This window comes from Aethina tumida, chromosome 4 (genome assembly GCF_024364675.1).
Source record: "Aethina tumida isolate Nest 87 chromosome 4, icAetTumi1.1, whole genome shotgun sequence".
Lineage (NCBI taxonomy): Eukaryota > Metazoa > Arthropoda > Insecta > Coleoptera > Nitidulidae > Aethina > Aethina tumida.
Genome location: NC_065438.1, coordinates 12,507,946 through 12,717,310, shown reverse-complemented (window position 1 = coordinate 12,717,310; position 209,365 = coordinate 12,507,946). Strand labels below are relative to the sequence as shown.

The 209,365-nt window shown below is 29.1% G+C and overlaps 12 protein-coding genes, 2 long non-coding RNA genes and 3 other non-coding genes across 39 annotated transcripts; 7 read left to right on the top strand and 10 right to left on the bottom strand.

Moving 5' to 3' along the window:
• The first annotated feature begins 534 nt into the window (after positions 1-534).
• On the top strand, positions 535-100,061 carry LOC109602512 (uncharacterized). The gene is made up of 14 exons (XM_049966401.1): positions 535-589; positions 5,826-5,992; positions 10,328-10,763; positions 13,673-14,257; positions 23,350-23,457; positions 26,147-27,610; positions 86,130-86,282; positions 95,473-95,717; positions 95,968-96,292; positions 96,352-96,520; positions 96,852-97,333; positions 97,388-97,631; positions 97,690-98,522; positions 98,583-100,061. Exons 1-14 carry the CDS (start codon positions 541-543, stop codon positions 98,993-98,995), a joined length of 5,673 nt encoding a protein of 1,890 aa, XP_049822358.1. The 5' UTR covers positions 535-540; the 3' UTR covers positions 98,996-100,061.
• A 334-nt stretch (positions 100,062-100,395) lies between these two features.
• Positions 100,396-102,270, bottom strand: LOC109602523 (cytochrome P450 6k1). Its single transcript, XM_020018923.2, has 7 exons — positions 102,037-102,270; positions 101,727-101,981; positions 101,304-101,676; positions 101,017-101,256; positions 100,872-100,967; positions 100,663-100,821; positions 100,396-100,611 (listed from the first exon to the last, which is right to left on the bottom strand). The coding sequence occupies exons 1-7, from the start codon at positions 102,253-102,255 to the stop codon at positions 100,439-100,441; spliced, it is 1,515 nt and encodes a 504-aa protein (XP_019874482.2). The 5' UTR covers positions 102,256-102,270; the 3' UTR covers positions 100,396-100,438.
• Positions 102,271-103,412: 1,142 nt separating this feature from the next.
• LOC109602518 (uncharacterized) lies at positions 103,413-109,231 on the bottom strand. 6 transcript variants are annotated; one of them, XR_002191750.2, is made up of 6 exons: positions 109,104-109,231; positions 107,873-107,994; positions 107,753-107,815; positions 107,205-107,328; positions 106,812-107,066; positions 105,920-106,041 (listed from the first exon to the last, which is right to left on the bottom strand). XR_002191750.2 is itself a non-coding variant. In XM_049966629.1 (5 exons), exons 2-5 carry the CDS (start codon positions 107,882-107,884, stop codon positions 103,468-103,470), a joined length of 447 nt encoding a protein of 148 aa, XP_049822586.1. In that variant the 5' UTR covers positions 107,885-107,994; positions 109,104-109,231; the 3' UTR covers positions 103,413-103,467. The 6 variants fall into 6 exon arrangements, 5 of the variants coding, with proteins under 5 accessions (XP_049822586.1, XP_019874466.1, XP_019874465.1 ...); XM_049966629.1 differs by lacking the exons at positions 105,920-106,041; positions 106,812-107,066; positions 107,205-107,328 and adding exons at positions 103,413-103,560; positions 104,857-105,135; XM_020018907.2 differs by lacking the exons at positions 105,920-106,041; positions 106,812-107,066; positions 107,205-107,328 and adding exons at positions 103,413-103,560; positions 103,620-103,898.
• Positions 109,232-110,815: 1,584 nt separating this feature from the next.
• LOC109602519 (uncharacterized) lies at positions 110,816-118,855 on the bottom strand. 3 transcript variants are annotated; one of them, XM_049966049.1, is made up of 4 exons: positions 118,803-118,855; positions 111,690-111,752; positions 111,203-111,460; positions 110,816-111,143 (listed from the first exon to the last, which is right to left on the bottom strand). In XM_049966049.1, the coding sequence occupies exons 2-4, from the start codon at positions 111,723-111,725 to the stop codon at positions 111,030-111,032; spliced, it is 408 nt and encodes a 135-aa protein (XP_049822006.1). In that variant the 5' UTR covers positions 111,726-111,752; positions 118,803-118,855; the 3' UTR covers positions 110,816-111,029. The 3 variants fall into 3 exon arrangements, with proteins under 3 accessions (XP_049822006.1, XP_049822007.1, XP_019874469.1); XM_049966050.1 differs by lacking the exon at positions 118,803-118,855 and adding an exon at positions 118,159-118,296; XM_020018910.2 differs by lacking the exon at positions 118,803-118,855 and adding an exon at positions 111,819-112,032 and having other exon boundaries at positions 110,818-111,143.
• LOC109602515 (sodium-coupled monocarboxylate transporter 1-like) lies at positions 112,535-117,033 on the top strand. 2 transcript variants are annotated; one of them, XM_049966047.1, is made up of 15 exons: positions 112,535-112,756; positions 113,377-113,646; positions 114,133-114,292; positions 114,346-114,411; positions 114,466-114,517; positions 114,573-114,640; positions 114,729-114,883; positions 114,936-115,185; positions 115,236-115,345; positions 115,396-115,579; positions 115,630-115,716; positions 115,934-116,145; positions 116,199-116,418; positions 116,473-116,529; positions 116,588-117,033. In XM_049966047.1, the coding sequence occupies exons 2-15, from the start codon at positions 113,384-113,386 to the stop codon at positions 116,609-116,611; spliced, it is 1,908 nt and encodes a 635-aa protein (XP_049822004.1). In that variant the 5' UTR covers positions 112,535-112,756; positions 113,377-113,383; the 3' UTR covers positions 116,612-117,033. The 2 variants fall into 2 exon arrangements, with proteins under 2 accessions (XP_049822004.1, XP_019874461.2); XM_020018902.2 differs by lacking the exon at positions 116,588-117,033 and having other exon boundaries at positions 112,536-112,756; positions 116,473-116,554.
• Positions 116,769-116,861, top strand: Trnay-gua (transfer RNA tyrosine (anticodon GUA)). The gene is made up of 2 exons: positions 116,769-116,805; positions 116,826-116,861. It is a non-coding gene; the product is annotated as a tRNA-Tyr (tRNA).
• On the bottom strand, positions 117,148-117,239 carry Trnay-gua (transfer RNA tyrosine (anticodon GUA)). Its single transcript is given in 2 exon segments — positions 117,148-117,183; positions 117,203-117,239. It is a non-coding gene; the product is annotated as a tRNA-Tyr (tRNA).
• Positions 118,327-128,537, top strand: LOC109602517 (mitochondrial glutamate carrier 1). 2 transcript variants are annotated; one of them, XM_020018905.2, is made up of 7 exons: positions 118,327-118,462; positions 124,882-124,937; positions 125,784-125,918; positions 125,980-126,129; positions 126,864-127,183; positions 127,238-127,394; positions 127,451-128,537. In XM_020018905.2, the coding sequence occupies exons 2-7, from the start codon at positions 124,912-124,914 to the stop codon at positions 127,593-127,595; spliced, it is 933 nt and encodes a 310-aa protein (XP_019874464.1). In that variant the 5' UTR covers positions 118,327-118,462; positions 124,882-124,911; the 3' UTR covers positions 127,596-128,537. The 2 variants fall into 2 exon arrangements, with proteins under 2 accessions (XP_019874464.1, XP_049822005.1); XM_049966048.1 differs by lacking the exon at positions 118,327-118,462 and adding an exon at positions 122,344-122,492.
• Positions 128,538-129,208: 671 nt separating this feature from the next.
• On the bottom strand, positions 129,209-144,369 carry LOC109602522 (transforming growth factor-beta-induced protein ig-h3). Its single transcript, XM_020018921.2, has 12 exons — positions 144,218-144,369; positions 138,402-138,613; positions 138,146-138,338; positions 132,456-132,632; positions 131,850-132,114; positions 131,500-131,630; positions 130,951-131,159; positions 130,750-130,887; positions 130,477-130,692; positions 130,112-130,422; positions 129,712-130,057; positions 129,209-129,654 (listed from the first exon to the last, which is right to left on the bottom strand). The coding sequence occupies exons 1-12, from the start codon at positions 144,280-144,282 to the stop codon at positions 129,410-129,412; spliced, it is 2,508 nt and encodes an 835-aa protein (XP_019874480.1). The 5' UTR covers positions 144,283-144,369; the 3' UTR covers positions 129,209-129,409.
• Positions 144,370-151,088: 6,719 nt separating this feature from the next.
• Trnat-ugu (transfer RNA threonine (anticodon UGU)) lies at positions 151,089-151,160 on the top strand. The gene has a single exon. It is a non-coding gene; the product is annotated as a tRNA-Thr (tRNA).
• A 74-nt stretch (positions 151,161-151,234) lies between these two features.
• Positions 151,235-153,145, bottom strand: LOC109602511 (uncharacterized). Its single transcript, XM_020018896.2, has 7 exons — positions 152,992-153,145; positions 152,651-152,884; positions 152,461-152,593; positions 152,151-152,407; positions 151,893-152,099; positions 151,739-151,840; positions 151,235-151,626 (listed from the first exon to the last, which is right to left on the bottom strand). Exons 1-7 carry the CDS (start codon positions 153,143-153,145, stop codon positions 151,235-151,237), a joined length of 1,479 nt encoding a protein of 492 aa, XP_019874455.2.
• Positions 153,146-153,573: 428 nt separating this feature from the next.
• LOC109602516 (transcription factor E2F5-like) lies at positions 153,574-169,757 on the bottom strand. The gene is made up of 4 exons (XM_020018904.2): positions 169,057-169,757; positions 167,707-168,754; positions 160,424-160,769; positions 153,574-156,751 (listed from the first exon to the last, which is right to left on the bottom strand). The coding sequence occupies exons 2-4, from the start codon at positions 168,649-168,651 to the stop codon at positions 156,624-156,626; spliced, it is 1,419 nt and encodes a 472-aa protein (XP_019874463.2). The 5' UTR covers positions 168,652-168,754; positions 169,057-169,757; the 3' UTR covers positions 153,574-156,623.
• Positions 169,758-179,765: 10,008 nt separating this feature from the next.
• On the bottom strand, positions 179,766-189,655 carry LOC109602524 (protein argonaute-2-like). 2 transcript variants are annotated; one of them, XM_020018925.2, is made up of 19 exons: positions 189,494-189,655; positions 186,602-186,631; positions 186,450-186,536; positions 186,056-186,100; positions 185,938-185,985; positions 185,830-185,883; positions 185,546-185,596; positions 185,455-185,493; positions 184,788-184,829; positions 184,700-184,732; positions 184,604-184,645; positions 184,421-184,501; positions 183,867-184,052; positions 183,540-183,814; positions 183,304-183,487; positions 182,062-182,261; positions 181,646-182,013; positions 181,338-181,590; positions 179,766-181,251 (listed from the first exon to the last, which is right to left on the bottom strand). In XM_020018925.2, exons 1-19 carry the CDS (start codon positions 189,507-189,509, stop codon positions 180,124-180,126), a joined length of 3,162 nt encoding a protein of 1,053 aa, XP_019874484.2. In that variant the 5' UTR covers positions 189,510-189,655; the 3' UTR covers positions 179,766-180,123. The 2 variants fall into 2 exon arrangements, with proteins under 2 accessions (XP_019874484.2, XP_049822129.1); XM_049966172.1 differs by lacking the exon at positions 189,494-189,655 and adding an exon at positions 188,417-188,463.
• Positions 187,728-188,358, bottom strand: LOC126265276 (uncharacterized). The gene is made up of 2 exons (XR_007547811.1): positions 188,194-188,358; positions 187,728-188,136 (listed from the first exon to the last, which is right to left on the bottom strand). It is a non-coding gene; the product is annotated as an uncharacterized LOC126265276 (long non-coding RNA).
• A 1,150-nt stretch (positions 189,656-190,805) lies between the features above and the next one.
• Positions 190,806-194,875, top strand: LOC109602513 (calcium uptake protein 1 homolog, mitochondrial). Of its 4 annotated transcripts, none has more exons than XM_020018899.2 (10): positions 190,806-191,120; positions 191,172-191,319; positions 192,344-192,509; positions 192,923-192,960; positions 193,121-193,132; positions 193,656-193,770; positions 193,822-193,982; positions 194,034-194,275; positions 194,329-194,546; positions 194,599-194,875. In XM_020018899.2, exons 1-10 carry the CDS (start codon positions 190,897-190,899, stop codon positions 194,751-194,753), a joined length of 1,479 nt encoding a protein of 492 aa, XP_019874458.1. In that variant the 5' UTR covers positions 190,806-190,896; the 3' UTR covers positions 194,754-194,875. The 4 variants fall into 4 exon arrangements, with proteins under 4 accessions (XP_019874458.1, XP_019874457.1, XP_019874460.1 ...); XM_020018898.2 differs by lacking the exon at positions 192,344-192,509 and adding an exon at positions 191,424-191,589; XM_020018901.2 differs by lacking the exon at positions 193,121-193,132.
• A 1,209-nt stretch (positions 194,876-196,084) lies between these two features.
• Positions 196,085-196,678, bottom strand: LOC126265424 (uncharacterized). The gene is made up of 2 exons (XR_007547913.1): positions 196,545-196,678; positions 196,085-196,362 (listed from the first exon to the last, which is right to left on the bottom strand). It is a non-coding gene; the product is annotated as an uncharacterized LOC126265424 (long non-coding RNA).
• Positions 196,679-196,819: 141 nt separating this feature from the next.
• Positions 196,820-208,750, top strand: LOC109602521 (2-oxoglutarate dehydrogenase complex component E1). 10 transcript variants are annotated; one of them, XM_020018913.2, is made up of 13 exons: positions 196,820-196,947; positions 197,496-197,721; positions 198,327-198,530; positions 201,082-201,184; positions 203,110-203,169; positions 204,898-205,153; positions 205,209-205,804; positions 205,863-206,372; positions 206,429-206,881; positions 206,944-207,383; positions 207,445-207,599; positions 207,778-207,873; positions 208,082-208,750. In XM_020018913.2, exons 2-13 carry the CDS (start codon positions 197,500-197,502, stop codon positions 208,179-208,181), a joined length of 3,195 nt encoding a protein of 1,064 aa, XP_019874472.2. In that variant the 5' UTR covers positions 196,820-196,947; positions 197,496-197,499; the 3' UTR covers positions 208,182-208,750. The 10 variants fall into 10 exon arrangements, with proteins under 10 accessions (XP_019874472.2, XP_019874477.2, XP_019874476.2 ...); XM_020018916.2 differs by lacking the exon at positions 196,820-196,947 and adding an exon at positions 197,002-197,023; XM_020018915.2 differs by lacking the exon at positions 196,820-196,947 and adding an exon at positions 197,190-197,334.
• Positions 208,751-209,365: the final 615 nt, after the last annotated feature.

The window sequence follows — 209,365 nt, the reverse complement described above, 5'->3', positions numbered from 1 at the left end:
TATAAATTACACCAAATTAAAGTAATAAATATTATTAAATTTAAAATAAAACTGATTAATTTTATCTTATCTTAAATTTCAAGAACCCAGGATGCTATGAATATGCCTTTTACAACGTTTTCAAAAAATTGTTGATTATATTGATGACTATTTCTTAAATAAAATTTATTTTAAATAAAACCAATTTTAAATTTAATTATTAAAAACGTAAATTACTTTTTCCGGTAGTTAATACTCAAACAATTTTATGGTAAAGTAAGTAACAAATTCGATACAAAGTAGACAGATTTATTGTAATTTGAACAATCCACTTGTCGCATTAAACCCAATAAAATCGATTCGCGTTCATCCGATTTGAGAAATAAAAATGCCGAAGCTATAATTAAAGTGCGCTTTCATTTTCTTTTTTTTTTTTTTTGTTTTTACAGATTTTCAGCGGTTCGCCCGGCATGCCAGCGACTGAAAGGACGCCGGCAAGAATTTTAATGAAAATATAAACAGCCAGACAAAAGGAAAAGCCTGTGAAAATCGATACCGGCTATGGAATCAGCGAGAGACCATTCCGTCCCGACTGCGGCCGATATGAAAGGTAATTGCATTTATTGCAAGTATAATTTTACGGTTTATCATAACTTTAACATTTAATTTTAACGTTTAGAGTCTCGATCGTATTTGTCCGTGTTACAGATTTGATCTTTGATAGGTTGATCCGGCGGTCGTAATGTATTGCCGGTTTAAATGTACAAAACAATAAATTTGTACTAAACCACATAGATTCCGGGGTTTGCGTTGTAGCCGCAGCCAATACACAATGATAGGTGATTTACCCTTGAACGTAACGTAAATTAATAATACTTGGGCCTAAACTATTATTATCGTCGGAATATCAACACAAGCTCAATGGGGCTGTTCAAATGCTGACGCGAAAGCCTTCATCACACTAATCGAATCTGAATCCCTTATAGTAAATAGGATTGTGTTTCATAACCAATTACTTTAATAGTTACTGTTCTTAGTAATTTATTATTATTAAGATTTTTTTACATTCTTAGATAAATTTTAATTTTATTTGTTTCAATTTACGTGTACTAGTTTTGTTAACTTGTTATTGCATGAAAATGTTTTATACATTTGTTTTAAATGAAACTTTGTGTAAAAAGCAATTAAAGCAACTTGTTTCAAGCATAGTTATGATAAAACATTTTGGAATAAATTTCAGTGAAACACATTTATTCGGGCTATTGTCAAACTTTTTGTAAATGAAGTAAAAATATGTGAAATAACAAAATAGAACAATTTATTTTCAATCAAATACATTTCATACAATTAATTCTTCATTAAAGTAATTTAATATTGGTGTATTAAGCATCACAACGGAACGTTTTTGTCTAACCAATATTTAAACAAATCAACATTTTACGTCCTGCATAAATTATTAAATAAAGTAAATTCTTTTTGCAGATTTACTCTAATAAAAAACTCAAATTCGGAAATTTTAATACTTACAACAATTTGAAAAATATTAATTAAGGAAATATTAATATAATACTAATCTTAATTACATTACAAATGACGCGAAACATAATAGGACACCTTTACAAAGTTAACAAATCAGAAACATGAAAATTGTCGAAATTATAGTAAAAATCGCGGACGCGTCTTCTCCCTTCAAAATCCACAAAACTGCAATGATTCAAATATTTGCCACCGACGCCGCTACTAATTCATAGCCAATTATAAAGATATGTATCAATACAAGGTACCCCTATCCAAAGCAATTGCGAACATCTCAAATTCATAGCCAACTATGAAAATACGTAAAATTTATAAATTGTATTTAATTTATTGGATATGTAATTATTATTAGATAATATGTTTAAAGAATAAACAAGTAAATGTTGCTTAATATAATTGCAATAATACCGCATTTAATTTTAATTTTATTAATATAAACCACATTTTAAAATATGAAATTTACATTTAACTATATTCACCAATTCAAATAAATAAAAAATTTCTTTTTAAATAGTTTACTATCAAGTTAAACACAAGCCCTAACAAATGTTTTGTCATTTATAGTTTTGTGATAAACATTTTTAATAAAACATACCGAAAATGTCTTCAAATTCACGGGAAATCATTGAAAATTATCGAAAAACTGAGCGAAAACCGCGGACGCGTCTATTCTATTTCGCCATTACAAATTCATAGCCAACTTCGAAAATAAGTTCCAATGTAAGGTACCCCTGACTAGCTCAATTGCCGCCGTAACAAATTTATAGTAAAATATAAAAATATGTAAAGTTTCTGTTTAAACATTAAAAAAGTAAATGTTTAATACAATAATAATGAGATCGATGCGTTTTAAAATGAAATTAATTCCTAAACTAACTTAATAATCAGTTCTATTCAACATACCTGGAAGTTTAATTAATTTTGGTAAAACAGTTTTAAAATCAAACAAATCAAACGAAAAACACCTCAAAAGATGCGAAACATGACACGACATCTTCACAAAGTTAACAAATCAGAAACATTTATGAAAATTGTCGAAATTATAGTAAAAATCGTGGACGCGTCTTCTCCCTTCAAAATCCACAAAACTGCAATGATTCAAATATTTGCCACCGACGCCGCTACTAATTCATAGGCAACTATAAAAATATGTATCAATACAAGGTACCCCTATCCAAAGCAATTGCCGGCATCTCAATTTCATAGCCAACTACGAAAATACGTAAAATTTATAAAGTGTATTTAATTTATTGGATATATAATTATTATTAGATAATATGTTTAAAGGATAAACAAGTAAATGTTGCTTAATATAATTGCAATAATACCGCATTTAACTTTAATTGTATTAATATAAACCATATTTTAAAATATGAAATTTACATTTAACTATATTGACTAATTCAAATAAATAAAAAATTTCTTTTTAAATAGTTTACTATCAAGTTAAACACAAGCCATAACAAATGTTTTGCCATTTATAGTTTTGTGATAAACATTTTTAATAAAACATACCGAAAATGTCTTCAAATTCACAGGAAATCCTTGAAAATTATCGAAAAACTGAGCGAAAACCGCGGACGCTTCTATTCTATTTCGCCATTACAAATTCATAGCCAACTTCGAAAATAAGTTCCAATGTAAGGTTCCCCTGTCTAACTCAATTACCGCCATAACAAATTTATAGTAAAATATAAAAATATGTAAAATTTCTATTTAAACAATAAAAAAGTAAATGTTTAATACAATAATAATGAGATCGATGCGTTTTAAAATGAAATTAATTCCTAAACTAACTTAATAATCAGTTCTATTCAACATACCTGGAAGTTTAATTAATTTTGGTAAAACCGTCTTAAAATCAAACAAATCAAACGAAAAAGACCTTAAAAGATGCGAAACATGACATGACATCTTTACAAAGTTAACACATCAGAAACATTTATGAAAATTATCGAAAATTATAGTAAAAATCGCGGACGCGTCTTCTCTGTTCAAAATCCACAAAACTGCAATGATTCAAATATTTGTCACCGGCGTCGCTGCTAATTGATAGCCAACTAGAAAAATGTGTAGCAATACAAGATACCCCTATCTAATGTAATTGCCGCCATTCCAAGTTCATAGCCAACCACGAGAATAGGTAAATGAATAAATATTACTGCAATATATAATAATAATAATAAATAGTACTACAATATATAATAATTGTGGTCTCTCATTCAATCATTTGTTTTAAACAAGTCTTTCTATTAACTATAATTGAACCAACTCGTTTAAATCATGCTAGTTATGATAAAATATTTTGTTTTATCAAGATAAATTTCACAGAAATAAATTTGTTTGTTCTATTGCCAAATTATATTTAAACATGCAAATAAAGAAAAAATATTATAGAATAATTCATTTGTTTAAGTATTATATTAAATTTAAGTCAAATAGACTTTAAAATATTAATTATCCATTAAACTAATCTAATATTGAAATATCAATGGCTAACCAACATTTAACGCCCTGAATGAATTATTAAAGAAGGTACCTAAAATAAACTTATATCTGATGTTTAGTGAATCAAGAGAAGCTCAGTTAGGCCTAATTAAACGCTGACCTCTACGTTAATCCTCTATTAAAATAATCTAATATTATAGAATTAAGCATCGCAATGAAAGATAAAAAGATTATTTTTCAAGAAAATTCTAAGTAATTTAATAGAAAAAAAATTCTTCTCGTAAATTAGTAATCAACTTAAAATGGAGCGCAATAAGAAATTATAATATTTCTGACAATTTGAAAAACAAATTATGAATATTACATTATTTACAATTAAATTTTTAAATTTTAACATAATTTTGTATTGTCATGGTAAATTTCAGCGAAATAGTGCCAAATGGATAAAGAATAAGTAATATAGACTTTACCACCATTCTCCAATAAACAAATGTAATAATAATATTAGACGTCTTAATGAAACATGACTAACCAATGCTTAAAGCTAACCTACATTTTGCACCGTGTATAAGTTATTAATTAAAGTACCTAAAATAAACTTGTTTCTGACTTTTAGTATGTTGCGAGAAACTCAGTGAAGTCTGATTAAACGCTGACCTCAACATTAATCCTCTATTAAACTAATTTAATATTATACTATCGGATTCTCAATGAAACATTATAAAAAGATCAGTTTTCAGGAAAATTGTAAATAATTAAATGAAGGAAATTTTTCTTGTAGATCTTCAGTAATATTGTGGGACGAATTCAAATAATTTTCACCATCTTTCAAGAAACATAAAATAATAATAAATTAAAAGAGACGAATTTATAAATTTATTTAATTTTACGTCATAAAAAAATAAGTGAATAAGCTCACATTTAACCTAATTTTTTAAATTACTGAATTACTAAAAATTATTCTATTCTGTGTCATTAAATTACAACTCAATCTGAGTAATACAGAAAGTAATTCAATATTTTTTGATTATTCCAATAAATATATAATAAATAAATAATAAATTTCAATTCTATTATTTGTATATTATGTTACACTGTAATATTACAATATTTTTATTTTAAAAATACAATTCTGTGACATTAAAGAGATATTAAGACATTAAGATATCAAAAGTGCACACTAAGACTTAGTTAAGTTAATATTCCCTGAATATAAATTGCTAAAAATAAATTAATTAACTTAATATGTCATTTAATTAATTAAGAATATTTTTATGCCACAGTTCTTGGTAACTCTTTAGTATATTTACATATTAAAATACATTTTAAATTAACTTTTTACAAACATTTAACCATACTGTGCTCATGAAACATCAAATATTTGACCTAAAGTTTGACAAAAATTAATCTCATTGAGTATCACAGACAGACAACACAAAGATTGTATTTCAGGACAATAGCTCTAAGACATGGAGAAGAACTTGATAATATACTGCCGTAATATTCTACGTGCGGTTTTGCAATAATGTACTTAAAATGGAATTCTACTCTACTCATATCTCAAATATAATGTTACAGAAATTTAAGCGCGATGTAAATAAATTGCTCAATTTAACAAGAACAACAACATTTAGATGGTTGCGAAGCAATAAAATCATCTTACGAACATAATCCATTATGTAAATCCGTAAAGTACTTCAATATTTATCTTTTCAATAAACGTCTTATTCCACTATTCGCTTATAGGAAATTTTGCATCAATCAGATGTCGATTGACGAGAAAAATCAAGACGTAAAACCGCAACGAAACCAGCATCATTTTCCCGCAGACCCGAATACATTATTGCTTTTTTACTTTCCAGACAAGAGGGCCTCCAGGATTCCGGTGCGACTGAAAAACAACGGCATCAATCCGAAACATAAGGCGCGCACGAAAAAACCTGCATCACCGAAAACGGTGACGGGCGACAGAAATCCAAACGTCACGAATAAACTGAAGCAAAAGACTGACGATGAAAAATCGATGAAGGTAGGTTATCTGAGCCAGCCAGGTTTATAGATTCGTGAACGGTTAAAACCCATTGACTCCGCATCAAATTGACATGTTTGATTTTAATAATTAGAGACCTACGTCGACGAGGGCGTCACTGATCAAAGCGACTAGTCAATTTGAATTGAAGTAACAAGCAAAACAAATTAGGCATGAATTCCATCAAAAGGTAATCAAGGTTTCAGCTTATTGATTCCGCTGGAGAACGGCAATTTTGACAATTTTAAAACTAAATTAGTTAATAAATCAATATACCCAATATATATTAATGATTTACCCTTATATGTTATATTTTATTTGTATAAAAATCAACATACTTTGAGAGTACACATTTTTCCATTTCCTCTTTTTAACCAAACTTGCAGTATCCCATACTTTTTGCCGTCAGTTTAATTTACTGCTTCTTTACTATTGTCATTCCACTGGACCAACCGTTGGTACCACCATAACTTCAGACCCAAATCCAATTTAAATATGTGAAAACTTCCTGACATGGCACGTGCAAATTTCATGTGTCAACGACGATATAAATCGCGGACCCAAACCAACGGGGACGTGATTAACAAGGAAGGAAGGGAATTAGTATTCGACAGTGAGGCTCGGTAAGAACAACCAACAGATAGAAGTGGGTTGGGCATTAAGCCGACCGATGCTGCAAATGGAATACAAACAGGATTAGTACCGTCCTTGCCGACGGTCTTTATGACCAGGTAATTGATACGTTGCACTTAAAAGTTAATTAGTCCGGACGACGATTAGAACAAGGATTGTGCTAGAAGTCATCGGGGTGTTGTCGGTGTTTGTATCGTAACGTGGAGCATGTGCCTGAGGGGCACAAGTAATGACAAATAGTTCCGGGATCATTATAGTTTGGAGTTTTCCATGTTCTGATATTGTATGTAATTATTTTTTCATAATTATGTACCTGCAGAATTTAAGATCTGAATTATGTGGTGCGTGATACTCTTTACATCTTTTAATTAAAACATGTTTAATTCAAAGTCAACCTCGGAAATTCGGGTTCATGGAAACTGGAAATTTTATTTAAATTACTTTTTTAGTGTATTTATTTTGTCTATTTATTGTATCACAAATTTGAGAGACATTTTAAAATTTCAGGAAAAAAATATCCTATATTTTTGTTACGAAATTTGTTTTCATTTTACAATTTAATTATTATAATAAAAAATAAAAAACAAAATATTTGTGTGTTATAAAATATAAAAATTTAAAAATAATTTATTTAATAAAAAAATTAAATTATTAATAATATATTATTTAAATTTATTTAAAAACAACATATTTTTACTGTTTTTTAGATTTTTACAATTTTAACATCATGAAATTTATTTATTTATACAAAAACTATAAAATATACTTTACATCTTTAATTAAAATCAGTTTAATTAAAAAAAAATTGAAATTTAGTTAAAAAAATATAAAAAATTAAAAATAAAATACGATATTTCTTAAAATAAACAAAAACTAATAAATGTAAAAAAATATGAAATTTTTAAAAATAACCAAAATGTAATTTATTTTTATTTATGATAAAAATCATAAATTAAAAATGGTGTTAAAAGATAATTTTGATAAAAAAATTTAATCTATTAATATATATTTTTCAAATTTATTTAAAAGTTAATACACATTTAAAATGTTTTTTGACTTTTTTACAAATCGATACGAATTATTAAAATAAATAATTTAATAAATTTTTAAATCATTAAAATAAATATTTTAATAAATTAAAATAGTTAAGAAAATATAAGAAATTCAAAAAAATACGATATTTCTTAATATCGATTAAATAAAGAAACACTAACAAATGTAAAAAATTATGAAATTTTTAAAAATAACCAAAATGTAATTTATTGTGTGAAATTCAATAATTAAAATATAAAAATAATTTAAAAACTGATGATAAAATATAATTTTGGTAAACAATTTTAAACTATTAAAATATATATTTTTTAAATTATTTAAAAGCAAATTTTAACAAAACATATAAAATTTTATATATAAAAATTTTAAAATATTCTTTACATCTTTTAACTAAAATTAGCTTAATTAATTTTTTTAAGGTATTATTTATTATACGACAAATTAATATTTACAACTTTTGCAAATGGCTTACGTGAAAACTAAAACTTTAACATTTAAACCACTTTTTAGTGTATTTATTTTAATTTATCATATCACAAATTTGCAACATTTTAATATTTGAGTAAAATAATATTTATTTTGTTTTCTTTTATGAAATTTGCCTAACTTAATCTAAATATTTTAATACTATTTTTTTCACTTTAATACTTAAAATTGAAAAAAAAAAATAAACAAAATATTTATTAATTTACTTTATTAATTTTTTTTAAACTATATATTTTTTTAAATGTTTTTTTTTAACTCTCTTTACAATTTAAACAATATATCTTTGTATAGAAAAGTGAATTCTTCAAATTTATTTTGTATCTGATCTGATTTGTAATTTTAATTTTAACAAAGAGAAGGTAAAGTTTTTCAAGATTAAGTACAATATTTACAATTCAAACTAAAATATTTTGAATTGAATATTCATATAATATTATTTTTAAATAAATAAGTATAATATAGTAATAAATGTTATAATTTATAACTTAATTACATTGATATTTTTTAATTTAGGGAAAACACGAAACTATTATAATTAAAAATATTAATTAGTTTAAATTTTAATTTTTTAAATCTCTTTTTTTCATTTTTGTAATAAATATTCATAAAATGTAACATTTTATAAAATATTATATGTTCATTAGTAATTAATTTTAGATAATTAAAAAATGTTTTAAAGAATTTTAAAAAGAATTTAGTTTTCTTATTTTAGATTATTTGAATAAATTTAAATGCACCACATTCCACCTCGATAACCATTTTTTTGTTACAAATGCTCTTTTCATGTATTGTATTTCATAGAAATATTTTCTATCAAATACTTTACACATTTGGAAGAAGACCATTATTAAATTGTGATGAATCAATTACTAGAAATTTGACAAATTAATTCCAGTTCAGTGTGGTTAACAAAATTAGGTGTTTAACAATCCTCTTCATCCACGTAAAACAATGATGCTGGAACAGTGTCTAAAACAAATCTTAATTTAGAAGACTTTGAACAACTGGATGATGGACTACACGAAGAAATTCAGATAATTTCTGGTGGTTCATGAAAAAATTTTAAATTCTTAAGTTAAAAATGTTAAATAGTGATTTCTACCTTATCCACCATATAGCCCAGATATTTCTTCACGTTTCTTCATTTTCCGATTCTTCACGTAATAAACAGGTTAATTCTGGAAAGGAAGTCAAATCTGTGACTTTATTTCATGAGGTATGAATTTGCGTGTACAGCATTAGCAAAAAATTGTTATTTTGTTAAATAAAAGTTATTTTAAAGGAAGTTATGTAACGTAATTAAATGAGTTTTACATAAATACACATAAGTATAATATGCATAAATGTACTAGTTATCATAAGTCGTATTTTTGACACAAATTTCCTTATTATTGTATTTTAACATGTAACAGTTACTAAAAAAATATACATTATCAACAGCAACAACATTACATAATCCCGTATGGCTTGTTTACAGTGCATTTGTCCGATTTGACAATCGCATCGAAACAATTTAGATAATTCATATCTAACCCGGAAAATCGTCAATCCCATATTTTCTAGCGGAAAACTAAACACAATGGATCAAGATTAAAATGCTATTTGTGATTATAATTCATGCAGACAGCTCCAACACGTTGTTATATTTTATCACACCGATAGTCATGGGAAATAGTTCTATCATATTCTGATATTGGTTTATATATGTATATTCACCTTTGTTATAACGTCATGGCATATACATTATTAACAGTGTTATTACTAATTCATCACCGGTTTATGAAATATAACCAGTTCGAAAATTTAATGACATGTCGACTGTGGTCTAAATTCGTTTGCAATTAGTTTTGCCGCTCACCAATCACACACCGCTCATTATGTAATAATGCAATCAGCAACAATTTATTATTTACTACGCGTATATTATTTAATTTGTATTGGACTAGTTAAAAAGTGCTGTGACCTATAAAAATGCAATTTAGTTGTACATTGCTCCAGGAAAAAAAAGGTTTACACACTTTTTAAAAGTCATATACGACAGTGTTTCAAAGTACAAAATTTTAAGTGGTATTTTTTGGAACAGTGTATTTCTTTCCCCCTTCTTTGTCGACTGATTTGTATGCGAAGATTTAAAGAAGATTAACGTGTCCCTTTTGCATTTAGATACAGGATTGGTCGGATAACGTGTCCGATAAAGCGAAGTCCCAATCGAAAAACAAAACCAATGACCACCATAACTCAAATCATCCGAAGCCCATCTCCGAAGACTGTAAATTAAATCGGACAGCACTCGGCGGACCACCGACTGCTGATAACGCGCCCCCGTCCGGGCACCATCCGGAGACGTTCGAATTTCGGGAGACGCTTATACAAGAAAAAATATTGTATCATCGTGTCGGGGAGAATGGAAACTCGGAGATTACATTGGACTACGGCGGGAACGTAGTGGATTTGTCGCATCAAACTAATGATGCAGACGTCGCTTGGATGGAGTCGGAGATTAGGACCAATTACTTGGATACACAACAATTAAGAGAGATTGAATTGGACGATACCATCGTTATTGAGGCACCCGAAGAGTTCAGGACTGCCGAAACAGGTTAGATAAAAAATTATTGCTAAGTGGATCACACAATTGAGGTAAAAACAGTTCATGTGGGCAATATTGGTTAGATTAGAGCTTTTGGGGCGCAATAATTTAAAAATATTTGTTCCACCTCTTTTTTTAGTACATATTTGATATAGCAAATAATTTTTCACTACATTTTATATAGATTTATATTAATGTTCTTTTTTTTTCACTAAACTAACTAAAAATTACTAAATTATAGATTCAGAAAAGAAATTATAAAAAAATGTGAAAACTACAACTAAAACGATATTTTATAAAAAATACATGAAAATAAAATGTTATTTCAATATTTCCTAATAAAAAATATATAAAAAAATAATATAATATTAAAAAATGGTAACAATTTTTTATTATTTTTAAGATCAACAAATTAAAATATATTTTATTAAATAAATTATAAATGAATAATTTTTCAGAAATATTAAAAAATATATAAATTTTAAATTGAATAACAAAACAACAAATAAAAAATGAAAATTTAAAAGATAATTAGGAATAGTTTCTAAAAAAAATAAGTGAATACAAATTATTAAAATAAATAAATTGATAAAAGTTTCAAATTGTTAAAAAACGTAAAAATTAAATACGATATACCCTTATATCAATAAAATAAAAAATAATAAATTAAAAAAAAACTTATGAAGTTAACAAATATAAATAAAAGAACTAAAAAACTAAAATTTTAAGAAGCATTGGAAATAGCTCCTAAAAATATTAAATGAAAAAAATAAAGGAATTGTTAAATTAAATAATATTATAAATATACAAAAATAAAAATCTTATTTTTTTAAATTATAAAATTAACAAAACTATAGAAAATAAAGAGAATATATTAAAATAACTTAAAAAATTGTTAAATTGTTAAAAGATTAAAAATAATTAGAAAAATTATTAAATATTATTAAAAATTAATTAATTATTAAATATAATTATACATGTAAAAAATTATAAATTATATTGCAATACTTTTGAAAATTTCCAGATATTAATAAAATAAACAAAAAAAATATATATACTTTTAAGAAAATTGAAAAAAGTTCCTAAAAAATGAAATAAAAAATACAATATTTCTTAATATCAATAAAATAGATCAAAAATAATAAAAAAACCTTACAAAAGTATTAAAAAAAATAAAAAATAATATAAAATTAAAAAATGTTAAACTGTTAAAAAATTAAAAATGATTAGAAAAAATATTAAACAAAAATGTTTAAAAAATTTTTATTTAATTTTTATAAAATATAAAAAAAGTAATCAAAAATACGTAAAATGTTTAAATTAGAAAAATTATTAAATAAATATATATTTTAATAAATATTAATGACTTACTAATTTTGAAAAATATGCTTAAAATATAAATTCTATAGCAAAATTTCCAAATATAAATGAAACAAAATAAATAAAAAAAATGTTATAAAACAATTTAAAAAGTTGATAAAAGGACAAAAGGATTGATATGAGTCTTTTTTTATTATAAGACACAATAATAGTTTTATCGTAGCATTATATTAAGGGATTATTAAAAGAAAGTACTACTATTTCTTAAAGTAATAAAAGATTTGTTTGTAATATGCCTCTGTTTATTGTTAAACAAGTTAATCATAACAATTGATGAATTAATAAAAATAAATAATGCTATTACTTAAAAGAATAAGAGGATGGTTTTTATAATAGCCTTCATTGACGAATTAATAAAAGTAAGTAAAGCTCAAAAGATTAAAAGTCTAAATAATTAAAATATTAATGACTTACTAATTTTGAAAAATATGCTTAAAATATAAATTCTATAGCAAAATTTCCAAATATAAATGAAACAAAATAAATAAAAAAAATAATATTGGAAGAAGCTTCAAAAGTTGTGAAATAAATAATTTAAACTTATATTATGTTTTCAAACATATATAAAATTTATAAAAACAAGACTCTAAAAAATGACATAAAATCAAAAATAAAAATTCTCCAAATATAAAAGTCCAGTAATCTGTTAAATGCTCAAAAAAGTAACTAAAATTATAAGGAGAACTAAATTAAACCATAATTTGATGATGATTTGATGTCTAAAAATATATAGGTCTCTAATTTTTTAAGAAAAAAAAATAATATTTTATAAGGATACTTTTCAAGATTTTCAATTACCAATAAAATAAATCAAAAATTTAAAATTTAATCTTTGGATAATGCAGTCATATGATGATTAAATAATTTGGTTATTTCGGAATTTTAGTAAATTTATGTTTTCTAAAATTTTTGGATTGTAGAAAATTTTTACATTTTTAATGAATCTCTACTTTTTAATGATTTTCTTGGAATTTCAATTCTTTTTTAGTGATTTTTCATTTTTTTATAATTTCAGTAATAATTTATTCAATAAATTCCTAAAAAATCACTAAAGATATGTGTTGGTTTCTCCAAATTACTAATTACTCCAATTTTTTCAATTTTATAACTCCCTACATAGAGAAAATTTATAGTTTTAGTACGATTTTTCGACATTTAGTCATTTGGTAATTTGGTCATTAGAAAAATTTGGTTATAAGAAAATTAGGTCATAAGGTTAAATAGATCATAAGGTAAAATCGGTCATCAGGTGAATTTGGTCATGAGGTAAAATCGGTCATAAGGTAATTTTTTCATTATCTCTTATATGACTCTAAAAGAATCAAGTATTAGCAAAATTTTTTTATATCTCACAGTCGAGAATTGTCTGAGAAATCCAAAAATTCGGTAAAGAATATTTTTAAGTTAGACAATTATATATAAATTATATAAGATATACTTGTTTAAGAGATAAATATGTACCAATTAATATAAACACAATTTAATGACTGAATTACTAAAATATATTGGTGAATTGTTTGCAATCATCTCGTTGACAGACACGGAATCCCCAACGGAGTCACAGTCCCCCGAGCTCATCGACGGCACCGCCGTCGAGCCACCGCAGACCGTACCGGAAGAAGAACGCGAACCGGGCCCAACGTGCGAGCCGAACCGCAACGCCGGCGGCGCAGTACCACCGGAAATGGAGGCAACGACTCGCCGCACACCAGACAAAGACGTCGCCATGGATCAGAACGAGACACCGGTCGAACGGGTCGACGTAAATAACGCAGAACCCGCGAGCACCGCTTTAGAAGCGTACGGTACGTCGTCGGGTGGGCATTTAAACTTTCACGACGTAAACAATGATGAAATCGGTCGCGGGAGAGCGGTACCGCTGAACAGTGTCAATAGCACGGGCGCGGATGCGAGTGCGATTTCGGTACGATCGGATTTACCAAGTGGCGAAGAAGTGGTTGTTGTTCTTTGTGATGTGCTCGGTCGCGACGTAAACAAGAGTGTCGAGTGTGCACACGTGGGTGGTACCGGTAATACGCCTACCAGTGATTTTATTAGTGACAGATCGTGTTTAAATATGCAACTCGACAGTGTTTGTGCGACTGCCTCCGGTTCCAGTGAAGGTATCCATTTGTTTTTTATGTTTTCTGTTATTTTTTTTTTGCGCGTTTCAAACCCGTTTTTGCGACTGCACCATAACTAGGGAAAGTTGCTAGGAATCTGATGGTCGGTCGTGAAAAATGTGAAAGCTGAAAATGCACAGAAAATTACCTAAATATAATAGTTTCTAAATCGCTCCATTGATTTTCCTTTCGACTCGTCGTCGATCTTTACTCAACGCTGTTCAACCAGTTAAGAAAGACAATTTAAAGTAGGACACCGGCGAACGATGCCTAATTAACAGATTGATTTGAAGCTTTTGACATATCAGTGTTAACGAGTTTTTACAGGCTATTTACAAACTTTCTCGCTTCGATTTAAACGAATCAATATTAGTGGAGTACCAAAACCAACGCAACGCAGTGTTTGAGAGTTCAGTTTACGATGTTGTTTGATTTGTAAAATTTCAATTTGGTTAAACCTTTTTCATGGTCGTAACACAAACAAAACACGTGAATTGATGATGCATTTGAATTTTGTTAGACTTTTATTGAGGATTTTATAAGAGTAAACCATCCTATTATTACTTCAAAAAATAAAAGTATTGTGTTTTTTTTATTATATAACACATCAATAAAGTTATTGCATCCTCAATTGAATTAATAAAAGTAACCAATGATATTATCTAAAAAAATGAATGTTTTAAATTTTTATAATAACACATTAAAATGTTGATCATAACCATATAAGGAATTAAATAAATAATGCTATTATTTTCTATCTTTTTTATTGCATAATATACTAATAAGTTGATCATAACCTTAATTAAAGAATTATAAAATTGAAAAATTAAAAAAAAAATAATAAAAGTATTGATTTTTATTAATAATTTTGCAGAAAACACATTTAATGGTTGATCATGGCCTTTTTATTAATAAAAAGCATTACTTAAAGTAATAAAATAATTATTTATAGATCTTTTTTATTATAAAACTCATTAACAAATTGATCATTACATTAATTGAATAATTATTAAAGGTAAGCATTTAAAAAAGATTTGTTTTGTTTTTAAATTTTATTACAAAACACTTTAACAAGTTAACCATTTCATTATTTGTGGAATTAATAGAAGTAAGCAATTATAATATTTATAAATACAAATGAATTGTTTTGATTTTTTTAGTACAGAACATTAAAGTGTTGATCATAGACTTATATTTAGAAATTAATAAAAGTAAGCAATGATATTAATTAAAAAAAAAAACAATGAAAGGTTATTCGCTGGTTCTTTTTTATTATAAAGCACATTATCAAATTGATCATAACCTTTATTGAGGAATTAATAAAAGAGTAAACAATGCTATTATTTAAAAAGAATAATAAAAGTATTGTTTTTATGAATTATTTATTACAAAACACATTTAAAGGTTAATCACAACCTTATATTAAGGGATTACTAAAAGAAAGTATGTTCTTACTTAAAGTAATAAAATACTTGTTTTTTATATATTTTTTATTGTAAAACACATTGACAAATCGCATTTAAAAAAAGGCTTGTGTTGTGTTTCAATTTCATTACACACTTTTACAAGTTATTTATTGCCTTAATTGAGGAATTAATATAATTAAACAATGTTTTTAGTTAATTAATTTTATTGTAAAATAAATTAGTAAATTGTTCAGAGCCTTATTTGAGTAATTAATAATTATTCTTTTTATTACAAAATATATTAAAACGTTGATCATATTATTCAATCAATTAAAAAATTAATAAAAAAATTGATTTTATATATTTTTTATTATAGAACATATTAATAAGTTGATCATAGCCTTAACTGAGAAATTAATAACGGTAAGCAATACTATTACTTAAAAAATAAAAAAATTGTAATTATAAAACAATTTAAAAAGTTGATAAAAGGATAAAAAGATTGATATAAGTCTCTTTTTTATTATAAGACACATTAATAACTTGATCGTAGCATTATATTAAGGGATTATTAAAAGTAAGTAATACTATTTCTTAATAAAAGATTTGTTTGTAATATGCCTTCTTTTTATTGTTAAACAAGTTAATCATAACATTAATTGATGAATTAATAAAAATAAGTAATGCTATTACTTAAAAGAATAAAAGGATGGTTTTTTGGTTTTCTTTTATTATAAAACAAATAACAATTTTATAATAGCCTCCATTGGCGAATTAATAAAAATAAGCAAAGCTCAAAAGATTAAAAGAATTATTCTATTATTATTAAAAAATTCTTTGACAAGTTGATCAAAGCTCTATATTGAGAATTTTATAAAACTAATCAGAAAATAAAAGGATTGTTCTGTGAAAGAAATGACCTTCATGAAAAAAATGAAAGTATTGATTTATATTTATTTTTTATCATTAAACACATTAATACATTTAAACTAGTTTTTTACTCAAATGTCGAATTTATGGATTAGTAATTTCAAAAAGAGATAAATATAATCCCTTTCTTGCATCAGTGTCATCCATCCATAGTGTGCCATGTTCGCAGAATGTTTTTGTACGTCAGCTTTTTACACTAATTTTTACGCGTCAGTCAATCGCTATTTTTCATTATCGACATACTGTTGCAAATTTCAAATCCGTATTTTGTTCATAAATACTGATTAAATAACGTGTTTTCGTGCTAACTCTTAATATGCTCATGTGAGTGTTTTCTTTTATTTATGTGCCACATTCGGTAACCCCTTGGTGGTGGTTTGTGTACGTTGTTGCGTTTTAATGGTGCTTCTATTAAAATTTAATTAAAGAATTCAAAAACGACTGGAGGCGGGCATTGAATAAATTTAAAAGTACATTTATAAATTAATGCATAATTCATCAAATTATCGAAATGTTTTATTAAGTACTGTGATTAATCTCTGTAAAAAACTTTAGTTAAATTTAAACAAATATTTTTCGCATAAATTTACGAATAATTAACGGACATAATGATGTAAATTAAAAAACTGTTGTATTTTTTTATGTTCATAACGTCATGCAGTGTTAAAATTATTTTAACTAGGTGTTAGTGTATGAAAAATATATAAATTATGACTGCACATTTTCTGGTTAAAATGATACTAGTTATTAGTTAGAATTAATAATAATGACCATAAATAATAAATAAATAAGTTATAACATTATTAAAAAATAGTTTAATAAACATTCTGTGGTGCTGGAATATTAATTTAAATAGTCTATAGTTATATATTTTATTTTATGATTTACCTGTTACATCCAATTACTCTAAGACAGACTGTTAAATCTAAACAAATTATCTATTAACTTATTTAATCATATACATTAAATTACTTTTGTTAACATTATATGTTAAGCATTTATTTATTTGTATGTCAGGTTTAATGACTTTAATACTACTATGAACAGGTGACACTCACATTTAATTATTTTTCTATGCTTTCTCCATGAAGATTTACATTTGAAATGCTTTAAAATGATTGTTTATGTTAATTGAATAAACTTCTGTTGGTTGGAAAGTTAATCAAATTTAGTGAAATTATTGCAAATTATATTTAGTTCAAGGTTGTCAGATCTAGTGATAAAATATATTATGTATCAATTAACAAACAATGAAGGTATGTAAAACTACAAACATTTTTCTGACTTACAGATTAACAGATATAAGAATCTTTATTATTATATTAAAACTGTCTTGAATTAAACATATAACATAAATTTGCACTAATTTATATATTTTTTTTAATTTAATTTAGACTAATTTAGACACCGATTACTTAAAAAATAAAAGAATTGTTTTGTACATGTTTTTATTATAAATCACATTAATAAGTATATATATATATATATATATATATATATATATATATATATATATATATATAGTATATCCTTAAATAAGGAATTAACAAAAGTAAGAAATGATTTTATCAAAAAATATGTATATTGTTCCTAAAATTTTTTTATAAAATAAAATGTATTACATAAAAAAATAAACGAATTGTTATTATAAAGTTGATATATATATATAAAGTCGATAATACCCTTTTATTAAGTAATTAATAAGAGTAAGCAATGCTATTTAGAGATTTACATTTTAAATCATTTAACATGATTGTTTATGTAAATTGAATAAACTTTTATTGTTTGGAGACTTAATAAAATTTAGTAAAATTATTGTAAAATAAATTTTGTTCAAGATTGTTAAATATTTTATTAATTAATTTTATATCAACAATGAAGGTATGTAAAACTACAAAAACAATTATATAAATAATTTTTCTGAATGCTAGATTGAGAAATTTGAACAATCTTTGTCGTTACATCAAAACAGTCTTGAATTAAACACATAAATTTGTACCAACTTGTATTTTATTTTAAAATTTAATTTAGACTTTCAATTAACTTTTATTTAACAGCCCAAATAAATTACTCCATGAAGTTTACGCAGCATCTGTTGACGTTAGCCAATTACATTTTATAGGTGATAATCTGAACAGTTGTTTGTTAATAGTCTCTCTGTAAGTTACACTCTTGAAAGTAAATCGATGCCACTTAAAAAAACTGTTACAAAAGACACAATTTAATGCAGTCAAATTAACATGGAATGAGTAGAAAGCGTCTGTCAGGAAGTATCGAGTCTCAGCAGCCATAGTAGATTTATATAATAAAATAAATCAGGATCGATTTAGTGGCCGAATCGTCAAATAATTTTATTCCGCCAAAAACCACTTCAATCGAAAGTCAACCGGACCGTGTTGAACACCTCTGCGTCGGTTTGTGCACGTTGGTCGGAGAAGCTGTGGGCCGTGATTTGTTTACCGTACCGAATTCGAAGTGGCACATCTGCCACAGGTCCGTTAATTATTGTCGTATCGATTTTACAATTTGCCGTTTCACATTTGAATTCGTCGCTGTATAATTAATTTTTATCCTCATGCCTCGGTTACACATCTATCAAATTAACACGTAAAAAAGACCACATATAAATGATTTATTCCATTCCAGAGGATGGTGGAGAGTACAGTTGCACCAGATTAAATAATCTTAATTTAAGATTCGCGGCAACTGCGTGTAATAAATTCCCACAGTGCAAATTTGCCAACGAAATCGAATATGCAAAAGGTAATTTAAATGTTAATGAACCCATTATGAAAATATCTTGTATTGGGATTCCTGATTAAATGTTTACGCTCGTTTATAAGTGCCAGTTTATGGTTAATATATCAGTTAGGTTGTAGTTTAACGTGAGTTAAATACTGATTTTTTTCGTCGCTTTGTTACCAACGTGAACCGATATCGTATGTGGTTTTAAATTACAAATTTACTCGCCGATAATTATGCACTTGATGCACCTTGAAACAAAAGTCGGATTATAATTCAATAAATTATTTAATGCATCACATAATCTGAACACGTGTGTGTGGAATTTATCGCTGTGAGGCGCCCAGTGCTGCGTTTGGCCCAAACACGAGTTGAACAAGCATTGCAGCTTGAAGATAATAGAAGTGATTCAGGTTAACATAATTTCGCTTATTTAATTTGTTTACAATAAAAATGGGACGGAAGTTCCACGAAGTTGTGTGTTGCGCAAGCACAAAGATCAGTTCTTGTATAACCAAACGTATATTTCTCTGTTTCGTGGAAGTTTCATTGGATGATATTCGTTTCAACGAACTAAGCAAAGAAGCATACAAACACTTTATATTTCTTTGAATTCTTAGTAAATAAACATTTGTGCTTTCTTACTTTACTTTAAAATTATTCCATTCGTTTTTTAAGAAAAAGTGATTTATGTTTTTATGTTTTAACTTTTACTTTAAGGCAAACTGTAGAACTGACCCATTATGTATGTATGTCAACCTTTTACTCGAATTTTTACGCTTCAGTCAATCGGTACTTTTATAAGTGAAATACACTCGCAAATTTTGAATCAATATTTATTCATTAATATCGTGTGCTGGTGCATATTCCTAATGTACTATTGTGAGTGCAAACTTTTATTTATGTGTCACCTCTGAGTGTTGGTTATTGTTACGTTGTTGTGTTTTAATGGTGCACCTATTGAAATTTAATTAAAGGATTTATAAACAATTGGGAGCAGACATTGAATAAATTTAAAAATACATATCTAAATTAAAATACATACATAATTCATCAAAACAATCAAAACAATCGAAACGTTTTATAAAAACTGTGATTAATTTCTGTAAAAAACTACAAGCTTAAATTAAATTTAAACAAACGTTTTTCACACAAATTTACGAATAATTAGCGGACATGTATGATGTAAATTAAAGAACAGTTCCATTTTTTATATTCTTAATGACATGTTGCTGTAAAATTATTTTAACTAGATTTTTGTATATGAAAAATACATAATTTATGATTGCACATTTTCTGGTTAAAATAATACTGATGTTATTAATTAAAATTAATAATAATGGTGTCATAAATAATGTTATTAAAAAATAGTTTAATAAACATTCTGTGGTACTGGAATATTAATTTAAATACAGTCTGTTGATACTTATTTTATTTTATGAATTACCTGTGACAATAGATATCCTATTAATAGTTTCACTATGTTCCTACAACTAATATGATAATTATATCACTGACTTTAGGGCAGACTGTTAGATCTAAACAAATTGATCTATTAACTTTCTGAATCATATTGATTAAATTACGTTTGTTAGCATTGCATGTTAACAAGCATTTATTTATTTGTTTCCCAGATTTAATTTAATTTAATTAACCTGTTATGAACAGGTGACATTCACATTAAATTATTTTTCTATACTTTCTCCATGAATATTCACATTTTAAATGCTTTAAAATGATTGTTTATGTTAATTGAATGAACTTCTGTTGTTTGGAAAGTTAGTCAAATTTATTTAATTTATTGCTAATTAAATTTAGTTCAAGGTTGTTGACACTATTGATAAATTACATTATTTTATCTATTATATATTACATAAAATGAAAGTGTGTAAAACTACGACAATATAAATAATTTCTGTGACTGGCAAATTGACAGATTTAAAAAATGTTATATTAATTTGTACCAACTTGTACTTTCTTTTTAAATTTTATTTAGGCTTTCAATTAATTTTTAATTGACAGCACAATTAAATAAATAAAATGTTTTGAGTTAATTTATATTATAAAACACACTTTATATTAAGAAATTAATAAAAGTAATCAGTGAATTACTTAATAAAATAAAAGAATTGTTATTATAAAAAATTAACAAGTTAATATCTGTTAATGTTTTATTATAAAACATATTAACAGGTTCATCATTGCCTTATATTAAAGAATTAATAAAAGAAATCAATACTTAAATAAACTGATTACTTTGAATTACTTTTTTTTTTCATCATTTATCATTTATTCTGATTGATTATGTTAATAGAATAAACTTCTGTTGTTTGAAAAGAAATTATTTTATTACATTTTCTGGCTAAAATAATTGTTTTTAGTAAAAATTAATAATATTGGTGTCATATTATTAAAAAAATAGTTCACAAAACATTTTGTGACATACGATTTAAACACTGGCGATGGTTATTTATTTATTTTATAAATTAACTGTGGCAATAGATTTAGTTTCACGTTAAATTATTTTCCTACAACTAATATAGTTACATTCAATCAGTCTAGGGCAGACTGTTAAATCTAAACAAATTGATCAATTAACTTATTTAATCGTATTGATTAAATTACTTTTGTTAACGTTGGATGTGAACAAGCATTGATTTATTTGTTTCCCATGTTTAATGACTTTAGTACGTTCTCTGAACAGATGACATCCAAATTGCAATATTTTTCTGTGCTTTCACCATGAAGATTTACATTTTAAATGATTTAGTATGTTGTTTATGTTAATTGAATAAAATTATCTTGTGTGGAAAGTTAATCAAATTTAGTGAAATTAGTTGTAAATTAAATTTAGAATAAAATTGTTGGAACTATTGATATAAATAGACGATTGTGTAACTACGTAAAAACCTGCATTTTATTAAAACAATAAAGCTGTAACATTTTTTCACGTCGCAAAACCACAAACACGTCAACAAAAATAAAATAATTTTCTAGCATCAGAATCACACGTACTTAAATAGATATTTTTTCTATAAAAAATTTAAGGAAATTTCTAGTAGTTATAGGATCAATAACAGAAAAATCAATAAACATTATACATACTGTCATCTAATTCAAGTAGTACAGCTCATATTTTTAATATATTTTAATACTTTAGATAATCTATACTTACAGTATGTTCTTCAAATGCATTGTGGAGGTAAATATATTTTCCTTCATCTAATATTAAAGATGGACTGATTTAAAAAATGTTCCAAAGTTATATCCAGTTTTAAGAATGCTTGACAAGCAAAAAAACAGTCCTTGTATAGTCAATCATATTTTTAACTTCGAACTTTATGTTTAAGTATATATTTCAAATATTCAATGGATAATATAGGCCTCAAAGAAGTAAATAAACCAGTGATTTCCTGACGAAATAACTTATGTTTCTTTGACTTGTTTGTGACAAAGTTTTTCAACGTTTTCACTCGGAAATTACTTATCGTACTTTTTTATAATACAAATCTTAACGTAGGTTTGGAATGTATCAATGACAGAGTTACTGATTTAAAGAGAAACGCAATTAGTATATAATAACATTTTTTATACGATCACAAGATAAATCTTAGGTAATCCCTGAAAGCCTTGAGCGTATTACATTAGTGTAAAACATTCAATAGTAACAACAATCAAAATGTTTTTAATGACTCATGCTCATTACGTTGCTACATGCTGCCCCGAGCATTTAAAGCGATTAAAACGGTTTTATACGGATTTCGCTGTAAATTTTTATGTTTACGATAAAAGAGAATTAATAATATAAAACTTATTTTTACAATCCGTCAGAAGTGCAGCAACTCCCGTTTTATTCCGTAGTCTTCATTGAATAACTTTCCTTTCTGAAAACTTTTCAGTTGATAACTTTAATTGGTTAAAGAAAGTTTCAAGCTTTCAGTCTCAACATCCAGTTGTTTACAAGTTGAATGCATTAATTTTTGTTTGTAATATTGACTGGGACTTTTTTTGCAGTTAACGAACAGTGTTCGTCAGATTTGGATGGAGGATGCCTTAATATTTCCAGTTCGCCGGATCAATTGCTCCAAGACAACAGCGTTGATACAACGGATAACTGTTCTGGTATGTTTGTTTTTTTCATTTTATTTAATTGGTAACACAACGGTTATGTCATGTTCGTATTATTTAACTTCAACAAAAAACCGTACATTTAACTTTACTTTTTTTAATGAGAATGTCAAAAATATAATATAAAAAGAGGAAGGTTATGTTAATGTACTAATATTTAAGTCTAAAAATGCGAAAACACAATGTGTTTAAACACTTTATGTGGGTTAAAAATTTTATGACAAAGCACGGTCTTCTGATACCAAAGGATCCAATTTTGTTATCTACTATTTTTATGACAAGGAATAAAGGGGAGGGAAATGTGAATTTTTAAATTCAACTAGATGTGTAATACAACGTTTTTATTAACTAATAAAAAATAATATATAATTTATGGCGATGAAAATTAAATTTAAATAATATTTATAAATATTATATTTTATCTATATATTATTTACTTTTATTATAGAATTAAATTGCTAAGCTACTGTTTCCAATTAAATTGTTTTATTTAAAAAATATATTATTTTAATAGAAAATACATAATGTAATATTATTTTTAGTACAAATCAAATAAAATACAAATATTTTTTTATTTTTTGTATTTTCTCATATTTCACATTCATTATGTTTGATTGAATTTGAGAATTGGAAGTATATTCTTTATATTTTTCAAAATTAAAAAAAAATGATATTTAAAAATATTAATAAATTGACTTTGTGAAGTCTTTTTCCATTGTCGATTTTTAAATCACCCTACATAAAATAAATTTTCTAGAGATATATTCATACTTGACGTTCATTACGTTTAAGTTTGAGAGAAATCTTAAAAAATAATGTTAAATTAACATTGTCCTCTTTCATTGCTGATTTTTTATTTTCCATGCATAAAATGAGCTAAAAATGTTTTCTCTAAAGACTTACTCATGCTTCACCTTCGATACCTTTAAAATTGAAAGTTGAAGGTATATTCTTTTTTTTTAATTAAAAAAACTTAGGATATTTACGAATTGACACTGTGAAATATTTTTTGAATGTCGATTTTTCCTTTAATTTACATACATGAGTTAAAAAATGTCTAAATATTCATTCACGTTCGTTACATTTTGAGTTTGAGAGTTCGAAGAAAGTTAGCAAACGTAAAATATTTAAAAATAATAATAAATTAACATTGTGAAGTCCTTTCTCATTGCTGATTTTTTATTTGCCATCCATAAAACAAGCTAGAAATGTTTTCTAGAGACTTACTCATACTTCACCTTAAATACTTTTAAAATTGAGAGTTGAAAGTATATTTTTTACTTTTTCAAAAGTAAAAAAAAAACTTAGGAAGTTTAAATATATTAATAAATTGACATTGTGAAGTCTTTTTTCATTGTCCATTTTTAATTTACCATACATAAAATGAGTTGAAAAGTTTTTAGAGATACATTCGTTCTTCACGTTTATTACATTTAAGATTGAGAATGCGAAGAAAGTTAGAAATCTTAAAATATTTAAAAACAATATTAAATTAACATTGTGAAGTCCTTTCTCATTGCTGATTTTTCATTCATATAAAGAGCTAAAAATGTTTTCTAGAGACTTACTCATACTTCACGTTAAATACTTTTAAATTTGAATGTTGAAAGTATATTACTACTTTTTTCAAAAGTAAAAAAACTTACGGAATTAAAATATATTAATAAATTGACATTGTGAAGTCTTTTTTCATTGCCGATTTTTAATTTACCTTACATAAAATGACTTTGAAAACGTTCTAAAGATACATTAGTAGTTCAGGTGAGTTACGTTTAACTTTGAGAGTTCGAAGAAAGTTAGAAATCTTAAAATATTTAAAAACAATAAAAAATTAACAATGTGAAGTCTTTCCTCATTGTCGATTTTTCATTTGCCATGCATAAAATGAGCTAGTAATGTTTTCTAAAGACTTACTCATACTTCATTTTAAAAATCTTCAAAACTGAAAGTGGAAAGTATATTCTTTACTTTCTTCAAGTAAGAAAAACTGAAGATGTTTAAATATATTAATACATTGACATTGTGAAGTGTTTTTTCATTGTAAATTTTTAAAATACCTTACATAAAATGAGTTAGAAAAGTTTCTGGAAGTTTGGTAATTCGAGGAAAGTTAAAAAACTAAAAAATAATAATATGTTACATTAAATGGAATCAGAAAAATTTCTAGAAATTCATTACGTTTAGGTTGAGGAATACGAAAGTTGGTAAAACTTAAACTATTTGAAAAAAAAAAAAAAAATAATAAATTATTGTCAAGTTCTTTTTCATTGTCGATTTTTCATTTGTCTCGCATCAAAAAGTTTGGTAGACACTTACTTGTACTACGTTCGTTAAGTTTAAATTTGAGAGTTGGAAATATTCTTTACTTTTTCTAAAATAAAAAAAAAAAAATTAAATAAGCCTTTTTTTATTCTCAATTTTTCATTAATATGTCAAAAAAATAGTTAAAGAAGCTCATTCCCACTTCAAGATAATTACGTTCAGATTTGAAAGTTCTCTAATATTAAAAAAAGTTGAAAAATATTGATATTATATATATATTTTTTAAATTAAAAATCTCAAGACTCCACTTCGGAAAGTCAGAGAATTAATATTAATAAGCAGACTTGGAGATGGGGTTGTATTGTGTGTATCGAACATCCCACCTTAACAACCGCACTAATCGAACCCATTGCCATTCCAGTGAGTGCCGAAGCGTCTGAAATGGAGCCACCACCGCGTACCCCCAGCGTCCTGTCCCAGGACCTGGAACGTGTCCAGGACGCGGAGCTGCCTGCTGCAAAAACGGCATCGGCGGAACCGTCGTCGGCGTCCGCGGCCGCAACAACAGAAGGAGAAAAGCGTGCGGCAAAGGGTCTCGACGGAAACAAGTGCGCGGGCCATGAGTCTCTGGATCCATCGATCGCGAGCGGCGTGCCGGAGTGCGCAGACAGCGGCGGGTGCAGTTGTAGCGCGGCCTCCAAGCCCTGTGCCACGTCGAATCGACGGCCGTCGCACGCGTCTACCACCCACACCGTAGCTGGCGCTGTCAGATGCATCGCGGCGGACAGTGACAGTAGTGTTGCACCACCGCCGCCGGACTGCAGTGATGCCAAGTGGCCACGAGACGACGAGGCCGGCCGTCCCGCACCGGACACCGCCACTCCGCACTCGCATCTCGTCTGGAAGTTCCAAAACGGGCGGCTAGTGTTTGAAACGGTCGAAAGCAAAAGTGGACGCGCGGGCGAAAGTGAAAGAGTGACGAGCGACAACGGCCGCCACTCGAGCGACACGTCCGAACTCACCTCCTTGGAGTCCGCCAATGCGATACTCTACAGCAAGGACTTGAATAAGCGCGTCGACGACAACAAATCGAGGCTCAAACACCTCGAGGAGAAGCTCAAACAGGCCGGTATAACTGACGACATAAACAAACCGAACCAGTACGACACCAACCACAATAAGATACCTCCGCAGTCGGAGCTGACGGAAGAGAACCTCCACAGGCATGCCTCCGCACCTTACGACGAGGAAGACCTCATCCCGCCGGAGAACAGCCTAGACTTCTGCCAGTTCGACCCCCGCCAGATCTGCTACGACGACTTCAACGGTTACGTGGAGGTGTACGATGAGTTCGACAGCGATTCAGAGGAAAACTTCATAATAATGCGCGAGTCCAACACCAACATGGGCACGGAAACGGAGCGTTCCAAGCACAACCCCGACAAGAACAATCTCAAGTCCCTCCTCAAGAAGCCGGGTCGTAACAAGGACAAAAAGAACCGCGTAGTGTTCAACGAGAACAAGAATGAGTTCTTCGACGCCGACTACATCATCCTCATACGCGAGGAGTGCGACTTCGACGAGGACGACGACGACAGCGTCTGCACCTGCAACCAGCACGAGATGGTGCGGCTGCAGTGCTGCGAGCCGAACTGCAATTGCATGTACGACGGGTACGACCAGACGCCGCAGAGTCCGAAATTCGCGCCGCCGATCGAGTTCGTGGACGCGGTCACTCTCAGTCCTCCGGAGGGGTACAAGGACATGGAGCTGGGCGAACAACAGCTGTTGGCGTTGCAACAGATGGCCAGGAGAGGACAAAGGGCTCCGGTGTGCAGGGAATGTCGCGAATGCTCTCACGAAGAGGAGGAGGACGATGATGAAGGTGAGTGTTTATTGATCACACGTTGCCCGACGACGGGGAATGTTTTCCTTCTTCGCTTCTAACAGTGTTCAACGTAGATATTCGTCATTTATCCTTGATCTTTATCGGAGTTGACTCCTTACAAAGTTATGCGTTACTTCACTTGTTTTTACCTCAAATATTTAATCAAGTTAAGCCATTAGGAAAACAAATGTTATCGGGAACAAAACAAATAAATCTCAATTATTGCTTAAAAGTAAAATGGGATTTTATCGTGGCACTTTTATTTCGTCTAAACTAGTCCAAAAACTGGTTGGAAAATGAATAGGTAAGATTGGAACTATATCAAGGTTATTTCTGTCCAATTTGACCCTCATTAGCGTAGCATTGACATTATAAAAGTCGGATACGATTTGTAGCATGAAAGACTTATTAATCTGACGCCTTTTACCATTGCCCCAACTAAATATAGAGACGGCAAATGAATGAATGAAATATTAACTGTTTAATTCAACCCACGTCAACATAACTCTCCCATATTGTCGTGATATTTTATAATTGTTTACTTGTGGCGTTGCGAAATTTGTTGTTATTCGAATGCATAATATGAATAAAAAAAAACAGCTTGAATTATGCATAATAAAGTAGAAATCGGAGTGCGTAACGAGACAAAATAATAAAAGTTAATATATCCATTTTGTAATCGAAATAAGTTAACTGGTGCAAAATGTTAAATGTTGCTCGTAGTCGTAAAGTTAATAACGAACTGTCAACTATATTATGTTGACTATAAATCCGTTAGAGTTATAAACGTGTGTTAGAAATGAAATATAAACTAAAATTTTAACTTCCAAGTGGCTTTAAATCATTAAAGTGAAAAATTATAAGAAGTTCGATATTTATTGACACATTTTATAAGTTTACAACCAAGAATGTCATGGAAATGTTGATTTGTGATTGTGGAATGGTGCTGAATAAATTTGATAATATACGTTTTTTAATAAATTATTTACAGCTTCATTTATTTGGACGTTACATTGACTAATAAATTGAATTGCCTCGTTTTGTTCGTTCAATTTCTCGCTCAATAAATCGTCAATTAAATTTTACAATAAAATCGGCCAAAAGAATTATGAACAATTCATTTAGTGTATTGGATAATCCTTTAAAAATGACTATTTAGTATGTATTATTAAAAAATTCAATATACATATATATGTATAGGTATTATATGTTTTATATTTTATAAACGTGTGTTAGAAATGAAAAATAAGTCAAAATTTGAAGTTTAAAATGGAAGATTTGAAGTTTAAAATAATTAAACTATTGGTTCAGATGAAAAATAATAAATAAATCAATATATATTAAAACATTCTAAAATTTTTGAATGAAGAATGTCATTAAAATTGAAATTTTGACTTGAGATTATAGAATATTGATTGTCGTGAATAATATTAACATTATACATATTTTAAAAATCTAATTGGTACTTTTATTTGGTTGATTATCATATATGATGAAGTTACATTAATAAATAAATTATATTACCTCGTTTCAGATATCGCTTAATCTTTCTACACTATTTTTGTTTATGGATATCTTTGAATATTTATTTAAAAATATATTTTTATTTATAATTGTAACAAAAAATCTTAACAAAATAAAAAATTGAATTTAATATGGGGTATTTATAAATGAGTTCTCGTTTAAACTTATACAATGAAATATGAATTAGAATTCTAAGTTTAAAAAATTAGAAATTATTTATTGCCACAAACTTTAAATTTTTCTCTAAGAAAGTTTGAAAGTTGAAATTGACTGGCTATAGAAGATATTATAGTGGTAAATAATATTAAGATTATACATATTTTAAAATTTATTTGGTGTTTTTATATTGTTGATTATCATTTATGAGGAAATAATATTAATAAATAAATTAAATTGTCTCATTTTAGATATCGCTTAATATCTCTAAATTATTTTTTATGGAAAGGTTGCCTCATTTGAAAGGTATTTTTATGATTTATTTTGTTAGCTAAAATTGGCTGAATATTTAAAGAATTATGAGCGTTTCATTTAATGTGTTATGTATATCTCCAAAAATTGAACAGCATTTGTCAATAAAAATTAGATGTACCTACAAAAATTATATATTACCATTTATGTTTATACAGCAACAAATAGTAAACTAAATAAAAATTTCATACTTACAGTATACAGTGAGACCGTAAAATAAATTTTCACATTGATAGTGTTTGGAAATATGAGAGCTGAATTTCAGGACACATCATTTAATTGGCACGAGTTGCGAGAGGATTTTTACGACCTCACTGTATACATATAAATAACTTCATCAGAAATATTAAATGATCAATAAACATTTTCTCGATTACGACGCATAAAAATTTTAAAATAAACTTGTAAATCCTGCAAATAAATTTTAAAAATAAACGATAATATAAATAATCAATAATAATTTTAAGCTAAACACTAACATTTAAAATAAAGTATAACTATATTTTATTTATACAAGAAATTTACTAGCATAGAGTAATTGCATTAATTTAATATGTGTTCGAAACTAGGAACGTTTTGAATAGTTGCGCATTCGCCATTTTTACAAGCGGAATTCCCCAAACCCACAGTGCCATTAAATTTTCCGACGTTAGCTTAGCTGCAGACGTGTGCATTTATTTATTCAGTTCGCCCCGCATGATTAAATTTTGCCTCCAGCCTTGAGGAATTAGACATGCGACTCGACGGCATTATGTGTCCTTTATAGTTATTATCACTGTGCCGGAATTCCAATTATTTCCCATCGCGAGGCACCTTTTGGATTTAAGGAATTCTGATGCTCGCGCTAGAATCCACAAAGTGAACGTCAAAGCTTGGCTTGGAGAGCACCGGAAAAAAATTAATAAAGATGGTCGTATTTCTTTGGGAATTGACTTTAATCTTTATTACTTTGTTGATTGTGAGGATTATTCGATTTTATTCATTAAACATTAAATTAAACTTACATATTTTTAATCAATTATTTTCGTTGGCTTTACATTAAATTTAGTTCTCAATTATGTGCTATTCGTCTGCTCAAATAAAAATTTTAACGATCGTTCAAAATCGACAGTAAAGACCTCGAGTATCATTAACCTTTGAAAAGCTCGATGGTAATGGAAAATAATGTGCTATTTATGTGCTAATTAAGTGACCAAAAAGAACATTTGGTGGTAATTTTACTTGGAAAATAGATGTTAAAATGTTATGGGCTGAGATCATAAACTGGTGTAATCGTTTACTGTTTGAATTCCCAACTCACCATGAAGAACAGCGTACTAAAGTTGCTGTCCAAACGTAAAATTTTATATCAGTCACACTGATTTATTAAAAAACTAGGTTAAATTAGGTTAGGTTAAGTTAGGTTAACATGGGTTAGGACAGGTTAGACTAAGTTATGTTAGGTTAGGTTAAGTTAGGTTAAGATGGGTTAGGATAGGTTAGAATAAGTTATGTTAGGTTAGGTAAAGTGTCTTATTTCAAAATTAAGCCAACTATTAAAATATTTAGTTAAAATATTCCAATTTTTATTTGATTTATCAAAGTAATATTTAGATAATCAGTTTAAGGGATAAAAGATAAATGTTGTTCAGTATAGTGGTATAATAATATTTGTGTATTTCTAATGAAATTATATCCTAAACTAACCTAAAAAAGTTTCAATAAAACTCCAACAATAAGGGAAATCCTAGTAATTGTCGAAAACTAAGGAAAAAACATATTATTCCCATCAAAATCCTTTACAATTTTATTAATTCAATTAAAGTCGGTTGAGAGAGGTTATGATTTCTGGAAACCCTAGACGGTCGACCTATTTAATTTATTTGTATTTTCAAATTGCTTATAAAACCTACAAACATAAAATATACATTTAGTAGATTAAATAATTTATATAAAATATGATGGAAAAAAGGAAGATTTATTTCTGTCCTTTAAAAGTTGAAACAAGAATTCTTGGAAAATTAGTTTCATTGAACAAATACAAATATTAAATATTTACTACATTATGTGGGAGAACTTTTCTAATTACAATCAAATTTTCTTTAAAAATATATTTTATAAGTGCTTTATGCTCATGAAAATCGATGAGAGAAAAGGCAGATAACGAAGTAAAAGGAACTCTAAAAATGTCTTTTGAAATTTAGAATTCATCGGTGATTTGTGTTTTATATAATCTGTTGAGATTTTAAATAAACAAAATAAATGAAAATTCCCATTATTAAGAATTTTATTCTGATTGACTATTTTTAAGTAAGCTTACAAAACCTATTATTTTCAACATAAAATTAAATTGAGTAGATTATATGATTTGTATAAAATATGATGGAGAGAAGAAAGAAATACTCGTCTCAGACAGTTTCATGACAGTTATTTTGATTAATTTCTGTATCTCAAAAGACAACACAAGAAAACTATTTTATATATGAGTGGAGAAAAAATTAACTTGATTAATTTCTCGCTGAAAAAATTAGAACAAAGTACTTTGCATAATGCTCAATAATTAAACGACAATATTACATTTTACACAACTAATTAGCGATTAAAGGCAAATTCTCAACCTAACTTAACCTTATTTCATGTTCCCGAAAATCGGATAGAAAAAAAACACAGATAACAAAGTGAAAGTAATTCTAAAAAATATGTTTTGAAATTCACAATTCATCGGTGATTTGTGTGGCTTTAATAAACGATTTTTATATAATCTGTTGAAATATTATAAATTGTTTAAACAAACAAAACAAATAAAAATTTCCATTATGGAGAAATTTATTTTGAGTGACTTGAACTCCATAGACGGTCGATCTATTTGATTTATTAGATTTTTATATAAGCTTATAAAACCTATTTTCAAACATAAAGTTAAATTGAGTAGATTAACTGATTTATATAAAGTATGATGCAAAGAATAAAGAAGTAACAGTCTTATTATAGTTATTTTAATTAATTTCTGTCTTTTAAAAGACGAAACAAAAATTCTTGGTCAAATGCAAATTCTCAACCTAACATAACCTTACTTACATACTCCTGAAAATCGGAAAGATAGAAAAGAGAGCCAACAAAGGGACCTCTAATAAAATGTGTTTTGAAATACAGAGTTCGTCCATGATTTATGTGACTTTTGTAAATATATAAATAAAATAAATAAAAAAATATTCCCATATTTAACTATTTTATTAAACAACACAAACGTTTTGCATACTATAAATTGTTCAAATAATTGAATTCATAATACATAAAAAAAAATAAAATGAAATATGCGAATATGGAAACACATATTTTGTGCTTTGATGAAATTTCGATTAAGAGAAATTGTCTTTAAATTAAATTGTTTTCATTTTATGACAAATTTTTATGACTTGTGTTTAAGCGATACATTTTTGTGGTAATTTTTAACGTTAACTCTTCACACATTAATTATTAACAGTAAATTTAATTGTTGGAGGAAAATGAGTTCCAATTAATATTGAACAACGTTGATGTTTCGTTAATTTAATTAACTTGAAAGGGAAATTTTAGTTGGGAATAATTTCTTGCGAGAAACACATCAAACAACTTGTTTGTATTTACTCAACATATTTATCTGTTTGAAAGGGATATTTACCGTTTGGGTATGTTTTGGGGTTGGCGTGAAGAGTACAAACTAATAAACGCACTTTCAGTTTTAAAAAAGACAACACAACTCTGGTTTGCACCAAATTGCCTTCGGTTTGAATAAAAATGCATCTCCTGTGGACCTTGGACGTTCCCATGTTTTTGACCATAAATTTATGGTTAATATTGCATTATATTAAAAGTGGAATTTTTTTATTTTACATAATGCAATTAAAATTACTTCATTACAATTACCTCTTGTACAATAAGATTATTTGCCCGACATTGAGCTTTCATTTTATGCCATACGAATGAATATTTATAACAATAGTATTATCTGGGAGACACATAAGTCGTAATTAAGATAATTGCCAATTTGGCGTATGTTTGTGCCGCGGGAAACAAAAGAAACGATAATAATGGTATTATAATCGACACGACTTGAGCAAGATTATGATTTTCTCACACTCGACGCTGTTCTTTTATTTAATAAATTTACATAAATCATATATTTAAAATCTTCAGGTTAGTATTATGAATGGAATTTTAAATGATTGCAAATTCGATGTGTTATTACTTTGCCAATTGCGTGACTTCAAGGAGTTTTTGAACAACTCAAGGATTTCTTGTTTTAAAGGAAATTTGATACATTTCTTATTTTTTACTTATTATATTTTAATAATTATTTAGTAAAATAAATATTTAGTATCTCAAATATCTTTAATAAATTCTAAACACCTTTTTTAATTGACTTCAGTAGCTTTTCAATATAATCGTTTAATATTTTTTTCATTGATTTTGAACTTCTTCGTAGAGTTTATTAAAATTTGACACCCTTTTTGCTTAGATTTTCTGATTAATTTTATCCCAGGTTATCCAGTTCATACCCTGTAGAATGGTAATAATAAAATATTAACTATTGCTTGTCAGGTGGTTAAATAGCGTAAGACGGGAGCTTCTCGTCATATTCGTAATGGCCAAACAAAGGTCCATTTTCTTTTGATTCCGGACACGTTCGGTGTTTATCACACGCCCATGTTTCAGTTAAATTAGCGGAATTTCAACGCCCGTCCTCGCATTAACAAATAAAACGCCTTATTGTGTTCGGCACAATTGTTTATTGTGTTTTTCAGTGGCGCGTGTCCGCATTTTATTTATAGACCACGATGCTCTAGACCCGGCAGTGCAAGGTTAGATGGCGATTTGATGACCTATCATAAATACCTAACTGTGGTTCGCGGCGAACGTGCGGAAAATTTTAATGATAAATAAATAAATAAAACGCCAGGTTGTTCCATTTTAATCTCGTCACGTTTGTTTATGCTGCAGTTCGTTCACAAGTTGTGCACATATCTGGGGTGATAAAAGGACGCAGCGTTCCTTTGCCGGATGCCTGCGTGTCAAGATTTTTGAAGTGTTAAAAAGTGGATAAAACTGCTCTTAATAAATGTAATAAAGATTCATAATTCTTCGCAAAAGCAGTATAAATAAAATTGATGTTTCACCATCTTAAAAAAGAAATGAGAGTCAAGTTCGTTTAATTCATCCGACTTGGACGAAGCGAATTAAACCCTTAACCTTTAAACCACCCCATTCTCGAAATGGAATTTAAATGTGCTGTTTTGTTTGGTCCTAATACCTCGCACATCCCGGACGTAAATCGCAGTTAATTACTGACCCCGAAGCCCAGGTTTTTGGTCTGCTCATTCAAAGGTCGACCAAACCAGAACCTATGTCTCCTTTAAGGATCTGTGCCTTTGTAACTGTTGCGGAATTTATGTTCTTGGGACGGATATACGGTTTCTTGTCCGGGTTGGTTTATGTTACATAAAATTGCTGATGCATCGCTCCCACACAAATTATTCCTGAGGATTGAGGGTTTGATGTGTATTTACGACTCCTGTAGATATGGATGATGGAAAATTGTGTCAATCCACAGAGTGCAATATTGTCAACTTGTTGATATAAATTTCATTGAAAAAGTATAAAGCATAATTGTAAAAAAAACAGTTTTTCACATTAGTTTTTAATCCATAATTTTTCTGTATAAAAGCAATGTAAAATAAATGTTTTTGAGTTTAAAGGTCTTAAAATGGAAATGAAAGACAAGCTCATTTAATTCATCCGACTTAGACGAAACAAATTAAACCCTTAACCTTTAAACCACCTTTCCATTCTCGAAATGGAATTTAAATGAGCCGTTTTGTTTGCTCCTAATACCTCACACATCCCGGACATAAATCGCAGTTAATTACCAACCCTGAAGCCAGGATTTTGGTCTGGTCATCCAAAGGTCAACTAAACCAGAACATATGTTTCCTTTAAGGACCTGTGCCTTTGTAACTGTTGCGGAATTTATGTTCTTGGGACGGATATACGGTTTCTTGTCCAGTTTGGTTTATGTTACATAAAATTGCTGATGTATCGCTCCCACACAAATTATTCCTGAGGATTGAGGGTTCGATGTGTATGTACGACTCTTGTAGATATGGAAGATGGAAAATTGTGTCAATCCATAGAGTGCAATATTTTCAACTTGTTGATATAAATTTCATTGAAAAAGTATAAAGAATAATTGTAAAAAATCCAGTTTTTCACACTAGTCTTTAATCCATAATTTTTCTGTATAAAAGCATAATAAAATAAATGTTTTCAAGTTTACAGGTTTTAAAATGAAAATGAAAGACAAGTTCATTTAATTCATCTGACTTAGACGAAACAAATTAAACCCTTAACCTTTAATCCACCCTTTTGTTCTCGAAAAGGAATTTAAATGTGTCGTTTTGTTTGCTACTAATACCTCGCACATCCTAGACAAAAATCGCAGTTAATTACTAACCCCGAAGCCCAGGATTTTGGCCTCGACATCCATAGGTCGACTAAACCAGAACCTATGTTTCCTTTAAAGGACCTGCGCCTTTGTAACTGTTGCGGAATTTATGTTCTTGGGACGTATATACGGTTTCTTGTCCGGTTTGGTTTATGTTACATAAAATTGCTGATGCATCGCTCCGACACAAATTATTCCTGAGGATTGAGGGTTCTATGTGTACTTACGACTCGTGTAGAAGTTGTGTCAAGAAGGAAATTGCAAGTGAAATCTGTGAGTTGCCACACAGTACAATATTGTCGACTTATTGTTAATATAAATTTCATTGAAAAAGTATAACGCATAATTGTAAAAAAGTCCAGTTTTTCACACTAGTCTTTAATCCATAATTTTTCTGTGTAAAAATAATGTAAAGTAAAAGTTTTTAAGTGTACAGGCCTTAAAATGGAAATGAAAGACAAGTTCATTTAATTCATCCGACTTAGACTATACAAATTAAACCCTTAACCTTTAATCCACCCTTGTGTTCTCGAAAAGGAATTTAAATGTGTCGTTTTGTTTGCTCTTAACACCTCGTACATCCCAGACATAAATCGCAGTTAATTACTAACCCTGAAGCCCAGGATTTTGGCCTGGACATCCAAAGGTCGACTAAACCAGAACCTATGTTTCCTTTAAGGACCTGTGCCTTTGTAACTGCTGTGGAATTTATGTTCTTGGGACAGATATACGGTTTCTTGTCCGGTTTGGTTTATGTTACATAAAATTGCTGATGTATCGCTCCGACACAAATTATTCCTGAGGATTGAGGGTTCGATGTGTATTTACGACTCGTGTAGATATGGATGATAGGAAATTGTGTCAAGAACGAAATTGCAACTGGAATCAATAAGTTGCCGTATTGTGCAATATTGTCAATTTGTGTTCTCTTTGTTGATATATTACTTTGTTCAAATACATTGTATTTCATTGTATCATTTCATTGACAACAAAATAGTATCTCTATATGAATTATGATCAACGAATATCAAAAAAAAGGAAATGGTTTCAAAGGTTTTTTTCCAATTACCACCGGTCTCGATAACCGAACGACGTAACGTTGGATTAATCAAGATGTAATGGAGTTTTCTTCAAGCCTTGTCAAATTGATAATCGTGTTGATGGAATCTTGTTACCGGTTTTCACGCCTAAACAACCACTTTTGCAAATTGTCATCCGTTTTTGTTTTTCATCCATCCAGTCCAGACGCGTTTTTATCGTCGGACTTTTCGGCCGATTGTTTTGGTTTAAAAAAAAAACTTACTAATTGGACTCATTTCGGCGTTATTAATTTACATAATCACTCAATAAATTTGCTTTTTTAATTGGTGTTACTAATTTTTTTCGGGGGCCTAAACTAGGCTAAAAATAAAAACAAATATGCCTATATTATATTGGATGATTCACCTAATTTATTCATCAGAAGTTTATGGAGAACGGAATAAAATGTTGGTTTGAAATTTTTCTATCAATTACATATTGACGAACTACTTTTCTTATTTATTTTGAACAGAATTTAAATAACTTTATTATTTTATTCATCCATCCCACTAAAATGCCTCTGGAGTCACCAATTCCGATTTGGAAAGTTAATTTTTGAAATACACATTAAGAAGCTATTAATACTGCTCCAAAATTTTATACAGAGTGTTTGTTATCTACATTTAATTCAGTGCATATTAAAACATCATTAATTTTGTTATTCACCAAATATACTTTAATTAATTCAATTTATTTTTTCAACCTATTAATTGTATTTTTTAAAATACTGCACCTACGTAAAAAATATGTTAAAAAAGTGGGTGTATAAGAAATAATTAATTAGTTTTTCTTTCTATATTTGATTGTATAATACTATTCTCTTTTTTGATCAAAAATTTATATAAAAAATCCTTTAATTTAAATATTTTAATTCATTTCCTATTAGATTAAATTTCTTCAGACTTCCAGTAGTATTACATAGTAAATTAACACTTGTTAATTATTTTCAGTTTGAATAGGGCGTAACAAAAGAAAAACCCATTCTTCTAGATCAAAAGAAAAGGACGTTAAAAAAATTTCATTTTACGAATTCTACCATATTCTCGTTTGAAAGAGAGCTTAATTATTCCCACACACGTAACTACAATACAAAGGATGTGTCACTACCTACATAAGATTCAAAGTAATGGGGTTGTTTAAAATTCAATGGGCATTTTAATTCTTAGACGCTGTACTATATGCAAATGCATACAATATTATTACATATGTTTATATCACCGACTTGAGCAACGATATGTTTTACATACAAATTAGTTTTACAATAATATAAAATTACCTGAGGCTACTGTTAGTCATTGCATTGAATTGTAAATATTGAAAAATGTATGTAAAATTATTAATAATGTCTTTTTTTTCAGGTAAGGATACTATTTTAATAACAAGTAGTAAGTGCAATCTTTTAATACTTTAAATTTATCTGAACTGCTCACTTTTCAGTGATGAATTTCATATGACATTTTTGTGTATAATTAATCAATTAACATTTTGAGTATTAAAGTTTTTTTTGAGTATTTTTGGGCTAATTCCCTTCACTTAAGTAGTAATTTAGACAAAGTTTGGAACATATTTAATTTTATCAGAACTTCTTACTGAAACATTTATAAAACGTTTGAAAGATATTTAATTTTGTCTGAACTGCTCTTTTTTAGGTGATAAATTTCAATTTACATTTTTGTATATAATCAATATCACAGTCACAATTTAACTGTCACGTATAAAAGAGCCCCTGTTGAGGGATTGAAGGAGCAGCACGATTAATTAGCAACGTAGACCTTCAACTACGCAGGAAACAATGACATTTATCCATTTACCGGTTCAGTAAAACGAATTATAAAAGCCATCGACTCGAATTAAATAAATAATCCAATAAACGGACGATTGGATAAAACAAAGCGTTCCACCGATACAATGACATCGTAATATAATGCCATATCATGGCGACTGTTATTAAAACAATTTCGAGGGGCAACGGAGCACAAAAACAACAACAACATACAAATTTTAAATTAGTTTTGTTTGGGTTACACTGTTGGTCTTGCACAATCAGAAGGTGTGGGCGTTATTATGAGAGGTGTTAATTGGAGGGTGTCGAAAGAGCTAAACTATTGTGATGGATAAAAAATATAACCTTTTTTAGTTTTTCAGAGGTTTGACTTTTCTATCAAAACTCCTGCTGCTTCAAGAAGTGGCGTAGCTTGTTATAGTCGCACCCAATAACAATTTTATTGTACAATCGTGGAATTCCTTTCAGACTGGCAACAAAAAAGGGATAAAAACTATGTCTGTAAATGAAAAGTCCGTTCACCCAAGACGAGATCTTGTTTAACGTCTCACAGAAAGTCCCAAAACTTCATAATCTTGTTAAAGTCGGAACTTTATAATCTGCATAAAAATTAACAAGAGATGGGAAAACATCTGAATCCTTTTTCCCTCTCTAAATTTAGATTGGGTTTTATTGAATTTGTGAAAAGGGAAAGCACCAACTTACCTCATTCAATTAAAAGCCACCGCTCCAAAGCTAGTTTGTATCAAATTTCTCTTCGTGAATTAAATTAAATTTTTATACAGACACGTCACAAAATCCATTCATGCTTCCCTGTTTTCTCAGTGCAATCTATTATACTCGATCCTCGGAGAATTAACATAAAATTGCCATGAATAATTCTAATTTCCCGAATCATTTTAGAACTTTTAAATAAAATAAACATTGGTTTATTTGCGTTGAAGTTTGAAACTCACTTTCGCAATGTTTATCAGGCCAATTTAATTCCTTAAACGATGAAAATTTTAAACTAATCCCGAGAAACTTATGATTCTTTGTTTGGCTCCGCCAAATTTCATTAATTATTTGCGTTATGGCTCAAAAAAAATAGATAGTAATTAGGCCTGGAAAAACTCTAAAGACTTTTTTCTGTCGTAAGGCAAACTAGTGGTTTTCGTAATTATGCAAATGAACCGAAACGGTTGTATTGTTTGTTGTAACCCACGCGTTTTTGCGATCGTTTATGAAAACGGAGCTTCGTGCTTTGTGGGGCGGCTACTTGTGGCAATCTTAGGGATAAAATATGCGGGGAAGTGCATTTTTAATTAAAACCGAATTAATCCCGTAAATTATGATGATTATACAGATTTTCCATTTATGAGCGGGTCAAGGACTAACGAAGATTCACACGAGTTATGAAAATATTCAAAATTCACCCTTTAAATGAATGTATTTGTTTTCTTTAATGTAATTCCAGTTTTCAAAATTGTTAATGTTATTATAGCAAATTTTTCATATATGAAAATTAATTTTAGTATTAATGGAATTGGTACTAAAAAATATTTTACATATAACTAGTAATTGAATTTTCTTTTAATCAAATCAAAAATGAAATTCCAAAAATAATAAAATTATTATAGCAGATTTTTCACATATAACAAATAATTGAATATTTTAGTGAATTAATAAGGTTAATTCTAAAAAAATTGGAATTACTGCTAATATCTTATTTTCAAATAAAACAGATTAATTTGTTTTTATAAATTCAGCCTTTAAATGAGTAATTTTCTTTTTGTCAAATCTAAAATCATATTTCAAAAATGATAAAATTATTATAGCAGATATTTCACATAAAACAAATAATTGAATATTTTAGTGAATTAATGAAGTTAATGCTAAAAAAATTGAAATTATTGCTAATATCTTATTTTCAAATAATACAGACTAATTTATTTTTATAAAATCACTCTTTAAACGAATAATTTTTTTTGTTTGGCCAATTCTAAAGTCAAATTTCAAAAGTGATAAAATTATTATAGCAGATATTTCACATATAACAAATAATTGAATATTTTAGTGAATTAATGAAGTTAATGCTAAAAAAAAATAAAATTATTGCTAATATCTTATTTTCAAATAATACAGACTAATTTATTTTTATAAAATCACTCTTTAAACGAATAATTTTTTTGGCAATTTCTAACACATGCCAACATATTATTTTTTAAACAAGATATACAAACCTACTTTTTAAATTCACCTTTTTTGGCAAATTTAAATATCAAAGTTGATAAGATTATTATAGCAAATATTTCATATATAAGAAATAATTAAACAATTTAGTTTTAATGAAGTGTAAACATCTTACTTTTAAATATAACAGTCTAAGCTGTTTTTTAAAATTCACCCTGAAAACGATTAATATTTTTATTTCAGACTTCAAAAACAGTAAGATTATTATAGTAAATATTTTACATATAAAACATAATTGGACATTTCAATATTAATGGAAACGATACTAAAAATTCACATTAAACGAATGATTTTTTACCCAAAAGTAATTTCAAAACTTAAACGATAAAATCATTGTACTAGCTGTTTCACTGTCTGAAAAGAACTTCTACAATCACACTCAATTCTTATAAAACCTCAATTTACGTTTCTTTACGTCCACTTTACACTCCATACAAGAAAAAAAAAGTAATTTTCATTTGGCCGTGACAATTTTTTCAGTCGAAATCACATCAGATCCATTTCGTACTATTTTAAGATAATTTGCACGGTTTTCATAACGAATTTAAATATAATGGCAACCCAGTTACTTTTCAACGGTTAGTTGGTTCCGACCACACTTAATTGTGTTAAAATCTCGACTGGAACTATCACATCGTCAGTATTAAGACGGGAATTACAGTGAAGGCACCTCCGATCGTACCGTTAATTAATACATGTTGCTGTGTTTACATGGACTTTAAAAAAAACTGTGTGTCGAAGGAAGTTACGTCTGTTTTATTAATGTGAAAGTGAAATTGAGGTGGAAAAGTGAGTGGTATCCAACTTTTTGTTACAGCTAAATCACTCATATATAGAACAACTTTAAACATTTTTATTCGTCTTTATAAAAGTGTACATTTGATAACAGCAATACGGCAATTTAATTGTTTATTGGCTCCTTAACTAACTTAGACATGTCTTTTGGATGGTTATCGTGGTGGAAGGTCCACTTTAAACTCATCTTATCTTTGGAAAATGGAAATATATGATTCTCCAGAATGTCACGACAAACTAAACTATCCATTATTCTGTCTATCTTAACCAGTAGGCTCAGAAAAACATCCCCAAATCATAACACCTCCTCCACCATGCTTCACAGTAAGTCTAAGTGTACTTGGGATTAAACCTTTCATTAATTGGTCTTCTCACCCATGAAATGTCATTAAATATGAATAATTAAAACCGATTTTCATCTGTTTCCCATTGCCCATTTCTCCAGATCATATGTTCTCTGCAAAAAGTAGTCTCGTTGCTCTATTTTTTGCAAAAATGAAGGGCTTCTTTGCTGATTTTCGACCATAAAGACCAGCTTCTTTTAGTCTTCGTTTTATGGTACTCATCGACACACTGACTTCGTTTATTTCTTCATTTATTGTGGAACTTTTTTACAAATTGTTGTTGAATTTATGTCGATAAGTGACAATAGGCAATTTTAGCTTTAAGGAAGGTTGTCAGACACATAAATAAATTATAAAATCAACTGTATTGAATATATGGTTTGGGTGCTTTACTTATGAACCCTGTTTGAAATAAAAAGTTATATAAAAACTGTGTAAATAAAGATATCCATATATAAAAGGAGGTACTAAATGTTTAGACACTTAATAATTAGAAAATTAATTTAAATTAAAAAAATTCGTTCTTTTAATAAAATGATGTTTTTTAATTTGTTGCTCCACCATACCTATGAGCAATAGCGTAGTTTGCCATTAAAAATTCCGGCAAACAACAAGTTTGGTGCTCGTTATAATTACATCGAAAATAAAATAAAACCGTCTGCAGGAAAACAAAGTTAGTCATTATTATCCTTCAAATAGACAATTTGGATACTGGCGTACAAAAGTTAATTGAATTTTTCTCACGTACAAAGGACGCATCCAAAACTAGGCTAATCGTCGTCATATTTTTCGTTCAGCACCTCAAAGCGATGATTCAATACGATTATCCTGCAGGATCCAAAGGTTGGCTGTTGTCCCGAAATTAATTCAAACCCCGACGTATACATTTCGCATGGCCGTGTCCACGTAAAATCAAAATGAATCGTGCATGAGGATTAGCCTCGTTAATATTCAAATTGTGGAACCCGAGGGTGATGGAGTCTTTCGTTGCGTCGACACCGGCGACATAGTTTTCATTTAAATAATAACCGAATGATGTTATTACGGATTTCGGTTACATTTTGCCGACTAGCGGTGTCCTATTAGTTTATTTTAGCATTCAATTTACGGCACAATGGCCCTTAAAACGATCCATTATGACACGATTGCACATTCATCCGCGCCATTTTGCCGGATTTCGCATTAAATAGGCGATATTACGCAAATGATTTCTGGTCTGGGTTTGCTGACGTTTTAATAAATACATTGACAACACAGTATTATTGAAATTTATGTCGGGGGACACTGATATAAAAGTAGTTAATAATTCAAAATACATACGTTTTCTACTGTTTTACATGTCACATTGCGTTGGAAGCGTTCATTTTATTGATTTCCATTTAAATGACATAAAATTAATTAGTTTTAAATCCTATATGAATGTTTTGTTGCTTTATTGAAAAACATAAATATTTTGTTAAATAATTTGTTACAGTATGTTCGCAGTGATGATAAGTCATGTGATTTTTAAAGCTTACACTATGAAACTATGAAATATTGTTTTATTTATACACGATTTAGTTTAATTATTGCACATATTTATTTAATTTTGATTCTAAATATTTAAAACGAATGTCAAAGAATTTTCCAATTACTGAATTTTAGTATAAAAAAAATTGTTATTTACATTTGTTGTAGGTATTTCATTTAACATTAATTTATCAAATTTAATCATTGCTTTCAAAATTAATATTTTGGTTGACATATAATTAAAAATTTATATTTAAAAATAATATTCCTGATGAGTTGGCTGACGTTTTAATAAATACATTTGATACCCCTGTATTATTAAAATTTATACGAGGATATACAAATATAAAAAGGGTTAGTAATAGCTTTGGAAGAATTTATTTAATTGATTTCATTTAAATGTCATAAAATTAATTAGTTTTAAATCCTATATGAGTGTTTTGTTGTTTTATTCATAAATATTTTGTTAAATAATTTGTTACAGTATGTTCGCAGTGATAAGTCATGTGATTGTTAAAGCTTACACTTATTGAAACTATGAAATATTGTTCTATTTATACACGATTTAATGTAATTATTGCACATATTTATTCAATTTTGATTCCTGATATCTTCTATTTGATGTAACACAATGTAAAATTACAACCGTTGTTTAAGCAGCTAAATATTTAAAACGAGTATCAAAGAATTTTCCAAATATTAAATTTTAATATAAAAAATTGTTATTTACAATTGTTGTAGGTAAGTCATTTAACATTAATTATTAATTTATCAAATTTAATCATTGCTTTCAAAATTAATATTTTGGTTGACATATAATTAAAAATTTATATTTAAAAATAAAATTCCTGATGAGTTGGCTGACGTTTTAATAAATACATTTGACACCCCTGTATTATTAAAATTTATACGAGGATATACAAATATAAAAAGGGTTAGTAATTGCTTTGGAAGCATTTATTTAATTGATTTCATTTAAATGTCATAAAATTAATTAGTTTTAAATCCTATATGAATGTTTTGTTATTTTATTCATAAATATTTTGTTAAATAATTTGTTACAGTATGTTCGCAGTGATAAGTCATGTCATTTTTAAAGCTTACACTTATTGAAACTATGAAGTATTGTTTTATTTATGCACGATTTAATTTAATTATTGCACATATTTATTCAATTTTGATTCCTGATATCTTCTGTTTGATGTAACACAATGTAAAAATAAAACCGTTCTTTAAGCAGCTAAATATTTATAAACGAAAATCAAAGAATTTTCCAATTACTGAATTTTAATATAAAAAATTGTTATTTACAATTGTTGTAGGTATTTCATTTAACATTAATTATTAATTTATTAAATTTAAACATTGCTTTCAAAATTAATATTTTGACATATAATTAAAAATTTATATTTAAAAATAATATTCCTGATTTGAATTTGCTGACGTTTTAATAAATACATTTCACACTGTGTTATTAAAATTTATACGAGGATATACAAATATAAAAAGGGTTAGTATTTGTGTTGGAAGCATTTATTTAATTGATTTTATTTGGATGTCATAAAATTAATTAATTTTAAAACCTATATGGATGTTTTGTTGTTTTATTGAAAAATATAAATATTGTTACAATACGATTGTAGTGAGTGTAGTGTTATGTGAATTTTAAAACTTTTCGTTCTATTTATACACAAACTAATTTAATTACAAATTTATTCAATTGCGATTTCTTATACGTTTTATTTGATATTTATTTAGAAATTTTAATGTTAAAATAATATATATGAATTCCTGAATATCCAAATATTGTTGAATTTTAATATAAAATTGTTTATTTATATTCGTTTTATGTATTTTACTTTGTATTTTATATTTATATGTTAAATATAATAATACATTTCAAAATTAATATTTTTGCTCATTAGACATGTTAATTAAATATTTATATTTAAAAATAATATTTGTATAATAAATTTTGTTCACTTCAGTTTAATTGTATGCCAAGAGAAATATGTAAATTATTCTTATTTAAAAATAGGAATACATCATACGTTAAATGTTTTTAATAACATAATTTTTTAATATTTATTTTTTTGTAAACTAATTGAAAAAGTTTATTAATACTTTATGTTTGCATTAGATAAAAATGTATATTTTTATGTCTAATAACATCAAAACAATATTTAACTTGATACTTATACTAGTGGCCATAATTATTGAAATATATTAAAAATATTAACTGTACTACTTGAAGTGGATGTCAGTACCTCAATTATTAAAATTTAGTGAAGCTGGCCAAGTAACAGCTTCGAAAAAATTTGTCTAAGTTTGAAAAAATTTCGATAATTGGATAATTCGAATGTCAAAAAACAATTCAATCATATTGTCAATTGAAATTAAAGCCAACCTGGAAGAAATGGGTCTTGCTGAAATTGGTTTAAGTACTCTGAGAAGATGGTTAATGTATGGGAATTTAACATTTAACATTTTAAAAAGTTCTTATAATAATGACCACAACGGTACATGAATGATTAACAGTAATGTTCATTTATTTTGACATCAACGTATAAATTTTCAATAGTATAAAAAATAATAAAGAAAAATAAAATAAGTTAAATATTTATTAAAAAAATATTGAATTACCTTATTGTTACTAATATATATGCTTTACTTTTATCTGCTTATAAACTTTTTTACTTTAATTGAATTTTCTTTAAATTTGTAATTCCTCTTTTACTTCATTACAAAATTTAATCTAAAACTTTATGATCAATAACTAAATTTATTAAAAAAGTACTCCCTATAGAGAGAGCCATTTTCATAATATGATTAAATATAAAATTGTATTTTAATATTTAATCAAAATATAAATTCTATTTTTAATTACATTATGTAAATTTTCTTTTACTCTATCAGTGAAAAATATCGAATATTTGTCTTGTGAGCAGAATTCGTTATAAAATCAATCCGGAACTTAAATGGCACGTTATACAATCAAAACAAATTTGCGCCCAATACAATCCGAAGACAATGCCCAATTAAATATTCGAACCAATCGTGCAACATCCTGGCGGACACCGAATGTGCAAATTCGGTCGACAATCGTCCATTTGGGGGAGCGGCGTCGAGGTGCATCCGCGAAGACTGTTTGATGTTGCATCAATACGTACTAATTACGTCGCTAACGACTTTGCGCATACGATTAGTTTTCGAGTTAATCGCTCATAATACGGTGCATTAACGCGGCCATAAACAATGATGCCGTGGGCACGTTTGGGGGCATATTTCGGCGGTTCGCCTCCTACAACATGTCGGCCTGGTGCGAATTGATGTTCGAAATGTACCCGCATCGATCACGCGTTTTGTATTCTGGCCGCATGACACGGGGATGGGGTGGTGGGGAAATTATGTTTTTGCGGTTTTATTTTTTGAAACGTTTACTGGCGGATTAAATTCGAAATGTTGAAATGTCTGTCTGGTTGTTTGGTGGAAGACACGAATTGCAATAAAATATGCTCGAAAAGATTTATTTTCTTATTCACACAACTTTATGTCATGTTCTTGTCAACATATATTTTTATATTATCCTCTTATCTGGATAAACAAAATATTTTTTGTTACTATTATCAATTTTGAAATGAATTTTATTAATTTTTCATCTGTTAACATGTTTCTATACTCAAAAAATCTAAATAATTAAATAGAAATATAAAATTTTTATTTTACTTTATACTAATATACTTCTATATTAAAGTCTTATAAAAATTACTTAACATTTTTTGATTAAATATAATATTAAAATTAAATTTGGGGATTTTTTAATTAATATATTTTTAGGTTTTTAACGATATGAAAATAATAATCAATTGAAATCTGATAAATGTTTGAATTAAATATTTTAATTTAGTTTGGCTTTTATAAATATATAAAGTCCAATAAAAAACTTTTCTAAAATTATTACATTTTTCAATATTGCTTCAAATATTTTAAATTTATATGATAATTTTTGTAAAATTAACTGGTTTTAGTTAAAGTTCTACATTTTTATAAATAATAATTTAATAATATAATATAATATACTTCTATATTAAAGTCTTATAAAAATTACTTAACATTTTTGATTAAATATAATATTAAAATTAAATTTGGGGATTTTTTAATTAATATATTTTTAGGTTTTTAATGATCTGAAAATAAAAATCAATTAAAATCTGATAAATGTTTGAATTAAATATTTTAATTTAGTTTGGCTTTTATAAATATATAAAGTCCAATAAAAAACTTTTCTAAAATTATTACATTTTTCAATATTGCTTCAAATATTTTAAATTTATATGATAATTTTTGTAAAATTAACTGGTTTTAGTTAAAGTTCTACATTTTTATAAATAATAATTTAATAATATAATATAATATACTTCTATATTAAAGTCTTATAAAAATTACTTAACATTTTTGATTAAATATAATATTAAAATTAAATTTGGGGATTTTTTAATTAATATATTTTTAGGTTTTTAATGATCTGAAAATAAAAATCAATTAAAATCTGATAAATGTTTGAATTAAATATTTTAATTTAGTTTGGCTTTAATAATTATATAAAGTCCAATAAAAAATTTTTCTAAAATCGTTACTTTTTTGAATATTACTTCAAATATTTTAAATTTATATGATAATTTTTGTAAAATTAACTGGTTTTAGTTAAAGTTCTACATTTTTATAAATAATAATTTTAAAAAAAAATAATTACTTTTATCTTTTGTAAATGATTATTTCTTGATTTCATGATATATTTTATATAAATAACAACTTTTAATCAAATTTAAATATTCATATTTTATTTCATTTATATTTAAATTCCACATTGACATAAAATAAAAGTAATAAAAATGTTCTAATTGAATTACTTTTACCTTTTTTATGTTTAATTTTTTTAAATAACAACACATACTTAATATTTTTAAAAATTATATTATAGATATTTCAAGGACATTTCAAGTCATTTGTCAATTTTCTAAATCATAAATTTCAAACAAAAAAAGACTTTTATTCTTTTTATTTTTTGATTTCTAAACATTAACATAACGCTTCATATGACAGAAAATTAAAATAAATAAAATATTTTTAAATTTAAAATATGTTTTTGAAGTTTTAAAAATAACTAGTTTTCACTAAATCCAATTAAAAGTTTTTAGTTCATTCATTATTTTATTTATTGTTATAATAAAATATTTAATATGACTACAAAATAAAATAGTTAAAGGTTTTATAAAATGATAAATTTTATAAAAAATAATAAATTTTAATTCAATCCTAATAAATATATTAAAGTTTAATATCAGTTTTCGTAAATAATAAATTCATTTCACAAAAAACATTATCATTGATTTATTTTCACCATTTTTGTTAATTATTTCTTGATTTCTAAATATTACCAAAACTCTTTATGTTACTAACAGTTAAAATCGACTTTCCAAAATAGTTTAATTTCAAATATTTAAAATTTATACAATTAATAAATTTGGTAAAAATAAGGTTTTAGTTAAATCCCAATTAAATTCTTATTTTAATTATAATTTATTTGAAATAACAAATTTGAAAATATAGTATTTTTTACACTAATATTTTTAATTATTAATTATTTAATATTATTTTTGTATTATAAAATATTTCCTAAAATTTAATATTACGAATATTTATAATAATTTTCACTATCATCATTTTTTTCCTATATTTAAAAAACACAAAAAATACAGAGCTAATTTAATATTTGAATTATAAAAAATGAAACATGTTTTATTATATATTGTATTTATTCATATAAGATATATTTTACCTAAAATTTCAATTTAGTAATATTTAGTAATCAATTCTATCATTTTGTCACCTCAATCAAATTTATATTGAATTTCAAACCCATCAATTTTTGCACTTAATTATAACTGACCAAAAATTGACCCAAGTGAATATTAAATTAACCGTGATTGTCAATTTCAATTATCTAGTAATATGTGAAACCCCATCATACTATAATTTTCGACCGGAAAACAAAGACATACTTTCTATTTACTATCAATAAAACCGTTATTGCACTTTATGGTAAATTAATTATCGTAAAATAGTACTTTATTAATTGAAATCAAACCAATATTAAATTGGCGGTGGCTAATTTAATGGAGCTTTTACAATAATTAGTCATCTGTTATTTTAATCGATCCTCACTGATTAATAATAGGATAGAGAACATTAATTAGGAAGCGTAAAAAATCATCTAATTACTAAGATTTACTAGGTTCATTATTTCCGAATATCGATTACTGAATTACTACGAATTTTCTAAACTTTTAAGGTTTAAAGTTCACTTTTTCTGACAAATCAAATTTTGTTAAACATCATCATCTGGCGCACACACAATAATCTACAGTTTCAGCCTCTGTAATAGTTTTTCAGTGTGTTTACACATTACCCAAACACGTTTTGTCGGAAATTGCAAAATCCAACTTACTGCAACTGTTTAAATAGCGACAGAAATTTATTTTTAGCTGTAGGATGTTGAAAGTTAAATTTTATGACGGATATCCTTAAATCAGACGCAGGACGTGGAGGTTTTAAACTTAATCAATTATTGTTCAAATTCAGGATTAATTCACTTCAACGGCGATTTCTTTTAGTTCTTAGATTAAAAACGTTAAACTTAAGTGCGGGATTAATAAACCTTAGCGTCGCACATTTAAAATTTATCGCGGCAGTTAATAAACCCCTTAACGTTTCACGAAACTAGGTAAAAATAGTTGAAAACTTCCCGAATTAACCCGATCCATAAATCGCGGCTTAACCGTGCACAATTAAAAATTTCACACCGGGGTAATTTTATTTTTAAAACTTTTATTACGCTGCATCTGCTTTTTGTGCAGGAACATGTGTTACTTCATTCTGACTACAAATTCGTTATCCGGCTTGGCAGATTTGACTTGTTCCTTTTTGTCCTTAATTCGTTGTATATGTGTGTGAGTGACTTCAAGACTTCTGAAGCAGTAAATTTAATTTCTTATCTTAACTCGGTTTTCACATCTTGGGCCTTATTTATTGAGTAAATACACCCTAGCACTCACATACATAATAAAGGTTTTGATTAATGGGGTTAATTTAAACTGTTTCTGAATGAATAAATTAACAAGTCTAGCCAGGATTTTTGGTGTTTCAAGGCGAAGGGTCTGAACAGTTTTGTTATTAATTACTCTTTAGACGAAGGGTAGTGTAGCATTACTAAAATTATTAAATAGTTTTAATCCTTCTATTTATTAGTTTTATAAAATATCACGAGAAAAAAATTGTGAATTTTTGGACCTGAAGAACAGATCAACCTCAAATTTGTCATCTCCTTCAGAATTAAACAGTGACAAAAATAAATAATCATATGGAAAATTATATGGATTTATATAATGGATTAGGAAGACTATTTTGAAACATCCTTTGACCCTCTAATATATATGGTCTTAAGTTGACATGAAGAAGCAGAATGTCTTTATTTGAGAAAATTTTGTATAAATTTTGTTAATTTGATAGTAAAATCTTTCTTGGGTTTTTTAAATACTATTCCACCATATTTCATTCATTTATTTTAATCAACAACTTTTTGGCAAGATTACACACAAAAATTCATACCAAGAGGAAACAATCTGGGTTCTTCAAACTGAAGAAGAGTTCAACTTCTTTAAGAATTAAGAAAATCTAGTAAAAGATCATTTTTTGTATCCATACAACATGCAAATATTTTGCTGTTTAAGGTTGCTCATATTCTTCAATTAAGGCAACAAATTTCCTCCAAACTAGCACGACGTTCCTACTGCGAAATTCACTTTAAACGTCACATTAAATAATCCCTTAATGCGAATCTTTCAGGATAAAAATGATGTGCCCGTCGCGACGCCCAACCTTGGGAGACGCGCCTCGAGTTGACATGTAATCCGGGTTCATTCCGTACGTGACCCCACTGTATGGCATACACCCTCATATCCACGACGGCGACGAAACTCGGGGGAGCCGGCGAATAAACGCCGTTCCTCGTTCACTTCCCATGGATATCCGGCCGTACAATCGCTACAAGAACTCGCGAAGCGAATTGTAATTAACTTGTTGAAATAGGAAACTAAACTGCTTATACATCTGCGAAATTTCCAACTTGGGCTATTGAAAATTAGCGAGGTAACACCGGAATCGCGTAAATTGGAAGTGGCTTCGTTATTACGGGAATCGTCTCAGATGGTGGTGATTTTGTTGGAATTAAAATCACTGGAATCGCAGATCAATTTTGGTTAATGACGCGTTATTAGGAAGTGATTTTGCAAATAAGATTGACCCCGTATTCATCAATTGTAATGAGTTTAACACAGTTGTAGAATGGTACAGCATCTGTAAAACATGGCAAGGAATATCTAGTTTTTGAGATTGAGTCATTAAAATGATATTAAATGAGTACTTTCTCACATTAAATCTTACGAATAAAAAATTCAATTAATTAATCAACAAATTGACAACTGTTTTCTGATATTCTGTCCTTTAAGGTTCAATGGTGACATTTAAGAGCAACATTTGTTGATAAAAAGTCTTAACCAGTGCTTTAAAATATTATTTTTAGACAATATCACTTTTTCAATCCATTCGGGCAAATATGAATCTCTTGTTTCTTTACAAAACATGTTTTTGTTCCATATATGGAACTAAAAACTTTCAAGTTCTATATTTAACTTTCCAATTTGGAGCTAGCTTCGTGAATAACCATTGTTCCAGTTTCATTTCTGTCTTTTTACAATAACACTCACAAAACTGGAAATCTATTGTATTGTTACAAATTGATAATGTGAAGACAAAAGAGCAGGTGTAGGTATGTCCCAGTTAAAATTACTTTGGCTCTAGTTTCGGGTAACTTTACACCGCTGACAATCCTATGCATTAGGCACGCAAAGACCTTTAACTATAGATCGATAGATAAGAATTGTTCGATAAGCAGGCTGGTGCGGCGTCTCCACAAAAGGGGAACAAAAGATGAGCCCGCAGCAACAGGAGCTTTAGTTTATTCATGCATATTCGATCTTAAATATTGAAATACATCCAATGTATTGTATCGTCGAAGTTTGCCAAGCTGAATATTTAGGCGTCGTTCCAATATCTTATTTATTGCGTACATAAGATTCATGTACATCTCAATATATTCGACACCTCTCACGTTGGCCATTAAAGTGGTTACACAAGGGTGGAAAAGAAAAGAGCATTTCTTATTCCCCAATTAGAAAAGGAAGCACTATGCGGATCTGTCACATGAATTAATCATGAGAAGACGACGGGAGTCGCAGCTCTTCGTCTTGTCAAACCTCCACCTGTCCGCTCCGCGAAAGCAACCCCTTTAAACTTGCAACGGACGAGTTCCTTGAGAACTATCGAGCGCCTCTCAAGGTGAAACACCTGTTGTGGCTGGAATGTTGGAGAGGGCGACCCCCGAGAGGTCGTTAGCGATAGATTACCATTGAACGGTGGACTAATAAGAGGCCGCTCTTCCGTAAAAACTGTGTGAAAGTCACGGTCCCTGGGTCGCGTGGAAGACGACGCCCGAACGGGATGGGAAAACAATGGGACGGATGTCGGCCTCCCTCCGGCTGTGGGCGAGTTTATCAAATTAATTGTGTGCAGTTTGCGACGCGGAGACTTCAATGGAGAAAGTGTTCACATGGATGCCGGATGGTTTAAAACGTATTATTGGGACTTTGGCAAAGATGTGAGATGGTTGGACACGTGACGGTCAGAGAACTACTCAGTTTTAGCAAGATTAACTCCCTCGTTTGCCTATTGAAGTTACCATTTGAGCAACTAATTAACAAGTGCGCAAACTTATGTTAATTAAGCATTGACATCAAACGTATTTGGATGTGGGAATAGGAACGGTGTAATTAATCAACATCCCCACTTTTATTTCAATTAACTGGAGTCCATTTAAATATTCCATTTAGGCAATTAAAATTTCGCAACAAGGTCGAATGAAATTAAACAATAAAAAAATTGTTGGGTGTTGTATCATCCCATTATTTTAGATGTCAACGTATGCTCTTTGGTACAGTCTTGTAGTTAACATAAATCAGCTGCTGAAGAAGGTTATCAAATTAACAGCAACGTGCAACAATGCAGCTTAAATCTGCTTGGTATCACTTTAATTAACAACGCCAGTAGCGTAAGCACTTAAAACAGACGAAATTAATCGTGGCAAATTGGTCTGGGTACACTTCATATATTCCAGAGATGTATGGATGTAAACCGATTCAATTACATCTTTGGCATGAGTTAGGAAAATTGAAGGCAAATATTAGTTAGTACAGAGACATTATTTATGATGTTACTAAGCATTTTCATTTTCTCCCTGATAGGCCCGTAGGATTTATCACCCCCGGCAAATAATATTGATCTCGAGTCTGGAGTCGAGTTTCCCAGTTGATGCTGGAAATGTTCGCCATAAATTTTAGTATCCGAATTTAACACATTCGGTTTATTTGCCCGGGTTAAATATTTATGTTCGGAATCGTTGGAATATTACCGAAAACTTTTTCCAATTCAACATTATACACTCGACTTCCCTTTGTGTCGGAAATTCCGACCGTTCAGTCAGACCAAATATGTGTTTTATTAAAAGAGCCGAAGTTGCAGTTTTTTTATGATTTGCACTCGCCACACCAGACTCAATTTTAATAAGCGTACCTCCGTGCAATTCCATAATGGTTGCTGTAATTTGAAACTGACGCAATTAAAAATTAATGACGATTATCGGATTTAATGATAACAGTTGCCCATTGTATCACTGGGTCAATCAATCACGCAGACAACGAATTAAAAATTGCAGTAAAGGCGCCCCCGGACAAGAAAACGTAAACTGTCTTGTCGGAGAAGATTAATCTCGGGCTTATGAGGCGGACGTCTACGGCGTTCGCAATTAATTTCTCGTTTGCTGAATCCATCCGCCGGTCCCGGGACTAGCACCTCAACTTTCTGACGACGGACGACGAAAACGTTTGTTCGTGTGGAGGAAAAAAACCGGGGTTCGAGGAATGCCACGGGGGTAAAAATTTTTAATCTCCTTTTAAATTGCGGGGAAAATGAAACGACAAATTAATGTACGCATAAAAGGGGCCATTAACTTGAATTGGTAACTCCGAATGAAACTTCAAACATGAGTCTCGGAACGGGTTTTAAAAATGTAAAGTGTTTCGGGCCTTTAAAGCACTCTGCTCCAAGAATTTACGGAACACACCAATAATAATTATTAATGTTTGTACGTGCGTTAATTTCTTGGAGCAGTGTATATGAAAGACGTCGACTTTAAGGGAGAAACGGCCGATCACCGAAGGGTTGTTGTCTAAGTGTGCTTGTTAATTAAAGCGATAAATCGTGTTTGTGTCGATGAATAAATTTCACCAGAACTTATTTAAAACCCTCCTAATAATGATGGATTGGGCTGGCTGGCACCTTATCGAATTAGGCGAAGCTGGTTCCAGTCTAGTGGCGTTGATCCTGCGTTCTTACTGGCAAAAAACAGTAGTAGAAAAATTAGTTTTTCTAAGGGTCTAGACAGTTGTGCGACGAACTGAAAAACTAGCACATGTGCCCATTAGGTCGATTGTCTGGATGCGAGGCAAGATGATGGTAATATATATTGGCAATTTATCGGGGTGTTTATCCAACAAATCCGAGTGTAAACCATGCACAGTTCTCCATTTAGAACTATTGCAATGTGAGTAAAGTTATTGAGTGGAAAGAATCTGTCAGTTTTAAGATATTTATTACATCTGATGGAGGCCACAAAAACTATTTATTTGGCCTAAGATGAATTCATTTTGATGTTACATGTTCCAAAAAGAATGTCAAATTTTCTCGATGGATTCACATGATGATTAATTTTGTTACTGGACCAAACACCATCTTTAAAGCTTATCTTAATAAAGTTTAAAACATTTTAATATACAGACTGTTTATTCAATTCTTAATAAGGAACTTCTTTCCAAATAAAATGTCTCCATTGCAATTTTGATATTCACACGTCAGTTTACTTCAAAGATAAATCATAAACCATGATTTGTTTGTAGGTCTCATTACACCTACACATCTAGTTATATCAAATTAACTTCTCTTCGATCTAAGTGGGCGTGCTATCCAGGCAAACAAACTGCTCTCCATCAAACCACCGACGCGGCCGCCACCCTTTTGATTAAATTGCCGGAAGCGGAAATATAACATTCCGTCGCGGGGCGATGAGCAAAATCTATTAAAATCACTCCGATACTATGTATGTATATTACGGTTAAATGTGTTGTGTTAATGTTCCACCACTTTCACGGTCCTCTAATATTTATGGCTGGCTTTTATGGACTAAAGGTAGGAGGGTTAGTGAGGTGTTAAGTGCTGGGCGGTCAATTACCAGTAGCAAAATGTGAGAAAAACGTCGCGAACAATTTAGGAAATAGTTATATTATGGAAGGAAAGAGGAAATTGGACGTTAATAAACGTTATCTATATTAACTTGCCCTGTTTCCGGTTATTAAGCGGAGTGTTTCATCTACACTTTGAAGTTGTGCAATCATCAATGGATGGATTGCATCTAGTTAGTTACTTTCACTTCAAAACTAAAATCAAGGTAATGAAGTGTTTGATTAGATGAATCCTTAAATTGGTCAGTCCATTCAGTGAAGGTTTCATTGTTTCCTCTTTAACAAGGATTGTATTTAATATTGTCCAATTTGTTGCTCCAACAAAATTATATAACAAAGTACCAACGAATTGGTTACAAGAAAATTACTTTTTATTTATAGAACATAAAAATTAATTTTTATACCACATTTAAATATTATTGATTCCCGGAATGAAGTGATTGGTTAGATGAACATTGTTCAGATCTATTTGAGAAAGTTTTAGCACTTCCTCTTTAAGATGGATAGTTTTTAGTATCTGCTCTAGCAAAATTAAAAACAAAGTACATTTCTTTTCTCTAAATATTATTGTTTCCCACAATGAAGTGTTTGATTAGATGAATAGTAAAATAAATTGTTCAGATATCCTTGAGAAAGATTTATCACTTCCTCCTTATAATGTATGGTTTATAATATCCTCCAAAAATTTTTCTCTAGTAATATTATAAAACAAAACACCACAAATTGATTACTAGAAAATTGTATGATTAATTTTAGTATTTATTGAAAATACAAATGCATTTTATACATTTCTTCCCTTTAAATATTATTGATTCCTGAAATCAGTTTTCTCTATTTTACTTTAAATTTTCTGATATTAAATTCTTGACACAACTTCCATTAAAAGATTGCCACTTTTTCTCCTGAAAATGATAAGACATACTTCAATCAGTAAAGTAAACTAAACCGAAACTATTCACCCGAAAAGAACTTGTTCAACTCAAACTTTGGATCATTTATGAAGTTTTTTTTGTGAATTTATTTGATGAAAACTTTTTCAACTGTAACTTTTGGTTAATTATTGATTTTCGTCGTGTGTCTGTAAAATTAAATGGAACACACACCCAAAAATATTGAGGATGTTTTTATAAAAAATATTGCTTCTGTGCAACCCTCGGGAGAGGGTGCGTATTATTTAATTATATATCACACGAAATGTGCACGAATATTTTTTATCCAAACCGTCCGGGTCTATTTATACAAGGGTTTTACGGGGACATAAAAACTACATCACACGAAGTTTTATCAATTGTTTAACTTTCGGCGCAAATATTTTTTATTGGGTCGTAAAAAAGTCGATAGCTGGCTCATAATACTGGATATTTATTTCAACCTAGTTTCTTGCTTCTCTTGACATTGTTCTGTTAGTTTTTACATTTAAACCTGGACTTATCTTACTCCATGATGTTTTTCATATTAATTTAATATTTTTCATATAAATCGACTCATTCATTTCCTTTCGATGGAATTTGCGAGACATATGGTGCTGAAATTTTTCAAGTTTAATAAAGGTCTGTGCAATGTCGATATTGGCAATCTGTGTATAGTATATGAAGCAGCCATATTTAAACATGCGCTTATTAAATACCTGACGGTGTATTTTTAGCGTTCCTGGTTATGCAATACGTTCTATTGATGTGGAAACGTAATAAAAAATTTATATAGCAAATTCCCGATGGACAATTACTCAACAGGATCTACGACCTACAACTTTTGAAACAAACCTATTTAAAACAAATATACTGATTTGAGAATTGAATTCTAAAAGGAAATACATTTTACTAAGGTTTTCTCAATCAAATATCTTAAAGACAACCCCCACAATGGTAAACCTATGCACGAAAATGTCGACAATTCTTTGGATTCTTTAGATTTTTTAGATTCTTTAGATTCCTTAGATTCTTTGGATTCTTTGGATTCTTTAGATTCTTTGGATTCTTTGGATTCTTTAGATTCTTTAGATTCTTTAGATTCTATAGATTCTTTAGATTCTTTAGATTCTTTAGATTCTTTAGATTCTTTAGATTCTTTAGATCTTTAGATTCTTTAGATTCTTTAGATTCTTTAGATTCTTTAGATTCTTTAGATTCTTTAGATTCTTTAGATTCTTTAGATTCTTTAGATTCTTTAGATTCTTTAGATTCTTTAGATTCTTTAGATTCTTTAGATTCTTTAGATTCTTTAGATTCTTTAGATTCTTTAGATTCTTTAGATTCTTTAGATTCTTTAGATTCTTTAGATTCTTTAGATTCTTTAGATTCTTTAGATTCTTTAGATTCTTTAGATTCTTTAGATTCTTTAGATTCTTTAGATTCTTTAGATTCTTTGGATTCTTTGGATTCTTTAGATTCTTTAGATTCTTTGGATTCTTTAGATTCTTTGGATTCTTTGGATTCTATAGATTCTTTAGATTCTTTAGATTCTTTAGATTCTTTAGATTCTTTAGATTCTTTAGATTCTTTAGATTCTTTAGATTCTTTATATTCTTTAGATTCTTTAGATTCTTTAGATTCTTTAGATTCTTTAGATTCTTTAGATTCTTTAGATTCTTTAGATTCTTTAGATTCTTTAGATTCTTTAGATTATATAGATTATTTAGATTATTTAGATTCTTTAGATTTTTTAGATTCTTTAGATTCTTTGGATTCTTTGGATTCTTTGAATTCTTTAGATTCTTTAGATTCTATAGAATCTTTAGATTCTTTAGATTCTATAGATTCTTTAGATTCTTTAGATTTTTTAGATTTTTTAGATTCTTTAGATTCCTTAGATTCTTTGGATTCTTTAGGGTCTTTAGAACCTTTAGATTCTTTAGATTCTTTAGATTCTTTAGATTCTTTAGATTCTTTAGATTCTTAGAAGTTTAATTTAATAAAACTAATCTTTTGTTTCTAGTCTATAGCTTGAAACTGTAAAATATTGCGTTGGTGTTAATGAATCCTGAAAACCCTCAAAAATAAGAAACATCTGACACTGACCAATTTATAAGAAACTACAACTTCAGTGCTAGTTTGAAATACAATTTAAGATAAATGTGATTTAATAAAAATAATCCTTTACACATACCCCTTGTCAAGAAACAGTAAAAGATTGTGGAGGAATTAATGGATTCCGAAAACACTCAAGAATAACAACGGCTGTTATTTATCTTGCCATACACTTTTTTCGCACGTAGATGCCCGTTGAAAAGTGATGAATGTTTTGCCGAAGGAAAATTCGATTGATCGAATGTGAGATGGCGTTGAACCCTGTTTTTGCCCACCGGTTCTGGAGCAAAACCGATTCCCTAAGGTCTAGACTGGTGCGTGACGGCAGAAAAAAGTCGTCGCTAGTTTTCCTCCCAACAATTTGCTCCGTAAATATTGGACCGAATCAAATTAACCGAAAGAAAGGTATCCAATCGATGATAACATTACCGAAACCATTTCGGTATCAGGCGATTTTTTCATTCGTTCAAAGATCGATTGCCTAATTGAAACGATTGCTTCTCGAATTTTTTACTGAACTTGGCCTTCTCCTTTACTCCGAAACCCATAAATAAATCCGGTGAAAACCATTAATAAAGTAAATATTTAATTAAGGCGGGCCATTAAAAGTGCAATCCAGTTTACAACTCGGCGATTGACGAATTTGAGGACGCCAACTAAAAATCTTTGTTTTCTCAATTTTCAAAGTAAACTCGAAGCGTGTACTTTACGCATCCCCGAAGGATTTTCTAGGTCACAGGCGCGGTGGAAAAAAATGGGACGCTAACTAGAAAATATCTGTCGAACGTTCCGAAAGCAATGCGGGGGATTGCTGTAAAAACGACAATCGAAACGTCAACAGGGATGTAGATAGAGGCGAAGAATTTATCTAACGGCCGAATGGTGTTCGCGTTCTCGCCCGGGATCCATTATTCAAATAACTTTTAATCTTGTTGGCAGAATTGGTGGAATTTTGTGAAATTAAACTTGTAACTGTTACGCGATGTTTGTCTTTGTGGGACGTTAAATAATTTTAATTTTACCAACGAAATCTTTGTTGAAGGGTTTCGAGTGAATGACAAAAAATCATAGTGATAGGTGCAAACACGACTGATAAAACCTAAGCGTTCTATCGCGCCATATGTAAATATGTGTTATAGATAAGCCAAAGGTAGAACAAACTTCAGGTTGCTGTTTTAGACCTCGTTACTGCACGATGTTGTTAAATTGTCATATTGTTTGGTTTCCGGTTTAGTCGTATTTTGTGTGTCAAAATAGATATAATGGGCAAACTGGAAACGAAAATCCGTATTGTGTACAAACCTCAAATCACAGGTAAATACACTATACTTATACGCCTTAAGATTGTTTTAAGATATATAGTATATTACAGTTTACTTAACTGTATATTTCTATTATTACAAACTGCATTATTATTATTTAATTATTTATTTAAATTTATTAAATATTGTATCGTACAATACTAAATCTAACCTAACCTAAAACAGTAACCATATTAAATGAAATACACCATAATTTGGATAATTATATACAGTAAGGCCCATTTAATATAAAACATATCTATAATTTTTTTATTTATAAACCGATTTAAATAAATAATATCTCAAAAAATACACAATCAAAACTTGCCATAAAAATGATTTTGCTTATCATTCTACTTATTTACATATTTATAAGTGGTTTATGGAATTAAAAATGACATTTTATAATTAAACTGTATCTCTTGATGAGCTAACTTAATTATATCACGGTAAAAAATGTGAAAACAATAAGAGATTTAATTGAATCATTAATAAACAAAAAAAATTATCTTGCGCATCTTATTGGCAATAAGTAACTACCTGATTTTATAAAATAATTTTTATTTTTTTATATATTATAGATAATTTAAAAATTTTTATATGCCTAATTTTTTTATTGTTTATCTATTGAGCTATTTTTTATTAAAATTTAAATTTAATGTGGAATTTTCATCTTAAGTGGGCCACACTGTATATTAGTTATTAGTGCATTTGGTTAAATTTATTTATATTATTAATAAACATTTTTATTTTTAACAGATTACGTAATTAATATTTTGTGAATAAATTATTATTATTATACAAATAAATTACTGCATTATAAAAATTATTTAAACAAATTTTAACACTATATATTTGTTATTTGGTTTGGATATATTTGTGTAACTAATAACTTAAATTCTTCATAAGAAGAAACAAATTCATTAAATAAGATTTTTAATTATCTCACATATTTAATATATTTATTTTTTTAAATTTCTAATTTTGCAGGAAATTTAATTTTTGTCATTTTTTATTACAACATAAAAATTTATAATAACAGACCAGATATTAAAAACAATTTTTATAATTTCTTTTTTATTGTTTATCTGATATACTACTTGTTACTAAAATCAAATTATAAATAAAAAATTTTAGGTAAAATTTTCATCTTAAATGAGCCATACTGTAAATTTGGTATTTGGATATATTTCTATTATTAATAACTATTTTGTTCTTATCTTTAACAAACCAAATTCATTAAATCAGATTTTTAAATATCTCACAGGGACACAAGAGACACTTAATTTTTGTCATTTTTTATTATAATATAAAAATTTATAACACAGCTGATATTAAAAACAATTTTTATAATTTCGTTTTTATTGTTTATCTATTGAACTATTTATTAGTCACTAAAATCAAATTATAAATAAAAAAATTATCTGTTTATATTATTAATAACTATTTTGTTTTTATCTTTAATAAACCATAATTTATAAATTTGTTAATTAATTTTTAATATTATATTTTTAAATTACTATATATTAAAATATATTTGAAACTGTATAACAGGGTAATTTTTCTTTATTTATCTAACTAGTTAGTTTATGAAGAATGGAAAAAGGTATTTATTTAAAATTTTTAAAACAATTTTATTTCCGGTTTCGCCGAAAGTGGTATCAACTTTTTTTTCAATAAAACATCCTGTATATTTTTTAATTTTTAAAATCTTAAGTTTTTAAGGAATTTTTATTGTAGAACATTTATTCATAAGTGAAAACAATCGTGTAAAAAACCATTATTAGTACTCCCAAACTTTATACAGGGTATTCGTTATTTACGTTTAATTTTATGAATCTTAGAAAAATCAATAATTTATAATATTCATGGCATACCATATATAATTTAGCATAATTAAATTGTGTTAAGCAAAAAATTAATATTAATAGAGATTTTAGCAAAAATACAGACAATTTTTACGTGTTATTCCTAATATTTTTTATTATTTATCTATTGAAATTTTGAATTCATCAAAATCGAATTAAAGATAAATTATGAACGAATTTTCAACTTAAATAACCGCAGCATATTTTAATAATTATTGTGTTAATTTTATGAATTAATTATCCAATAAATATTCAAAAATTATGATGAAATATGTAAACGTTATATTATATTACAACATTTTAAATTACAAACAGTTGCTATAATTAAATTAATTACCGTAAAATTATCTACTAAACGAGCTATTACATTAAAATACGGTATTTTATTTTTAGTGATAAATATAACATAAAAATATTATTTTATTTATACATAGAATGAGTGATATTTGTTATTTATAGTTACAATAAAACCTTAATAGTTTCCATTACTGAATGCAAAAGCATAATAGGTGGCCTTAAAAATGAGTGTAGTGCATATTATTGTCGCTTATCCATTAATTAAATTATTTACAATTATACGATACGAACGAAGCCATAATGGAAAATCTGAATTATTCATCCAAACAAAATCCCTTTTAGCTGAACACTATTCACGTTTGACAGGAACTACAGCACTCTGATTCAACATGAAAAACTAACCCAAACAGTCAGTGCGTTCTGTTTGCTTGTTTACCATAAAAACGCACTGTGGCCTGATGCGTACACTTTTATGGCACACAGGTTTATTAATGAAGTTTAATTAATGATTTTGCAATTAAGTCGCGTTTAATTTATGTTCTAATTGGTGATGAGCTTAAAATTTCGCCGTCTCCGATGTAATTAATCTTATAGCCTTCAATTAATGAGGAAGAATTTTGCGATCGGTTTTATTGTAGAAGTTTTATTGAAGGATTTTCATTAAAGTTACGTCAAAAGCACTTTGCTACAATAATTATTCATGGGCTTATTAAAAGGCAGCGTACAATTCTGACTACTATTAAACTCTAATTAAATAAATTATTTTCATATTTTTTCTATTACAGTTACTTGTTATTAATTATTATAGGCCTAAAATGTTGCTTATTATATGCCAAATTTTAGTAATTAACATAGTTGAAAAAAAAACAATAATACTTAAATTCTTTAGATGGAAATTATTAAAATAAAAAACATCCAATAAACTGATAGTTATCAACTATTATATTTAAATTATTCAATAGAATATTGAAATTGTAACTACTTTTTTATTCAATAGAAAACTAAAAATATTATCGAATAATTCGATAATCACCAACTATTTGAATTATTCGACAGGAAATTCCAGTTATCTTTTTTTGTTAATATAGGGCCATTAGAATTTATTTTTAATTTCAACAAAATATTAAAATGAAATTCAAATTGGTTTATTCAGTAGTTGTTGTTAATTATCGAATGAAAACTATCAAATTATTTGATAGTTGCCAAACTATCCAAGTTATTCAATAAACAACTTAAAATACTATAAAATAATTCGATAGTTGTTAACTAATTAAATTATTCGATAGAAAATTGAAATTATAACTACTTTTTCTATTCAATAGACAACTAAAAATACTATCGAATAATTCGATTCACCAACTATTTAAATTATTCGATAGGAAATTCTAACTACCTTTTATTTATTAATATAAGGTCATTAGAATTTACTTTTAATTTCAACAAAATATTAAAATGAAACTCAAATTAGTTTATTCGATAGTTGTTATTAGTTGTTGTTAATTATTGAATGAAAACTATCAAATTATTTAATAGTTGCTAACTGTCGAAGTTATTCAATAAACAACTGAAAATACTATCGAATAATTGGATAGTTGTCAACTATTTTAATTATTCGATACAAAATTGAAATCTACTTTTTCTATTCAATAGACAACTAAAAATACTATCGAATAATTCGATAGTCACCAACTATTTGAATTATTCGATAGGAAATTCTAACTACCTTTTATTTATTAATATAGGGCCATTAGAATTTACTTTTAATTTCAACAAAATATTAAAATGAAATTCAAATTAGTTTATTCGGTAGTTGTTATTAGTTGTTGTTAATTATCAAATAAAAACTGTCAAATTATTTGATAGTTGACAACTATCCAAGTTATTCAATAAACAACTAAAAATACTATCGAATAATTCGATAGTTGTCACTTATTTAAATTATTCAATAGAAAATTGAAATTGTAACTACTTTTTCTATTCAATAGACAACTAAAAATACTATCGAATAATTCGATAGTCACCAACTATTTGAATTATTCTACAGGAAATTCTAACTACCTTTTATTTATTAATATAGGGCCATTAGAATTTACTTTTAATTTCAACAAAACATTAAAATGAAATTCAAATTACTTTATTCGGTAGTTATTAATTGTTGCTTATTATCGAATGAAAACTATCAAATTATTTGATAATTGCTAACTATCCAAGTTATTCAATAAACAACTAAAAATACTATCGAATAATTCGATAGTAACCAACTATTTGAATTATTCGATAGGAAATTCTAACTACTATACTATACTACTTATTAATATAGGTTTATTCAATAACTATTGAAGTTATTCAATAAACAACTAAAAATACTATGGAATAATTCGATAGTTGTCGACTATTTGAATTACTCGATAAGAATTGTAACCACCTTTTATTAATATAGTGCCATTAGAATTTACTATAGTAATAAATTACTTTATTCGATAGTTGAATGTAATTCAATAATGTTAGTAATTAGTATAAACTAATTATTATTAGTTGTTAATTAATAAGGGGGATTATCGATTGAAAACTATCAAAATAATTCGATAGTTGCCAATTATTTGAGATATTCGATTGACAGCTGAAATAATCGAATATTATTATAATAATACTTCAATATTAAATAACTGTGTATCGTCACGATGAGAGAAATAGAAATTCAATAAAATTATAAAAAATAAACATAATATATAAACATTATTGTGGAATGAACTGAATGAATTTGAAATGACTTTCTTTTCTATAGTTGAACGCATTTCATTCAAAAAATATTCGCTAGTCAATATCATTCGTTTATAAATTAATTAATTTGAATAAACTAATTATATTATTTATTTAAATTCACAATTTTAATATAAATGCGGCAAAATAGTAACGAATGAAATTACCTGAACAAATACGATCGAATGTTGGGTATATTCAGTTAGTGATTATTCGATAGTTGACATCGCGGGTTATTGTATCGTGCTTATTTGGCTTTAAAATTATTTCCGCTGAAAACCTATGAAAGTAAAAGATAACATAATAAAGTGCATACATCAATATATGCTTCTCAATTAAGTAAATGAATCTTCGTCGAAAACAAACAAAGTTGACACATGCAGTGGATGCGTTTGAACAAATATACTCCCTCGTTTGTGCATATCGTTCACGGCAAATATTTGCACGAATCTCCAACGGAATTGTTGCATCAGTAAGACCTGATTAAATCGTAAATTTCGTGCACACGTCAATTAACGTTAACGTTAACCCAATTGCCGACGATCGACGGCTGCACACTTGAAAACTGAATTCGGATCGGGACAAAGTAATCATAACGGCGTCCCATGGTGCGCCCGGTAAAACGAAACGGAACAATCGTCGTCCTGTTTACACGCAACGTCGGTCGCACAGACGAATCGATTAATTTCCTGGTGATCGATAGATGAAAGCCGGCCGTACGGTAATGCAATTATTGGCCAGCGAAACAGTCGCCCGCCGGACATCCGACGGAGAAAAAGTCCGCGTTCGCCGCCCATCATCAATTATATTATCGCGACTGATCTTTGCGATCGATATGTTTTAATAGACGCGATTGTCGGTTGATGTTCGACGGACGCTTTCGTCGGGATTTGGATTTATGCGACGGTGCCGAGGATGCTGTTGTTTTATGCTTAACGGTGTTAAGTATTAACAGATTAGTGCCAGGTAATGTGTGTTCTTAGTTTAACCGTAGATTATGTGTGGGATAAAAACTACTTAATCTGAAAGGATGTTGTTACTCGGAGGAAATAAATTGCGAACAAAAAACATCGAATGTGGATAATAATTTGATATTAAAGAAGATAATATATTCTAAAATTAAGTACACAAAATTTTTATAAGCTATTTTATATTAACTATTACTTTTTTCTGCAAAACATGTCAACACTTAAAATATTAAAATGAAGTTTTAACTAACAATTACAATGTTTAATAAAATAAAATGTCTAGCAACTTCAAAAGTATCTTTTGACGAAGCTTATTAGTGAATTTCACCTCTAATAATACTAATTTCTGAAAATACGTCAATTAAGTCAACAGTTACTAAAGTTTTTAACAAAATATATTTCTCTCAATGTTTTTTTCTTATTATTTTCCAAAGAAAATCTCTTGAAAAATAAGATTATTGATAATGATTTATTTTTTCAAAAATTTCTCTATTAGAAATTAGAATTTTTTATTAAATTTCACCATTTATTCAGAGAACACAACAATTTTGATTTCTGAAAATATTTACAATTACAAAAAGTTGTACAAAATAATGTTTCCGACATTTATTTTTTCAAAAATTTCTCTATTGGAAATTAAGATTTTTTATGAAATTTCACCCTTGATAAGAATTGAAACTCCTCCTCATAAAAACGAATGTCTTTCATTGATTTATTCAGAGAATACATCAATTCTGATTTCAGAAAATGTGATAATATTTACAATTACAAAAGGCTTTATAAAATAAGATTTCTGACAGTTATTTTTACAAAAATTGTCCTATTGGAAATTAAGATTTTTATGAAATTTCACCCTTGATAAGAATTGTAACACCTCCTCATAAAAAAGAATGACATTCATTGATTTATTCAGAGAATACAACAATTTTGATTTCTGAAAATGTGATAATATCTACAATTATAAAGGACTTTACAAAATAATGTTTCTGACATTTATTTTTTCAAAAATTTCTCTATTGGAAATTAAGATTTTTTATAAAATTTCACCCTTAATAAGAATTTTAACTCCTCCTCATAAAATCGAATGACATTCATTTATTTATTCAGAGGATACAACAATTCTGATTTCTGAAAATGTGATAATACATACAATTACAAAAGGTTTTACAAAATATTCTTTCTGCCATTTATTTTTTCAAAAATTTGTCTATTGGAAATTAAGATTTTTTATGAAATTTCACCCTTGATAAGAATTGTAACACCTCCTCATAAAAACGAATGACATTCATTGATTTATTCAGAGAATACAACAATTTTGATTTCTGAAAATGTGATAATATCTACAATTATAAAGGACTTTACAAAATAATGTTTCTGACATTTATTTTTTCAAAAATTTCTCTATTGGAAATTAAGATTTTTTATAAAATTTCACCCTTAATAAGAATTTTAACTCCTCCTCATAAAATCGAATGACATTCATTTATTTATTCAGAGGATACAACAATTCTGATTTCTGAAAATGTGATAATACATACAATTACAAAAGGTTTTACAAAATATTCTTTCTGCCATTTATTTTTTCAAAAATTTGTCTATTGGAAATTAAGATTTTTTATGAAATTTCACCCTTGATAAGAATTGTAACACCTCCTCATAAAAACGAATGACATTCATTGATTTATTCAGAGAATACAACAATTTTGATTTCTGAAAATGTGATAATATCTACAATTATAAAGGACTTTACAAAATAATGTTTCTGACATTTATTTTTTCAAAAATTTCTCTATTGGAAATTAAGATTTTTTATAAAATTTCACCCTTAATAAGAATTTTAACTCCTCCTCATAAAATCGAATGACATTCATTTATTTATTCAGAGGATACAATTCTGATTTCTGAAAATGTGATAATATATACAATTACAAAAGGTTTTACAAAATATTCTTTCTGCCATTTATTTTTTCAAAAATTTGTATATTGGAAATTAAGATTTTTTATGAAATTTCACCCTTAATAAGAATTTTAACTCCTCCTCATAAAAACGAATCACATTCATTGGTTCATCCAGAGAATATAACAATTCTGATTTCTGAAAATGTGATAATATACACGATTACAAAAGGTTTTACAAAATATTGTTTCTGCCATTTATTTTTTCAAAAATTTGTCTATTGGAAATTAAGATTTTTTATGAAATTTCACCCTTAATAAGAATTGTAACACCTCCTCATAAAAACGAATGACATTCATTGATTTATTCAGAGAATACAACAATTTTGATTTCTGAAAATGTGATAATATACACGATTACAAAAGGTTTTACAAAATATTGTTTCTGCCATTTATTTTTTCAAAAATTTGTCTATTGGAAATTAAGATTTTTTATGAAATTTCACCCTTAATAAGAATTGTAACACCTCCTCATAAAAACGAATGACATTCATTGATTTATTCAGAGAATACAACAATTTTGATTTCTGAAAATGTGATAATATCTACAATTATAAAGGACTTTACAAAATAATGTTTCTGACATTTATTTTTTCAAAAATTTGTATATTGGAAATTAAGATTTTTTATGAAATTTCACCCTTAATAAGAATTTTAACTCCTCCTTATAAAAAGGAATGACAATCATTGATTTATTCAGAGAATACAACAATTCTGATTTCTGAAATGTGATAATATTTACAATTACAAAAGGTTTTATAAAATATTGTTTCTGCCATTTATTTTTTCAAAAATTTGTCTATTGGAAATTAAGATTTTTTATGAAATTTCACCCTTAATAAGAATTTTAACTCCTCCTCATAAAAACGAATGACTTTTATTGATTTATTCAGAGAATACAACAATTCTGATTTCTAAAATGTGATAATATTTACAATTATAAAAGGTTTTACAAAATATTGTTTCTGACATTTATTTTTTCAAAAATTTCTCTATTAGAAATTAAATTTTTTTATGAAATTTCACCCTTAATAAGAATTGTAACTCCTCCTTATAAAAACGAATGACATTTATTGATTTATTCAGAGATTATTGATTATTTGATTTCACAAAATGTGATAATATTTGCAATTACAAGAGGCTTTACAACATAATGTTTCTTAAAGTTATTTTTTCAAAAATTACTCTATTGGAAATTAAGATTTTTTATGAAGTTTCACCCTTAATAAGAATTGTCACTCCTCATAGAAACGACTGACACATTTCTGATTTATGAAAATTTGATATTTGCATTTACAAATTAATGTTTCTGACAACTATTTGCTATATTTAGAGAACCCAACATTGCTATGTGGAGTATATTATATATAATTGGATTTCGCACGTGACACAATTTATTAGATTTTTGATCGTATTGTGTTGGATTCGGCGTTGTTTTAATTTAAATAAAATTACGTAGACGGCGAAAAGTGCGCAGCTTTGATTTTCCAATTTTCGCCGGTTCCATTCTCCGGCATATCCTTACACCGACCTGCTATTACGTTTTGGAAGCCGTCGGCAATACGTGTATATTTTCCCACACGATAAAATGCTCTCGATTTTCCATACCGAGGAACGTACATCGACTGCATTCAAATTGCCGATCTATAAATAACCCCGGACTGAAAGTAAAGAATAAACAATTGGAGCCCACCGTTCATGTGGAAACAGCTATTTTTATCAACAATCGGGCCGTTAATTTCTATTTGTTTTCACTTGATTTAGTGGAGTTTTCGTCGAACCTCCCAATTTGTATATACAGTGGGTTTATGGGGTAAAAAAATCAGTGTATGGACGTGCACGTTGTTTACACGATAAAATTTTATATCGACGTAAACCTTGTGAGCTTAATTGCACGAGACTAATTGAGTGGGGAAGAAATTTAGAGGCTTCAGAAGCAAATTCGACTCGGATGTAATCTAGTAAATGCATCCAGACAGTTTCGAGCACCGTCTTTCACGATTGATTAATTGCTTGTAATAAAATTGGAGACGTCTTCGAAGTTTAATCGATCAAAAATGTGTTGTACGTGTTAAGTTAATTAATGACGCCGTTCCGCACTTTTGCTTTGTTATTCGGTGCGCGATTAATATTCGAAAAATAATTATGCATGTTCGCAAACTAGATTATTACAGGTCGTGAAATTCAAATGGGCCACGTCGAAATTAACGTAACGCTGATGCGATAAAAAGTGCCAATTTCGATAATGAAATCCGGACGTTATCGAAAAATGAGGTAAAACACGAGATCGGGAAAGACGAAAGTTTCCAAAAACTGCACCAAATAATGAGTGTAACTAGTTTTAGTGCGGCGAAAACAAATCGTGCTAGTAAGATTAAAAAGCTTTTTGCTATAAAGATTATAAGTATGGTGAGCAAAAGGGATGGAACAAAAAGCGTCTGGTTCATTAAATTTTGCCTGGAGAGTTTTGCGGCCTTCCAGAGTAAAATAATGAATTTTCAATGGTAATTCCATTTTAAAAATGGAACGGCACAACATTGTTATCTGACGAAAGTAATGGTTCGTATATTTTTATGATAATATTCATAATACATGGTGGGGAAGACGGTGTGTGCTTTGTAAGGTTCCTTTTCTGCCCCTACTAATTATACGGGTCGCATTGTTTGGCGAACTTGAAACTTTGAATTCTGTATTTATTATACGTAAAAGATAAAAAAGTTACTCTTAATTTTTCTTTATTTATCTTAATTATTTTAAAAAATCAACAACTTATACATTTTATTTATAGTAATTACCCATTTATATTTTTTTTATTTATTCATATTTATTTGCTTCTTGTCTGTTTTAATAAAAAAAGATCTTTACAAAAATTACCTCGAAATAGTGCATATACTCTTATAATAATAGTAATTAAAACTTATATCTTATTTTATATAAAAGTAGTTAAAGTTTGTTTAAGTAAAAATCAATTGAATTGATTGACTAAATTTTCTTTCTTAAGAATATCTTCATTAAAAAATAAGTTATCTATTATAAGAATAATATTTCAATAAAAATATTTTCTAAATTTGTTGGAATGAAATTCCTTTCAAATCAATTTGAATTTTCACAGGAAGCGACACTGCCAATCCTGAAAATTAAACTCGAATGATATTTGTCTCTGTGCTTTAACCAAATTTTCATTCAAAGCTTCGAGTGATATTTCTGCTTCTTTTAGAGTAAAATTCGATTTTTATCGAGTTTCAAAAATTGGATATTTATAATAAATATAACGGAAACTATTAATGTCCTTATTTTAAAAATTTTTGCTAAATTAGAGATTGTTTATAATAAAAAATGATTTAAAAAACTATTAAATTTTCATTGTTAAAAATTATATCATTCTTATTAATAAAAACAAAATATTTGCATAAATGAGTCAGTCTTAATTAAATATCAACTTGTTGCTTCTAATTTTTTGATTAAAAGTTTTTAATAAAAACTGTGCTTCTACTTATAACAGAAATTTGTCCTAAATAATAAGTTGCATATTATAACAAAAATAATATTTTCTAGAAATTTCTTTAAATTTCTTGGTATGAAATAAATTCCTCTTAAACCAATTGAATTTTTGGTGGAGACAACACTGCAAATCCTGAAAATTAAACTCGAATGAAATTTGTCTCTGTGCTTTAACCAAATTTTCATTCAAAGCTTCGAGTGATATTTCTGCTTCTTTTAGAGTAAAATTCGATTTTTATCGAGTTTCAAAAATTGGATATTTATAATAAATATAACGGAAACTATTAATGTCCTTATTTTAAAAATTTTTGCTTAATTAGAGATTGTTTATAATAAAAAATGATTTAAAAAACTATTAAATTTTCATTGTTAAAATTTATATCATTCTTATTAATAAAAACAAAATATTTGCATAAATGAGAAATATATTCAGTCTTAATTAAATATCAACTTGTCGCTTCTAATTTTTTGATTAAAAGTTTGAATAAAAACTGTGCTTCTACTTATAACAGAAATTTGTCCTAAATAATAAGTTGCATATTATAACAAAAATAATATTTTCTAGAAATTTCTTTAAATTTCTTGGTATGAAATAAATTCCTCTTAAACCAATTGAATTTTTGGTGGAGACAACACTGCAAATCCTGAAAATTAAACTCGAATGAAATTTGTCTCTGAGCTTTAACCAAATTTTCATTCAAAGCTTCGAGTGATATTTCTGCTTCTTTTAGAGTAAAATTCGATTTTTATCGAGTTTCAAAAATTGGATATTTATAATAAATATAACGGAAACTATTAATGTCCTTATTTTAAAAATTTTTGCTTAGTTAGAGATTGTTTATAATAAAAAATGATTTAAAAAACAATTAAATTTTCATTATTCAAAATTATATCATTTTTATTAATAAAAACAAAATATTTGCATAAATGGAAAATATATTCAGTCTTAATTAATTATCAACTTGCTGCCTCTAATTTTTTGTTTAAAAGTTTGAATGAAAACTGTGCTTCTTACTTGTAACAGAAATTTGTCCTAAATAATAAGTTGAATATTATAACAAAAATAATATTTCCTAGAAATATTTTCTAAATTTCTTGGTATGAAATTCCTCTTAAATCAATTGAATTTTTGGTGGAGACAACACTGCCAATGCTGAAAATTAAACTCGAATGAAATTTGTCTCTGAGCTTTAACCAAATTTTCATCATTCAAAGCTTCGAGTGATATTTTTGCTTCTTTTGGAGTAAAATTGGATTTTTATCGAGTTTTAAAAATTGGATATTTATAATAAATTTAACAGAAACTATTAATGTCCTTATTTTAAAAAAATTTTGCTTATTTAGAGATTGTTTATAAAAAAAAATATTCATTCTTAATTAAATATCAATTTGTTGCTTCTATTTTTTTTATTAAAAGTTTTAATAAAAACTGTGCAAAATTATTAGTGTCCTTATTATAAAAAAAATCTTGAAAATGAAAACAAATTAAAATTTGTAAATATGATTTAAACCATTGTTAAATTTTATTTGTTATAAGTTTTATAAACTTGACATATTAAAATTAATAAAAAAATGAATATAAGTATAAATGGAAATTTTTGGTAATACTTAATTTTTGTGATATAAAGCTTTAACGCTGCTTTAGTAAGTTAGTAATTAGGTATATGTAAGCTAATTGCTTGGTAAGCTAATAATAATGACACGTAACTGAAAATAATTATTTTAAAACAGTAGAAAATGAACTACACCTAATACCTAAAGTTACATTTGTTTACTAAATATTTCAGATACCAAACTGATATTTCTAAAACATTAAACAACACAAACAGCATTTCATTTATGTTATATTTAGAAACTGGTTCAAAAAGTGTAAATAAAATTTGATACCTTTTGTTTTTCCGTTCGACTTTTATTGCCGTAACTTGAAAAATTATTTTGCACCGTCGGAATTGAATTTAATTAAAGTACATTTTTGAAGTCCACTTCTATTTTATTTCATCCCAACTTTCGTAGTATTTTTCGGACAACTTTCCGCCGAAAACACTCGAAACGAATCGCCACGTCGAAACTCGAGAAAAACTCGACGCCGCTTTCCTCGTTCTTTGTGTGTGTGTGTGCGCGAAAAAAAGGCCAATTAAAATGTACGTGGTCGCGGCTCGAGGCGCGGCATTAAAAATGGCGATGTTTCAATTTGCGTTGGCGAACAATTTGAAAAATCTTTGCGGCACGAAAATGCAATTAGGGCTGCGTTTCCGGCTTGCGGATGAAGTGCACGGATACGGCCATTTGTGTTTTTGTCTAATTAATCGGAATAACTAATTTCGGGGAATGTTCAGTTTTCGGTTTTTCGTGGATTATTGCTTACGTGATTCGGTAAGCTGGATTGGTTTATATTCGTTTTGTTAATTAGGCTTGTTACGTGAATTAAAGTGCGGGATACTGAAAACATTTTCACTTCATTTAAAGACTGTGGTTTATTTAATAACGCCCACAACTTGGCTAGACTTGGCGACTGCAAATTAATTATATCGCAGAGGTTTATATGTCAATTGTTATGTAATTAAGATAGTACTTACACTGATCCACATACATTTAGGTATGATATTTAACTAAGCATACATTGTGACATAAATTTAAACTACAAATAGAGTGTGCAATGTATGAAAAAATTACTGGATATTATCCCAAGATTTTAGTCATAACGATTGTAAATTAATTGAATTACTAAGATTTATATTTCTATCAAAAAACCAAGTTAGTACTCATATAGGAATATAACCTATTGAAGAATTTCAGAAAATAATTAAAACAATTTCTGAAAATAATTACTTGCAGTTATCCCAAGATTTCAACCATGATGTCTGTAAATTAATTGTTTTAGAAAAATTTACATTTCTGCTGTTATAGAACCAAGATAGTATTCAAATTCGACATGGAATAATTTCAGAAAATAATGGGAAGTTATCCCAAGATTTTAGGACTAATGCTTGTAAATTAATTATGGTGGGAAATTTTAATATTTGTTATTAAAGAATTAAGATAGTACTTACATTGAACTACATAGATTTAGTATGATATTTATCTAACCTGCAAAAAGAGAAACAAAAACAAATTATTTGTACATCATTGAATAAATTTTGTATTCACTTAAAACTATTTGTAAAAATAATTACTAAAAGTTATCCCAATGATGACTGTAAATTATTTGTTTTACGGATTTACAATCTTTGTTGTTAAATAATCAAGATAGTACTTACATTGGAATAAAACACATGAAAGAATTTCAGAAAATAATTTCTGGAAGTTATCCCAAGATTTTAAAATTGACGCCTATAAATTAATTGTGGTGAGAAAATTTGTATGTCCGTTATTAAAGAATTATGACAGTACTTTAAAACGGAAAAATTTAACATATTACTGAAAATTTATCCCAAGAGTTCAACCATGACATATGTAAATTCATTGTATTACTAAGATTCATATTTTTATTATTAAAAAAATCAAGATAGTATTTGCATTGGACAAGAGCACATTGAAGAATTTAAAAAAATAATTATTGGAAATTATCCTTAAGTTTTGATGAGAATTGACACCTGTAACTTAATTATTGAAAAAAAACATTTAGACGTCATTTAAATATTTTTAATCACATAAAACAATTTCTATAAATAATTACTTGTAATTATTTCAAGATTTTAGCCATGATGTCTGTAAATTAATTGTATTACAAAAATTTACATTTCTGCTGTTACAAAACCAAGATAAAAATAATGGGAAGTTATCCCAAGATTTTATAATTAAAGTCTGTAAATTAATTTTTATGGGAATTTAATGTTTGTTATTAAAGAAATAAGATAGTATTTTTTTATTCACTTAAAACTATTTTTAAAAATAATTATTAAAAGTTATCCCATCTCTGTTGTTAAAGAATCAAGATAGAACTCGCAAAACCCATTAAAGAATTTCAGTAAATAATTACTCGATTTAAGATTTTAAAATTGACGCCAATAAATTAATTGTACCGAAAATAATTACTAGAAGTTGCGCCAAGATTTTAGTCTTGACGCCTGTAAATTAATTGTGCTGCGAAGATTTATACATCTATCATGAAAGAATTAAGATAGTACTTACATTGGACCACATAAATTTAAAGTGATATTTATCAGAACGGACAAAAAGAGAAACAAAAAACTGTGTAATCTTATTCGAAACGTCCCAAAGACGGGGACTAAACCGTTTTTGTAAGCAACAAAAGGACAATATCTGAGAATATATTGGCCAACCCAACAAATATTGCAAATCTCCAGGTTTCTCTTAATATTGCAGTGATTTCCCCTTTAAGTAGAATTTAAATGGGAGCTTTAAATTGTCGAGCAGTTTCGAGCGAAATTTTTTCTTAATTTAACTCTATAGGTTTTTTTCTTATGCTGACGTCGGGACGCAAGTAACCGAGACTGCGGAGTCGTCGAATTGCAAGGTGCTATAAGTTTGATGTCGATATGAAAAATCTTCCGATTTATGTTCTCCGACAAGGAGACTTGTAAAAATATATGTGGGCTATTTCTTCTAAAATTCATTTTACGTTGTATTTCATAAAATATTTATCGACTTGCAGTACTATAAAATGGAGGATGTGTCTTTTGTATTGTCTGTAATAAAAATTGTCTAACCCAGACTTTGATTTATGATTTTCTTATTGGCAGTAAGACAAAACATCGTTATATAAAGAATAATGGAGTTAATACAAAACTGTTTACTAATCAAGCTAATCAATGTTATTAAATTATCTGAAAAGGCTCAAGTTTCTCATTAGTTGTTACTTTAGCCTTTAGATATTTGTTTTGCAATTTTCTCATTCGTTTTTTCTATTATCTTTTCCAATGAGTTTCCTTTCTTGTATTTCGATCTTTGTTCCATTGGATAATATTTTATTTTAACTAAAAAAGAGGTGTTTTGTTCTCTCTTCACTTCAGTGCAACTCATCAAAAATTAAACTGTAAATTTCAATCAACTGGTTTTAATTGACCTACTTAGAAAAATATAAAACTAGTACACTCTATTTTACCTTATAATATCAAATTGAATGGATAACCTAGTATATTTTTATGGCAACTTTTAACATCTACTAAAATAAATATCAATACCTATTTCAGTAGTTTTCCACCATTTCAACATCAAAGATATGAAAGGTAATAATTGTAAATCATATCTTCCCATAAACATTTATGCCACAAGGCAGATGTACCCAGTTTAATATAATAGAAGAGTCCTTTTATAGACTATAAATGTTGCTATATGATCTATAAAACATTCTGAAACGATTTAAAATAAGATAACTCTATAAATATTGTACCCAAACTAATAACTACTATGTAGGTATGACCTTTCATTAAAGAATTTTTATATGTTTAAGTTATGGTTAATTAAATAATGATTAAACTTATAATTATTCTAAAAATTAATTAATTTATGATGTGGTTTAAATATACTAATTAATATAAATAATGATTCTTTTTTAAATTGTACCATAAAATAAGCATGATATAAAAAGAATAATTCTTGAAATTAAAGTTTTATATGAATAATCGTATTCCGATAAAATTTTGAGATTTTAAAAATATTTAAAAAGTTACAAAAATATCATGGTAATAATAGAATAATTAAAATAAGTTGTTGTTTCAAATTAATAATTATATTAAATTCAATTATAAAACTAAATTTGGCACAATAAATAAATTTTAAAATAAAAATTTAGTTTATTTGAAACTTTTAATAATATATTTGAAAATTTTAATAATATAATATATTATATATAATAAAATTAGATTTAAATTCAATAAACAAAAATATAATAATAATAGTAATAATAATAATAACTTGTATAAAAATTATATATTATTCTAAACTATAAATACATAGTTCATAAAATATAAAACAACAAAAACATATCCTTAATAAAATAAAGATTTATTAATATTCATATTTAAATTAATCAAAGTAAATTTTTTATTTCAATTATTTATTTTGCTTTTTCAAAATTTGAAAAGTATTTTAATTTTTATTATTATATTATTTTTTTCCTTTATTAATTAGTTATTTAAATATTTTAATATATTTAAATAATAAACTGCTTTTTTATACATATTAAATTAATAAAAATATAATAAATATTTCATGAAATTAAATATATGTAATCATATTAATATATAAAAAAATTCAATAAAATAGTTTTTTATTAATTATAAATTTTATTAATATTATTTTTACTAATTACACTATTATGTTTACTTATAATAATAATATAATTTTAAAAGTTCTTTTTAAATCTGAAAAAGTCTTTTCACATATCTAATATCCCAAATTTACTGAATAAAAAGTGTTTATTTTCAATATTATATAAATAAAGCATAAAACAATGTAATATAAATAAGAATTTTTTAATATTTTAATTTTTAACAATTTTTTTTATTTCAGTTTTTGTTTATTTTAAAAACTAAAATTTAAAAAAAATAAAATAAAAACATAAGAGCTAACTGATTTTTTATTCCATTATACTCTTTATTTTTTATCATTATTTTATTTTGTTATTTCCGTTATTTATAAATAAACAAAAATAATAATATATTATTGTAATAATATTAATAATATGTATAATATAATGATAACATAAATATATAAGAAATAAAATATAAAACAATGTTCATATCTATAATTAAATAGAGATTCATTAATATTTCAGAATTTAAAAATCCAAAAAATTAGTTGATTTTTTATTTTATTATACCCCTTAATTTTTATAATAATTATTATAATCATAATAATACATAAAAATAAAATAATAATAATTTTTAATGATTTATTTGTTTAAGAATTAATAATATAATTTTGGGAGCATATTTTAAATCTAAAATTATGTAAAACCATCTACCAAAATTTCTAATATCTAAAAGTAATTAGTATAAAAGTTATTTTTAACCATAAATGTATAATAACTAATACAAATAAAACAATGTTCATATTTGTCATATAAATATAGATTCATTAATATTCATATATTAATTAATTAAAATAAATTTTAATTTCAATAGTTTATTTTTAATTAAGTTTTGTATTTTAAAATTTGAAAATCCTAAAACTAATTAATTTTTTGTTTCATTATGTTTATTTTTTATATTTATTTTATTCAACCACTCTGAGGTTGAAATGTAAAAAATAAATAAATTTTGCAATCTATTGATGTATTTCGGGATAATTTATAAACATGTGCAACAATTAAAATTAAAATAATTAAATTAACAATGATTAAAAATAATTTTAATTTTAAGGCTTCTCTAAAACAATTTGTACCCATACCCAGTTAACTAAGATTTCGCCATTTCTCCCAGAAAATATAAAAATAATCTATTTTTAATATAAATAAACAAGTTTCAAGCAAAAAAAAATCTATCGCTCCGGCTTAGAACGGCTGTAAATAATACTTTAGTCCGGGATACCGTCCATGCCTGCTGCACCATAGATTACGTTCCGAAGCGGGGAAACGCGATTTTTACTATATTGTGCAATATATTTCCCGATTACCGGCCCAATGTAACTTGGGCCGCTTACAAAAACTGTTTAGTCCCGACTTCGTAGTATCCGTAACAAGATTACAATGTTTTTGTTTTCTCGCGTGGCAATTTATCCCGGACGTAAATATGAAGTCAGATTTATGCCGTCAGCATCTGAGTGCTTTATTAAAGTCTTCCGCAAGATAAATTATTCGGCACGCCAAAAACTTCAATACACCGTTCCAAGAAATTAATGCACCCCATTATAATTTTGTAAATCATTTTTTCTACTTAAGTAAATAGTATTTATTAATTTTGAGTCTGAACAGAAAATGTGAATCTGCATCCCTAGTTCAAATTTTTATTTATTTTTTTAGAAAAACAATATTTTTTTAATATATTTTATGACAATTATAAATAAAAACCTATTTTTAAATAAAAATACAAAGAGTGTACACATTTATTTGTCCTATTTTCAGAAAATATTAATAATAATCAATTATTTTGGTGTGATGTGTTAATTTCTTGGAACAGTGTAGAATCAATTCAGTTTTTATCGAGGAACACAGTCAGACAACTTATCTGGCGATTTATTTTCGTGCGGGTTTATTAATTCCGGTCGTATTAAACATTTAAATTGGAGGAAATCTCGTTTACAAGCAAGCGCATAAATAAAACATTTTAATCTAAATTCCGTTTCCTTAAGTCCGCTCCTTTATTATACATTTAAATATGAAAAGTGATGTAATCTCTGAGGGAAACGTCGCATACAATTTTTCGTCGGGTCGAGTTTATTTTTCATACGTAGTCGGTTAAATCACGAATTGCGGACGAAAGAAAACGATTTATTTGTCGGCAACGGACGTGTTTACGCGAAAAACAAACGAATGTTTGGCGATCGAATTGTTTATTTTGATGGAATCGGGCTTTTATAACATCCTGGAAAGAATTATTGCACGGTAGTTTCACAGCAAACTTTTAAAAGGATGTGATGTTTTCCTTCCATCGATGACGTACACAGTTTGCCCAAGGAGTTTGTTATTAGGTGCATTTATTGATGTAACAGCGTCAAGAGGGAACAACAAAGAGAAGTCAATTTTCCGAATCACGTTCCACGAACAAATGAATAACATACGTCGCAAACGAAGCGTCTAATTTTGCCCATGTCTCAAAAACCTCTTATTCCCAAAAGAACACCCTCCTTTGTAATATTAGTGAGCCACAAGGGTTGTCGTTGTTTGATTAAATATGATTTTACGGAATATAGCCGAAACCCTTTCAGTAAGCCGAGCTACACTTTGTGATTTTTCTTTCCAGGAAAAACGATTTATCGGTCATTTCGTCCCGGCTCCGTCTATTAATCAAAGTAATTAATGGTGCGCTGCTAATGAAAAGTTGAAATTAGTTTTAGCGAAACAACAATCGCTACTTTAATTTGGAACAAGACAATTATGGATGTAATTGGGATTAATTTTAAATGTCGGGCAAAGTAATATACCTTTTAATGTTTGATTAAAGTATTTGAACTAAGTATTTGGTACAATCTTCGATAAGTCGAATTTCTTCTGTGTCAGGTAAACTCAGACTTACCAGTTCAAATTAAATAAAAGAGTTATGACTAAAATATTTAACATTTGAGAAAAGTTGCTCTAATAAGGATAATATACTCTTCCCACACCAATAATAATTAATTATTATTAATATTTTCGGAAAATGAAAAAAATAAATGTATAAACTTTTTGTTTATTTATTTAAAAATAGATTTTTATTTATACTTGTTACAAAGAATATTAAAAAATATTGTTTTACTAAAAAAAATTAAATTAACAAAATTTGATGTTTATAAAAAATAAAAATTTGAACTTAATATGAGGTATTTCCAGATTTACTACGAATGACAGCCTCACATCTTTTGTTCATACTCAAAATCTGAGTTCAAATTTCATTTACATAAGGAAAAACTTTATTAAGAAAAAAATATTTTTAGATTTTCCTTATTATTAGACATTCAACCTACTCTCAAATTATAAATACCTTTTTTAGAAATATCTTACGTAACTTGATTAAAATAAATCATGAACAAAAAACGTAAATTCGTTCTGTTATTCAACTTGACACAAGAATAAAAAATTGCTGTACAACACTTAATTGGTCCCTTTTGAGACAGACTCAAATTACAATTAAATTCAGCAACACCACATACATAAATTTTTTCTACTATTGATAAAAAATGTTTAATTGTATTCATTGTGAAGAAACAGCCTTTGAAACTAATTATAATTGTGTGTGAGGGTGAGGAACTTTTTTTTTTGATTAATTATAAAATTTATTATTATTATTTTTACTAATTACACTATTATGTTTACCTATAAATATTTCTTGAAATTAATAATGTATATGGATAATATTAATATATAAATAATATATTAATATATTATTATAATAATATGTATAATATATTGATAATATAAATATATAAGAAATAATATATAAAACAAAATGTTCATATCTATAATTAAATAGAGAAAAAACTAGTTAATTTTTTATTTTATTATACCTCATAATTTTTATAATTTTTAATGATTGATATATTTAAGTATTAATAATATAAATTTGGGAGCATATTTTAAATCTAAAATTATGTAAAACAATCTACCAAAATTTATAATAACTAAAATTATAAAACAATGTTCATATTTATCATAGATTCATTAATATTCATATATTAATTAATTAAAATAAATTTTAATTTCAATGGTTCATTTTTAATTAAGTTTTGTATTTAAAATTTGAAATTCCTAAAACTAGTTAATTTTTTGTTTCATTTTTTGGCTTATTTAAAAAACTTTAACCACTCGGAGGTTGAAATGTAAAAAAATAAATTAATTTTGCAATCTATTGATGTATTTCGAGATTATTTATAAATATGTAATATCGCAAATTTACTGAATAAAAAGTGTTTATTTTTTAATTATCAATATATAATAAATAAAGCAATAAACAATGTAATATAAACAAGAATTTTTTAATATTTTAATTTTTAACAATTTTTTTTTATTTCAGTTTTTGTTATAATTACTTTATTTTGTTATTTTCGTTATTTATAAATAAACAAAAATAATAATAAATATTTCTTAAAATTAATAATGTATATGAATAATATTAATATATAAATAATATAATAATATATTCATATATTATTATAATAATATTAATAATATGTATAATATAATGAAAATATAAATATATAAGAAATAAAATATAAAACAATGTTCATATCTATAATTAAATAGAGATTTATTAAAATTTCTTCAGTTGATTTTTTATTTTATAAATATATTTATTATATTTATACACCACATACATAAATTTTTTCTGCTATCGATAAAAAACGTTTAATTGTATTCATTGTGAAGAAACAGCCTTTGAAACTAATTATAATTGTGTGTGAGGGTGACGAACTTTGCGAAATTAAACAACACATCAACCGAAGCACAATTTTACATCAAAGATAAAGTGCGAATGTAAATTTCCCTTCGTTTGTTAACGCCGAACTGATTTCGAACTCCGAATGGGATTTAATAATAAAGTTGGCCAATAAAGTAATTTTAAATTGACGGTAAAATGGTGAATGTGCGCCGGCAAATCGGTTTAAACACATGAGGAATAAAGTTTCTGAATTTAACATAAGCTTCAGGGAGCACTTTTGAATCATTTAGAAAAAATAAAAAGAGTATGTTTATTTTTGTGCCACACTGGAAAATTCCCCGTTCTGAATATAAATTGAAATTAAACGGAAAATTGCGGAAACCTTAATTGCGTCTCTTTGTTATGTACGTTTCTTAATTGGTAATATTCTTTTTTAGTTTTTATTGTTTGTGCTCATCGTATTAATTAATTATTAACTCATGTTTGTGTGTGTATTAATAAACATGTAAGTAATTTACCGAAAAGATTTATTTGCATTTACAGCCGTTTTATGAGTTAGAGTGCAAAGCGGGGGTGTCTAAAAATATAATAAACATTTTGATGAGTTCTCACCTCCCATGAAAAAATTCAAGTGGTTGGTTAAAAATTCCCACTGCTTTCAAGGGAAAGTTAAAAAATACCTCGTTTAATTTACATTTATAGTTGGCCTTTAGCCAGGCAACCAAACAAGAATTGTAATAATAAATACTGGTCAGGCATTTTTTTTTTTTTTTTTTTTTGGTAAAAAAGCTATTTTACGTTCATGCATAAACATTTGCAAAAGTAACTGACATTGACATAGACCAGGTCATTTTTCAGAAACTTCTAATGTTAGAGTTTGATTAATTGTAGGAGATTGATGGGTTACAAAAAATGTAGGTATTTAAACAATAGTCACGAAAGGTTTAACATTTACATGTTAATATTTTAAATAAAAAAGCAATTTAATTATCTTTAATTTTATAAATAACATTTTGAAATATGTCTTATCATGTCACTAAAAAGTTGTAAAATTAATAATTTAAATAAGAAGTGAGAAAATTTTACAGAAATCTAGAAGTTTTTAAAAGTATTCTTTTGTTACAGAAATCTATAAAAAACAATATTGTAAATAAAAATAGCAATTTAATTATTTTTCAATTTGTAAATAAAATTTTCTAGTTACTGTAGTTCTGAAAAGTAAAAAATTGGAAAATATTATACATTCATAAGTATTCTTTGTAACTAAAAACCTATAAAATTAAAAATTTAAATAAAAATAATATTTTTTAATTTATATATAACATTTTCTAGTTAATTTAATGTCTGGAAAAATATACATAAGAGAAAAATAGAAGTATTTAAAATATTCTTTTGTTACAAAAATCTATAAAAATAATATTTTAAATAAAATAACAGTTTATTTTTTTTTATTTTATAAATAACATTTTCCAGTTCCTCTGGAAGAAATTTTCATATATTATATATAAGTATTCTAATGTTACTAAAAAGCTATAAATTCAATAATTTAATTCAGAAATATTTAAAAATATTCTTTTGTTACAAAAACCTATAAAATTAATAATTTAAATAAGAAGTGAGAAATAACAATATTTTTCAAATTATATATAACATTTACAAATTAATTTAATGCCTAAAAAATAGATCAAAAATAGAAGTATTTAAAAATATCATTTTATTACAAAAACCTATAAAATTGATAATTTAAATAAGTGGAAAATAACAATATTTTTCAAATTATATATAATATTTTCCAATTAATTTAATGCCTAAAAATAGTCAAAAGAAAAATAGAAGTATTTAAAAATATTCTTTTATTACAGAAACCTATAAAATTAATAATTTAAATAAGAAGTGAGAAATAACAATATTTTTCAAATTATATATAACATTTTCCAATTAATTTAGTGCCTAAAAAAATAGACAAAAAAAAATTAGAAATATTTAAAAATATTCTTTTGTCACAAACACCTATAAAATTAATAATTTAAATAAAAAGTGAGAAATAACAATATAATTATTTTTCATTTTATATATTACATTTTCCAGTTACTCTAATGTCTTAAAATTATCCAGTAACTTTACTGCCACAAAAAAAATACACACGAAAGAAATTTGAAGTATTTAAAAGTATTATTTTGTTAAAAGCCTATAAAATTAATATTTTAAATAAAGAACATAATTTATTATTTTTCATTGTATAAATAACATTTTACATTGTAAGAATTCTTATGTTACTAAAGTCTATAAAATTAATAATTTACATAATATAATTATGTTTTACAAGAATTTTTTGTTAGAAAAATCTATAAAATTAATATTTTAAATAAAAAAAGCAATTTAATTATTTTTCATTTTATTAATACATAACATTTTACTTACTCTAGTGTCTAAAATGGAAAATAGGTAACATATTAAAGAAATTTATATTTATTTTCTGTTGAAATAATGGAATATATCACTGTTCAATATCAAAATACAAATGTTTGAATACATGTGACGTGAAATTAATTTCTGGTACCAATTAATTAATTAATGTTATCGAAGCATTTATTAACTTTTCCCAACAATCAATATGATAGATTATAAAACGTTACTAATTGCAATTAAATGTTACAGTTAACTGAGCTTAAAGCTGATCTGACGTTGATCCTGTAAATTATAATTTATGATAATTACTGAAGCTCTAATAGATTTGTAATATTCGGTTGGAACAAAATCACATGGAACTACTGTTAGATGAAGACGAACCTGCAATAGGTGAACTATGAATTTTTAATTAGATAACCGCGTTATATAGTCTGCTATTAAATTATAATTAGTATAATTGAGCAGTTATGAGAGTCACCTTAATTGCATTTAGACACAGTCGTTCGGTGGTATCAGTGCAGTGACAAACCTTCCGCAAATGAGCTCCACGTCTCGTCGAAACGTGTACGAATAAATGGTGGTGCCATGTACTTTAAGTTGCGCAAGTGCATAAACGTACTCGGTAATTTCACGAGTTACTTAAGCATTTGGTAATTAGGAGAAATCGAATTGAAATGTTCACGTCAAATTTAGCCACTTGACCGGGTTCGTTTTCAATTGCAACCCGTACCCGATTTTATGCGGTCGTTCCGGTCAGTAAATTAAGGAGTCGTCCCCCGTTTGTTGCAGGCGAAGGCTCGGACACCGAATGTCGGGGTGAGGCCGATCCCTGTGCGAGGGACGAGTACAACGACAGGAAGACGGCGGACGAGGAGGAGGAGAAGGAAAAGACTGACCAGAGCCAACAGACCACCCCCACGACGCCACCCAATGACCCCAACGGTGAGTACTCGAGAGATTATCCCTCACCTGTTCTCGCCCTCCCGGCGGTTCTGTCGGATTATTGTTTTATGACACTTTCGTTGCCGCGATCCTTCTTCGAGTTTTTTCACCTGTCGGCTTTGACTTATTTATACTTGTCCCGGTGCCCTCAACGTTGCCTTCAATTGTTGGAGTTGACTAATTAAATGTGGGATTAATTAAGTTTTTACGGTGCAAAAGTCAGACAGTCATTACTAATTTTACATGCCGAGTGGCAGTGCTCATATAAATTTAACTGCACAACTTTACAGTCACATATAAAATAAAACGGAAAATCCTCCTCTATTTTGTCAGAAGTGGCGACCTAATTAGCAATTATCTACGAACCATACCGGCCTGTTATAGTTATTATATTATAATATATAAGAAAAATATAATATAATATAATAAGAAATGAAAATATTTAAAAGTATTCTTATGTTATAAAAATTTATAAAAATAATAAATAAAATATTTTAAATAAAAAAAATCATTTTGCATTTTATATATAATATTTTCCAGTTAATTTAATGTCTGAAAAAATATACATAAAACAAAACTAGAAGTATAGGTTATAAAAACCTATAAAAATAATATTTTAAATAAAAAAGCAATTTAATTATTTTTCATTTTATAAATAACATTTTCCATTTACTCAATTTCTTGTAATAAAAAATATCCATGTAACAAATTTTTATATATTTATAAGTATTTTTATATTTTTAAACGCCTATAAAATTAATAATTTAAATAAGAAGTGAGAAATAATAATATATTTATTTTTCAATTTACATATAACTTTTTCCAGTTACTTTTATATCTGAAAAAGGACACAAAAAAAGTATTTAATTATTTTTCTGTTTAAATAAAAGAAATTTAGAAGTATTTAAAATTATTCTTTTATTACAAAAACTTATAAAATTAATAATTTAAATAAGAAGTGTGAAATTACAATATTTTTCAAATTATTTACAACATTTCCCAATTAATTTAATGCCTAAAAAATAGACAAAAAGAAAATAGAAATATTTAAAAATATTCCTTTGTTACAAAAACCTATAAAATTAATAATTCAAATAAAAAGTGAGAAATAACAATATTTTTCAAATTATATATAACATTTTCCAATTAATTTAATGCCTAAAAAATAGACAAAAGAAAAATAGAAATATTTAAAAATATTCTTTTGTTACAAAAACCTATAAAATTAATAATTTAAATAAGAAGTGAGAAATAACATTATTTTTCAACTTATATATAACATTTAATTAATTTAATGCCTAAAAAATAGACAAAAGAAAATTAGAAATATTTGAAAATATTCTTTTCTTACAAAAATATATAAAATTAATAATTTAAATAAGAAGTGAGAAATAATAATATTTTTCAAATTATATATAACATTTACCAATTAATTTAACCCCTAAAAAATAGACAAAAGAAACATAGATTTAAAAATATTCTTTTGTTACAAAAACTTTTATTTTTCATTTTATAAATAATAGTTTTCAATTACTCTAGTGCTTGAAATAAACAATAACAATGGGAGAAATTTTTATATATTTATAAGTATTCTAAGATTACTAAAAACATATAAATTTAATAATTTAAAAAAGAAGTAAGAAATATTATTTTTCAATTGACATATAACCTTTTCCAGTTACTGTAATGTCTGAAAAAATATACATAAAAGAAATTTAGAATCTTTTGTTACAAAATTATAAATATTTAAATGAGAAGTGCGAAATATTAAAATAAATTTGTTTGTTACAAAAACCTATAAAAATAATATTTTAGATAAAAAAAAGCAGTTTAATTATTTTTCATTTTATAAATAACATCTTCCAGTTACTCTAGTGTTTGAAATAAAAAATTACCATGGAAGAAATATATATTTATAAGTATTCTTATGTTACTAAAGGTATAAAATTAATAAGTGAAGAATAATAATATATTTATTTTTCAATTTACATATAACATTTTCCTGCTACTTTAGTGCCTGAAAAATAGATCCAAAAGTATTCTTCTACTCTAGTGCTTGAAATAAAAAAGAACCATGAAATAAATTTACATATATTTTTATGTTACTTAAAATTGGGATTAATTAACAGTTTTACACTCCAAAATCAGACTGTCATTACTAAACTCCATCTGCTGAGTGACGGTGCTCATATAAATTTGACTACAAAACTTCACAGTCACACATAAAATGAAGGAAAAAATTCTCCTCAATTTTGCCAGAAGTGGCGAAACAAATTAGCAATCTGATCTACGAACCATACCCGACCTGTTGTAATAGTTATTCGCCCAAGTCGACGCATAAATCCGCATAATTTCTAATTAAAATTCGAGCATTTGTTAAATCTTGGCCCCGTGAAATTAGCATAATTAAATCAGTTGCACAAGTGCATGTACACATAAAAACTCGTTAAACTTTTCGGCAATTTGTATTTAATTTAAATTTATTTCATTAGCTGGCTGAACAAGTATCGCATTTGAATTTTGATTACTTCCAATTATGCACAAGCCACTGTTTAATTTTTGTACAATTTATTGCTGTCAATCGCGGTGTTCGGATTTAATTACCGTACGAATATGTCGCGAGTTTTGTGTTGATTATGTTGCGTTACCTTTTGATGATTCTCCGGAACTAGATCACTTCTTGTATTCAATTTTGTACATCTTTGACGCTCGCCAATTTATTGGAGAACAAATTCAATTCTTCTTCTGTTTTCTGGTAACTTTTTAGTGATTTTTGATGTTATCCATTACTACCAACTTAAAAACAACGTTTTGTTTACGAACTTACGGACAAAATAATCTAACCTAAAAATAAAAGTAGGCAACTCAGCTGAACAGTGATTAAGTCTGTGTTATTTAAATTAATATTAACACTTTGTATAATATCCTTTTTATTTCATGATTTTGGTCCATATCTGTGGCGACCATTTTCCAAATATACGACAAGTCTATAATCCTTCAAACTTCTTGAACTGTTGTGATGAATTCATTTAAATTTAATGTCGAATTTGGTTATAAACGTGAGCCCCATGTTTTCTAAAGGGTTGCGATCTAGAGATTGGGACAGGCAAGTCAAAACATTGATATTTTGGATTTTTAGACAATCCGTCACAATCTTGGATTTGTATTTAGGATCGTTTTCATGTTGAAACACCTTTGTTAAGAGTCTCATTTATAATTTATAATATATGGAAGTAAATTGTAGGTTTAAAATCCCATTTCTTCCTTAGTATGTAATAAAATTGAAGATGAAATTCTTAATTTGAATTTGTACAAAAGATCTATTTGCAAATAAAAAATTAATACCCCAATCAAAAACTGACAAACTGAAAATAACTAAAACTCTAACAGAAAAACTCATATGCATTGTTTCCATCATAATTGAAATTTGAACTCCCCTAATAGCTACATGCACATGATTAATTGCAATCAAAACATTTTTCAGCCTCTTGTTTTGCATCAACAATATACTAGGTAAACTATAATGTAGTAGTAAAACATTGATTTTGCATTCAGATTTCGTTTACTGCACAATAGGTAAAAAAATACAATACAAATTGGATTGGGAAACTAGTTAATTGACAACGAACGAAAGGAAACTCACACGCAGGTCAAATGGAACAAAGGAGTTGCATAAGAAATGCCAATTGTTACTAACTCTAATGTAGTTGCATATTAAACGATCAACCATTAAACAAGGCGGAAACACTTTCTTAATTAAACGAATTGCTGAGCACTTATTAAGTTTAATGTGTGTATTTTTTTAATTAATTACGTTTAACCACAATGTACATAAAACATACACGTACGTAATGATTTATTATAATCCCATAATTTGTTTAACACAAACTGCATTGCGGGTGAATTTAAAGCGCCACTGTAATAATATAATCCACAACCCTCGGTCCGACAACAGCGAAATTTTACGGCTTTATATAAGGAACTAAGTTGTAAAAGTGTTATAATAAACTGTAACGGGCAGGAGCTGCTTATTTTAATTAGGTGCTTTACACTAAATATTCAACAAGCCGGGACCGCTTTAATGCAACACTTCGATAGTCACGAAATACTATTTTGCGTTTCAAAGTTTAACAACTTATGCACAAAATATCGTGTAGTAAAATTAAAGGACGATTATAAAAATTGCCACTCCGTCAGCAACAACACATTTTAATGGCGTCTCTGAAAATGTTCGCAGACATTTGTTCAAGACGTTTTAGTTATTATTGCGTCTTCTCACGTTCTTCTAGTTTTTTGCTCTCCGCATTCCAACTGACAGTGACACACATTTGTTGTCGTGAGTTATGAAGAGGGACATGTCTACATGCATTGTTTTGATGTGTTACACGTTGTAACAGATGATGAATGAAAGGTGAAGGTTTAAAAATTGAAAAATGCCAAAGTGTTTAATGAACCACGTTTTTAAATGACCGTCATTTTTTCCATTTCCGGGTTATCTATGTTAAGCTCTTTATCCTCCTGTTAGAAAGACTAATGTTATTTGGATATATTACGGCGGTTCTTGTTGAAAATTTTAGGGAGAGATGCCCAAGAAATAAATTGCTTACGGAGACCGAACTTTTATGATCCAAACGATAAAATTGATGAAGTTATTTATCAAATTAAATAGTAATGGAAGATTATTATATTAGTATTTTGCGCCACACTCTATTATTTTGCATTGACCGTAAAAACAAGGATTATCGAAACCATTGTTAAAAACGGTTCGTTGTTTCTCTGTGCACTGTAAAAATCGTGCGAACATCCGCAAAACTATTGTTTGCGTTAAAACTAAGCTGTTTCCATGGAATACTAAAAACCGCTGTGAAAAATCCCGACCAGGGACGGAAATTAAAAAAGTTTAAATATCCCACTGTGATGCTTACGATGACCCACAAAAACATTACAACAGACACATACCAGCTGAAAGCTTTTAATCCATCACAACAATATTTTAGTGGCAAAAATTTGAACTGGATCAAATCCACATTTGATGCATTGTTGATTCAATAAAAAAGAGTTTTTTTGATCCAAAATATTATGTTTTTATTACTGATGAAAGGTAAATTGTAATTTAGCAAAAAAATTCGTTTATGTCCATCGCCCAAGTAAAAAAGGAGGATAACGTTGTTCAGTCAGCAATATATCCACTCCCCTATCATAAATGACAAATGAGACCTTTTATGACAAGGAATATAATAGTAACTGGCAAAGTTTCTTGTTCCTGAAAGAAAGAAAATGTAATGTCCCCTCACCAGTTACATATTGGAGCAATTTAGATGTTCCTTTGCAAGTTGAAAATTCGTCGAGAACCTTTATGTAATATAAATCTTTGGCACCGGACAGGAATTACTTTAAAGCAATTCGCCTTCACATAAACAACCTTATCTAGCTGAGCTGACGATTTAAAATTGAAAATTATCGTACAGTAAAATACTAATAACTTTCCAAGCTTTCAATAGTCCAACAATTTGTCATTGACAAGATTCACTGAAACTTTTGGACCATCTTTAAGAACAAATTTACTTTACAACGGTTTTTGTAGTAAATTATTTTCTCATTCTGAATTGTCAACCATTTTAATTCAATTGATGAAACAAAGTTGTAACATCCACAAAACTATTGTTTACGTCGAAATTAAACTGTTTCCGTTGAATACTAAAAACCGCTTTGAAAAATCACGACCAGAGACGGAAATTAAAAAAGTTTAAATCTCTCACAGTGATGCTTACGATGACCCACAAAAACATTGTAACAGACGCATACAATCTTTTGATCCATCACAAGAATATTTTAGTGGTAATAAATTTGAACTGGACCAAATCAGCATGAGATGCAATGGTAATTTCTTAACAGTATAAAAGAGTTCGTAAGTCTAATTTTTTTTATAACTGATGAAAAGTAAAGTGTAATTTATCAAAATAATTCATTTATGTCCTGTTTAAAAAAGAAGGATAACATTGTTCAGTCAGCAATATATCCAGTCCCTTATCATAAATGACAAATGAGACCTTTTATGACAAGGAATATAATAGTAACTGGCAAAGTTTCTTGTTCCTGAATAAAAAAATGTCTCCTCACCAATTTAGATGTTCTTGCATATAATATAAATCTTTGGCACTGGACAGGAATTACTTTAAAGCAATTCCCGTTCACAACAACTTTATCTAGCTGAGTTGACAATTTAAAATTGAAAATTATCGTGCAGTGAAATACTTATAACGTTAGAAACTTTAAATATTTTCCAACAAGTACAACAATTTGTCATTGGCGAGATTCACTGAAGAATCAGTTAATGAAGTTTTAGACCATCTTTAAAAACAAATTTACTTTATAATGGTTTTGTAGTTAATTATTCTCTTTGTGACTCATTCTGAATTGTCACAGCAATCGATATTCCCTATTTAGTTATTCTCCAAGCTGTTCCATCAACCATATTAATTCGATTGACGAAATAGAATTTGTAATTTAATGAGAGCCCCAAAGCAATTTTCAGTGATTAACAAATTATTAGATTAGGCCACTGGACGATTATAATCTCCGGAAAGTCTAGACTGGGGGATTTTGGGCAACTGTCTAATTGTGCGTGCCTGATTCTCGGAAATTGTGTATTAAATATTGATGAAGTGATAAATCTGCTTATTTTTTTTGTCTCGTATTGATTTCCGAATTATCACAGGAAGAGAATTCACGTGTGTCATTAGTGGTCGTACATTTGGGCCGCCGAAGTGCCACAACGTTTCCACTAAAACGTTAGCAAAGAGCAAACAACGATAAACTATTTGATATACGATCCGAATATTTGGTTTTTCCTAGTCGGGCACAACGGGGGAGATTCTCGCCGGAGTTTCCTTTGCATTTTGCCTGCAGTTAGCACGAAACATATCTGACAGTATTTACGGGCGCTGGCGGACCGACTAAATACGTTTGCTCAGCAAATGGTGCATACATTCCAAGTTTGAATAGCGCTTCCGAGTAGACTTTTAGGTAATCGGGAATATGGCTGGAGATTTATCTAAAATTAATTACTTTACTTTAAGTAGGCACTTAACTATTCTTTACCTGTCACCTCTCGAGCTTCCACAATGCACGTCGTTAATAAAGTTTATGATTTGAAACATGCAAGTCGAGTTCAATTATTGTCGACATTTCGCTTCAAGCACAATTCATAGATTGTAAAAGAGGCATAAACGAACCCTCGAAACGTTTACATTGTTTCTGCGCTGATCAAAATGCAAAACTGGCGAATTGTCTTTTTTCACTCCAAACTGAACTGTTTTATCGTAGGTGTACGTCGACACGAGATGTTTTCGAGTGTGTCATTATTTTACTGGCCACTCGAGTTTTAACTGTTTTAAATTTATGATGAGAGCAAAAGTTGAGAATAGGTCGTTCACTATGGAAGTGCAGGAAACTTTTATCCGACGTTCCATCGTAAACTTTGGTCTTCTCCGTGAGTGAATTGAATAATTAATTCGGACTACCAATTTCAATTCAGATAAGTTTAAAAGATCGAACTTGTTTAAAGGGACCTAACTTGATTAAAAATAATACAGTAATTTTCTGATGAGTGCGCATTTTGCTCTTCAGCTTAATGAGAATTGATTTGTACGGAAATGGCTTTTGTTATTTGTATTAAATTCAATTAATTAGTTTGGTGTTTGATCAAATGGTTTTGTATGATTAGGAAGCCACCGATAATATAATATGCAAATAAAACGTAGAATTATAGGCGACATAAAGACCATTAATTAGGCTGGTACATACCTATGTATCCATTGACTAGAATTATGGTATATTAAACATACATATTGATAGATCAATTGACGTATCAAACAGATAATCTTGAATAAGAATGAACGACAATTAGTTTTAAACAAATCAGGTAATTTGAGGTGATACAGTTCTGGTCATTATTCTTTTTAAAATGTTAAATATTTTAACCACAACTCGTTAATTTAATGTGAACTATTAATATAATATTAATTTACTATTGTTATTCTATAAAATCCTTCATATATTTTTGTGAATTGAGCTGGACATAAATATTGTAACTTTAATTCTTAAATTATGTTGATTATGTTGTGTTACCTTTTGAGGATTCACTTGAACTATAATCTTTTATTCAATTTTGTACCCGTTTTACGGTCGCCAATTTATTGAAGAACAAATTCAGTTTTACTCTGTTTTCTGGTAACTTTTTAGTATTTTTTGATATTATCCAGTACTATCAACTTAAAAACTACGTTTTGTTTACAAACAACTAAATAACCTAACCTAGAAATAAATATATAGGCCGCTCAGCTGAACAATTGTTAAGTGTTTTACACAACTTACCGCCAATAAATTGAACAATCAATTTTGTAATAAATGGATTACGTAAAACAATGGTTGGTTTTATTATATTTTTTATTTAATATGAACAGTCTAAATAATATTAATTTACAGTTGTTTTAGGTAGTATTAAAAAATTACTGTATTCTTATTTTTAATGATTAAATCTATGTTATTTAAATTAACATTAATTTATATAATATAATTTTTGTTTTATAATTTTGACCTATCTCCGGAGTATACACTCCACCTTTTTTGTATATACAAGTTTATATTCCTTGAAGCTTCTTTAATTGATGTGCTGAATTTATTTAAATTACAATACAGTACAATTTGGTTATAAACGTGATCCCCCATGTTTTCTATGTCTGGAGACGGGCAAGACAAAACATCTATGCTTTGATATTTTAATCGTTTCTTCCATATGTGGAAGCAAATTATTGTTTAATATATCCCTGTACATAAAAATTAGTCTAAGGAGGTCTACAACAGAATAATTGAAACATCCTACACCAGAATGTTTCTGGTAGAACCACCAACTTACCATATTCTCACAGTCTTTGAACTAATTTCTGCAATTTCCATTTCCTCCAAGTTGCCTTTAATTTCAGTTGACGATAAACTTAAATTATTTTTTTTTTTTAAGTTGTACAATTATCAATTTTCAAACTCAGACAAAAATAATAAAAAATACAATTTTTTAAAGAATAAAATTAGGTGAACTCATACTTTTAATATATGTCTTTCTTTTCCCTTGTCTCTTATGAATGTTTATTAGTTTCATTCAAAGTAATACATAATTTACTTTATGTTTTAGCAGAAAGCCCATCTGGTCAGCGCAACTACATCTTAGAGACAATCTCGATGACGACGGTGACGGAGCAGAGGGTGATGCGAGAGGTGCATCAGGACGAAGAGGCGGTAGGACGTCGAAATCCGGTACCTCCGGGCGGATCACCCATCAGCGGCATCCTCAAGGGCGGCCGCCTCTGGAAACAGCAGAGCGTCGACGTGACGGGAACGGCCAACTCCTCCGCCGCCAAACAACCCGAGACGCAGCAGGTAGGTTCGACTATTGTTCGGATTGTTGGGATTTGTACGATTTTGGACTGACGCCAACCGCTAGGCGGGCATTCCTTTTGGGGAATTCGAGGAAAATTGGGGATATGTTCTCTATGTTTATCGACGGATTGTTGCATATTTGTCTAGACGACATTGAGCCAATAAATAACGTTGAATGCAACTAATAATTTAAAGTCAAATTTAATGGCCAATAAAATACCTGCATCAATTTTTACCTCCGTTGTTGCAGATTCCCGATTCGGACGACGAGGCGTCTAACAAACGTTCGGTGCGATTTATCGAAACCGAGTCGGACAAGAGAGACAGTTGTGACGGCGCATCCGACAATCCCCAGGAGACCGAAGAGGACATCGACGAGGTTGACGCGAAATCGGACAAGTCTAAGAACGAACTGAAACCGGGAGAGAACATCAGCAGCTCAACATCACCTGAAAGTACGGAGATGACGCTCACTTTCAAATTAGGAAATCACGTGCTGATTTCCAACAACAGTTTGAAGCCCAACTCAGCGGTTAGACAGCTGTTTCCTTGTACAAAGCCTGCTGCACTCAAAGGTAAGACATTTACCTAGTGATGGTTTATTTGTAAAATGACTTCATTGGTTGATTTACAGGTCAAAATGATGAAGAAGCAGTACACCAATATTTGGTAACAGCTGAATCGCTTAGAGCCTTTGAAGAGGCCAAGAGGAGCAAACTACCCCAGATGATACAAAGTGGAGAGACTGATGAATCAATTAAGAAAGCAATTGAAAGAAATACTTTAAGAAGGTCATTAATAAGGTATGCCACCATTTAACGAACAATAAAAGTACAAACAAGTTTTTTGAAATATAAATAACCCAATTGCAATAATGTAATGCAATTATAGCCTACAGTAGTTTATAGTTGTAATTAGATAATGAGGATGCAAATTATACGTTTAATAACCATGAAATCAACTCTAACAAATCAATATACATAATAATTATGATTAAATTCAATCTATTTAATAGTTCTCTGTATTAGTTTGATAAACTATAATTAGTTTAGTATAAAGGTAGTTAAAATGCACACAAATTATTAATTAATTGTTACTTGTACACAATTAACCATGAATATGTTTATTTTTCAGATATGAACCAAAGAGCCGGAAGGCCGTTCAAAAGACTGACAACTCCCTGGTGGAACGGATAAAACAGTTGACGTGCGACATCGACGACCCGAACCAGGAAGAAATTGCGGCAAGGGTGAGTCCTACAGGGGAGGAAGCACGCAACTCTCCCGAAGTGAATTCGACATCGGCACTGAAACTGACCAACCACGACAAGAGCTTCTCGCCATCTTCGTCCTCTACGGCCAGTTCGAATTCGTCTGGCATGTCTTCCACCTACAAGAAAATCACCGATTTGTTCGGCAAAAGAACCAGTGACGGAAAGTTGCCGGATGTTCAGAATAATTTTGGCGCCGTCGGTACCGGACTTCCCGATTTGGGCGGACCTAAGCAGGAGGTCACCGATTCGAATCAAGGCACGATGAAGCCTAATCCTTTGAATGAAAACAGAAGACAGTTCTTGTCTACTCTTGCGCCACTTACGGCATGTGTTAGTGCTATGGGTAAGTACAGTAACAATAGTTAAAGTGTAATTATATTAATTTTTGATAAAATAGGTAATACGGAAGAGTACTATTACCATATGAGCAATCAGATAGGAGAGAGAGCTTCTATGGCTAGTTCCATGGGGACTGAGTACAGCTTGGAAGATATTGATGAAGGTCTTAAGAATACTGAAGACGATCCAAAGAGAATAGCTCCAGATGTCCTTGCAGGGACTCCATCTGCGAGTGAATCTGGAGACGAGCTCGCCATGTTTGTACAGCAGGATGCTAGCAGAATTGAAAGGATAAAGAAAAAGTAAGTACACTAACAATAGTTAATAATAAAATTATAACACGACCAAATTAAATTATAGATATCAGCCAGAAGAGAAAAAGAACGACGACGAAGATGATGAACATGATGATTATGGTTTCAATCGTCGACCGAGTGTACGGGGCATTAAACCAAGATTTGGATCGACAACTGAGATCTTACAACAAATTCAAAATCAGCTTCAACCGCCTGTACCTGCCCGAGTCAATTGGCCGTACTATTCGGAGAGTGGACTCGACAATAAAACGAGGAATTCGGTGCCAAACATGGCAAACTATCACACCCTTCCAGAGGAGATGAAGAGAAATTTTGCTTCCACATACAGGCCTACCTCATTGCAGGATGAAAATCTCTATCAAAATTGTGCCACAACTCAACGATGTGTATATAGAAACGTTAATACAGGCACATATTCGACAGTAATGAGAGTAGCAGGCTGTAATGAATATTATCAGTCGTTGCCGAGGTCGAGAAGTAACAGTGGAAGTAGACCGCAATCACCTCCACCCTTAGATGTTAGCAAATATCAACAGACCATGGTCTACATACCATACAATCATTTAGAAGGATATCAACCTCCAAATCCATATTACCCCAACAACGATTACGCAAGAGTTTCCAATCAAAACCAAATCAATAAGAGGTACATTGAACCAATTTATCAGCAAAGAATACATGCTCATCCTGACTATAACCCTAACATGATGCCACCCAACGTTCACAAGCCAATGATGCGCATGCCTTACGCTAACGGACAACCCCCATCGCATATAATCTCCTCCAGAAGCGAATCACCTTTACCCGGTCAATTTTCTACCGCCAGGTCCACACAAACGCCTGCCGTCAGCATGTCCACTTGTAACTATTATCAAGGTAAGCCAATTAACAATTTAAAATAATCTTGATACTTAAACTATATTAATGATTTTACAGCAAATCCCCGATACCGACCGATGGTGGGCCCGGTCTACCAAGGCGAAGGAACCTACGTGACGAAAATCAATCGGCACAGTTTTCCAGCAGGAAATCCTCGGTATCCTCCGGCAGACAGCGTATCTTTAACCGACTCAGACAGCGTTCACAGCGGCCAAATGCCTCCCATGATGCCAAACGGCTTCACGAGCCGACAAACAGACATTAACTTCCCGGCCACTCAGAAAGATAATTTGCAGGGTTCACCTACAAAACCTAGATTCATAGAGCGCGGTGTTCCCGAGGGCGCCGCCAGCATTTCGCCGCAAGATTCGACTGCCACTCAGAGCAGTAGTACCATGACTTCACCCACTTCGCCCCAAAATCCCCCGCAAAGTAATCAAAAACCATTGTTTTACGCTATGAATGTCTAATTATTGTGATAAGAGATATTTTGTGGGGATAATTATTGTGGAATTTGCCAATTTGAGAACAGTAGACTTAAGATTTAATGCAGTTTCTCGAATCTGTTAGAGAAAACACTTCGTTTTGAGGAGAGGAACACGGATTTGAGACCACTTGGAATTAATAATTGAGCACGAGGAGTTTCTCAGTTCTCAGTGCGGGTTGTTTTTTGAGGATACTATTTGCTTTAGATGGAAATAAAGCATATATCGACCTAAGAAGACTAGTAGGTTATAATAACCAATATATACTGGCAGAAATGTTTATAGTTCTTGAATACTTCATGTTGCTTTGTGGGACTATCGCCAACTGTTTCCGGAAATAGCAGTATTATTGAAGAATATATTAATGAAAATTGGTTGGCGAAAGTTTCACTCGGGTCAATGTGTTAGTTTCTGTTAGTCCCCTATAAAGGGGATGCACTAGGACCGTTTTTTTAATGTTATATCATGATGTATAGATACGTAGTCATTGTTGCCAAAAATATGAGATTCCATTACCAAAGTATTATAGTTAGATAAGTGTTACTGACCAAAAATAATGAAAAATCAATATATTCGAATTGTGCTTTACAAAAGCATCCCCAATAATCTGTTCAATTGAAAATAATTTTAGCAGATACCAGACCATACCAAAATATTAGCATCTACCTGAGGAATAATTTACTAGAGTGGATCTTCATATTTAATCTATTAACTGGTATTTTTAATAAGATGCAATCTCTCATACCACTAAGTTTTAACCACATATCTTTAATCAGATAGGTATGGCCAAATCTAGTACGTATTCTTCAAGTTGTGATAGATATTACTATAAATTCAAATACTTGGTAGTTTTGTACATTCTTATAGACTAGTCAAAAATGCTGTTCATGAAATTCTTGAATTATTTTTAATTGAAAGGATATAACTTGAAGATATTTTTAAGTTTTTTAGGCTAACCTCAATATTGTGATTCACAAAAATGACAAGGTTGCTTTAAATATTAATATATATGGAGTATTTATTATGGTAGGAAATAAAAGAAAAATATTTATTTGATTTAGGAAATCTCTCCCATATGTACTACATATTTAAGAAATAAATGAAATTGATATTTATTTATTAAAAATAAAGTGAGATAAAAGTTTAGAATCGGTCTAACTTAATTTTGTATGTAGGTAGTTTAAAGGTATAAAAATTAATGTTGCTCATATTATTGAATTAAAATTCGAAAAGTTAGAATTGTTCTTGTTTTGTGAGAATATTATTAATTTTGTTAATGTTGCATTTTCTGATTTTTCTAATGTTTTATACATCTAAACTGTTTGAATTGTTTATAAATTATAGATTATCTTCTTGAGATGTAATGACATAAAATAATAAATTCATTGTATACAAAAGGTATCTTATTTGGAAGCACACATATTAAGTTCATGGGTTTGATCTCTGAATAAATTTTAATTTTATAGGATTTTTGGTTCTTATAAAATAAGCCAGTCGATTGAATTCCGGTGGTATTTCAGTTCTTTCACAAACATTTACTGAAAAATTTTTTAATAGTGTCGCTGCACCCACAGCAATCATTACTCTGGCCATCCTCTTTCCTGAAAGATGTCGTTTTTGAATAGTATTTAATGTATAAAACCAATTAGTACCAATGCATCTTCTTGGACCTTCTCCAAATGGTAAGTAACAAAATTGATGTCTTTCTTGAATTTTTTCGTTTAAGAAACGGTCAGGGTCAAACTTCTGTGGATCTGGATAGTAATTTGGATCATAATGTAAACCACTGACAGAAACCAAAATCCTTGTACCTTCATACAAACTATTTAATTATTAAATATCAGTCATCATAACCCATTACCTTTTTTAATTGTTACATCTTCTCTTCCAGGAATTATGTAATCCTCAGTCGCTATTCTATTTAAAAATGGTAAAATTGGATACTTCCTGAGAGTTTCTGTAAATCAATGGATGTAACAAATAATAAATAAAACTTCTCAAAGTACCTGATATGACTCTATCCAGATAATCCATTTCAAAAATTGACTCATACGTTAAAGTGCCATTGTATTTGTCCAAAACTGCATCTATACTTTTTTGTAGTTCATACTGGAGTTCAAGATTTAAAGCACATTCATACATAAGAAAAGATAGAGTGGATGATGTCGTTTCGAATCCAGCAAAGAAAAAAGTGTAAGCTTGAGCTGAGATCTCATTTAACGTCAATCGAACTTCGTTAGTGTCTTCTAAAAATTATGAAATAACTTAAATGCTACAATAAATTTGTACGTACCTCCATCATAGACTGCCGGATTATTAACATCAACAGGATCAATAACACCTTTGTTCTTGAGTTGTATCAACAACTGCATTAAATCATTTCTAATTACGTTATGTTTTTCTCTGTGACGTATTACATCTTCCACCATGTTGGAAATGAACTTATCTTGTGCTTGTTTTACGCTTTCTAGATTGAATGGTTTCAGCAGTGAGGGAAAGAAAGCCTGTATTGCTGCCTTAGCTATCCTTATGTAACTTTCGGAAACAAAAAGGTCTTTAGCCATTAAAATAAAATCGTTACACTTATTTCTGAAACTATTAGTTTCTATTCCAAAAATTGTAGACGCAATTATATCAGCACTGTAACGAGTAGTGGTATCGTCGACCTAAAAAAAATTAATTACTGCATTGACTGCCATATTTAAAAACAACATACATCCACTTCGTTGGCACATTCCTTTTGTAAATAGAGTATTAATTCATTTCCCACGTCCGTTATTATAGAAAACATCATTTTCAATTTTCCTGAAGTAAAAGCGGGAGTAAGTTTGTTACGAATGTTTTTCCATCGGTCACCGTTGAGTCGAAAAAGGTGACCCGATGTTGGTTCCTTCTTCTCGTCAGTATAAATCCCTCTATCGGTAAAACTGTTGAAATCTTTAACAATAATATGTTTTATCAAGTCGGGATCCTAAAATATTAAGAAAAACTGTAGGTAATATGCTTCATCCAAAGTGGGGACTTACTTTTATTATCAACGCTGGTGCTGAAATGAAATAGATCCCGGCAAATTTATCTGTACAACTGTCATAAAAATGTTTAACACAATCCCCTAATCCGTATTGTCCTAAGAATATTTTGCCAATGTTGCCAAAGGGAAATGTTGGTTCAATAGTATTTATTTTGAAATGATCCCAATATGTGTAGAGGAACAATTTAAAATAAATATAAACCAAATAGAACATAAAAACGAATACGGAAACGAGGATGATCATCATAATGTATAACACTAACTAAATACGCGGGCATAACTGCTATCATAATAGTAGACATAACAAACTTTTGAAAGCCTCATTACTGTTAATTGATAATTTGAAGCGATAAAAGGCAGGTAAGTGTATTTAGTTTTACGAAATGGTACTAAATAATATGATATATAAAAAGTAATATATTTTCTTTTTTTTTGTAAAAATTAAAGAATACCTTCATCAAAAACAATAACAATATAACTTAACAATGTAATTTAGTACATTATAGTTCCACCCTTGCTTTGTAATAAAGCATTTACACATTTGAAGATGTCTTTTACTATCAATAGATTTTTGAGGGTTACTGTTTCATTCTTCAACTGCAGACCATAGTTGGTTTAGAGTACTCATAAGATGATTTAAACGGCGCCAGATTAATCTGAATAAGAAATCCCATACATACTCAATTGGGTTCATATCCAAGGAAAGTGGTGGGCACTCCATTCTTTCAATTTCACTTTCTCTAAGAACGTCCTGGACCACCACACAATACAAAAATTACAAGATGCACAAGTAAATTTTGATGAACTTGGGTCTATTTTGATCTTATAATCACCTAGGCACTCTTAAAGGTCTTCTATATCGTAATCGACTAACAATAATCCGTCTTCCATTGGTTACATTTGAAATGAATTGGAGGTATGTGGGCTGATAATGACTCCTAAGACTGCTAACAGCGATCCACATAGTTCTGAAAACCATTTGGGCTACTCTGGATATCCACTTCGAAGTCTAGTTTCTTTGGAACCTTGCATTGCATCGTTGAATGGTCCTTGTAACTATAGTGTGATGAATGTAGGTAGAGTCTTTGAGCAATTTACCTATATGACAGACCTTTCTCATGAAGAATTTCATTAGTTAAGGAATTTCTTGACATTTTTATGATTTTTGAACTGATTTTTAAAATGTAAATGTAAATTTATCAAGACTTTTAAAACCAAGAGTATTTATTGGCATATGAAACAAGTATATTATTATCAACAAATGAAGTAATATAAATAATATAATGTATAACAAAAATTTTTCATCTAGAACTTTCGTTATTATCCACAGTCATAGATTGACGAATATTAGTAAATTTAAAAAATATAGGCTCAAATAAAAACACTTTTATTTACACATTTTTATCGTACAAGTTACAAATCTAAATTAAATTTCTTGCATAACGTTCGCCGATTTATAACCTATAACAGATAGTATACCATCTATTATGTAAATGATAGAATTAACCAGGGCTAAAATCTAAAATTAATATTTTAAAATCAATAAAATATTCAACGGTTCAAATTTTCTACACGTACACATCCAACGTAAACCATCGTCGTGTTCTTCGAACTTCCTGTATATCTAGTTGTTTTCTCCAGGTCAAGTGCTACAACTATTGAAGCAGCAAGTCCCAAAGCCCCCAATATGATCAAAACAATCCATGATAGTTTCATAAATTTAGTAGCTTTATTTGCCAATCCGAATATTAGATATAGGCCACTGAAAATGTACCAAAAAATAAACGCAATAGGTAAGTACTGCATGTTAGTATCCACCCATGTGACTACCATGAGCAACACAACTGCTGCTACAACCTAAAATAAAATTGTATTACTTAATAATGAAAATGAAATGAAATAAAACAGGAAAATAGAGGGAGAATGAGGAAGATTTTGTGATATAACATAATGTTTCAAGAAGTTAACGCACCACACCAATAATAATTGATTATTAATATTTTCTGAAAACAGGAAAATAAATCTATACACTATTTAACAATAGGTGTGTATTTATAATTGATACAAAAAACCTTAAAAAAATTATTTCATAAAAAAATTAAATATTAATAAACTTTGATGTTTATAAAAAATAAAGTTGTACCTAATGTGGGGTATTTCCACCTCTAACAAAAATCAGGGTTCGAATTTCATTTTAGTTCCAACACTGTTAAGGTGGGCCCTTGAGCAGGAACAAGGGGTTGCAAATTATCTTTAAAATGTCTTTGTCGAATAGTTCCAATACTCATTCTCATTGACCAAATTAAATGTTATTGAAAATAAAATATTGTTTGTTGCACTATTATGGTCCCTTGGACATAATAATAGTTAAAATAGACCATATTATAAATGTTTAAAACATTAAAAATATACAGTAACATTGCAATTTATTAACTATTATATTATAAATGTTTAAAACATATTTTATAGTTATATTTACTAACAATGGATATAAAAATCTTCTAAGTTTCTGTTTCATTAAATATTGTTCAGTAATGTATTTTTACAGCAGGACTTAAAATTATTTATCAGCTCATTCTTCAATAATTAATTAAAATAATATAATATATTAATTTATTTATAAATAGTTGAACAATATTTAGCTGAAGGTGGTTGATATTTCATTCAATTTCCTGAATAACGTTCGCCGATTTATAACCTATAACTGATAGAATCCCATCTATTATGTAAATGATAGAATTAACCAGGGCTATAATCTAAAATTAATATTTTGAAATCAATAAAATATTCAACGGTTCATATTTTCTATACGTACACATCCAACGTAAACCATCGTCGTGTTCTTCGAACTTCCTATATATCTAGTCGTTTTCTCCAGGTCAAGTGCTACAACTATTGAAGCAGCAAGTCCCAAAGCCCCCAATATAATCAAAACAATCCATGATAGTTTCATAAATTTGGTAGCTTTATTTGCCAATCCGAATATTAGATATAAGCCACTGAAAATGTACCAAAAAATAAAGGCAATAGGTATGTACTGCATGTTAGTATCCACCCATGTGACCACCATAAGCAAGACAACCGCTGCCACAATCTAAAACAAACCTGTCTAAATGTTTTTTTAATTAATGATATAAATTATTTGAAATCGAAATGAGAAATATAGATAAAATTGCCATAAACATTACTAAAAATAAGATAATTTCATGGTCATATTAATAGTAATTATTAAAAATATACAGTAATACTAGAATTGATTAATTAGTTTATTGTATATGTACAAGTATAAAAAAAGAATCTACAGTCTATATAAATTACAAAAATTTGTATACTGCTCCCCATTGTTGTACTTTAACACGGTTTATATGCTATTGCTGAAAGGATGCCGTCAATTATATAGAGGATTGATAGAAGTAAACCTATGATCTAAAACAAATTAAGTAATATTATTTTGAAAAATATCTATACAACAATAAACATACACATCCAACGAAAATGACCGTCGCATCTTCAGTGAAACTAGTCTTGCCATTGTAAGCTTCTCCTACGTATCCAGTAGCTCCGGCCCCAATAACTCCGATTATAATCAAAGGTATGCATGAAAACTTCATAAATTTTTCCGCTTTACTTGCTAACCCAAATATGAGAAATAGGAAACTAAAAACGAACCAAAGAATAAATGATACAACGACGTACATATGTATATCGTTGCTCCATTGTGGCTCAGATGCGATTACGAGTGACGCAACGGCCAACACCTAAAACAAATTCGTTTGGTTAATTATTAAACGTATTTTTTAAGTGGCAACAGGAAGTTGAAGGAAAAAAAGGAACAGAACATTAGGATGGTGTTAGGGGGTTGTTAAATGATTGATCACTTTACTTCGACAAGTTTATTACAAATAAATAATATAAAAATATTCTCTTAGGTTGATCTGTATGCTATAAACGATAATACTGCATCTGCCAAGTATACAAATGAAGCCAATAAGTAACACACCTAAAAATAAAAAGAAATTGATGATAGTTGAAGTCAGTAAGTGAGATTAGGTCATAAAAGTATGTTTAAAATATTCTATTACTTTGAATAAATGTTGTATTCGTGATTTACGTTTGTTTATTACTCAAATTTGTCCAAATGGAAATGGGTGTCAAGTACCTCATTAAAAAGGAGTCCTAATTAGTTTTCGAAAATTCATCCACTCATTTAAAATCAATAAAAAATCAAAATTTGATTATTTTTCGAGTTTTTGGGACGAGTTACTGAATCATTTAAAGAGTCTCTACAATTGTTGTTACAGTTGATTACAAACAACTGTGTCACTGATAAGCTCTGATGCTTTTAAGAGACAAAAATGTGGTGACCTAAAAGTTATAGGGCTGTTACAGGGTAGATCTACTAAATATTGATGTGGAGCAACACGAAGTCATTACAAAATAAAAAATTGGCCTCAGAGAGATCAATTTTTTCCAAGCCAAGCTAACGTTAAGAATATACCTTTCGGTGATCCCAAAAAGTCTTGATTAATACAGTTTTAAAGTAAAACTAAATCTATTTTTCATTTGTTCATCAAACTAGTGAATAGATTTTCAAAAACTAATCAGCAATATCAAGGAGATTTAAAAGACCATTCTCACTGGAAATATGTTTATACCTCCACTTAGAAGGTTGAAGGTTTTGTTATGCTTTTTGGGTAAAAACAAATTTGGCTATTTAAAATTTTAATTATTATATAAATTAATATGCACAATTAAATCACTTTCACTTACCGCTCCACCAATGGTTTCATCTGGCAGGTGGCTTTTAGAAAGCTGGATACTGGACACCACCAGAGCATAAATGAAACAACACACAAGTGGGATAAACGAGGTTCGCAAAATAAAAAGTCCTCTTTCTGCTATACCCAAAATGAACAGGGTTAGTGATATCAAAAGTAACAATAAACAACCTATTATGCTGGCTTCCCCCAAATCACCACTCCATCCGAAATAGGAGAGCAACAGCATACTTAATAAAATAAATGCCTGAAACATACAAATAAATTATAAATTAAAAATGCATACTCAAGTGTCTATTGAAACAAGTTGCAAAAAATTAATTTTATGGTCAAAACAAGATTTTTATTTGCAATCAGTTTCAATGGACGGTTTATAATAGTGTACCTTCCTTTTCCATTCCAGTTCATCACAAAGGGCAGCACGAGACCAAATCACGATGAACCAGCAGGACGTCACAACGAAGCACCAAGTACAAGACAAATACGCGTCCCACGATAACAAACAAAGCCTTAAAATTATTTATTAGAGAGCACGTGAAGCATTAGTTGTAAAATTGTCCCATTTTTATTGTTTTATTATATAATAGATAATAAATCAATTTCAACAAAACACTTTCAATTCAACTAGGTATTTTAAAAGATCTAATTTTTCCAGAAAATTGAAACAATTGAATTATTTAGAAATTTGTATAAGCACTTAATCATATCTTATCATTATTTTTCTTCGATGTTCAATATATCACCAATGAAATGTTTTTTCTTAGAATACTTATACATTGATATCTAATTGTGTGTGGTGGCATAATAAAAAATATATTAGTATTATGAATATTACAGATTATACACAGATACAGTATTATTAAAAGAGCAAAAGTGAGAGAGTACAGAGTACAGAGTACAGAAGCAGCACAAACATGAAAAATTACAACTTACCAATTCTACAATTTTAAATATTCCATATATATTAGTTGCATAGCCAGATCCATGTGAGGGCGACTGAAAATTTAACACTAAGTATTTTTCCTGTTTCTAATTTATCAAAATCATATTTACCGGTACTCCCATTTTTTTAAACTTGTTGTACTGTCGTTCTGATTAGTAATGCGGTTAACTACTTTTTGAAATTAGCGTTATCTTATTATCTTATCGTGCTCAGTCACGACACAATTTGTAATCTGTTGAAGAAAAAATAAAAAAATTAATATTGGGATATTCTATATATGTGAACTCATCAATTTGGAATGCAAACCTAGTAAATAACATACGTAGAAATCAAGATAACGTATCATCGTGGATTTTTATTACACATTAGTGAATTTCTATTTATTAACTATAAATGAAGTATTTTATGATATTGCATATTTGAAATTTTGTAAATACAATTAACTTGAAAATGTTGTAATTTTCAGCTTAGATAATACAGAATAAGTACAATAACACCCCACCCTCCATAGCTATCATAACCACAACCAACAAATTGGAATTATGTTTTCATGTAAAATATTAAATAAATCTGTACTGACTCATCAGATAATATTCATTAAAATTGCATTAAATAGAATTTAATGGAGAGTAAAATAAAATCACGTTTGAAAAAACTAGTTAATACTGTCCAAATAGTACTGTACAAATTGGCACAAGTCAACTTTATGGAAACAAAAAACTTAGAACTGATCAATATTCACAATAAACAATACAGGCCAACGGATACAAGCACTCAGAAATTAGACGGACACTGAAACCTCACACTAAAAGGTAAGAATCATCTAGTGAACCCTTGACCGGTAAAGCCTTTTCTCAATATACACTATCACTCATACGTAAAGCAACAAACTTAGAGATAATCATAAATATCACAATAGAATGGCTAAGGAAGCAATTGAGATTCACACTCATAGAAATAGATTCAATGCAAAAGAAGAAATACTAAAACTTGACAGAATATGGAACAAGCGCTCGAAAATACAAATAAAAAGGATCACTAAATAGAACGAAATTTCTCAAACATAAATTGTCTAAGTTGTCAATCAAATGACAAAGAGACACGAACCAGATCAGACCTCTGAAGATGCTAGCCACTCGTGATAGCGAAACATCAGGAAATAGTTCCAATAAATCCACACACTCCCACAATTATAGATACTCAAACAATGCTCACGAAAGCCTTAACCTTTACATTTGTCAATATTTTGTTTTTTTATTGTGACCTCACATATGATTTTTTAGGTTTTCTCATTTATGTTACAAATACGATGAAATGAAATAAAAAAGTAAATGTACTTACATGGGTTTTAAATAGAAAATCTTCATACAAAATGTATAAAATTGTAAAAATTTGTAGATAAATTGTAGTATAAAGTTTCAAAAATATTTCATCATTGTTTATTGTTTAATTGTCATAGCAATTTGAAGTGGGAAAACAAATTGAATTCGAAGGTGTCTTGAGATTTTTTAAATTAGTTGAACTTGACAACACTCCTGACAATTAGTGGGCCAAAAATTTTTTTTTTGATACTGAAAAATTGGTTCCTAGACACCTTTAAAAAATGTTCTCCAAACATGAGCTCTTAATTTTAATAGGAAGGTCCTCCTCAATATGGTTTTTCATTTTTTCTTTAGATAAAATCTTTGCCATTATTTGATCTTACAAAAAAATTTTATTTAGATTTTTTGTAGGAAATTGAGTACTCATTGAATTCTCATAACTCTTATCGTTTAGTAGATAACCGAGGTCAAAGATTAAAGAATTTTAAAAAATTAATTTTTTATTTCTAAATTTTTGTTAAAATCAGACGAAAAATAAAATAATAAGTTTTCAAATGGACCACATTGTATTTAAGATTGTTTTATAAAAGACCATTTTATTAAAATTAGTTAAAATGTATAGGTTAAATAATTTTTTTCATTTCTTATAATGTTTTTAATATTTGTGTGTACTCAAAATAAATTAATTCTGTACCAAAATATGTCTAAAAAATCCTTCTTTTTATCATATATAATAATGAAATAATTTATACTGATGAATGAATGTATTTTGAAATATAATTTTTTATAATACAAATAAATTAAGTATTCATACCTCGATGTATTGTTTCCATGAATCGCAAGGATCGGTGTAATCCGTATTTATATTGGTGAACGAAGGATTTTTTGATTTTGGTTAGAATAAGACGCGCCCTCTGTCTTCACTTGGATTTTCAACATTTTTCTAATTTGCGTTTGTCCCCGCAAGAGTGAAAGAGAAAAAAATACATGTTCGTGAGTGTGCGACAGAGATAGAGCGGATGCGCCACCTAAGTAAGCTGTGCAAATTTATGGTAACTTTGTAAATATGTGTTGTGGTGTTTTATGTTTCTCAAAAGTGATTTTAGTGATTTTAACGAAGGACTTTATGAAAATTTGGGTATGTTTTATTAGAAATTTTTGGATTAGAATAGAAATTAATTTCATTTTGTGACACATCGATATAATTACAATTTATTAAACTATTTTTTCTTTTTAATAATTTATTATCTAAATACGATTACAATAAGTAAAACAAAAACAATAAATAATTTTTATTATATACAAATAATGATTTTTATATTTATAACTATATATTTCTAATAATGTACGAAAACAGAATTGTCTAGATGCTATTCCAATCAAAATTCAAATTTTGCATTTTCTCTGTACGAGTGAAATAGAAAGAAATACATGTTCGTGAGTGTCCGACAGAGATGAAAATAGTAGTTGGCGAATGCGCCACCAAAGTAAGCTCTGAAAATTTGTATAGTCGGTTGGAATCCCCATAATTATTATAAAATTAATATATGTTATTACGGGGCACATTCATTAGAAAATTAAAATTTATTGAATAATTATACATTTTATTTTAGTCCCAAGATTTAATTTATTAATAATTTCAACACCATCAACAGAATTAACAATATTAATAAATTTTACTTACTTTATTAAAAAATAAATTGAATAACAAATTAAAATTTGTAGAGAAATGGATACATTATTTAACAATTGAAACAACTTTAATATTGTTCATTTTCTATGTTATTTTCCAGCATTCAAATTGACGTCAAGTTTATCAATTTTTTTTGTGTAATTGATACATCCTATTTTAATTACTTTTCTTGCCTATTTTAATTTTAATTTTAGTAAATGATCAACAATATTTACAACATACTATATTAAAAAATAAATAAGTGCATAAAATTTATGTAGGCATATTTGGAACACTCCAAACATATCTGGCTCTTGGACTCTTCGCCAACTGAAACTGGTTAATGGTATCGACGAAAAACACTACAGATGTACCATATCCAATTACCTAAAAAATCAAATTGTTTTACCCACGGATCCGACGAGTGTGTGTGTGATTCTACTTACCGAAACTATGATATACCACTGAGTATTCAAAGTCCAAACGACTGTCGAGGCGAGTAGAAACAAAAATCCAAGACTCAATGAAAACCCAAACTCAATCCAATACAAAGGTGAAAACGTTCTTTCCAAACTTGTAAAAACGTGGATCAACGTCAATATTCCGGCGAGAACTAGAGAAAATGCTGCTACCCCAAACAAGAAATACGTTTTAGTTTGTTGTCCCCCAAATAATAATAAACAGACTAATGTGGCGCTCAAAATCTAAAAAAAAAATAATAAATAAATAAAATAAAATGGTGCAAATCGATTTTCCGTTTACAATTAGTTAAATACGTCGATAATGTACAGTGCAAGGTTAAACACACATTAAAGATAAAGGGACTTTTAAAAATATTAATTTAGCACGGTTAAATTATTTAAAACTATGACCATTGGCATCTTTAAATTGATGGATGTGCAATAATAGAATTAGACTCCAGGCAACATTTACCTGTTCAATCAATTTTACTCCTCCAGAGTAAGTCATTACGTACTGGTGTCCTCCGGTACGCACCTGTAAAAATGTATTGCAAATGTACAAACAAACCATTAAAATTTCATAATTGAACATTTAACTCACAGTACCATCCTTATGCTCAAACATTATTTCGTTGAAAGTATGATAGTTCATGGAACTGTCATCACAGTGTGTGTTATCTTATCGAGAAAATTGTTTGCACCGTATTGACTAGGAAAACGTAAAATTATGAAGTGGATATAATACGTATATCACAGGTTTATTTGTTGTTAAGTTTTGTCGATATAATTATGGATTATTAGAAAACCAACATTACAAAATCGGAAACTATAACAATTTAAACCGTAATTGTATATTATCATTTAGCACCTAACCCTTTAGTGCTAATGACTAACTAATGACAAGATAATTAATAAATCTATATAATCTTATGGATATTTAATTAGACACAATTTATTACTTATTGATAACCATAAATAGATCTGCAGCTGAACTGTTCAAAACTACTACGTGGAATTTTTTATGTAATATCTAATTGTTTATAACTTAAATTGTTATTCCAGTCATATTATAAACTGCCCATTAAAAACCACAATTAAATTACTATTATTATTAAATAAGTCAATGTACATTTTCACACTTCCTGTGTTTTATTTATAAATAAAAAATATCACAAACCGAGTTGTTATATGTCAATTTAGCCGTAGACCATTATCTAATTTGCGGGACAGATTTAGAATAGGGTTTCTTGCAATTATCGAATTTCCTCTCCATCAATTGTAACACGTAAATAACAAACAACGATGTTGGGTTTTAAAACGGTGCAGATTGCAACCGTCGAACGAACGTAAATTGGTGACTGTGTGATAAGAAGTTTCGCGACACCAAATCGGTCGCAAGTGTGCAAATGTTTACGCGGTCGCATGATGAAGATTGTTTGTGTTAAGATTGTGAAGAGGTTCTGGAAGAAATTCGCCGTGGACCACTACTCGTCTTATTTGTTTCATCTTGAATATCGAAATTAGGAGCCTGGAGTAATTGTAAGTTGAGTTGGTCGAGTAAATGGGGGTCCCAAATAAATACCCATCTGCCAATTAAGTCATTCAATTAGTCACATCTAAACTCCACGACATTTTTTCCAAAAACATAATAATAATAATGACACTACAATTTAATTTAGATACTTTTTTTCAATTAATAATATTATAACTATGAGTAATAGTATCTAACAAAAATGTTTTTATGTTACAGATTTCATAAAGTTAGTTGATACGGGCCATGAAGTTTAAAATTAGAAAAATAAAAGCAATTAAAAATTATTTTAAAAAATTCATTGGGATTGATTGGCACTCCAGATACCTTTTTAACATGTATTACACAAATTTATCATAAAACACATTAAATAAACAAATAAATTGTTTCATTTTTTATCACCTCTCAAGTATCTATGATTAAATTAAACATGTTATACAAATTTACCAGATTTGTAAAAAGTCAGAGAGTTTGAAAGTTAATACAGACAATGTTGTTAAATAGAAAAATTTATTTACAAAATTTTAGGTGGTGTTAATTTCTTGGAACAATGTAGTATTTACCAACCGCCTTTCTTAAATCTATTGCCAGGAGCAAGTAACTCTTTTAATAACTCAATTGATTTCAGGTCCAAAATGACGGACGCCGTTTCCCAGCACATGCTGTCGACGGTGGACGTGGGCGAGAAAATCGTGTTGGGTTTGGGGGTCGCTGATGTTGGGGCGGCCATGCAAAAATTCGGATGGGTCGACTACGTGATGTTCATGTGCATGCTGCTGATGTGCATGGGCATCGGATTGTACTACGGTTTGCTCCACACGTCCAACACCGCCCAAGACTACTTGATAGGTGGCAGGGCCATGAAGGTTTTTCCTGTGGCCATGTCCCTGATTGCAAGGTGAACAATGTTTCTCTTAGGATACCTTCAAGTTTGCCATACTCCCATGAAGAAATTTTATAACTTCTTCTTATGGTGTCGTCTGAGATTGGGCTAAACTTGGCACCATCATGTCATCATACACGTGTAGAGTGAAACTTTGGTGAACAATATCTTTAAGCTTCCTTTTAGGAGACTTTCATGTTTGACGTACCCTCATGAAGCTTCTTCTTATATGTCATTTGGGATTTGGCCAAACTTGGTACCCTCATATCATCATACATGTGTAGAGTAAATCTTTTCAATTAAAACACACAAAAATGGCAAACTTTAGAATTATTTAATAGGTCTTTAAAAGGGTTAATTGCTTCCTTAACTCCTACATGTTCTCTTTATACAGTGACACTTACGACCAATTTTCTCAGTTACAACTGTGTAATTACAATTGAGACTGTTTACGTTCTATTTAATTTTAAAATTAACTTGATTTAAGCTTAATTGTTTTAGTTGGGTGAGCGGAATATCACTATTGGGCATTCCTACTGAGATTTATGTTTATGGAGTGCAATATTTGTACATAACAGGTGGCTTCATTATATCAGCAATTATTTTTAGTTATGTATTTTTACCAGTATTTCATGGACTCTCGCTGACTTCAATATATGAAGCAAGTATTAATTAATTATATAATTCATCTCATAACTGAAGAATATCTTTTAGTACCAAGAACTGAGATTTGATAAAAAGGTGCGACTTTTTGGTTCAATTCTGTTTACTATTGGTTTGGTATGTGGTTTCCTGTAAACTAATTAATGTTTAATAAAACATTTTTGTCCATAGATCTCCTGGCTACCCTTAGTAATATATGTTCCTGCTTTAGCCTTTAACCAAGGTATTTTTTGTCAAACTGGAACCGAAGCATATCTTTATTTTCTTTTTATTTTCAGTGACTGGAGTTAACGTCCATTTAATCACACCAATCGTCTGTATTATCTGCATATTTTACACTTCCATGGTAATATACACATAGTTTGAAAAGTTTTGCACCATGCTATAGTTTGAAATTAACAAAAATTTGTTATTATAATTCTATGATACTTCAGGGAGGAATAAAGGCCGTTGTTTGGACCGATGTGATCCAAATTATTGTGATGTTTGGCTCAATTTTCCTAGTGATCATCAAAGGTACCATAGACACAGGCGGATTTAGTACCATTATCGAAAGAAACTTAGAAAGTGATAGAATAGAGGCGCCAAAGTAAATCTGTACCATAATGTGACATAACTTTTAATATTAATAAATTTATTAGTCTAGATTTGGATCTGCATTCCCGACATACGTTGTTAGCATTAACGATAGGAGGTTTCATACATACTCTCAACTCGTCAGCTTTGAATCAAAATATGACCCAAAGATACTTATCACTGCCCAGCATTAAATCAGCCAGAAGGAGCCTTTGGATATTCACATTTGGGACAATTTTAATAATACTTCTGTCAGGGTACGCAGGATTACTTCTTTTTGCAACCTATCACAAGTGTGACCCATTGACAACCATGGTACACCAGAAGAAAATGTTTTATTCCCTATTAAAATGGTGTTGTTTTAGTTAGCCAGAGAAAAAGATCAGCTCCTGCCGTTATTAGTAATGGAAATTCTCGGTGATTTTCCTGGATTACCCGGAATATTTGTGGCAGGAATATTCAGTGCAGCCTTAAGGTATTTCATAATTCCATCGTTGAATTTTTATTAAAACGAGTCAATTGTAGCTCTCTTTCCACTGGTCTTAATGCGATGGCAGCAGTATTTTTAGAAGATTTCTACAAGCCGTTTGCCAAGAATGGTGTCAGCGAAAAAACAACTTATTATATTATGAAATTAACTGTTATAATCCTCGGCGCAATTTGTGTGGCATTAGTTTTTATTGTGGAAAAACTCGGAGCTGTTTTACAAGTAAGATAATTATTAATAAACATCAGCAATAATTTAAAGGGTCGTTTCAGCTTACCATGAGTTTTGGAGCAATTTCATCTGGCCCATCACTGGGAATATTTACTATGGGTGTACTTTTACCATGGGTTAATGCCAAGGTAAATAATTAAATATCTGTTTAAATAATTATGAAATAATACCTTATCTCTAAAACTATTCGCAGCCATAAATTGATAAAGAGGTACTTAAAATTTCTCCAAACCTTGAACTATTTTTTTAAACAACGTCTAGACAAAAATATATGAAGATTTTGAACATGACCATTAAATATTATAATCAATATTTTGTGCCGAAATATAATTAGTATTATTTTAGGGGGCACTGATTGGCGGCATATCCGGTTTATCTTTCATGTCCTGGTTATGCATACGAGCACAATCACTGATTGCGTCAGGCGATTTGACGTTTCCAGAGAAACCGGTTACAACCGAGGGCTGTCACTATCATTTCACCCCCAAACATTCAGTACCACTTTTAAACCTTCACCTGGATCCACTCGTGAACATCACCAATGTAACACACACGGAGTAAGCACTAGTTAAGTTATATAAAGTGCTGGTTATTTTTTATTGTATTCCAGCGAAAAATTTATGATATATCGATTATCATATTTATGGTATGCAACTATGGGAGCTGGAATTACCATTATTGTCGGTCTCCTCGTAAGTTTGATCTCTAAACCGACTGATCCTAGGGACTTAGACCCACAATTATTGGCCCCGTGTTTGCGGAAGTGGATCAAACCTAGGGAGTTTCCGAATGAACCGGGAGACGGGATTATATACGCTTATGGATCTAAAGTACTAATGATTTTATAATAGCGACTAATGACTAACGTGTATTTTTTATTTTAGGATCTTAACACATTTGATAACAGTGAGTTACATTTGGAGAAAATAAAAAGACAAGATGTATAAATAAATATCATTAATTTAATTTTGCTATTTAATTACCTTTATTCTGTTATAGGAGATTCTTATTATAAATTTTTAAAAAACATTGTTCATCAAATTTACAGCCGCTTAGTGAAATTCCATTCATATAAAACTTTCTCTGACAATGATCTACATAAAGCAGTAAAAAAATTGAACAATTATGATTGCAACATAGTCCCACATTAAATACTACTCTATGAAAACATACTACCATACCTTCGATAGCTCAGTTGGTAGAGCGGTGGACTGTAGTTTGTATTCATGAAATAGTCATCCATAGGTCGCTGGTTCAAATCCGGCTCGAAGGAAACTTTTTATGAAATCATTAATTGAGCCTCATGTTAATCCCAATAGTTGTTTTTATTGTCTCTGTTACTTTTGATGCTACATAAAATTAGTTTTACCTATTGTTGAAGTATAATTAAAATCACGTGACGACAAAAGACAAATTTTAAAATTCAACATACATTTTAATTTAAACAATATTACATTTCATAAGTATTGCATATTAATAAGATTGTATTAAAATTAATTTAAAAATAATACTCATATTATTGTTTAGACTTGTTCATATTTTGAGATTATAAAAAGTTTTCCTTCGAGCCGGATTTGAACCAGCGACCTATGGATCACTATTTAATGTTTTCAACTACAGTCCACCGCTCTACCAACTGAGCTATCGAAGGTTGGAAAAAAAGTTAATTAGGATGCTACAAAATGACTTTTTATTAAGGTCAATATTATATATTTATTTAATTTAATTATTAATATTTATTTTTTATACATACTTATTTTAATTTAATTAACTTTTATACCAATTATAATTAAACAAATATTATAACAATAACTTCTTATTAATATTAATATATTATTAATCATAAAATAGTAAAAGATAATTAATTAGTTTTAACGTTAATGTTTGAATAAATTGAAGTGGTAATAATATATGTGTATATAAATATTAATTTTCTTAAAATTAGTACTTTTTATTTATTTATTTTATTTTTATATTTTTAATATAAAAATAAGATAAATAAAATATTTATTTATTTATTTATTTCATTGTAATGAAAATGTAATTAATAATAAGAAAAAGAGAACACCAATGTTACATTTTCATATTTTTATGGCAAAAAATTAAATTAGATTCTGTATTTATAAATTGTTAGAAGTCAAACTTCCAAATAACACATTTATATATCTGAATTAACAAATATAAAATTAATTATAATTATTAAACATTATAATAATGTTTAAATAAAATTATACATTTTTTAGGTATCTAAGAAGATATTCAACCTTAAAAAAAACGATAATCTAATATTAGAATGTTGTAAAATATTTAATATTACATTTCTCAGAAACGTAAAAATTTACGTTTTCAGAAATTGTTTATCTTTTGTTTTAGCTTAAAAAGCTTAGTATAGAAGTATACTGTAGGGAAAGCGTTTGACCTGTCTGAATTTAAAGAGAGACATCATGCATGAAAGAGACAGTAGTAGTCTGTCCCATAGTGGGAGACATACTGTCTCTATTGTGCATGATGTCTCTTTCAGGATTCAGATGGATCAAACTCTTTTCGTAGTGTATATAATTCATACGTACTTGTGTGTTGTGTGTTGACTAATATTGCGGACTCAGACCCATATTCATCACCGGGAACGCATGAGCCCCCTACTAGGCGGTAGCGCAACCAACGCGGAGCCCCTTCAGGTGTCTAATCAGAGCGAAAATCAGCTGGAGAGCTGGCTAAAAAATATACATGTCACACACACCAGTGCAACATATCTAGCCGCTAAATGTGTTCGTTCGCAAAAATTTATCAATAAAACCTTACGCAGTTAATAACGAATTATTGTTACAGTTATTCCAATTGGAAAATTAAACGCACTCAAATTTATTCTTGAAGGTAAGGAGGCTTTAGTCATTTGTTTTACTATAATCGATAATTTCACGTTGACGGTTTTGATGTAGCCTACTTATATTAATTTTCTTGTTTTTAAATTAAAAGTGTAATTCCGCCGATTAAATTTTACACCTTTCTAGTAACGGACGCATGTAAAACATCGACCTTGTTGGCATTAATTGGACAAGTTATTTTTGAAACATGCACTGAAAATTTAAATTATTCATGTATTCGTGTGTTTTCATTATATAAGAAAATGATTTGATACTAAATTGTATAATCAGGAGGAAACAATGCGTCTGAGTACTAAAAGTCACAAGGTAAGAAAAAATATATACCTTACCTAAACTAAACGTCGTCTAAAGTTAAAGAAAATGTTTTTTCAAAATTCTTCAGTCGTTGAAACATGACAGTATCACGTCATGTCAATTTATAATTCAATTATCTATAGGCGACTTTTCATTGTTTTTTATATGTCTGTGGTTTTTTAAAAAGGAAATAATGAAGGTCAATAAAATTATTAATGAATATCACCGGTTGAAAATTCGGTTACGCTCGCTTATGTAAACAATCTAATTAAAATACGTTCATTTAATCTTAATAATAGTTTTTCATCCTTATCAATAATAGGATTTATAAATTACGAACAGTGTGATTAATTATATTACGTAGAATTAAAATGTTAATGCGTGTTAATAGATTATAGTAATTGTAGATATAATAATTACGTAGATTAATTCCACTTGTCGAATAGTAAGTTGAATATCATGTTTCAATTTATATTATATTTTTAACGTGTTTTATTCTACGTTATTTCAGATATATCATACATATCATACAATTTGTGTTTTTTGTTCCATTTTGACTTAAAAGCAAACGTAACTACACCTATGCAGCCCCTAAAATGGCTATATATCAAATTTCACAAAAAATTATGATTATTCATAATTATGTAAAAAAAATGTCATACTGTTCTGAAAATTTTATATAATATTATTAGAATAATATTCCAATATTTTTGAAAAATTAGATAATTCGTGCTATTTAGAGAGTTTAATTCATAGACTATTAAATTAAAAAAGTAAATTCTTAATAAGAATATAATTTTTAATTTTTCAAAATTATGAATACACATAAATTTTTATGAAATTGGTGTATACCAATTTGAATTTCTTAATTTTTCAACTTAAAAAATTATAAATAAAAATATCAAAGTTTTTAAAACTCATTGAATATTTTTCGTAGTTACCACTTGCCCTTTTTATTAATACAGGAAACAATTGATTTACTTAGCTGTAAACTCTCAACAATCTCGACTTGTTTCTCTCGCACTTAATAAGTTTGAATTATAATTCGTTTCTGATAAATAATCAATTGAATCGACGCGAATCATTGAAATGTTAATAAAAAATTGTTATTTTGTCCAACGAAACGTGGACACAACAATATCATGAAAAGTAATCAACATTACATATATTAAAATCTAATTCAAATAGTGCAGCTCATATTTTTAATGCATTTTAATAAGTTGCTACAATTATGGCAACTACTGAATATATATAACTTCCGTCTTCAAAAACCAGTTTATGATCCAGAAGATTTGAATATCCACATTGCTAATTATAGAATTATATAAACTGGTTTTTGATTTTATTCCTAATTTTATTTTTTTTATAAATTCATAATATCAAAGAATTTCTATTTGGAAAATGTGCGAAAGTATGTAATTTGTGTATGTTTGTTTTCTTGTTTGTTTTAGTCATTAATAGCTAAATTATCAAGAAACAGTGTGTGATAAGGTGTGCATGAAAATTATCATAACATGTATAACATGTTTGTTTGGTAAATACATGTAATAATCGGAATATTATTAATATATTATACAAATATACAATTTAGAAAGAAAAAAAAAACAATTACTTGTTTTTTTAACACATTCATATTATTTTTTTTTCAATGAATTATGACAAATGTACGCTTATTCTAAACCAGACATGCCCACATATTGGAAATGAGATAAAAACTGATTTCTAGGAGGTAGTTTATAATGGATATACATATGCAAAATATGCTCAACAGTTAGTAATATATAATTTGCCCATTTCAATTCTAAACGCTCCCCAGACAACAATTTTTGGCATTTTACTCAAAATAGGTATGTTTATTAAATATTATATATTATAGCCATAATCATTTCATTTTATGTTAACTAAATTAAAAGCTTGTATCAAATTTTACCAATATTTTTCTGAATTCAGCTGAATAGTGGTGAACAGAGACATAGCCCTTTTCTCTGGAGTGCAATGTTTATTTGTTCCCACTAAAAGTGGTACTTAATGTACCCCTGTTCATAAATCTGTCCATACCAAAATTATTACTAAAAACTATTGTTCTGTGACCCAGTAATTCTGATCAAATCAAAATGAGGTTTTCACATTGTCAATAGAAAGCTGGACTTTTTGCAAATCTGAAGTCAAACTGACTTCCATCCCACTTCTCGCAATTGTTGACCTGATTTCAGCAAAGTCACAGCAAACTTGACTTTAATTTGAGTTGCCGATAAGAATGGAATCGAATTATTTAGTTATCGATTTTCTTTCAAGTTTTCCAAAGTTGTCACCATTTCCTCCATTTCCATAAATTTATTAATAAAACTAGAAATGCTCAAGCAACGAATTATAATTGTTACCACAGCGTTGATACAATTTCACTACAACCTTTATTAAATAATCAAAATAAGCAAAATACCGCTAGTAAATGATACGCAATTTTTAAAAAATAATATTATTGACCAACTGTTTAAGTTCAGCTCATATTTCTAGTAATTTAAGTAAGTTGCTATAATTATGCCCACTACTGTACATATTTCTATTTCTAGATTGTAAAAATAGCTAACAATAATTTTACAACCACAAAAATCATATTTTTTATGTAAAATTGAAGCCATTATAAAATAAATATAAAGGTATAAACGTAATTTGTTACTATTCACGTGCAGCAGTTGTTCACAGGCGCACAACAGTCACTTTTATATTTCTGTCTGATAATCGTAACTGTTATAATTTGCGAATTTTGTAATTAATACTATGCAATTAATGTTTGTGATAACATTATAGTAACTTTCCACTAGACTATAAATAGCACGGAGGAGTGTTCTTGTAACAATATTCATCAATTTTTTATCGAGAAAGGAGTCTGCTATCAATCTTCTTTCTAAACAAACGACTGACTCCACGATTAATGGTTATAAACTGATCAAAATAGTTATGGTACATTCAACCAATTTCAACCTTCCAAACTAATTTTAATTTTTGTTTTAAAATATAAAATATTTATTAGTATTTATTGTGGGTTATTCAAAGATTAAGAGACACAACAAGCATTAGTAATCTCTATGAATAAATAAAATGTGTCTATTTAAACAATGAGTTTCTTGTTTAAAACATGTCGATATTTAAATTAAGTATCAAAATGTGTACATTTATTTTTATCGCATATCTGAGTCTATGAGTTTTTATAGATAATGGTATTCACACTGTAGGGATACTGCGAGTTTTAAAAATATCCATCAAATTTCATCAAATGCCAGACATAATCTGTGGAACGCATTCGTGAAAAACGGTCCACTTTTCTTGTCTAAAAATATATTTCAACAACTTCATTTTAAATACCACTTAAAATGTAATATACATCTATTACTATTAAACTAAATAACTCAAATACTTGTAGGAAAATTAATTTTTGTTGAGCAATGTATATGGTAATTCAAAAACAAAATTGCATTAATCAGATAAAATGTTATCGTTGGTCGCATAAATTTCTTGAACTGCAGCAAATAACATTGATCTGTATATTAGTTTGATGGAGAATCCAATTGCACAGTCTTGCACTGGACTTTGTAAAGACCATTTAACACGCAAAGTTCATAAAGTCATTCGGGCCTTCGATTAATTGAATTTTAATTATTCGTGTTTTATCTGCGGCGAAAATGTACAAAAATGTGTTCCTGCCTTTTAACGGTGTTTTGGGGAAGGTAATTTTTTAATTTTTGTATTTTTATATATTAGTTTTAATAATATAATTTTGTTTATTTTAATTAATTTACCTTTAAAATGAAGTTTGTGGATAACACTAATTTTTTTATATTGTTAAATTAATTAAATACAAATTGTCATGTTGTTTTTCATTCATCTGAGTATGTTGCTAATTGATTGCATTAATGTTTTTCACTGAAATATATTATATAAATTGCATAATACTACAATTAATTATTTATTGCACATTTCAGAAGATTTATGTGTTGATATAATATTTAATAATAATAAGTTTCATATTTTCATCGACAATTAATATTTACCTAATTTTTTTCTGATATTTCACCTAGCAAATGTATTGTCTATTTGGTAAAATCAATAGCTTACATAAAAACTACTTCACAGGAAATAAATTAAAATTCCACTTTCAGATAAGATTATGTTTGGCTACCTTGACATAAAATGACACAATTATTGCCTTTATTATTTCTGTATCTGTATTGCACTTACAGTAGTAAACATAATTATAGCATCTTTTAAAATATATGAAAAATATACTTGAATTTGTTTTATCCATTATTTTTTCTGATATTATTATGTCCACTATGCAGTTGATCAACAAAATTTTATTCTGTTATCAGAAACATTAGTTGCATAGTATTAGTTACTAAATTCGCAAATTATAACACCTACGATTATCAGACAAACATATACAAAAGTAAATGTTGCACATGAATTAAAATAATTTGTGTTTTTATCTTATATATATTTAGAGCTTTAAAACTTTGGATTCCATTATATATAATAATTATAGTTTGTTCTGTTCTAATAATAATTTGTGGATTATTTAGTAGCGGTATCTTGTTTATTATAATTATTTAATAATGAAACTGTATCATACACTGCAGGAAAAATATAATTCAGCATTATCTAGACACACGAGAAAAGATTGCTAGAAGTTTACAGTTACAGAAGTCAATCATTTGTAAGGTGATTTTAGAGAAACCAGTCAAGTGGTAACTACGAAAAATATTGGACAAATTGGAAAAACTTCAAAAAATCAATAACTAGCTATGTCAACATCATTAAAAATCCATCCTCAAATTAAAGCCTAGCCTCCCCCTAGTTAATGGATGGGTATTTGTTTGGTCGAAGACCTACAAAAAATCCCTTCTTTCTATTAAGGCCCCATTTCGATTTAATTGGAATCATGTTCGCTGGACCACAAAACAATAATTTCTAGTGATGAGTTACTCAGTTAAAAAAGTTGATAAGTCCTTCAACAAATAAAATTGCTTAATTCAATATTTTAATTTATTATATTATAAATATTCACAATTATTTTTTTTTTATTTTAATTAATTAAAAACAAAAATATCATGATGTATTTCATTTATCTACTATGTATAAATTACTAATTGATTGCAAATATGTTATGTGAATTGCTCAATATTATAATAAATTATTTATTGCACATTATAGATTTTTGCATTAATATTTAATAATAAAAATATATTTAGATAATTTTATGGATAATTAATATTGACCTGATTTTTATTTATCTAATATTTCATTTAGTAAGTATATTTTATAGTTGATAAAACTAATAGCTTGAATAAAATCAATTTCACAGAAAATAAATTCCAATTTATCGTTCAGATAAAATTTCCTTTATCTATCTTAACATAGAATAACATAATTAAACCACTATCCTTTCTCACATTGGAAATAATAAATATTTTGTGTAGTCTTGCCCCTGTAGGATATTTAACATATACTAAACCACCATTTTTAATTATATTAAATATAGTTCTTTTAGCTTTATTCATTATTGATTCTTTCAATTTTTTATTAATATAAAAATGACTGACGTATTTAGCTGTAAACTATTAGCAATCTCGAGTTGTTTCTCTCGGTATTGGTAAGGCCGAGTTATAATAGTAATTATTAAATAATTACAATAAGCAAAAGACCTATAAAATAAAAAGTTGCTATAATTTCGTCCAATAAAATATAAAATTTGTAGTAAGTTTATTAAAGAATGAAATTAAATTAACCAGCTGCATAATGTACACAACAATAACAGAAAAAATAATAAACATAACATTTTAATAAGTTACTATAATTATGGACACTACTGTAAGTATAAAATTTTAATAATTGATATTAAATAAAATAATCATTTTTTAATAAATTTCAAAAATATTTTATCAACATCCTTAAACTGACAAGAGGATTTAGTTAAATTTTATCACATCTATAAAAAGTAGTGGTCAAATAGTGCTGTATTAGAACACAACAGAGTTATTTAAGAACGTATAAAATTTCCTACATTTTAAAACTAGTTTTACGATTTCATAAATATTAATATAATTTATTTTTTTCAAGGAGGACATCCGCGAACACTCCAAACACCAAATGGCAGAAAAACAACAGCAATTTTCGTAAGTAAAAACTCATCATTGTCTAGTAAAATATTAAATTAATATAAATTATAATTTCATACGGTGTCACCAATTTCTACCAAAACTGTGATAATTTTTGTGTAAACAAAGCATCGTAAGAGTCCAAAAATTAAGTAAATATTTTTATAGTAGTCATTATCATAAAAAACTTTTCGTAATCTAACATTTATATTTATAACATTAAATAAATATAGTGTAAATATAGTTTTACTATCCGTTCACTGACTTTTATCAAATTTGAGATAATTTTTCTGTAAATAGAATATCTAACATGATATTAAAAAAAAAACTATGTAAATATTTTATTTTTAGTTGACTCATTATCACAAAAAAATTTTGTAATCTAATGAAATAGTGATCGAGTGTTGACTTTTTACTCGGATGGTGCCTAAAATCAAATTCACTTTTACTGAATTATTTTTAGAGCAATGGCACCGTGTGTAATATATACGTGAATCCCACATAGAACTATTTTTATTATTTAGTTTTGTAAAAAAAAACTTTTGTACTTTGTGCATGCACGTTACATTATCACAAACTGGACGTTTCCTTTTAATCGTCGACGGAATTTAATATGAGCAAACGCACAACGTTATGAGCTGCATATTACAATATTTTTAGACTAGCAAATTGCCAAGTCGCACAATAAAAGCAAAAATAAATAATAATATACTTCTCGTTTATATTAACAGAGCAAACAAGCCCTAGTCTATATTTAGAAAAGGATTTAGATAGATCAATTTACTTCCATTAAAGTAATTGGTGCGCACATGTTAAAGTACCTAGAACAAATCAAATCTGTTAATATGCTTAATTAATTTACAGATTAGTACCGAAAATTATCAACGGTGGAATTGCTGGTATAATTGGTGTAACATGCGTCTTCCCCCTGGATTTGGTTAAAACGCGGCTCCAAAATCAACAAATCGGGCCTAATGGAGAGAAAATGTACAAGAGCTTGTAAGTAACAGCTAAAACAACAATTGAGGGGCGTATAACTTAATGTATTCTTTGATTTCAGGCCAGACGCGTTTAGAAAAGTATACACGGCGGAAGGTTTCTTCGGAATGTACAGGGGGTCGGCAGTCAATATTTTACTTATAACGCCAGAAAAAGCCATTAAACTAGCAGCTAACGATTTCTTCAGATACAATCTGCAAACAAAAGAAAAGTAAGCGAAAGAATTTAAAAATTTGTCACTGCGTTTGTAGTGGTTTCTAGAAAACAATCATTTATCAACTTTTATGAGTGACAAGCAATAATTTAAATGTTTTATTTGCCTTTTATCACACTCTTGTGCAATAATAATACGAAAATATTAGTCTATTGTGTCACTTGGTGTCAACTAGTAACTTATTTTAATCAATAATCAATTTTGAAATATTCAGTCTAAAAGTTCCTAGTTTTAAGAAAATTTATTAAAACTTGTAGTAGTACAATTTTGAAGTTTCAAATAATAATTGTTTAAAACAACAAATAATGGTATCATATTGTCTCACTTTCTGCTAACTAATAATTTATTTCAGTCAAAAATATAATTTGAAATATTTGATTGAGACGCTTAAAAGCTCCAAAATTTGACAACATTTATAGACACTACCACAACATTTTATTATTTCGAAATTACAGAACAATTTCGATGTTTTAATTCAAAATTGTGTAAAACAAATGTAGTTTTATGTTTTAATTTGATAATTGATAGTCATCTTAAGAGTACTTTCATCATTTTAGCAATCATTTGTTATTCTTAATCATTGTGTAATGCTAATTGTTTATTCAATAAAAGATATTTTATTTTAAAAAGGATCTTGTACAAACTAACTTATTTCAATTAAAAATAACAAAAACTACTACAAATTATAGTATAATTATAAAAGAAACTATATAAAAAATGATTTGTTTCAGAACACTTCCAATGTTCCGTCAGATGTTGGCCGGCGGTCTGGCCGGCTTATGTCAAATAGTCATTACAACACCCATGGAATTGCTGAAGATCCAAATGCAGGACGCCGGCCGTGTCGCCGCTCAGGCGAAGCTGGTCGGCAAAACGGTTCCCAAAGTGTCGGCCACCGAACTTACATTAGGCTTATTGAAAAAACACGGCATCCTGGGATTGTACAAAGGCACCGGTGCCACAATGTTGAGGGACGTTTCCTTTTCTGTGATATACTTCCCCTTGTTCGCCACCCTCAACGACTTGGGACCAAGGAAAAGTGACGGTTCTGGTAAAACTCGTCTTCATTCGAATTAGATCATGGTGTTAATTAGTTGGTTTCCAGGTGAAGCTGTGTTCTGGTGCTCGTTCCTCTCTGGTTGTGCCGCTGGCTCGGCAGCCGCCTTGTCCGTTAATCCGTTTGACGTAGTCAAAACCCGTCTGCAAGCTTTAAACAAGGCCGAAGGTGAACGTTCATACTCGGGAGTAGGAAACGCCTTTGTGTAAGTGTACGCCTCCTTTTGTCTAAATGTGATTTAATTAAACATTTAATTCGCAGCAACATCTTGAAATACGAGGGTCCGACGGCTTTCTTCAAAGGAGGGTTGTGCAGGATGATAGTCATCGCGCCGTTGTTCGGTATCGCCCAAACAGTGTATTATCTAGGAGTGGCAGAGAAACTCCTGGGGATCAGTAGAAACTAAATAACGAAACCTGCCGTAAGACATAACTCATCCAATCAATTTCCGTAATGTTTAAAGCAATTTTAAGTAATAAGTAAATCCAAGACACGTGTATTTATTATTATTATTTTATTTATGGTTTTTTTATCGATTTTTATATTATTTTTGGTTCGTTCTAGGACCTAACATGCTTTCTCAGATGAAAACCTAAATATATTTTGTTATTGTTGAATTACCGTTGTTAATGCATTTTTTTATAGGTGAATTGTTGTTAAAATTTTAATGTACAATCAAGTGTAATGACAATTTAAATAGTTTTTTGGATGATGTCAGTATTTTTTAATATTATTTAATTGTAAATATTACGGCCATACAACTGACATTTTTCAAATAATAATTGTTTAAAACAATTACAGTATTATATTTTATTTTGCTACTTACTACATTTGCTTTTTATATTAATTTGAAAAATATTTTAATCATTTTAGCAATAATAATCATCTTACGGCATCAGTCAATTCTTATACCAACAAGTAATTAAAGAATCAAAATGACTTATATTATTAAACTGCAGGGCACTAATTTGTACATCAAAATCTACTAGTTTTTCATAAATAAGTTTCATTGATTCTGATTCTGTTGTGATATAAGTTGATATGCCTTATGATTTACGTTTAATTTGAAAAAAAAACAGTGATTCATAGACAATACATACCTCCTCATATTAAAAAATTATATTATATTTTGTGATTGGTGATTGTTAATTTTAATTGATGATATTTGTGCTAGTATTACTTAATTTATGTAACTTGAACGTTACACTTTGTGATTTGTTTTTTTACAGAATTATGAAATTAAAAACAAATATTAGATGTGCTTGTTGAAAAGAATTTAGTCCAGCTGAATTCTTACAAATAGTTGTCAATTTCAAAAAGTCTAACAATAAATGTAGATGTTACCTAATCTTTTTATTTTATATTTCATCCTTATTAAATCCCATAACGTCTTTATTAAATAATTACTCTTCTCCAAGAAATTAACGCACCACATCAATAATCAATAATTGATTATTATTAATATTTTCTGAAATTGGGAATGACAGCTTCACATCTATTGTTCATACTCAAAATCTGGGTTTGAATTTCATTTTCATCCTTTAAGTACGATTAGGATGGCTCCTTAAACCTCTCCCAAGAATGTCTCAGATATGTTCTATTGGGTTAAGGTCTGGCCAGTGAGCTGGCCAGTCTACATCATTAATCCCAACCTCATCAGGATAATTTCGAACAACATTGATGGTATTACTTTATTTATGTAACATGACTGTTACATTTTGTGATTTGTTCCTTACTGAATTATAAAATTTAAACACAAATCTTAAAAGTTGTTCTGGTTGAAAAGAATTTAATCTGAATAAATTATTACAAATAATTGTCACGTTGCACGTTGCAATAAGTCTATCAATAAATGTAGATGTTACCTAATCCTCTTATTTTATCTATTATCCTTGCTTTCATAACATCCTTATTATAAACCACTTTACATAATAGGAATGAAGCGGAAAATGTTAAGGTCACTCTTGATCATCATTCATCCTTATTTTCGTAAAGGTCTCGATGATTAAAACAACAACGTATTAAAACTAAATTTATTTAAATTAAAACTCTTATTTGAACAATAAATAATTATTTAAATAATTCAATTATAAAATTAGGGGACTTGTCGTTTCAGTCATACATTCAACATACGAATATATAATATCACTAACTGAAAATATCAAATATACTTCTATCTAGTATAAAAATATAAAATAATTCATTCACTCTGGAATAATCTTACAAATCAAATAGGAAGAATCCTCCGGCAATCGAAGGTATACCGGCACGAGTTGGCAACATCACTTTGTTGATGGAGTGAACGACACCGTTTGTCGCCAAGTTGTCGCAGCTCGTCACAACGGCACGGTTGATACGAATTTGTGAGCCAGTACGACCGAATTCGTAGTGACTGTGGGACAAAGTTGGCACGAGACTGTTGAAGCCCCAGGAATGTGGTCCAACACCGGCACAGCAAAGAACCTCTGAAGAACAACAGTGAATTAGTGACGTACTTTTAAAAACATAATTTTATTACGTACCAGTTAGTACATGTCCCTTTAAGAAGTTGTTGGCCTTTTCCTTGTCCTCCAACAGTTGTTTGCGGTCGCTCTCATCCAAGGCAGCGAAAACTTCATCAGTTGGTGCCAACAAGGTGAGCGATCTGTTTTGTTGTCCCAAAAGCTCCTCAACTTCAGTTCCCTTAATGACGTCCCTTAAAGTGGAGTACTTTTCGTTTGAGTTAATCACGTCCAAGATGGATTTGGTTGGGGGCACCAGGAGGCGGTTTACTTCATGAACGGTGGATCCGCAAGCCTTTTCATCAAAGCCGATGAGTCTTGCACAGTTTACGGTTGCTCTGTTGACTACGTTTGAGAATATTGGGAGCTACAAACGAATATATTATTATATTTCCTCAAAATTCCTGAAATTGAAGCTTACAGTTGAGTACAGGTTAACCCTCAGTTCCTTCTCGCCGTCGTTGGTGATCAACCTTTCGTTGTTGCTCATGTCGCAGGACTGCAACTGGCCTTCGATAGTATGGTACCTGACGATCTCCTGGAGTTTCTCCTTGTCGTCTCCGATTTGCTCCAACAGTCTTTGAGCTTCTGGTCTTTCGAAAGCTTCATCGGCTGGTACGAAAACGGTGGCGTTAACCAAGTTGTTAATTTCATCGGTCAGTCCAGCTTTCTCGACAATGTCTTGGAATTTGGTGAAGTTCTGAGCCTTCAAAACGTTGCCGATGTAGAGTGCTAAAAAAGTCAACCATTAAATCTGCACTACGGAAAAACCATTGAACTTCCTACCAGATTCCGGAATGATGACAGTATCAATCAGATGAATTACACCGTTGGTTGCCATGATGTCAATTTCAACGATGTTAGCCTTTCCTTCGAAGATAAGATCATCTTCGGCCGTCCTCTCCATATTCAAAACGTCACCTTCAACGTTATGGGTGGTGGCATTACCGATGATTGCGGAAGAACACACAGTGTGAGCAGTGATGTGGTGCTTAATGATGCCTGGAAATTAAACGAATTAGTAAATCAGGAAACTATAAAATCACCTGTTGGTCTTACTTGGGGCGCATGCATCTCCTTTAAGGATCTTCTGCTTCTGGATTTCGTCCAGTTTAGCGAAGGCGGCGTCAGTTGGAGCGAAAACTGTGTAATGGCCGTCCAGTTTCATGTACTTCTTGATGTTGGTTTTTTCAAATACTATTAAATTAAAAAATGAAAGTTTTAGTGACAATTTTGTGAGGTGGATAAGATAACAATTACCTTGTCTGAAGTTGGTGAGTTTTGGATGTTCTTTGATGATGTCTTCAATTGTTTGAGTAGCTGGTTCAATGGTAGAGTCGATTATGTGCACGATACCGTTTTTGGCCAAGTTGTTGATCTTCTTTACTCTAGCACAGTTCACGGTCAACATTTTTTCGAAGGAGTGGGTTGGGTAGATGTTGATACGAATGGAATTGTTGTTGTTTTCGCTGTAATAATGAATGTTTATGTTAACATAAAATTCCTTCAGAACATTAAAATAACTGAACAACTATTTTCACAAAAAAAAAAGTTGCTGAATTTTACATAATTCATGAAATTATAAAGTGCAAAACGTGAACCGTTATGGCAATATTATGTTTGTTCCAAGTAACGAAATCGCCTCTGAAAAACCCGTTTACAGTAACACAAACTGCATGGATCGTCGATGCTGTTCGCACTGTTTCTTTCAGTCAGTCATTCAGCAATTAGTCAAGAGGTTCATGTTTCATTACGCACGGAACACATGCAGAAACATGATATTAGGCAACGGTATTGCATCCATCCTACCTGTAAATTAAGTCTTCGTTAGCCAGCTCCGTTAAGTCGACGAAACCGGGGGTCACATGATTCAATACGACGTCCTTTGAAGAATAGGCGTTCTTCACGGCGCGGCGTCTTCGTGCTGGATCCACATTGTTCTGAAAAGCCATTAAATTGTGCGTGTAAATTAAAGAGTTCCAAGAAACCGACGGGAAGTTTTATGGCAACAACAATGGGCTTTATTGCTGAGCCGATTGAAAATAAGGTAGTGGACATGTCATAAAGGAAACATAAATTAGCAACGGCGGTTAAATTTACTGCTCAGGCACAACAATCCATCTCAATTACCACCAGTTTTAATACACATTTTTTCTTACCAGTCCGGTCATTTCTTCTTGGTAATCAGCCAAGGCATTGTCGGTTGGAGCGAAGACAGTTAAATTTTCCTTGGCGAATTGCTCTTCCAATCCGGCGGATGCAATCAAGTTCTTGAATTCTTTTATGCTCAAGTCGTCTAGTGTTTCCAAGATCGGCTTCAGTTCCACCTGTTTGGTGCAACCAACTCCTCCGTTTTCCCTCTTGAAGCCGTAGCAACATTTGTAGACGACTGTGAAGGTCTTGAACACTCCGTGGTTGTTAATTCTGTAAATCAAATCAATAAAATTTGCATTTTTTGTTGTCATGGGCATTTAAATTAAGAATTAAACAAACATGTCATTCGTTATCCAGATGTGAATCCAATTAATTAATTTTTATAATAATAGACAATTAACATTTGCGGCATTAAAGCAGCCTTGAATCCTTCAGCATTAAATTACCGGATTATTCAATATCAAGTATGTAACGAGATTAATCAATCGATAGACCAATTATGCAATCTAGTTAATTTTGAATTAATGGAGTTTCTTGATTGGATCGTAATTATGGAGAACAACTAATGATGAACTGAACTATTGTTTACAGCAACATTGCCCAACACTTACTTGGTGACACATTCATATTTGTTTTCAGTTTCTTGACAGTTGGACAACCTAATGGTAGTTGCGAACAAGTTCAGAGGAGTTTGCTTCTCAGTGGCGTTCTTCTTATCTTCACCATCATCTTCGTCGTCATCGTCATCATCATCGGTGCTTTCGGAGCGTTCTACACACACGTTTTCACTGCAAAAAATGTACTTTTGTAAATATTTAAGTTGGTGAGTACTCAAGGTAAAACTAGTTAAGTCTAATTGGATAAAAATGGTTAAACTAACAAAGCGTCGACTTTGAAACTAAAGTGTTTATTGTTTTAGTACCTTACCACAATCACAGGCTTATTTAACGTTAATCACATCAATTAAAAGTCAGTATCTGTAGCTGCGCAATTAAGACTTAATCTTTAAATTCATCGTACTATTTCGTCAACAAACACTACAAGATATATAAAATTTATTAGAACTGTTTTAGGTTAAGTTAGGTTAGGTTAGGTTAGGTTAAGTTAGGTTAGGTTAGGCTAGGTTAGGTTATGTTAGGTTATGTTAGATTAGGTTAGGTTAAATTAGGTTAGATTGGTTTAGATTACCTTAAAAAATTAAAAACTAATTTAATAAAAAAAAGAATAAATATTTAATTTAATTTCATAAAATTTGAAATTTTAAAATTATAAAAAATTTAATTAAAATAAAAACAATTTAATTAAAAAAATATGTATATTAAAATATTTAAATTAAAATTTGAAATATTAAGCTTTTAAAATTAGAAATAATTTAAAAAATTAAATATATAATTTAAATTTAAAATAACTGAAAAAATTGAAACAAAAATGTATAGTACTGTACCACAATCAAAGACTTATTCAGCATTAATCACTTCAATTAAAAATCACTATCTGTAGTTATGTAATTAAGAATTTAAGATTGTATTTTTAAATTCCTTGTACTATCGTCAATAAACATTCCAAAATACTCAAAATTTATAAAAACAAAAAAGTTTATAGGTTATGTTGTGTTATGTTAAGTCAGGTTAGGTTAGGAGAAATAGACCATCGAGAGGAACAACGTAAGAGACATTTGTGGCATATTTAATATAAACAATATCTCAAATTTATTAGAAAAAGTGGATTTTGAAAAATTATTTTAGAAAACTTTAAACACAAAACACAAAAAATAAAAAATGAGTCAAATTCTAATATTATACATAACAAGAGACAAACTAAATAACTTTCAATAACACCATGATCTATATACTCCGAAGTTATGCCAAATAGGCAGTTCCAGAGAGTTTGTATTAGAAAAACGGAGGTGTCCATGAAGAATGTCCCCTTCATCGGAAAAAGGTTAAGTTAGGTTACATTAGATTAACTTAGACTAAAAATAAATAGGTTAAATTAGACTAGATTGGGCTAGATTACCTTAAAAAATTAAAAGTAACCAATTTTATTAAAAAAAAATAAAATATTTAATTTAAATGTATATGAATTGAAATTTTAAACTGATAAAAATACGGAGAAAATACAATTTAATTTAAAAAAAATATATAAAATATTTAATTTAAATCGATAATAATTTTAAAATTAGAAATACTTTATAAATTTAATATATAATTTAAATTTAAAAATCTCTGAAACAAAAGTGCTTATTGTTTTAGTACCATTTCATAATCAAGGGTTTATTTAACATTAATCACATCGATTAAAAATTAGTATCTGTGGCTACGTAATTAAGAATTTATGTAATTATAATTTCTATATTTAATTTACTATCAAATGCTATCAAAAAACTAAGTCATAACAACAAACCACTAATTAGACCAATTATCTCTTGTAAACATTGAATCGTCCAATTTATGCAATGACCACAACAATATTGATATTAAACTGTAAAACTGTTTAGTGTGCCGCGTCAGAATTCGTGCCCACTAATGGTCAACCACACAAACCTAGAAAAACATTTACCCATTATCATTTTTTAACACCTAAGCTATAAAAAGACAATGTTTAGCACCGCAGTTCATCGAACCGCTACGCGAATTAATCCGTCGCAACGAAAGACGATACGAAAAGTTCACAGTCCCACTTTTGCGACCTCCGCATAAAAAGAATTATTGTTCATATGCTAGAATGCACTCTTCACTAGAAAGTCGAGAAATTTTATAATTCGCACCTCGCGCCGTTCGTACGTCGTTAAATCCGAGTCAATTTTTTTATTTTCGGTTGCTTAAACAAAGTGTTTTATCAATTTCGCATGGAATGAGAACGGTTTTGTTGCCCGAGTCCCTCGCAGAATTGATCTCGTTTCTAACGTGAACAATGGACACCTTTGTCTTGTGTTTTATTAACTGAAATTACTGGTTGATAATTAGAATAATACAATTGAAGTAATACAGTTAAAAAATGTAATTAACCGTTACTGCTTCATTAATGAACTTGGGCAGAGCTAATTATAATTAGTTCTACTTAATCTTGAACTTGGCAACTACAGTTAAAATCACGCTGAAGCAATTCTTGTTTTCCTTTATAGTAGTACCGGTGCCAGTGTACTAAACCTTCGGCATATTAAAGGACCGATTTAAAGGAAACGATTTGCATTAAGTGGTGTGTCCTTAAACGATTGTATATTTGCTGAATAGATTAGATAACTGGTTGAAGTGCTCGGAATTGAGTGCAGGAACTAGAAAGACAATCGTGGGGCTTAATGAATTTAAATTAATCATCCGTTACCAACTGCGGTTCTATGCCTTGTTACCGGCAAGTTTAAGAGTTTGTACGTTCAAAAACGTTCACTTTTTAGTATCTGATAAAAGTAATTGTTGGTTTTAATGACATATTCAGGACAGGTTGCTTTATAATAATGGTTAACAAAAGCGAATGACTAAATGTGGTGGCTTACAGATAAAAGTAAACCAATAATTGCGTCAGTAAAATTTTATGTGCACAATGCTGAACTATTTTTCAATGTCAGCCCCTCATATTTCATCAAAACATCATCAATGTGTCATGGCTCTATTAGAATTCACCACGGTCTTCATTTGCCATGAGTAATAATTCAAAACAATAATTATTATTCAAATTGAAAGCCCACAGAGGCTTTGGTTGCCGGCATGATGGCAGATTGCGTCTTTGTTAGTGCAAATTTATGAATTATTCATGGTGTAATAGGCACGTTGCAGAAGTATTTTGTAAAGGCAATTGCCAAACAAAGCAACCTCTAAAACACCAAAATACATTATCTCAGAGTGAATCTTTAAATTCCTTGCACTGTTTCGTCAACAAACATTCCAAGATACGCAAAAATGATAAAAACAAGACTGTTTATTGGTTAGATTATGTTAGGTTAGGTTAGGACAAGTTAGGTTAGATAGGTTAGATTGAACTATATTTGCTTAAAAAATTAAAACTAACCAATTTTAAAAATATATATTTGAAATATTAATTTTAAAAAATTAGACGTGTTTTAAAAAAAAATAAATTTAGAATTTCATTTTAAAATATTTGAATTAAGTTTTTAATAAGTTAAAAATGAACAACTTCATTAAAAAGAATATTAAGCTCAAAAAAAATTAAAAATAATAAATTTAATTAAAAAAAAAGTATTTAATTTGAAATTATAATATTTGAATTAAGTTTAAAAAATTAAAAGTCAAAAATTTAATTGAAAAAATCTTCAAATATTTAATTTAATTCATAATATTTGAAATATTACATTTTTTAATTATATCAACAATCTAATTTAAAGAATATACTTAATTTAATTTAAAATATAAAGCTTAAAAATTAAAATTGACAACTTAATTTGAAATTAAATTTAAATATTTAATTTAAATTTAAAATATTTGAAATATTAATTTTAAATAATAAAACTAATCAGTATAATTACAAAAAATATTAAAATATTTCATTTAAATTTAAAATATTTGAAATATTTAGCCAAAAAATTATTAGTAACAATTTAATTCAATATATAAATAACATAATTTGAATTTATATTTGAAATATAATATTAATCTTAAAAAGATAAAAAAAAAAAAATTTAATTTAAAAAAATTGAAATATATAATTTAAAATTATATTTGATATATTAGGTTTTAAAAAAATAAAAATAAACAATTTGATTTAGAAATATTATTAATTGAATTATTAATTAAATATTTATATATTTAATTTAAATTTATAATTTTTGAAAAATTAAGCTTAAAAAATTAAAAATAAATAATTTAATTTGTAAAATCTTAAAATACTTAATTTAAAAGTATTAAACTTAAAAAATTTAAAATACTTTTAAATACATAAAATATTTCATTTAAAATTATATTTAGAATATTAAGTTTAAAAAAATATTTAAATTTAATTAGTAATATTTAAAATATTAAGCTTAAAAATTAAAAAATTGTCAGTTTAAATAATATTTAATTTAAATGTATAATATTTGAAATAATAAACTTAAAAGCTTTAAAATAATCAGTTTAAATAATAATAAAATATTTAATTAAGATTTCAAAAATAAGTAATTTAAGTAAATAAAATAGATGAGGATAAAACTGTGAGATTTAATTCAATAATTATTAAGAAGAATTAAATATATATTAACAAATTACCCACACAATCAACTTATAAATTATTAAGAAATTCTATAATAAATGTCTATAAAAAAATATTTGATTTGTATTATAATGATGTATTAGAAATAATTAAATTAATAACTCTTTCGAAACATTCCGATCCGTTTAAAAATAGTAATATTCAGTAATTTTACATTATTTTACGTTATTAAGTAATTATTGTCTTAAAAACAATAATGATATTTTTCTTCTGTCTTTAAATAGTTAACTCTTGAATGTCCTTGATAATTATAAGAATTATAAAAAATTGAGATTAACATGAAGTGATCTAATCCAACCTATCTAATTAAGCTAAAATTTTTCCATGAAACAGAAACGTAACTAATATTAAATAGAAAATTAATCAATCAATATTTTTTTAATGAAATGTAGAGCGCCTTATCTAACATCGTTCACGAAACAGCAATTCTAGTGAACAGTAAACCCACCGTCTGATTAACTGCGTACCGTACTGTAAGTTTCATGTCTAATTCATCATTAAAATCGTCGTAAATTGGCGTAACACGAAAGCAAAAACCGCTACAGTTCCAGTGAGAGGGTGACTCGAACTCTCGCGGCGTCTTTCTCTCGGTTTGTGGGTCGTCATATTAACAATTCGTTTCCGTGCAATCTCCCGAAAAGTGTCACACGAACGTACTGTGGGCGGATTTCTTGTGCTAACACCCGTAAATACGGATCACGTCTCGGGGCAGTTCATTACGAATCCACCAGAATTGCTCGTTATCCGTGCGGTAATTAGAAATTATCCTTGTTATTAATTTGCTATTACATAAAGCCACGTTTCATGCGATGGTATTATTGAAACTGGTTTTGTGTGAGCGATGCTCCACTTTACAATTCTATTGGGTTTGCGTCGATGATCATTATAGTCGAGCGTGATTGAGCGGTAGTGTACGAGGAAGTCGAGAAGATGTCGGTTTGGTAATATTAAGTTATTATAAAATGCGGAAGTTTTCGCACACAAAGAACCGTTAAGTTACACCAAAAGAAAACTGTTCTTTGTACCGATTAATGATGCAGGTGTCTGGTTCAACGGTCCACTAAGCAGTGTTTTTATTATTTGTTTGTTTAAAACTTACCCTTTCCACCATGGCTTCACGTCGGGGCCGAAGAAGCCGCCGAAGCCGAGAACGCCGGTGTTTGGTGGCCTGGGTCTCAATCCGAAGCCGCTCAAGTCGAAGTCGGCCCTGTCGAAGCCTCCGAAGTTGAAGTTGGGAGCGAAGCCGTTGGCGTCCACGTCCACCACTCCGTTGGGGAAGCCTGGGTTGAACCCTTCAACAAAATTTTTTGGTTATCTTTTTTAGACCTGGCTGACTGGAGGTTTAATTATTGTACCTGGTAATGTTGGTTTGGAGGCGTGAGGTTTCGGCTTTAGTACCGGGGTTTGGTCGCTTCCTGAGCCGACGGGGTCTTTGTAATCGGGGCTGAGTGGTTCTCTGTCTTTTTCACTTAGAACTTCGGCCTCCGGATTTATGGCCACCCTTGGTTGGGCGAAGATCTGCGGTCTGTTGAAGTTGTCTGGGTCGGCGAAGCTGTTGAAGAAGTCGCTGGAAAAAATGCAAACAATCAACTTTGTGTTATCACTTTTGTATTAGGTTAAAGAAAAGTTATTTTTATAAATGTAAAGATATCCCTATATTTAATAGTGGTTATGTCTTCTTCTACTTCTTCGAAGTTTGGCGCAACATTGAGGCATTAATTGTATCAAGCGGAGGATCAACTCTTGGGCTACATTGTTCCATTCTCTCTGAAGCTGCTGAGCTAGTTCTTGAAGGCTATATGCAGGTTCCAGATGTCTTATACGTCGCCTTAAAATGTCCCAAAGATGTTCTATTAGATTCATATGGAGCCACTCCATAACCTGCAAATTATGCTCATCAAAGAAACTTTGAAGAACTCTGGCAGTGTGTTGTGTTGCATTATCTTGTTGTTGGTCCATACTGATCAGGAAAGGAAACACGGTAACACAGGCCAACATTGCCAAGACATATTAATACAGATTTTCCTCCAAAAGCTCTTCTCTCAGCCACAGTTGTATTCAAATATCTTCCTCTTCGTCGTCTAAAGACTCTCTGTCGTGCCCCATTTGATTTTAAACAAAACCTGGACTTATCTGTAAAGAGAATCTAACTCCATTGGTTTATGTTCCAGATAATGTTTTCATTAGCGAAGAATTCTTCTTGTTCTCCCGTTTCTAGTTAATTCATCATCATCAGATGCACGTCTTGAATATAAATTGACTTCATGAAGTCTGTTACGTACGTTTTGAGTAGATAAATGTGTCTCTGTAGCCATAATATCGATCTTCTTGATGAGTAGTTAGTCTCTGATAAACAGTATATGGTCTCCTAAAACTGATACTATTTCTCTGCACTACAAAGGTGAGAAAATTGTTATATTTTCTTTGGTAAAAATGAAAATACAAGTCAAATGGCTGAAATTGTCAATGTAGTTTGTAATCCTGATACTGTAACAACTACAGTGACTTGCCAAAAACTCTGAGAGCTTGGTTGAGAAGTTTTGATGTATCCAAAGTATAATCCGAAGATGGCTCCAAACGATTATCATTTTTTTTTAAATTGCAAAACTTTCTTAGTGATAAGAAATTGGTATCAAGAGAAAACGATTATTAAAGTTTGCCAATAAATTCCAAGACTGTGAAGCTACTTATAAAATGACAACAAATTCCTCAAACTAATTGAATCTTGTTGTGCTACAGATGTTGATAATGATGCTACACAATTGAATAAGAAGTATTTGGTAATAAGTTTAAATAAAATTAATTAATGTTGTGTAATTTATTTTTAAATTACATCCAATTACATAAATAGTTCATTCCCATCTAAAAAGTACATCCGGAAACAGTATTTCATAATAACAACAATCCATCTCCGTGTCGAAACTTTGACCTGGCAAAAATATTTCTAAACCAGTTGGACAAGCGACCAATTTATGGACGTGGAACATAAAAGCATTGTCTTCAAAATGTCAAAATTAAAATAATTCATTACCTCCTTATTTAATGTCAATGATGCTTCTAATGACCCGATTATACATCGCAATAAAATTAATTCAACACCTCAAAAACAAAACGAAAAAAGAAACCACCAAAATCAGTCTGTATGGATGAACACAATTTACTTGTTGAACGCTTTACGATTTCCATTTCACAAAGAAACGCATATCAGTAAACGCTTCTTCAATTAATTGTGCAACGCCTCACCTTTCCAATGACCTTTTTACAAACAAATTAAATCAATTGAAGCAATATGTAGACCACGTCCCCGTATTTATAGAAAGTCTTCCGATATTTTTTTAATTTCGGATTGATAACAATTTCTTTTTAGAGTTTTTATTTTTAAATTATTATATTGGCGTGCCAGTGCAAGATGTAATTTATTTTCTTCTCCGTTAGGTTACAGGTTTCTAATACGCATACACGTCAAACGCAAATTAACTACAACAACACAAAGAGAAACCTGACTGGACATGGAATTGTAAATATTAATACAGCAGATACACAAATAGATAGTTAAATGTGTGGTTCACAAAAGAAAGCTGGAAGATAATTATAATTGTTGCAAAGTGTGTTATTTTTAACCGAACAGCCTTGTTAGACATTTCAAGACCTAAAAATTGGGCACCCTTTGATGAATTGGATTCCATCGAGACAAACCGAGTCGGTTAATGGTCTCTTTCACCTTGAATGAGAAGATGCCACCGGAAAGTGCTCAACAATGGCACACATTTTACAAACAATTAGAAAGGAACGTTACATTTGCATGACAACAAAAACGCAAAACAACCAGACCATTTCTGCGATATCGTTATGGATTTAAGATTAATATCCACTTTAAAATATAGTTCTAAATAAAAGATGTTGCCAAGGTGAAACGTACATCAAACAGAAACACAATGGCGAAACAGCGATGTATTTTCCGTGCTGGTGATTTTAACACCCTTTTGTCTAAACGCAGGGAAATGAATCATTCATTCAGATTTATGGGAGAGTCATACACCAAAACCTTTTTGTGATCGTGTTGTCAGCGCAAAAAGGAAATAATTTGACTATATCAGTGTCTTATCTCATGAATCAATAAATGGATCTGCTTTTTGAAAGAACTTAGAATTAGAACTTATTTAGAATACTAACAAATCACAGTCATATAACATTTTCTATTTATATTTTTTTAGTAATAAAGTTTAGATCAATGTTTATGACTTAATATATTAGTGTATTCAATTCATATTGAAATCTATGACAACATATAGGACATATTTGAGTAAAATAAGAAAGAAAAACTTTTTTATTCAATAAATGGTAACTTTCTACATGAACGTTTTTAGGTAACATTTACACTAAAAAAACTCCTAAAAATTTCAAGATAATATATTTTTTGAATAAATTTTAAACCTTAATTTAACTTAAGATTTCAATTTTTCATTGTAAATTTATTTTTCTCAAAATTTAGGTAAAAATATCACAAATTATATAGATTTGGAAAGCATTTTTTTTCCAACATTGTAAAAATGTATGACTTCTATTTGAAATAAAAATGTTGGATATATTAACTCAAAATTTAGTTAAAGATATCACAAATTATATATATTTTAAAGAGTATAACTCTTTTCCCACATCTTAAAGGCAAATTCATTAATGGCTTCCATTTAATATAAAAAGTTGCACATATTATCTCAAAATTTAGCTAAAAATATCACAAATTCTATTTTTGGGAAGCATAATTCTTTCCCAACATTTTAAAGAAAGATACATTTATGATTTCAATTTGAAATAAAATGATGGCAAATATTATCTCAAAATTTTAAGAGAATATATTTTTTAAAGGAAAATAGCTGATATTATGTAAAAAATTGCCTGAAAAGTCAAGCTCTGTATACTTAAGTCAGTTCTTCGCAGTCTGATTTTAGATTTATAAAGGTAAACTTAATTTAGAGAAATGATACTCTGATTTATCCTAGGAGCAAAAAAATATATAAAAAATCACAAATTAATGTTTGTTTTGTTTTATTTTAATAGTACTGAATAAATGTTGCTGATATTCATCAGTGATTCACTACGGATAATTATACAATTATAAGCAGATTATTAAGATTCCAATATAATAATAATTACTACATCCGAATACAAATTAACATTAACTCACTACATTTAACAATGTCATTGTTTTTATTTTAATTATTCATATTACTTTATTATAATCATTAATTTTTGTGCTCTAGAATAAGTTTTATAGATATTTATAAACAAGAACGTTGAATTTATTAAATCAATTGTATGGCAACAAAATTTTTAATTAATAAACTAATTATTTAATTAAAATATTAAAAAAAAATATGCAAATGTCAAAATTTATAAATTTTTAAATTATTCATTAATAATATTAAAATATGAATTATTCAAAATTAATTTGATTTAATCGAATTTTCTAGACCCACATATTGTATGTAATAGGATAATAAATAAATATATTGTTCTACAACAGCATTAATGAATAGGAATTTGCCAATTACATAAATAAAAATTTCTAGGTACTGATTATAAAAATTAAATATAAACAAATAATATCATTTTACATGTTACTGGATACAAACTATATCTACAAACATAATACATATTGTATTACATTTTTATGTTGATTAATATTTTTTCAAATAAAATTATATATTCTTATGTTTACCATATCAGCAGCATTGATGCAACTAATGTCATTGTCATTGTTTATAAACAATAACAAGAGCTCAGTGACATACAGATTATTGGCAAGGTTCACATTATTTACAAACATTGATAAACCATGCAGGAAAAATCGTTTTAACATTAAATGGAAAATATATAAATTTAATAATTAATTGGTTATCAGAAATTTAAATAAATATTATATAAGAATATAAAAATAACTTAATCCTAATCCTAGAATTGAATTTTATAACTTTTTTATTTATTTGAAATTTACGATTTAAGTCAATTGATAAATTTATAGAAAATTCTAGATATGTACCTTAAAATTAGAATAAATTTAATCTGTTTGCCTCTAGCAAATATTTACATATGTTAGGATCATTATTTTAGAATATTTTTAACAATATTTGGTTAAAAAATTAAAACTTCCTGAACCTTGGAGTATGTCATTGATTTTTTTTTTTTAAACTAAATACAATGTTTACCATTTCGAAGCCGTAGTATGTAGTTATAGACAGAATTTTCCTTTTTTCGGCTCAAAATCAAAACCCCATAGAATAATTTTTTAAGCAGAAATCATATTAATATTTTTTTTATAAAAAATGTAAGTACGCCACTGTATTAAACGCACCCTGAATTAGTTATATACTAAATTTCATAAAAAAATTATTATTATTCATAATTTTGTGGAAAAATTAAAAAGCTTGTTCTTTTTATGAATTTATTATTTTATATGGTACAAAAATTAAAAATAGCACCAATTATCTTATTTTTCAAGAAGTATATATTAAATAATATCAATTATTTTTGAAAAATAAGATAATTTGTGCTATTTTTAACGTTTATTTCATTGAATTAACACAATAAATTCCTTAGAAAAATATGATTTTTATTTTTTCCAAAGAATTATGAATACACATATTTTTTATGAAAATTGATATATATCTATTTCAGAAGATGCTTAATCCAGTGGTGTAGTTGGATTTTCTATTAAAAATTTCAATTTTCATGTCTAAAAAATTTTCCAGGCCTTGATCCAAAATATGTGACGTTTTGTTTATAAGTACTTGTTTTCATGCTTTACAATTGAAAAAAGTTTGATAAATTGAGACAAAAAATATATATTTTTTTGGGTGTCCGACTTTCAAATGAGTACACTATATATAAGAAAACTATTTATTTTGTTCAATTTAAAGGTGTAATTTAATTAACTATACCATCATCATCAGCATCATTATAAAATTGATACAAATCTATTGCAAAATTAAAGTATATTTAGATATGAACTACATCATGTAATTGCTTCTGGTCCTGCATTCGACAACAAGCACAACAACCATCTTCCTGATTACATTCCTGACACCATCAACCAAATACCATTCAAATATATCAAAAAAAATTCTAGAATTTTCTACAAACGATAATATAAAAAGCGTCATCCACGACCTACCTGTAGACATCGCAGTGCGCCCCCAAAACAAGGAAACCACACAAAACGAATGCTTTGCCAAGCATGGTTGGTATGAATCGATACGGCACTCTCCACAAGCGCTGCTGTTTGCTCGAATGCGAACGCGATCACGAACTGTCCGACCGTCAGCGCCTCCGCCAAATATATAAACACCGGGCGCCCGACGTTGGTGGGGCCCGTCGCCGATGACACTCCGTCGACGTTATCCACCGTTAGGTCGACTTATTTTTTCCTTTTTGTTCCTTTTCGTCATCTCGTTCGGTGGTGTTTTTGTCGTTCCGCAGGTTCTGCCGTAACCGCGGACGACTTTTCAGTTTTCGGTCGAGAGTACCAACGTAAACGAAAGTCGTGCCGCCCACGCGACCGAACGATCTGGAAAGCTTGTTTGTGGATAAATTGGTACCTCAATTTTGGTGTCGCGCTTAATTGTTTATACGTTTAGAGGCGATTTTCTAGAAAGTGTTTCTAAAAATAAAACTGCAAAATGCCGGTTCGTTTCGGAAATCATATGCTATCAATTAACATCAATACATCGATAATTTCTTTTTAGTCTCTCTTATTTAAATATTGGATAAGTGCCAGTTTTTTATTGATGTAAATAATGGCTGTTTTATTTTCAACAATTTTATTGTTAATTATATTATTTAATGCATATCTTACCTAACTACATAGCAAACTAAGTTTACATAATCTAGGACGACTTGATATTGACCAGAAATAATGATGTTAATAGTATTAATTTCATAAAAACGTTAAAATATAATTAAACTACATTTAATAAATAATAATAATGTCTAAAGATATTATTGTTATTTGGGTTATAATAAGATTAATTCAACTAATATAAAAATAATTTAAATTTAATGAATGTCACTAAGTTTATACATTTTTTTTATGTACAGTTAAGGATTTTTTCTTACAATATAATTTATATATATGTTAAATATGTCATAATTTAAGCTTAAGTATATAATATTAAATTTAATAATTGTTGCTAAAATGATCAATTTTAAATGAACAATTAACCTTCATAATTCACATTATAATAAGGCATAAATCAGATGTTTATCATCAGTTTTAATATCAACCTTTGTTGTCAAAACCTGATAAAGTATATTGACTGTGTGACTGAACTATAACTAATTTGTAGAAAAAGTGAAACGTACTTCCTCTTTAATAAGAAATATCATATAAATTTCAAAGAATGCTGAATATTTTTGCATCGATAATCTGTAACATAGCCTCAATTAATAACAAATACACCAAAAAAAAATTATCAACTTATAATTTTAAAAGAAATTGTTACAGAATATGACCTATATTATCTGAAACAGTTATAAATTTTCTTCACACATCTCTCATTTTCAAATTTAAAAACTGTCAACTAAATAATGAACATTTTTTATTATTAAATTAGTTAAATTAAACGAATATTAATAATTATCCATAATTAATATTATAGACAAAGATTTTCCCATAAAATTGTTACTTTGTTTTATTGGTAATTTGTAATAAAATCTTAATTAATCACAAATATACTCAAAAATTTAGAAGCTTCTAATTCTAAAAGAAATTGTTACTGAATTGTTACTGAATATGACCCATATATTTGAAATTTTATAACAATTTTTCATATATCTTTAAAACTTAAAAACTGTGTATCAAATAATAATAAAAAATTAATAATAAATCAATATTTCATTATAAAAAATTTCCTATAAAATTTTTATTTTGTTTTATTGTTAATTTGTAGCACAGCCTCAATTAATAACAGATACACTCAAAATTTTTAGCAACTTCTAATTTTAAAACAAACATTTCTTTATTGAATTAATGAAATTAAACGAATCCCAATATTGAATATGAAATTGATTAATTCCTTTGATTGATAATTTGTAACAAAATTTCAGCTAGTTACAAATACACACAAAAAATTCAGTAGTTTCTGATTTTAAAAGAAATTGTTACAGAATATGATCCATATTATCTGAAATATTTAAACATTTCCTTCACACATTTTTCAATTTAAAACTTAAAGGCTATTTACTTTGTTAAATGGTAAAAGTGTTTAATCATTAAATTAATGACTAATATCTATTTATAATTAATATTTAAGACAAAGAATTCTCCACAATAATGTCACTTTGTTTTACTGATAATATGTAGCACAGTCTCGATTAGTATTAAATACACTTAACAAATTTAGCAGCTTTTAATTTTAAAAGAAACTGTTACATAATATGACCCATATTATCTGAAATATTTAAACATTTCCTTCACACATTTTTCAATTTAAAACTTAAAGGTTATTTACTTTGTTAAATGGTAAAAATGTTTAATCATTAAATTAATGACTAATATCTATTTATAATTAATATTTAAGACAAAGAATTCTCCACAATAATGTCACTTTGTTTTACTGATAATATGTAGCACAGTCTCAATTAGTACTAAATACACTTAAAAAATTTAGCAGCTTTTAATTTTAAAAGAAACTGTTACAGAATATGACCCATATTATTTGAGACATTTAAAGCTTTACTTGGCACATCGTTCATTTTAAAACTTTTAACTATTTACTAACAAACAAACAAAATTTCTATAAACATAACTATCTATAATTAACATTAGACTCAGCGAATTCCCCATAAAATTGTTATTTCGTTTCATTAACAGTTCAGATCATCATAAACGTTAAACATTCGCATAATTGTACTGTTATTGCTAAAAACAACTGGTTTAGTGTTGTTAAAAACCGTTGCCTTCGTGGTGAACTGTTAATGCAGAAATAAACACAGAAATTAGTAACAATCATTAATATCAGCTGCCATTGAATTGATGCACTTGGATGACGGTAATAAACCGTACAATGACTGATTGTGGCTGCGCAGATTTTTATTACATTCCTGTCATATTTTATTGTACGCCCTGTCACCGCGGAATGGCAGTTCATCGGACGTGATATTGTTATTTTCGCCGGCACGCCAATGTTTTGTTTATCTGCTCGCATCAATAATTGAAATTGTGGTGTTTATATGAAATGCAGGAAGTTGTTTATGGGCCTGCTTAAAAAATACCCCTCTGTGTGTACGGCGAGAGTTAAATAAGCTGAAAAGAGTGTTTCCTTTTAGAAATATTGAAATATTCATTTGAAATTGGGTTATTAACAGTTTGCATAAATAGATAAACAATAAAAGCACACGTAAAGGTTAAAGCTTTCGTGACCATTGCTTGGAATTATTTCCTAACGTTTTGCTAGCACTAGTGGCTAACATCTTCAGAGAAATGATCTGGTTCTTATCTGCTTAGCTATGTTTGTGTTTCTAAGCACTAGTGTCCAAGTTTTAAAGTTACTTCTTTGACATTATTTCTGTGTTTGTAGATCTAAATTGCTTCCCCAACTATTCTAGTGTGATATCCAATTGTCGAGGCAAGAACATGGTTTACTGTATATCCCAGATACTCTTCTATAGGTACCACAAAACATTCAATGGGGGACTAGAAATAAAGAAAACAAACAAAACTGCCGACTAAGACAATCAGACAAATCTATTGTAACTGAACAGGCAGCTAGATTGGAAACCACAGCATAAAATTCCAAACTGATCATTGCCTCTACAAGAATGGTTAAGGAAGCAACTGAGATCCTCGCAAACAAAGAAATAATTTCAACAGAAAAGAAAACACTAGATAAAATTTGGACACCAGTGCTCAAAAACAGAAAAATCGCTAAGCAGATAACAAACGGCACTAAATAGAACGAAATTTCTCAAGCATGAGTCGTCTAAGATGTTATTCGGTGGTGAGTCACACACAAACCAAGACCTCTGAAGATGCTAGCCACTTGTGCTAGAGAAACGTCAACAATTAAATCCAATCCACGTCGACCTACCCAATAAAACACATTATATATAAATAACTACATTAATAATGATGAGTAGAACGTCGATTCCAATTCCACAAAAACTAGTCATATTATATCACCAATGTTTTACATAACTACAGAAAATCTTGAAAAACCTGAAGTAGGAATTATTAATAGCAATATAGGTCAAACTATTATATTAAAAATGACAAAACTAGAATCTTCCTGTTTATTGTAAACTTATGAAAGTGTTGATCTAATGTTTCTAGCAAAAAAAATTGGATTAAGAACGATGCGTTAAACATTAATATAAATGTACTAACCAAAACAAGTATTCTTAATTTAATTATGTATCTATTAGTAAATTTCCACTTGAAATTATATAGCCAGCAACAATATATATTTTTTTAATAATATTACTTTCATATTCCAAACAACTGTTCGAGTTTACGGTTAAAGCATTTCTCTTCTACTGTGCATCATCAATTTTTGAATGGAAGAAAACATATCTCACTTTCTTGGAAGCTGGTTTTTGTACCGTTCGGCGCCGATGGCACGACGCGTCTCGAAGAAAACAGTAGCTCGTTCGTTATCTTTATGGGACGTTGTTAACAGTTTCTTTTTTCATGATTCATACCTAGATGTTTTGATTGGGCTTGCGGATTTCGAAATTTGTTTTCGTGGTGATTTCAGGAGAAATTTGCGCACAACTTGGCGTTATCAGGCTCAAATTACGGGAATTAAGCGAAATTATCGTTCCTAGTAACTAAATTGTTTATAAATTTATTCATAAGGAAACGATGATTAAGTGTATTAGTTCTTCCAACAACTATAACATTTTCATGACAAGGAATAAGTCATAAACAGGTCTGAATATAAATGTAGTAATTGAACACCTGGTTCTCTGTATACACTTAAAATTAACTCAAAGATCCAAATAAACAATGCGTTTCAGTGACTCATTGGTTTATCCTTGACCTTGGTCCATCTTGGGACTAATATGAAGACAGCATGCCGAATTTTAAAACGTTTTAATGCGTTGTGCTGTTGAACTAATGTATAACACACCCAACTATAACTGATTTTTCAATTTGTTTTTTGTCCCATAAAAGTATGCAAATTTGTAATTTTATACAGAAGCTCAACACTTATTTGTTAAAGTGAACATTTTTATAAACAAACCTACTTTTTCTTTTAATATAATATGAATTTTTAGCAATGCGGTTTTATTATGCAATGCAGTAAAAGTAAAACACATCAGTGTTAAAATTAAAATAAAATTGCTATTTTAATCCAAATTAGTGTATAATGGATACAATATTTTTCCATAGTCTCAGACAGGAAAGTGGAATTGGTCTACAACACTGTCGCCCTACTTTCTTCATTATGAAGGATTATCATTATAAAAAATCATACAAATTAAAATAATGTGTGTTGTTAGGAATAAAATACGTTTGTATGTATTTTAAATAATTAAATGTTAAAGTCTACATTTAGAAGAATGTATTAGCCATTATTACTTATTGTGGAGACAGTTTGAAATTAGAACTAATTAAATTAGATTCATTCTGCATGATTTAAGATTTATATCTCTTACGAAATCATAATAATTTTCATTGTACAATTACAAGTCTAATAATTAATTTGTAAAAATTAATGCTGTTTAAGCAGGTTGGCACTACACTTTTCAGTTGTGGTGATACTTAGAAGTTAGACCTAATTAAATGTGAACCTAAATCTTGAACAAGATTTCTTATAAATTTAATTTTTAATTCATTGAGTTCATAAATAAAATATCTATTTATCTTAAATTTAATTCACTTTAACTGATTTAACTTTACATTAAAACTTATATTTGTTTGTTATGCAGATTAACGTTTTTCTAGAAATTGTATAATCATAACCGCATGATTCACATTATATGAGCCAAGGCATTGTTAATTAATAAGTTTTTGTTGAGGATATTTTGCTGATAAGACGACCATGAACGTTTAATAGACACGAATTGAAGATAACATGAAAAACAGCAAACCAAACTTGAAATAAAGATATGTATGAGTAAATAACTTTCAATAATTTCAATTTTTTTGAAATTCATTAAAGGAAATTTTAAAAATTTTCTTAAAATTCAATGAGGAAATTTATTGTTTTTTATTTTTAAATAATCTTGATTATTGTGATAATCAAAATCTCTTATTCATGAAAATATTTCTATTTTTTAGAAATTCATTAACGAAAATTTTAAAAATTTTAAAATTTAATGAGGAAATTTATTGTTTTTTTATTTTTAAATATTTTTGACTATTGTGAATAATCAAAATGTCTTGTTTATGAAAAAATTTCTATTGTAAAAATGTAATTTTAATAATAACGATAATAATATAAAAATTATTTAAAAATTTTACGTGAATTCTGCTTAAATATATTATACAGTAGGGAAAGCGTCTGACCCGTCTGAATTTGAGGGAGACATCATGTATGACAGAGACAGTAAGCGTCTGCCCCATAGTGGGAGACTTACTGTCTCTATTGTACATGATGTCTCTTTCAGGATTCAGATGGATCAAACTCTTTTCGTAATGTATAGTTTTATCATTTTCTCTATAAACATCAAATATTAAAGATATTTACTTATTAAAATCATACATTAAATTTTTTTATATTGTCGCTAGATTTTTTAATAGGTTAAATAAAAGTAAAACATTTATTACATCATATTTTTACATTTTTAATTTATTTAACTGAGTCAAGCAATGAATTTTGAATTCAAAGCTAAATTATGTTATAAGGGTTGCCTACAGTCAAAACTGAACACCAGTATTGTAATATTTATCTCCTAGTTGTCCTTTAATTTAAAAAGCAAATTGTTTCAAATTATAGTAAAATTCTATTTCAGTATTTGACTAAAAAACTATTTGAATTAAAAATTTATAATTATAAAAGGATACAGTAATTATACTAATACAGAAAGCATATCTGACATGAGCCTCTTTAGCTCAGTGGCAGAGCACTGGTCTTGTAAACCAGGGGTCGTGAGTTCAATCCTCACAGGAGGCAGTTGTTGATCACAACTTTTTTTCGTTTTTGTGTCTAAGAAATAAAAAAAGAACATTTTACTTCAAACGTTTATTTCATAAATACAACAATGACGCAGACACGTTATAGATGCAAGGCTTAGAGAAATTCGCGAAGTTCATTACGTCGTAAACATTAAAATACGTGGTGAGGCAAGTCATTCCAAAACTGGAAACTATAATCGATATGCAAAAGGCAATTTGCAATTTGTCGTATATCAACCATTTAGATTTGTGAATGAAATTAACGCTAAGGTTGAATTCTTCACTAAATCGACTTGAATAGCGTTTGGTTGTCATTAAAAGACTTCCTCTTTCGTCTGTTGAGTAGGCAGTTTTCATAAACGTTTCCATGTGCATCCTTTCTTCATTTGATTTGCACAATGATAACATTTTGATGTACAGAAATGGTGGTAGCATAAAAACCAAGGGACCAGTTAATGTGCCACCTAAAAGTAGTTTCTTCAGTTTTTTTGTAGTATATTCAAAAGTTATTACATTTGATTATATATAGTAGTGGAGAAACTGGCCCAATGATAGCTATGCTTATTTTTAACTTACCTATTAAAGACATCACTAAATCAAACCTTGGAACTGATTCTGCCAAGACTATAGCAAGTAGAGTTAATATAGTTCGTAAAATACACCTTTTGTGATTAAAATCTAAAAGCAAACTGTCGTGAAAATCAACTTATTACATATTTCAAAATTTTACATCTAGAAATTCCCAAACAATCTTCCATGTGTTGATATAATGCGCTGTTACTGACAGCTGAAGTTAAACATAGTTGTAAAGCCACCAAAGCAGCAGCTAAATGTAAAGCTAAAGAAGTTGGAAGAGTTTCTAAAATACTAGGTTGGACTAAGTTTCCATATTTGATTGAAGCTAAAATACTTATAATAGCAGCCATACAAAGAGTTGCTGTAATAAAAAATAATGTTACAATGTTATTGATTAATAATAAAAAGCTACCTGAAAATCCACCTAGTACAGCCCTTGGCAACTTTCTTTGTTCATCCATATCTACTTGTATAGTCAATATACTAGGATGAATGTCAAACTGGAATGCTATTATGCCATATGATGTCAACATTGTCTCCCACAACGGTTTGTCAGGTCGAAATGTGTCGTCCTCACTTTCAATTTCCTTAGTATTACTAAACAGAAGGCAAAAGGAAATCAGTACGAAAACCATCGATACAACCACCACAGAGATTGTACATAATAGCCTGAAAAAATTGTTTTCTGAGGGAGTCTAAACAAGTATCTTCAATAATATTACTTCATGTCTTTAGGACTGCCAAGCCACAAAATTGGACAAAGAAGCAACCCCATAATTACGATCCAATAGCAATATGAGACATCAAACGTATTGTTACTTAGCCTCAGACCCAAAAGGTGTACATTCTGTGAAGCTAAAAATGTCTAAATTTGTCATTTTAGGTGATAATCATCTGTATGTGCGCCCTTACCCAGAATCAAATTTGGTATGCCAGCACCGAATATAGTTAAATCCAGCAAGAGTTCTACACATTTTGCAACAAATTTACCACAGGTGAATTCTGTAAGGGCGGAATATGGGTATCTATCTTTTCTGTGGATTGATGGGTACAAATTATCTGCCATCAACCAACATTTTCCCAACAAAGTGGCGGTGTAAATTTGAAGACTGCACACAGTAATTATCATTGGGATTCCTAAATATCCTAGAAAATATTAATTTTAACCACTTGTAGTACATACCTCAATAAAATTAATCAGGTTGCTAAAGTAGTATTTTTTACTTATAAGATGTATAATGTTTAAAACATACCACAATCAATTATCGCCTTTGGCAATGCCACAATCGGAAACACACCGAAAACATCCACAATACATATAATAGCAAAGAAAACAGATAAACCGTCATTTCTATGTCTTGAAACATCATGTATGTCTAATAAAGCAGTTCGTTCGTGAACAGACATATTATTGCACTAACTTACATGTAGAATTAAGGGAAACCTTTTCTTGACGGTTATCGGTTTCAATTTCGTTTCCACATGAATAGTATAGTATTGAATAACCGAAAAATGTCAATAATGATCTGGTTGCTACAAAAAATACTTCTTAACTTGTATTATAATAGTAAGAAGTCAAAGTAAAAGGTAACAAATATTATTCAAGTGTGTATAATTAAATTTAAAACATTTTTGATTGGACTTTTGATTACACAAACTTGTCCATTATTATCAAATACATATTTGAAAAAATAAATGTATTGTTGAATTGTTGTGGTATGTAAAATGTATAGAATTTGTTATAGATCGAGGTAGTAAAAGAAATTCAATTATTTTAATATGATTAAATTACTTACCTCACATCTTACTTTTTATAAGGAGGAATAAAACAATAATTTGTGCATCTAATATTTATTTGACAAATTAATTATTTACATTGTAGAAATGTGATGTCTACAGAAATGATACTTTTAAGGCCTCTATTGGCTTGGACATTTATATATGTAAAAAATTCGATAAAAATTGAAAAAATAAATTATATACAGTAACAGGATAATTAAAAATGTCGTTGGCTATCAAGATGGCCAAAGAAAGATTTCAGACTTCATAAACACATACAAAAACAGTCTAAAACCCATCTCGACATATTCAATTAAATAAAATCCAATAAGAAATAATTAAAAATAATTGTACCAAAAACAACACCCACAATTGCAAGTTATAACAGTCAGTCGAGTCAAAAAATATATTTGCAATTAGTAAAATTAAGTCTACAAAATGAAATTGCATCTGTTTAAAACGACTAGTACGGACTTATTGCAGCAAATAGTGTGTTCAAATTTTTGAAACGTTCCTTTTAATTAATTTTTGAAATCCTGAACATGCCATACCAGTGGATGCACAAAAACGGAAAACTAATCTACAGGAAGACGATAAAGTATGCATAGACCAAAGGACTTCACTGTGTATATATTACAACACATTCACAGAGTGGTCCCCAGTTTTTCCATATTTGAACACACAAATGTCTATGCATTTGGAATTTAGTGGGTGTCTTAAAACAATTAATACTAACAAAATATACAACAATGGGTAAAACATTTAAACCTTCTTAAAAATCCTATTCAGAAAAACTTGAAAGACAAAAATGCCCAATAAGCGTGTATAAATATATGTACAACATTTTTCGAATGGCACCTTCTGATTCCATTACTTTTAATTTCTGCAAAATGTCGTTTGAAAATGGCAATGTAAAAAATTATCATTGTTAAATAAAATAATATCAAGGTGATCTGTAAATTCACAAAAGTTCATGTGAAATACTAATTAATAAGTGACCAATATTAGTTACACTTTATAAAACAACTATTTACAATAAAAGAAAACCGTAATTGTAAAAATAAAAAATTAAAATATAATTTCTGAATATTTTTAGGTGGTCAAAATGTGTAACTCCTATTGATGGAAAAGAACTTTTTAGATTCGTTTTGACGAATTTCTTAAAATATAAACTATAAAAATATTAGTCATATAATTCTATAATTTTCAGTGACCAAATAAATAGGCACTTTGGTCGAACGTTACTAGTTGACTTGCATAAAAAAACTAACTCTTAAAACAATATGTATAAATATTTTTAAATTAGATTTAGGTACTCAAATTTTTTGAAACACCTATGAGGTTTCAAAATATTGTATTAAAAGTAATTATGTACAATAAAATAAATGAATATTATTAAACCTTAAAACGTTTCAAATGCCAATCATTGCTTATGTAATATATAAATAAGGATGTGTAAAAATTATTAATTTTGTAATGAATATTTCAAAATATCTGAGTATCCATACACATATGTTTAGATATTATGGGATGATACAAATTAGTAGAACAAAGGAATTCTTAACAAAATCTCAGTTCTGCCTGCTAATCCTGTATCAAATGCAATACAAAATTTTATTTCAAAATACACTGTTTTTATCACATCAATGTGTGGCTTAAAATTTATGTGGATCACCACAAACTTGTCTATTATTATCAAACACCTATTTGTAAAAATAAATGTATTGTTGGATAGTAAATTTAAATGGATATCTATCAAATTGATAATGAGCATGTATCTTTCAAAAAATGATTTAACATAAAATTTGTCAGTACAATAAACATACCAAAAAATATTCTTCAATTTATTTCTATAAAAAAGAACTAAATTTAAAATGTAAAATATAAAATCAAATATAATTTATGGGGACGATCACGAACTTGTCTATTATAATCAAAATTCAATTAAAAAGAAAAAAATATATGTACTATAAATAGCGTTTGAATGTTAATTGTATCGGATGTTTATCAAATTGATAATGAGCATGTATCTTTCAAAAAACTAATCAGGCAAATGATGACAGAAAAAATAGTCTACAAATAGACATAAATATATAATAATGTAAATTAATTGAAGCATACTTTAATTCCGATATATATTTGTATTGATGAGGCCCGTTGAAAATAATGAATGTATTATACTCATTGGCAAAGTGATAATTTATAAATTAAAATCACAAACAAATCTCACCTGAATAACAGGTGATTCAAAAAGCATTAGAACAGTAAAAATTGTTAATAATAACTCTGTACTTTCCAAGATATACCATACAATAATGAAAAACACGCTATTAAAACATAACGCGTTCCTTAATTTAAATAAAAAGTTAAAAAAAAAGACTGGGGTGTCAGTAAAAATAAAAATTTAATTTTAAAGTAAAATATATATTGAGCACCATAACAATTCAAGTATGTATAAATACAATAATAAATTAATAATTAGGTTAAAGTAGAATGAATGTCTATTATATCATACTCAGTCAAATTATATGAAACTGTATATCAATTTAAAGCAAATTACTTAACAGAAATAATATTTCTAACAAATTTATAATTTTAACAATATTTAACAAATTCTTAGAAATCCTTAAAAAATACTTGTATGGTCCAATAAAAACATACACAAATACGCCCCAATATTATATATAAAAAAAGTTTTAATAAAAATTAAAAAGTGTGGATATGTTAGAAAATGCGTATTGTATGGTTATCTTGGTATAAAAAATAATGACATATTAAGTAAATATTTGTACATGAGCTTATAGATCCGACATTTTTCTGTTGGACAAAATGACATAAAACAACTAAAAATATAAGTATATAAATGTGTATATAGAAATTTTCGCCACTCTCGTTTAAATAAATAAAGAAAAAAATTAAATTATAAATATAAAATATACTGACAATATAAATAAATATAAATCAGTACGCAATAAAATGTGTATAAGTGTGGTTTTTGTCATTTTATCCGACCCGATCTGTAATAATTAATTTCCCACATCTTGAACACTTATCAGTCCGTGATAATGTGTTTTGTAAACAACCCGGCTGTTCGAAACTTAGTATCCTAGAAAAAATCATAACCGAAGAGATCCGCTAAGCCTTCTGTCGGGTCCAAACTGAAGTTGTATTCTGATTGAATTAGGGGTTCCAAAGGTACGAAAGGTTCGGTGCACAACAACGGGTCGACAATGCCTGCAACAAAAATGTCAATGTTAATTACACATCACAAAAATTATGTGATATATTTAGGTACCAGAAAAACTAATTTACTGTGTCCTGAAACCTGTACAAACGAAGTATTTAACCAAGTCTCCTGCCACAAGATGGTTGGAAATGGGCCAGTCATTAAGCTGTATAAAATCAACCACTAGAAGAAGCTTCACGAAGTGGATTTCATCAAAAATGTGCCACACAAATTAAGTGAGTACGCCATAATCAGATGTTTGACAAGTGTCAGTTATCCCCTTGTACTCAAGGCAAATGAGCCTCTTATTGATCGTATTGTTACATGCGTTGAACAAGGGGTTGATAACAACAATTCTCACCGGTCTGAACCACCTACAAGTGGCCAAACGGTCAATGCAAGTGTCCTAATCTCAAATTGACCATGAAAGATGTATCTCATGTAGCATTAGAGACTCATCTACCGTACAAGCCTGATATTTCTCCAATAACTGTTAATTATTCCTTAGCAAAAAACTGTTATTTTAAAGTTAATTTTTCCGGTACCTATCACACATAATATATTTACAAAATATTAGTAATATATGAAGTTTCCAAGTAAAAGCAGTTAAAAAGCAGTTACCAACCACACAATGAGCTGAATCCCATGGTGCTACGACGAAAAGCAGCTCACACAGAATTCAGCACAACGTACAGTCTTCAGACCCCCAAAGCAACAAATCAGCTGTACAAAGAATCCTCGCACTCATTCAATAAGACACCAGAGCCAGGAAAAAGGCAGACTCAATAAAGTGTTTAGAGGCTTTCAGTGAGCGCAGAGCTAGAACTCTGCCTGTGATGTGGTTGAATGCAGCACAAGTCACAGTCACAGTCCCAGAATGCAATCACTGGTCATTTTTTTTTTTGTTGGTTAGTAAGCGGACCTGTACAAAGAACAATTAGTTTTCAGAAACGGTTAGTCAGTAAGCGGAGATGAAACATGTAGCCACAAAATAGTTTCGACGAACAACTTGTTTGTCATGTTTAAATCGCTGAAAAGCTATACTGAAATTAGTAATATTTATGTGATCAAACAAGTAACTTAGAAGCATGTACAGTTTGTAAGTTGTTAGATTTAATAAAGTATATACGAAAGCTGTGTGATGACAAGTGGTTAATGAAAAAAGGCAAAAAATTTAAAATATTGAACATTTTGTGAAATATTTCATGAAGGAATTTATTTCAAAATTTGTTCAGAAAATATATAAAACACTTTTTTTTTCATTCATCTTATAAATGACATGTATTACTTTAAACTCACTTATTAATCCGATTTAGTTGGCCAAAGAAATATAACATTCAAATACATTTTACGTTTTATGACCCATTTATTTAACCATACCCTTTAATAATAAGAATTTATTCTCAGTAAAAATTTGTACAATAACTCACTTTCAATGGGAAGAAAGAAACATTCTACTCTAGATAAGAGAGAAATAATGATTAATAAGAAAAATCAACAACTATATAAGTCATAAATTATTTAACAAATACATATAGAACATTTAATTTGTTTAAGATTAAATTTAAATAGAAATTATTTTGATTTAAGTACAAAAGGTACAATTGTAGATAAAATAATTAATTTTAAATTAAATATAAAATTGTATTTAATCAGTTTTATTTCCTAATGAAATAGGAATGTCAGGCAGACAGAGATAGAAATCGTCCATTGATAGACCGAATCTAAATGTAAAATTACTCAATAACGTGACCGTACAAGCAAGTTGCTCAATTTCATAAATAAAATGAAAAAATGGAATAATAAAATAAAGTTAAATTGAAGAGACTATAACTTATATCTCAATTAATGGGTACTCAACATTTTCACAACTCATATATGATATGAAAATCTCTCCGCAAAGTGGGTGCTGTGATTGCCAACAATTTTCAATAAACACACACGTGTATCAACTTCAAAACAATGATTCCGCATCCACTGTATTCGCCTGATTTTAGCAACCTACGATTATTTCCTATTACCAAATGGGAAAAATGGCTCTTAAGTGGAGATCATTGCTGAAACGATTATTTATTATAAAGGGTTTGAACAGTCATATATTTTAGATGGAATGCAAAAGATAATGAAAGATTTGGATTAAGTATAATGTCGAAAAAATTAAATTTTACATTAAAAAGATACTTATTATCATACAGCCCTGTATTTTGGAAATGAATTAAAAAAACTAATTTGTATCTTTCCAGTGATATTTTTAACTTATTTCAACTTGTTTGGTTCACAATTATCATGACATGTTATGTATATATGAGTAACATTTTAACATAATAATGGACAAGAAGACAAATTTAGTAAAACATTCATGCAAATCAGTACTTTTATCGAAATACGACGAAACATGTAATATATTTTCAATAACATGCATCACACAGTAAAAACATTGTACTTTTATAATTTTGATAAGATCACATTCATGGTGGTCATTATTATACCAACTTTTTAAAATGTTAAGTATTTTAGCCAAAACTTATTATTTATTGTGAACTGTTAAAATATTATTAATTTACTATTGTTGTTTTATATAGTATTATAAAAAATAGTATATTCTTATTCTATAGTATATAAAATAGTATATTCACACTTTCATCTGAATTGAAGTACACAAATTTATAGTGAGATTTATAGTGATTAATTAAATATGTATTATTTAATTCAACATTAACACTGTTTAATATCCTTTTTGTTTCATAATTTTGGCTCATCTCTGTGACTTTTTTCTAATATACGAGAAATCTAGATACCCTCAAGCTTCTTGAATTGCTGTGATGAATTCATTTAAACTTGTAAAATTGTCATGTCGAATTTGGTTAAAAACGTGATCCCCCCATGTCTTCTATAGGGTTAATGATGGAGATTGGGACGGATAAGACGGATTTGTTTTTTATCGTTTTTCATGTTGAAACACATTTTTTAAGAGTATCATTTTTCCAATATATGGAAGCAAATTGTTACATATTCTTGTACATAAAATAGTCTAAGGGGGAGTGAGTCTATGCCAGAAGAATTGAAGCATTCCCATACCATAAGTGCATCATCACCATGTTTTTCAGTGAGTATACAAACTTTTTGTGTAGTTTTGTCCCCGTAGAATGTTTAACATGGGTAAAATCATTTTTTTTTTATAAATTAAATTTTGACACGTCATCTTAAGAAAGCTAAATTTTGACTTTCACATTTTTGGCAGAAACCAGGGCTTTTCTATAGGCCTGCGGATAAACGAACCCCCAATCTTTATATTCTCAGTCCTTGAACTAACTTTATCAAGTCCCATTTCCTCCGGGTTGACGTTAATTTCAGTGAACGATATGATTGGATGGTTTTTTACATTAAATTTACCAATTGAATAGTAAAACCCCATAACATAAAAATCAAAAATAGGTATTTTTCATATATTTTAATAAATTGCTATGATTATGACCACCACTATATGTATTTGCTTCTTAAAAGCAGAGTTGTTCCTTTAAAAAAACGTATTCCTGAAATAAAATATTAATAGAACAGCTGAAAAGCAATTAGATTTCAATTAATGAGCGTCTGAAACAAATAACTCACATTGATCACCAAAATCACCAACACATAAATAGTTAATATTAACAATTGGTGGTAAAATGATTGACACCGACCTGAGTTTTGGTCCATGTGCATCGGATACCGGCCGACCATCGGCCCCAGGTCTTCGTTGAGCAACAGGGGCATCTCCTCCATTTTGGACACGTTGCCGCCACCGTCGGCGCCGACACTGCCCGCCGTCGCGTTCCCGTAGTGGTCGAGATTGAGTTCCGACAACCGCAGCGGATTCAACATGTTGGCTTCCGCCGTGGCGTTGTCCTCCTGCATGCCGCCGCCGTCCGTCCGTCCGACCATGTAATCGGACTGCCGGTTTTGTACTTCCAGGTTCGGAGTGGCTATCGTCGAACTGTGTCCCGAGTCGAACGAGTTCTCCTCTTTGAACGATATACTTCGGCATATCTGGAAATGTTTAAATAACTTAATTAATCGCTTATTATGCCAACGTTGGGCTCGCACATAAACAACAAGGTGACGAAATTTATCAGTTATTAAGAACTTTTATTGTAATTGTTGATATTTAATTGTATTATTTATAATTGTGTATTGTACTAAATAACTATATAATATTTAACAATGTTTAAAAAGAAAACAAAAGAAACGATATAAATAAAATTTGAGGTCAACTTCTTAATCTTTTATTTGCTTCCTTCAGTTTTATTATTTTAATTTTAAAAGTAGCCTACAAAGAATCAAACACTAGACAGAATCAAGTTCCAAATAACCACAAATTTACACAAAATTGTACTGAAAAACAATGATAATTGATAAGTTATCGTTATTAATAATAAATTTTTAGATGTCAACAACAAACAGAAAAGAGTAAAAAAATTATTAATTTATTAAATAATTATTAATTGAAAAATACAAAAATAAATAAAATCTAAAAACTTAAAATTGTTAAATTGTAATTTCTATTTCTTTAATACATTAATTTATTTGAAAGCGTTAAAGTTTGGGGAATTTTGTATACTACGAAGAAAATCTGTTAAAAATAAATACAACAAATACTAAATTATGTTAAAAAATGCAATGAGGAAAAATTAAAATTATTAAAATAACGAAAATTGTAATAATTGACTATAATACTAAATTTGATTTCAATTGAACAGAACAATTAAACTCAATTGTAACAAAATAATCTAATCTTATTTCATTATATCAATTTTGTATTGTAATTTTTATTTTTCATTTATATATTTGTAAAGTATATTTTTAGAATTTAATCGTCTAATATACTAATTAAATTACTAGTTTATTGTATAAAAAATGAAGTTTTAAAACTTCAAAATAAATTTTGATGCATTAAAAATTTTGGTAATATTTATTTCCCTTCATCCCCATTAGTTTATTTGAAAACAAAAATAAATTAATAAATTCTGAGCAGAAAATTTCTTAAAAATTGTGAAAATAGTACTAAAGCATAAATTAAAAAATACAAATATATTTATTATATAATATAATAATTAAATAATTTTCATCTTTTTTTATTAATTTATTTAATGTTGAAATCCTGAATATAATGGACAAAATATTAATCGCAATTAAACAAACATGTTATTTTAGTTTTTATTTATTTATTTTAAATTTCTATTTTTTATATTTGAACAAGTTAGTTAATTAGTGTATAAATATTGATCGTAAAAGTCTAAAAATATTTAAATTTTAAGGCATTGACAATTAATAATAAAATACTGCCGAAAAATTATGAAAACGATTAAAAATATTAAAAATTAAAAGTCTTTAAAATAGTAGAGAAAATATTAATATTATTACAATAATACAAAAACACTTAATATTTAATTTATTTAAAATTATAATTTTAGTTTCCGTTTATATATTTTTAATCTTTATTTTTTTAAATTTTGAAACAAATTAGGTAATTAATATATACTAATCTCAAAAATCAAAAAATGTCTAAATTTACAACTAATAATATAAAACTGAAAAAAAAATCTGAAAATAGTCAAAAACATTAAAAATTAAAGAAAATCTTAAAATAGTGGAGAAAATATTAATTACAATAATAAATAAAGCATAAATCAATATTTAATTTAATTAAAATTATAATTTTAGTCTGTAATTATATATTTTTAATCTCTAATTTAAACATTTTATGACTTTTGAGATCATCATACATTAATTACCTAATTTGTTTCAAAATTTAAAAAATAAAGTGTTGACAAATGATAATATAAAACTGAAAAAAAAAACAACTGAAAATGGTCAAAAATGTTAAAAATTAAAAAAGAAAAAATTGTTAAAAATAGTAATAATGATTCTAAAGGAATTTTAACAATTTTAGTAATAAGCTTAATACAAATTTTAGTAATTTTTATTTTTTTATTGGTTCTTTACTTGAGTTGATAATGTCAAAAAAATGGACAATCCTGACTATTAAGGAGACAATTTATCGATGAATAGTTTTATATAAAAATGAAAAAAAAGGTTATTAAAAATTGTTACAAAAAATGTTGTTTATTATTGTTCAAAGAAATATAAAAATAAAAATAATGAAAAACATGAAAACGAAATTTAAATAATCATTTTAAAATTTTGTTAAAAGATAAAGGTTGAAAAATTGTTTCAATTATACTAAATACATGTTTAATTTGTTTACTTATATAAATGACTCAAGAGTCCAAATTTAGATCATTTATGTGTGTGATTTGCAAAGACAATTACTACAAAAAAATTGTGTGACAAAAATATGTGCTGAAACATGCCATTTTCTCATCACAATCGGTACTTAAGCTCACTTATTAAACAAATCGAAAATAGAATCATATAAAATGAATTTATAAATAAATTAATGTTTCAGCAGACTCTGCAAAAGTATAAATTCATTAAACAGATTATAAAATGCACTTAACAACTACTTAAACGGGCAATAAATAATCAGAAGGCAATTTCAGTAAGTTTTCTTAATTTTTGAAGGTAATTTCATATTTGTTTATCATATTATAAAGTTGGTCTCCTTTACGGTACTTCAGTCACGTAATCCAAAACGTTACAAATCAACGAATGCATCAATTATACTAATTAAAGCCTAGTAAATAAATCTCTCATTACATTCGATATTGTGTCGAAAACACAAATACACAAATCACATTCATGCATCTGCATATGTGTACATTTTAATGGATTCTTGAAAATTACATGTGCATTCTGAATTGTTATTTTATGTCGCAATAAAATTTGATACAAATCGTAAAGTATTGCCGTACAAATAACTGTAATAATAAAAAAAATGTCCGATAAAGTTCCTGGCGACGAAGACACGAGAGTTTAGGCGTCATAGAACGGGGAAAAAACAATTTCACTAAAACCATTTGCAACATAATAAAATTCAAAAACGTTGCGACGAAGGTTTTTAAAGCGCTCATCAATATTAATGTCACAATGACTAGGACGAGACCGATTAACAGTTAGATTTAAAATTAAGCGTTGAATTTTTTTAAGGTAACCCAACCGACGTGCATAGAAATGATATACATGAATGAAAAAATACACCATTAAATTATCTAGCCTGACGGATTTGGCCAAATCCACAAATATCAATGCCAAATTACGATTTAATACTTTCACTTATGTATTTTGTTAGGTGAATAATTTACGCTACGCCGTCTACAACAGCATTTTGTCATTCTTCGCAAGACCGTAACTAATCAGCGGACTGTGTTGCTGGATAACGTCAGAGATGTACCATTTAGAGAATAAACTACACGGGCAGGTTTTCATTAAAACATTATTGTTTACACGCCGTGTCTAAAATTATTCAGTTTCACGATGGAACGGGCACAATTTAAAACGAGATTGAAACGAGAATTATTCCTTAATAACTTTAACTTCGGCTTTAATCGGGCACTAAAAAATTAATTAAGAATTAACTATTCAAATTAGATTAATGGAAAAAAATGTCTATTTAACCAGGACATAACCAATTAATGTTGTAAATTGTTTATCGCCGTTGAACCTTATTGTTTTTTTCGTGTCGTTTGTTTTGCTCACAATTTTTCCACGCCCTATGAAACCACAAAACCGATTGTGATATCAATTAACACTGATGGGGAATATCGTTTTAAAATCTCACATACTTAAGCACACGTTGCGCCATGAAATGGAAAAGGAAGATTAAATTATAATATATAGGGTGATTCACCTAACTTATCCGTTAAGGAGAAATTTTTAGTTTAGTTTCTGAGTTATTAATTTTTTTCCACAAAATTTTGACAAACGAACTAAAGTTTCTGTAAAGCCATCAATATTGATTCTGAATAAATCACTTTTGGAATACACATTAATCAGCCACCATTTTTGACATACACAAATCCATTATTGGTATCTCCAAATTTTATACAGGGTGTTGGTGATTTACATTACATTTTGTGCATCTTAAATCATCAATAACTTTCGTTATTTTCAATGGATCACTTTGTATATTTTTGTATTTTTAAATTCTACATGTAATTGCAAATAAATTTGCTATATCATGTCCTATATCCAAAACCAATATTTATTGAGTTATTTTTTTTTAAATTTTGAGGTTGATATTCTATTTAAAATATCTATAAAGCCACCAATTTTGATGCAAGAAAGTCCACTTTTGACATACACGTTAACTGAAGACCATTCTATAAAACGCCATTATGAGTACCTCCAAATTTTATACAGGATGTTGATGATTTACATTACATTTTGTGCATCTTAAATCATCAATAACTTCATTATTTTCAATGGAACACACCGTATATTTTTGTATTTTTAAATTCTACATGTAATTGTAAATAAAATGGCTATACCATGTTCTATACCCAAACCCAATTTTTGAGTTAATTTTTAAAAACAAGTTTTGAGATTGTTGGTCTATCTAAAATATCTGTAAAGCCTTCAATTTTGATGCTGGAAAGACCACTTTTGACATACACGTTAACCGAGTACCATTCTATAAAAAGCCATTATTAGTATTTCCAAATTTTATACAGGGTGTTCGTGATTTATAATTGATTTTGTGTATTTTAAACCATCACATTGTTGTCTAGATTTTACCATATCTGTTAATATTCATTATAGAAATTGTTTATACCAATCGTATGTTTAATTTAATTATGCTCAAACATACATGATGTTCCACGAAATACAATAAAGATCCTTAGTTAACACGTATGCCAAAAATCAACTTTCCTGCATCAAAATTAGTGACTTTACAAACATTTTAGATAGACCATCAAAGTGTCAAAATTTTTTGAAAAGAATTAATAACTCAAAAATTATTGGGTTTAGATATAGGACATGGTAAAGCCATTTCATTTGCAATAAATTTATAATTGCCTTTGTAATCGTGTTTAAATTTAGCATAAAATGCATACATTAATACAGTGTGGATTCCAGGGGATTCCCCCCTTTTTCTCGCCCTTCTTTCCAGACTACTGAATATTTTTTAAATTTATTAATCCCTTCATAATTTCATTTGCACAATTTAGAAAAGTACGTTGATTAATTTTGATTATTACAGTTGTTTCTGAGATATTTTCGTTTAAATGTTTGAAGTAAGATAAAGTGATTTTCATACAATACAAAATCAAGAATGTATGATTACTTTTGATAATTAAAGAATGAAAAAATAAACATTTACTTTTCTTTATATTAATTTAATAAACATAAATTTCATTCACTTTTCAAGAAGCCCTCCATTTGCACGAACGCCTAATTTTATTACTTTTTGAAGTACTATTGGGTCGTAAAATTTAAAACTTCATTGAATAAAATCTGAAAGGATTTTTTTTACTCAATAAGTTTGAATCAGATAAATTTGATAAATTAAAGGGGCACTACAAATGATTAAAATGATTAGAATGATTGTTTTAAAGAGTAGATCTGGGAGTAGAAAATATTTATTAAAATTTTCCAAGATCACCAGTTACGACTCGCAGAATCTATGGAAAATTAACACCTGTCTGAAATGATGTATATTTACATAATAATCTCTTTCTTAATTGATATGTTCCTATAAATATGTCATAAATTAAACTCGAAAGATTTATTCAAAAATTGTATCTAATTACTTCAACTCACTAATATTTATAAAAAAAATCAAGGAACTTTTAGGCCTTTTTAATTTTATTAAGCTTCACGTAAATGATGCAAGAATTAAACAAACTGAATAACTAAACATCCCATATAATAGATTTTCATTATCAGTATTTATTTATGTATATAAATAAATGTTATCACACTGACTTGAGTTATAAACAGTTTGTAAAAAAATGTTCCTCTCCAAATAACAAATACACACGTGTGTACAAAAGCCGAAAGGGCATAAACACGCTTGTAAATCTGTTACAATATACAAACCGTTCACAAGCACGGTTATTTATTTGAATTGTTTTCTTCAACTAAGATTATGAGTTTCCTCAAGAAATTGACTCGAATATTCTTAATATTTAAATGGAATTCATGACAAATGAAAAGTTATTCAAGTCTCAACAAGACTACACAAGACCTTGCACAAATTTCTTGGTAGCAACAGATAATTTAAATGTAACTATTAGCTGTGTAGTTGTAGTTTCAGAATTTGTGCCTACATTTGCAAAAAAACAAATTATCAGATGTTCCTAAAGCAATAATTAAATGATTAAATATAATCTAAAAATTAGGAATTAAAATGTATGTGCATTAATTTTAAGTTGTTGAAAATTGTTACTGTATTTTATTAAAATAAAACAGAAATTTATTTACCTAGTTAATGTGTCGATTTTTTTAAGTTTCACCAAATTTGAACAGGAATATAAATGAAATATAATTTATAAAAATGGAAATTTCAAATGGCTTTTCAATTTTTTCTTTAAATTCTTAAAATGGAGAAAAATATATTTTCAAGTACTTTTTTAAAAAGTGTGTGTGTGGAATTTAATTTTCAGCATCATTCTTAAAGACTGTAATGAACTGAGTAATTTAATAATAAAATAAACAAGCTACTTTTAACAAAAATATATAAGCTAATTGAACAATAAGCTAAATCTATCTAATTACAACAACTACAGTTTTCAAATATTCATTAAAAACTCTTCTTTAATTGACTTAAACAATTTTATATATTGTGTACTTATTTCATTAATTTATTTAGCTTTTTTACTGTTGAAGTTCTTTAACAAAATTGGTTCAAAAACCACACAATTACAGAAAATTGTTTGCACCAATTATTTTATATTATCAGTACTGAACAAGATAAGCTTAATAAAATATAAGTGAAAGTAAAAAAAACAACCATTAATGTACCAGCCAACAAAAAAATGAACTACAACTACACCAAATTTGAACTACAAATTAAACCACTTACCTCTGAAGAGATAGGCCTGTGCTGAGGTGGTGGACTATCAAGTTGAGGTACAGGTGGAGTTTTCAGGTCAAACACGCCAGGACTTAAGTGTATGTCCCTCAACAGAGGATCAATAGGAGGTACTGGCTTCGGTTTGATGGGTGGCACGTTTTCAGGACACAAGAACACTTCGATCTCCCCTTCCATACTCTTCATCTGGATCCGGTACTTGGAGTCCTCGTCCAGTCCCCTGGGCACCAAGAGCTGAGCGTTCGGCGGCGCCTTGATGGCCATCACAGTTTTCTGTCTGAACCTGTTGATCGATCTCAGATCCTGATAGGTCACGTACCCATACTTGTTGTGATTCAGTTTCCTGAGCTCGTTCTCCACCCGATTGATTTTCTCGTCCAGCTCGTTCTCCTGGTCCTCCAGCCACTGCATCTGCTTGGTCAGTTCCAAGTAGTTGCCGGTCTCGACGCCCCCTTTCCATTGGATGTTGTTTTTACTTTTTTTTTCTAATATGCCAATGCCCTCCAGCACGTTGGTTATGTCGTAGATGCGCCTCTTTTGCACCTTCAGTTCCTGCGAGGCTTTGTTTAGGTCCACCACACCATTGGGTGCCACTTTGAGTAGGTCGGAGAACCTCTTGGTTAACAGGCTAAGGGACGTGTCGTATCTGGTGGGTTTTTTGGCGGGGGGTGGCTTTTTCTGTCTTTTGGGGGGCGGCGCTTTGAATTCTTGTTTAATAGGCACTATAATATTGTGTACTTCCATGTTAAGTTTCCTCTTGACTGGGGGGGCTGCTGCTGGTATGCACGATGAGATGACTTGGTTAAGAGGTGTAGCCCCATATCCATGGTCAAGCAAGTGTGGGCTGGGTGTTAATTCTTGCTTGACTATCGTCATGTCAGGGGTAGAGACCGTTTGAAGGTGATGGCCATCGCTGCGGCGCATTCCACGAGGCATTTTTAGTTGCGTTTTAATTATGTGGGTTATCAATTCATTAGTTCCGAATTAAAATAATGAAGCGTAAATCGATAATGTTTCCCCTGGAGCGATGGACCGGAATCTGCGGAAAAAACGGACTGTTTAGTGTAAAACCGTTGATGTGCTTTGGGGAGGGTCACTAATAAACGTAAAGGACGACAAACCGAGGGAATTTCCGTGGGCACACATCGCGATATCCAATCGAAACGTACGTAATAACATTTTAGAATATGTAACACACCCGATAAGAACAATAAAAACGCGTAACGTAAAAGGTTTATGTGAAGTAATCGAACAAAATAAAACATCGCACTGGATCTGAACAACCGCCATTCACGGAACGTTCCCTTGAAAATAACGAAACAATCGAACATCATAGCCTACCTTGTTCTCAAATACGGACTTTACAGATGCACCACACTCGTACGATTCGTGTGTTTGGTTATTTTTCGGCTTGCACTTTCGTAAAATTCATGATCCGGACAACTAAACAAAATGGTTTCCTAACTACTTTGTTAAAAGCAGGAGGGCTGACGGGAAACACGGGCTCGCACAACATCGAGGCTAACAGTGACGACGTTTATTTTACGTTAATCATAATCTGCAAACTATCGACTTCGACGTGGTGCCGTTTTTTTCACGATGCGGACTACCGATTGGCAACAAAAAAATATTAAAATAGAACACGGTTATGCTTAGCGTGTACACTTCGGTGTTGGTTACGAAAACATCTGCTATCTGCACCGGGCATTGGCGCGAAGACGTGCGCACGCGCAGAACGCCGGTCCACAGATGATCTCACGAAATATTCCTCGTTTACCTGGACGTCCAGCTGCCCGGAGGACCTTTAATAAATTAAATCGGTGCATAAAGGAATCGGATAATTTATGTGGACCGCGGCGGAAGAGCGTTTCATCGAAAATCGGCCCATTCAAATTTGCTAACCTCATTGACAGCACTGATATCGAATGTAAACAAATATGGAAGCTGGCGGGGGAATTAAAGTGCGGCCTCGTTGATTCCATTGGCGTACGCCGTGGGGGTTGTTTACACCCCTAAATCCGATTATATAATTTTAAGTAATCCGTTCAACTCGTGTAGTTCCTCCAAAATTGTGGCGAAAATGTCTTTTATTCTTCTCAGGTTTAATAAAAATAATTTTTTGTAATTTAATGGACTAAAAAAACCCATATTAATCAATAAAAATTTTAAATGAAAAAAAATTTTAAAAATTCAAAATAATATAGAAATTTCATTTCTAATGAATTGGCGAATTTATTTAATTTTTTACATAAATTTGTTACTATTACGATATTACAATAATTATAATAATAATAATAATAATAAAATTTAATTTTTAAATAAAAAATTACATAACATATTAATGACATTTCAAATAATTATCCAATAAAATTATATTTGAAACTAAGAAATTAAAAATAACAAACCATTGATTTATTTTGTAGAGATATGTTGATTTAAATATTAATTGAACAAAAAAAATTGATTAAAGTTGCTATTCTAAATAATACATAAAAATATGGTTGAACTACAATTTTTTTCCTTAATAAATCATATTCATACTAATGGTTCTTTTTTATTTATTTTTTTAATTTAAATTAATCAAAAATAATTTAAATTATTTTTTAAACTATAAAATATTAATAATTTAAATTGTTATATCATAAAATTATATAATTATATGTAATAATAATAAAATAAATTATCAGCCAATAAATTATTAAAAGTAGATTTAAATATTAATTGAATTGAAATTACTATTTTTAATAATACATTTATTAACAATATTTTAAACTATAATTTTTTCTGCTTAATAAATAATATTCATATTAAATGTTTATATTAAAAAATATTATAAAAAATAATCAAATATATTTTAAACAATTTTTTAATCAATATAAAATAATGCAACGGCAGATAATTTAATTTTTTGTATCAGAGTTGTATTAATTGTATATTTTTTTTAAATTACCTTTAAAATCGTATGTGATAAATATTTAAAAATGAATTGTCACAAATTCAAGAAAAGAAAACTAATCAAACTATATTAGTAAAAATATATATTATTAATTAAAAGTTCGTTGAGATTGGTTGATTTAAATGTTAAAAATTCGATTGACATGATTATTTTTAATAATACATTTTTAAATAATACTTTAAACTATATATTACTCCTTATAACATTATTAAAAATATAATTAAAATGTTATATATATATATATATATATATAAAATATTTTATTATTTTTGTTAAAACACAGTATAAAATAATTTTAATTAGAAGAATGTATAACTTAAAATATAAAATTAAAATAAAGAATTACTAAACAATTTTATTACTAAAGGTTCATTGAGATTTGTTGATTTAAACGTTAATTAAATGAAAAAATCGATTATAATTATTATTTTAAAAATATATTTGTTAATAATATGCTTTAAACTATCATTTTTTTCTCCATATAGCAATATAAAATAATAAAATTAAATTATATGTTGTTTTATTATTTTATATTTGTTAAAACATAGTTTAAAATAATTTTAATTAAAATAATATAGAACTTAAAATATAAAATTAAAATAAAGAATTACTAAACAATTTATTATGAAAGGTTCGTTGAGTTTTGTTGATTTAAACGTTAATTAAACATAAAAAAATCGTTTAAAATTATTATTTTAATAATATATTTGTTAATAATATGCTTTAAACTATAATTTTTTTCTCCATATAACATTATTAAAAAAGTAATTTTAATTTAATTATATTTTAATTAATATAAAATAATAAACCAAGATATAATTTAATGTTTGTATCACTGCAACTTCAAGAAACTAATAAAATTGTTTCGCCAAATTATTATTCAATAATATAAATATGTAAAATGGTGTCATTTAAAAATTATATTTGTATGCTATGGTAAGTCATTATTTCATTAAATCAATATTTAAATACATATTTTATAATATTTTGAAATTAATGATGGTCTATATTTATTATCATTATGATAATTCATAAACTAATAATATTTAAAACTGAATCTAACAAACAGATTATTATAAATTATACCTATGAATATACACATGGTGTCAAAACAAGTGTCACATATATAAATATTTAAGGGGCTGTAGAATACCTAGTATGAGAATGATCATTTTTACACAGATTCATTATTATTACTTAAAAATAATAATTTAAATTTTTTATTTTTATTTTATTACTGCAAAATATACTGGTGGTATATTTTGTAAAAACGTAAAGTTAAATTGTAAATTATTATAAGATATACCTATGAATATACACAGGGTGTTAAAACTGTGTCACGTGTATAAGTCTTTAAGGGGATGTAGGGAGCCTAAAATATGGATGTATCGATCATATTCGATCATTTTTATACAGTTTCATCAATCATTATTTAAATCAATTATTTTTAATGATTTCCCCTTTTATTAACTGATGAGTAAAAATATATTGGTGATATAATTTGTAAAAATACAAATTGAAAGAAAATTATAATAGCATGAGGGTTTGAAGCTCTATGGCTGTTGACAGTTAGGAAAACTTAGAACTAGTTTTCTTTAGGTGATGACCGGATTTCAATCCGGTTTTTTATATTTTGGGTATAAGACAGTTAAGGGTGGCATTGAAAAGAATTAAATACATAACAGAGTCTAATGATTATGTAATTTAGAGTTTAAATTTAAAATGTTATTCTCTAATAATACGAAAATATTGAAATTTATTTAATATTATTTTACTTCGTTCGATTTTCCTCGACAACCCCACGTAATACCGGCAATCATGCCAATGTGCCTCTTTTGAGTCAGTTTAGGTGCTATTATCAGACACAAGTCTTGCATTAACCAACTTTACAATTTGTGGCGACGTCATTATTATTATTAAACGACTGCTAACGCTTTTGATTCGCAAGTGGGAAAACAATAAGCTGAAAGTTGGTCGCGTCGAAAGAAGCGTTCAATTGTCTCGCAAGCAGCTTGCACCGATCGTAAGGGACACAGCTGCTGCACAATAAGAACTAGTAGGTAATAAGTTTGTATAATAATATGTAACCGACTAACGGGCTCGTGCTATTGCCTGCCCTCCGAAGAAAGGAACGACCCCTTTAAAGACGTTGACACCGAACCGAAGGGACGCGCATTACCATTCGTATGGTATTTCCTATATGGAAATTTGATTATTTCATTTCCTTTTCGTTTTTTTTTTCTTCAACCTGTCTCGCAATTATTGTAGATGTTGGACGTATTACACGTGTTTTAGTGGCGTTTAAACATGTGGTACAACCGGCACGTACTAATAGAAACCACTAAAATTGGAGCACCTCTTTACTAATTACCTGTTTTTGTAATTACTAATTTTGCCAAGAATGTTATAGCATGCTCACAAAAAAATAGATTTACTGAAAAATACTACGTACAATGGTGGTCAAAAGTGAGGAATAATGTTAAGAAATGTTCAATGTAAGTCAATATTTTTGTCAAATAGTGTGTTTCAATTTTATATTATATATTATTATTATATTCAATAACATCAATTTTAGACAAGATAGTTACGTGATTACAAATTAAACAACAGTATTGGTCACAATATTTGGAATTTATTAATTTTTTTATATTTTGAAAATTTGTACAATAATATCAATATTATTATATATTCTAAAATATAATAGACACAGTGTATACTATAATGATTAGGTATTTTTTGACCACCACTGTATGTATTAAGTCTTAATTTGTAGTCTGTTGCTTATTTATATATATGTGTATTTTTTTCGATACCCTTAATATTATTTTTAAAAATGTGAAGACCATAACATAATATGAATATTTAACAATATAAAAATTATTTAATTTTATTGTTTCTATTAAATAAGAATAAATATACAAATAAAAGTATAAACTAGTTTAAAATTTATTCCATACCTTTGACCACCACTGTAAGTATTAAGTCTTAATTTGTAATCTATAGCTTATTTATATATTTTTTTTTTCGACACCCTTAATATTATTTTTAAAAATGTGAAGACCATAACATAATATGAATATTTAACATTTTTTATTAATGGAAAATATTTTGAGTCATAAATAAATTTTTGCCGTTTGCCTTTCGTGGAGTAAAATCCACATGACCAGCTATTGAGCAAAACGTGTTTAATTTCAACATCTGTTTTTTATGAGCGTCAAATCACTACTTGGAAGTCCTTAAGTTATCCGAAAACGGTTGTAGTAGCTTCCTTTTCTGCAGCATTTCGTTTGCACCCTCTCGAGAAATGGTACCCATCCATTTTATTTACAGTAACATTCCTGGGAACTAACAGAACAAATGTAAACGATTTAATTGTTGCATTTTTGTTTATTTTTTTGAGACAAAACGCTATTGTATTATCTAAAAACTAATAATGGTTTACGGCTATGTGGACTAATTGTTTGTTTTACTGTTATTTAAATGTTTCGTGAGGCTAACCTTGTACCACCCCAACGTGTCTCGAAGTATGCAGACACTATTGTCGACCATCCTACATACGGAGTTTTTTATTGTATTTGCTTTTTATCAATGAGAACTCTTTATATAGTACTATAATTATATGTTATTATAAATATTTAAGCAGGGTTCATTCATCTATACAAATTAAACAACAAATTGTAGAAAAATTCCGGAATGGTGGACTAAAATTGCAATCAATTTAAATTTAAATGAATCGATCACTTCGAGGCCGATTTCCAATTTTAACAGAATGAAAACACTGAAAAGAGTTCCTAAAAGTGACAGAAAACACAGAACTAACAGAGCCCTTTTACTAGTCAGTGTATCGATGAAAACTAAAAGAAGCTGGTCTCTATGGTAGAAAATCAGAACATGTAAATTGAACAGATGAGCAATGAAAAACAATTTTGTTTTCCAATGGAAGTCGATTCTAATTATTCAGATCTGATGGTATTTCATGGGTGAGAAGACCAATTAATGAAAGGTATAATCCCAAGTACACACCTACTGTGAATCATGGTGGAGGAGGCTTTATGGTTTGGAGATGTTTTTCTGAGTTTGACATGGTCATTACTTGATCGTAGAGAAAATTTTTATTTACATTTTTTATAGGAAAATGAACGCTCTCCAAAAAAGGTATCTTACAATTTTTTCATAATTCTTATCATTTAAAAGATATCGGAGGTTAAAATTTGAAGAATTAAACATTTTTTTTATATACTCGTATATAAATAAATATTGTAAAATGCCCAATATATATTTTTATAGGAAATTAAACGTTCTACAAATAGATGGTTAATCTGTTACTCTAACCATTTACAAGATATTCGAATTCCAATGATTTTAATAATTTTTTTAATAAATATTGAAATACACGACATGACAAAAATTTTGAAACACTGACCATTTAAAGCTTAAAATATTATTACTGGTCAAAATAATATTGAAAATATTTTTATATTTATTTAATCTAAGAAATTCAGATTATCCCTTAATGGTTCAATCGTTTAAATGGTAGAAAATATGTAAACAAACAAATTAACAACAATTCTGTAAAACTACTAAAACTCATCTTAATATCAGTTTAAATGTATTTAAAAAATCATTTAATAGTATTCGGTCATTGAACTCGAAGACAAAACATATCATCACTTTAAATACATTAGTTAGTCAAAAGTAAAATAAGATACTAATTTCCTGCCATTTCCTGTTAAAAGTAGCACGTGGTTGGTGGATCAAATGCAAGGTGCATTATCACAATATGTACACAATTTGTGTATAAATGCTGTAATAAATCATCATTATCTAATAAGCAACATATTTAATTTGAATCTTGTCTTATAATCAAATAAAAAATTTATTAAGCGATGTAAAAAAGTATATTGATGCATTACATGTTTCCATTATATTCTAAATATGTTAGTACTAAAAACGTTGTGATCCAATTGGACCAGAGGTTGGCAAGGTAATTAAATTAACGTCGAATAGTCCACGTGATGTGCAACTCTAGAAACAGGTAAAACATTCTTTTGAAGGGTGTGTTCCATTGCTTTAATGGTAAAAATATATTACTTATGTATGTTTATTTCAATAATAAATTTAAAATTAAATATATTACTATTTCCCTTGGCTTTGATACAATTTTATTGAATAACATTAACTAACAATTTACTTAACCATTATTAATGACTTAAATTTAAATGCATACATTAAAAATGCACTCAATAATGAAATATTAACAAATTTTCAAAGTTGTTTCAGATGATGTAGTTTTCGTTTTATTTGCCACTTTTTGAAAAATAAAGATTAAATGGGATATTTTAACCCAAATTTTTGTGTCTGAAACTTTTACGTTTATATTTTTTAAAATCAGGAAACTTTATTTTAAATCTAGAAACTGTCACAACTTAAAACCATATAGTATAAAATGTTTTTTTTAATGCTTCGCCGAATTATGCAAAGCATTGCATAAATTATGTAAATTATTTTCATTTTGTAGCTGAACCTGCCATTTGTAAAAACTTCCACTCAAAATCCATTTGAGAGTTCAGAACATCAAATATTAAAATTAATTATTTAAATATCAAGATGCATCCTGTGTCGTTCAATGAGCCGGAAGCAGAACACGAAACGGGTACCAATAATACATCCCATTAGAAATGATCAAATATAGAATTTACCCTGCATTTTTATTCTATAGTGATTCTTGGCGGATATCTACATTCCCAATCGTTACCTGCTTTATTAGGTTGAGTGGACGTATTAAAAATACCCATTCCACAAAAACGATTGAATTAATCTTCTACCTAATACAATGGTGTCCGCCGTAACGTACCAGTTCCACCCTTGAATCCGGGGGTTGGTCCTAAAAAAGACGGTCGGTTATGCACGGTCGTTAACTGTTCTTGCGATGTATGTTGGGTGTGTAAACAAAGCTGGAATTTTCTCGGTTAACCGATTTGACTAACTTTAGAAACTAATGAAAACATGTGAATATGATAAATTTAAACTTCAAAAAAAGTGAGTTGGCCAAAAAAAATTGTATATTTCCAAGCTTAAATCAGTAAGTGGCTCACTGTAGAACACTTTGGTTGTTGCAAAGATGAACAAAATTTAACCATTCTTCTTCAAAGATATTTTGTCATGGGAGTTGTTTAGTTGGAATCACGGTTCCACCTATTTTCAGCAATAAAAATACGAAAAATTGAGTTATAGACAATTTTTTTTCCTTCAAAATATTGTACTCTTAGGTGCATTAAAGAGTTTTAATAGAGTAAAAAAATAATATTTCATGGAGAATAATTAATTTTAAATTTTTATGAAATTATTTTTTATACTATTTGTCTATTTTTTTAGAGCAGTTTTAAAAAAAAATTGTTGATAACGCAATTTTTCATTTTTTTATGAATTTTTGAAAATTTTATAATTTTTATTAAATTCAATAAAAAAATATTTATGTTTCTTCATGTTTTTTTTTTAAATAATCTATTTTTAAAATATTCTATTATCTTATATTAATTTTCAATAATTCAATAATTTGCGAAAATTTTTGATTAAAAAAAAATTAAAATTTCTATTTTACCATCAACAGATAAAGTTATATTTATTATCGACTGTAGTTACTCAAAATTTACGAGATATTTGTTGACTAGTTGTTTTTTTATTTATATAATATATTTTTGGAATTTTATAATCTATAATAAACAGTATTTTTTAAATTTACAATTATTTTACAAGATTTACAAGATTTCATTTTATAAAAAATTGAAAAATTATGTTATTAAACATTTTTTTAAATATATTATTTGAAAAATTTTCTGAAAAAAATAGGTTAGGTTAGGTTTCTATTTCTTTTTTTTTTTCGAAAATCTATTTAGCGATTAACTTAATTTTTTTTTTTCAGTTAATAAAGACAATCACGCCTAGAAATAAAAAAAAAATATATGAAAAAACATATTTTTTAATTTTTTTAATATATAAAAATTGCAAAATTTTCGAAAATTCATAAAAAATTGAAAAATTACGTTATCTACAATTTTTTTGTTTTCTTTATCACGCTTAGAAATAAAAAATATGATTTTTTATTTTTTTAATATATAAAAATTGCTAATTTTTCAAAAATTCATAAAAAATTGAAAAATTACGTTATCTACACTTTTTTGTTTTCTTCATCACGCCTAGAAATAAAAAAAATATTAAAAAATATGATTTTTTAATTTTTTAATATATAAAAATTGCAAAATTTTCGAAAATTCATAAAAAAATGAAAAATAACGTTATCTACAATTTTTTTGTTTTGACAATGTGATATTTTTAATTAACTTTTTGAAAAAAATAGGCATATCTACAATTTTTTTATTATCTTCATCATGCCTAGAAATAAAAAAAAAATTCGAAAAAATATGATTTTTCAATTTTTTAATATATAAAAATTGCTAAATTTTCAAAAGTTCATAAAAAATTAAAAAATTACGTTATCTACACTTTTTTGTTTTCTTCATCACGCCTAGAAATAAAAAAAATATTAAAAAATATGATTTTTTAATTTTTTAATATATAAAAATTGCAAAATTTTCGAAAATTCATAAAAAAATGAAAAATAACGTTATCTACAATTTTTTTGTTTTGACAATGTGATATTTTTAATTAACTTTTTGAAAAAAATAGGCATATAGTATAAAAAAATTTGTTCATAAAACTTTCAAGCAAAAACAGCAAAAATCAACATGTTTTCAAATTTAAGATTAATTTTTCTCCAAAAAATCTTATTTTTTTTTTAATTATTCTAATTAATCAATAATTTGTTTTAGAATTGTTGCCTACACGGAACCTCGAGGAGTTTACCTGAAGCAGTAGGAATTCGACTTGATGATTGTGTCACGTATTTAGTTCATGATAATCGAGTAATCGAGTTCTAGTTATTAAGTAAAAATAACACCTAATTTTCATCCTGGACGCCATTGCCAACCAATTTGTTATACTTATGATTACTACTGTACATCACCAATATTTAATGTGTATATTATATTTTAAATTAAACAAAAAAAATATAATATGTAATAAAATACATCTCCGATAAAATATGTACATTTATTTGAGATAATAAAATCAATAGAGCAGGTATTTCACAAACCAAAATGTGACAACTGCAAATATATTAGACAAAGAAAATTGGCAATTGTTTTTGAATATTTGTTTGGTAACCGCCAAAGGGGTGTAATATGTAGGAGCGGGGCAACTGTTTCTGTCGTCGGAATTCTTATCATGCTTTGGGAACAACCTCGTGTGGTGACGTTTTTGTACAACCACGAACGTTATTTTTGGTTCATAATCTGCTTGTAACTCCCGACAGGCATTCTGTACAGCTCCAATTTCGACATTTCGAATTATATCAAATTAACTTTCACTGATACCATCTCTGAACAATACAATAGTGCGAGGCTTCTGGCCTTTATTTTGACTATAAAAGTACTGAAGATGATCTTTTGCGATATTTTTCAAATTTATAACAACTTCTTTCTTGGGATTTTTAAGTCTCCAACATATATTGTATTTAAAAGCTTTTAGATCATGAGAGGCAACTTCTGTTACACACTTGGTGTATTTTGAGCATTAGGTCTAGGATGAGTGACATGATAATGGGAGCATTATCATACAAGATTTGAATTAAATAAACAGTCTGGACATTGTTCCCAATTAGTAACACACTGAAAAATACAATAGTGTAGGGTTTCTGTACTTTATTTTGAGTATAAAAGTATATAAGTTTTTCTTTTGCTATATTTTTCAAATCTATTATAATTTTTTATTTTGGGACTTTGGAGTCTCCAATGTATAATGTATTTAAAAGCTTTTAGGTCATGAGAAGCAACTACTGTCGCTACACTTGGAGTACTTTGAACACTAGCTCTAGGATGAATGACATACACTCCCGTTATCATAGATTCACATTTATTAATTTACTCTGCAAAAACTTACTTTTATAGATTTATTTACTCACCAATAGTAACATGGTGCTTATGGGACCTTTATGACTTATTTAGTGTGATTTTTTAAATAAATAAAATACAGTATATACATTTTCTTAGTTTTATTTAAGTGTTCCAATACAGATACAAATACTAATATATCTATCACCAAATTATTTTATTATACAAATAAACTAATTTTAAATAACATAATGTATTACATTATTATTATTATTATTATATTATTTTATAAAAAATATTAATATGAATAAGATAAAATTAATTGTTCTCTAACCCTAATTAAGTTTATTTTTATAATTATACTAAAAAGTAATACTAATATGAATAGGATAAAATAAATAATTTATTAATCTTAATTAATTTAATTTTTTAATACATAAATGAAATTCTGCTCACTTAAAAAAATTAAAATTGTCCTTAAAACGAATAAAAGCTATAAAAAGATCAAACGAAAAACATTGGCTTGTCTTTACGAATACTAGTTTTAATAGTGTGTTTCGTTTGCTCATCTCCTAAATTATTCATATTCAAGGATTTGTTGTTTTCAATATAAACCTTAGTCCTGGCTGCGGCCAAATGTGCATAATATGTGGGAGCGGGGTAACTTACAGATCTGTTACACCTCGTGAACATGTGGCATAAGAAGTACGCCAACTGTTCCAAATCGTCGTTCGAAAAATTATTGTCGTCCCAGAGTGTACAATATTTGGTCGGTTTGGCAACTCCTTGAATACTTGCGTGGGACACAAGATAAAAGTCTTGCATGCACGGGTTGGTGATTGTGTTATCTACACATGTGCCAGCCGGCACATTAATGTTTCTGTCGTCGGAATCCCTATCGTTCTTTGGGAACAACCTCGTGTGATGACGTTTTTGTACAACCACGAACGTTATTTTTGGTTCATAATCTGCTTGTAACTCCCGACAGGCATTCTGTATAGCTCTAATTTCGACATTTCGAATTGTATCAAATTGACCTTCACTGACACCATCTCTGAAGAATACAATAGTGTGAGGCTTCTGGCATTTATTTTGATTATAAAAGTACAGAAGTTGTTCTTTAGCGATATTTTTCAAATCTATAATAACTTCTTCCTTCGGATTTTGAAGTCTCCAACATATATTGTATCTAAAAGCTTTTGGATCATGAGAGGCAACTACTGCTGCTACACTTGGAGTATTTTGAGCGTCAGGACTAGGATGAGTTACATCTGCTCCCATTATCATACAAGGCCTGCTCAAAATAGGCGGCCTGGACACTGTTCCCAAACAGTGATTCACACCTGTTAATTTACTATTAACTTTTAATAAAATGTTAGCCACTGTTTGTGGGTTTAGCTTGTCTACGGTTTTTGCTTTGATACACTGGGTTAAACAACCCACCTTTAGTTCAGCAGCTTTTTTCACATCAGAATATATCGGACCTTGATTAGGTACTATTACAAAAATGATATTAAAATCCTTTTTCTTCTCAAAGTAATTGGTTAACTCATTTAGTGATGTTCCCGCAAATTCGAAAGGTTTAATAGCATCTCCTATATGCATTCCATTCTTCTGCCCTATCGTCTTGATCTAAAAATTAAAATGAATATTAAATGAAAGGGTAAAAAAATAATCCAACATTTTCCAAGTTCCAATAAATTATTTCCGATACTAACCTGTCTTTCTAAATTTTCCAATCCCCTTGGTTGGTAACGATCTGCCCAAGCAATCGTCCACTTTTGGATTGCAACCGGTATAAAAAATTTCATATTATCAGCCCTCCAAACACCTTTAGCAACTTGAACTTCCTTATTGTCATTGTATGCAAGTCTCGGTGAATCAAGCACGCGACCCTCCAACTGCTCGAAGTTACTGCCGACGGAAAAACCGAATTCTTTGACCACCGGGTCACTGTCGTAGTTGGCAAGTCTAAAATTAAGAAATAAAATTACTATTATGTATTTCTCAAACCACTTTTACTTACTTAACGCCAGTCATAATCTTTTCTTTTCGCACTCTCGTGTTGGTTGCCGCGTATTTTATCATTGCACTCGTTTGGTTCTCGTTCATTTTCCTGTTCACAGCTTGATTCGCAAGGATGGTGCAACATTCCGCGGGGACCATTATCCTTTCTTTCCGTTGCTTCGAACCAACCCACAGTGTTGGCATGTTGGGGTACTTGAGAATATATCGTCTTTCAGTTTTGAAGTAGTTCTGGATTGTCATGGAGACGCCATTGTGTTTGAATGAATTCCTACAGGCCGGGTCAGACAAGCCATTGACGCCATAAACTCTTTTAGTGGACGGTTGGCCTGGTATTTGGTATACCACCCTTAAAGTTCGCAAATATTTCTGAAAATCAAACTAAGGTAAAAAGTTTAACAAAAAAAAATCACTTACTTCCAGTATTACGTACTGGTCCCTCCTTAATTCTCTGGTCAAATCTACTTGCTGATATCTACTCCCACAAACTTCCACAATGGCGTCCATTACAGGTTGTTCCTTTGGAAAACCTTTATGGGCGACGTCAACGTTTAATAGGAGTTTTCCACCTCTAATTGCTGATTGATAAAATCCCTGGTACATTTCTAAGCCGTTGCCTAATTAGATATAATGAAATTAACATTAATACATTATTTGTAACTATTGTAACGTTCAACTTAAGGCAAAATGAGTGTTTATGTGATATTTTTTAAATTATTTGAATTGAATATTGTAACAATTTATTAAAATGTATTACAAATATGAGATGTACTACTTGAATTATATTCCAATATATGTAATGTTCGTTGTTTTCTCTGTTATTAATGTGTCCACTCTGCAGAGTACTATTTTTGTTGGGCAAAATTACTTTATGTTATTTCATTGATCTGTGTCGATTCAGTGGATTATTGCTCATATTTTGCACCAGAGGTCTTTTGCTCATTATAATTATTTAATAATGGGTCGTACTCAACTTATAATTTAAACTTCTCAAGACATTGATGAGAGTTATATAATTTATTAATGTTAAACTAAACGTTATTTATTTAGTCAATAAACATTCCTTTCAATATTAAAGTTGCTATAATAATAACCTCTACTGAATGTTACAAAAATGATATAATGATACGACATATTAGGGGGACCGGAAAGTAATGTCGTATTCTTACATTCAGAAAAATTCAAACCAATAAATTTTTAATAAGTCTATATTTTTGATTAATAAAATAGTCACCCTCGGTACTAATAAGTTTTTGCCATCTGGTGTGTAAATTTTTGATCTCGCACCGATAAGAATCAATCGAGTAAAATATCTGGAGATGGCATTTTGGACATCATCCACGAAATGTTGTAGGGATCGAAATAAAAATCCGAGAGTGCAATATATATATATGGTGGGTGAGATAGAACCACCCCAATTCATTAATTTTTTTCAGTGTTCTCTTGCACAGAGTGATTTTGAGTGGAAGTACTTCTTATTATTTAGAAATGAAAGTCACAAGAACCTTAAAATGTCTTTGTCACTCCTTCGAGATATAAAAAGAGCTGACAAAGGACAATCAAATATCGATATTACTTTCCTGTCTCCATAATTTAATTTTAAATAATGTAATGGAAAGTAATGTTATTTCGGTAGTATTTTTTACTGTAGTTACATACCCAAATCAAGTATTTGACCTGCTGGCTTAGTAAAAAAACTTCTACCAACTGCACAGCAATTTTTAGACGCAGCAGACCTCAAAACTATATCGATAACCGCCAAAGCAGCCATGGGTGAAAATGTTTGACTTTTCAAGTCATGCAACGGACTCAAATCAACAGCATTAGCAAATTTGATCTCGACCTGAAAATATATTAATACATTTTCTATTTCCAATTTATAAATAATGACAAACCTCAAATGTCTTGTTGACCTCATCCACGGGAACAACGATTGTACCACTTTTGCTTGGCCACGGCATCTTCTTCGGAGTATACATGTTTTTCCGGCCGTCGAATGCGGGGTGGCGGTCGGGGAAGTGTTGCCTGCGGAACATTTCGAACACGGTCGGCAAAACCTTCTTCGGCATGTCCGGTTTGATGGCGACGTCGTAGTGGTACGCCTCCAACAAGCCGCCGATTTTAAGCGTCAAATGATTGGATTCCAGCTGGATTTTTCGTCCCAATTTACCTAATAATACAATGCCATTATAATGACTACAATGTTCGACCGAGATTCGTACCAGGTATGATCTGCTTTTTTTCTGGTGATTTAAGTTGCATTTGCGTAAAGTCTTGCACAATTTCCTTGCGTTCCCGTGCAACCCTTGACGGATCGTGCCCTTTTGCTGCTGGTTCGGCTTGTTTTTGCGGGGGCGGCAGTTTCACCACTTGGGGTTGCTGCTGATGGAAATCCCCTTGACCAATACCTACACAAAATCAATTAGTATTTATCCCTTTCTAAATTATTTGGCAACTGTTAAATAATATATTGTGAAATGATGAAGTGTTTACTATTAAAAATAAAATTAATTGAAAGGAGTTCTACAAATAAGATGAATTTATATGGAATTAGAATGGGAAGAATAATATAAGTAGAAATTTTAGAATAAATTATTTGATGTCTTGCATTCACTTGCATATATTAAATATGAAGAAATCATATATTATATTATATGCAGGGTGTCCCAGAATATGTGGGCTTCCACGATTTTCGGGGGCTTCCATTATGAGTCCGTATCTCTGTAAGAAGGCCATACATTTTCTGTGACACCCCGTATACTGAAAATAAACCAACCAGGAGCAGCTGGTGTTCCGGATTTTCTTCGTCCCCTGCCAGCGCCTTGTAGATTTGGACCTTGACTCTGAAGCTCTTGTGCTAAAATGGATTTTAAAATAAATTTTAGGGAAGTGTTAAGTATATTTACCACAAATTTCAGAAAATTAATCTACTAATCATGTGCAAAATGAAAACACTCACCGGATGTGGGGCCTCGAGTTTGTTGAGCTAGGGGTACGCCACCTGTTAGATGTAAAGAATAAATTTATAACCGACATTTACTCGAGTTTAACTTACCGGCACTGGGACCGGTGGGTTGCTGCCTTGGACCTGAAATATATTCTTATAATTTACATTCTAATTAAGACGTCACAGTAACTCTCACCTGAAGGTGGACTTTGTTGAACTGGTTGTGGATATCTTCCATCTAAAACAATTATTGAAACTTATTATTATTTTTGATATAACACCACCTATAATTTTGTAAATAAATTTTTATTTTAAAAAGTGTGCAAGGAGAGAAAAAAATAGCCAAAATTTCCAGGGGAAAATTCGTTACTGCTAAATTAGTTGTTTTTGCTGCTAAAAATACATAAGATTTTGAAGCTGATGGTTTTCTCCAGCATAAATTAAACAAAATTATACCAACAGTAATAAAACTAATATCACCAAATTTCTTCCAAAATTAATTAAAATTAAAAACAAATCAGTACTTAATCGGTCCCCCTTGCTCTAGGAATAACTACCACCCTCCTTAGTGAATGAATAAGTTTTATGTTAAAATAACAATGAAAATCAAACTAGCCAGGAGCTGGCGGTGGACCGCTCGGTCCACCTATTGCCCAGCCTGCACCTCACACGTTTGGGTCTTGTTGACTGTACCTGAAGCTGCCATGCTATAATGAATTTTGAAGTAGACTTTAAGGAGGCCTATTTAACTGGTCAAATTGCAACATAACCAACCACCAGTGGCGCCCTCAATTTAGATGAGCTGGAGGAACGTTATGAGTACCATCTGGTGGCTGTTACAAGTAACGCAACGTATAACTTACCAGGACTGGGGCCCGCAGGTTGTTGTGGTATCGAAAAACCTGAGAAATTTTACTCGTTACAATTATAACTACTAGTGTGAGTTCGTCTTACCTGGGGGTGGAACTTGTTGAGATGGTTGTTGTTTCTGCCGTCCTCTTCCGCCTGAAACGATTATTGCAACATTTATTTTTGCACACTGACCTTGTTCATGCCTTTTTAAAAAAACATGTATTTAACTCAAATATACCCTTGTCAATTGACTGAATCACGCCTACTTAACTGGGTAAAATTTCAAACCCTCGACATTACAAACATCGAATTTTTTGAGTGCTTTTGTGAACTACCTGGTGGTTATTGTAACGTAAAATAAATTGATAAATAACTTTTTAACGTACCAGATCTGGGGCCACTAGGTTGTTGAGGTGGTTGTTGCTGTGACTGCCTTCCACCTGAAACGTTTATTATTCCATTATACTTCATTTTTGGTTAATTGGCAGACATACCTTGAGGTCTTTGCTCTTGAGCTTGTGGCTGATAAAAGTCGCCTGCTCCTATAAATAACAATAAAGAAACATATTCCTTTAAAAAAATATTCTTATATATGAACGATTATTATATCACCTGAAGCAGCAGGTTGTTGATGTGGAGATTTCAATTCCTGAGCTCCTGAAACGGATGATGAAACAATAATTTTAATTTTATTGCTTTATTACCTAATGCTTATGTATTTATTTTTATTTTTTAAAATAAACAATTAATAGAAAATGTCGCCTTAGATTATTAAACACAAACAAAATATCCAACTGGAAAATAAACAGTCAAGTTAAACAAACTTTTTTGATCTTTTGAAGTTTTGAAAATTCCTATTTATTATGCCTATATACAAAGATTTTTAAAGGAGCAGCAAACAATATATACTATATTTCCTAAACCTTTTTAAAATTTTAGAATTAATAACTTAATAATATCTCGATTACTTTTATAATTATTAATACAAAAGAAAAATCAATATTGCCTTTTGAGGGTCCGGCTTCTCCGGAACCAGGATGCTGGGAGGGTGGTGCCCCAGCAGCTGGAGTAGTTGCTTCTTTACTTCCCTGACCTTTAAATTAGAATAGGGTTTTATTAGTATTATAACATACAAATACTAAAAAATGGGTCACTCACCACTTTGTGGTTCCTTCGCTTTTCCCTTTCCTGAAATTTAAATAAAACATATAAATCTAAAAATTCTATAAAACACTTAATAATTAATAATTTTACAAAGTAATAATTATTTCAATGAACTCTAGTTGAAATATGTACACTATTAAAAACCCGACAAGAATTCGTTTACTAATTTAAAATTAAAAAAATATAATTTTAGCAAGCAGTTATCTAACTTGATAGATACAGTAATGCAGTCTTTTAACTCCACCTCGGACATTCTTTTATTATTCCAGCAAGAAAACTACTAATATGTGTATGACTGACAGATTTATTACTTTATTTAATTTATCTCACTAATATAAAAATATAACTTTATTGATAAACAAGGTGGTTGCTTGGTAACAAAAAATTTCGAGGGGGTCCATTGCAGAAATTGAGATATTTTTTACCTGGTTAGTATTAAATATTTATCATAAAATAAATCGATTTAGTTTGCCATGAATTGAGGTTGAGTATTTTAAAGACATATTTTTTAGATCTAGAACGTGTAATTAAAATAATTGCTAGGAAATATTTTGATGATATATAACAATTCTATACTTGATCCTGTACGTCAAATTGACTATCGAAAGACATTTTTCAGTATATTGACTATGCAACCACAACTATTTAACTCGATAGATTTATTTAATACTACTTTACTTTAATACTAGTTAAATACCCATAATTTTATGCTTTATTTGTTAAAATATAAGTGTAAATAGTAGATGCAACTACCAAGATTCCTAACACAAAAAGTATTATTATTTATGGGTATACCACATTATGCAAACCAAGTGGTAAATAAAATTGTAAAGTCATGTGTTGAAAATAATCAATTTTTACCAGAAGGAGAAGGTAATGATGTAGGATTTAGTTATTTATTCGTCATCTAAAATAGATCAGGAAATCCTGAATTAGCAGGTGGAAAACCTCTACACTTAACCGCACAATTTGAGCACAATCTCACAGTTATTATTTTAACTTAAATATTTTTAAATGTGTAAGATATATGTATACTACCCCTTTCATTAGACCACCTTTACATATGTAAAAAACCCTTAATAAATAGAGAATAATTAAGTTAAGAAAAATAGTACTAGAATACCTTTATCATAAACGAACTTTATTATCAAATTTACACGCCTGTGCAGGCCTCTTTAGATTATCAATAAATTCTTAAGGAGATATTAAACCATTCTTCAACTGCAGCCTGTAATAGGTCTTGAATAATCATGGGAGGATTTACTTTGGACAAGTAATCCCATACATGCTCAATTGGGTTTAAGTCCGGGGACCATTTCATTTTTTCAATGTAACCTCTAAGAAAGTCCTCATTTTGAGTTCGATGTTGGTGAGGATTGTCGCCCATAAATTCGAAATTGAGGTCCACCTTCTCTTGTATTGGTTATACAGTAAGACAAATTTTAAGATCTGTGTGTAAAGAACATATACCAAAGGTTCTTCTTCCAAAATCAGTTCGACCCCATAACTTGAAACTCTCACATATGACACTATTAAATGTTGCTATTTAAAATTTATTTAAAACAAAAACTGTTAAAGGTACATACCCATAGTGTTCAAATTAAATTTAACAAAATTAACCGTTTACAGGGTGATGCGAACTTTTGACACTGAATATATTTAATACGAATCTTTTATTTGACAAGTATGAACAGAACACTGTAAACCATATTCACTTAAAACGAAACTTAAAATTTTGTGTACATACTGTAGCAACATAAACGTCAAATTAATTAAGTTATTAAAAAACGATACGAAATACACACTGACCTTTGTTAGGAACAATTCCATTGAAATCTTTTATAAATAAGACATCACAAAACATCTTGAGTCTTGAATAGAGTTATGTCATTTTGAAATGTCATTATTTCAAAAAATGACATTACAGCATCATATGTTTTTTTTAAGGTTTGTAACGTGTGTATATTTGTTATTTTATAATTTACGGTGGATTTGGCTCTGTGTTTAGAGACAATTTCCCTACTATTATTTTATTTTATTTTAAATTCCAATAGTCATATCCGGAGCCTGATTTTTCTCAATTCACTTTTGTTACTGTCGGTGCTTTTACGACTTTCAGCGAAAATTAACTTTACAAGTTATGAATTATTTAAAAAGGTGTATATACGACACGATATTGGGCAAAATTAATAGAAAATATTATTACTTTACATTAGTTAAAAACAAACAGTTAACGTTTTTTGTTGGTAGCATATCAAATTATTTAAAAATAAGCATGACAATGGAGGGAACCCCATCGCCTTTATCTATTCTAGAACGTTCCAAATTTTGACACGAATATTTATTTTTACAAACGCTATAATAGAGTTACGTATGATATTGGTCACAATTAATACAAACTAGTATTAATTGCACAACTTTACGTTAGTAAAAAACAAACATTTAACGTTTTTTGTTAGTATCATATCAAATTATTTAAAGTCGCAAATCGACCGGGGAATCCCCTCCGCCATTTCTAGAATATTCCAATGTTGACACAAATATTTATTTTTACAGAGGCTGAATAGAAACATGTTAGAAATGATGTTGGTCAAAATAAATAGAAACAATGTTTAATTTCTCAACTTTACATTAGTTAAAAGCTAGCATAACACAATATTTTTAAAAGACGTATATCTATCGGGGAAATCCCCGCCGCCATCATCTAGAATATTCCAATATTTCACGTACATTCATTTTCACAAATGCTAAAATATATTAGGAAATTAATCAAAATGAATAGAAATAATCGTTAATCACACAATATACGTTGTTTATTTACACGGATTAATATTATACACAGCAATATATTCATGTTTTGTTTATCAAATTTGTTATGTTACTGACCTTTCTTTTTTCCCATTGTATTAGTCGCACTTAATTTAATTTACTAGTTAATTAAGACCGTTAACAATACAATTTATTGAAAATACGGACAGTGGTAGATACTTCGAATAATAACTGCAAGTTGTACTGTTTCTGTAAACGATGAATCTGTTGTAGTACTGTGTGGCGTAATAATGAACCACAACCGGCAGCCTTTTGATATCGCCGTATCAAAGCGGTGTTGCCGGTAGTAAATGTAAAAAAACGCATGAAAATCTGTCCTCCTGGCTGATGCAGAAACAAGTTTTTAATTCATTATTCATTATTTGAGGGAAGCTTAAATAATTTCCAATTATTATTAATTATAATTAATTAACAAAGATAAATTTAATTTGAATAAATTAAATGGTTTTGAATCAGACCGCCATACTTTGCTCATATGTTGAAAAAATGGATCAAAATTGACAACAAAGCATTCGCTTTACGAACAAGGTGAAAACTGTAAGAAACAAACGTAAGGGTTGTTTCACAGTGCGCAACTTTCGAACGCCGATTGAAGATGTAGAATGATATAGTCTTAACTCTGTGATGTAAGTGCTATAAGCTCGATACAAAAATTAATGTTAAATTTTAATTCAGAAACGTCCAGTTAGAAAAACTAAACAAAAGATGAAATTAAAGAGGCTACGATTGTGGCTCGTGACAGATTATTGTCATATGTAACAGGTGATAAACTGGAATGTGGAAGACATGCTCATAGAGTGAAGAAGGCAACCCACACATCACATAACACAAAATCAGTCACAGTTATTGATGTCTATGTGTTGAACTAAAGATATTAGGGAGAGCAGCAATCATATTTTGGATAATTGTAACTACTTACACAATTTTGAAATCACAGAGATTTAAATACTCCAACATTCTCAATCTATTTACATATAAGCTTATGTATATCCCCCATACCCAATCCAGGTAACCTCTAATAAGACCCAAGGGGATAAATGAAAAGTAAATATTACCTCCTTTTCATTTTTATTAAATTTTTACAGTTTAAGTTACAGTTTTGGTGTCGTTTTGTCGTAAAGATTGTACTACAGGTAAATTTACCATGTGTTCTGTGAACACGTTACGAAATACGACAAAACAAACAACACGTCAGGTGGATCCCCCACTTAACCATACTTAATACATATATTCTATGTAGACAATTTTAAATTAATAATTAATTAATTTAAATGTCAGTTATAATGCTAACAAACCACATAATAATAAATACTGTTAGTTATTTTGTTGTTTACCTCTTAAAAATTTCACCATCCCTTCAGTTTTGCTTCTGTCAAGTTGGTAGAAGTTCAGTGAAAATGTCAAATCGAAAATATTACGAAATTATCGAAATAAATTAAGAAACAACAACAAATGGAAATATGTTCGCCAAAGTCATTCGCTTTGGGTTGTTAGCGAACAAATATTATAAACCAATAAAAACAACCGATGTAGCTCCATTATTGTGCGCGTCCCCCAGCCAACAAATACAATGCAGGGAATATAAAAATTTCGGACACAAAACCGAAAAGGAATCGAGGTTTACGAAGGTCTACTTCACATTTCTCCTGTTGGGACTCATTGGCACGTCCCTGGATTGGGGATGGTAAGAATTTTGATTGAAATGTGTGCATTGATTTAAAAATAATTTTCACAGGATCAGAAGTCAGTTGCCAAAAGTCAAAGCTGAGGCACCTCCAGAAAACGGGAGCATTGGTGGTGAAAGTCAATTAGATGAGAATGTCGAAGAGGAGGTTAAGAAAAAGAAACACCGTCGCGAGAAAATCGGTTTCAGGGACCGAAAGGTATGATGAGCATGATGTTAGAAACTTTTAGTTGATTCGTTCTTTTATGAATAAACCTATTAATTTAGATTGTTATTATTATTTTTTGTACCTGTAACTATTAGATAATTGAATATGAGAATCGAATGAGAGCATTTTCCACCCCAGACAAGATTTTTCGGTATTTTGCAACAGTTAAGTTGATTCATGTCAACAATGAGGTGAATGAAGTTTACATGACACCCGACGATTTCCTTCGGGCAATCACTCCTGGAATGAAACAACCTGATGGTAATTATGGATGTTTCAAACACTTGCTTGGTGTTGGTTGAAATCTAACTCGAAATTAACAAGTGCATAAATCAACTTGGGTGTGGAACATGAACTAATGTACTATGTTTAATGGAAATACTAAAGAACACAATACTGATAATACAGAATAATTAAAATGTACAAAAATATACAGTCTTATCTAACCATTAAAATGTTTTAAAAATATTTAAAATAAAATGTAGCATAACTCTTTTATTTCGAAACTACATATTTGAAACTATTAACAAACACACATAAATAAGAATATTTATATTTTATTATTAATAGTAAACTCAATATTTTGTCAAAAAAATTAAGATGTATAAATTAACATAATACTTATACAATGTGGACTGTTTGAATGTGGGACATCCTCATGCAATTTGTATTTTTTGTGTGATTTTAATGAACTTTTTTTTTTTAATTGAAAACCAATTTTCATCACTAAAAATTGGCTTATGAGTTTTGGTTTTTGACAACAAAAAACAGAAACTGTATGGTTGTGCCTCTCTTTCAAATGGAGAATATTTAAAATCAAATGTTTCCCTTTATTGCTGTAAATGTCAGTTAATAAACCAACCATTTTGTATAAAATAAGCATTTTAATGATTTCCCACAATATTTATTAACAGTATTGGGTTTCCCTAATCAAAAATGATTGGTGTTGCATTTTAACGTTTCCAAACTTAACAGTCACCTTTCACGTAACTAATTCTTGTGCATGCCGTGACAGATAATTGAGTATGAGAATCGCATAAGGCACTATTCAACACCAGACAAGGTCTTTCGCTACTTTGCCACGCTCCAGGTCCAGGGTGCAACCGTCGACCAGCATGAGATTTACATGACGCCCGACGACTTTCTCAGATCTATGACGCCCGGTCTCAAGCAACCAGATGGTTAGTTCTCATTTGTAATTTGCGTTGCGAAAAAAATGTTTTGTAAATACATATTGTAAATATTTTTTTTTAGATTTTAAAATTTATTCCTTTGTAGAGTAGACTTTAGAAAAATATATACTTATTAATGTATTATATCCTTTTTGTATTTATAGTACTTTTAGTGTATTTTAAATATTTTTATCAAGAGAGGGTCCCTTATAATTCTTATACTATTATTAACTAACTATATTTGTACTCATAACTATTATATTAACATCAGTCACCTCATGGAGATAAAAATACATCTACATTCTATTAACACTTTCTCTTATTTTTTTCTTTTTAAGCTTTATTTGCTTTGTACCATGTGCTTTTTAACACGTTTATTATTATTACATGCCGTCTTAAATTAATTATTTGAAATGTTTTAGGTTTGGGTTTGGATCAGTACAGAAGATACGATCCTAAGGTGAGCAATAAATCTAGTCAGAGTTTCCAGTTTCTACTTTACGTAATAATAATTCCACAGTCCCTTGTCTACTTATCACAAATCTTATAAAGTTTCTTACACAAAAATTTTATATATCCCATACATATACTTAATAATTTTCTTCTGCCTGTATTTTCAGCACGGTATGCAGGTAATATACCCACCAATCTATGTATTTAATCGGAAATTGGCATGAATAGGCGATTTCGCATGCAATTCTTTTGCTTACAATTGGCTAGCCACTAAAATTTACTCTTACCATCTTTTCATACGCTCTGTTTTTTATTTGATTTTGCCACACTGGTACTATATACAGATTATTATCTCCACCTACGCATTAATGAAATTCATTATTTTAATCAAATCTGAAAAATTATGAAATAATCTGTATAGTATCGACATTTGTCAACTAAAATTGGATATTTTTGTGCATTATTGGCTCACTATTTTAATATCTATAATCTATATACGTGTATGTATAATATAATTGCATTTTGCTGGCCTCATTTCACTACCAATGGTGCAACTGAGAGAATCCACCATAAAATGTGTTGAGCAGTATTATATTCTCTCAGTTGTACCACATTCACATTGCTCATTTTTCGAAGGAAAATTTATTAAATTAAATTTTCCATTTCAATTAAACACACTGCTAACACATTAATTTCCTTTAGACGGTTCAACAAAAATTAGAACTTACTTTAGATGAGGACAGTATATTTTATAAATTAGGAAGCTCTGGATTGATAACATTTTCCGACTACATCTTCCTGCTGACGGTTCTTTCCAGTAAGTACCTTTTAGTGAAATTAAATTAGATTTTAATTATGGACATTTAAGCATCGAGACGTCATTTCGAAATTGCCTTCCGCATGTTTGATCTGAATGGCGACGGCGATGTGGATTGTGAGGAGTTCGAGAAGGTTGCCACCTTAATTCGACAACAGACTAGCATTGGGTCCAGACATCGTGATCACGCCAACACTGGAAATACCTTTAAAGTAAACAAGGCTAACAATTTAATGCATTTTAATATGTTAACATGTTTGTAGGGTGTAAATTCAGCGTTGACCACTTACTTCTTCGGCCCCAATTTGAAACAGAAACTTACAATTGAGAAGTTCCTGGACTTCCAAGAAAAACTCCAGAGGGAAATTTTGAGTTTGGAGTTCCAGAGGAAGACGCCGGACGAAAATGGTAATATAACTGAAGCCGACTTTACGGAGCTTCTGTTGGCTTATGCCGGTTACCCTCAGAAGAAAAAGGCCAGGATGTTGAAAAGGGTGAAGAAAACGTACGTTTGAAGCTTATGGCTAGTGTGGCTATCACATAAAGGTTGTATTTTAGTTTTAGAGATCATGGCAAAGGCATTTCCAAAGAAGACTATTTAAACTTTTTCCACTTTCTAAATAACATCAATGATGTCGACACAGCCTTGACCTTTTATCATATCGCTGGAGCATCAATCGATCAGCCAACTTTAAAACACGTAGCCAAGACTGTAGCACATGTAGACCTCAGCGACCACGTGATACATGTTGTGTTCACAATTTTTGACGAAAATCGTAAGAAATACATCACTTTCTAAGCCTCAATGATACAGTGATTATTTTTCAGAGGATGGTCAACTGAGTAACAAAGAATTTATAGCCGTAATGAAAAATCGACTTTTAAGAGGTCTCGAGAAACCAAAGGATACTGGATTCGTTAAATTTATGCAGTCAATTCTGAAATGTGCTAAAGAAACGAAACCTGCTTTGTTAGATATTTAAGTATTTTACGTTTGACTTTCGAATATTGGATTGTTGTATTTGTTTTTTAAATTTTTAGTTATACTCCTACTTACGTTTATGTGCTTTATATTTTAAGTTTTAAATAAACATTGTTACCAGTACTTAATCATTTTTTTATAATACTTGTTCCTTGTTACAGTAATTGTTGTAAAATCTCAAAAAAAGATGAGATTTAAATATTTTTCAAAAATACTTTAATTATTTTTTACTTTTTTAAAATTTTGTACTTAATTTATATTAAGATATTGAGAATATAGAGTTATCCAGAAATTTAAGGAGATAAATGACTTCATTTATTATTAATTGTTTAGAAAAATTGTAGGGCTCCAAACGTTTGATAAAAACTTGCCTATTAGTCAAGTAAATGCTCAAACTATTGTCGGTAAATGCAAATTCTTTGACACTGGTTAGCTTCATACCGATGACGTAGGTTCTGGTGTACCACTTCCAGACATGCGTCAATGATTCGTCATCACACATTTTCCAACGTGTCAGGCAAACTTTTTTATATACCTTCAAGAAAGTGGTGACAGAGGGGGCACTCAATTACACCCCTTTGTCCTATCCAGCATCCTACTTGAATTGGATTTCACTACCTATAATATTTATTAGTCAATCAAATCTTATTCTCTAAAAAATGTGTATTTTTTGTTTGAAGACTGTCATAAGATTCTTAATGGATGATGATGAGATCTAAAGAAAAATATGAAAGTCCAATTTTGACCTGCTTAGGATCATATTCACTGGATTACAGAACAGTGGAGATGAGTAATTTTTAGTGACGAGTAAAAAATTTAATTTATAAAAAATGATGGTTCAGCTGCTTATGTTAAACATCCTACAGGGACAAAAGTACACAAAAAGTTTGTTATACCCACAGTGAAACATGTTGGCGGTTCAATTATGGTATAGTTCAATAAAACATTATTTTTTAATTTAAATCAATTTAAATTTAATATTTATTTGATTTATTACTTTCAAAATATATAAAAAGATTATTTTTTATTTAAATTGATTTTAAATTAAATAAAAAGGTTATTTTTTATTTAAATTAAATAAAACGGTTTTTTTAATTTAAATTGTTTTTAATTTTATGTCAAATAAAACAATTATTTATTAATTTTAAATTAAATAAAATGGTTATTTTTAATTCAAATCAATTTAAATTTAATATTTAATTGTTTTATTAATTTTAAATTAAATAAAACGGTTATTTTTAATTTAAATTACTTTTAAATTAAACAAAATTATTATTTATAATTTAGTAATTTTAAATTGAATAAAAGGGTTATTTTGAACTTAAATCAACCCATTTTTGAATTTTTTATTAAACGTATTGTTGGTATTGGATAACACCATCACTTAGAGGGTTGAAGGTTTTGCAATGCTTTTGGCTTCAAAAATTGTTCTGTCCTTGATAAACAAATTTGACGTGTCTTTGAATTTCGTCAGAAAGTACTTTCCCAGCCTGTAATATCCTTTGGTACATTATATTTTAGGATCATCTTGTACAAAAAATGTAATTTCTCCATTCTACACACTACAACACTTTATTTGGCTTTTATAAAGATTTTTAGGGGACCTGAAACTAGAACGATAACACATAGAAAAAAACAAATATATAATAAAAAATAAATATAATAACATAATAAAACATAAACAACAACTTCGTGATACGAAACAGATTTTCCAGAAGAGTGTTTTCATAGGAATTGCATACTACACTTTTTATAAGTTCCAGAATACCGGAGATTATGATCCCATACCTACCCACTTCGGGATTTCTGCTTTGCACCCCACAGCATAGGGAAAGAATTAATTTTCACCGTCCCCCGTAATGCGGGAGCGTCCACAGAAATCCCGGGCGTTTGAACTACCAACTCCGCATTTAAAAAACATAAAAAAAAAATTAATGCCGTTTATCAGAAACGCAGAGTCTGCTGTCTGCCGTCTGATATAAAGTTGCACAACGCCACAAAGTCCAGATGGAGAATCCGCGCACACACTTAATTTTTCGACCAATGGGCGAATGTCGATAAACGCAGACGGATAATTTTAAATTTGCTGCTACCTTAGTGTAAAACGCAAGTCCCTACGTTGTTCGACCGCAAGCCACAGTGCGCTCGTTGCGGATCCTGTGGAAAAAACTGAGGAGGGGCGCTTAACATAACAGGTAAAAATCGTTTTTTATAAGCGCACATTTCGTTGCACTAGATTCGACCCGTCGTTCTGTAGTTCATCCGGTGTTTGTAAGCATTTTTTTCTTAACGTTTGCGAGCTGTCAGAAGAATTTACCAAATTTGACAGTTATATAATGCATGTTAGGCTAGGTCTAATCGATTTTCAAGGCTTTTCCCAATCCTTTTTTACTATTTTCGACTCTATTGTCGTTTTACCGCTAATACCTTCACGTAACCGACCTGTCAAATACTCGCTGAATTAACCCAGAACTTCTCAAATCCACCGATCAACGTATCGACTCAACAGCTGCCAAAAATTCGTATTAAAATAAGTTTCACGTGACTCCACCAGCTAACATTAATTTCATTTTACGCAATAGGTATGTTTTCATTCTAGAGTCGAACCTTTCTTACGAGTCGAAGGCTGCCCCAATTTTCTGCTCGTTGACTCAGTCATTTTAAGGTTAGGTTGCATTAACACCAACACCAATCTATTAAGAAACAATTACGGTGCGTTGTGATTTAAACGAACTTTTTACAGAAACATGCATCGAGCAAGAACAATTGTGAACCAACTAGTGAGCCCGAATGGTCAGAAATTCGCGGGATGGCTGTTGGCGAAAAACGGGCCGACCGTCAATGTGTGTGCCTCGTGTCGAAATTATAACGTACCTGTGGCATCTGAGCCGTTCCTGAACGGCAGTTCATCGCAATATGTGGAGGATATGTACAATGCCTGGCTGGCAGATCCCAACAGTGTGCATTCAGTAAGTAAAATTGTATTTCTGCCAAAAAATTGAAGTGTTTACATGGGGGTGCACATTCCTGAGTCTTTTCAGTACTTTTGTTCATTTTACAATAGTTTTCGGTCCATTAATCTTGGGTAGTCAAGGCCAACACCATGTTACAAAGCTGACCTATTTATTACCACTTTTATCATAGGTCAGAAAATGTAAATAAATAAAAGTGAGCTACAAACTTGTATTTACCTAGTGATTCCAAGTTTTTTACTTGTCATTTAATTTTGGTTGATAAACTAATTAAACAAGCATTAAAAATTGTGAAAGTAAATCAATTAACTATTTGTATTGGTAATTTTAACCTTAAAATTGTAATTGTCAAATTCTAGTTGTCATTTTTTTCAAACTAAATTTGCCAGTCAAAATGTGGGCAGCCCTTTTTTTCTTTTTTATGGTATATCTTCTAAATCTGATAAAGATAGGTGTGGCAGTGGCCACATATGGGTTTAATGATTTTAGTTTTGAGGTAATAAGAGGTAGCGTCTTTTCCATGTTGGCCATTTCAAGTGAGTAAAATGCAGCAATCTTGCCCACAAAAAGTTCAACTAGACATTAATTTTCTTTCTTCTTAGTCTTGGGATTCATTCTTTCGAAACTCCGCCGCGGGAGGCCCTGGATACCAGGCCCCCCCTACATTAGCGCCCCTTGGTAAAAATGAGGTACCCGCCAGTGCCCTGTTCCCCATCGGAGGGACGTCCGCCCTCGGCACCGGCGCCATCAACGAAAAGGTCATCGACGATCACTTGGCAGTCCAAGCCATTATCCGGAGTTACCAGGTAAGAATATGTAATAATTGTGTTATAAATTTGTGGATTTTTATGGCTACAAAACAACTGGAGAAATTCCTTTTTGAATGATTATTATTTGTGAAAAGAAACAAACGAATCCTGCTTGTTTGAATAAATAACTCATACCATAAAAAATACCATTAACTTTATTTGAATCATTGTTAATTTCGAGAATTCACCGTTGTTTACGTGCTGATTAAATTAACGCGTATCAAAGGCTTTATCAAAGAGCACTTCCAATTAACGTATTAGATTAAATTTGTTTACGTTTGTGACGGAGCGTATTTTCTAGATTCTGTTTGTTTCTTTTCCTTGCAATTTTTGGCTTGTTTCCATGTTGTTTATTTTTGGCTTATATTGTTTGATTTGCCAGTGTAAGTGTTGTAGGCAAAATCATTCCCTAGAAAGTCCACAATAAAAATTACCATTAAATTTATGATTTAATAATCAGATTGTTTTTATTTTTATATCGAGTAATTAATTTTAGTACGAGTTTTTGTATAATAACTGAAGTCAACTAGTAGCTAATTTTCTGTATAATGGATTAAAGATGAAACTGACCTTCACCACATATTGTCACCATGTGGTAATAATCATTTATCTTCACTAGCAAGGGGCATGTAGTGTTGTAAAGGATTTTATTGGTCCCATTATCCATATATGAACAATCACTTATTGAGATTATAGATGAACTTGCATTTTATAATTAACAATGCACTTTATCATCCCTTTTATTAATCTGTAGAATATTACTTTCAGCTGACTGCAATTAATGTTTTATCTTATCACATTAATTAGTCACAATGTATATAAGTATAAAGCGGATTTAATTATCTCCGTCATTATTGTATGGCTAATAAGGTCCTTTGCACTTATTTACAACGCAATCGTGAAGATATTAGTACATGTTCCAGTTATTAAACGCATGGGGTCAGAAAGAGGATTAATTTGGAATCTTTGTTTAATAAATTGAGCCTAATTACACTCAAATGAGTCATAATGGATTTAAATTGGCAATGCACTTAAACATCGATTCCACCCTGTTGGTAGATGTGTACAGTTAACTTCGATTAATAATTCAATCGAGAAGTTGATGTCACGTAATTATACTGCTTGGTATTTAGGCGCGCGGTCATTTTGTCGCCCAATTGGACCCGTTGGGGATCATGTACTCAGACCACACCACCACGATCAGTGACCGCACCGGTTCACCACCGGACGCAGTTACACGGCAGCACAAATTAGGTACGACCCTCCACAAGTCAAGGTTTATTTTAATTTTCTAAAAACAAAGGGTCGTAACAGTTTGAAACATTCACTTTTTTAACTTTTTGTGACTTTTTGGGTTACGTAGAGGTACACGAAATGTTTTTAAAGCACATAATTGTTGTTGTTAAAGGCGTTTTGTTGACCTCTTTCTGCTTTTAAATTCATGGATTACATTTACGTCATTCGGTACACTTAAATATTCATACAAATTGTGCTAAATATATGTGTTTAGCTTAATTTAAATTTATCTCGGTCTGGTGTAACAAATTTTTTGTTATACTGGTGTCAGTTTTGGTAGAAATTACACTCATTATTAGCAACATGAAATTCATTTATACACCTTACACTGATCTTTAATAAAAACATAGCTTCTGGGAACAGCGAGTATAATACAACTAATAGGCGCTTCTTATGCTTGGGTGTTAATTGTATTATGTAATTGCAGATATGTATGTATAAATTTTTATTGTTGTGTTATGCGAGTTATCGTTATTATTAATCAGCCAAGCGACTGCCAAATGTGATTAAACCAGCAACTTCCAGACTTGTCAAGCTTGTGTTGTTGACCAATTACACAAGATGTAATAAATTATTCAAACTGAATTCAACCAGAAATTAAGTGTTTCTTCAACATTTTTCCACTATCTTTAAACTGAATATTATTTAATACAATTTAAGAAATTTATGTGGGACAAATTTAAATATTTTAAATAATTTGTTCATGGCTCACTATCATTAACCTATTTTAAAAATACTATTGTTTGAATAATAGTGATAGTTTATCTATAATGAAAAGCCAATTTCTGTATTTTATCTACTTGATTTTATAGTGGAATTTTCATTTCGTTGCATAAGAATTTTTTCTTGTGTAATTTATATCATTTCAAATGAATATTAATTGATTCTATTAAAGATGGATACAAAAAACTTGTTTTCATTAAATAATTTACATCGATTCTTGATTAGAACAAATCAATTGCGTAATAAGTAAATGAAAATACATTTGCTTTGAATATTTGAAAATATTTTGTTTGCTTGATAAAAATTTTATCCAAGGTCATAATAAAAAAAGCCGTTCCATTTTAACAATTATTATGTAATTGCATTTATTTTAAAAACAATACGAAGTTCAAAAATGGTCTGGAAGTTTTAATTTTATTTATTTACTGACTTAAAGTATCTGATTTTAATTTTGACGGTCGTTCGACTTGATATCAAAATTGAAAACTTTGTGATTTGGGGTTAGACGTGGTGTTGGCTGATTTTTTAGATCCGAGGACATCACATAGCGAAATTGGACCCATTGGGCATCAACAGCGCCGATTTGGACGACCAGACACCGCAAGAGCTCGTTTACAAAAATTACAATTTCGGTAAGACATTGATTAATTACGTTAACAGTTTCGGGGATCCATTTAAGCTTAAAATACGTCTAGATGTAGTTAATTCCAATATAACGTGAATATAAATGATTTTATCTTCCCTAGTGATATTCAAAATAGAGACTAAAATTAGTTTTCTTTGTTTCATTGAGTTATATTTGATAAAAATTGATATACAGTTGTGGCCATAATTATGTAGTAACTGATTAAAATATATCAAAAATATGAGCTTTACTATTTAAATTGAAAGTCAGTACCTAAAATGTTGTAGAGTTTTATCTGTTATTGTTGTGTCTATTATGCAGTTGGTCAATCTAATCTTATTCTTTAAAAAATTGTGTACTTTTTTATTTTTCAATGGACAAAATTGTAGCTACTTTTTCTTTTATGACCTTCCACTGCTCTCTGTGAATTTAAATCGATTATTTAATAGCAGACTTTTGCTTATTATAATTATTTAATCATTGGACGAAGTGAAACTAAGAAAAATTATAATTCAGAGCTTTGAAGACAGAGAAAAACTAAGAGATAGCTAAAAGTTTACGGCTAAATAAGTCGATTGTTTCCCGTATTATTAAAAAATTTAGAGAAATTGGCCACGTAATAGCTACGAAAAAAATGTCTGAGTTTCAAAATCTATGAAATGTTATTATATATGACCGCCACTGTATTGTATATAAATAATTTAATTCCACTAAAAGGTTGTTACTATTTTCAAATACAATTTGTCTAGTTTTTGAGATAAATCATTGCGATTTACGTTTCTAGTTTTAGTTATATTGGCATTGTACTCACGTAAACTTAATATAGAGTTTGACCCATCTTGTTCAAATGTCAATTATATATAAATAAAAATGCAACACCGTATTTATTTTTACTCGACCATTATGTCACCTATTTCTGGATTTATTTTACGTAAATACAATTTGTTATAGCGACATGTGAACAAGATTATTTTTGATTTTTCTGTAAAAATAATAGGCAGTTAAGATGTCCAATAAATTATTTGCATAATAGTCATAAATTAATCATATCTTGACGTTGTGATAACGTCGTTGAAGTAATTAACGTGCCTTTCAAGTTCAAGTTAATTTGTATTTAAACAACTGCTTATTGTTATTGCAAGTATACCGATTACCCGTTTGCATTATTACAAGCATGAATATTAGCAATTTAAATACGCTTTAGAGCCGTTCACCGACGGACCTTCATCCAATTTGGTAAATGGCACAAATCAAATCATTTGTGATGTTTCCACACCAATCTGTAACACGTTTTCCAGTCTTGTCTGCATTAACAAACAAATTTACCTGCAGTAAATTGTGACGTTAGCGCTTACCAGCCACACTGGACCAGTGCCAGTTGGCTGCTGCATTATTGATCTCCGAGGAATCCATTCCTTTTTCTGCAGTACCGCGTTTGAATTAATTAAAAAGATTTGACTATATTCTTTTTATCTTAGTAGGAAGTTTTTGTTTGTCAACTGCAAAATTGTTTGGTCTAGGAACACATGTATTTTATAATTAATGAAATAGTTCAAGGCCAATTAGTGGGTTATATTCAATGTGATAGTACCTACATAACTATAATTTTGGCAATTAAATTTTCCTATCATTGCAGACGGCAGTGATTCATAAACAGCAAAAATTCCGTGTTTACATACATGCGCTTATTAACTGTTAACATTTCGCTATTGTCACGTGAACGCATTTTTTTTCTTGAAAATTGAAAATCCTGTTGCAATACTAGCATGTTGAAAATTTTAACACACTATAATAAAATTACACCAACAACAACGCATTAATAATTAATTAATCGTGTTAAGTAATGCGTTTTTGTTGGGGCCCTGTAACTTTAGTTGCTACATTTTGTGTTTTGTTTAATTTCCTTTTTTGGCGTGTTTTGTTTATAACCAGACCATCCGTCACGAACATACTCGGAGGAGTTACGAAGGCAAGTTCGACAGTTTATGCAAAGTAAGATATTTTAATGTTTTTATTTATTTATTAGTTACCCTCCTTTTTTATTTGTTGTTCTCTTTCACCTTAATGTCAGTATTTTATTTGGTTTTGTAAATTTCTGAATAGCTTTGTACATATTGACAGCAATATTTTATCTAGTATTTATGGCGTAAGACAATGTAAGGTTTGTAAGTTTGTTGTTGCTAATTGAGAGTTAAAGGAAATTTTATACGGGTTTTATAATGTGTGTTGCATCATTTATTGAAGTACTGGCAGACGCTAAATGATGCAACATTGCCGTGAATACAGGGTGTTCCTTAACTAATGAAAAAGTTGTGAACCGAAATATTGGGGGGCAAATTTATTTTATTCAGTATTTCTACATCAATCAATTTGTGAGCAAAATTTGGTTAGAGTTTCTTTTTATACAGCAGCTTATTAAAATGTATTACTTGAATTGGATTCCAAAATAACAATTTTCTACTTTATAGTATTTCTGTGTCGATTCAGACGATTGTTCTAGTCCTTTTGCTTATTATAATTATTTAATAATGGTTCATAGTCAAACTGCATCAAGCACTATAAAAAATATATAATTCAGCCTTACTAAGACCAAGAGAAACAACAAGTAGAGAGCTCATTTCCTGTAATTATAAAAAATTTCGAGTTCGAAAAGCTTCAAAGAATCAATAAATGGATCATTTGAATGTCAAAAAACAATCTATTCTTATCATTAACTCAAATTAAAAATATTCTGGAAGAAATGACACTTTCTACTAAGAATGTGGTGGATCAATTTCGATTTATTGAGGATTACGTCCTCTGGATTACAGAGGGGTAACGGGGACTAATTTCTAATGATGAGTTTAGATTCAATTTATTTAAAAATGACGGTTTAGCTTATGTTATATGTCTGATAGGGATAAAACTACAAAACACTACTCTCTGACACAAGGTGGTGGTTTAATTATGGTATGGCAATGCTACTCTGCTTCTGTTGTAGACCTCCATATTCATATTGGACCTACAGTAATGTATGCACAGGAATTAAACAATAATTTGTTGTCACATATTGGAGAAACTTTTAAATATGACTTTGTATAGTGATTTAAAATGGTACATTTAAAATTTTATAAAATGTTAAGATATTCCAAGAAGTAAAATATTCTTTGTATATAAATTTTGCCCGAATATCTTAAATTTGCCACTCGTATTTGATGTTATTATTGTTAATCTCATTAATTAAGTGACCACCCTGTATAAAATCAAAACTTTCATACGATTTAAATAAGGTAAGACTGTAAACAGGATATCAAGATAAGTATACAACGTACACATACACTGAACGAATGATACTTCGTTTATCTTAATGTTATTTTTGTAACAAGCTTTTTATAATTTCTACGCTTAGACTGTACTTCACTTAATACTTCTATGCACTAAATTACGCACTATTAGTTTTACGCTTTTCCAATGTAAATAAGCAATTCCTTTTAATGTTTCAAGCTGTTTCGACTTAGTTGTTAGTAGTAATTAATTAAACTACTATTTTAGTTTTGTATTTATTTATGTTATTAGATTCCCTTTCAGAGCAACTGTATGTGATGCATAGAAGTTTCGATACCAGCAAATTATTACAATCAGCCTAATTTAATAGTGTAATATTTTGTATTTCGAAGCGTTTTCATCAACTTTAGCTATTTAAGTAAATAAAACATTTTTCTAACCCTTCAATTTGCCCAGATGACACCGACATGGATCGCGTCTTTAAACTACCCTCCACCACATTTATTGGCGGCAAAGAACAACAGTTGCCGCTTCGTGAAATTTTACGTCGTCTCGAGCTGACCTATTGCCGTCACATCGGCGTGGAGTTCATGTTCATCAACAGTTTGGAGCAGTGCAATTGGATCAGACAGCGTTTGGAAACACCCGGCTCCACTGATCTGTCGGCCGATCAGAAGAGGTTGATCCTGGCCAGATTGACTCGTGCCACAGGGTAACCACGATTAGTACGATTTTGGTCATTTTAAATTAAATTCATCCATTTGTAGTTTCGAGTCTTTCCTCGCCCGTAAATGGTCCTCAGAAAAACGTTTCGGTCTTGAGGGTTGCGAAATCCTCATCCCCGCCATGAAGACCGTAATCGACAAGTCCACCGAATTGGGCGTCGAAAGCATCGTCATGGGCATGCCCCACAGAGGTCGTCTCAACGTGTTGGCCAACGTGTGCCGTAAACCACTCCACCAGCTGTTCACCCAGTTCGCCGGTCTCAAAGCCGCTGATGATGGTTCCGGTGACGTAAAATACCACTTGGGAACGTACATTGAAAGATTGAACCGCGTCACCAACAAGAACATCAGGTTGGCCGTCGTCGCCAACCCGTCCCATCTTGAAACAGTCGATCCGGTCGTACAAGGAAAGACCAGAGCTGAACAGTTCTACAGGGGAGACGGCGAAGGCAAAAAGGTAATGTCCATGCTGTTGCACGGTGACGCCGCCTTCTCCGGCCAAGGTGTTGTCTTCGAAACCATGCACTTGTCTGAATTGCCCGCCTACACCACCCACGGTACCATCCACATCGTCGCCAACAATCAAATTGGATTCACCACTGACCCCCGTTTCTCCAGATCCTCGCCTTACTGTACCGGTAAGTAATGACATTTTTGCCCATCCTCCATCCAGTCCCTCAACTATGGTGTTTACAGATGTCGCTCGTGTCGTCAACGCCCCAATCTTCCACGTGAACGCCGACGATCCAGAATCAGTCATCCACGTGTGCAACTTGGCCGCCGAATGGAGGGCCACTTTCCACAAGGATGTTGTCATCGATCTGGTGTGCTACCGCAGGAACGGCCACAACGAAATCGACGAGCCCATGTTCACACAACCGCTCATGTACCGCAAGATCAAGAGCACCAAACCCTGTTTGGACAAGTATTCAGAGCAACTCATTCAAGAAGGCGTTGTCACCGAAGAAGACGTCAAACAGGTTAAGGAAAAATACGACAAGATTTGCGAGGAAGCTTTCGAACGTGCACGTCAAGAAACCCACATCAAATACAAGGACTGGATTGATAGCCCCTGGTCTGGATTCTTTGAAGGCAAGGACCCATTGAAGGTTAACCCAACTGGTGTCATTGAGGACACTTTGGTGCACATTGGCAAGAGATTCTCTTCACCACCACCCAACGCCGCCGAATTCATCATCCACAAGGGTAATCTAATAGTTAATGAAATTTTTGCAGTTCTTATTATTTATTATTGATTTTAGGTATTGAACGTATTTTGAAAGCTAGAATGGACATGGTGGAGAATCGCATCATCGATTGGGCTCTTGGAGAGGCTATGGCTTTCGGTTCTCTGCTCAAGGAAGGAATCCACGTCCGTTTGTCTGGACAGGACGTTGAACGTGGCACCTTCTCCCACAGGCATCACGTCTTGCACCATCAGACAGTCGACAAAGCCACCTACCGCCCCCTCTCCAACTTGTACCCAGACCAAGCTCCTTACACCGTTTGCAACAGCTCATTGTCCGAATACGGTGTCTTAGGTTTCGAATTGGGTTACTCAATGACCAACCCCAACGCTTTGGTCATCTGGGAGGCTCAGTTCGGAGACTTCGCCAACACCGCTCAATGTATCATTGACCAGCTCTTGTCCAGCGGTCAGGCCAAATGGGTCCGTCAAACTGGATTGGTTATGTTGTTGCCCCACGGCATGGAAGGTGAGAATAATCATATAAGTTCTATGTATAGCAGTTATGTTAACGATTGATTTTTCTATTAGGACAAGGACCTGAGCACTCCAGCGCCCGCTTGGAACGCTTCTTGCAAATGTCCTCCGACGACCCCGACTATTTCCCACCCGAAAGCGACGACTTCGCCGTCCGCCAGCTCCACGACATCAACTGGATCATAGCCAACTGCACCACCCCAGCCAACTTGTTCCACATCTTGCGTCGTCAAATCGCTCTACCTTTCCGCAAACCCCTCATCCTCATGACCCCCAAGAGCTTGTTGCGTCACCCCGAAGCAAGAAGCTCGTTCGATGAGATGACCGAAGGCACCGAATTCAAGAGAATCATCCCAGATGTCGGTCCTGCGTCCGAAAATCCCAATGGTGTTGAAAAATTGATCTTCTGCAGCGGCAAGGTTTACTACGATATCAAGAAGGCCAACCAAGAGAAGGGAGTCGACAGCAAAATCGCTCTCACTCGTGTTGAACAGGTAATTGCTTAATTTGCGTTATTAACTACTTAATTTGTAATACTTCAATGTGTTTTTATAGCTTACTCCCTTCCCGTACGACCTTGTGAAACAAGAGTGTGCTAAGTACCCCAACGCTCAAATCGCTTGGGCCCAGGAAGAACACAAAAACCAAGGTGGCTGGACTTATGTCCAACCTAGATTCCAGACCGCTCTTAGTGGAGCCAGAGAAGTCGTGTAAGTGTCTATTTATTTTCTAAGGGGTTTCTTATTCAATAACAACATTAGTACTAGTCTAACAGCATCAACCATAATACTATAAAGCAGTATTTCGAAAATAATCTTTAAACTGATGTGAAGATATGATTTTCATAATTTTGTAATGAAATTGTCCTTCACCAATGCTCTTTTTTAGTTCCAAAAAGGGCGGTTGGTTCAGTAGTTTATTTGGTAAATCTGAACCGGAAACAAAACCTGTTACGGATGTCGTCCCTGACACCAGAGTTGTTAGGTGAGAAATCAAGTCATATCTTCACGTTATATAACAATACGTCCGAGTAGTCTCACGCTTTTAAATGATCAGTTAGGTAGCATGCGTAATGTGTTTAGTTGCATGAGTGATGCTTTTACTATTATTTTAAATTAAAATTAATGTGGTGCTTTTGTTATAAAAATATTTTCACGGTCTTGTTATTGAGTTTACTTAATTTATGTTGCAGCTATGTTGGCAGACCCGTAGCTGCCAGTACAGCCACTGGAAGCAAAGCCCAACATCTTAAGGAACTTGCAACCCTCTTGGATGATGCCGCAAGACTTTAAATGCAGTCAAGTTATATTAAATTTAACCAAGAACCACCTAGATTCCCATTGAAAGTAATAGTAAATTGTATGCTGTTGCACAGTTCAAGCGTTCAAGTAGACGTTGACCTGCGATGAATGGGGCACTATGTTTTGTAAATATGAAAAGAATTATACTTAATGTTTGTATTGTGCGATACGCTGTATTTTTAGTGATTATTTATTTATTTCAAATTGAGCAGGTATTTTAATAAGATTTTAATGAAATAGTCTTTTAAATCAAACTGCACTGATAAATTTATGTAAATGTAAAGTATGTAAATAGCACTTATGTAGGTTTACATAATAACGCACTGTAAGTATTTAATGTCGACGATGTATGGGTAAGAAACTTAACTATTAAACAAAAGTTTTTATGCTGGAGTGTTTCAGCCAGGTGCAAAATTACTATCAACAAACATATTTAGTATAATACTCGATAAAATGTATAAACGAGACGTGGTTAAGGTTTCAGAAAGTATTTTAAAAATATGTTATTTATTTATTGTAAGAATGAATGATATTTTGAATGACAAATTTGTTGCTTAAAATTTATTGCATTTTTATTTAAAATTACCCTTCCCTTCTTCTCAGCCTTCACAAATACTTTTTAAGAACAAATACTTTAGTTGAACCTTAATGATTAAGTTGAAAAACGCTAGTTGAAATTTGGACAATGAAATTTGTGTAATCAAATTAATTAAAGAATAAAGTATATTTACTATTCAAAATTTAATTCTTTTCGATTATAATAATGTACAAAAATCAATTCAGTAGTGAAGTCATTTTGGAAGAAGTATGTTGTTAGAAAGCCGAATTAATGGAAATATTCCAACAAGTACCATTTTAATGCAGTATACTGAAGTCCAAAGATCTTGGAATGGTCACCTTGAGTAATATTTATATACAAACTGTTTCTAAAATAAAGGTTCAAAGTTTGAATGTAGGTTGAAACTGTCCCATATTGAAGTAAATAATGAAAAACACCAAACCAAAAGTTTTCGTTCATCGTGTTTCAAAGTTTTTGAAGTATTTTGAGTGTATTAAAAGGACTATGAATATATTTTTTATCATTTGCTCTTGTTCTGGAGGAAAATGAATATATTTTTGAGCGAACTTCGAATATTCTTTTTTGATACCAATGGTTTCTTTAATGAAATATGTCC

Bases quoted from the DNA above. Each gene is read 5' to 3' on its own strand.
- LOC109602512 (XM_049966401.1), top strand. From the start codon at position 541: ATGGAATCAGCGAGAGACCATTCCGTCCCGACTGCGGCCGATATGAAA. The intron at 14,258-23,349 runs GTATCCATTTGT...CTTTTTTTGCAG, and splicing joins TGCCTCCGGTTCCAGTGAAG to TTAACGAACAGTGTTCGTCA. The intron at 95,718-95,967 runs GTAGGTTCGACT...CCGTTGTTGCAG, and splicing joins AACAACCCGAGACGCAGCAG to ATTCCCGATTCGGACGACGA.
- LOC109602523 (XM_020018923.2), bottom strand. From the start codon at position 102,255: ATGTTCTATTTGGTTTATATTTATTTTAAATTGTTCCTCTACACATAT. The intron at 100,968-101,016 runs GTACTTTGAGAA...ATTGATTTACAG, and splicing joins TCTGGATAGAGTCATATCAG to AAACTCTCAGGAAGTATCCA. The intron at 100,612-100,662 runs GTACTAATTGGT...GACATCTTTCAG, and splicing joins AGGTCCAAGAAGATGCATTG to GAAAGAGGATGGCCAGAGTA.
- LOC109602518 (XM_020018906.2), bottom strand. The intron at 105,136-107,752 runs GTAAGTTGTAAT...GGTTTGTTTTAG, and splicing joins TATTTAAAATTGTAGAATTG to ATTGTGGCAGCGGTTGTCTT. The intron at 104,798-104,856 runs GTACGTATAGAA...TATTAATTTTAG, and splicing joins CGATGGTTTACGTTGGATGT to ATTATAGCCCTGGTTAATTC.
- LOC109602519 (XM_020018910.2), bottom strand. From the start codon at position 111,869: ATGAACTATCATACTTTCAACGAAATAATGTTTGAGCATAAGGATGGT. The intron at 111,753-111,818 runs GTGAGTTAAATG...ACATTTTTACAG, and splicing joins TTGAGCATAAGGATGGTACT to GTGCGTACCGGAGGACACCA. The intron at 111,461-111,689 runs GTAAATGTTGCC...TTTTTTTTTTAG, and splicing joins GAGTAAAATTGATTGAACAG to ATTTTGAGCGCCACATTAGT.
- LOC109602515 (XM_049966047.1), top strand. From the start codon at position 113,384: ATGACGGACGCCGTTTCCCAGCACATGCTGTCGACGGTGGACGTGGGC. The intron at 114,412-114,465 runs GTATGTGGTTTC...TTTTGTCCATAG, and splicing joins TTCTGTTTACTATTGGTTTG to ATCTCCTGGCTACCCTTAGT. The intron at 115,186-115,235 runs GTACACCAGAAG...GTGTTGTTTTAG, and splicing joins GTGACCCATTGACAACCATG to TTAGCCAGAGAAAAAGATCA.
- LOC109602517 (XM_049966048.1), top strand. From the start codon at position 122,448: ATGTACAAAAATGTGTTCCTGCCTTTTAACGGTGTTTTGGGGAAG. The intron at 125,919-125,979 runs GTAAGTAACAGC...CTTTGATTTCAG, and splicing joins GAGAAAATGTACAAGAGCTT to GCCAGACGCGTTTAGAAAAG. The intron at 127,395-127,450 runs GTAAGTGTACGC...TTTAATTCGCAG, and splicing joins GGAGTAGGAAACGCCTTTGT to CAACATCTTGAAATACGAGG.
- LOC109602522 (XM_020018921.2), bottom strand. From the start codon at position 144,282: ATGCTTGGCAAAGCATTCGTTTTGTGTGGTTTCCTTGTTTTGGGGGCG. The intron at 132,633-138,145 runs GTAAGTTTTAAA...CATTTTTTGCAG, and splicing joins GTGAAGCCATGGTGGAAAGG to TGAAAACGTGTGTGTAGAAC. The intron at 130,693-130,749 runs GTAAGACCAACA...TTTAATTTCCAG, and splicing joins AGGAGATGCATGCGCCCCAA to GCATCATTAAGCACCACATC.
- LOC109602511 (XM_020018896.2), bottom strand. From the start codon at position 153,145: ATGTCTGTTCACGAACGAACTGCTTTATTAGACATACATGATGTTTCA. The intron at 152,100-152,150 runs GTAGCTTTTTAT...TTTTTATTACAG, and splicing joins TGTACTAGGTGGATTTTCAG to CAACTCTTTGTATGGCTGCT. The intron at 151,627-151,738 runs GTAAGTTAAAAA...AACTACTTTTAG, and splicing joins TTTAGTGATGTCTTTAATAG to GTGGCACATTAACTGGTCCC.
- LOC109602516 (XM_020018904.2), bottom strand. From the start codon at position 168,651: ATGCCTCGTGGAATGCGCCGCAGCGATGGCCATCACCTTCAAACGGTC. The intron at 160,770-167,706 runs GTAAGTGGTTTA...AAACATTTCCAG, and splicing joins ACAGGCCTATCTCTTCAGAG to ATATGCCGAAGTATATCGTT. The intron at 156,752-160,423 runs GTCGGTGTCAAT...TTTTTGTTGCAG, and splicing joins GCACATGGACCAAAACTCAG to GCATTGTCGACCCGTTGTTG.
- LOC109602524 (XM_020018925.2), bottom strand. The intron at 185,597-185,829 runs GTACGTTAAAAA...TAATCGTTTCAG, and splicing joins ACCTAGTGGCCCCAGATCTG to GCGGAAGAGGACGGCAGAAA. The intron at 182,262-183,303 runs GTATGTAACTAC...ATATCTAATTAG, and splicing joins AGGTCAAATACTTGATTTGG to GCAACGGCTTAGAAATGTAC.
- LOC109602513 (XM_020018899.2), top strand. From the start codon at position 190,897: ATGTTCGCCAAAGTCATTCGCTTTGGGTTGTTAGCGAACAAATATTAT. The intron at 191,320-192,343 runs GTATGATGAGCA...ATGCCGTGACAG, and splicing joins TCGGTTTCAGGGACCGAAAG to ATAATTGAGTATGAGAATCG. The intron at 193,771-193,821 runs GTAAGTACCTTT...TGGACATTTAAG, and splicing joins CCTGCTGACGGTTCTTTCCA to CATCGAGACGTCATTTCGAA.
- LOC109602521 (XM_020018913.2), top strand. From the start codon at position 197,500: ATGCATCGAGCAAGAACAATTGTGAACCAACTAGTGAGCCCGAATGGT. The intron at 205,805-205,862 runs GTAAGTAATGAC...TGGTGTTTACAG, and splicing joins ATCCTCGCCTTACTGTACCG to ATGTCGCTCGTGTCGTCAAC. The intron at 207,384-207,444 runs GTAATTGCTTAA...GTGTTTTTATAG, and splicing joins CTCTCACTCGTGTTGAACAG to CTTACTCCCTTCCCGTACGA.